Source organism: Augochlora pura, chromosome 2, assembly GCF_028453695.1.
Source record: "Augochlora pura isolate Apur16 chromosome 2, APUR_v2.2.1, whole genome shotgun sequence".
NCBI classification, from domain to species: domain Eukaryota; kingdom Metazoa; phylum Arthropoda; class Insecta; order Hymenoptera; family Halictidae; genus Augochlora; species Augochlora pura.
In genome coordinates, this window is record NC_135773.1 from 22,794,519 (window position 1) to 23,078,661 (window position 284,143).

The 284,143-nt window shown below is 38.7% G+C and overlaps 29 protein-coding genes, 4 long non-coding RNA genes and 1 other non-coding gene across 66 annotated transcripts in view; 17 read left to right on the top strand and 17 right to left on the bottom strand.

The window, feature by feature from the left end:
- Window positions 1-1,023, bottom strand: part of Oseg4 (intraflagellar transport protein Oseg4) — a 4,719-nt gene extending 3,696 nt beyond the window's left edge. Inside the window, exons 1-3 of the mRNA XM_078196381.1 lie at window positions 744-1,023; window positions 403-665; window positions 1-326 (exon numbers count right to left, since the gene is read on the bottom strand). The exon at window positions 1-326 is cut by the window's left edge and continues 3,696 nt beyond it. Coding sequence (XP_078052507.1) covers window positions 1-260 — 260 coding nt within the window. The 5' untranslated portion in view covers window positions 261-326; window positions 403-665; window positions 744-1,023. The remainder of the gene's footprint in view (window positions 327-402; window positions 666-743) is intronic.
- A 1,910-nt stretch (window positions 1,024-2,933) lies between these two features.
- Window positions 2,934-23,452, bottom strand: Rtnl1 (reticulon). 6 transcript variants are annotated; one of them, XM_078196382.1, is made up of 6 exons: window positions 22,278-23,451; window positions 14,696-14,731; window positions 6,451-6,658; window positions 6,138-6,346; window positions 5,467-5,572; window positions 2,934-4,846 (listed from the first exon to the last, which is right to left on the bottom strand). In XM_078196382.1, exons 1-6 carry the CDS (start codon window positions 23,068-23,070, stop codon window positions 4,795-4,797), a joined length of 1,404 nt encoding a protein of 467 aa, XP_078052508.1. In that variant the 5' UTR covers window positions 23,071-23,451; the 3' UTR covers window positions 2,934-4,794. The 6 variants fall into 6 exon arrangements, with proteins under 6 accessions (XP_078052508.1, XP_078052510.1, XP_078052509.1 ...); XM_078196384.1 differs by lacking the exon at window positions 22,278-23,451 and adding an exon at window positions 19,169-19,617; XM_078196383.1 differs by lacking the exon at window positions 14,696-14,731 and having other exon boundaries at window positions 22,278-23,452.
- A 920-nt stretch (window positions 23,453-24,372) lies between these two features.
- Window positions 24,373-34,770, top strand: Lace (serine palmitoyltransferase long chain base subunit). The gene is made up of 11 exons (XM_078196590.1): window positions 24,373-24,470; window positions 25,054-25,204; window positions 28,745-28,921; window positions 30,429-30,583; window positions 31,694-31,839; window positions 32,349-32,567; window positions 32,718-32,881; window positions 32,975-33,136; window positions 33,263-33,525; window positions 33,604-33,733; window positions 33,806-34,770. The coding sequence occupies exons 2-11, from the start codon at window positions 25,070-25,072 to the stop codon at window positions 33,911-33,913; spliced, it is 1,659 nt and encodes a 552-aa protein (XP_078052716.1). The 5' UTR covers window positions 24,373-24,470; window positions 25,054-25,069; the 3' UTR covers window positions 33,914-34,770.
- Window positions 34,771-34,854: 84 nt separating this feature from the next.
- LOC144478570 (gem-associated protein 6) lies at window positions 34,855-35,605 on the bottom strand. The gene is made up of 2 exons (XM_078196593.1): window positions 35,381-35,605; window positions 34,855-35,226 (listed from the first exon to the last, which is right to left on the bottom strand). Exons 1-2 carry the CDS (start codon window positions 35,527-35,529, stop codon window positions 34,890-34,892), a joined length of 486 nt encoding a protein of 161 aa, XP_078052719.1. The 5' UTR covers window positions 35,530-35,605; the 3' UTR covers window positions 34,855-34,889.
- Trs23 (trafficking protein particle complex subunit 4-like protein Trs23) lies at window positions 35,187-37,010 on the top strand. Its single transcript, XM_078196592.1, has 2 exons — window positions 35,187-36,016; window positions 36,099-37,010. The coding sequence occupies exons 1-2, from the start codon at window positions 35,842-35,844 to the stop codon at window positions 36,575-36,577; spliced, it is 654 nt and encodes a 217-aa protein (XP_078052718.1). The 5' UTR covers window positions 35,187-35,841; the 3' UTR covers window positions 36,578-37,010.
- LOC144478568 (juvenile hormone epoxide hydrolase 1) lies at window positions 36,754-41,263 on the bottom strand. The gene is made up of 8 exons (XM_078196591.1): window positions 41,105-41,263; window positions 38,757-38,871; window positions 38,487-38,679; window positions 37,930-38,165; window positions 37,728-37,843; window positions 37,462-37,664; window positions 37,150-37,384; window positions 36,754-37,074 (listed from the first exon to the last, which is right to left on the bottom strand). The coding sequence occupies exons 1-8, from the start codon at window positions 41,161-41,163 to the stop codon at window positions 36,849-36,851; spliced, it is 1,383 nt and encodes a 460-aa protein (XP_078052717.1). The 5' UTR covers window positions 41,164-41,263; the 3' UTR covers window positions 36,754-36,848.
- A 550-nt stretch (window positions 41,264-41,813) lies between these two features.
- Window positions 41,814-47,985, bottom strand: LOC144478501 (guanine nucleotide exchange factor for Rab-3A). 4 transcript variants are annotated; one of them, XM_078196449.1, is made up of 9 exons: window positions 47,839-47,985; window positions 47,521-47,680; window positions 45,909-46,224; window positions 45,588-45,830; window positions 45,273-45,508; window positions 44,827-45,210; window positions 44,638-44,740; window positions 44,490-44,556; window positions 41,814-44,377 (listed from the first exon to the last, which is right to left on the bottom strand). In XM_078196449.1, exons 3-9 carry the CDS (start codon window positions 46,137-46,139, stop codon window positions 44,298-44,300), a joined length of 1,344 nt encoding a protein of 447 aa, XP_078052575.1. In that variant the 5' UTR covers window positions 46,140-46,224; window positions 47,521-47,680; window positions 47,839-47,985; the 3' UTR covers window positions 41,814-44,297. The 4 variants fall into 4 exon arrangements, with proteins under 4 accessions (XP_078052575.1, XP_078052576.1, XP_078052574.1 ...); XM_078196450.1 differs by lacking the exon at window positions 47,521-47,680 and having other exon boundaries at window positions 47,839-47,972; XM_078196448.1 differs by lacking the exons at window positions 47,521-47,680; window positions 47,839-47,985 and adding an exon at window positions 46,970-47,375.
- Window positions 47,986-48,027: 42 nt separating this feature from the next.
- On the top strand, window positions 48,028-52,814 carry LOC144478499 (tonsoku-like protein). Of its 2 annotated transcripts, XM_078196444.1 has the most exons (5): window positions 48,028-48,539; window positions 48,634-48,891; window positions 48,967-49,135; window positions 49,222-49,637; window positions 49,713-52,814. In XM_078196444.1, exons 1-5 carry the CDS (start codon window positions 48,527-48,529, stop codon window positions 52,667-52,669), a joined length of 3,813 nt encoding a protein of 1,270 aa, XP_078052570.1. In that variant the 5' UTR covers window positions 48,028-48,526; the 3' UTR covers window positions 52,670-52,814. The 2 variants fall into 2 exon arrangements, with proteins under 2 accessions (XP_078052570.1, XP_078052571.1); XM_078196445.1 differs by lacking the exon at window positions 48,028-48,539 and having other exon boundaries at window positions 48,770-48,891; window positions 48,963-49,135.
- Window positions 52,815-53,188: 374 nt separating this feature from the next.
- On the top strand, window positions 53,189-59,684 carry Glyp (glycogen phosphorylase). The gene is made up of 12 exons (XM_078196446.1): window positions 53,189-53,449; window positions 53,534-53,831; window positions 55,827-55,928; window positions 56,005-56,319; window positions 56,399-56,510; window positions 56,598-56,757; window positions 56,847-57,006; window positions 57,089-57,399; window positions 57,472-57,586; window positions 57,696-57,878; window positions 57,964-58,311; window positions 58,394-59,684. The coding sequence occupies exons 2-12, from the start codon at window positions 53,589-53,591 to the stop codon at window positions 58,877-58,879; spliced, it is 2,535 nt and encodes an 844-aa protein (XP_078052572.1). The 5' UTR covers window positions 53,189-53,449; window positions 53,534-53,588; the 3' UTR covers window positions 58,880-59,684.
- Window positions 59,685-59,717: 33 nt separating this feature from the next.
- LOC144478502 (galectin-8) lies at window positions 59,718-63,198 on the top strand. Of its 3 annotated transcripts, none has more exons than XM_078196454.1 (8): window positions 59,718-60,103; window positions 60,366-60,440; window positions 61,708-61,793; window positions 61,862-62,066; window positions 62,147-62,344; window positions 62,427-62,515; window positions 62,623-62,817; window positions 62,898-63,198. In XM_078196454.1, exons 2-8 carry the CDS (start codon window positions 60,435-60,437, stop codon window positions 63,046-63,048), a joined length of 930 nt encoding a protein of 309 aa, XP_078052580.1. In that variant the 5' UTR covers window positions 59,718-60,103; window positions 60,366-60,434; the 3' UTR covers window positions 63,049-63,198. The 3 variants fall into 3 exon arrangements, with proteins under 3 accessions (XP_078052580.1, XP_078052578.1, XP_078052579.1); XM_078196453.1 differs by lacking the exons at window positions 59,718-60,103; window positions 60,366-60,440 and adding exons at window positions 60,764-61,185; window positions 61,284-61,441; XM_078196452.1 differs by lacking the exon at window positions 60,366-60,440 and having other exon boundaries at window positions 59,721-60,103.
- On the top strand, window positions 61,330-61,402 carry Trnar-ucu (transfer RNA arginine (anticodon UCU)). Its single transcript has one exon. It is a non-coding gene; the product is annotated as a tRNA-Arg (tRNA).
- A 238-nt stretch (window positions 63,199-63,436) lies between the features above and the next one.
- Window positions 63,437-67,205, top strand: LOC144478266 (uncharacterized). The gene is made up of 4 exons (XM_078196032.1): window positions 63,437-63,880; window positions 63,995-66,132; window positions 66,235-66,521; window positions 66,654-67,205. Exons 1-4 carry the CDS (start codon window positions 63,806-63,808, stop codon window positions 66,821-66,823), a joined length of 2,670 nt encoding a protein of 889 aa, XP_078052158.1. The 5' UTR covers window positions 63,437-63,805; the 3' UTR covers window positions 66,824-67,205.
- Window positions 67,030-69,372, bottom strand: Unc50 (Unc50 RNA binding protein). Its single transcript, XM_078196033.1, has 7 exons — window positions 69,076-69,372; window positions 68,813-68,994; window positions 68,587-68,738; window positions 68,330-68,516; window positions 68,109-68,242; window positions 67,932-68,033; window positions 67,030-67,828 (listed from the first exon to the last, which is right to left on the bottom strand). Exons 2-7 carry the CDS (start codon window positions 68,902-68,904, stop codon window positions 67,692-67,694), a joined length of 804 nt encoding a protein of 267 aa, XP_078052159.1. The 5' UTR covers window positions 68,905-68,994; window positions 69,076-69,372; the 3' UTR covers window positions 67,030-67,691.
- Window positions 69,373-75,017: 5,645 nt separating this feature from the next.
- Window positions 75,018-88,688, bottom strand: Larp4b (La-related protein 4B). Of its 5 annotated transcripts, XM_078196403.1 has the most exons (11): window positions 88,617-88,688; window positions 88,365-88,521; window positions 86,605-86,971; window positions 85,837-86,086; window positions 85,545-85,685; window positions 85,163-85,387; window positions 84,762-84,904; window positions 83,587-84,426; window positions 79,162-79,381; window positions 78,847-78,950; window positions 75,018-78,746 (listed from the first exon to the last, which is right to left on the bottom strand). In XM_078196403.1, the coding sequence occupies exons 2-10, from the start codon at window positions 88,378-88,380 to the stop codon at window positions 78,855-78,857; spliced, it is 2,298 nt and encodes a 765-aa protein (XP_078052529.1). In that variant the 5' UTR covers window positions 88,381-88,521; window positions 88,617-88,688; the 3' UTR covers window positions 75,018-78,746; window positions 78,847-78,854. The 5 variants fall into 5 exon arrangements, with proteins under 5 accessions (XP_078052529.1, XP_078052532.1, XP_078052531.1 ...); XM_078196406.1 differs by lacking the exon at window positions 88,365-88,521 and having other exon boundaries at window positions 88,617-88,687; XM_078196405.1 differs by having other exon boundaries at window positions 88,374-88,681.
- A 2,089-nt stretch (window positions 88,689-90,777) lies between these two features.
- Window positions 90,778-92,910, bottom strand: Eif1 (eukaryotic translation initiation factor eIF1). Its single transcript, XM_078196044.1, has 3 exons — window positions 92,737-92,910; window positions 92,351-92,508; window positions 90,778-91,607 (listed from the first exon to the last, which is right to left on the bottom strand). Exons 1-3 carry the CDS (start codon window positions 92,762-92,764, stop codon window positions 91,461-91,463), a joined length of 333 nt encoding a protein of 110 aa, XP_078052170.1. The 5' UTR covers window positions 92,765-92,910; the 3' UTR covers window positions 90,778-91,460.
- A 1,039-nt stretch (window positions 92,911-93,949) lies between these two features.
- LOC144478149 (uncharacterized) lies at window positions 93,950-95,633 on the top strand. The gene is made up of 2 exons (XM_078195883.1): window positions 93,950-95,188; window positions 95,262-95,633. Exons 1-2 carry the CDS (start codon window positions 94,145-94,147, stop codon window positions 95,544-95,546), a joined length of 1,329 nt encoding a protein of 442 aa, XP_078052009.1. The 5' UTR covers window positions 93,950-94,144; the 3' UTR covers window positions 95,547-95,633.
- Window positions 95,634-95,713: 80 nt separating this feature from the next.
- Window positions 95,714-98,926, bottom strand: LOC144478144 (coiled-coil domain-containing protein 22 homolog). Its single transcript, XM_078195873.1, has 8 exons — window positions 98,769-98,926; window positions 98,153-98,324; window positions 97,771-98,071; window positions 97,449-97,693; window positions 96,936-97,352; window positions 96,425-96,865; window positions 96,177-96,347; window positions 95,714-96,096 (listed from the first exon to the last, which is right to left on the bottom strand). The coding sequence occupies exons 1-7, from the start codon at window positions 98,819-98,821 to the stop codon at window positions 96,228-96,230; spliced, it is 1,749 nt and encodes a 582-aa protein (XP_078051999.1). The 5' UTR covers window positions 98,822-98,926; the 3' UTR covers window positions 95,714-96,096; window positions 96,177-96,227.
- Window positions 98,927-99,447: 521 nt separating this feature from the next.
- Pns (DENN domain containing pinstripe) lies at window positions 99,448-126,567 on the top strand. Of its 3 annotated transcripts, none has more exons than XM_078192504.1 (20): window positions 99,448-99,758; window positions 116,786-116,895; window positions 117,431-117,651; window positions 117,877-118,071; window positions 118,378-118,849; window positions 119,041-119,177; window positions 119,248-119,435; window positions 119,505-119,680; window positions 119,763-119,974; window positions 120,045-120,251; window positions 120,475-120,649; window positions 120,726-120,990; window positions 121,117-121,152; window positions 122,122-122,383; window positions 122,454-122,721; window positions 122,821-123,133; window positions 123,284-123,460; window positions 123,541-123,754; window positions 123,829-124,047; window positions 124,122-126,567. In XM_078192504.1, the coding sequence occupies exons 1-19, from the start codon at window positions 99,641-99,643 to the stop codon at window positions 124,016-124,018; spliced, it is 3,936 nt and encodes a 1,311-aa protein (XP_078048630.1). In that variant the 5' UTR covers window positions 99,448-99,640; the 3' UTR covers window positions 124,019-124,047; window positions 124,122-126,567. The 3 variants fall into 3 exon arrangements, with proteins under 3 accessions (XP_078048630.1, XP_078048621.1, XP_078048639.1); XM_078192495.1 differs by lacking the exon at window positions 121,117-121,152 and adding an exon at window positions 121,492-121,596; XM_078192513.1 differs by lacking the exon at window positions 121,117-121,152.
- A 787-nt stretch (window positions 126,568-127,354) lies between these two features.
- On the top strand, window positions 127,355-131,279 carry L(3)07882 (Nucleolar protein 14 homolog l(3)07882). Of its 2 annotated transcripts, none has more exons than XM_078191423.1 (6): window positions 127,355-127,632; window positions 127,732-129,610; window positions 129,675-129,804; window positions 129,881-130,045; window positions 130,123-130,631; window positions 130,709-131,279. In XM_078191423.1, the coding sequence occupies exons 2-6, from the start codon at window positions 127,791-127,793 to the stop codon at window positions 130,953-130,955; spliced, it is 2,871 nt and encodes a 956-aa protein (XP_078047549.1). In that variant the 5' UTR covers window positions 127,355-127,632; window positions 127,732-127,790; the 3' UTR covers window positions 130,956-131,279. The 2 variants fall into 2 exon arrangements, with proteins under 2 accessions (XP_078047549.1, XP_078047540.1); XM_078191414.1 differs by having other exon boundaries at window positions 127,744-129,610.
- On the bottom strand, window positions 131,235-133,465 carry LOC144478309 (uncharacterized). Its single transcript, XM_078196078.1, has 4 exons — window positions 133,290-133,465; window positions 132,753-133,206; window positions 132,502-132,690; window positions 131,235-132,373 (listed from the first exon to the last, which is right to left on the bottom strand). Exons 1-4 carry the CDS (start codon window positions 133,463-133,465, stop codon window positions 131,249-131,251), a joined length of 1,944 nt encoding a protein of 647 aa, XP_078052204.1. The 3' UTR covers window positions 131,235-131,248.
- On the top strand, window positions 132,201-135,562 carry LOC144475488 (uncharacterized). The gene is made up of 3 exons (XM_078191449.1): window positions 132,201-134,011; window positions 134,114-134,352; window positions 134,426-135,562. Exons 2-3 carry the CDS (start codon window positions 134,134-134,136, stop codon window positions 135,269-135,271), a joined length of 1,065 nt encoding a protein of 354 aa, XP_078047575.1. The 5' UTR covers window positions 132,201-134,011; window positions 134,114-134,133; the 3' UTR covers window positions 135,272-135,562.
- Window positions 135,563-135,721: 159 nt separating this feature from the next.
- Window positions 135,722-160,733, bottom strand: Pur-alpha (Purine-rich binding protein-alpha). Of its 3 annotated transcripts, XM_078191430.1 has the most exons (8): window positions 160,290-160,733; window positions 158,200-158,250; window positions 147,817-147,935; window positions 147,620-147,722; window positions 147,375-147,493; window positions 147,020-147,247; window positions 146,150-146,329; window positions 135,722-136,877 (listed from the first exon to the last, which is right to left on the bottom strand). In XM_078191430.1, exons 1-8 carry the CDS (start codon window positions 160,324-160,326, stop codon window positions 136,569-136,571), a joined length of 1,146 nt encoding a protein of 381 aa, XP_078047556.1. In that variant the 5' UTR covers window positions 160,327-160,733; the 3' UTR covers window positions 135,722-136,568. The 3 variants fall into 3 exon arrangements, with proteins under 3 accessions (XP_078047556.1, XP_078047550.1, XP_078047564.1); XM_078191424.1 differs by lacking the exons at window positions 158,200-158,250; window positions 160,290-160,733 and adding an exon at window positions 155,811-156,719; XM_078191438.1 differs by lacking the exons at window positions 158,200-158,250; window positions 160,290-160,733 and adding an exon at window positions 152,579-152,671.
- Window positions 160,734-161,528: 795 nt separating this feature from the next.
- LOC144478396 (uncharacterized) lies at window positions 161,529-219,495 on the bottom strand. Of its 5 annotated transcripts, XM_078196235.1 has the most exons (7): window positions 187,702-188,339; window positions 177,830-178,239; window positions 172,403-172,780; window positions 170,015-170,316; window positions 169,361-169,769; window positions 166,833-166,945; window positions 161,529-166,067 (listed from the first exon to the last, which is right to left on the bottom strand). In XM_078196235.1, exons 2-7 carry the CDS (start codon window positions 177,909-177,911, stop codon window positions 163,686-163,688), a joined length of 3,666 nt encoding a protein of 1,221 aa, XP_078052361.1. In that variant the 5' UTR covers window positions 177,912-178,239; window positions 187,702-188,339; the 3' UTR covers window positions 161,529-163,685. The 5 variants fall into 5 exon arrangements, with proteins under 5 accessions (XP_078052361.1, XP_078052363.1, XP_078052364.1 ...); XM_078196237.1 differs by lacking the exons at window positions 177,830-178,239; window positions 187,702-188,339 and adding an exon at window positions 219,169-219,495; XM_078196238.1 differs by lacking the exon at window positions 177,830-178,239 and having other exon boundaries at window positions 187,100-188,331.
- A 148-nt stretch (window positions 219,496-219,643) lies between these two features.
- LOC144478397 (aladin) lies at window positions 219,644-222,021 on the top strand. Its single transcript, XM_078196240.1, has 6 exons — window positions 219,644-219,982; window positions 220,067-220,478; window positions 220,547-220,664; window positions 220,736-221,205; window positions 221,275-221,596; window positions 221,669-222,021. Exons 2-6 carry the CDS (start codon window positions 220,120-220,122, stop codon window positions 221,978-221,980), a joined length of 1,581 nt encoding a protein of 526 aa, XP_078052366.1. The 5' UTR covers window positions 219,644-219,982; window positions 220,067-220,119; the 3' UTR covers window positions 221,981-222,021.
- A 2,762-nt stretch (window positions 222,022-224,783) lies between these two features.
- LOC144473200 (uncharacterized) lies at window positions 224,784-230,299 on the top strand. Of its 3 annotated transcripts, none has more exons than XM_078186854.1 (7): window positions 224,784-225,106; window positions 225,187-225,868; window positions 226,292-227,190; window positions 227,586-227,929; window positions 228,153-228,314; window positions 228,710-229,133; window positions 230,076-230,299. In XM_078186854.1, exons 3-7 carry the CDS (start codon window positions 226,317-226,319, stop codon window positions 230,180-230,182), a joined length of 1,911 nt encoding a protein of 636 aa, XP_078042980.1. In that variant the 5' UTR covers window positions 224,784-225,106; window positions 225,187-225,868; window positions 226,292-226,316; the 3' UTR covers window positions 230,183-230,299. The 3 variants fall into 3 exon arrangements, with proteins under 3 accessions (XP_078042980.1, XP_078042989.1, XP_078042999.1); XM_078186863.1 differs by having other exon boundaries at window positions 224,784-225,096; window positions 225,169-225,868; XM_078186873.1 differs by having other exon boundaries at window positions 224,784-225,868; window positions 226,295-227,190.
- A 605-nt stretch (window positions 230,300-230,904) lies between these two features.
- LOC144478310 (uncharacterized) lies at window positions 230,905-237,489 on the bottom strand. Its single transcript, XM_078196079.1, has 8 exons — window positions 237,286-237,489; window positions 237,090-237,224; window positions 236,531-236,993; window positions 233,679-233,787; window positions 232,016-232,180; window positions 231,713-231,901; window positions 231,137-231,292; window positions 230,905-231,062 (listed from the first exon to the last, which is right to left on the bottom strand). Exons 1-8 carry the CDS (start codon window positions 237,389-237,391, stop codon window positions 230,952-230,954), a joined length of 1,434 nt encoding a protein of 477 aa, XP_078052205.1. The 5' UTR covers window positions 237,392-237,489; the 3' UTR covers window positions 230,905-230,951.
- On the top strand, window positions 232,298-234,280 carry LOC144473248 (uncharacterized). Its single transcript, XR_013494527.1, has 4 exons — window positions 232,298-232,788; window positions 232,867-233,167; window positions 233,436-233,706; window positions 234,142-234,280. It is a non-coding gene; the product is annotated as an uncharacterized LOC144473248 (long non-coding RNA).
- LOC144473269 (uncharacterized) lies at window positions 234,191-235,749 on the bottom strand. Its single transcript, XR_013494537.1, has 3 exons — window positions 235,559-235,749; window positions 235,354-235,415; window positions 234,191-234,321 (listed from the first exon to the last, which is right to left on the bottom strand). It is a non-coding gene; the product is annotated as an uncharacterized LOC144473269 (long non-coding RNA).
- A 499-nt stretch (window positions 237,490-237,988) lies between the features above and the next one.
- LOC144473176 (osmotic avoidance abnormal protein 3) lies at window positions 237,989-248,078 on the top strand. Of its 3 annotated transcripts, XM_078186821.1 has the most exons (8): window positions 237,989-238,134; window positions 240,026-240,139; window positions 240,313-240,384; window positions 244,321-245,081; window positions 245,164-245,862; window positions 246,262-246,761; window positions 246,910-247,391; window positions 247,485-248,078. In XM_078186821.1, exons 3-7 carry the CDS (start codon window positions 240,313-240,315, stop codon window positions 247,320-247,322), a joined length of 2,445 nt encoding a protein of 814 aa, XP_078042947.1. In that variant the 5' UTR covers window positions 237,989-238,134; window positions 240,026-240,139; the 3' UTR covers window positions 247,323-247,391; window positions 247,485-248,078. The 3 variants fall into 3 exon arrangements, with proteins under 3 accessions (XP_078042947.1, XP_078042937.1, XP_078042955.1); XM_078186811.1 differs by lacking the exon at window positions 240,026-240,139; XM_078186829.1 differs by lacking the exons at window positions 237,989-238,134; window positions 240,026-240,139; window positions 240,313-240,384 and having other exon boundaries at window positions 244,463-244,604; window positions 244,667-245,081.
- A 120-nt stretch (window positions 248,079-248,198) lies between these two features.
- LOC144473267 (uncharacterized) lies at window positions 248,199-254,443 on the bottom strand. Its single transcript, XR_013494536.1, has 3 exons — window positions 252,309-254,443; window positions 251,152-251,842; window positions 248,199-250,047 (listed from the first exon to the last, which is right to left on the bottom strand). It is a non-coding gene; the product is annotated as an uncharacterized LOC144473267 (long non-coding RNA).
- Window positions 254,444-254,468: 25 nt separating this feature from the next.
- Window positions 254,469-260,990, bottom strand: LOC144473253 (uncharacterized). Of its 5 annotated transcripts, none has more exons than XR_013494529.1 (8): window positions 260,586-260,990; window positions 260,360-260,462; window positions 259,924-260,134; window positions 259,036-259,194; window positions 258,728-258,844; window positions 257,124-257,453; window positions 256,902-257,051; window positions 254,469-256,633 (listed from the first exon to the last, which is right to left on the bottom strand). It is a non-coding gene; the product is annotated as an uncharacterized LOC144473253 (long non-coding RNA). The 5 variants fall into 5 exon arrangements; XR_013494531.1 differs by lacking the exon at window positions 254,469-256,633 and having other exon boundaries at window positions 256,671-257,051; window positions 260,586-260,726; window positions 260,861-260,990; XR_013494530.1 differs by lacking the exon at window positions 254,469-256,633 and having other exon boundaries at window positions 256,671-257,051; window positions 257,124-257,449.
- Window positions 260,991-261,184: 194 nt separating this feature from the next.
- On the top strand, window positions 261,185-265,396 carry Abcd (ATP binding cassette subfamily D). The gene is made up of 8 exons (XM_078186842.1): window positions 261,185-262,071; window positions 262,801-263,039; window positions 263,116-263,493; window positions 263,588-263,682; window positions 263,767-263,950; window positions 264,010-264,107; window positions 264,167-264,832; window positions 264,933-265,396. Exons 1-8 carry the CDS (start codon window positions 261,503-261,505, stop codon window positions 264,975-264,977), a joined length of 2,274 nt encoding a protein of 757 aa, XP_078042968.1. The 5' UTR covers window positions 261,185-261,502; the 3' UTR covers window positions 264,978-265,396.
- The window catches only part of Ctbp (C-terminal binding protein), a 46,329-nt gene continuing 27,303 nt past the window's right edge, over window positions 265,118-284,143 (bottom strand). Inside the window, exon 8 of the mRNA XM_078186920.1 lies at window positions 265,118-266,395. Coding sequence (XP_078043046.1) covers window positions 266,326-266,395 — 70 coding nt within the window. The 3' untranslated portion in view covers window positions 265,118-266,325. The remainder of the gene's footprint in view (window positions 266,396-284,143) is intronic.
- The window catches only part of LOC144473241 (uncharacterized), a 6,760-nt gene continuing 881 nt past the window's right edge, over window positions 278,265-284,143 (top strand). The window contains exons 1-6 of the mRNA XM_078186941.1: window positions 278,265-278,369; window positions 279,619-279,946; window positions 281,141-281,413; window positions 282,013-282,348; window positions 282,730-282,897; window positions 284,093-284,143. The exon at window positions 284,093-284,143 is cut by the window's right edge and continues 881 nt beyond it. Of these exons, the coding sequence (XP_078043067.1) occupies window positions 278,306-278,369; window positions 279,619-279,946; window positions 281,141-281,413; window positions 282,013-282,348; window positions 282,730-282,897; window positions 284,093-284,143 (1,220 nt within the window). The 5' untranslated portion in view covers window positions 278,265-278,305. The remainder of the gene's footprint in view (window positions 278,370-279,618; window positions 279,947-281,140; window positions 281,414-282,012; window positions 282,349-282,729; window positions 282,898-284,092) is intronic.

Below are 284,143 nucleotides of genomic sequence, written 5' to 3' on the forward strand. Positions count from 1 at the left end.
TGCTGTTCATTCCAAGTGACAACCTGCACATGGCCATTGTGTCCCTCCAATGTTTGATTCATGCTGAGATTACTAGCGGTAGCTACATTACGTCCCTTTACTACAGTGGTAGACCCGCTAGGGTTCGAATCTACTCGAAGTACTTTCAATAAACCATCTTCCCCGCCAACTGCTATGTAACCTTCCTTCTGATTCCATGCTATACAATTGAGTCGGAAGTTATTCGGTATTGCAATCTTTTTACTCAAATAAACAAACATTTTGATTGCACAGAATAACAGCTGTATGAAACGCACAATCAATACTTCATGTTCTTAAAGAAGTTTCTGAAATGGGAAATGTATAAAATTACTCTAACTCGATTTATTACTGTAATGTCAAAATATTTTTTATGCTACTTACATTAAGCCAGCACTTGACAATCGATGAACATGTTTATTGTTGCGATTGACAAGCCGATGTATATTCTGTGTCAGCACGTGCGCGCGTTATGATCTTCTAACATATTTTTAACAGCTATTTCTCGTCGGAAACTCGATTGAACAAGTCAAAGAAAAATGTAAACAACAGGATTTAATTGGGTGCATACATTGAATTGGTATCCATATGTCAATCGCGATCCCATTCACAACGAGTACCAAAAGTCTTGACGTTCCTTCTAATCGCTAAATCAATAGTGTTGAATGAATACTATATTTTTTTAATGTTGCTGCTATTATTATAATTTATTAAAAATTTCTCACTGTAAATTGAGTTACATTGTAAAGCAGTTCGTCTCCAGAACAGCTAATGGCGTTTAGCATTCGTTAGGATTAATTTAGGTCAGGTTAGGTCACCTATATCATTGCGAAGATGTACATTACTCGATTAGATGCAAAACTCTGTGTTTCGTGGAGCAATTTGCATTGCGCATGCTTATGGAAGTAAAGTTCTATGAATATAGTTACAGAATTTATGAGCATAAGTATGTAATGTACTTTATACGTATATGTCGACTGATGCGTCAGTTCGCATGCGCCGAAGATCGAAATCCATTTAACATCGTGCTCGTACGGACAGATACAAAAAATCCGTAACTTTTAAGTACGTATATAAATTTCTAAGGTATGTTTTTTTTCAGGACGAGTGACAGGAGGACTGATCCAATGAAAGGAGACCTCGATTCAGTGTATTATTTAATATAATTTACTTATAAATAAATCGTGCGGATGCAGATGCAATAATGAAAACGTCAATAAGCGATACGCGTATTACAATTCGCATTCTGAAAAAGATTTTCTCTCTCTCTCTCTCTCTTCGTTACTTTGTATCCACCTTTCTCGCATTTCCCTTCCCTTTCATAGTCGTCTTTTTAGGGAGACCGCAGTCACAAGTTAAGAACGACGATGGTACCCAGCAAAATTTCAAAAGAGATTCTATCGAATCATTTTGATGTATAGTGGAGTTATATCGTTTAGAGTAATCTGCAACGTACCCCACCGGGGCACGCGCCACAATTTTTTAAAGCGAGGTTAAGAGGGCGGGAAAGATTTTGAAATTCTAACGTGGAGCCCTGTTTTTCTCACCACTCTGAACAATAAAGAGGCTCGCGTAGAACAATTAACTCTCGGATTACACTAGACCATCAAATAGAGTCGGTGGTAAGCACGATCTTTAAAAAATCTGACGAAATTTCAGTACCAACATCGATTTACCTCGAAACGACGTTATATCGTAATAAAAACTCGCGATTCAGCCAACAACTTTCCGTCGTATCGTTTAACCATATAGTGACATTTAGTTATGTGATAGCGATAATTGACGGCGCTGTTCTTTTTATTCACATGCTCGCGCGTACACACTCGTTCGCAAAATCATTCTCTCCGAACAATATGTCAATGATCAATGATCGACAGGAATCGTTTGATATGCGAACCCACCGGCCAACTTGATTGGTTATGATATTTTTTTAAAAAACATGTTCATCGTCTGCTCGTTGTATGTTGCATTGATCCCGTAAGGAAAAGCTTTATGAGTCGATTACATGAAGTAATTATTAAATAGATGAGAAAGAATGATCAAGCAAGAAGACCGGATATAGATACAGCCGTGTGTGTCACCTTTTATTAGAAGAGAAACGATTGCACTTCGAAATGATCGATGAATATATATATATATTCACCTGTCGGTAAAAAGCTAAGCGATCCTATATAATTTCAATCGATCAAAACTTCATCAGTCGGTAAGAAACTAACTACAAATATGCGCTGATAAAACAGATACATGTAAATAGTAAAACAATTTCGTCGGCATCAAATTCACGAGCATATATTTTGTCAATCGATCTTTCTCTTGGATATCCTAACGTAACGACAGTGCTATAAAGTCGAATTAATCGATCGTTTGCAACGGTATATTAACAATTAACAATGTAACGTAATAAAAACTACTTTACTTTATTATAGAATGAAACATATAAAATTTAATGCAAACGACATACTTGTTAACCAATCGCGAAACTTTGATTATAATCTGATCGAATACGTTTTATCAGCAAGCTTCATAGAAATCATGTGTGATAAATATGTCGACGGTCAATTGAAATTTCAATAAATGTTACCTGTATATAGCTTCGGTTAAAAAAATAATATTTAAAGATAAATGTGCAATATTCGCGACGATATGAATAATGGGTACCAAACTTTTCTATTTCATTCCATTTGTCGATGACTATTTTTTCCTACTCTTGTTGTTGTTAAACACACACACGCACACGCCTACACAAGCGCTCCGACAACGTACACAACTGTTTCTAATAAAAGAAAATAATTTCTAATCAACTCTCGTTTCATTGTTTTAGTCACTCACCGGTGCTTTTTGTTGAACAGTTTTATCAATTGCAAGTGTACCGGTGGTTAACGTAAAAGCGGGCTTGGTTTTGACAGTTGCAAAAAAACCATATAATAAATCTATATTTCTATTCTTTAATAATTCATACGGATTTCGATGGTGAGAATTGTTTACACAATTTATAATCAAAAATAATTTCGTACACCGTAAAATGTGGAAATTAATTGGCTTTTAGAGAAACAACAAGGTTGGAAAGATGACTTGAGAAAGTCAGTCGAAACACCGTGAGAACGTATGCTACATATAGCCTGGCGAAATTGTTCTTTGCATGAGCTGAAACTGTGCCTATCCAACATAGTAAAGTGTTCCACATTCATTCTTTTAACAATAAAAGCATTTTAAGAGCCTACGGTTTATTAAGAAAATTCTAGTCTCCGTTTAATCGCTGCTCGCAGTACAAACAAATAAAAAAGTACGCGATCCGCATACACTAGGAGTGATTATTGAGCGTGTCACTGTCGATGTACAAAATTCAGGAAACTAACCGATTGAATCGACTAACCTTAAGTATAATTTGATAAAACTATTAGTCAGACGCGTAAACAAAATTCGAAACACCGGACTGCTCAATGAATCATTTTTAACACGTCGGCGCCAGCATGTACCATCGATGATACAAGCACAGTTCAAAACAAAAAAAAAAGATGTGCTGGCGCGAACGTGTTAAACCAGTTTCCTGCGTTAACATTCGCATCTCTCCTAAAAAACCAAAATTCATCGAAGAAAACAAAAATTATCGACCGTTTTTGACGGCGAAGCAAATATTACATACCTCACACATGGGCGCAACGACACGTTCGAACGTCTTTCTTGCACGGAAACGTTTAAGTCCCGACCACCGAGCCGACTTGCTTTCATTTCAGCTTTACGTATCATAGAACGTACGGCCGAACGTGTACGAAAATAAATTGATTCGAAGTCTTTATCGAAATCAAAAGAGAAAACAAAAACAAAATAGGAAAGCACCTATATCGTCATCTTTCCAACGGAAACAAATTGTTTTACACGGTTCTAATGGAACGCCTCGGTTAATTGTAAGCGAACAACTGCAGCGTTTATTTAATGGAGTCGCATATCAACCTAGATGTCAAGAAAAAAAAAGAAGAGGGAAATCAGTTCGAGTCAGTGTGGGAGAATGGAAGGGGGGGGAAATAAAATCGAACGGAAAAAAATGAGAAGAAAGGAGATAAAAGAACATGGGTAGGATAAAAACTCCCTAGGTCATAGACGCGTACGCCAGCCACGCACGCACGCACGCACAGATACACACGCGCACACATTGCACCGTTCATTATGATTCGTAGAGAATTGTGGTATAGAGTACAAAGAACTCTGTTCGCTTCGCTCGTGTCGCAACGAATTAACATAATCGCTAAACTGTTACTTCTTTTCTGTTTCTTTTGTTTTTTTTTTATTTCCATCAACAGGGACACCGTGCAAATCCGGAAAAGGAAAACTCGCGTTTACGAGACATCGTCGGACAATGAAATCCAGCTGCCGCTGTTTAATCGTTAAGAAAAGACCGCCGCATACGTGTTCGATCCTCTTACTCTACAATAACGATAATCCGATCCTCCTTTCCCCGTTGTCTTTGCGACTCTAAACAGGCTTGTAACTTTCCGTTTTAACTTGCATATGAGTTAGAACCTCTCTTACTCTTCGTCTCTCTTTTCTTCCCTCTTTCCACATCTATCTATATATCTCTTTGTCTTTCTCCTTCGATGTGTCTACGATTATTCGAGTTTATCGTAGTCTTTTCAACGCCGTCCATTTACGCGGTCTTTCACGGATCTCGTTCTGCATTTCTCTGACTCTTGGCTACTCTAAAAATGTGGATTCTTCAGTTGCCCGACAAATTCGCTGAAATTGTTTGCCCCCGCGTGGTGGTACATATGTGTCTCCTATTTACTCTTCCTTCACTGGTTCTTTTTTACCAAGCGGTATCGCGGCTCTCACCCTGAAACAACAATAGAAACGGATATATTCCATCGATCGTCGACAACGTCACTCTTCTATAGGTTTCCCGCGGACGCCTTCCGCTCGTTACTACTTTACACCAGAACCGTAAATGACGTTGAATGATAGATGAATTCGAGACGAGAAAAATGTGCCGACTCTTTTTTACATTTGGTGAACGAGCGATTCGATAAACATTTATTAAATAACGTTCGATTAGACGCGTGCACAGTATTTTCGTAATTCGTTTCGTATTTCGTTCAGACATTTGAATTGTTCTCTGACCGCTCCACGCGCGCTGGCGGTCTTTGTTTCTATCGATCCATGAATATTCGATGGTGCGAAGTCTCGCGATGAGAAACAACTGTCATCCCCAGTCCGCCCCTCTAAAAGCTGATACAGTACCAACTGCGAGATATTGTGTATTTTAAATAGAACCTGCTCCACGTCGAACAACCATGACTGGCACGATAATTGGCTAATATCGCGGCGAGCAAGGGGACCGGCCCGACCGTCCGCGTCCTGCATACGATACCCTCCTCGCGTAAGCGAACTTTGCATTCGTATTTGATCGAACGAAGCTCTCGCCGACCAAGCCGGAACCAATGAAATTCTGCTTACCGTGCGGTGAGTTCGTTGATGTTGCCATAAACCAAGGCCAAATTCTGATCAATTTGCGCCTTGTTCGTCTCGTACACCTTCGGTAGCGTAAAGAGGCTAACCACTTCTGTAACAGCAATCAAAAAACTTCGTCAGTCCTCCGCGTTTTATATAATTAGAGCGGAAGGAATCGAACCATATTTAGAACTTGATTGCCCAACGAGAACAACGACCTCGTTTATTCGTTCCGACGCGGTTAAATCGCAAATTTAGGTTCTCTGTGTCCAAATTCTCTGGGTCCTATTAATATCACCGCGGACTTAGACACAGGCCGAGCCAATAAATTTGTTCGCTTTGAACATTTCTGTTGTTCCGAACAATTTCAGATGGAAACGAAGGAAGAGATTTCAAACTCGTCTTTGTATATAAATGTATAACGTATCAATTACAAGTAAACTTTGAATTTGCTACTGTATGTAGTACCTTCAGGGTCTGAGATACGCCAGGCGAGTCGCCTAACTCTACCACCATAAATATTGTATGTGACAAAACGTTTCAAACTAAAGACTTATTCTTAAAAAATATTTCTCAAGACGACGAATAGTCAGCAATTATTTGAAAGTAGTAGAGTTAGACGTCTCAGTCAGCAATACGGTCCGCAACAATCGCTGTTAACTGGTTGCACAACTTACGGAGGATTAGCAGAGTCAAGCCATTGAACCAAGAACCTACATAGGTGAGGCACCAAAGGAGTACGCCGAATTTCAGCGAGTCGACGAAATCCTCGACGAGGAAGAGCCTGCGAAGCTCGTTGACTGCCGCATTTGCATGTGCGACAGCCACGTCCGCGACTTCGTGCACCTTTTCCGCTGGCACCGTTAAGTCCAGCTCCAAAATGTCCCTGAAATACGAAGACAATAAAGCCGCTGTTACATTTCTATTCAAACTAGCAACGCCGATCTAAAAATGCCTCGCTTCTTTTCAAGGCGAGAGCAATATGCTCACTTGTACGGATGTCCATCGGATGTCTTCTGGATAGCTTGAAACACTGTCTTGTAGATCCTGAAGAGAACGTTGCCGGTGAGGACGAAGAGAGAGATGTACGCGAGGACGCTGATCAGACTGAAGAACACCAGCGAGAGGAGCACGCAGAGTATGGCTCCGAAAACAGGGCCTGTTTTCTTTGGGTCGCGCCAGTAGATTAAATCCGCGACTGAAAACAGAAAGGACGTTGGAAAGGAAGCTTTTGGACGTCGCCTCGAGCACGCGTATCGTTCGACGATCAATTGGCTAACAGGGTTATTAGGCCCTAATTTCGGGCTAGGTCCACATTACACAGAAAACACTTAATGCGGATGGAGGAACAAGTTTGGATATCGAAATGTAACGGAGGCAGTTTTACAGACATTAAGCGGGGTAAAATGTGTTTATTAAGCAGGCTTATTGTCCACGCTGCAGTCTTATCCACTGAATCTCTCCGTGTCCTATTTCGAAAAATCAACTTTCTTACATCCGTTCGAAAATATTTGCTGATAGGCGGATAGCCAATGCGAGCTATTAAAATTGAAAATATTGTGTTACCTTTGGCGCTAAAACTACTAAAAAAATATCGTTTTCTCGTGGCTACAGTACAATGATATGGCATACTACATACATGATATACATTCGAATACTACAATTAGGAAAATATAATGTACCGCATGACAGCAAGGAGTTAAAATAGTTTGCTTGGACAAGTAATAGGACACTCGACAAAAATAGGCGAGAATAACAGCCTTCGGTCAACTAAATCATTTCGATTGACTAGAATCGTGCCTTCTCCTCGGACTTTTATCTGGCATCACTTTATACGTTGTATAAAATATACATTTTCCTCCCTGAACTGTTCAACGAAATATCCAAACGCGTTCTTATCATTTGGTACGTCCCTGTAGACAACACCGTCTACGCCGCCAGACCCTGCGATCCATTTTTCACAAGAAGAGACCCGAGATGGTAGATACAATAGCCGTCGACCTCGCGCCAACTATTCAAGTGTCTCCGCGCCAAAGCGACGCTAGCAAGATAAGTTACAATGGTGTTCGCTGGGTCTCTCTTCTCGCAAAAAGCAGACTATACAGCTCGCAAGCTCGCGAAGACATTGCCGGCACGCAGTCCGCGACCCTCTCCCTCGCGGAACGTCTCAGACGAGTTCACACGTGCGTCGGTCGAGTTCTTTTCCGGACCTCGCTTTTCCCGGCGAGTTTCCCGTTGCCGACGAACCTCGCGGACTAGAAAATCCTCGAACGAAACCGCGCATGGTCCGCTGCCCCCCGAGTTCAAACGACACGCGTTCAACGCTACCCGCGCCATATGTTGGTCGCAAACCATCGGAGATCTCGATCGATTCTCTCTCTTCGTAAAGATCTCGGGAAAAACACCGATCGCGAACTCACCGGTGAAGTCCTTGCTGCCGGGAAGCTCCTCCGCGGAGGCTTTCAATTTATTTCGTCGCGACATACTCGCGCGTGACAGAGAGGAAGAAGAGAAAGCTTCGGAACTAAAGGAGAACCGTCGGAAGCGAAGAAAGTTCCCAGTGGTACTGACCGCCGTGTCTCTAGTTCTCCTCGCACATGGGACTAGTTTCGAACATTACAGCGGGCGGCTCTCGCACTACGTGTACCTACGTGTACGGAACAACCAGGCCAAGTGGGAGAAACGAGCGAGGGGCGGGGTCGGGGGGGCTAACTGGAATTGGAAAAGGAAAGGAAAGAGAGAGAGAGAGAGAGAATAGGGGAAGGGAGAGCCAAGCGGAATAATCAAAAGAGAAGAAAGACAAGGCTGCGCCCCGGTGAAAGAGGTACGGTCGTCTGTATCAACGACACTGAACTACGCCGTGCCGTAAAACTAACGATTTACTCGAAACGGGAACGAGATTCTGCTGATCAATTAACCCTTCGCGGTCGGAGCCATTTTAACCGGAAGATCCAAACTATTTCTTCAGACTTACAGTGTTTCCATTTTATACAACCTGAAGCATTTTATACGTTATAAAATTGAATTTTATGACTTATGCAACAGATAATAGCTCTTGACAATTTTTTTAAATATTAGTAAATTTGATGAAGATTATTTTAAAACGTGGCATGATAATTTTTAGAGGCGCCTGAGAGTCGCCATTCGAGTGCATAAGGTTAACACTTTACCGACCGGCAGCCAATTAATCGGCTTCTCATAGGCTAGTCAATGATTTGTTATCTATTATCGAAGCAAAAGTGTACTATTGTACCTCCCATATTGTTTTACAATTTTTTATATATTAACCCCTTAACTGGCCAAACTGTGCACATTGTATTTTCGATCAAAATCGGAAATTGCAATAAAAATTTTGATTATTTTTGTATTCTTGTCATTTTCTTGCCAAGATAACGTTGTAAATTGTGTTTTTTCACATTACGAAAAAATTTGACTACTTTGGCCGATCTTTTTAAAAAAAAAACTGTGCTTTAAAGGGTTAAATTAATATAATTTATATAATATAATTATTATTAATCTAATTTTTCTCTTATCTATCATAATCCTATTAATATAATTTTTCTATTATCTATTATAATCCTATTAATATAATGTTTCTATTAATATATTTTTCCATTAAGTCTAGAAGATATTAAAAACAAATAAGTGCTAATCGTTGCCCCATAAAAGGAATCCTAGTTTAAAGGGTTAACAATCTAGTAATTTATAAACAAGAAACAAGCGCTGATCATCGTAGCTATGAAAGAAATCGTTGTGCAAAGGGTTAAGAGACTCTAGCCAAATGGATGCCGAGAATACCAACGATCCCGGTTAATAAAAAAAAATAGTTCTAGACGATGGGTCGATGATGAAACACGAAATCGTGCCGGTTTTTGCCGGATCGTGTCAACGAACCGATCGATCCGTAGCGGAGTCGCCGCTTGTAAAAAGCTATTATGTATCGGCGGAGCCGCGATCAATGGCAGCACAGCTGACGGCCGACGTCCTCGAATAACTCCTAATAATAGAAATAGACGAGCGGATCCTCGAATTTTGTATCAGGGAACGACGCGGCTTTGTCTCTAATCCAAAAAGGACGACCTATTAAACCGTTTTCCAAGGCCTCGCATTGTCAACCGCGGACCGCACGTTCCCGTCTAATTCTGCCAAACGAATTTATACCGTCTCTGTTGCAATTCCCGATCGAACCCCGGGAGGGGTGCGAGATCGGGTGGACTTACTCTAGTGGACTTGCTCTAGCACTAATTGCGAGGAACTCGCTTTACTCGAGATTCGAGCGAGGCTCTAGAGGCCGGGACGCTCGGACGCGCCTCGACGCTCCGCGGAACCTGTGTCTCCGTCGATCGATGTTGGACAACGCTAGGGTCTGAAGTCCACGCGATATAACACTTTGGAATACGAGGATGAGTCATCTGCGGTAGATACGTGCGACACGCGAACGGGACAAGTCTTTTACAAATCGGAATTTTGTACGAGGACGAAGTAGCGGAAAAGGAAGCGAAGGCATTCTCGATCGGGAGGTCGAAGTCGAACGCTCCGCGAACTTTGGAAGCAAACGATGAAGTAAACGATCAGACAGCGACCGTGTTTCTAGAGAAATCTGACGCCAATGAGGCCCAGGGAAGGATAGAGAGCCGGGAAACCAATGGTCCGTCCGGTGCGGTACGGTTTCCCGGTGGAAAATCAATAAGGCGTCTCCGACGTTGCGACGCCTGGCGTCGCGGTGGCGGCCGTTGCCACCGTTTCCCCATACGATTCTCAGAAATACACCTGCCGAACCCTCCGCGGCACGTGTCCACTTTCTCTCTCCGCCCTCTTCTTCTGCCGTGGCGCCCCTTCGATGGCAAATTACACACGGGGGATTCGGCCCCGTGCAATCACCCGCGACAGAAACCCAACACCGTTTCCCGCTAACTACGTTTCGTAAACGGAGAACTAGCTCGGCTTCTTCGCCCTCGTATTCTTCTCGAATCCTTTAGTTGGCCGAAAACTACGAAAACCGCGCGACAAACGGGGGAAAGAGGCAGCTTTAGTTAACCTGTTAGTTGCGTACGACGAGTATACACGTCACAAGGAAATAGCAATTTTTCATCTTACAAGAAAAATACTTCTCCTACGGTCTAGTTTAAAATATTTATAAAACTCCGTCATAAATTTCGCAGAGTTCAGGGTAATTCTAGAACAACCGTCGACAAAACTATACACATTGTGATCGATGAAACGCATAACAAAATTTATTTTCAAAATCAATTGACGCAGCTAAGTGGTTAACCCTTTGCACTCGAAGTCGTCCGAACTGTGAATCTGAAGTAATTATCCTGGCTCATAGTATTCTCATTCTATGCAACAAAGTGCACTTCTATGCACATGAAATCGATTCTTCTGACGCATATCTAGAGTTTTTCTATTTAACCCTTTGCGGCCGAGTGGCGACTCTAAGGCGCCGCTGAAAATTATCATGCCACGTTTCAAAACAATTTTTACCAAGATTATACACATTCAAAAAATTTGTTAAGAGGTTGTTAACTATTGCAAGAGTCGCAAATAACAATTCTATAATGTGTAAAATGCACCAGGTTACTCAACCCTTTGCACTCGAAGCCATTTTCACTGGAAATCTGAAAAATTAATTTTCTGGCTCATAGTATCTCCATTCTATGCAACAAAGTGCACTTTAATGCATACGAAATTAATTCTTGCCACTCGTAACAACAGTTTCATTTTGTTGTACAGCTTCCAAATTGTAATTTTTCCTATGGAAAGCCATTATGCTAGCGATCTTGTCTAATCGTGAGTCGAGAACACCGAGGTTAGCTAATTTTTGTACCACTTTAGAGATACTTTAGAGATTCGGCCAGGTTCGAATAAGGATCAAAGGATAAAAAAATATCGAAAAGGATCGAAGAATTCTATTTGAAATAATGACAAAGTCGCGCGACACGACCGACTACCTCGAGACGGAAAATCTAGGTGCCGTGATTCGTTCTTGTTCTACGAGGAGAAGCACAACCCGGTTCCCGAGCTCGACGCTAAAATCATTGACTTTTTCGAAAAGGCCCCCCACCCTGTCCTCTGATGCAACGCGTCCGCGCGTCTGCGCGCACCGCCGTTTTCTGGCAATCTGTCAATGCCCGGCAAGCACCGGGTGTGTATCCTCCTTTTGCCCCACAGCTTCCTCAGCTCCTCCACCATCCATCCCCTCAACCTCTAACCCCCACCCCCCTCCCCACCCCTCCAATTAACCCTTACACAGTTTTCCCCTTGTACTCACGGTCCTCCCTCTTAATAGCCATGTTCTCGCGATTCTACTTCCGGTTCTTCGTTCCCCTTGCGCCCAGGGGGAAGAGATCCGAAGGGAACGAGGAAACGCGAGGCGACGGCGACGGGATCGCTCTCTCGGAGACGGAGACCGCGGCTCTGGGCACTCTCGAGCACGAACCGGACTGCGCGGCGAATCGGTCTCGGAAAAGCGAGAGTTCCCCATCGGGTTTTCTGGCAGCGGACCAAACTCCGTGCCGGCTGGATGCTATATTTAGCAAGCGACGGGCCGCCGCCGATCGTCTCCGGCTTTTTTGGATTCTGCCGCGACCGAGGGATCCTCGAAGCATTCGAGCGCCGACACGCTCGCCGCGACGAGCTTTCTGCCGTCGTGAGAGCGGGATTGGATTCTCTTTTGAGAGGGCTATCGGCGACATACCAGACCGAGCTAACTTTGTTCGGCAACGGCCTCGTCTGTCTTATGATAACCGGCGCCGCGGCCGCGATATTTCCACGACAGAGCGAGACTTCGTGCCGAAATCGAACGGCTTTCCACCCCTAACTTGAGACCTAAATTGAGGCCTAAATTAAGATCTAAATTGAGACCTAAGTTAAGATCTAAATTGAGGCCTGAATTAAGACCTAAATTGGGGCCTTAAATATTAAAGAACAGAACAATATCCATATTTAATAATTTACCGACCTAAATTTCGCGGTTAATGAAATAAATAAAATGAAAGTAGAAACGAAAATTTCACAATGAGCTAAATTTTTACGGTCCACGGTCGGTAAAGTGTTAATTATTTATTCCTAGTAATTTCCATCGCGAGTCGGACTCGTCGAAGTACGGTAAGGGGTTTCTTAATTATTTTAATAAGTTGAAATTAATGGAACAGTAATTGAGATTTCTTAAACGCTTTTACTGTCACATTTTTATGATAAATGTACGTAATCCGGAATTTAACGGCGTTTGCAACGGACGCCGACCGATGATAACCCTATCGCAAGACTGCGGATGTTACCCCTCATTTCCCGTTTCATAAATTATTATTGTACGATATAAAAGTCGAAATAAGGAGAAGATTGGTTGAATCGTATCCGTATAAGTGAAATTAACCGGGTTACAAGTCTTATTTTTGAGAATTTAATAAAGAGCTAATTTAGTCATTTAATAAAATAAAAAAAAATTGGCTAATTGCGAAGTGTTTTATTCAAGAATTTTATCTGCCAAAGTATGATTTACCTGCAAATAAATTTACCTACACATAGATTTACCAGCAAATCCGAATACTATCCGCAAAAAGACGAATTTCGACTGCAAAACGGGGAACAATTATCCTATTCAGTCTAACAAAATATCTAAAAAATAACATTTCAAACAAAAAACTCCTTGTCGAAAGAAGTGCACGGCATGGAAATATGGTCTTTGGCGAACGTCTCGAGACTCGGGCTTTCAAGTACCGTTTCACATTATTATCGTGTTCCGTTACAACGCAAACGTCGATAGTCTTTAAGTGGCTCGCTAATCAAACAAACGGATTCCGTCGACAATAACGAAGCAGAAAATACGTATACGGTATAAATAACCGCGCCCAACGAGTCCGCCACGATTCGCCCGGGGGTAGTTAGCCAAACGACGTCTCACGTGAACGAGTTATGATTCAATGGATCGAAAAGCGGTTTGAAATCGTGCGCGCACTGAAACTGCTATTATGCAACCGTGCGCCGCTACTGTCAACCGCAACAGATTAAATGACAATCCGAGTTGGACCCCGGGCGGTGTCGTGTCCGGCCGTGCCGAATGAAAAAGAATTCGCGGGCGAACGCTTCGACCGACCGATTCCGACGAATTCAAGAGTCTCGAGTAACTTAAAGCATAAAATAACAGGTTTTAATGAACGTCTCTGTAAGCGTTATTTAATTACTGATTATCGTGTAATCGATGTGCAAGAGCCGTAATATTTATGAGAATTTCACCCTTAGCACTCGAGTGGCGCCATTAAAGATACTGTAATACGTTCCAGAATTATTTTTAATAGACATCGCAAGAATTGTTAAAAGTGTAACTATTATACGAGCTATATGCATGAATTAAATATTGTTACATAAAATGGAGACACTAGAAGTTAGAAAAATTATTCAAAGGGTTAATCTAATATTAATATATATTTTTAAGTTCATAATATCCTAGTACCAACAATTTGTTCCATAAGAACATTTGCTAAATTGAGATATAAAAATAGAGAGCGCGTTCTGCTAATCGGCAGACGGCACTCAGCGTCAGCAATCTCCTCAATGAATCGCTGGATCGAACGCTCCCAATGACGTTGCAAAAATCCGCGGCAATTGTCTCCTCGTGTAACAACATTACGTGTGTAAAAACCTCGAAATATTGAGCCGTCATCGTTCAGCCACGGATTAACATAGTGGAATCATCGTCGCGTGATGAACCCTCTAAAGGAGGATCGTTTCGACGACGTCTAGAACGTTACATCACACCGGCAAGAAAATATTGTTTATCTTGGACTTCGATAGCCAGATTTAATTTCTCCTTTGGTTACTGACCAAAAGAGAAATTCGATTTCCGATTTCGCGGAAGATCGAATTCGCTATTTTTCGGTTTTTTTTATATAATTAAAATCTCCAAAAAGACATCGACCGGCTATGGTAATCGGTGGACTATTTTTACAGCCGTGATGCTCGGCCATTTAGTTTCGAAACGTCACGCGTTTTCTCCTACCCTGCGGTTCGACAACATCGTCGTGCCGCGCGTTATCTTTAGGTCTCTACGCTATTTGCTAACTACTTCTACCGCTACGATTAAAAATACGACAAAAGGAACGTGAAACATAAAGGAAATCGCAAACGGGGTTTCGACAAGCAGACAACAGAAAGACATCGGCCACAAGGTTGAACGTATATAAAGAAACAGACGGGCACATCGACACATCGACAGGATATGGTTTGCTCTTCTTACCTTTCGGATCGAGTCTCTCGGGGTTAAACCATGCGTCTGTAAACAACAGAATCGGTGTACGTTAGTGCCAATATTATTTCTCGTTGATGTTCGTTCCTAACTCTAGGATGGTCCATGAAAAGAACGAACGAATGGTACGAAATATCATTCCAATGGCGTGCGAGCGAGGATGTTGATGCTGTTCGTGAACGACTCCGACGGTCGATGGCATTGTGTCTCTCGTACAACGAAAAGTCGTATTCGATTGTAAATAATCGATCGGTGCTGCCAGCTGTTTATTGTCGCGCTGGTTTTGTGTGATTCGTTTCATTGGTGTGAAAGCTTGCGCCGAGAAACAATGGTAGTTGACGAGGTGGCTATCCGCGATGTATAGGTTTTATACTCGTACACATATATATTATATAGAATTCTGAATGACGTAATATTCCCTCCAGTTAGAGTATATATATTATTAGAGCATATATATTATGTAACTATATTATATATAATATAATATATATTCTCTAATAATATACCTACACCCTAACTGGTGGCAATATGACGTCATTAAGAATTCTGTCCCGATCCATCAAAGCGGTCAATCAATACCGTCACTTATACCACGATAATTTCGATAAGCATTTAAGTGTTCACACCATTAAAGCGTGCAACGGTGATTAAAATCGCTCACAAGAACTTTAGTCTCGGATGCATCGACTAATGTATTTCAATTTTACCATCGCATCCATTCGCGTCTCCTTTCTGTTCCATGACGCACATAACCTGACATAACCTGACAAAAGCTGACTCACGTACTTGTTCGGATTACACACGTGAGATCTCGAAGTTACAGTGCGTTTACGAAGGAATGTTAGAGAAGACGAGATAACAGGTGGAGAAGTAGTCACGTAACAGATTTTACATCGGATTATCAATCCAGAAGCACGTAGATAAAAGCGTGCAAGTGGTGTGTGCGCGCGCTTCCAATCAGTCGGTTTTTAGTTGTCCATGTAATTATCGATAAAATCGACTGTTATCCGTTATTCAACGTTCGAACCTGATGTAATTAGCGCACGGTAGCGTCCCGTATTGTGGCGTCGCATCATCCATCGGCTGTGTGTTATGCAATGTCTGGCTGACCTCGACATCTATCTGTACCGCCCGTCTACACGCCTTCCCCCTTTGCACCTTCGACCAGACGAATCTAACCAAAATTTACGCACGTGCTCTCCGACAACCGCTTGGCTTTGTCGCGACGATGGAGGCGATAAAACGGGCCCCGGATCCAATTGGTCATTTCTAATCGATTTTAGATTCGACCGTGCTTGAACGACGATAATTATACCAGGGAATTTGACGCGAATTTTTACTTTCGACATAACCTGACAAATAAAAACCATAAATGTTCTGTATTGTTCTCATAACTCTTCAAAAAATTGCGATATTTTCTTTATCGTAAAATATGTAATCAGCGAAAGGAGTCGGTGAAAGATTAAGACAAAAGGATTTTATCTGAAGAAACCTTTTTTGAATATTTCAAATTTAAATAATAAAAGATTTCCTACACAGTAGACACAAAATAACGATTGTTTCAACTTCCATTAGATATAATTTGCTAATGTACAAGATTTTACGGGAAAGACTGGAATTTTTTAGAGATTGTTATCACCGCTCTAACTGTTTATTGACAGCAAATACGGTTTTATTATACGTTACATAATCTAATCTGAACTGTTCCTTGTAAGGCGAAAGAAGTCATGGAATCTAAATAACTACCTTATTTCCTTTATTGGAGGCAATGAATAACTAAATATAGAACGTCTACGACGCCATATAACATTGTGCGAACATGACATAAGCGAGATACGACTGATCGTGACTATCGCGTATTACAAATCCGATCGCTAAACGCTTAAAGGATTAAATAAAAATATCGTTGGTAGATTACAAACTGATTTGTTCAACCGGATTGTGCTTTGTGTTTTTCGTTGTTTTCCTGCGATACTCTATAGAAAATTAATGAAACTTGATTTTAATAATTTGATATAATAATCTAATTTTTTTTATAATTTATCTAATTTCAGTTTTCCAAAGACTTTCATGCACCATATGAAATCAATGAAATTTAAACATAAATTCATTTTTAGGAACGGTCGGAAATAATTAACAACAATAATACAGGAAATATAAATATAAAATTTCCCTTTTAAATAAAAATAAGTGTAACAACAGTAGTAATTTATTTTCATTGTATACATATTCGTGGAAACTAATCTATACAAATAACAGAAGACAAAAGGGGAAACAATTGTAATTCGTGACTTCGAGTTTGGATTGTAAATTAAATAAGATTACGAGTGCAAAGAGACTGAGGACTGACTTATGAAAACATCATTCAGGGAAATAAGATCTATTGTCAAATTATTGTACATGAAGAAATAATACTGCTATATCGGTCGGAACGAAAGCTCCCCAGTCACGCCCTTGTTACGTGCAACCACGTTTCCCCCCGCAGAAACATTGATTTTATTTATCGTTGGTATTAAAAATCGAAGCAGAAAATAAAATGATTTTATCTGACACTTGACTCGTTGACTACGCGTGCATGTAGCTTTCTGCTGACCAAATACCGTTGCCTTACGCTAACTGTACAAATACTGTTAAGATACAATTATTTTACACGAGATTCCGTTAATTTCTTTCGTTCTTTTAACGAATCAATAGAATCTTAAAATATAAAATGGATAATAAGATGTAAAATAAAAATTAATTCTATATCGGTTAACTTGCCAATAAATTATACATCAATGTGTAATCTGCATTACAAATTACTATGTTTTCTTAAATTTTTCAAGAAAATTTTTGAGAAGGTTACACGTCGGTTGGGCGTAGATTACATCGAGCCGATACCCACGAAAATGATGTCAAGTGATTCTTAGACCCTTATTGCACCCGAAGGTCTCTCATTGTTCTCGAAGGAGACCGGGCAAGGGGTGAAACGTTCAAAAAAACATTTCAAACGACAATGCAAACATGCGTCAGCAGTTTGAGAAATTATCATTTCTTACGATGGTTACAAGGTAACGCGAGAGATAACATTTTCGAAGGTTCGTGATAATTTAGTCCCCCGATCGGTCTTTGACCAGTCGATATTGAAAGTCGGCGAACGATTGCGACTAGTATCGACGTTCAACGTTCAAAACTAAGACCGATAACAATGTATAAACGATACGCAAAGAAAAGCAGATAATTAACGCCTCCATTTGTGGACGATTAAACCGCTCGATAGAATGTCTTATTCTTTCTCAAAAATTGCTATTTACATTACCAGGCGCGCAATATATTTAGAAAAACCGATACTCCCCGATCAATAACCCACTTGGAAATCGCGTTTCCACTGCGCATGTCAGTCAGTCGATGCACCCGGACCCATATATAATTATTCGTTTCATTTTCTTTTTCTTTTTGTTTTCGCCTCGTTAATCTACGGACGAGTCGTTTAATACGATTGATAGCAACGTTAATAATACATTTCTGTATAATATATTCGTGTATCATTACACAATACATATCACTTACATCACCATGTACATAGCGCATTACCATGCTCGATACATTCGACGACTTCGTGTAAATTTAAAAAGAAAATTTCGCGTAGAAACAATAACCACATATTCACATTTCTTAACTTGCCGGAAACATACAGTTTCGACAATACCAGCAGCACCAATCTAGTGATTCTCGAATGAAATAGTTATTAAATATCAAACTCCTATAAACCGTTATGAATCCGAATGAAGACATTGATGGAAATTCCCGCAAGTGATGAAAACGAATTCGATGAAGTATGCTTTGCTTTTCGTGTGGAGAAGAGCAATTAAGTTCCAATGAAACGTCAAACTGCAAATGTCAAAGTTCCTATTTCCGCATAACGCGCCTAGGCGACCGTGCACCGTCGTCCTTTTAATATCAGCTGCACGCGAGTTGTTCGTTACACTTTTATCTGTGGCAAAGTAAAATCGCTTTCTGATCGTTATGCAATAGCTCGACAAGGGAGGAGCAGGTTTTTGTTGTGATATTACAGAGTCAGGATTGAAGAAGCTTTTCTCTAAAAATGTGACAGTCAAATCGGTCGAGTCGATGCTAACACCGTAACTCGTCGATACATGAACCTCTTAAGTATGATAATGCGTTCGTGAAAGGGGTGGGTAATGAATTTTTTTCAGGGAGGCCTAATGTGAAAACAGTTGATGGTTCGAGCACCTATGCTAATCGGAAATCATCTCATAGCTGCGGAACACCTTCGGTGACGTAGTCGGCTTAGTAGACTCGTCTATCGAGTGCGATAACTGGACCGCGGAAGTTTGTGCGTCTGTAGCATACTCTAACCTATAAAAGCTCGGTCGGATGATCAGTTTTGATCGAGCTTTATGGTGATCTAGGTGCGTCCGCGGGCATTTATGAAAAACAATAAATTACAATAATAGAACGTACGCGGATTAAGGAAATTCCAGAAGCAAGGTTTGCCGTTGGCTTGACCGGAACACGGTTTCTTACAAACCGCACCGGCGTCGTCCTTTTCCTTGGCTGGAAAATTCATAGGGCATACCGGTTCCGCTTCCATTTTTTTCACCTAACCTTGCGTCTCGATCGAACCAAGGACGACGAATCGCATTCGAGCACTACCCCGACAGTTCGAGCTGGCAGCGCGAACGGCGCACTTTCCCGAACACCAATTGCTCTTTTCTATCAGAGACCTCTCTCACTTTTGTCTTACTTCACAGACTCCGATATTAAGCTCGTTCGCACTGGGGTTGGTTCGATTGATTCCGTTCAGGAAAAAAAAACAAAAATTTGTCCGCGAAGCCTCGAGACACCGATATATACTTGACTCGGGGTACGAACTACTACCACCGTTCGAGTTCGAGGTGAGAAGAAGACTGACTCGACTATTATCGACCCGTGGACAGTTCCAGATATCCCCCACCATTTCGCGCTGTCATTGGTACGCTGCGAAAGCTGACAGGGCTTCCTCCCGAATCAGCTGCACGGGTTCCCCGGTCCGAGCACAGGTGGCGCGCGACATTCGGTCTCGTCGTGAGGATCAATTTATTCCAGGTGGCCGTTAGATGTCGCGCAACGCCAAGACCGGCTACAACCACCGCAAGAGGGCTACTAAGAAAACACCTCTCCTATCTCGACCATCCAACCGTTCTCTGATCATTAAAATTAGAGCTAATGATTTCAACACGCGTATTTAATATATGCATTATCCATATGACAAACATCACATTTACGAACGTAAGAATCTTTTCTCCCTACACCGCCTACATATTCGCGTACCAATTTATGATAAATGTACACTCGAAACCCCTCTTCTTGATTCTAAATGTCTTTATCTGTTATAGTGTTTGTATTACTAAAATTTCACTGCATTGTTTCCTTATCTGATAATGCGTAATAAATTAAGTACGTATTGTCTTTTTGAATCCATGAAGTAAGTTGTGTTAAGTGTAAGCTGACAGACATTCTTAATTACTTAAATGAAATCTTGAAAGTAACAGCAGATATTTTCAGGATTGAAATGATACCGCCGAAAGTAACAACCGGAGTACTGCGGTAACATCGCCCGCATTGCGAAATAGACGCACACAGGCAGCAGATTTTAAACTGTACGATCGTTTACATTTAGACTGATGAACTTGGGATCCGCGCACGCAGATAAACAAAACCGTGCTTGCTTTGTTATAAAGTAACAATAGCAGGTGAATGTATTTAAGAGATAGTATTCACTATTAATTATGTATAATTGGTGAAAAAACTGCGTTCACTGCAACGTGTGACACAAAAAAAATGTTGGGAGGAGAGATATGACGCAACATGCCATCGGAAATAATTCATGAGTCACACGTGAAATTTTTCGTTCTCGAATCATGTACAAAAATATCCGTACGGAATATGATCGAAACAACATTCCTGGCGACAAATTGTTCGGATGAAAAAGTGGTCCCGAACGAATTATTTAAATGTCTGCGGCACGTAGCCAAAGACAGCAATATCGTAGAAATCGTCAAATTAAATCGTGCAACAGCTAATTGTTAAACGATGTTTATCTCATTACTGAATTTTCCAATGATCTGATTTCATCTACTGATTCGACCAAAAGAGGTCGTATGGTATCTCCGTAGCGGATCAATATCGAGAGAAAGAGGAAAGATAGAATGTACGGAATGTACTTTAACACATACCATAAAAACAGTACACAAACAAACGATACTATCTCTTCTATCGTTTAGTATACTATTCCTACAAATTACGAAGAAGTTTCAATGAAACTGGCCTTACAAACGTTAACCATTACTTCTAAAATGAATATATATTTTTAATATTAAGCTTGAAAGACAAAGAACGTGCATAAATGACACATGATGTTGGTATTACTAGAGATGAATAGATAGATTAACGTAACAGCGTGGTTAACCATAACGGATTCGCCGCCACCACGGTTACTGATAGCTAAGGTGGAACTTTCCATCCACCATGTGTCTGATCCCCGGTGATCATCGCTACACATTAACTATTTATTCATTTATGTTCGTATAATTATAATTATATTTAATAAAAACAGAGAACGTACTTCGAATAAAACAATATTTTGTAACGTTCGGAAAATTACTTGGATAATTTGTGCAGTAATTTGTCAAGGCGTACACAGTGTCAGACGAAATAGGTTCCGCGTTGAACCTTTTAAAAATCAATAATACTACGTTAAATAAGTATGTGCGCGCGTGGCATTTAATTACGCCGGAGTCTCTTTCCGGAACTAAATTATCACGATATATATAATATAAAAGAACTTTTACGTAGTAACATATTCATAATTAGCGACTAACTTAACGAGGAAGAAATATGAATATGTAAACTGGTAGAGATGGGGGGCTTCGGATGGTAGTTTCTTGTTTACCGTTACTCACCGTACATTTTTGCGTAACGGTAAAAGATGCTATTGCCTTTGAGAACTATAGACTTTCGTCTACTTTATTATACGCTAACGAAAATGTCATATATCGTACGTTAATAACGTATTCTAAATCTCATAATCATTAAGATATAATTTTTGCACGTGCAGTTTCGTTCATCGTACATAAATCTAGGCAACGATATCTCTAATAAAATCTCGTTTCTAACTGCGCGTTGATTAGATTAAGAATTGTCACAAAAAAGATGAAATCACAATTATCTCTAATTTTTGCGAATCAACTTTCTATGAAGTCACGCGAACCGTCGTAGAAGGGAGTATACGACGTGTCTGGAATAAATAGTTGAATCGTTACGGCTCAGAAAAGCGGTGACGTTGTAGTCAAGCGGAAGTGTGGTTCACTTCGTGCGAAGATGGTAAATTAATTAACATTTCGCGCTAATCGTTTCTGCTTTCGAAACTTTAGAGGTCGAAATCGACGGCACACGCGGATGAATATCAAAGAAATAAGACCCGAGATGAAATGTGCCATTAAGCTTCAAATGTTTCTTTTTAAATTTCATCGGATATTGGTTAGATATACAGTTTATTGGTGTTAAAGGACAATTCGACAAACAAACTTACCGATACCGATCCTGGGGATTTTTTCTTTTGGCGCAGAGAAAGTAATTAATTCATCCACCCTTTCTTTCCTTTTTTCCTGCTTTTCCGGCTTGGGACATTTCATCGGCGCCGCTTTAAATTCCGATTCGAATTCAGACCCATCAGTTTCCGGTGCATTGGTTCGTTCCTTTTTGGTTTTATGAAGTAGAGAGGATTCTTTCACGCTGTCTACCTTTTTCTCTTCGTTCGTATGAGATTGCAACGTCTGGAAGTCGGAATCAGGCTTCGTTAAAACGGGTTCAGGTTTCGCGGGAGCAGGTTCTGGCTTCTTCTCCGGTATAGAAGGAATTACTGGTTCGGGCGAAGCACTCGGAATTGTTTCTGCAAGCGGATGTTCCATTTCTTCTTTAGGTTCTGCCGGTGTATTCGTTGACTCTTTGTCATTTTTAACGGGAACCGATTCGGTAGTAGGCATCAAAGGAACCTCCATCGGATCTGTCAAGAAATGAGGGGGTCTCGGCTCCGGTTCCTTAGACCTAACCTCAATCTTGCTTTCTTCAACCGGTCTAACTTTTTCCGCCTCTAACAGTAATGTCGTCGCATTTTTCGGATCCTCCGGATTGCCCAACGATTGATTAGGCGAAAAGCTAATCATGTCTGTTTCCATATTCACATTTGGTTCTAGAGTACTTTGCATATTTTCGACGTGACCTTCTAGCAGACTTGGTTGTCCATCCTGGACGTTCTCGAGATGCTCAAAGTCGTCCATCGAATCGTGCTCTCTTCTGATTGGTTGCTCCTTTAACTCGGCCATCTTTGCTACAAGCGAGGTGTCGATTATCCTGTCATAGAATTTAACTTTTCTTGTAGCGTTCGTAATATCCTCCGATCTATTTAAGATAGTTGGATCGCCTGTTCCAATATTGTTTAACGTTTCTACAATGTTCCGTACGTTGCGCAATTTGTACAAATTTATTTCGGTGCAATTTATTTGATCGTCGTATTGTTCACTTTCAGTCGCACTTTACCGAAACTACACTGGTATTGAATATTTCAAAATTAAAAGCTTAAAAGTTTCGTTTTCACCGTATCCTTTAGTCACTTGTTATGAAACGTTGCAAAACTCTGTAGCGAAACAGAGAACATTCACTCGGCAACGGGTGGATTCAATTCTGAATCACGTTCCATGACAGAATATACTTCGCAGGGTGTGCGTAAGAGGGTTCTCGCCCCACTATCAACGTTTTCTTCAGGGCCGTACACGTTGCGGGTAGCATGTCACAACGGATAACGTCAGACGAATTTTCTTAACAGAAATTTCGTGTAACTAGATACTAGCGTTTAAACGACTCTTGAATCTGGTCATAAAAAACATAGGGCATAATAATATCTACTTTTGGACTAGATGCATAGTAAAGGTATATGTAATTAAAATTTCAGCATTGGTATTCAATAAATTGTTCGTTACTGAGGTCGAACCAATCAGAGCTGAAATATATTCTCCCACTTCTTCGTTTTGAAGGTGAAGGGAGGCGTGGGAGTTTAAGACAATGAATCACACACATTTGGCAGGATAGATACCAATGTTGGCTACACAATCTGTTAAAGTTAATAAAAATATTCAACAGTCGAGAAAATAACGTAAAAATGCAACCCCTTAATTTTATCCCTTACCGTTAAAATTTTCTTTGTCTACTTCATTTGTAACTTTACCGGCGTAATAAAGTTGACTTATTGCTATTATTGTTAACAAATATGTAACATTAAACGAAAACAGCATATCATTGTAATGTTAATGAATTAATCTTTTCATTCGTATTAATTTATCAGTTTTTGCATATATCAATAAATATATTCGTAATTTCTGTAGTTACTATCGTTACATTTCAACAAACTATAGTGCTCCATTTATATTATTATTGCAAAATTCACATAAATATATGATTTGTTGTCTATAAGTTGTTGCGGTTGTACACCTACAAACACATGGAATTCGCGCACGAAGTGTTCAATGCGCCTGCGCTGAGCCGGTATCCTGCGTTAAAATCGCGGTCGCATAGCGTAGTCACGAAATAATTGTAAAGTAAAAAGGATCTCTGAAAATACGAACGAAACGTGATAGAACATTGTTAATAAGGTTTCGACATTCTCGTGAACACAGCACATTTGTAATAATCCATTGATGGTCAGTGACCTTTCGACGAGCGTCTAGAAGTAAGTAAAAACTCTGTCCTGAAGGTTGTCAACGTTTAGATACATATCTATTGCTGTGTTTATCTTCAATTTCCATTACACTAATCAGTCATTATTCAGTTGTGTCAAATGTTTCCTTCTCGTAAACGTAAGATTTGTGGAAGGAATTAAGGATTACATGAAATTAGTGAAACATATTAAATTCTTAATATTTATGGATATATTTATTTTCATGGAAAGAATCGTGATCTAAGAATAGAAAGAACCGTAATTAAAACGATCCCCGACGTGCCCGCAATTGTTTAATTATCATTATTTTCTATTGTATACTAATCCTGAGAGTAATCATACTAATAATCGGATGCGCGCATGCGCGTACCGATGTATTCCTGCGTTATCCCCGCGTTTCTGCGTAAATCGCGGTCATAAAGTCAACAGCAGGAGGCGCATGCGTTACTAATATCACACGACATCGCGACGCGTGGCGAGCAGCGTTAGTCTTTACTTGTTCGTCGTGTTGCACGGGTCTCTGTACAACCTTCCTCTACACTCTCTTTTTCTCTTTCTCTCCTTTTCTCTTTCCGGACCTACGGCTTGGTGAAAGATTTGCCCTACGCAAAATGGCGGCACAGGCTACCACCAGGAGAAGACTGAATGAACACGAGGAGAAGCCGACCACCAGAAACGGATTAACCTTTTGCGAAGACATCTTAACTAAAGACCATGCCGGTTTACAGAGCAATGGACGTGTACAGGTTAGATCGTCACCTGTCACGCACATTTCTTTTACACAGGAGCTGTGTTTGTTGAACAGTTTTTGAAATATTTTTCTCCGAATATACGTTAGAAGTTCTAAGAGAGTACGTCTATACTCTTCATAAAATAACATGAATATTCTGAATATCTAGCGAGTGGACAAATGGTCACTGATAGCGCACCTCAAGGTTTAGAATATTCATAAACATTGGAAAATAAACAGGTAGAAAAAACTTGAGATACTGCTTGAATAATCATGAACAAAAACTTATTTCATTGTTTCCTTAAATCCTATAGTTTTGTTGCCTTCACATTAAAGAAGATGTCTGTGAAGAGTTTCCGATTTATAACAGAAATTATTTGTTATTAGCGATACAATCTCACTTTTGAATATCGTTATGAATCTATCAAACAGAATGGGATAATTAAACTGAAAAATTTTGGTGTCTTCCGATTTTAATCTTGTGCGATGGTATTATTCGAAATAATATTCGTTTAGAATCAAATTAAATGGAAGAGAAATCCACTGATTGTCTATTACTTCTAATAAATTGTGCTGAAGAAGTACGTTGAAGTGGGATAACCGAACTAATATTAAGGTGGAGTTGTCTTTAATTGAGCGAACGATGCCTATTCACGCCGTAAAGCTTGAGTTACTGATGATTTAAAAAATATTCTGTACCTTTGTTGAAAGTACTTTTACGATTACAGTAGCCCATTTGTTGTAAATGAAAAAATTTCTGTCAACATTCATTGAATCTAATGTAACGCATTGAAAATAAAATATAAATATCAAAGCGCTTCAAAATTTTTATTATGCTATCGGTAACGTTATTTTTTACACATTTTAATAGACTATTAATATTTGTACAGTTCATTCAATATTTAAACGATATAATTTCTGCAAGTCGAATATCGCGTTTCTAACCTATCCTTGAGACTCGAAGTAAATGCTACGATACTTCTCTGCTTTCCAATGTCAACACGTGACTGTAGCTTCGAGGAAAATGTACCTTATCGGATAATATTTAGTTTCGAACATAGTGGCATGGCATTGTATTATAATTCAGTATAAAAAGATATTCACAATGTTCAATAATCATACTATGTTGCATAGTGCATGACATTTTTTTTAATTGTATGAAATTCATTCTGAAGACACCCTTGATTTATTGAACGTAAACTTATATAAATGTTTCTCATTAATAAAATTCTCTCAGCAGCATCCGATGAATCGTTTAGTTAGTTAGAAATATGTGTTCGTTTCATCCGCGATACAATTCATAATGTACGATACGATAATTCGTTATTGCGTACACAAGAGTTTTCTGTCGAAAAAAAATTCAATTTCCAAACGAATACATAAACGTGCGTATTTTATCGCCAATGCTTCTTAATTATATTCGTTTGTTTTTTAAATGTTCCAAAACTATGCTGAACGAAGCATTGGAACGATGAAAAATTAAATTATACACAGTGGTCTCGTAAGTGCAGCTTTTTACTACTGCTGAAGTTGCAGTGGAATGCACATATTAGAGTTTGTAATACTATTCCGCGGCGAGAGGTCGAGGTTATCGATTTTGACTGTTTCTTAGTGCAGATAACTTGTTACGAGAAAAGTTTCTATTCGTTGTCAAATATTTATTGTATCAGCGTTGAATGATAGTTGGAAAACCTACGGTCGATGCAATAATTTTTACAACCATCGAAAATTATTCTCCGTTCTTGTCGAAGTACCTATGATCTTTTCGACGATAGAACTGCTACATTGTCAGCAGCTATCCAACGATTACCTTATAAAGAGGTGAAATAAAGAATGCGATGTTAGAGAAGATATTGCATATTCCCTAATCAAATATCGTGTAGAACGATGTCCCACTAATTCCATATTTTGGAATATTACTATGGAAACCCACATCCGGGGATGGGAAGGAAAAATGAAGTTCATTTATTATGAAACTACAAAGCAAAAATAAAGGGGTTTACATGCGAGTAAGGGATAACAATAGGATAAGATTTTTGGTGAATGAAAAAGCTATTTTGTATCATAATTGAAGAGACGCAACGTCCACGTTCCGAGTTGCCACTTAATTAGAGCACAGGCGGAATAGCTTCTACTGCTCTTGAAGGTCTAGCTGTGTCTTTCGAGCTGGGAGACGTTAGGGGAGGATTGTCGTATATAAACCTGTCGGGACACAAGAAGTTTATATAACTGACTTGATGTAATAGGTGTCCACCTAATTATTCTGACTAATGATCATTTTGTCGAGATAAATGAAACTCTACTTTTAGTGTTAAAACACCATTGAAACAATTAAAATAGGAATGCCCGAATAAAAAGAAAATAAACATAGACATCGAATGATAAATAAACTACAGGATAGTACTAAACAATACTAAAGGATAGATAAAAAATTAGAGGGTATTTTCGAATACACCAACATAGAATGGTTTCGATAATTTTTTTAATATGTTTTTGGGATATGATTCCGTGGCATTGGCCTAAACGGTTAGGTGACCGACTGCGGAACCTACCATCTCTTCTTTGACCCGGATCAGATGATACTCGAGACGATATTGCTTTTTATCCCAATGATTTCCTTTATTAGTCAATGACCATTAATTCATTGCAAGGTTCTAATATTTTTATTAATTAACATCGTTGAATATAAATGTTGATAGAATGAATGATATTAGTCTTCGAGGCATATTTAAGGGTACAACTTTTATATATCGATTATATAATTTAGAAAAGGTAAATCATCGGATTAAAAAAAATCGTTCCAAGCGAGATTCGATTTGGGTCAAAAGATAGTTGTTAGGTTCTGCGGTCGTGCATCTAACGCTTGCAACACGCACTGGTTTTTACGCCGATCCATTCGATGTCACAGATACGTGGACAGGTACAAAATGATGCTGGACTTTTACACAAAATCTGTACGGTTGAATTCTCATGACCTGCCCCACTATTCTCCCCATTGCAGTGCCTTGAGCTCGACGAGGCTTCGTCTCAGAAAAAAAAAGATACTGCAGTGAAACGAAACTAGGCAGACAAGCATCGATATAATGGACAAAGTAAATTAGATGACCGAGATTCTTCTCATTACTAAGTATTTGTTAATTACTCTGTAAATAGCGACGAGTTACATCGTGACAATAGTTAAAAAGATAAAGCAATAATTATCGACAATAAAATTCTTTTTAATCCGCGTTTATTTCTTGCTGGTCGTATTACCCCTTTAAATCTCAGATTTTGGCCATCGCTATTCAATTACATCTGTTTCGCTTACATATCGAGCCGTGCTCGGATCGGTTGCCAAAACAGCCTGTACATTTAAATTTATATGTAAATTTAACCGTTCGCTACAGTACATCGATCGAATATACCATACAATTTAGATTTCTCAGTAATTATGTTTAAGAAAGAAATTATAATAATTATTAAAGAATCAACGGAATCATTTTATGTTGGTTATTATTATTACACGTTGTCCACAAAATTGTTCAAGGGATTTGATCAAAGTTTAATGTGACTTCAGTTTCCAGAGAAAGGGACAAAAGCAGAGTTGTCGAGCGCAAGATCGAAGGACTCGTTCGAGAGGGTGCCATTCATTACAGCAGCGTTGACCCACCTTGGCTTCTATATTCTCATGTTCCTGGGTTTTATAAACCAATTGTTTTTCACACCGAAAGTCGCGAAAGAGTACAACAGAGAGGTAAGACGGCGACACATCAAAAAAATATCAAATTATTTCGCGGAGATTTTCATTGCCGCTTTCACCGAAAGCAACTGTTTACTGTTACCGAATATTATGATGAAACATAACTAATTAACTAACGCGAACATTTATTGAACGTCTTAATATAGAAAATATAGTATATTAATATAGTATAGAAAATATCTGCGTTTGACAAATGCGCTATTCAAAGTCTGTTAAAGTCCGTGGATGCGGCATTGAAAACCAAGAGTGACATAATTCAGGACACGGTGGGTTAAACGAAACAATTCGCAGCCATGAATTATCTACATATTGCGTACGAATGCGACCACGAGTTAAAATTGGTTACGATCGAGTCCGACGAATGGACATCGTCGAATTGATTTTGATAATCGGATTCGATGAACTGCGAGGAACAATGGAAACGTATCGGCGCGCGATCTTATAGATTTTGGTAGATATCTATGTGAAAGAAATGGGTTATCTGCTGGTTAACGTTAGAAAGATTAGATCAGACGAGCGCATTTATAGCGACGAAGATTTATACTTTAGGAAGTGTAATATCTCGATTTTTGCCAAACAATGAAGTTTGTTCGAAACTAATAATGGCTAGTTAAAAATTAATAATAGCTAGTTAAAAGCTAATAATATCTAGATAGAATCTAATAATAACTAAATTGTTTAGGATTCTTACGTAATTGTTTTTCGGGTTGAGGAAAAGGGTTGAGGAAACACGTATTTTCCGATTAACGAGTCAATTAACTTCGCAATGACACTCGAACGGAACGTAGAAAATACCTGCCAGCTCGGATAAAGCACAGTCATCAATTAAACAAACGGTATCTAATCGCGTCCAGGAAGACGGTATTTATAAAGATAACATGAGAATATGAGAATTTAATAGGTGTTACATAAATCTTTTATAATACTATAAGGATTAACTGTGGCGACATATATTGCAGTTTCAGAACCAATTGTTGAATATGAATCATGAGGCGATAACGACGTTTACAGAGAAAGAAATATTATTTGAATTCTATGAAAAGAACCTTTGTGTCCTGTTTCATCATTATAAATACTCTATTGTATTTTCTTATATCTTTCGAAGGACCATGATTGCCTTATGTTAAAAAATCATTCAGTTATGAGACCGTTTTCATTTATTACTGAAGCAACTTGGAGATTTATTTTTTGCAAGAAATATTTTATTCTAACTATTATATAGACACGCCTCGTACGCCACTTTCTCGCTCATATGCCACTGTATTATTTTTTTAAAAAATCACCGAGAAACTATTTTTGCCAGCCGAATCGGACACGAGTATTTCCTAAAAAGATTTAATCGTCGCTTATCGCGGCGTTAGATACTATCGAAATCAGACGAAGAACCTGTTAGGGGTTATCATCCTCGTAAAAATGATAGAAAGTTAGCAGAACGGTTGTTCTGCGAATGCGTGTAAACGCGACAGCATTCAACAATAAGACGAAAACTGTTTTGTTACAGGGTTACGTGCCGCTATACGAAAATTTCGAAAGGTTTTATCTACGTTACGTGTACAGAAGAGTGAGGGATTGCTGGAACAGGCCGATATGCTCTGTTCCGGGAGCAACCGTTACGCTCAAAGACAGAGTAACACCAGATTACGGATGGTCGTTCCAGTAAGTCGTCTACAATGAACATAAACTTCATTTCGCCTCCATTTCATAGATTTAAAATTCGCGATAATGTTTTTTAGAAATGCACCAAACGACACGAATTTTCTTTAGACAATAGAGAAGAGATGCTAGACAATGGCTAAATGCCATTTTTATTATATTTGAAATGGCAACATGAAAATAACTAAATTCGAAAGTTTCATCGTTGCACGATTATTCTCCATCGTTGTTCGTTGAGATAAGAAACCTAATCCGAACCTTGCGACACAGTCAATAGCGAGAGAAGTCAGAGGCTGAATCGTGCAAATTCAAGCGTGGAATTCATGATTGAAAATTGAAGTGACCATAACTGTACCAAGAATCCTATCGGCGAAAAGAAGTGATCGATCGTGTCAGATTCGCGGTTGCACGAATCAGTTGAATTCATCGAATCGTCCGTTGCCAAGTCATTGTTCATCGATTTATTAGGGTGTCCCATAAGTTTTTTAGAATGTTAATGGTATAATAAGATAATTCACGGAGACCGACCATACGAATATATAACGCAATAAATCAAACTGAAACAACAAATATCGTCCAGTGATTTCGCATTAAAAAATGGAAGGACCCTGTGGGACACCCTAACGCGTTTCGCGGTTCAACCGTCTCGACTTCTTGTATAGCAAATCCCATGCATTGAAACCCGTACGAAACGATTTCAGTCGGCTTCCACGGTTAGACTTTCCACGGTGATTTCGGAAGCCGGAGAGACTGCACAGATTCGAAAATCGTAACGAGCCAATTGGAGAGATACAGGAAGCCAGACATTTGTCTTGATTAAATGTAATGAAGAACGGGAAGAGGTTTTGCGGCCGGTCAGCCGTAATTCGCTTTTAATATCTCGAGAACCGATCTCTGTGCATCGGGAGCTCTCTTGCATTTGAACGCGACACGTGTCGTTCCCCGTGTTTTAATTGACTTTCGAATACGAATTCAGGACGGTGCGGTTCCTCTCTTCGGTATTGACTCGACGCGGTTCGCGCTGGTGTTCGTATCGTTCTAGAAATCGTGTTCCGAATTAGTCGACAGGCTTGTCAAAGAAGTGTACCGTTCATTGGGATCTTCTTATTTCAGGTTTACCGGGACCACCACGAAATGCATCAATCTGGGCTCGTACAACTACCTGGGTTTCGCCGAGTCGACCGGGAAATGTGCCGACGAGAGCATCGAGACCCTAAAAAAGTTCGGCTGTGCCAGCGGCAGTGCCCGTCTCGAACTTGGTAATTAGTTACCTCGCACCCTAAACTAGCAAGATTAACAAGAAGACCACGAAATAGCCCGTGGATTAAAATAAATGGCTGAAAAGAGAGAGTATTTGAGAAACGCGTAGTGAAAATCGTTGTGAACAATTTATACGTTCGAGAACTTTTCATGGATGCTATGTTTCAATATTTGTCGAGCAAATGTGTAGAGTTACACTAGGCGCGCACTTGTGGTCATAGTGCGGCAGCGACAAAAAATGTATAACTCATTGCGAAACTGTTTGCAGTTTAAATTCGTCTTTTCGACACGTGGTTGACGTAGTGCATGCGTAGTCTAAACGTATAAACATATTGTAAGATACGCTGAATTTTTGAGGTCGCGATCCTTCTAGTTTAGTCAAACGAAAGTGTTCAATCGATCACGAATAATGAAATGATTTAATAGTAATGGTATCATTTTATAGTAGTATTAATTTAATAATAATATTTGAGGTGGCCATTAAGGTGTAACAATTTGATTGTCTAAGGGAACATGCCGATTCACGAGGAGCTGGAAAAACTGACGGCTAGATTCCTTGGGGTGGAGGACGCAATCGTTTTTGGAATGGGATTCGCGACAAATGCCCTCAATCTACCTTCGTTATTGACAAAAGGTTGCTTAGTGCTTAGCGACGAGAAAAATCATGCTTCCTTAATACTTGGATTGAGATTATCCGGTGCCACTATCAGAGTGTTCAATCATAATAGTAAGTTCGAAGTGAATAATCATTTATTTAAATAACTTCGTTAATCTTTCGTTAAACCCCATTTATTTTTCCTTATTACACCCTATTAACTGCTTCATTGAAATGAAACTGTACGTGGTAACATGAAAGTTTTGAATACTCTTGTCGCAGATGTAAAACATTTGGAGACGCAGTTAAGAAGCGCCATCGTTTTCGGTCAGCCAGGATCTGGAAAACCTTGGAAAAAGATAGTAATCGTTGTCGAAGGTGTTTACTCCATGGAGGGTTCCATTGTACATTTGCCCGAAATCTTGGAGCTGAAAAAGAAGTACAAAGCAAGTAGACGTTCGTTATAGATTGAATGATCGCATACGAAACAGCGTTCAAATATAATTATTTCGTTCTAATTGTCGATACATTTGTTCCAGGCATACATTTATCTGGATGAAGCTCATAGTACAGGGGCATTAGGCAAACATGGAAGAGGCGTTTGCGATTACTACGGAATTGATTCGCGGGAAGTGGACATACTCATGGGAACATTCACGAAAAGCTTTGGATCCGCTGGCGGATATATTGCTGGAACAAGGGTGAGAGAAATAATGGACGAAGAAAGATTCAATACTGTACAATTCCAGTAGGGTTTCTTACAATAAATGCTTAATCTTCCGATAATTTCGAAAATAATATTAACGACGTTGATTGTATAATTTTAGACATTAATAAATCATTTAAGGATATATAGTCACGCGCATGCCTATGCAACGGCGATGTCTCCGCCAGTGGCGCAGCAAATTATTACATCCATGAAAATAATCGCCGGCGAAAACGGCACGAACGATGGACAGAAGAGAACGAAACAGCTGGCAAGGAACACCAGGTACTTTAGGCGTAGATTAAATCAGATCGGAGTTATCATCTACGGGAACGAAGATTCACCAGTAGTACCTATGTTAGTCTATCTGTTTTCAAAAATTGGGTACGTACAGACAACAGACTACTAAGAAAATCGCGTAAGTTGAAGCTGAGAAATTGAAATTCTGATTTTCGTTAATAGCGCAGTTGTGCGGACATTAACAATGTATAACATAGCAGCAGTAGGCGTTGGATTCCCAGCGACTCCTTTAATGGAAGGCAGGATACGTTTTTGTCTTTCTGCTGCGCACACCAAGCAACAGTTGGATTATGTAAGCTTATTGAATCGTACATCGTTCATTTCCGACAAAGATAGTCTCACTACTATTTGAATTATTTTCTAGGTATTGTCACATATCGAAAGTCTCGCGGACTCTTTGGGCCTAAGATATTCTCGTAAAGTTCGCGATCCAGCACCGATCGAGTATTACTCCGATGGAGAGAACGAATGACCTACCGCTTAGATAATAGCCTCTATAGGACGTATACTTTACTCCAAAGAAGCGCGTTGCACTTCTGCGGACAATGCACTGGTATATTACCGCGATTGCATTTATTTCATATTCTGCTTCTTACAACGAGACCATTTTGCTGTGACAAAAGCATTAACACGTTAAGCTTCGGTTTCATTCCAAATATTCTTTGGGTCCCACTTGGCGCTTAACATGTTAAGCAATAACGTGCCAGGTGCAGTAACGCAGAATATTGCAGAAGTTTCTATTTTACATAGATAGTATTCCTCCATAAAATGTTAAAGAACTTTGATCATAGTGTGAATAGTTGCAGATTAGTACTTTGAACCAGTTAATAAGTATTCGTCATTTCAACTTACTTTTTAAAAAATTCATACCGCATTGAGGACAGAATTTTCAAATTTAGCTGCCACATTAAGAGAGATACAAGTTTTAAATGTGTATGTTGTTCAAAATGTCATTATTTGACACATTTATACACATTTCTAAAATAATTTTTATTTTGAAAAATAATTGTTTACAAAGGAAAATGTTTTTTAATTCCTTTACATTTCCCCCTAAAACAGTTCATGATTAATTAGCATTATAAGAGATCACAATTCATTTTAAAATAAATATCAAAACGCGTGTAGACATTTAGAAAGGTAACTTCATGTATTTTTTTATTAAATTAACATAACGTAACTTAAACGACCACATATTTAATCTTTTTATAAAAGCGATTGTATCCTATTACAGGGTCTATTAAATACATATACAAACATGTTTTTTATATCATCGTATTCTAGAGTAGGAGAAATGTTTTACTTCGAGGCATTTAATAATACATATCCTAAATATTTTTAACTTGTTATAAGATATGATATTTATATTTGGATAGTAATTGTTTAAGTTTTCTTGGGTTTCAATAAAATTGAAAGTCAACGTATTCATATTATTTATTATATCTCAGTTATTAAGTTTTCACACTAGATAACAGATTTTGTATTCTTCCTAAAATAATACTGTTTGCGGATATGCAATCATCGGGCTTGTACGGCGGCTTTATAGATAAAACATCTTCGATCATTAGAATGTTTTCTTTCTCCTTAACTGGAAATCTATTTTCACGTAACATTTTAACAACCGCATTTTTTCGTTCGTCTAATGTTGATTGAAGAAGACATGCTTGCGGGTTCATAAATAATGTTGGTAATTCGTGTACTATATCCGAACAAACTTCTATATTTTTTATGGCATGGCCAAACACGAGTCTTAAGTGATTCTGTTGGCAGCCTTGTAACAACACAATACTGAAAGTAGATCATACATTAATGAGAGATTTAAAAGTAATCGAAAATGTACGGACACTGAGGATGCACGAAAAACAAAGTCAAGTAGACCGGATTATCGAAGGTATCAGGTTCTCGAATAACTTTACAGATATGGATTACACAAAATACTAACCTTTCTGATACCGGATCAACCGTATAAACGATCCCAGAAACCGTAGAATCATCTTTATTTAAAATATTTACCTCTTTACCAACGTAACTCTTAAATAATATAGGATCATTTTTATAAATATTATGGGAAAAATTTAAATTACTTTCCATGACACAGTATCTTCAGCGAGATTGTCAAAAACAGCATACGCTGCTTATACACACACACCTCTTGAAGAAGTCTACATATAGTTAACTCACACTGCGTATCGTGTATGTCATACGGGTACTATGTATAGTTTCGTTTCGTTACTAGCTTAGTAGTATCAACTGGCAATATAACCTTAAAGAAAACTGACGTTAGTAGTGTTTGCACTAATGATAATCTGTCACGCTAAACATTTTATTGACATCGTAATAATCAGTTAAATGTATGTTAGTTGCTGACTAATTACTAAGATATTTGATCAAAGTCATTTAAGTATGGTTATATACGGTGTCTATATCGTGTCAAAATCAGGCGGTTTAATTTTTAATCATGATCACAATGTTCCACGAATTGAAAATGAAAGGGTCTTCAATTATCCGTTGGACCTAAAACTTAGATATGAAAACAAAAAGATTGTGGTATCGTTCGGTCAAAAGGAAGGAATTAATGGTAAGTAAAATACGAAAGTAGTAATTTTTATAAATTAAATTGTTATAATGTAATACAGAAATAAATGATGAACTTGTTACAGTGGGTCATGCTCTAACGGCAGTGAACGGCAATGCGGTAATAGGAAGAGAATTAGAAAATGGAAAGGATGTATTCGATTTGTTGGAGGATCCGGAATGTTTTCCGCTATCCCTTAAATTTAGTCGTGCCAGAATGACTACAAATGAAAAAATCTTTTTGGCATCCATGTTTTATCCTTTATTTGCAATTGCTAGCCAGCTCAGTCCCGAACCGCGTTGTTCAGGAATTGAAATATTAGAAGCAGATACATTTAGACTTCATTGCTATCAAACATTGACTGGTATTAAATTCATTGTTGTGGCAGAGTCAACGCAAAGCGGAATAGAGATTCTGTTAAAGAGAGTGTTCGAATTATATGCGGACTACGCACTGAAAAATCCATTTTATTCGCTAGAAATGCCAATCAGGTGTGAACTGTTCGAGACAAATTTGCAAACATTGTTGGAGACTGTTGAAAAGTCTGGCGCTAGCAGTGCATAATATACTGTAAATTAAATATATTATTGTATAGTGGACGAAGATATCACTATCAATAAGACTGTATATAAACGGGGATAAAAACGAGATGAAGCTACTTGTGCTTTTATGTACTTCGTTGTGTAAAATAAATAAGAAATTATATTAAATTCTATTTTAAATATATATGTGTTAGAATGTAAATGATAATTTCTTTATATTTAGTACGAAATGTATAATATATTACAATTTAGTAATACATCTTTAAAAAAAAAAAAAAAAATAATATCAAGGACTACAATTCTTTCTGAGGTAGTTGATTCAGTTTTTCATTTTTCTCCACAAAACTGATAATGTCATTGGCCATAAGTTGTGGCTCTTCAAATGCTGCAAAATGTCCTCCGCGTTCTAATACATTGTATTGAATCAGATTATGAAATTTACTTTTCAGTATACTCTTAGCTGTCAAAAACAATTCATTAGGGAAAGCAGCACATGCTGTTGGTACTTTTACTGGTACACTAAAAACGAGAAACAATATTTGAAACATTAATCTGTAACATAATAAATTTGTAATATTTAAACTGTATACTTACTGGTCCATTTGTAAAGCCCTCTGTGCAGAACTAAACTGCTCAGAATAAAGACGAACGCTAGTAGTAATACTATTTGTAACCCAATATACCATTACGTTATCTAAAAGTTCGTCGATTTTGAACTTCTCTAGTATTCCACCATCATCTCGTTTTCTGTATGCTTTATTTGTCCATGTGCTGAACTTTTCCAATATGTACGCTGCTAAACCATCTGGATTGCTTGCTAGAGCAGCTCCTGATATAGAAAATTTCAAAGAGATTTGTAAATACACGTCATCTAAATTACAACGTTCGGTAAAAAGAAAAATGTACCGATTGTGTCTGGTTTTGTAGCTTGTATATGGAAATATCCGCTTTCTTCGACGATATTTGAGAGAACTTTACTCAGAGGGAAATAGACATCATATTTTTCACTCTCCACTCCTACAAACGATGGAAAATATGAACCCACCAGTGTCCAAACCAAAGTTTTCAGTCCCTTCGCAGTACACATGTTGCTATGTAGACCAATAATCCTATAAAGAAAATTTAATGACAATCTGTGTAGACCTTCTTTGTTATCGATTTATTTTACTAACTTCTCTGGGAAAATAGCAGACATATCCGAAGCAATGACAGCTCCCCAATCACCTCCTTGAACGTAAAACTTATCAAACTTAAGTCTCTGCATTAAATTTTTGAATATAACTGCAATCTAAAATAAAAAAAAAAGTATTATTCATTAGGAATAACAATGGTTTTGCAATTCTATTCGTCTTCGTGAATGCATATAGAAATTACTTGAGAGGCGCCCAGTCCAGCCCGAGCAGCTCCTTCAGAGAATCCATATCCAGGCAGTGAGGGTGCAACCACCTCGAATACGAAATCGTGGATTGGCGAAGGTGTCGTTAACCTGGGTATTATTTTCTGAAATTCGACAATCGATCCGGGCCATCCGTGCAACATCAGTAAAGGAAGCACCTTCAAGTTCTTTGGTAGATTAGTAGGACGAACATGATAAAAGTGTATGTCCAAACCTGAAATCCGTAATGTTAATTTCAGTTGTTTGTAAGATTTTCACATTTTGACGGTTTAAAAAAAATCTAATCTTCTTTGGACTTGTTTTGTAAAGAAATGTTTGAAAAAATAGTTATTCTATTTACAAAGTTTTAAAACTACAATTATACGAATTCATTAGAATTAATGATTAATTAATCTGTTTTCAAACGTATAAAGATTTCGTATTCTTTGACCGTCAAATTAGACTCCATTTTAATATTCATAAAATTCATATAATTATGAATGAATTACATAAATAAAGTATTTAATAGACGTTTAAAATAACACATATTTTTTACCTTGAATAACAGTTTTGAATTGCGGATATTTATTGAGCAATGCTTGTCTCTCTGTCCAATTATACTTGTCCTTCCAATGATCGAGTACCGAATTTAGGAATACGGTTGAAATACCGTAAGTCCATCCCACATTTTCAAGCGGTTCGACGTACGATCTTCTATTTGCGAGACGGTGTTTCAAGTCCTCTATGACCTTTGTGAGAAATATTGAATTTTTCAGTTTCGTACAAAAAAAAATACCAAGAAATAACATTGATTCTTATTACTTACCGAGCTTGGTACATCGATAGTGAAGGGTCGTATGTCGGTGGATTCTTTCTTAACTTTCGACGACCCCCAGTACGTGTCAGGTAATTTGGGTGCCGCCACATCATCATTCGACGTACTGAAATAAGAGGGAACGGTAAAATTCACGTTGAACGCATCAGATAAATAGATACCGCCATGAAACTCGTAAATATCGAAACAAATCGGACTTCGTTCGGTCAGGTTTATCACGATCACGATACACTTTCATATTTTCGATTTCTAAAAAGGTTTCGGTTGTGTCAAGTGTATCAATCGATAGTATTATCTATGGACCTAACATTATTATGCCAAGCACACTGATGAACAACGAATGTGCCACATCATGCAGTTAAAAATTTGCAATTCATGATGGTAAAAAAACTGCTAATTATACAGATACATAATCACGATACAAACGCCGGGCAAATGAACGGTTTAACAGTTTGTATTCGAAGATTACTGAAATTATGGAAACACCTCTTTCATATGTATAGCAATATTGAAGTTTTTAAAAAGTTCAACTTTATAATTCATATAAGCTCTCGGTCACTTTTAGCATTCGTGTTACTGATAAACTAAAATGGAAGTCATAAAAAATTACTATCTTGGAATTACTGCGGATTGTTATTGTAAGTAATCAGCAGGTTGTGTTAGAAAACAAAATAGGCTTCGTGAGCTCTGATGATGACAATTCAAAATTCAAACAAAGTGATGATTATGAATGAAAATTCATAAATTTAAAAATCATTAAAATATTTAAAGAAAATTAGTGAGATGATACATTATTTACAATTTGTTAAAAGTATTAAAAACGAAAGTAAATGTGTATGTAGTTAGTGTGCCTTGAAATTGAATAAATAATCGTGTACGTCAGTTTAATTTTGATCGAAGCTCCATCGTTTACTTATTAAGCTAAAAATAAATCAAAAAACATAGATTTTTTAATGACACTTTTCCAGTATACGGCAATCTTCAGCTTCTGTTACAATTGTTAAAAAATTTTGAATTTAAATCAGCATCAATTGATATTTGTGTTCGAAATTCGTTTAAACTTCTTAACACAGATTTGAATTTATGAATCACCAGTTTAACTATGAAAGATACGAACATATGTATATGACTGGTACAATATACATACTGTCCAGATTAAAACAAATTACGATGCACATGTACAGCATGTACATTTTAAAACGAAATAATCTTTTTAAAGTTTAAAGGAATTCTTGAGAAAAAATTTTTAAATGTAGTTTCGAAATATGTAAAAATCACTCAATCTTTGATTTCGATCAGTCATTGTTCGAACGTCATGAGAAACTAAAGTTATGAATCTATAATATATCATTTTTGAATAGAATGGATCACTTTCATTTACTTATAACGTAGTCACTATTTCTTTTTTCAATTCTATATTGGAAATTTTAAAATTCAATATGTTCTACGTTCTTATTCCGGCATATTTTAACTGTACGGATGTCCGTTATTCGAGGACCAAAGTAAACGAACGAAAAAAGATATTGCTCTTCTTTAGTAGTCCGAACCGGTACCGACTATTAACTTCAATAAGAAATAGCGCTGTTACGCCCAAGTTCTGCGCAGCCTTGAACAAGAAGAAGATTGTTCGCAGGTACAATGCTTTTTGGCATCAAACAATTCTTATATCCTTCCAGTTCTGTCATCTAGGAAATAAAATCTTACATCGAATACGTTATATAATCGGCCTTCGGCTTTTTTTCGTTGGAGTAAACACATAATCATTGCCTTTATTAGAATATTTGAAACTATGTATCATCAACGCGAGATTTGCTCATTTCATTTACGATATTGTCGTTCCGTGGCGAGATTGCACGGTGTGTTCAATATTCACTTATCGCGACACACAATTGAAAATGTCCGTTACGATTATGGTACTTAAAACCCGGAATTTTCCTTTCAAACTACATGTACTCGGATACGTAGTAAATGTAACAATTCCTGCTTTGTCGAACGAAGCCGATCAATAAGAATGTAGCAAAGCCAAGCCGAAATATTATGAAATATAAAAAACAATCGGAATTTCTTTAATAATTCGACAATGTGTTTAACTAACGGTACTCTAAAAAAAATGACAGATTATAATAATCTTACGTTTAAAATGCATACCTTATCCTTACGTATTAATTAATATTTACCGATATATTATTAAGAAATTCTATTTACAAATCGGACTAAATTCGTGTTATTAACGCGAAGATACAGTACAACATATAATAATAAAATGAAAACCGTATAAAATATTGATAATGTAATATTTGTATTCCAAATATTACTCACTAAGAAGTCTAACAATTTACCTGATGTAAACAATTATCCCGAGAGTGATGGGAGCGAGCAACGCTGCGGCTTTATACATGTTGTATAGTCGAGCACCAGCCACTAAATGAACTGTGCAACGGGTAACTCAGAAATAAGTAGTAAGCATTTTATAGCGTAGTTAACAAGAAATGTAAGAATTACACAGGTACAGTATTCCGTCTTGTCAAGCAAAAAATGAGAGAATTTGCTATTCAGCACCATCTAGTGGTCGCATTCCAAGAGTGGAGCGAGTTTATCAATTCGTTATACTATAAATTATAATACTTATACATTGTTGCATACGTAAGCGGCTATATACATATGAACTTCGGCACTACTGTATCAGTGATTCGTATGATCTGAATTTTAATTTTATAACTTTAAATTATTACACACGTGTACAACGTTGCAAATATTACTATAGTACGTGATAAATTTTATCAGATACCAGTGTTTATTAGGTCTGGTGTAACAGTTTCAAGAGTTGAATAAACAATTTTTATTCGATAAAAAACAATATCTATTATTTGCGTTCAATACGTACAGAAAACGTATAAAATTGCAATATTGATAAGCAAAATTATACGACAAAAATTGACAATTCTATTTTGCGAAGTATAGATATTACTACGAACGTTGAATGAATTTTATTAGTTTCAATGAGCAATATAATTATTATGGAAGTGTTCACAGAATATAATAATAGAATCTCGTTTAGACTGTATTCAAATTTATTTGATAAATAAAAATCAAAAAATATTTACGGTTACAGTGCTTATAGTATACTAGTAACTAAAAAGTTATATGTTTCGGTTCGTAGAGAATGCACAAAAAGTTTTGCTGCATAAGGACAGTACATATTCGTTGGGAATTACTATTAATTATGCGAACACGATCTTTCACCGTTACACGGTAAAATAATCTTACGCTATTGCATTAAACTACATCTAACAAATCAGTTTTTTTTTCGGCGCAATAATTATACGGAAGCAATCTTTGGCAACTTTGAACAGTTTGAACGATTACTATTGAAATATTTCTAATTGACTGTTTAACATCGTACATTTTTGTTTTCTATTGTATAGTGAAAACGCGCACCGAATGTATTTGACATAATTGTCAAGACCTTCCTCAATAATAACAGTGAAATCGTAATGTTTTTAAAAACTTGACCTTCGTCGTTGAGACCCGTATCATCTGTATATATTACAATTACCTTTTGCATCGAAAAGAGTAATTTATATTATCTTTTACTATTTGTTTTCGAGATTCACGAGCTTTGCAAAAAAAAATTATTCAAAGTCAAAATATGTTTTAGTCATATAATTGTAATAATTATTTAATTTACAAAATTTGAATATTCAAAAACTAAATATTACGTAAAATTAGACTAAAAGTTTTATACTTGTAAATATTTTTATAGATATTTTCTTAACAATTATTATAAAGCACCATTAATATTCAAGCAAGAAAATATTCTTACGTACATAAAGAAACAATTATACATTTTAAAGAGAAAGAATTCGTCTAATAATTGGAAGCACTATATTATGAATAAATTCATTATTTTAGAAAATCGAGACAGTTTCATATGTAATATTTGTTTACACGTAATATAATAAATAGTCTTTGTCATGAGTTTCGAGTGATAAGAAAAATATATTGAACAAAATAAGATTAATCAAAAAAAGACAAATATATAATCAAATTGTCATTTCTTTAGCTGCAACTTTCTATTAGAAAGACATTTCTAGCGTACCACACATTAAATGTTAATATTTGGAAACATTTTATATCACCTTCAGTCATATATTAATTATATGACGTATCTAATGTTTTATGAAATTGTCAACAGTATACATTTATATGTGTGCTAGTTACCAGGTACTAGTTAATGTTTGCTTCATAAAAAAAGAACACTTCTTTTTTAGATTGGATATAATACAACTTTCGCTACAATGGAGGACTATGTACCTTTGGATAGTACTCATGGTTCAGAATTACTTTGCGCGGAAGTTATGCACTGATTTGTATGCCAGTTACACCAAACATGATTGTTCGAAATACAATTTTAGATTGCTATAATGAATATATATATATTTATATAATATCGTTTATTCTTAAATTAGGGTTAGAAAATAACATTTAAATTATTTAATGCAATGTCAACTAGTATATATAAAGTACAACACCTTTGCGTGGCATAGGCATTTCATTTTTTTTTTATTTTTAATAAATGATTTATGTATGGCATTTTTCGTTTGATTAGCCAAAACCTGAGGAGCTCATATTTTATGAAAGTATTAAGGTAGTCATATAAGGTGTTATCAATATACTTGACAACGCATCTTTAGTTAAATGAGCAATCTCTTGCAAAGGTATTCACATTATGAAGACATATGATTCTGACTCTGAAAATATAACAAATGCGCAAATTATATAAACAACCTGTCACCGTCGATGTTCGAATACTCATTTACATTGCGTACAACAATCTAATGTTACTTTGAACTTAGAAGGAAGCTTATACCTAATGCTTTTCAGACTATACCTCTTCTTTCTCACATAAGTAAAAGCAACGAGCTTTATTACTTGTTGTCACTGTATGATTTAAGAAGAACAAGAGATACAAGAGTTGATAATAGATTAAAATGTTAACGGAAGTCTTCTATATTATGCGAAAAAAGCATTGTTAATTATGAAATTCAAATGAAGAGATACTCATGTTGTTATCAATAAGTGAAAAGTCAAAAGGCACCGTGTTCCCCCAATATCTTACAAATATCTCATTGCACCTTAAAACAGATCAGAACGTACTTATGTCCGTCAATAAATAATACATCATGTAACTAAGTTTATATAGTTAAATGAGTCTTTCACTTCGAGGATACAAATAGTACTCGACATTTTAGAAAATATAATCTCAAATAAAATTTTTCAATCGATCAATATAAACATTCTTAAATAAGGTGGTAGCGTTTCACGCTATAATAGAAGAATTAAGAGCTTTTATACATTAAAATTTCAACACTTACTCTATAAATTCTCGATCATGCGTTAAAAAAAGATCGAGACTAGTTGGAACGTTTAAAATTTTTAACAATCTACTGTCGATAGATGTAAACGAATAATAACAGATCCATGGCTCAATTTGTTACACTTGAGACTAGAACGAGTCCTCCGTGGAGAATGCTAAGACGATAATTCGAGACCTAAACGTGCAAACGCCATTTCCTTTCGCAATCGTATAATTTCCCAATAAACATCATGAACTGCAACAAATATATAATATGAAAATCATTTGAAAATAAATTTCTCTAATTTATTAATTCTATATTTAGAATTTACTATATATCGTAAGTTAAATTTAAATCTATGATTTACCTGAGCTTTTGACAAGGCCACGTTCAACATAACGTAAATAATTCAAGAAATCGCAGACTGCTATAATCTATACAAAAAAAAGAAAGGACTTTCGTGAATTTTCATATTCTTTAGACTATAAATGACTTTATAAAATGTTTAAACTCACTCGATTGCGACAAATTTGTGATATGCTGTACCACTGATTTTCTTGATCCCCAAGTCTCATGCGATAATAACATTGTCGCGGTGCCTCCAGTAATATACATTTTCTGAAAACGATAGAATATATATTGTTTTTCAACATAACTTAAATTCTCTTTAATGCCGTGTTTCTGCAACTAAATATATGACTCACTTTCGAAAAGTAAATTTAGTTTTGTCACTTATAGCCTCGATAAATATAATACCATCAAGAACGGCTTGTCTAACTCTTATACCCAGCTCCTTATTAGGAAAATCAAGACAAAGATCGATGTCTTCTTTAAAAATTCTACCAACAAAAGGGTCACCTTTGTCTACACACGGATTAGCTTTCCATTTAAGAAACTCCGTGTGTATTCTTGGATCCACTTCTAAACCAAAATCTTTGCATTCTTTGTCTCTATCCTTTTCTGAATCTTTCTTCCAATCTCTTTCCAGAGATTCTCGATCAGTTGGTAGCGACGGTCTTTGTTCTCTCAATGGAGAGTCCGGTGGAGAATTCTCTCGTCCGTATTTTAAATTGAAATGTGACGGCGATCTAAGAAGAGAAACGTCTAAAATAGCCAATGTGTTTATAGATCGCTTTTACGGTAATTGTACCTTCGATGTTTTCTTGCAAAAAGACCTTGTTGACCATCTTCAATATTTAAACGACTTTTCGTGTCGATTTGGGGATGTAAATGGAAGTTTGGTTTCGCTGGCGTTGAAGTCAATACTAGTGTTTTCAGAGCTGCGACTTCGGCAGCCAGAACTTCAGCTTTCATACGACTTTCTTCCAATAGACGTTCCGCAGTGGCTTGGCGAACATTCGCTTCTCTAACCATGTTGTGCGCTTCCTATTCCACACGAGAATATTCGGTTACATTTGATAACATACGTTTTATATTATTTTTACAATTTTATTAATTTTTTTACTTGAAAAAGGCTGGCAGTGAGTTCTTCCAATTCAGCTTCGACATCCTGCTTAATTCTTGAAAGTCTAGTAACTTCCTCATCTTTCAATTTTAACTCCTCATGGGCTCTCTTAAGTTCATCTTGTAATTTTGCTACAGCTTGTTCCTTTACTTCGGCTATAGCCCTTCCCCACTGTAGAGTGGTCGGCGAAGGTGGCTGATTGTTCTGTTTCATAGAACATGGTCTCTCCTCGCTTTCTGAATTCTTAAGTCGAGAAAGCAGTCACTATTTTAATTAACATAAAATAATTATGCGTCTATATTAATCGGAATAAAAGCTTACCTGTATATCTTTAGAAGGTAATGATAGCTTTAAAGGGATATTATTACAGCAATTGATTTTGGATGAATCATTGATGTGATCTTTATTATTCGCTAAAATGTCTGCATCCACTTCGTCGAATGTAATAGGAGATGATTTCTTGTTGTGATTTTGATTTTCAAACAGTTTCTGTTCATTCTCGTTCAATCTTGCCAGAATGTCACAGGATTTTGAGAGTTTTCTTTCTTCCATCGTTGATGAATTTTAATATCGCAATAGGACATTGTGGAGCTTTCCTTGGTACTTGACTGAAAGAGCAGCGTTGGTTGAACTAGAACTGAATGTAATAATCATTAAAAAGAGGTATCCCACTGCTTTAAAATAGAGTAAATTGCTAAAACTTGACATTCCAACAACATTCAATAATTAGAGACTAATCTTAAAATAAACAGAAACTTATTGCACAATATCACACGCGTATATGTATGAATAGGTTTGGTATACGCGTAGAAATGTATCATATATGTACGATCTCTGAATCTAAAAACAGAAATTACAAAATGCACAATTTTGTTGCTCGTTTCATAAAGTGACTGAATTAATACTATAAGCATTTGCATTGCAATCTAAAGACGAATTCCCAGTTTCTTCATAATAATAGATTGTTATTATATTTGTTTAATAACTTAAATACGAACATGAAAAATAATAGTTAATATAATAATACCACGATAATTAGTTTAATTATTACAACAATGCGCTTCCGATTTATCATAATCGTAGAATGCTCGACAAAGGGAGTACAGCTTCTGCTAACGGAGTGCCTTAATTAATAGCAATTTATCTCTGTAATTACAACTGTGGAAGGGATAATTTTATCAAGTATTCTTTGAAGCTTGCGAAAGCGAGCGTTTATTTGATACTTGAAACAAGAGGAATCATATTTTTCACGCGGCAAGATGAGAAAAAAATAAGTCAGCATCCGCGCGCTCCGTGAAAAGAATTCAGCATCAAGAGAATCCGCGTATCGATCCGTGGTTGGTGTGATTCTAAACTGAACAGTATTTAACGTGCCAGCTTACCCGTAAACTTCTCTTTACGCAACTCTCCTGCCATTAGTGGATTTGACGAAGATCATTAAAAGATATTCAAGCGAAAGAGACGAGTAAGACGTCCGATACAGTTTTCGCGCAATATGTCAACTTCGTGTCACTCTTCCACGGCACGCAGCAGCCATCACCCTTTTAGTGAGCCGCAACCTGACTGAAACTGAACCACCAGTCCTAGTCGCACGGAATGAATGAACTTTCAAGCGCCACAGGTTACCTACTGTACAACACTCGTACTACCTCGTACCAGCTCGTACTTAAGCTCCGTAGATTACGAAGCGATTGGAGTTTACGCTCGTCTCGTATTACGCGAAGAATTTCGTTCATTTTAGCTCTTTTGTTAAAGAATTGTTTTCTTTTTTTTTTGTGAATCATGAAACATTATATTGATTTAAAATCCAATTTATATCGTACGAATACGTGATTAATTATATGTGCACGCATACATGTCGGAATAATCAAATTTTAGTAATTTCGCTCATTCAAAGTTGTTAAGAGATAGAAATGTTTTACAATATAATCACCGTTAGTATACAAGAATAGTTTAATATTGCTACATGTCCAAATGATCACCGTTAGTAAAGAAACAGTTAGTAAGCGATTCCTGTAGATTCAGAGAATTAAATGATATTTCTATACTTTGTAATGCGGTGATTTGTTGTTTCGTTTCTACAATTTTTATTCCTGAAAAAACAATCGGTTTTAAGATTTTACGAAATAGATGCGGACTCGACTTCGATTTCTTTTAATAGAAAATTGTACGAAGCTTTATCTGATCACTTTGCTATATATAGGCTTTGATAACACATGCATAAGAAATACTTAATTGAGTATGTACATACGAAGTGTTCGAGTGTTGAATATTCATTTTAAAATTTCATCGAGAACTTGGTTTTACAACTTGCTTTCAAGCGCCGCCGTTCAGATGCTGTCGAATAATAGTGTACCGTGCAACACGCACAGTCTTTCGCATATGTTCCGTAGTTTATTCAGTCACCAAAGTTCCCGAATATTTTCTACGAAATGTACACTCACGAAACTCAATAGTACCTGTGCACGCGTGAGGAATTTTACTGACAGAAACTGTGTTGGAACTCGTGTGATTCGCTTCGTTCTAATTGGATTAAAGTGATTCCAATTCGTAGTCAGTGTCATAGAAATTTACAATGTAATTATTTTCTCACGGTTCCGTTATACACGTTATTTCGGTCACACAGGCGTCCCAACGTTTTGCATGAAATTTTTATTATATACCGTGACAATCGCGAAAACTTCCGTATACGTAAAATATATCTTATTCTTTCATCTCAGCAGACGATATTTATTTAGAACGCTAACAATTTAACCAACCTTGTTTCGTTTCTCCATCCATAGCAATTTATGTTTTCTTCTTTACCGTTATATGTAAATACGCTATAGCGTTTGATATTTTTCGAAAGTAATTTTCCATTTGCATTCCTCCTTTGTTTCTACGTGACAAGAACACTGTATTATCTACCGAGATTCGTATGTTTTTAAACAATCTACACAATGGATATAGAAAGTAAGTACTTATATTCAGTATTATTATATCGCATTTATGTTGTGATTAAATGGTTTCATTTATTAAATTCTATATTAATTTTACGCCTCGACAGGATTAATTAAAAGAAAGAAACGTGTGAAACGAGACGGCAATCTTAAACAATTGGCCGTAGTTGTAAAAGAGCTTGGAGATCTATATTTTGAAACAGGAAAGTATGAAGAAGCCTTACAGGAGTACACAGAACAGTACGAGGTTTGTAACGTCATAAATGACAAATTGAATGTTGCCGTGGCTCACAGAATGATTGGAGAAATACAGGCGAATCTTGGGGCCTACGAGGAAGCATTGAAACATCAAAATTTTTATCTGGGTTTGTTTTTTTAATGACCATTAATTCGCAAAGTTATGCAGACAACGAAAGTAATAACAATTTTGTCTTAGGTAGAAGGAGCCAAGGAAATGAACAGTTTATTAGAGGAGCAAAGAGCTTATGCCACGTTGGGTAGAACATATTTTTGCTGGGGTGAAAGTTTGGTCGAAAAGTCTGAGAAAAAGCCAGAGATTCTATCTAATGCGAGGAAAGCATACATGAAGAGTATACGACTGTGCAATGAGTATATTTGTCTTTTTATGCGTACATAGTACATAATATTGATTCTTTATCTAAGGAATACTTTTACTTTATTGATCAATTATTTAGATTAGGAGATTCGAATATAGAATTAAAGGAACTAATGACTATGAGGGCACGATTACTTTTAAATCTGGGTTTAGTGCTAGAAGCTCAGAAAGAACATTCTCAAGCTGTGGATCTCATGGAAAAAGCAGCAGGATTATGCGAAACTCACAGCTTACAAGAAGATTTCCATAGAACACAAATTGCTCTGGGTGGAATTTACGAACGTAAACATGATTACGAATCAGCGTTACGACACTTTGAAAGAGCCGCTGATGTCGACAACATGCTTCTGAAAGCAGAGGCACAACTTTTTCAAGCCGAATTACTTTTGAGAATAGAAAGATGGTATGAATCGCGAAAGATACTGGTCTCTCTTTATATTATGGAGAATTTACCTAAAAACACGAAGCAACAAGTAGAAAAGAATCTTAGAATAGGTATACACTTATAAAAAAATATTTTAGAAATATAGTTAATTTAACATGCTTTGTAATAACAATTTCAATTTGCAGTGGCAACTTTACATTCAGCAGAACAAGCTTTAAGCACAGAAAAAAGTACAAGTGAAAAGTTAAAACATTACGAAATACTCGGGGATGCATCGGTTGCAGCAAATTGTTTTGAGAAAGCAATTGGTTACTACAGAGAAATGCTTAAATGCGCGGAAGACATCAAAAGCGATCGCACGGGAGCAGCTTATTTGAGCTTAGCACAGACTCTGAAGGATATAGGACAATATAACGAAGCGTTAGAATTTGCATATAAGGAGTTGCAGTTCTGCACAGATCCTCGTGAAATTTCTAGATCAGCCTTATTTTTAGCAGATTTATTGATAGCGACTGAAGCAACGGACGAAAAAATTCAAGATACGTATAACTTAGCTTTGAAGAACGCAAAACTTTGTAACGATGTTTCCTTGGAAACGGCCGTTTTAAAAGAACGTTTAAATTATTTAATAGACTATGGAAGTGTAGAAGAGGTGAAGGCGCTTCGAGAAAAGTTAGATACTCTGAAAGAATTATCCGTTGATACAGATAGTGAAAATGAATCGGAGGGAAATGATATCGGAGCGAATATTTGTTTGGAAGATTTATCGGATGTAGAAACTGAATTGAGAGCCAAGGAAGAGAACAAAATTAGTAGAAAACGAACCAGGAAAAAATCAATGGTTATAAAACGAAACGAAAAGGGTGAGACACAGCTTCATGTAGCCTGTATCAATGGAAACATCGAAAACGTAGAGAAATTACTGGAAGCTGGTCATTCAACAAATGTTCGAGATCATTTTGGTTGGACTCCTCTCCACGAGGCTGCTAATCACGGTCACGTAGAAGTTGCAAAATTATTGTTACAACATGGTGCAGACGTGAATGATCCTGGAAGTATTATGTGTCAGGGGGTTACGCCTCTTCACGACGCAGCATCTTGTGGTAATGTCTGTATGATGAAACTTTTAATAGAGCATGGGGCAAACATAGAGCTTAAAACGAACGAAGGTGACACGGTATTGGATTGTTTAGAAAACTGGAGGGATCGCGTTGATTACTTATCTCCAGAAGAACAGGCAGATTATAATGAAATTCATAAGATCTTGTCCGCTATGCTTCCAACAAGCACCAAAAAAGATTCGAGCCTGTCAAATAAATCACCGCGTAATTCTAGAAAGTCCACTAACAATGAACGGGATAATACAGAAAAGATTTCGGCAGGAGAAGACTACAAAAGAACTATAGCTAACTTAAAGCACCGAAGCGATCCAATCGGGACATCTTTAACTAATACTAAACGTATTGTAAATCCGCTTTTGAACAGCGAAGAAGTTCTTTTAGATAATTGGTTGGAAGACGATATTAATGAAAGCTTTTGGCAAAAGAAATATTCTGATGATAATTTTAGTACAATGAAAAGAAAGTCAAGCAGCGGTGATATTAATCATGACAAAAATTCAAAAAGGCAAAAAACGAAGGATCAAGACTTTATATCAAATGAGAACGAAATTGAATTAATTGAAGATAAAAGTACTGACAGTTGCGATACTGTAGTAGCGCAGTCTCTGAATTATAGTAAACCTCAGAAGAGAAGGCAGCAATTGTGTCTGTTGTCGGCTGGATTCACAAAGGAAAACATTTCTCGAAGTCCTTCGCCTACAGATTTACCTTCCACCAATCTGGTCTCTAAAGAAGCTAACGTTTTAATAAAATCAATTATTTTAAATATTTCTGTAGACGAGAAAACATTCCAAACTCAGGTAGAACTGTCGACTGCAGTACAACCCTCAGTGGATGATATATTGATTGACATCGAAAGATTGTTTCATAATGATACTGGCTGTAAAGCGAAGTTCCATTTGAAAACTATGAACGGTATTGCGATAAACTCCAATAATGTATTCACTATTTTGAACGAAGGGGATATAGTGAAAAATTTCAAATGCGAAATAGTTGACTTGGAAACTCCGCCTATAGTTGAACGATACGGGACCATTTGTGGTACTTATAACATAAAAGTACGCGAGGTCATATTAAAATGTTTAAAGTCCTGCGAGAATACGTTTATATTGAGATTGAAACAAGAAGATATGAGCAGACAGGAACTCGTATCTGTATTGAAGACATTGGTATATGAAAAGAATGTTCAAATTCTCGATTTATCGAACGGAGAATTACAGGATATAGCTGAAGTCTTGAACGATTGCATTCTTAAATTGTCGGGCTTGCAAGAATTGCATTTGCAAGGTTGCAATATAAATGCAACGTGTTTAAATAAATTAAAGAAATTGCCTCCACAACTTAAGTTATTGGATCTCAGTTACAATCCGCTTGGGTCGGAAAGTCATGAAATACTTTTAAAACTGCTCGCTCCTTTACTGCAACTTCGTACTTTAAATTTACGACACTGTCTCTTATCTAGCTCTTGCTTCCTTTTGAACAACAATAATTTGGTGAATTTGGATATATCTTGGAATAACTTCACCGAAGATGAACCCAGTACCGTCTTACAAAGACAGTTGCTTAATTTAAATTTGTCATTTACTACATCATCAAGCAGACATAGTTTAGTTAAAAGCATATTCAATGCAACAGATTTCTCATTAACAAATTTGGAATATTTGGAGCTTGCTGCTTGCCATTTATCGGATACAGATGTAAAAAAAATATTGACGCAAGCGTCGAATCTTTCTAAATTGATACTGAGAGGAAATAGAGAAATAGGAGTGCAATCTCTGAATTTATTATTAAAGTATACCCCTACATTAAGACATATCGATGTTAGTGGTTGCAAAACTATTGTCGAATATCCTGATCCGGCAGGATACATCAAGAGTCCGGAAATTTGTTCAGTTATTGTGAGCATGTTATCGAACGTGTGCGAATACTGGCTTCATTTATGGCGAGGAAAGGCAATTATGAAGATATTGCCTCATAATCTTGTAATTTTTAAACCCGTTAATCAGAAACTTGCGAATTGAAGATCAATATTTTTCTATGTACAAATTTGTATAAAGTTTTATCGTAGTGTTAAGTATTTTTATAATGAAAAATATTTTATATTTTATATAGATTTCCATTCTTTGACAAACTAGACTTTAATAAAATTTTATATTTATACAATGACTATATGATTTATTTAATATTTCGAAAACGCCGTAACGAATCGTTTGCGAAGTTTCTCTAGTTCAATATTGCACATATAATTAGCATATTGTTTTCTGTAACATTATTCGATGTCAACAAATCTCTCTACGAGGTATGAAATTACATCGCGATTTTTTCGTAGTTTTTGTTACAAGGATAAGAAGATTCCTTCCCTTCGTGAGTTTCAGAGAATAGAATGTAGATGGTGCGAGCGGTGCGTTTAAAAAAGTATTAAATCTCCAAATCCGGTCGGTAGTTACACCGAAAATCACGTGAGGCGAAATTAGTGTTACATGTGTCGCGTGTGTGCTGCGCGCTTGCGCGACCTTAACGCAAGGTGACCGCCTCAAACTTGCGAAAGATGCGAGTGTTATTCGTCTCTGGGCAGCATACGTGTGTTGTCCTTTCACGGCACCGGCTTCGACGGATGTATTGCAAAGTACCGGTCAAGTTTTGTGCCTAAGTACACTGAAAATCGACGACGCAGGCAATAGATCTTGCTTGTCGAGTCACTGCCCGCGAAGAACCGCACCGAAAATCGTATTGTTTCATCGTAATAATTTGTGTAATAACAAACTTTTCAGTAGGGAAGTTGTAAAATCGCGACGGCGAAAGTAAGATCAATCAAAGTGTCACCACTCGATTATTTTAATCTCGCGTAATAGCGTAGACAAGTACAAGAGAGTATAAAATTGCAGATAAACACCGAGTTGAAAACTCTCGAGTCGCAACACACTACACAACGAAACCGAGATGTTTGCTTCAGATGTAGATCATGAGAAAAGGAAGCAGATTTCCGTACGAGGCATCGTTGACGTCGAGAACGTTGGAAATTTTAAGAAAACCTTCAATCGACATTTGCATTACACGCTGGTGAAAGATCGTAATGTGGCAACAAGCAGAGATTACTTCTTTGCTTTGGCACATAGCGTCAAGGACAACTTAGTGTCTAGATGGATACGTACTCAGCAATACTACTACGAGAAGGACCCGAAGGTATGTTTGTTTATGAGAGTACTCTCTTCCACGATTTACCTTATTTATTTCACATTATTATAAAACTACAAATACATTCTCCGTAAAATACTGTAAAAGTATCGTTCTATGGTTATAGTTTATTACTATGTCTGCAAATTAATTTCTTGTGTTTGACATACAATATTATAATTGTGTATCAACGGAAAATATGATTTCCTTGCCTTAGATTTTTGTATGTAGAACAGCACGATATAATAGAGGATTATAGATACACGTAAATGTATTTGAAACGAAGTATTTGTATAATATTACGGATATTATTCTCCGTCGATATTTCAATTCTCTCGGTTACGTTATGTTGCCTGTTGATAACGATATGTGCATGTAATAACTGCCGGTCAATGACTTTCCGCGCTATTGCTAATAGAAGCGCGGTTAAATTTTACGGAATAAATTTGTAACAAACGCGATAATTAAATTAACGAACAGCAGCGATTATCAATGACCTTCACCTTTGAACGTTTCGGCAACATTTTTTGAAATTATTAAGACTTCTTTATAAGGATGATAACGTTTGTTAGACAAGATTATTCTCCATGATCGAAGAAATAAAGGATTAAACTTGAACCGCGAGCGTACGTATAATTTTCGCAACGATTCGAAGTGACGTGTACGAATATGCGTATAATACTATTTATGCAAGAATAATGGTCTATATCGCGATGAACCTTTGAAATAGATATGCAACACGTTGCAGTGGCTATTTTCGTTTGGCCTTACCATCGGCTCACCCCGAGGTCTCAAGCCAAACAGTTTCCCCATTCTTTTACCAATGCCATGCTCGCGATAAGATTTTATTCTTGAAACCATTCCAATTACATCGATCGCTTATTAATAATTGTTTATCAACTATTTACGAGGTCGTGTTAATTAACGTTACAATAATAACGTGTTTTTCGTATTGCGAACATACAGCTATCAACGATCGAATCGAATAAGCAGGGAAGTTTCCGGGAAAACTAGAGACGGACAATAAAGTTAAAAATAAAGTTGAAGAATGTGAAAAGTTAAATGGTCAAAATTAAAAGGAAAATAAAATCAAATGAACTTGCTCTTATTACCATTTGGAAAATAACGACAATAAAAGACAAGTTAAATAGATAAGTGGATGGAGGTAGATAATCTGCGATGGTGGACGAGAGCTAGAGGGGGATAGAGCGGGTAAAGGAGATGAACAAATGATCGAGGATTGCTTCTATTAAATAAATTTCTTCAAGATATAAGTGTAATTAGATATATATATAATACTTTTTATTTCGAAGATTATTCAATTTTTAATGCTATATTTCAACTGTTAGAACGTAAGTCACGTGATGCGGTCCTATTAAAAGCCGAGAAGCACGTATGCTATGTTCGCTGCTGCATTACATATTTGGATCAAGTCCCGTATTATTTTGAAAACGTTTGTTATTGTATTATATTAGTAAACAGTCTGAAATTCCATACGTATATGATCTTCTGCATTTTTTATATATGCATTTCACCGTTCAAAGTATTCGATATCTTTTATAATCCGAAATCGTACGCAGTGCTGTACGCGTAAATTACGAACCCGAATGGACACGAATATAAAACCGTAATAAAAAATGAATTCTTTGCGCGTCATCTGACGTCAGTTCTCATTTCGAAAACGAGTTCCAATTTATTTTTATTCATAGGACGATCGAAGCGTCTAAGATAAGATTTATATTAATTCTGTGACGGGATCCACCAAAAACGAAAAGTCTAATTTAATATACCGAAACAGCCGTGAGTCATAATTCACGATACAAGCTGAGGAATTTTTAATTGGATGAATCATAGTTCAATGTCTTCTTATTTGTTTTTTCATGCTGTTTATAATTAGAGCATCCCATTAAATTAAACATTTGAGTTTTTTTTTTGAACAAGATAAGATTACATTGCAGACAACATTTAATTTTTTTTTTAATAAGATAATATGTTTTGTTTTAGAGGGTTTATTATCTCTCCTTGGAATATTATATGGGAAGAACCCTTCAAAACACCATGATCAACTTGGGTATTCAAGGTGCTTGCGATGAGGCTATGTATCAGGTTGGTATGAAATATTTAGAAGATAAATCATCAAATACAGATCGATACTAATTGTTTTTCATTGTTCACGATATAGATGGGTTTGAATATTGAAGAATTGGAAGAACTCGAGGAAGATGCTGGTCTAGGAAACGGTGGTTTGGGAAGGCTCGCTGCTTGTTTCCTTGACAGCATGGCTACATTGGGCTTAGCAGCCTATGGATATGGTATTCGATATGAATATGGAATATTTGCTCAAAAAATTAAAAATGGAGAACAGGTAGAGGAACCAGACGATTGGTTAAGATATGGTAACCCATGGGAAAAGGCGAGACCTGAGTTTATGCTTCCTGTTAACTTTTATGGACAAGTTATTGATACCCCTGAGGGGAAGAAGTGGGTGAATACACAGGTAAAGACTACATAAATAAATAAAGCAATACAGTAATTTATTTTCAATATATACATGTGTATTATGTATTTGTTTGCAGGTTGTATTTGCCATGCCCTATGATAATCCAGTTCCAGGATATAAAAATAATGTAGTAAATACTCTTAGACTGTGGTCTGCTAAATCTCCAGTTGAATTCAATCTTCAATTTTGTAAGCATGCTTTATTAGTCAATGCTTAAAACTAAAATTTAAAATGTTTAGGAATGATGTAATAAAAATGTTCAATATTATTTTCAGTCAATAATGGTGATTATATCCAAGCTGTAATTGATCGTAATTTGGCAGAGAACATTTCTAGAGTATTATATCCTAATGATAACTTCTTCGAGGGAAAAGAATTGCGTCTGAAACAGGAGTATTTCATGGTGGCCGCGACTTTACAAGACATCATACGCAGGTATACATATGTTCGTTTGTAACTGCCCCTTTATATCTTTGTGTAAAATTATGGTAATTCTATATAAAACATTGATTATATACTTATAGATACAAAGCTAGTAAATTTGGCTCAAAGGAACATCACCGAACAGATTTTGATTTGTTCCCCGATAAAGTCGCTATCCAACTCAACGACACCCATCCTTCTTTGGCCATACCCGAGCTAATGAGGATTCTTATTGATGTCGAAGGTCTTCCATGGGAAAAGGTCACTTTATTACAATGTTTTATCATAATATGTTTCACATAAAATTTACTGAGCCATTATAACCGCTTGTTTCGATAAAAAGGCTTGGGACATCACAACCAGGACTTGTGCCTACACCAATCATACAGTGCTTCCGGAGGCCCTTGAAAGGTGGCCAACAAGCATGTTGGAAAGTATTTTGCCTCGGCATTTGCAAATAATTTATCATATCAATTTCCTACACTTGCAAAATGTTACCGCCAAGTTTCCAAATGATATGGATCGCCTTCGTCGCATGTCGTTAATCGAGGAAGAGGGCGAGAAAAGAGTTAACATGGCACATTTATCTATCGTTGGTAGTCACGCGATTAATGGTGTAGCGGCGTTACATTCAGAAATTCTGAAAGCGAGCGTGTAAGTTTTTCTATGCTTTGAACTGCTTTATTCGTAATTTTAAGAACGTCTGTAACTCATTCGTTGTTCTAGTTTTAAAGATTTCTACGAAATGACGCCGGAGAAGTTCCAGAATAAGACGAACGGTATTACGCCAAGAAGGTGGCTCCTTTTGTGTAATCCGAATCTTTCTGACATCATCGAAGAAGTAAGCATACAATGTATAATTTAATATAACGCTTATCATTTTTTATTTTCAATCAATAATCAATCCATAAATCGTAATACAATTTATTTTTTTATTTATGTATTTTTAGAAAATTGGGGATGAATGGACGGTGCATCTGGAACAGTTGGCACAGCTTAAACAATGGGCTAAAGATCCAGTCTTCCAACGCAGCGTTATTAAAGTCAAACAAGAGAATAAGCTGAAAGTAGCACAATTACTTAAAGAGGACTACGGTGTTGCAGTGAATCCCGATTCTATCTACGATATTCAGGTACATGGTTTACTTGAGAATGTATTAGAATGAATGTTCACGCTATGAATAAATAATAATACTGTATTATACAAATTAAACACAGGTGAAACGAATACACGAGTACAAGAGGCAATTGTTGAATTGCTTGCATGTGATTACGCTCTACAATAGAATAAAGAAGGATCCGTCCGCGCCATTTGTTCCGCGTACCGTCATGATCGGAGGAAAAGCAGCGCCGGGTTATCATTTGGCGAAAAAAATTATAAAATTGATATGCAGCGTGGGCAATGTCATAAACAACGATCCAATCGTTGGTGACAAATTGAAGTTAATCTACCTGGAAAATTATCGAGTCACTTTGGCGGAAAAGATAATTCCGGCTGCAGATTTAAGTGAACAAATTTCAACTGCTGGTACCGAGGCATCCGGCACGGGAAATATGAAATTCATGGTAAACGATAATTTATTCATCGAACTATTTCTTTGTCAACATTGATTTTTAAACGTTTGAAATGTTATATTTGAAATTACAGTTAAATGGAGCACTTACAGTTGGTACGTTGGATGGTGCCAACGTCGAAATGGCTGAGGAAATGGGCAATGAAAATATATTCATCTTTGGCATGACAGTCGAAGAAGTAGAAGAATTGCAGAGGAAAGGATATAATGCCTATGATTATTATAATAGAATCCCTGAATTGAAACAATGTATTGATCAAATCCAGGGTGGCTTCTTTAGCCCCAATAATCCAGATGAATTTAAGGACATCTCCAATGTCCTACTCAACTGGGACAGATTCTATCTGTTTGCCGATTACGAAAGCTACATTAAAACGCAAGATCGCATTAGCAAAATTTATCTAGATGAAAAGAAATGGGTAGAAATGGCGATTCATAATATTGCTTCGTCTGGAAAATTCTCTTCGGATCGTACAATCGCTGAATACGCTCGTGAAATTTGGGGAGTCGAGCCCACCTGGCAACGACTTCCCGCGCCTCATGAACCACGAGATATTTAAATTATCATTTTTTTTGGCTTACGTACGTTTTCGCTTATTACGCTCACGACTGACAGTCGTTTTTTTTTTATTTTTTGTTCTGTTCTTTTTTTTTTAAATAGCTGAACGTATTATTCTTGAGAAAGCGTGAGTAATTTTGTAAAATGATTTTACAAATAAAGCAGCAAATGAATTGGCCTCGTCACAAGATGAATAGTAAACAGAGGAACATCTAATAGGAAGAATTTATTTTTTAAAAAATGATTTATTGTATTTATATGTAGTTTTGCCAACAAGCGATCGTAAATTATTCACACTTCCTTAAAGAAGCATCTACTGCCTGAAATTTGTTGAAAAATGTTACTATTAATAATCATCGACTGATCATCAAGAGGAGAAGAAAATTAATACGATGTGAAAACACTTCTCATGTTCCTACATTCTAGCTAACAATATATATTTTAATACAGAAACTCAACATCATTTCCTAAGAAGATAAAGATAAAAGCAGTCTAGTCGATAGAAATTCTTGATAATAACTTCAAAGGCTATTTTTTTCACACTTTTTTACTTGTAAATAAAGTATCCATTACAATGTTATACAAAGAACAAAGAATTTACTCATTGTTAACTAAGTCAGATATCACTAAAAAGATTACAATAACAAAACAAAATTAAGGTATTTATCATAGAACTATAAACCCTTCATTATGATATTAATAACAATATTTAATTATATATTTAATAATGTTTATGTTGTATGAGATTGTATTAATACTCTAAAAATGCTTTTTAGAAATTTTAAAATTAAATTTTATGAAAAACACTCTAATGGTTTTTTTATTATACATATATATATATAATACATACGTATAAACCTGTTAAGAAAATATACTCTGAAGTGGGGTCCAGAAAGAGAACGGTCTCCACAAGAAACTAAATTATTATCATTAACTTTTAATTTGCAATATTATACTAAAAGTTACTAAGATAATTGTTGACACAAAGGTAGTACTTATATTGCATTTGTCTAGCAAACCACACCTTAAGTTCAACGAGATAAATATTTTCTAATCAGGCTGCATATATGTGGTCGGAATTCGAAGTGCATAGCATATTGTTTGAATTAATCATTGTTCACGATTATCCGAAAGTATGTCTGCACACCATGATGAAATTGTTCCGCAAAGAAGGGAAAATGCTCTGCGAGAGTTTTCGTTTGTCGACGAGGATACAATACCCATAGTGAGTATTGATCGACGTTAGAAGAATTTTAGATCTTAGGTCATAGAAAATGCAAACATAGATTTACAAAAAATTGGGTGTTTTTGTCTCTAACCTTTCTTCACTCGATAAAATATGTACGTGATATAACGTATTGAGCAATTTAGTTAGATCACAAAACGAAATAAGAATACCGACAAATTTGCATCCTGTATCCATTTATTTCATGCATCAACTATTTAAACGATTAAATAGTTTCATTAGCTCTACAATTATCTTACAGTTTCCTTCGATATTCGAAATCATGAATCGGCTTACAACGAACGAAATAGCATCAAATATACAATAAGATATGTATGTATGTATGATCTTATTATATATGTTTAAACATACATTATTATATGTTCTTGGAAAAACCTGTGAAATGTTTGTAGGGTGAAGAATATGTTGTAAAATAAACTTCAACAATATGTACACGTGCCAACGTGCTCCATTTATTTTACTACTAGGCAGCATTCTAATTTGATATCATGCTTTTCTATATTTGAACATGTTTTATCTTTCGGACAAAACTGTTCCTATATATTAACCGCTAAAGAAAACGTATCATCTTTAACGAAATGGAAATTATACTTAAAAAATGCACACGACGATTGCAATGGAATTGACTTTTGTATACGTTTTCTAGCATGTTACCTTTTAATGTTATCTTCTTCATTTGTCAAAGTCTGATAGAAAATATAGATTTTTTTATTTGTTTTAATTAATATACAGGAAGTTCTACTATGAAATTAATGTACCGAGATGAGAATATCTCTATAGGTTAGAGTCCGTCCGTTATACGACAATAAAAGATTTCATAGAACACGCTATCCCAACATTTCTGTAATTATACTATTACAAACTCGATCATTTCATTTATTTTAATCAATTTTGTACGTTCGTTTAAAGTGATCTTTACATTCAATTACCATCTTCTTAAATACAGGTGCACGAACGATCGTTTCGTATTAAAATCAAGATGAACAGCTGCATCCAAAGAAAAATTGTTCTCATGGAGACTAATGTCGAGGATTCGAATCAAAACTTTGACTAGTTTATATGTACGCATTTCCAATATATTTAAGTATTCGCATTTGCAAAGTATGCCACATGTTCTGTCTATACAAAAATTAAAATCTGGATACGATCACTTCAATAGATTTCCATTTAGAACATCAGTGCTCTGAAAGAGTTTGATTCGCGTAGTCCCTTTGGCGCAGAGGATAGCGCGTTGGACTTCTAATCCAAAGGTCGCGGGTTCGATCCCCGCAAGGGATGATCCGTTTTGCTATCGAAATTAATACTTTTCGATTCGATGTACGCATTCTTTTTCATGTAATTATTAATATTTAATCAAATAATCAGTGCATCTTATTTCCTTACATCTATAAAATATTAAAATCATTTTTTTTTTTTTGTAATGTTCTGTCCTCGATGGTAAAAACATTTTATATTATAGTTGGAAGAAAATGTTAGATGATAGTAATATTAACCATCTATAAACATTGTAATAAAGAGTTATCAATATTCTAAAAGATAGTATCATATCCGTTGGTGATGCAGGAAAAAGTATTCTGTTCCAGAATGATTCAAAACCGTGTCCATTGAAGCCTCTTAAATCGACGTCGGCCATAGTAATTACAGGTTATATCCCACCAAATGTATTAAGGTGATTATCTGGCTTAATCGAAATATTACAATATACGTATATATTAATTGCTGTGTAAAACATTGTAGGTTTTCAGTAAATTTATTATGCAAAACAACAGGTAACGTTGCGTTGCATTTTAATCCCCGATTGGACAGAGGATATGTTGTACGAAACACAAAATACAAAGGAACATGGGAGGAGGAGGAAACGTGTTCTCCTGCCAGCCATTTAACATTCCGATGCAACTCTTATATACACATTTTAATATTTTGCACGGCCAATGAATTTCAGGCAAACGTTTCATTAATATCTGATTCATTCTAGACCTTTAAAAATGCGCATATATGTAAGAGGTGGAATTATTTTTATAGATCGCGGTAAATGGAGAACATTTTTGTTCGTTTTCCTACAGGATGTCTCTAGATGATATAGCGAGCCTCGAAATAATCGGCTCGCTGGAAGACACCAGATATCGACAGCTCGAATTATTCGTATATCCTGATTCAAAGATATGCAAGTCGAGCACTTTCTTGACTTTGAAAGCTGATAAACCGCTCGTCGATCTTCTCGTACGTTCTTTTTCTATCATTGCATGCTACGGAATTTACAAACTTACAAAATTAACATCCATATTATTTATTATCTATACAGAGCGTACCAACTACCGTGGATCTTGGAAATGAATTCAAGATAGGAACTAGATTATTTATAGCTGGAAGATTAAAACTTCTTCCTCATTCGTAAGTTTTCAGTTTAATTAAAATATATTTTGTAATGGTATATATCTACATTAGCAACAATAACTATTTGCTTTAAGAAATTATTAATATACTTTAATTTTGTACAGATTCTACGTAAATCTTCAGAAAGGACAAATAATCTATCCTCATCCCATTATTGCTTTGCATTTAAATCCGCGCTTTTTATATGGTAGCAACGCGCCCTACGTCGTAATGAACTGTTGGTCGAATGGATCATGGGGACACGAAGAAAGACATCACGGACATTTATCATGGATGCCCGGTCGTAATTTTCTGCTAACGTCTGTTTCGTTACCTTTATAGGAGTTCGTCGAAGAGTATGATACTGCTAAAATGTTAACCGTTCGCTTTTATTTAACAGAATTCGTTGTGAATGCGATGCATACTCGATATGGCTTGGCGACAAAATGATCGGTGAATTCAAACACAGGTGTGAACCGAGTCTCATCAACACTCTCAAAATATCTGGAGACATTGTACTTCACGAATTAGCTATAACGCATATGGTTTAATTCAAGATTCTATGACCTGTTCTTAATTATACGAAGGAGGTATACTTTTTATTTTATTTTCTTTTTGCAGCATAATTTGTATAATTGGAACCTCACATACATAGCTTTGTATAATATATATATATATATACATGTATCTGTATTACAAACATTTGTACACAAATGTGATTAAAATATGTTATAATAAAAATTGAGAAAAGAATTGAAAATCCGATCAAGTGATCGACCAATTCAAGAACCATATCTAGGGACAACGGGACTCTTGAATCGAAAGTTCTATGGGTTCTCATTGGTTGACGATTCACGGATGAATACATATGGCTGCTCTCGTTTCCTTTTTTCGTCATTGACAACGAGGGCAGCACTGTGTATTCAGCTGTGAATCGTCAGCCAATAAGACCATAGCAATTCGCTGCATTCTCTCGATATAAGAGACACCTTGCCCCCCGGTTAGGGTTCTTGGATCGAGAGATTACACCTGGATGGCCTGCTCAAATCATTTCGTTAAGTTGGCTGCACCTATATTTCGAATTATTTGTTGACCAATTAATAGTTTGAAATTAATTTCGGTAAAACAGTGCTTTCGACAAATACAGAATTGCTGTTTAAAGTACTGTAAAAAATTCTACGACAAGAAATTCATTTGGAAATTTTTATATTAACAAGATATTGATTGAAATTGAGAATGACAGTAAATATTGTTGAACGGGTACAGAGATTCCACTGTGAATGAGTGTTGTTTATTTTTGATAGAAATATGTATCAAACTTGTAATAATTATGAAGATGAATTTGAACCGAGACTCACCCCGAAACCAGCTTCTAAATTCGATGTAAGTGTTTTTTCGAAAATAATTTAATTTTTTTATTCAGTTCAAGCAAGTTTCAAAGCAATGATTGTGAATTTTTTAAATATCTAACATATTTTTTTATGGTTGAATTTTTAGTGTTTCACGTTACCATCAGTTCCTGAAGTTTCTTTAATATTTGATATACCTGTAAGCCGTAAAACTGTGGATCAAAATGGTTTTCCTTCGCCTCAGACAGGATCTAAAGATTTAAGACATCAAAATAATGGTTCTTACGCAGCATGGAAGGAACAAAACTATTCAGGGAAGCCGGTACCATCTGTACAGTTCAATTGTACAACATCTCCGAAGGCACAACATTCTCAGAATTATAAGACAAACCTTTATCGTGAAGAAAATGGATTAGGGGAATCACAAGAAAGGAGTAGTAGTTCCAGAAGGGATTTTAACAGTAGTCCTAGAAGGGACTTTAACAGTAGCCCAAGGTATAAAGAGAAAGAAATCTATAGAGAAAGCAATAATATACATAAACATAGTCATAGAACTTACGAAGATAATTTAGTGCAAGTTGAACAAAGACATAATGAGAGCAGTAATAAAACAAAACATACGGATTCTGTAACAAATGGACCACGTGTATATTTAAATAGTTGCGATATCAATGAGAAAGAACATTCTCCGCTTGTATACGAAGGAAAGTTAGTAACACATAATTTTGAACAACAGAAAGTAAAATTTGCTGATTCGTGCAATGAAGCTGCCATACAAAATTTTCCCATAAATTCGAATGGTTTAAATAGAAATGAGTTTCCATTACCGCCTTATGTGAGCCAACAATACCCTTACTTTAATGCAAATGCATACCCCTTTCCACCTCCTTATCCTCCTCCTAATATGGATAATCAAGAAACAGTTAAAAATTTATTACAAATTATAACTAGCCAAAATGAGCAAATTAAGTCTTTGCAAACACAAGTCGATAGACTGTTGAAAATGCAGGAGGAGAATTTAAAAGAAAGGAAGAATTGTTCTTGCTCGTCTCAAATACAACAGCACGGTCAATTAATTAAAAATAATGAAACCATTAGTTACAATAGAGTTCCGCAGAATTCCAAGCAACAGCTGTGTCAATACGAGCCATCCAAAACTAGAGAAACAAATAATTGTAATGACACTGAAAATGTTAAGCAAACAGAATTGTTGTTGACAGAAACACAGTCGAGACAAGCTTTTATGGAGCAAAAGGTTTCTATCGGTGTAATGACTAGCTTTGAATTTACCGTACAAAATAGTCCTTTCACCGTGGACATCGACGATTATGAAAAGAATGAGAGCCAACAAGAAAAAGGAAATTTAAATTTGAGTAATAGCCTGCACGACAGCGGTATCGCACATGAATCGCTCAGAAGATATAAGAATTCTTTCAATCGAATACCTAGCGGACAGTTAGAAAATATAGTTGAAGATTCTGAGAGTTATATGTCGTCTAGTCAACAGCAAAGTAGTAACTTAAATGCGAGTATTTCTGTGAAAGATTTAGATAAACAGGCCTATACGGATCCTCGAAAAGAGATAGGCAATCATAGAATAGAATCTCCTAAGTTATGTAAAACCGTGACCGCAAGAATAAATCAAACCGAAAATGCGCAGAGACATTTAGAAAGAAATGATGAGAAAGAAACAAGAAATCATAAAACTTTCAAACCACCAGAATTACAAAAGAAATTAACAGAATATAATACAGAAGAAAATGGCAATCATAAAACAAATCCTTTTTCCAGTCAAAATCAATGTATGAAGTTTAATACACAAAGAGATAGCGATTCTGTAAAGACGAACAATTCCACCGAATATTATAAAAATTATCGAAAAGAAGGCGAGACTGTTACCAAACGTGGCAGTTGTATTGAAGATAGCCTTATCCTAAATGGTGGAGATTTAAATATAAATGAAAGGCCGCCCACTCCAGATCCTAGCATACACGTTGAAATGCAGGAATATTCCAGTGATGAGGATAGCGAGAAAATTAAACGTAGTTCCAAAGTAGGATGGACTTTTTATAATAATGTACTAGGACAAGTGAATCAATTGTTGCAGAATTCCCCCGTAATAGATGATCAGCAACAAGATCCAAGAAAAATAAGTCAAAATGAACGAGACGAGGCCGAAAATAGAGCATTAGATACCGTTAAAGTTGCTACACTAGAACAACTAAAGAAACTTGGAATTAGCATAAACGAAAATCAAGAACATAAAGCTACAAATAACAGTAATAAGTACGTATGATTAATTCTTCTATTACATGAGTTTTCAGTTAATATTTCTTTCGATAATATCGTTAATATGATGCTCAATAATTTGTATAATTTGTTTGATAGGATGTCGTTCGATTCTTCGTACTATCCGCGTTTGGATTATCAAGCAAACATGACCCAAGCTACAAGTGCTGTAAATGAAACAAACACAAGCATGCATATGAAAGCGCTGGCTTTGAAATATTTAACTGATGAACAGCTCTCTGAATTAGCCATACAAAGACAAGGTTCAGCAGCTGTAAAACATCTTATGCTTAGCAATGTACAAGGCACAAACATGTCTTTTGCTACAATGCGTTATCTAGAGAGATATCAATTACTTCCTGGGAAGAATAATGTTCAAACAGAAGGTGAGACAATGAATTATCATAATTTCTAATTAAATGGGAAAACTAAAACAGTCACTGTTTATAATTAATGTAAGAAATTATGTTCTAAATGAGATCTGATTTTATTATTAATAGCTTCTTTCCTTTCAACAGATATTGATAAAGGATATGTTGAGACACCTCCAAAGGTTGATATGAAAAATGCCAATACGAAAAATAGTCCTCCATTGCAACGATTTCCTTTCACTCAAACACCAAGAACGACTTGTCCTAGTAAGATTCTTGACATTTCAACTTTAAAACAACAGCCTAAACTTTTATAAAAATCGACAATATCGACATATCCATACCTTATCATTCCGAAATATTGTTTAATTTATCTACTATTATTATATGACAACGTTAACAATGCACTTCTCCATATTTATTTATAAAGAACCAAAGGAATAAGAACGAATAACATTCAATAAGATATCTTTACCGTATATTTTTACAATCGTTTTATTATACTCTAATATTAGACAGAAATTATTATAGAAGTGTAGTAGTATATGAAGTAGTTTACAGCGTAAAAATGATATATACAAAATTCATACAAATCATTTATCTAATAATGCGTATCGTTATTTTATAGTTGAATGTCCCCTACATTGGGAAAATAATAATTTCATTTTTTACCAATATAAATATAAATATGATATTTCGTGTTCCTATAAAAAGTATACATTTAATGATCTTAAGATGAAAGACAGACTGTTCCAACAACGCGCTACAAAACTTGGCTAATTAATTATATAAAGTCTTTTTACACAATGATTTATTTTTTCACCTAGTATATGCTCTATGTAAACTAATATTAATAAAATTACATCTTGCGAATAAATTTGTAATAAAAATTATATGGCTAAATTTGAATTTAGAAGCAATGAGCCTCAATATGATAAAAGATTAATAAAAAAAAAAACTACGAAGAGCTTTTAATAACAATTATAACATTTGGTGGTGACATTTACATATTTGAGAAATAAAGAAATATATACTAGTAAGTTTTTAACACACAACAGAATCTAATTTTGTACATTAAATAATAGTTGCATTCTTTCTCCTGTTATCCATAAAACATGTTTTCGAATGTAACTTAAAGATATTATAACATAAAATAAAATTTAATAGTAAAGCAATAAATTTTATTTAAACAACTCGATAATGGTAGAATTCCATAACTAAATGACTAATATTAATACCTGCACATAATGTCATAATATACATTAGTAATGTAATTGGTAATGCGGACAAAATCACATGTGGTTTACTCAGTATTTCAATACCTAAAATAAACAAAAAATGGTTTGACGATATCGTAAATTATGAAATAGAACATTTGTTTCACTTAATATAGTTTAACATGCTTGATATAAAATTACTACTTACTCGTGTATCCCAGAAAAGTAATATAAATGTAGTAACCAACAGCTATCAGCCAAATTGTATTTCCAACAAATCGTGACGAAAATGTGTCATAATTTATGAGTCCTGCAAGTAAATGAATATTTTTAAGCTATTATGAAACCACAAATTATGTTATGATCATAAAAAAAACATACATACCATTATATAAAAATAGTTGTACAATATGAAGTATTACTAAAGGTGGAAAAAATGCATTTAAATGAATGTCAAATGCATATCCCCATTCTACATCTTGAACTCTGTCAACTCTTAAATAACGATTCGTTATAAACCTGCAAAATGTCATATCAACCATGTATGTCATCATATATGCAACAGCATTATTACAGTATGATATTATACACATCGGTAAACTTTACCAGAATGTTGTGGCCACTACTAAACCAGCCACAAGATAATCAATGAATATCATATAAAATAGAAGCTTTATGAATTGAAAAAATCCTAGACCCAAAACTATTGTGAAACCGACAGAAGATATGCATAAACAGCACATTAGCAGTACTAAAAATGCAGGATCATCTCTTGCAAATTGTGATTTGGTTTCTAAAATTAAAACAAATCATTACTCACAATGTTATACCAGCATATATAAATTGTGAACAGAATAACATACGTTTTCTACTTTGAAAATTTCTGTATACTTTTTGCGGTGATATGAACAAAAAGATCATTTGCCATAGAGCAAACTCGAAATCCATTTGCTCAAATTTTAATAGTTTCCTCAAATATTTATAACATTTTGTTGCAGCTCCCATGCAATCTTGCCTATAAAACATACGTATATTAGACAGAATAGTTGTAAAAAATGTAATACATGTATCAGACAAGTTAACATGTACCTGTAAGTTATTGGCATTGGCAAATTTGAGCCCAACTCGCTTGGACCAGGTGAATTACATCTACTCACTGGCGGCGAAGTGGAATACTTCATTTTAGTATTTATTTAGGTAAAAGAATAACTTAACAAATAATGATGACCTTCTTTGCAGGCTTTGAGCGATATGAAAAAAGAAAGCAATTACTGTGACAAAGAGAAAAATTTGCTTTAGACATTTAACCTTGCGTTAATAAACAATCAAGAAATGTTAAACCATTTATGTACCAATTTCTTTTTTCTCACAATAACTAATATCATTTACTCATAGTCTTCTTCGATTAAAACAGACAAGTTTTATTCCTGTCAAACAGACGTATTATATATTATTGTAGGTTATGTTTATACACGTATTTATCATTGAATCGTGAAAATTATAATTTATAACAGTGTTTATTGTTCCTTCGTGTAGTTAAATATGGTAAATACTTAATTATTATAGCAACACTGCTAAAAGTATAAAACATTACTCTCCCGTCACCTACAGAAATCAAGATTACCGAAAGCGCAATGCCATTGGCTTTATTCCATTGAATCAAGTTCCATGCATGTGTGTAATACATATATACATGGATAGATGGAAGATGTTTACTATCCAGATGCATGTGTATATGAAGCTGATTCCAAACTAAACAAATCAATTTTAGATGAGATCTTTTTTATTACTTTAAATTTCAGATGATTTTTTTCTTAAGTTGGACGACAAAATTGACAATATTCTATGAGATTTAATTTAAAAATGGAAGAACATTCAATTCTTAAATTTGATTAAAAAAGTGTGAAGTATTTTATGTAAATCTGGTAGAATTAGAATATTGATGAGATTTCTAATATGTAAAGCATATTCTTAATTTAGCAATTTATATTTTTTTTTTCGAATTCTGAATTTAATTAATTGTACTATATATGATTGCATCATTTTTTCAGTATTCTCTACTATCCATCTTTTGTTGTAATATTGTTATATATACATGAACATTGAAATAAATTTTATACAATTACGTTCGTGTTGCTGGTACGGTACACATAAATACAATTAATAAAAGAAAGTAAGTTCGACAGTAGTTGAGCGATCAAACTATGACTAAATATATTTTTTATACTCGCAACATATTCATATAAAAAACGATAGCTCCTATAATAAACTAATACTATGTTTGAATATTTATCAAATTCTTGCCGCGTTCAGATGCATCAAATTATTTAAATAATTTAATCTATCAAGGTCAAAATAATATTTTGAATATATCTGAAATATAGTAGGCTTGTTCCCTTATTTATGTATTTATTTATTTATTCATTCATTCATCGTGTATTTATATTATGTACAAAGTAGTCTCTAGCCACATAATGGACGCAACAAACAAACCTGTTATGTACAAATATATGATTACAGATACATCGAAAATGTTTACACATCAGACACAAAGTATGTGTGTGTAGTTGTATTATAACTTACATACAGTACCACAAATTAATATGTATAGCTAATACATATAACTTTGCGTATTCCCTTTTGCCATATTTTATCGATACAATTTCACGCGGTAGCGCGTGTGTATGCATTCGCTCTCATGTACTTATGCATATTATATATTATCTTTTTTTTTCAATAATATATTTATTTATGTATATGCATATATATACACATACGTATATAATATCAATATAAATACATATATATGTATGTATGTATATCGTATTATAATGTCTATATGTGTATGTATCGTAAATCACACATCGTTCTTACGTATTTCCTATACATGTGTATATGTATGTATGCATGCGCGCACACTTCTTGTTTATGCATGTATATGTAGTACTGTATAACAGACCAATAGTCTCTGACTGGAATTGCAAATATTATTAGTTACATTCAGCGTGTCGTTAATAGATTTTTAATAGGGTTTGAAATTCGATATCACTTGTTCATAAAATATTCGGATCATTTTTTTATTGTTTCCATGTAACCTGTGTTCCTTTTCATTACATAATGACATTACCTGACATCGTACGCGTTATGACATTAAGAGAAAAAAAATAGGTGACAAATTAAACAAGTTTTCTCCTTGTTATATTTGAACAATATCGATCGAAGATTCTTCTCGACGAAGAAATCATTTACGTTTCTCGCTTTCGCGTAGAACAATCGGAAAAGTAAAATTGAATTTTGCATTTCTCAGGTATAAGAACCCACAGTTGTGTATACATTACACGTTGCAGCACAGATTACGAAACACACGCAATGTGTCCGGAGTGTCTGAGAACGATCATTTTACAAGGAACAGAAAAAAGAAAACAAAAAGACACTATTCCTAAAAAACATTGTTTTATTTGGACGTTACATGGTGCCAATATTTTTCCTGTAGGAGACGGGATCGTATTTCAAGGCAAACTTAATTCCATTCACCGAAAGATAGAAAATTAGTACGACTTCGGATGTTAAGCGAACGCAGGGGGACTCGGTTCTCCGTTCAATTCGAACTCTCCTCGAACCACTAAAGTTTTCCACCGAATGTTCCTCTGTGGAAAAAAACGAATGATTTACAAGAAACTAAGCCGTCGGTAAGCGACACAATCGTATGCGGAACAAAGTACTCTGAACCTTAAAGATTATATATTGTCGTACCTTTTTCGGTGGTAGACACGTTGAACGAAGAAAATAAATAGTAAATACATGGCATTATACACGTTGTTGCAAGTCCGACATGTTGATGAATGCGAAATTAAAATAAACAATTTAATTATTCCGTAAGTTCTACGACTTTCTCAATTTTTCTAAAAAGAAATTTTATCGATAATTAAGTCGTTGTGTTAACTATGAGGTTAAAAATTGGATTTAATGAGACCAGAAATTTTAGACCAAACATCTCGTGTTACAAAATTAAGTTCACCTTGGAATCCGTTGCAGTGCTGCACATACAGAAAAGCAATAGACACCACGCGATGTCTGAACAATAATACTTTTTGCAAAAATTTCTTTCTATTTCGAATCTATAAACCGCGTAACCATTCTCGACTATTTCGAGCACATTGCATGATTCGTTTAAAGACTCGAACGATCGTTTATGCTGTTTACGGTCCAACAATTATTACCTTGGATTTTATTTGCATTCCCAGAGTGCAATGGAAGGTATTTGCATTAACACCAAGCCTTGGGAGGACTCGGCCTATATATACAGTAAAATCATCGTGTCAATACCGACATTTATAAAAATATGCGTGTACCTTTGAAACTGATGCACTTCAAATCAAGTATGCTAATGCTGAATCATATATTGTATGTATACTATGTAACAACGCTCTCGACTCCGTGGTTCGTTTACTCTATGTACTTTCATATGTACAAAGAATAAGCGAACATCTGATTCGAGGTTTTATTGTATAATTATCGTTCTGTACTGACCGGTAGGAAGAGTACAACCTTTTCTCTCTAACGGATTATTTTGTCGTATCGTGTCGAACTTCTTTGCGGTAGTCGGAAGAGATATCGGTAGATACAAAAGCATTCATTGATCTTTACATACATAGAAATACATATGTTTAAAAGGCACTGAACGTACAACGAGTTTTGTGTTCGCAGTATGTGATTCATGTGTTATAACGCTTTACAGAGTTTTTTTTAGAAGCAGCGTTTTACCGATCCACGAGAATCATTTGTTCTCGTACCCTGCCTTTCCTCACCGAAATTCGTGACATAAAACGAGCCAGGCTTTAAACGTATCTAAACGATACCGTATAATATCGTTCATCAATTGCACGTTTTTTGCTATCGTTAATTATTTCCAAACAAAACCCCTTAAAAGTTAAGGAAGGATCCGTGTGTTAAATATCAAGAGGAAATCAGCGAAATTATATGGAAAAAATCGATCATTGTTTCCACAAACGACGGCGGGAACACGTTTGTCTCAAACGCTTGGACCCAAATACAGATATCGGTTTTTATAACGATGACATAATTGCGAATACGTGACAATATTGTTACTGGTGATTCACGTCGTATTCGATATGTATTATAAAAATTATATGTTGTACCGTTTAATGGTATATTGCGTACGCGTATACTTGTTACATGAAATTGTACAGGCGTCGGTAATTGGCAGAATTTTCAAGTAACGAAACTGTTACGAAACTTTTGTAGTGTTCTATTATTTGACTTCGTATCGAAATTATTCATACAATTTTTGTGTTAAACGTGTCTATATATAACGTGATATCACTTGTTTGAAATTAATTCATGTTTTCGCATCGGGGATAATAATGTATACAATGTTACAATTCGATGTTGCGTGAGATAAATTCTAACATAAAATATATCCTGTGAAACTGTATGACGCATAGCAAGATAAATTTAATACTCTTTTGCGAGAAAACATGTTTTTTCATTTTTGTTTTTTTAACGACGTAACAGCGGCTGTTTAGAAGATATTGAATATTTACAATGTGCAACCAAGAATGTATTGGAATTACAATTTTATATGCATCTTTGGAAACATTCAATTTCGACATTGTAGTCCAGTGCCCATTACTATATAAATTAATCTTATTTACAAGTATCGTAATTTTTCATCGAACGTAGAGACATGGCGTACTGTTGATTGCGTTTGCAAACAAGTCGCGCGAAAAGAAGCACACAGACCCAATGAATGAATCAAAATTTAATCAGGAATGTTTGTTCGTTAAATTAAGTTTATAAATATACATAACAATGCGTTTGTCGCCGTTTCAATAGAGCTTAAATAGTTTTGTGCACAAACAAATAAAACAATAAGACCTTCGAATAATATTGTTTCATTTATATTTAATAATTAATTCATTCTGGAAACGTAGTCGTCGCAGCATTTACAAATCATTAAATGAAAATAAAACAAATCTCATGATATAAGGTTTTCTTGTAAACATTTATTATTCTATTAAAGGACTGTTTTGTGCATTTGATTTCAAATTATAAGAAATCTGTTTGCGCTACGATATCGAACGTAAAAAAGATAATGAAAAATTAAAAAGAGAAATGTCCATGAATAATTGATCGTATCATAACCGTGACAACGTTTATCAAAACCAAATGCCTTGTGAATAATTTAAGTTTAACGAAAGAATACACAATAATATAGGTAATTTTTCTATTTTGTTTTTTTTTTATATTAATGTAATATTTTTAGTATTTTTTTTTCTTTTTTGATAAATGTCGTTTCATCGTAAACGAACTAAACTAAAAGATACATTGATTATAAATGAATGAACAATGTCAAACGAATAATGAAATAATGAATGAATGAATGTCAAATAAAAAAATTGATACTTGGAATTTTGACCAAACGAAATTGAATCCAGTAACAATGTCATTATTCTTTTGTAATATTTTACTAACGCTTCACATAAAAAGAAAATAAAAATAATTAAAACAACAACGCATCATTAATTTTACTTATTATATGGAAATTCGAGCTAACAAGAAGGAAGACAGAGCACATATAATTTGTTCTCGATATCGGTACTTTATAAAATGATAGTAATTTTTGAAACTTTTCTCTGAGACTCTACCATTGAAAAACAGAAATGAAGTATAAAATGTATCTTCGAAGTTTCATCAAATTGACTAGAAAATAAGTAATGCTATATGCGAGGTAATGGTTGATGTCCTGCGAGTCATTACACTGATAAACGATCTTGAAGTGTAAATGTATTTGATAAGAAGTATAAAATAATTCGATTTTCATTCCTCGTAACATATAAATGGTATCGTTTTTGGAGCGTCACCAAAGAAATATATATATTTTGCTATTTGCGAAAACAGAGCTTGGATTTGCGAATCGAATCCTGCATCTTGTGTAAAGACACTGTCAGTCTCTTGTGTTAAAGATATTGGCAGTTTCTTTATGCCCTGAATAAAAATTACATTATGCAGGGATACACACGTTCTCATTTTTTGTTATCCCAAACGTTTATGCGGATTCGTTTTAATCGACACTACATTTACGAGAATACATCAGTTTTCTCTATAATTTATTCACAATGCTAGGCCATGTTCCATTCTAAGCTATTATCTGTACAGTTTCGTTTAATTTTCCTTTTTTTTTTCTTTTTAACGAACGGAAAATGTACATGTTACAAGTAGTATTAACAATAATATGAGATATTAAAAAGTTCTAAAGTAAAAGCAAAACCAATAACAGTAATTAATGTTTAATTTTGAAATTTGTCACTTTACATAGTAATAAACAAACGTCGTAGATCATATTATAATACACAAGTTCTCATAGTAGTTAAAAAATCAGACTTTCTAGGCTTGCAGCCTATGAAACGGAGTACATTATACATTGTATTTCTGTTGGACTTCAATCTAATCACAGTTTATTCTGACGAATGAGTTAACGTAAGTTTATCAGCCACGATTTTGTGACAGGATTATCAAAAAAGAACGGAGTAGTCCTAATATACCTTTTTCCATACATTCCAATCACAATTTTAACCCAGTATGCCACCCTTACCCTGGACCATTGAAACTATTTTTACTCTTATTTCTTTTTACATGAAATAATTATATATTTATATATATATATAGATATATATTAATTAAACTACATTGTCAGTGTAAAGCTCTTCTTCTTTTTTTTACTGTCTTCTCAACTTCTTTTTCGTGTTTAAAAAGATTACTGTGTTCCTCCTTTTACAGATTTTTTTTTTTCAAAACATAAAAGTTTCAAATACTTTCACCAGTTGTATTGTAAACAATTAATGCTTCCTGCGTCAAGACGAGCGATCGTTAAGATCCAAGGTATTGGTGTGTCTGTTTTCTCACTCTGTATCGTACAGGTATATGATATACCAACAGTTTAACGTTTCTTACATTTAAGTTCCATACATTTAGTTTTAGACAATGTATAGAGAGGAATCAACTTTCAAATTTTTTTACATATAATTCGTAGCGGATAATTAAAACAAATATTCAAAGCATGCACATAATTAGCTATACATAATTTATTTGGGGGGGGGGGGGGTAGTAACGCATAAAATAAGACAAATCACTTTAACATGTTTACGTTTTTTCTAAAATTCTATAATCGAGAAGTATTAATTCTTATCCAATTCTTTTTTTTAGTACATACGTATGTATTTTTTGTATTTATAGGAATCTTTTTATCGGTAAATTCTCGTGAATATGTGCATTACATATGGTACGAACTAAAAGATTATTTAATAAATTAGAGTATGAGTTTAATTACAAAAGTATTTCTGTTTGTCTACTCTTTTCTAGTCTTAATAATGCACGTACAAATCAAAAGATGGACATTACTTTGGACAAAAAAATAGTGTGCCGATAGTCTGATAATTTGTGACACACTGTCTTCGTTATGAAAAACGGCAGATACTTATCAAATTAATATCTCTACGATACACTAAATGTCTTTGCTAAATGTATTTTTATTAATAAAACGAATCGTTTCTCATTTATAATTTCTGAATATGCATTCTTTGAATCTGTTAAAATATTGTATATACGTATAAACTCGTTTTTTAAAATAAAGCATAAATGAAAAGAAAAGGAACCAGGGGAACAAGTAAACGAATAAGTTTAGTAAGTATTAAATGTACCAAAGTATATGTTAAGTTTAATATTTTGTTTTGAACGAACGAATTTACCAATAAAAAGATAAATTTATGTGTAGATATTAAATATATCATACTTGTTTCTCGATGTATTTTAACTGTATTACACCAGATTTTTTTTTAAGGATATCGAGATATAATAAATGTAAGTTGTGCTACAAGAATGGAGCCTAGAGCAAACGTGTTTTACAGCACCACGATTTTAAACTGAAATAATATCTTAATGCATTTACAGCTGATAATAAATTTTTTTTCATTATATTCAACGGGCTAATCGTTTCAGATATAAAAAAAATTAAAAGGCAGTATCATAAATGTAAAGTATAATTATACACGGTTGGTAATCATTTTTTTATAGTTCAGGAGATTGGTTTTCTTTTTTTTTTTTTAAATATCCATTATTTCGATTTCTGTACGCATATCAGTAACAAATATATCATATGCGTTTCTTTGCTATAATGTATAGGTACATATAATTGTATAACATCTAAAGCCAAGCTCCTGTAATATACACAACATTTTGAGGCACTTAAATGTGTGCTCAAAGACCATACACTTCTGACAACTCTTATATTACTTGCCAAAGCATAATTCTAAATCGTATGTTATCTCATATAACAGTATCATTAAAAAGAAAAGTCAGTGCCGTAAATAGGTGCCTAAACGTAGTAACAATGTACCTTTTTTTTTCTTTCCCTTCAAGGTGAACACAAAAATTAAAATCTATATAGATATCGTTTCCAGAATATCAATAACAACGCGTAAGTGTATTAGTGTTTTTTTTTTTCATTTGCTTGAAATACAAATTTTTAAAGCATCTAGTATACACTAGAATGTACTTGAGGCAACATGGAATGTTATATTTTCAGAGTGGTACTAGCATTATTATATAAGCTTCCTCTGTTATATCGTTTTCTGTACTGTACGAATCATATTACATTATGCAAGTCTTATCAACTATCGATAATTTCATGTACAAATATATCAATTTTATGTTTTTTTTTATCTTACAATATCGTAATGATGATATAACTGCAGAATAATTAAATACATTTTGTATTAGATACCTTTTCATGTTCTCTGTAATTTTGTAAATAATGCACTCTAACAGATGGTACTATCGAAAACACTAATCCTTGCGGATGTATGAAATATAACAAAGAAAATATAACAAACCCACATCTTTCTTCTAATTTACTGTAATACAATCGAGTGATATTATAAGACCATTGTATGTAACAGGTATCTCAACCTTGCACGATTAACTGTGATTACGCTGCAATTAAAAAATAACATGTTTCAATTTATTTTTTAATATAAGCGAATCTTGAGGTATACTGCCATATATATATATATATATCTAAAGATTCTGCTGTCGGAACACGGGCTGTAATGATATAAATAAAATCAATGTAACATTTATATTAGATTTCCTATGTTTGTAACTTTTCTTTTTATTGTTAGTATTTAAGGAAACTAATACAGCTAATTTTGGATAATGATAAAGTGAGAGCGGAACAAAATTTTTTAACTCGCACGCATTATGCATTTCTTTTTTAAGTTTGTCCCTCCTTTTGATTGTTTTATATTCGCATATGAAACGAAACGATTTGATTTGAAGATTCATTTTTAAATCATACATTTAATTATAATTGTCATTAATATTCTGGAAAGTATGCAAAAACTTGCTTAGAAGTAGTTAAAATAAAAACATGGAAAATTATTGGAAAACAGAAATAATTCTCTTTAAATATCCTTATCATTTATCTCTTTTGAAAATTACATTGTTTTTTCTTTTTTTTTTTTTGTAATTATCGTTCTGTTTGAGAATAAGTTTCGTTGCACTCTGAACATTCATTAAGCTGTACGCACATAGCAAGGTTTTTGGCACAAAGATAAACATTTCCCAGTTACGGCCCTGTGCTATGAAAGGGGAGAGGAGAAAGGAATTAAAAGATTAATACCTTAGTTTAACATTTTTACAAGCTAACAAATATGTACCTCCAAAATCACAGAACCAAAGCAATAACAATACTCTCCTAGACAATGTATTATCCTGCCAGCAAACGTATTTTTAAAATATATGCGGCGAATTAGAGTTTCTTCAAATAATCTTTTATGATTCATAGTTAATCGATACCACATTCATTGTAGGCGAAGTCACTGTACAATGTAAAAAGTTTTCTTCATACCCACTATATCCGGTGTAGGATAAAAGCAGTGGTATGTAATCCATACAATCCAGATGAAGAATAACAGCTAAATATTGAAAATCATTGCGGTAGTATCTGTAAAGGCGCTCATTTCACTATATTTTCACTATGTAATTAGTTGCATGACTTTTTTTTCCAAATAATACACGTATCACTGGCAAATGTAATTACTCACATATTGATTTATACATTTCCATCCCTTTCATCCGTCTTATGTTTTGTACAAGGTAGTTCACGACAGTGTTGTGCTACTTGGGCATAGCTTGGCCTCGTAAGATCCTGATACAGAAACAAATTGATGAAACAATAATGTAGCAAACACTAATATACAATACATCAGACTTGAATTAAATCACGGTTTATGTTTTTTGTGTTACTACTAGCCGTCTTTACAACAAAGAATAATTAAAAGGAAATTAAAAACTGTCAACATAAGATTTTAAGAAAGAAAACATAGTATGTCAATAAAAAAAAAAATAATTTAACTTACGAGAGGAAAGGTTGATGTCACTCCCACTTGCGACTGAGAATTATGTGAGGCAGTAGGGGCATTACTTAGGGATATTACAGGCAGTAGACACCTAGTCACTTGTTCTGAGTCTTCCCCTGCGTGTGCATTTGAAACAGCTTCGTCCACTCCGTTCACCATGTTTGTATCGTCAGTCTTTACAGATCTGTCAGCGGTGCATTTCAATAATAAAGGACTAAACCTGAACGTGCATAAGTATAATAGACATATATTCAATACATATTAAATAATTACAACTGTGCACCTTATAATATCATGCACAACTATAGTATAATAACTATCGTGTACGTTTTCATTCAAAAAAAAAAAAAAAAAAAAAAAAAATAACACTACATAGTCAAGGGAATTGGGTCTTGCAAGATTGCAACACTTATTTAACAAACCAGTATACACATCTTTTATTTACTTTCACTGACAATCTATAGTCATCCATTAATAATGAATCATGCTTTTTATTATACTCGTGTGCCAAAAATTACAACTTAATTTTATATTTAAAAATTAAGAATTTAATTGAAATGCCTTTAAGAGTAACTTGAAAATGAACAATTGATAATTGTAATATAATATAATATAGCATAACATAAAGTAATATTATAATAATAGATAATAATAATAATAATCATAATAATAATAATAGTAGTAGTAGTAGTAGTAGTAGTTGTAGTAGTAGTTGTAGTAATAATAATAATAACAGTATAGTAATCATGATAGTGACAATGATGTTGATGATTTAGTAGTGATGGACAATGACGATGATTTCATGACTATTGTGATGGCAAAGACCACAAAAATGATGATAATAATAATAATAAATAAAGTATTAGAATCCATATCAGTAACAATAGCGATAGTAATAAAAGCAGTAGCAAATAGCAACAACAGAATTTGTAATAACAACAATTGTAATATTAGTAATAGCAACAATAGTATCAATGATGGCTATGATAATAATGTTATGGTAGTTGAGGATAGATGATATATTAAAATATGATTACATATTGTAATAGCAGCAAGAAAATAATGACAGTAATAATATTGACTACCAATTGTGATAATAATGATAGCAATAATAACCGATAACAGTAATAATTATGGACTGTTAATGTAACAGTATTATTTTTTATATTAATAACAGATACTAATTGTTAAAAAGAGAAACAATAACATGACAATGACGGAAATGATGACACTGATAAAGATACAAAGAATAAATGACAATTTCTGTAAACATGATATGGACAATGATTATATAGTTTCAGCAATAATTATAATGCAAGAAATAGTGATGACCACAATTGTGTTAGTAGCTAAAATAGCAATAATAATATTGTGAGAATGTTAACAGTGACAATGATGAATAATGATAATGATGACAGTAGCAAAATAATAATAATAATAAGAATAAAATCATATATTAAAGAACCCTGAATAATAGATTACTTTATATGTATTGTTCATTTGCCGCGATAATACAGGCAAGAAATATTATAAATTGTGCTACCTCAGAGTATACTGCATACATTCTTGCATACATACGCATTGAAACACTATATTATATTTTTTAGATTAGATCACCATGAGAAAATGGTAAAGGCTTCTACTTAGTATTAAATGAATACCACGATTTGAGCATATTATGCTTTAATATTTGCTCTTTCATCGAGTGGAGCACCAGCTCTTATTCAAAGAATCTGTTCTTTAATGAAAGAACTGTATTAGCGAGGCATTCCAGACAACATAATTAGATAATTTGTCACTCGATGGAAAAGAGAAGACGTATATCAATGAATAGAAATAAATGGCAAATTAGAACAACTGAGCACACCTACAAAATTAACCACCATGGATAATAAAATAATTGGTAAATTTAGGAAACTTACACCTACTTGTTACTGCACTATATATGAGTATAATATGATTAAGAAAGGGAAAGCATATTAATAATAATGATAATAGTAGTAGTAGTAGTAATAATGGTAATAATAATAGTAAGAATAAAATTATAACAATAACTATAATAAGAAGGATAGTAATAGTAGTAGCAGTAGTTGTAGTAGTAAAAGAAGTAGAAGTAGTACTAGCAGTAGTAGTTTTAGTAGTAGTAGTAGTAAAAATTAGTAATAGTAGTGGTAGTAGTAGTAGTAGTAATAGTAGTAGTGGTAGTAGGAGTAGTAATATTAGTAATAATTCTAGCAATAACGACAATGATAATGATAGTAATGATAATGATTATGATGATGATAATCATAATAATAATAACAATAATAATAGTAGTAGTAGTAGTAGTAGTAATAATAATAATAGTAATAATAATAATAATAGTAATAATAATAATAGTAATAATAGTAGGACAATTTATACATTAAAAAAAAGTATTGTTACGAATTGAGTAGTTATTGTCGGATGCTCTATCGTTATCAACAAGTTTAATCATTTATTGATAACAGTGTAATCAGTTATGCTTTTAAACCAACATGATTAATGAGCCTTTATAAGCACATCTTTAAGACTGATAACATCTGGATGAACTGCTTGATTCATTACAATGAACACACAATAGATAACTAGAAAATTGAAAAAGAAACTGGAAGTAAATGAATTTCGTAACATAAAAAACATCGCAGTCAAAGATAAAGACTACGCGAGATAGGGCAAATCAGAAATAAAACTAGAGGGTACCTGACCTAAACCGTGTTGCCGTTAACCGATTAAATATTTGGAACAATGCAACATTAGCTATCAGAGTGTAACAACTTCTGTAGTGAATGCTTCCGAAGAAAACTACTGAGTGGAATATAGAGAAACCCTGATTAGATACTATAGAAAAGTATCTACGTATTCTTACTGTCCTGAACATTGATTTCATCGAAGATTATAACAAACTTATGGAATTGTTTCTTACAAACGAGGCAACAACAAAACATTCTGAAGATATATAAGAAACGGTAAAACATATATAGACAACAATAATGGAGAGAATACAGCTGATAATAAAATAATGAACACATATTTCAGGACGGAAGCAATCCAGATGAAACTATAAACCAATTTTTATCCATTAGAGGATTTTATAAAAAAAGACAATCATTCCAGATCACTTAATAAAAGAAAGGATATATTTAGAGAGCACATTCATTAGTTAATTTGTTTTAATGTTCAACGTAGGTATTACACACAAACTCTTTTCATTCATGGAAGAAATAATCCAATGGAAGAGGTAATTGTATTAAATTGAAATATGACTTGGTTGAAACAATTTCTTTTTGGAAACTAGGAAAAAGTTACAACCTTGAAGATACATAACACTGTCTTTAAAGATCCTGAAGATATGTCTATATGATTGAGCTGGATTAAAGATACAATAGACTACACTGTCGTTAATTAACAACTACAATTGTTGATAACAGCAAAGTATCATGGACCGTCGATAAGACAAGACGTTTGAAACAAGCTCTTTCTCAATCATTGTATAATTCCGTAAATTTATTGGAAATAGTGTTGAATTCATTCAGCGTACAAAGTTTTATTATTTAATTAAAAAAGAATGTCGAATGATGAGAGTTCAGGCGGTGTTACTCCCCGGCGCAACAATATTAAAATTTAATTGCTTGAAAATGAAATAATAAAAAATCCTATAAGAACACTGATGGAATTGAAAAAGAAATGTATATACTTCCGAATTCGTATTATTTAACCAAATTAATTAATTTATTACTTCACTTCTGTCCTGTTTGTGAAAGAGTAACTTAATATAAACTTCAACGATATTGCTATAATACCATATTAAAAGAACATAATGTATACTGAAACTAATGGACTATCATGAATGTCTTTCCCTTTCCTTCTTATATAGATGATATGAAAATATAGGTGGACTATTGTATAACTTTCACTAATACACATCCACCATACAGAGCATAGCACGCAAATATAATGCAGCCAACACTATCAAACATAGCATAGCATTCTTTTTTCAGGCTATATAAGATTTCCTGTACATGTCATTCTGAAGTTTGTGTATGTGTGCGTGTGTTTATTGATGTAATATAATCTGTGTGTATATCTATACATATATACATAGTATATGCAAATATATCATTAAAAGCAATTGAAGAGTTTTAACAATAATTTATAATAAGCAATACTTTAGAAATGTAATTAAACAACTAGTAGCCTTTACAAATAAAATTAAACATGTCCTCTATTATAAACACACATTTACACACGCATACGTGTACATCTCCAAAAATATACACGCAGGCGTGTGTAATTATATGTATACGTATTATATTTTCCTTATTCCGTGTAATGTGTAATGAGTCTGGTGTGTGTTTTGTGAGTTTTGCGCGATCGCGCGCGGGTATAAGAAGAAAGCACACTCACTTATCAGGAGATGACGGGGGAGTGAGAGTGATGGTGCTGAGAGCGATGTCTGTGGAGTCATTGTTGCTAGCAGAAGCATTAGAGCTGGTATTTGTAGATGTAACAGGTGTAGTCGATGCACTGCCAGAACCAGTTGGGGCTTCTAGCGAACCAGTGTGACCACCAGCACTTGACCCTGGACTCGCAGACCTACTGCTGTTACTTGTCGGTTGTTGATACTGTTGTGAAGTTCCTGCAGGTTCTTTCTCTTTAACGCTTTTCAATTTTGCAGTACCTTTAACTACGTCTGAAAGCCTATTCTGCGATTGCGTACAATCGGCACCGATAGTCTCTACTGAAGCATTATGGGATTTTGCAAGATCAGCATCTAGGCCAGGAAGAGGAGGAAAAGCAGAAGCTTCCAAATCGAATTGTACCCCTCGGTTACATTGTGTGTTATTATTACTGGCCGGGGTAGGTTCTCTGACCGATGGTAAGGGGCTACTATTAGCCTTGGACAACATTTCTTGGTCTTTGGTCCTACGATGCATACGATGACGCGGAAATTGAACTCCAGAGTCCAAAGTTTGAGCATCATTCTCTTGTGTTCCTTTGGAGTGATTATTATTATACTGAGCCTCTCCAGTCACTATAGTTGTATGCGAGGAATGGAACTTTGTGCCCGTCTGGTAGGAAGAAGAAGTTGGCTTCACTGTAGGCAAGCTTGAAGTAAAGGTTGGAACAGTTGCTCCTAAGGATATTGGTGTTCCACTTATAGGTGGATGCGAGGTCCGACCCATTGACACTATGTTGCCACCACCATCCATCAAAGCTGGTCTGTCAGACCCATTTCTTTGCTTTCTGTATCATATATATGCGTACGAACATGTATTATACATATATAAAGTATGCATTGTAACTAATGAATTAGTCGATAATGTAATGCAGTGCAAACAATACTGTAATTGTACGTACAGCTGTTGTATTATATAAATCTATAATTACATTTTGAAAAAAAAATTTCAATAGCATTGCAATACTAAAATTATAAATATACTCGAATTATATTTTTTATAAAAAATAAGTAAAAATTTTTTCAGATGATATGACAAATAAATAGCATAGCATACAAATTTACTAATAATAATAACATGATCATATATCGTTAAAAATAATTTTTAGTATTAATTATGTACCTGTTTCGAGGATTGTATCTTGTATTGTGTGGCTTAAATGTATTATGCGATGTCATACCATTCATAGTAAAAACACTTGACATATCGAAAAAAGCAGGACTTGCCGGTGGCCAAGGCATAATTCCAGGATAAAATGGTTGGTGCTACAAAAAGAATAAGGTTTTTTAACATCACACATTATTTCAAATATTTCAAGTTTTGTATGATCAGTATTATCCTCGTTTGAAAGATATATATCAAATTTGTGTAGGTCAATGCTAATAGAAATATACTGACATTATAAATAAATTATGTTCCAACAAATAGAAGATGTATCTAAGATTTATGATGATTATATGGCTTATAATGTAAATATAGTAATTATATTTCACAATAGTGAAAATACAATATTATTTACTTACATATAAATGAACTTGATTGGCATATGGCGGCATAGTAGTTTGTGGCATAGTAGTGCCATTTGTGTAAAGGAAGCGTTGTTGACCAGCTGTGTAGCTATTTGGATCATAAACTGGTGGTGGCGGAGGAGTTCTGTAACCATTTTTCATACCACCCACCCCAGCAACTGCTGGTATTGGTAGCCTATTCATTGGTTTAGCTTTGATTCTTGCCATTATTGGCTTTCCCTGAATTATAAATAACAACTTACTGACATGAAACATTTACATCAACGAATTAGTGATATAATTTACACACTACAGAAATCAAATGATTTGCGTATACTATAAAGAATAATTAATTAGTCTTATATATAAAGGAAGAACGATAAAAATATGAACTTACCTGAAACTCCCGAACTTCTTCACGTAAAAACCTATAGGCCTTCTGAGCATCTTCATCGGATTCAAACGTTACATACCAAGAACTATTGTGGGCAAATTCACATGAAATAAACCTTGGACACCCTTCTCCAGAGAACAGATTCTGCAAATTGAAATAAAATTTTAATAATCCCTATCGGATGAGGACAAAGTCGATATTCCAGTGATCATGATAACAGTAAAACTAATAATAATATTAATAATAACTGTAAAAAGATATAATGTGTAATATATATTTGACATCTTCAATATACCTTCACATCTTCCAGTGGAGTACTATCTGGTATTTCACGTAGAATTACAATACATCGTTTATGATTAGGTCTTACTTTTTGTCCCTCTTCGTCAACTTGTACATTAGGAGACTCTCTTAAGACCTCAGTTATGAGCTTTATATCCTTTGTTAATTTCTTCACTTGGTTAAAATTTGCTACTGTCCATATTGGTACATATTGATCATTATCCATTTGCGATAATAAATATGTATCATTAGCTAAATTTTCTCTAAAAAGTAAATATACATATAGTACAATATTCTCTAAAAAGAATACATACAGGTTTTGGAAAGAAAATTCAAGATAAAGAAATACAAATCCATATTTAAACCATAATGTTTGCCTTACAGCTTAACTTCATGCTTTACAATGACTTGTATATATGCTGAATATTTTCTACCAACTTACTAATACTAATGTTACTTAAGTTGCTGAAAATGGAGTGAAATACTATATCTTTAGTGAAATATTCAACCTTTATAATAAATGCTCACTCATAATGAACATAAACCTCACTTATTCAATAATTCTATCAAAGTAAAAAATGCAAACAAAATTATAAGACAAAATGTCAATAACATACATATATTTAATGTTTGCACTAGTAATTAACCATAGTAAGGCAGACATTTTTTAAATATTATTTATTAATATCATTTATTTATTATTAAAAAATGTAGGCGATATAAGATGATAGTATTGTCTTCAGACAATTGAAGGTATACTATTCTTACTCATTATAATTACCTGGAGAAGTAGTATTCAAGTTGGGAAGAGAGCATTTGTTTTAATTGTTCCAAAGGTATTCCAGGGGATGATAAATCGGCCATTGGAGCAGTTTGATTTGGCACATCACCTAAAGCAGCAACATCCACTGGACCATAACCCGCAGCACCTCCTATACCTATGGCATGCTGTGGTGAAGGTTCCAAATTTCCAACTCCTGCCTCCAATATTAATTCAGTTCCGCTCGGAGCACCGTTCATGGCGTTGTATTCCAAATTGGTCGCAGTGTTTCCAATTGCACCCCCAACTGAACCCAAGGGTTCAGGGGTGGCTGGATAAACCGCCCCTGGTTGGAGCTTCCCAATGTCCCCATTCATGTACACGTACCCTATCGAGAATAAAAAGTATATTGAATAAAATAGTAACTCAAGGTGGTAATTAATCCCACGAAAACCACCAACAATCCATTATAGATTGTACTTACATGTTATCACATGTAACATAGAACTAGATAAGTTATTGATAAAATGTTTAAGTCTAAGCCATATCTTAATATAACATATGAAATCAAATGATGTCTTCAACAATGTATATATATATATATATATATATACAAATATATAAATACAGTAACCTAAGCAATTAGACAACATTAAATAGCATGAAGTAATTGTCTGTAGCATAAATTATATGATCGGAAAATTATTTCATGTGATTGCTGACATAGTCTTGCTCTTTAAATAATAATAAAGTTATTTCATGACTAGTGAAACAAATCAATAATTCTAGAAATGACCTCTTGCCCTTTCTTAACTTTACACTAGAGGAAAAAATATTTGTTTACATTATTGCATATGTACACCCATTAAGTGAGATATAACTTTCTTTAAAACGCACACTTTTTACAGATGATTTTGTACACTATCTATTATTAATGATGACAAGGTCCAAAATTTGTTACTCAAAGTCATATTGTGAAGGCACTTTTTGAAATTATGATTAACCGTATGTAATGCAACATACCAGTCTGATGTAATACATTTGTAGTACCTATATATATTCTCTCGTATACACATACACGAACGCATCCGTACATATACGTAATTGGCGTGTATAAGTGTGTTGCACGTACAATGCGCGCGCGCACTCATGTTCAATAGCACATAATACGTATGCACGACGTGTACATGTATGAGTATGTGTATGCGCGCGCGCGCGCGCGCTCGCGCGGGCAAGCGGGCGTGTGTGCGTGCTCAAATACATATATATACGCGTATTCAAATTATACAAACTTACATTATATCTATATCGACTATGAATGGACAATAAACATGAAAATTAAAGGTTCAAACATCATCACGACATTATGGTACTACTAGTTTTCGGATAATTATTTTTCAATCTAAACGAAGGGTACACAACAGAACAACGAAACTTTGAATATGTAATGAAAAATGAAATGTTCCATTGACTCTGGATTGAAGTCAAAATAGAATGTTGATCGTACAAACCGTGCCACATGCTAAGATTTGCTCTCGTTCAGAATCAATGTGTAATCGTCAAGCATTCACACTTAAACGTCACATTGTATCCTTCTGATATAGTTCTTTGGAAAAGGTTACAGCATGGAAAGTAAAAATTTTGAAAAGGCAAGATATGCAATATGTTGGATGCGATTAGCCAAATATAGAGCGAGACGTTGGCCGGGCCAACACGTTCACGCACGCAGATATGGTGACAACCACTTGGACAGTACACTTATGCGTATCGTATATCGTTACCGAAATCACCATTCATCCCGAAACAATCCCGGATTCCATGTGCCTTTATCAATAGGTGTTCTCGGCAGCTTCGTTTACTGGCTCGTTCTTCGGGTGTAAGTACCGTGAGCGCACACGGTTGTGCGCAAAAAACGCAACCTTATTCCTCGTTCTCAAGCTATGAATAGTTAGCCATAAGCATCTGCCCTCAATCCTCTACATCATTTGGATCAATGTGATTCGCGCCGTTTTAGAATTTTATAAAATTCTTACCGAGAAGATGAATCAACTCAACACAATTTCTCAAGGAAACTACAAAATGGCCGACACAGAAAGGCACATGCCGTAGCTCAATGCATTATGGGTTGGAGGTAATGTAGCCCGACAGAAGCGAAATCTGGTGGTTGGTTTGCGCGACACTGACCCGCTAAATTTGAAGATTTCTGCATGTCCATGATTATTCTTTACATAGTAAAGTAAAATCAGAATAAAGTACAGTGTACATTATTTTACAGTTAGTCCCATACAACCTTTCCAACGATATCATTGATAACTCACGATCATTTTCTGAATACAAAAATATTAAATTCATGAGATATGTACACTGTACATATGTATAAAAAATTTATATATTCGAAGCTGCATCTACGTACATAAAAGTACACATGCAGGAATACATCTCAATTAAATTCTATGTCACTCCTGCAAAAACATTTATTTACGTATAATGCGATATATGGCATTGTATAATAAAATAAATAATGGAATCGGTATAGAAAATTGATATAAGTGCGTATATAGTATTTATTTAAATATATATGGTATGGTAGTATTGGCGCTAGTGTACGCCGCGCCTTTTTTTTGTTCACATTGTTGCGTCAGCCGATCACTACGCACGGGATACATACTTAAACATAATATTCCCGAGATATTGTATGTAACATAATGTATATAGAATATATATTGTACATATGTAACATATGATTATATATAAGAACGTATGCATGATATATATACTAATATATATGTATGTACATATGTATGCATTCATGTGTGCATATATATATATATATATATATATATATATATATGTATCACATTGCTCTATGTATTACTAATAAATAAAAAATGTAAAAGGTTATAAGTCCAGTTTGTTTTAGTATCATGTAAATGATGGAACCAGAAAAATAAATATATAATGTCAACCGGAGGTTATTTGCACATGGTCTTACTGTAAAAACGGCACGAATTTTGAAAATTGCAACTTTAGAGTTGAATTACAGTAGAACGGGAAGGGTGTGGCAGAAATTTTAGGCATCATTCCAAAAAGAAAAAGATTTAAAAAAATATTTTCGAAAAAAATATGTTTATTATATTTGAGCTCTAGTAATTAATTGATAGATACGAAAGCCAAATTCGTCGAATAGAATACACAATAAAATCAAACGTTATGTGCAAGTTATGAAACAATTAACAATTGTTCTATGTGTATGCATAGCATGTCATTTCAGTCTAGGTGGTTAAGAAACTTTATTTGGATTTTACATACTTATATAAAATTTATAATTAAGTAAATTTAAATGGTAAGAAATGAAGCAAATGTACTAAATTGTCTCTATAAACAAAGAGATAATGAAAAAAGTGTTAATTTGGATTTTGTGAAATCTCAACTTCATGCAGGTTGAAGCCAAAAGGGAACCTAAAACGTATTAAACCCATGACAAGTGTAACTATACCTGATTTATTAAAATTACTAGAGTATTCTAAATGTTGTAGAGAAGGGCATTAAATCAATCCCTTCAATGAGTCTTTGCTTTTACATAAAAACGAGAAATCTTTTGTCAGATTGCTGACTAATGCTTGTCTAAAGACTTTAGGAGAAACAGGAAATAGGAGAAGTGAATGATTCTCTAACTACAACTCTTTGGTCTACTCAATTTTATGTGGGAGCAATAGAGCATAGATGTTAGAAAGCTCAACAATTATAAATCAGTTTTAAACAAATAGTGGAGTTATTAGAAAAACATCAGATGTGAGATATCTGTTACAATATTATAAAAATAATTTGTTATAGACCTCGCCCTTTTGTCGAAGTTCTACTGGATTCTATAAGGAATAGAATAGATATGATTCACAAATTTTCAGAACATCTCATTAATCCATCCACTATTACTGGATTTAAACAAAATTTTATACTGATGGTTTATAAATTACAACTGCTTTAGTCTACTTCCTCGAAGCAAATTTCGATTTCATGATAAATTATGCTTCTTAAATTAATTTTTTATTCCATAAACGAAGTTATCATGAACAGCTTACTTATAGTAATAAAAAATACTCAACAAACTACAGTGGACAAATTATGTTTAAGTCCAAAATATTTGTGTAACATTTACTATTTGAAGAAGGGTCCGTGTAAATTAAAAGTCATACAATTGGTGAATTACCATTTATTTATTTAGAACAGCCACATTTTTATTGGAAACAATTCTCGCTTTGTCAATACTGTATTAAAAAGGAAAAAATCGGCAATTCTCCCTACAAAATCCGTTACAATAAAAGATGATCATTTCAATAAATAATACAATCAATGCGGAATCAAAGGCACAAAACTTGGAGATGACAATATAAAATCATGTCTGTTACCCTTAGTGTATAAAAAAAGAAAACAAAGCATTCATCATTACACACAATAAGCCAATCTGCAGCCTAAAACAATTCGTTTTTTATCTCTCTCTGAATACATCTATAGCGCCGAGATACATACTACCTAATTCCAAAATGAAGAGCCATCCGTTACTATTCGTATCTATCCCTTGTATATGTATTTTCTCAAATTACTAGTTAGTTATCGCTACTACTTTAAACGTGATGAGTTTAGTGGATTACCTAACATAAGGCTGTAAAATATTGCTTCCTACAAGCTTACAAATGTCTGATTAGAATATTGTGCCTATATCGTTACTGTTATATATTTTTTATTGAAATATATATGTGTATATAATAGGATATCTCACGAAATATCAACAAGTATTAGTGACTGATACAGATAATTTAAGATGATAAGGTGTTGATGATGGTGGTGTGTTCTTAGATAGTGGCATGGGTGTTTGCTGGTTAAAAACCATGGACTTTGAGTTGGTCAGGTTTAGCCAGACCTGACTTTGTTAACCATTGGCATATATTTTCTCGCTGGTCCCCCTGCAGCTGCAACACCTCCCCGTACTCCGGGTGCTCGATTACTGTCCCATTGCAGGCGAACTCCTATGAAGATAAGTTTTGTTTTCTAATTTTTATCAAACTTTTTCTCATGGGCCATTTTTTCTCATACCAAAATTATCGATCTCTAAAAATAGTTTCTTTACAATGTCTTGTAATAATTCCTGACAATATATAAAATATTTAAGAAATATCAATTAATTAATTTTATTTTTTTTCTACATTTTTAATAATTGTGAACTGAAAACTAAAAATAGATAATATTTGCACAGATTTTGTCCATTTCACTTATTCAATATGAATTTAGTCATTTCTGGACATAAATATATTGTACACTTTATCTTTCTTGAATTTATACTTAAAATTATAAAAATATGAAATATTTAAAAAATTTCATTAATTAATGAGAAAATATAAAAACCTAAAACTTATAAAATATCTGAAAAAATTGGAAACATGAAACAATTTTGAATCTAAATAATTGACAAGTGTTATAAAAAGTACTGATGCATTATAATATATGACAAATCAATGAAATCCAAGTGGCTACGGTATATTTCGATAATATGGTAAATATATTAATATTAAAATAATAATGATAATAATAATCCAATTAATAATGTTTATAGAAATAATGCGAAAGACAATATTTAAAAACTTTCATGAAACAACATGTATGCTGAGTAACTGTTTGCGTCGATTCTATATTTAGCACAGTATGTGACACTGACAAAAGATTTACTCATCAAAATGGACACGTACTACGGTTTCGGGAAATGTATAGCTACCTTTTTACATGCTCTCACTATTTTCTTCAAGTCATATTCAGATGAGAGGCCTTGCACCGTGGTTAAGGTCTTACGACCATTCCGTTGTTGGATCCTTATATGCACGAGACCGTCTTGGACATCATCATCTGAACCCTTGATTGCATCTGCAAAGGGGTCTGGACAGAAAAAAAGAAATAATTCGGATTACGTTGGAACGTTATAAAATATGCGATCATAGGATAATATCCTTGAGAGGAACAATTGTAATAGAAACGCGAACAGAGAATCGACGTGGAACATTAATTGATTGCGTACTATGATGCAAGGAAAAGACGCCGTCGCCATTTTGACAAAACTATCTTCTAGAATATGATCAGCTCCAGAACGGAAAATATAATACTTACCGAATGTGTTGAGATTCTGGATGGACATACGACAAACAAAATATATCCCCGGGAGATATAGAATTGCAAAGTGCAAGAGCGGCTAAGAAAAATTACGGATGAAGTACGATAACAGAAGCACCACGCAAGAATACTGCTAAACCCAAAAAACCTTGTACAGAGGTCAAACTCAACCGGAAGTAAAAGTTGCATTTGTCATGAACAGTAGGTGGGGTTACGCATGCGTACTGAACGTTTTAATAGCTAACGCTTCATTTTCATGAAAGAACTGTTTCCTGATTTTATTGGTGAATGAAGTAACAAATTTAGGTCATGTATGTTTTATTATGTATATAAGATTGAAAAGCATTAGATTTATATAAATGGGGACATATACTTGATCAAACGTAATTTAGTTAATCTTAATAATTGTAATTTCACATTAAAATGTACACATACACAATATAACAACAGCAACTGTGTACAATGCATAATTTTCATTTTATCTTATTTTATAAGAACTTAAGTAAAATATGTACATGTAGCTTCCCTTTTGGGTGTAATTTTTAAATTAATAATATAATTAAGTAAGACATAATTTATTTAATGTATTATTGATTCTGAGATAGAATTCTCTGCAGATCGGATGCGTAGTAAAATGGTGGGGATACAAGCGCTACGTTAGAGAGGAAGAAAACTGTTCAGCAGTCGAGATATTACGGCATTAGTGTTGAACTGGTTGTTAAATCGATACTCAATGTACGCAACTCTTAGACCCTATCCATATTTTATAAAAATGGCTTCAGATCATTTCACTGAAACAATGATGAAATCATCTACGCAATGTCGGAGTGAAAAAATGCTTTTGTTACTCCCTAAGATGGCGCGCTCAGCTGCACCATTTTACTGTACATCCTATTTTCAGTGGATACTGTCTCATCAATCAAAGCGAAGAAAATTTCTACATCTTATTTTAGAAATTACGTATTATTAAAATTCTTTTCATGAAAATTCCTAGTTACCCCGATGAATTTTTTTAGAAATTTTTTAATGTTAATAGATTTTCATTGGCAAACCAGTGAAATAAAACAATCCCATTTATGAGGTCTCTTTTCCACCACTTGGAATATATTTCGAACAGAATGCCTGACACCATTGGTCATACTAAGCCACCAATAAGCACGCTGGTCTTGAGTGGAAATTTCACGAGAGCCCTGCTTAATTGTACCCTAGTGTCTGCACGACCCCGTTTCCAAACTCTTAGGCGTAAAAAACCTACAAACATTTGATTTACATAATGTACTAATATTAAGTATATATGTATTGGTCTGTTATAACCATACAATATAGTAGAAGATAAACAAGACTTTCACCTGCAGGAATTGCTGTCGAAAGTTATGTGTCACTAAAAATTAGATACGGTGAAAAAATGTTGAAAACGTTGAAGTACGGAAGGAAAAGTTGTCGTATGTTACAGGAGACGATTGTGTCAAGAAGATCGTTCTTATCCGAAGCGTACCGGTGCACGGAAGCATGGGAAGCACGTCTTCAGTCTCCATTATTGCAAAAAATAAACCCCAATAATCTTTTCTTAGAGATCGATTATAAACAATCCACTACTGGTAAAGTTAGCGCAATCGACGTTGATCTGTTTGCGAATACAGTAAAGGATAAAATACAGGTGGAAGAATTGTTAACCACAATTTACAATTTAAGGTTAACAGCCGACACAACGAACACATTAGAGTCGACGCATCATGCTACCATTAAATATTTACTGGATCATGATATGACGGAGGAAATTACGACTACTTTGCATGACAGGCTTAATTATGGAATTTTTCCCGATTATCACTGTTATAATATTCTTATGGATACATATTTAAAAAAGAATGATTATGCCAGTGCTGCAAAGATTGCTGTACTACCTATGTTACAAGAAGACAGTGCCAATCCTATATCTAACGCATTATCTATCTATTCTTGCTATAAATATTTAGAAAACCCTGAAGTTTGGATAAAACCAGAGGTCGTAGAAGATACTAGCGAAGAAATTAAAGTACGCGTACGTTTCCTTCAAAATCCGTACTTTGATGATCATTTTGATCTCACAGATCCACGCGATTTAGTAGGAAAAACCTTAGCCTTTTATGGAAAACTTATGAAGAATGCATTAGGAAGAACATGTCAATTAAGGGGTTTAATACTATACAAAAAATATGAAGAAATATCAAATTTAATAGAAGAATGGTTGAAAGATGTTAAAGATGATGTTGTATATAGAGAAGTTTTCGATTTGATAGAGAAAGACAATGAAAGTATACCTAAAGAAGAAATAGAAAATGTAATGTCCAAACTTGACAAATTGAAAACTCAAAAACTATGTGAAAACAGTCTAATTGAAGCAATAGAAAATGAAGTAAAATCTGCTGTTGATAAACAAGCAGATATAGATATAGAAGAGCAATTGAAGGTATGTAAACCAATAAATTAAGGATATTTCTAAAAAATATTTATGCAATTATTTAAACACTTTGATTTTATAGGCATATAATGATTGGCTAAATACAAGGGAAATAGTGTTACAGAAGCAAAAAGACATGCTTGATCGTGAAACTAGACTAAAGAATGTAGAAAACATCAAGCAATATTTGGCTAAACAAGAAAGACTTTTGACATTCTTTGATGATGAAGAAAAGATAGAATTGAAGATAGAGCAACTGGAAAGAGAAGATAGAGAAGAACTGGAACGTCTTCTTAAAGGACATAAAGCAGAAAAGAAATTTAAAAAATTGAAGGAAGAAGAAGAGTACAAACCACCCATGCTTTGAAAATACAAATACTTAAGTGTTACTGATTATAATTAATGGATAATATTGTAGTTAAAAAATTATTTAATAAATTGCGTTTAAACCAAATTTTTTTTGAAAGGATAAACATGGTAAGAGACGATAAAAATATATTACATATTATTTATCTTCTGTACTTTGTACAATATTCATTTAGAAGAATTCTTTTCTTTTGTTATATGTGTTACATACGTTTATAGGAGGGTTTCTCCAAAGCCGCTTATCCTTAGAAATATGAAAGTTAATTGTATAATTAAATTTTATGCTAGAAAATTATTAGGCTCTGTAACAAATAACGTTCCCTTTGAGCGTTAATTTCGAATGAGTATATATGTCCATACACTTGGCCCAATTTTAAGCACATTTAAAATTACATAACTTCAGACCAAGGTACATGTTCAGCAATTAGTCTTTATCGTTCATATTCGATTGAGGAGACTGCATTATAGGCAGCTAGCGTATGCCTCAGATTTTACAGTACTAGAAAATTTGGTCGTCGTAGTCCTAACTGCACTTGTTTGCAAGGAATGTTCTGAAAATATGATAATATAATCTCGTAAGTTATATAAACAATTTTATTAGTTTTTTTCTTTTAATTTATTTGATCATTACCTGGTAGCAGTAATCACGACATGTACTGTAATACCATAAATTATATAACAATCACGACGATTTACTTTGCAATTGTACAGTTAGTGCGGCTGTTTCTTGTTTCATTTGTTTCAAATCAGCAGTTATTCTCTCCAAATTTGCTCCAACATTTTTCGTAGATTCAGAATCAATCTATAAAAGTAGCGCATATTAATTAAAATTATGAACGTAGGTATTGGATTTTTAATATTTGTTGAGTAATTATTTACTTGTTCTTCTAAGTCTCTGATTTCTCGTATAGTGGCACCTGTTTCTTCGACTAAATTTACAAGTTCACTGCAATCAGAATGAAGCGTAGCCAGCAATTTGTAAGCTTTCCTCGATGCTTCGTTTGTTCTCGCGTCTCGAAATATTAATTCATCGACCACCGTGAACGATCTTTCTACTCTACCCGTAAGCGTGTTAATCTCTTTCTGGATTTCTCGTGTATCAGCGAGAACTTTATTGATGTCGTCTTTTTGTTTTCTAACGTTATTGATTATTTCCAAAATTCGTTGAGTATATGCCGATCTATTAACTTCTTTAGGAAGCTTCTGAACCTCAGCAATCAATTGTGAGTATTGTTGATCTTTGTTACGACATTCTTCGTGAAGTTCTCTTCCCTTCTCCTTTAACAACTTAATTTCGTCAAGCTTCTTTTGACTTGCACTCTGTATATAAATTTAAATGTTAGATGTACAGAATTTAATTTCTACACTTGGCTACTAAAATAATACTCACAGCTTTCGTTGAGTGTTTCTCCCTTTCTTGCCTATATTTTTGAATAAGCGGCACTCTGTGCTTCTCCCATTGGTTACCTAGACTAAGTAATTTGTTCGTGGTGGCTTCGATCGTTGTTTCCAATTTTTTAATATTTTCTTCACCGTCTTGCAGCAGATCGTAAATTCGAACTTTGATCTTCTTCTGTTCTTCATTTATCGTCAATTCTTTTTCCTCATTTTGATAATTGATTGTTACTTGCGTTAAGCTGGTGTTCAATTTTTTAATTTCATCTTGCAACTCTTCCATATTACTTCTAAGACTTTCACACTCTACTTTGATTTTCTCTACTTCTAATTCCTGTTTCTTCACTTTGCTTACGTTTTCTTGTTTCGATAACGTAGATTCCGCAGTACTCTCATCCTTTACCTGAGATTGCTAAATATAAAATAAAAATCTGAATAGTGAAGTAAGATATTGTGCTTGCAAGTAATAGATGCTTTTAGATTTCAACATCATTTGTAATAAGCTTACTTTAGTAATTTGCGTCGTCTCTTTGATCGAAATCCTATTGAGAACATTGACTTCGCTCGATGCGTTAATGTCGGTAATCTTTTCGCTATGTACTTTATTTAACCAATTTATTCGATCAATAATATTCGTGGATTGAGTATGATGTGCTCTTGCTTTGTAGGATATCAAAGAAGGTAAAAAGGATTGTTGATTTTGCATTTGTTTAGGCACAGACTGCAAATAGTGTATGCAATAGTCTTGATATTCTGCAAAATTGAAATTTTTATCTAATCTGGCCAAGCATTTAAATGTAGCATTAGATCATGTGGATATTAATTATTACCTTCATCACTGCTTGTCATTGGTACCTCTATATTTACAGATACATAAGGGACACTTGCTCTGCCTCTATTTCTAAATCCTTTTGTATGACAATAATGTGGCAACCATGGGGCAGAAAGGCCTTGCGATATTGCTGCTGCTATAGACTTCTCTAATAATGCAACATTGCTGATCGGTTCATTTATAGTCTTATCATGTTCTTTTGGTAACTTTTCAATAAGAAACATGAAAACCCTTCGCAGATCAGCTTCTGAACTATATAGAAATGTTTGGTAACCAATATCACCTTTGTATCCTAAATCCTGAATCAATGAATTGATATTAATGAGAACCAGAAATACTGAGATTTAGATTACAATGGTTTTTGTTTTCTGAAATCTTACTGAACATGCTTGAGCAAGTGTTGCACCCAATCGAAAACGGGCTGCCATATTCATAGGTAAAACCGTGGATACTCCAAGACCTGGTCTTATTATATCTAAGCATCTTACTGTTGCTTCTACCACTAGCTCTGTAGTAAAACCCCCAAGATTTGTTACAGCCTCTTCTATGTCACTAAAATTTAATTAATTATTAGACATAAAGTTTGATGTGTGAACAACATATACATAAAATTATAGGTATTTGTAAAGTAGAGATTATATTTTTATTTCAATAAATACATTATAAAACGTATTTGAAATATAAAAAAAATACCGTATATATTTCTCTGAAATTAATCAATAGTTATTCATTATTATTCTTCCGTGAACGTTCTCAAAATTAGCCGGTAAAATATAGATGGACTTCGTAGCCTTCTATTGTTCGAGTGTCTCGTCTGTCTATAAAGAGTACAAATATTTCGAAGTCTCGACGAGAAACAAGTAGGGGAACGTTGTTAAAAAAAATATCACGATCGACTCAAACATTACCGCCCACTTTTGATCGTAACAAAACTCGGTCGACATCGAATGTCAAACGAGATAAAACTTCACCGAAAGCATGCCGAACAGAACTCACCAGCCTATTTGACGCAACGAATGAATAATAATATTGTCGACCTCCTCCATCATCCGTAAAAATGTGAAAATACTAAAATCCCCTACAGCGTAATCGTATTTTAAGAAATTCGTGTCAAGTCACAGGAGCCTTCTTAACCTGTCCATGAGTGAACAAACATTTGTACACTTTGCAATTATGCAGATGGCGTAACAGACCACTTTCCAGTATTGCCAATGTTTCATAAAACTAATTCTGTTCCATCTCAAATTGGATTTCAGCAAGTCTAAACGGATAAGAAATGCCGCAGAATTGTTTAAATAAATTAAAATTCAAGAATAAGAAATGACGATTTGTTGAGGTAATGTTATTACAGAAAAAAGCTTCGCATACAATCGCAAACATTTTAATTAATTGACATCTAACTTAAACGCGACTCGACAATAGTCACAGATTGTTAGTTTAGCGAGATAAGAAAAAATAAAACATCCCAATACACAATCGAATTTTTGTTTAATAGCCAAACAATGAAATAAATTAAACAAAAATTTATTTTCGTGCAATGATATTAATATCATTCTTAAACGATAAACATCGTTCGATCAGATACAATCTCAGTTTCATAGTTTAAATTTCCGCGCTGTCATCGGCGCCGATATGCGCGCATCGTTTCGTAGCAAACTTCGCAGCGCCGAGTAAAGATCAATTATTCGCGGCGAGAGGCCCGCACTCCGCAGAGTCGTGCGTTGCGTTCGGTACGCGTCAACATCAGCTGTTGTTTCGCTCTCCCGTGAAATGACAGTTTTGTGGAGATTCACGATGTGGAAATCGTTTTCGTGAGGGTGTTTCGTGTACCGTGCCGGCGAGCCATATCCGATTCGCGTTCGGAAAAGATGAACGGGAGCCTGGGAATAATGCGCGGACCCGATCAACATCCACAGAGGTTCGCGGATTATTTTGTCATATGCGGACTGGACAAAGATTCGGGCCTGGAGCCAGACAAATATTTCGGTGAGTCGATTTCTCTACTTTTTCCCTCCCCCATGACATCTACGACATGCGTTGTCTGTCGCGACGCGTCCTGTTTGTCAAGAGAGACGAATCTCGGCCGCGAGCGTTTCAACCTTCGAACGAGTTCAATCTATACCACGAGCGTTCCACGATCTTTTTTGCAGCGTAGTGATGTAGTGATGTTGCAATTTTCGAAATCGCTGTACTTCGCAACCATGCAACGATAGTGTACTAACGTTCAATGTGACCCGAACACGATTGTAATATTTACGTAAATACTGATATCGTGAATCCTAATCGCGGTTCGATGGATCATTTAGGCAGAATATCTAAAGAGAGCACATTTGGTTCAGGCGTCGTGCCCGTGTTTCTGTTTCGCGGTTTCCTGGACGTGATTTTCGTTTAATTTGCACGTGATGAACACGTGAACATTCATCGATCCCAGTGCTGTTCGATAGAAAATTCGGCTCCGTTGACAAACTCGATGACAGTTTCGCCTGCGCGCGTTATCGCCAGTTTCTTTCCCGATACGCGGGATAATAATATTGAATATCGAACATCTGCGCGTCCACGTTTATAATACGGCAAACTTCTTACGCCAATGCATCCACAGCTAGAAGCTCGATACGTTTCGCGCACGTATATTAACATCAATAGCGAATAATGCAAAATCTTTCCCTCTATTGTAGGCGTTAAAGTTGTCTTTGATCTGTTGATACTTGGTCGTTCGATTAGCGTGCGTATTATTAATTACATAGTTTTTTTAATGTCAGTGAAATCGATATTTTCTGTCGCTTATTTTTAATCCCCTTTTACCAAGTACTAACAGCGTCAGAACAGAATGCCGCAAACTTGTATATTGTTCAACGCAAGCAACATTATTGAATTACTTTTCAGTTACGTTCATTAATGTTATGTATTCGACGGTATTTTATTATAATGAGGAAGAAATTTTCCTCGTTAGACAATTATTTATCTTATCTGTTTGGACAGGCGTATTATAAGATAAAAAAATGTGCAGAATTTGATTTTAATTGTTGCAAGAACTGATTGGCATCGTCTCCGATGGAACAAATTAATCGATTTAACTTGACGTAAAATAATTTGGGGATAAATCGGTCTCGATAATTCGTTTCAAATTATTTTCTCCGTAAATGATGAAGTCATCCTTCAGCTAAACGGTATTAAGTTCCAATTGAACGGTTAAACATATGCCGATAACGTTTGTCTCTGCGATTACGACATTCGAATCTGATTGAATATTTTACACAACCTTTTTATCGCCAGTGACACGCAACGCAATAATTGATCAATCTGTACCTTTTTATTGCGTTAAATAATAAAGGATTCCCGCCAGGGGTAGCAAAAATTTCACTGAGAGTTGCAGAAGCTACATACACATTTACCTACAATACAATAGTATTTTTAAACTCTATTAATCTTTTCATTATTCTGGCATTTGATCTATACATTTTTCTTATACCTAAATGCAATCTCCAATTAGATGATACATACCTGTTGCTTGTAATACTCAAAACAATTGGAATTTTCTTATTCTTATATCTTCACGTACTTTCGCGATTCTTTCTCACAATTTGTTTAAAGGCACTGCTAGCGACATTACAGTGTCATTAAGATCTCGATGAATATACAATTAGTGGATGAGCGACGGTGGTCACAGATTGTAAGCCTATCCGTGGTCTGTGGAACAATGGGAGGGCAGGATGTGCGCCGCTTTTTCTCCAGGAAGTCTGCACATCTCCAGTTCGGTCCATTTTTTCCGGGAACATCTCGGATGGGGATCGTTTTACAATCTGCCCCCCGGCTGCGTGTTCCTGGGAAAATTCCGCGGCAAAAGACGCACGTGTCCGCTGGATGCTGGATCGTTTCGTCCAAGCGGTCACTCTCGAACTCCCGTTGCTTGTTTATGTAACCCACGCGAGCTTCCTGCGACACTTGTCCAGAATTAACGTTTCGCGGCCATGTTGGCTTTCCATCGCGTACCGTCTACCCGCGTTAACCAAAGTATTTTATTTAATACCGAACATTTTTCGGTTGTTTTGATCTAATTAAACATTTGATCCTTTCACCTATTAAAATCTAATATTATTTGATTGTCGAGAGGAACGAACGTACGCGTGACTCGGTGAAAATGTTCGAGTAGAAAGCAAGGCTGTCAGGAAAAAGTTTAATAAAAAAAATATCTATCTAGATTAGATTCATGGCGCGTTGCTGCTGCTGCTGACGCATTTTCCGAGCACGTGTGCTGCACTCAACGACCGTAGAATTCCTAGCGAAACAAGTGTGTGTTGTAACCCAATACCAACTACTTTCATCGGCCACGACAGGCCACACGATTGCCAGTTTTCAGGATTGAGTTACTACGGGCACATCCTAGAGGGTAAGGATACTTACCCGCTGCAAACGACACTGCGCCGTGCTCAAGCGGGTATGACATTTGGAGACCCTGTTTCCTCTTCCTGGACGCGGTATTGTTAACATTGGCCAGCCTCCGTTATGAAAATAACAGAACAATTCGTTTAATAACTAAACACCGCTGCTGGGACCAATACTACCTTTTAACTCATAGACATTGCTTCCGAGTCTCCTTATTTTTACACTGCCAATTTTACGAATTTATAACGACGTAACTGCTATGGTAAAATATAAAATTCCTGTTAGCACAATTTGACTAAGAAATAGATTTTTGCACAGAGCTTCATTGTCCATCTCTACGGAACAATGCAGTACATTCGGCGCAGCGAAACAAAGTCTAATTGCGAACGATGGTAACAAGAAGGAGATAATTCCCTCTTTGGTTGAATTGTGACCTTCGACCTCGTTCCTCCTCCATGTTTAGCCGTGTCGGATAAAATGAATGCTGTTGGTAGAGCAAGCGCAAACAGCGGAGTGCATGTACGTAGTCGTAGCTCAGTGCATTTGTTTCGCAAACCGCGGCTATCAGATTTTAATTGGCACTCTGTCACAAATTGGTCCAACAGAAAGCGTGCTAAATTTTTCACGAAGGCTATAAAAAGACACAAAAAGGATTCTGTTTCAAATATCACTGAAAATCTCAGAGCTGCTCTCGTCTTATAATTATTCGCCGCAGTGTATTTATAAAATTAATCGCATAACATTAATGACGTAACCATAGTAGAGTGCTTAACCTCTTAGGCTGGATTTTGCGCGAACAAAATCTTTCGTAACTAAATTACCATTTTTCTTAATATATATATATTTTTTATTGTACTTATACACGTTCCCTTTAATCGTTTACTTTAACAACTAATAATACAGTTGAGTAAAGCACGATACATCCACGAGAGCCACTATAACGGCGCGTCGTGCCTAAGAGGTTAATTGTAGGTAATATAGGTAACAGATATTGTAGATAATACACAATTCAATAACGAGAACTGGCTTTCTTCGGTTTACCTGCCGGTTCTTCGAAATTTTACGACTCCGGCGGAAACGCTGAAATAGCGATTTCATCTGTGGGAGGAAAAGATTCCTTTCGCAGGATCAACTGCAAGGTGAACACGAGCGAGAGCAAAAAGAAGAATCGCACAATGTGGGCGGATTATCCACACGGTGGTTCGGAAGTTCTCCGCAGTTTTTCTGGAAACGACCGTTGCTGGATAAAGCAACGCGCGACAAAGAAACAGGGAGCATTCTAAAGATACTTCATGCTGAGAGCAGCTGCAACAGATGCACCAGTGCAACCGTGAAGCCCACGGAAGCTGTGCCGCGAAAGAGAGAGAGAGAGAGAGACACGAAATTAATAGAGAGACCTTTCGTATACGAGATTTGCTTTTACAAAAGAATCTTAAATTCATCGATTTCACATTTTTACTGAAGTATTATTTAATTAAGAATTATTAAATTTTAATACGTTATAATATTTATGAGAGCTCACTTGGCTTCTTTTTTTCAAATTTTCTTAGAATTAGTAAGGTTGCTTATTATTGTGGCAATTTTATTTAATTAATTAATTCCCTAACTTCATTCGATAGTATATATTTCCTTTTCTTTCCTATATGTATATATTTTCAGTCGTTCAGTCCAGTTCTGAAACAGTTCTGTTTTAAATCGCGTATATTATATTAATAAGAGTCACTGTCCGACACATCATTGAATAATCCTGATTAGAAATCAGTTTCTGATAATACTAATTCATTAAAGAGAACAATATTGTGATGCTTGACATGATCATTGTCCGGAACTGTATCTTATCGGTATCAAGCTATCGGTGGCCTAGTGAGAACGGCATTCAAACTGACACTATAAATTACATTAATAAATTATATGAGTAAATCTAAAATTCATTATTTTTTTTATTTAATACATTTATAATGAACGATAATTATCTCATCTATAATGAACGAAAATAGTACAAACAGTATTACGATAATTTACAAACTATTTAGATCCCTTTTTAATATTGCTTATTCTCTAATAACTTTTATAACTATGATGACTTAAATAGTCCCACCATGCTACATGGGTTTATGAATAAATACAGCTGTGACGTAGCTATTGCAATATTAAAATGTGGGTCTAAAAATCCCCCACCACGCATTACCGTACATCAAAAAGGGGGGACATTTTTAATTCCACCGTGCCCGAAAGAGTTAACACACATTCGTCTGGCAGTTTTCTCTCTGCCATAACAATCGCGAAGTATAGCATTCATGAGAAACATTTATTCGAGGAAAACCTCGAATTCGACTTCGTCCAGGGCATTTTTAGTTACTCTAACATTGAACGTAGTTCCATGTGACGCAACGATTACATAACAAGCCGATACTTACTTAAGTGTTACATTTCATGCCCGTTTGAGGACACCGGTAGCACCCATCGTTTAACGAAGAAATCACCATACAATTCTCTCCGGTCGCTTAAGCGCGGTGACGACAGACGAGCATAATGCGGCGGCTGTGCATAGAAAGTTCGCGTCCGAGGCTTTCTCCGTTGGCCGAGGCTCTATATTAACTACGATCTTAGCGGAATATTATGCCATCTCTTTGCCGATGGCGATGGTCCTCACGAACTCTGCAACTTCGCTTATTGACGTTGTTTATTCGTGACGCGCGCGAATCACTAAAATGCGGGCGGCCTAACCTCGATTATCCCGATCGCCAATGTCAGAATTCTCTGTAACACGATTTCTTCATCCTAATATTTTTTCAATCGACTCAATGTACGAGTTAATGTTTATTGAAATTGCCCACGCGGACAATTTAATTTTCTAAAGGCTGTAACAAAGACTAACGAATAAACGTCCAACGATTTATTGACATATAACCAAATAATATTTCTACGATTGCAGAGGTAAACAAGAATTGTTTCTCACTTCAACAAAATGTTATTATGTAGTAAAAATAGAGCAGAGAAAATCCAGTTAAATTCTTAGGTAAGTCTAATGAACGCTCGTGAAAAGTTTCATAAAAATAGACGTCTATTATTTTACAGTGTATCCCGACGCAACTGTAAACACTTATTCGTACGTAATCAATGTTCCAACCGTGTATCGATCGAGGATGGTTCGCTGTTTCAAAATTAAGTCCCCGATCGCGCGAGTCATTTATAGAATTGTCAATTAGGTGTGCGCCTCCGCGGCCGGGTCAGAAAGTCATCAACCGTTCCGTCATATTCGCGGCGCTCGATCGTAGGAGCCAGCGGGAAGATTAAGTCCACTCGGTGACTTTAATTGCCGCCATCAACCGTTCTACGGGACTAATCTCCGCTTCGGAATTCCGTGAACGAAGTAACGACGATAATCCAATGGTCCGTGCAATTTGGCGATCGCCGAGAGCCGCCGAAATAGTGTCAATTAGTACCGTAATTCCTTTTTCATCGTTGCGCGGCTATCAACGTGTTTGCTTGTGTATCATTCGTACGGAAATAAAACTCCGTCCGTCGTTTGGCGGACATAACCTGACAAGTTGTTTCTATGTAAACTATACATTTTGTGACACGGTGTAAATAAATACCGGATGAATATGCGTTAACCCATTGTGCTATAATAACGAGTTGGATTCGTGATAAGAATGCCATGCAAGATTTAATAAATTATTAATTTCTTCTAAATCGAAAGCAAATTGAATTCTTCTGTCATCAAAGTCTAAAAATGGAAACAAATAAGGTTAAGCTCGTTTTCATTTTGCGAGCGAGAGTTGGTTCTGTTAAAATGTAGTTTCTTTCGTTGGTGAAATAGTTTTCGGAGGAATGGATCCGTGAAAATATACCGTTGCAGAGGACAGATAAGCGGGGGATAAAAGGCGCTCGGAGAAGATTAGGCTCGTGGAGGGTAACGAAAAAGGAGCATTAAACGGCGGATAGGCCCGTATAGTGCGGAAAGTATTGATTCGGGGACATGTTGAACGCGTGAGACACCGTGTAACGAGTATTTTTCACGAACACAAGGGGCCACTCTGCGAATACTATAGGTCCGAGACACTCGGATCTGCAATGACTCACGCGAACTTTCCGCTGCTTTATCGCAGTGACCGGCGAAATCCTAACAATGCAACCTTAGAAACGCGAAAATTCGTATGCACAATTGCGATAGAAACCGTTGCAATAAATTCTTTGCTTCCACTATTAAATATTACATTGTAACATTAAGACTATTATTGATTCTGAATAAATTATGAGCTACGGTGATAATTATAAAACGATTTATAATATTTGCTTAGCTAGCTCTCGCTATTATATCTGTATTTGGTATATTGCAATATATTAAATATAGTAGAATAAACATAGTAATGACTACGATAATATTAATTAATTATCGATTTTCAGAACGTTTGACGAAGTGCTCGATGTTTAAGTATATTCTGTTGGCTTACTCAAATTAACGAAAAGTGGGGCTGCCTTCTCATTACAGCGACCCCTTTAATTGATCTATCCAAGATCACTAAGTTCTTCACTTTCATCGCCCTCGTTCCTCCATTTTTATCCAATTATGCCAATAATAATTTCTGCTCTGCTTGCCGCTCGACGTCGTTATCTTTTAATTATGAAATTTTCTTTTTAGGAATGTTTTTACCTGGAAAGTGTTTGTTACAAAATTTAATATCAACCCAATAACCTTTCGAGATTTCTTTCTTCCTTTATGCGTTCCTAGATAAATGTTTGTTGTCGTCTAATGTTTTCATAATTTAATGTTCGTGGTTGCTCCGTCGCAAATGCACGAAATCTGCATTCGAATAATGAGCATTTCCTAGGAAAAAGTTTCGCTGCACTTACTGAATGAAATAAAATTGCGTCAACCCTTTGCACTGCGATCTTTTATAGAACTGCGTCGATTAATATTTTTTTAATAATTAAATAATATTTATTTAATATCCGTCACGAGTCTGTCTCGTTGTTATAGTGCAAGGGGTTGGTCCTCGACAGTGGCGCCAGCGAAAATTGTTTAATTGTCGCAAAGGCGCACGACACGTTGGTTCGCGCCCCCTTTCGTCGAAACGGCTCTCTCTCTCTCTCTCTCTCTCTCTCTCTCTGTCTCTCGAAAGGGTTGCATTGCCACGTGAGAGTCTAGAACGTTATTTTTAGACGTGAAAGCATCGCGAACACGAACCAATGATTCGGTACTGGTCGCGAGGGTTGTTTCGCAAGCGTTTCGATTTCAGGGTCGACCCTCGAATTTCGTGGATTCACAACCCCCCCTGCGGCGCGATCATCGAATTGGGTCATTGAACAGCGATGAATTGAATTAATCTTAAAACCCCGGTTAACCTTATGGTCGCCAAATTCGGCCCACTGCTGTGCCCATTTTCTCCATTAACTTCCCCTCCCTGTCCCATTTTTATAGACTTCTCGGCGCCGGATGGCGAGGCTAAACTAAAGCTGAACATTATTCACATATTTACACTGTTGTAAATTGAAAATTAAACACAGAATAACAAAGTGTTTAGGCACAGATTGGTTCCATCATCGATCAGGCTTAACACTAAATTATTTTACTAAAAGTTGATATATTATATGTAATTATTAAATATTGTATATATAACAACGAAACTCATTCTTATATAATATAACTTAATACGACTCATTCTCGTGGTGGAAATAAATACTTTACTTCTAAATTTCTTCTATACTACCTTCTCAGCGATCTAAATAAACATTTAAGCATAGGTGGTACACGTGGCATGGAACGTGTCAATGAAATTAAAATGAGACGGTTCGAGGATCCATAACAATGGTCGCGTATTCGTATAAACTGTGCCGTGACTCGGTGCCTATATCGAGCCACAGACACAACAATATTATACCACGAAGTTTTAAAAATAGATACGCCGTGGCTCGTTTACCATTCCGAATATGTTAAAATAGATTGCTATTTCCGATCATAGGGACACGAAATAAACCGTGAACGAAACACGTGATGACAGTGTTACACAAACATCCAGATATTAATGAACAATTTCATTGCATCTCGTTACTTCGATTTAAAAATTTATTCGAGGCGTATTGTTGAAGATTATACGTTGGACAGAGTCTACGTTCACCTTCGGTCAGACTACGTATACACGTATACGTACGTATACGTCGACAAACTAAGTATAGAAAGATTTTCGTATAGCATGAAGCGATCATGCTCCCGCTGGTCATACGAGCACACCGCACTATACAGTTCGTTTCTGTAACCACACTTCCGCCCTTTAAGCGGTTATTTAAGTGACGAGGGACCCCCGTTTGCGCACAAATGACCCTGTGCACGATGACGTCACCACCGTGTTCACAAGGCGACAGACACATTCGGGGAAGCAAATTGCTATGGTGTAGCTTCTTATGGTCCACCGTCAAATTACCATTTTTCTTTCTTACAGAGACTCGATTTTCCAATTGTTCGACATGTGCTTATTCTGAGGAAGTGGGATCTTTTATTTATATTAACCCTTTGCAATGTTTCGTTTGCCAGGGCGAACGAGAGGCGACGATCGATGTTTATGTTAAGATAATTTGTATATAAATTATATGATTGTATATTATTTCATACAATCATATATAAATTATATAATTGTATATAATTGCATACAATCCTATATGAATTATATAATAATAGGTTTAGGGGTAGGGTTTATTAGTTTTCCGAAAATAACGAAAAAGAATCGTCTCCCGACGTCAAGCAAATAACGTCAAAACAACAATGTTAATGGTTTAAACAAGGAATTCGGCTTCATCCGATAGCCTAAATAGCGTGGACAATATGGAAGGGCACCCCTCATAAACCCCTATCGCGCCTGGATCAGGATCTCGCTGGGATAACGAGGTTTTCCAGCATATTTGTTCGATCAATGTGGAACCAGCGTGTTCTATGCACCACGGAACCCATTTCCATCCATTATCAAATTACACCGAAAATATTGGACATTGATACCTCGGTTACTTGCACCCTTATAGCACCAGCAGACGGCCGATTCGATCGACCAAACTGCTTTTGGTTGCATTCGACGAAAGAAGAACGCTCTTTTCCAATAAGAATTTCACACTTTACTTTCCTTTTTTTACTTTTAACGCTGTAGCCTGTGAATAGGTTGCCATAATAACCCTTAATCTGTTATCTATTATTGAGATAAATCTGTGAAATTGTGCAACAAGCTTCAATATTGTTATATACATTTTTGAACATTAAATACTTATCGCGATTAATAAGGATAGATAAATTCGAAATAGAAACGAAAATTTTTACGACCGGACGACCGGCGGATAAAATGTGAATTTTATCGTTATCGAAAATTGTGTTAGCATTCGAGACAAATACATACAGCATAGTGACCCTTGGATGATCCCGATTGGACAGATAACAAAGCTTTGCATCTCGAAGAACGGAAGTTGCCACACAGCAGCGCCAGAACAGCCGTTCGAACAGCAAAAAGAAAGCCTCGGCTAAGAAATTTCGAAAGCGAGAAAATCAAAATCGACGCTGTCAAATGTTGCGCTGCCACCGCAAGGCAAAGCTAGTTTGCCAGCGCGTAACAGCCGCGAAGAACTCGTGGAACAGACAAAGACCAATTAAAACGGAGCACGTTGCATCGAACGTGTCACGCGATCCGTGCTTTTTAATGGGAAATGCAATTAACGGTCAATAGCGTGGCGGGCAGCCCTTTTTCTACGCGAGTGATAAAAATAGAGAACTAGGAAAACAGCCGAGCAGAAAACCGTCGCTTCGTCGAGCTATTTTACCTGTAAAATGATTTTTGGAAAGTTCGCGGTTTCCGTTCGAGCGGTATTAAAGTGCATCGGGGCCTGTTGCATTTTAATGCGTCTCAAGTTTCTCGGCTGTTTCACCTTCTTTCAGTGTTGCTTCGTCTACGTTGCCCGTGCGAATCAAATTCGCGATTTCCTCGACTTAAAAACCGTCTGTATTTAACCCCTTCGGCACGGCTGAATTTCGCGCAAATGTTTTCATTTTTCGTAACTAAATTACCATTTCTCTTAAAAGACATCTTTTTACAATATCTCGAGATCTAATCATTTTTTTGCCATGGTACCCTAATCATTTATTACGTAAAGAAGATACGGACACGCTTTTGTTGTACCACTCGGCAGCGGTTTATTATTTTCTATATAAAGGTACCAACAATAATAAATCGTAACAAAATTGCCGACAATTATTATTCCGACAATTAGGCTCGCTGTATAGGACGTTCGAGCAACAATTTCCCGGGAATCAGGCGAAAAGAGTTTGAAGCTCGACGATAGTCGCGGCTACTTAAATAAAATATCGGAATCGCGGAGAAAGGGTTCTCCGGGAGAAAAAAAGAGGCATACATATCGATTCCGCAGGAAAGCGGCGCAAATCTGCGGAAAGGAAAAATCCGATATACAGGAGTATTGCACCGGCGATGATATACATAATTCCGGTCGTGCTTTCTCTTCCATTTCTTATTGCGTTCCCGGTGTATGAAAACGAACGAAATAATTAACCGTCGAGCGGCGCAATTAAACTTTCCAACGGTAATAACAGCCGCGAGAAGGACGGAGGGAAAAAAGAGTGTTTTAGTTCCGCGGGCGACTCCGATCGGACGACTCCTTTCTTGATCGTTGCAATTAGAGAGAACCGGGACAGGAAATGTAGACCGCCACGTTCTTCGCTCCGTACGAGAAAATCGGACACTCTCTGGTGCCTCTGGGACGTGTATAAAAAATCGTTAGATGTGTATAAAAAATCGTGGGGCAACAATGCTTCAAAGGTTTAACGCCCAGAGATTTATAGTTAATTACAGGGATGCGTAATCGCCGAGAAGATATCAATCGCGTTTCGATTTCTGCTGCACGATCGATGCACCGGTACGACACTGTACCACGAATTTTAACTTAGAAGCGACGATAATATTCAGTACGGTGATTTGTCAAGTGAACAAACACTTAACACCTTTGCTGAGCCATCAGAAAAATTTGGCAAAATTACAGACTCTTAATTGATCAAATCCAAAGTTATGTATAATTGTGATTGCACCGATAAATCGATATTAAATTTAAATATCAATGTTAATTATACAAATAAATAAACATAGGGCTTGCTATACCTCGTTCTCCTCTCTTACAATAAGCTAAAAAATCTCAAGTGATTCTGCAACGGAACCAGTTATGTGAAGAGTTGTTAAATCGCGACAACACCGACGCGAATCGCAAAACACATTGCCACCCACCAGTCGGCCAGAAACGACAGTGATTTATCGGAAAGACATTGAGCCTCGAAACCTAATTACGGGGACCGTGGGGGCAAACTTCGGGACGGAACTTCCGAGATGAAGCCGGAGTCCCGAAACTGCCTCCGAGCGCCGACGAACTCGCGGAAAACCGTGCCAGGGTAACTTAATCGAGCCTGAATTTCCGTGAACACATGGAAACCGGGACGCAATTATGAAAACCCGGGTTCGGTCCTGCTGCGGTGGTCGTCCCCCCTCGGGGTTCACGGGGTTCGTTTACTATGCCCGGGCCAGACACGTTTAATAGCTCAAGTTCGCGCGCGAGACCCCGATCGATCCTATTGTCCGACCACGTATACATATACCGACAGATTATATTGACGGATAGGCGGGCCTGAAATTGCGGAAGCTCTTCGGCGGAGTCCGGCGTGCCAGAAGACACGTACGATTGAAGAAGTTCCATCGGGTTCGATCGGTTTTCGACGGCCATTGTTTGCGTGAACGGAAACCCGACGACTTCTATCCTTGGTGTACCGCATTTTGCGGCAACAAATCAATATTTCAACTATTACGTTCGATAGAATTTTCTTTTCACTTAGAAAGGACAATGCTTTGGAACTTTAAAATCCTAAATATCTCCTTTATTCATTTATTTTATTTAATTAATTAGGGTTAATTAGCACCTTTAACCCTTCAACTACGATGCTATTCATGTTGCCTTGATTAGCCCTTATTCATCATTAATAACAGAAGAACCAAAGAAATGAATAATGTTAATATTTAATAGACGAAATCTTTGTCACTCGTTGTTACAGTGCAAGGGGTTAAACAATTCTTTGACACGCTCGTCGCCGCGTCACACATATCTGGGTGGCAATACAATATGGTTGACACTCTTCTTATTCAAGATTTCTTATTTCTATTAAATAAGAATTTTATTTCCTACTTCTCCTTCCCTTTTGAATTTGGTAATTATCAGATTTTACAAACTCTTGTAATTTGGTACCAAAAGGGTTAATGATTGCCATGACTGATCTATAGATTACCGGTCGGTAAAGTGTTAAGGAAAATATTAAGAAAATCAACGCAACGTGAAAGGAGTGGTTTAAAAGCTAGCTTTCAGAACTCGTCAAACCTGTAATCCAGCGATGAAACTATTGCAAACAATTTTCTATAAAATGGCTAATAGAAACTAATTTCGTCATTCCAGAATTTCACACTTGAATTGGAATAATGAAACGAAATAGATTTCTCGTTGAATCGTAAAAGCGTCTAGAATCGGCAGGAATGAAAAACCGTGTGCGCCGCGGAACGGTCGCTAAGCTGAACGAATGACAGCAGCGGCATCGTGAGTAATGATGTTTGAGGAAGAGTCGTCGCAGGATTGGAAAAACGTAGGAAAAGGCCGCGCGTGGCGCGCTTTAAATCCAGGGTGCCCACTTTCATGCGAACCACTAGAAGTCACTCTCACAGGCTGCAGAGCACTCGTGCCATCCCCGTGTTTTCTCTCTCTCTCTCTCTCTCTCTCTCTCTCTCTCCTCCCTTTTTTCCTTAGCCCTTCTGGCCCCGAGATGAAGGGGATCGCTCGCCGTGAAACGCGAAAGAAACGAAAGGAGACACGCGGCTTCATTAATTTTCACCTGCCGCTTGGAAACTCGGTGTATCAGGTGGGCGGACGGGTCAAGTACGAACAAGGCCTTCTTGTCTCAATGGCAAATATTGATGCGTTTATGGCAACGCTAAATAGGGGACATTATCGAGACTGTATCGTCTACAACCATGTTGCACCACGGAACAATTCAAGAGCTTCTTGCTTTGGTTGGTTTCCTACGCTTTTCGTCTAAAACGCCGCGATATCTCACGATAAATTCGTATTATTCTTTTCTATTATCTAAGGAAAATTCAAGCGCGTTAGTTTTCGTTGCACGAGTCGCTATAACTTCTCAATCTGACAGAAAGAGATCGGAATTGTGAGACAAGTTAATTCCTCGGTGAACGAGTTAACAGTTAGCTGTGCTTTATCGATGCATCCAGCAGCAGACGTTCTTTCACCTTTCGCAGAGCGCTGGTCATGTTGCGAACTAGGTGAAGCATCGATTTAGAACCAAAGAAAATCTGACCAAAGAAATCGACGGAACGAAGACGTCGGCGAACGTTAACAAATCACCGCGAGGAACGGTTTCCACGACACGAAATCTCCGCGGCATCTCTGCATAATTCTTCCGTCGAGACGGCTTTTTTCCAAGAAGAGAGACAGCGTCGCGTCTTCTTATCGCGTTCGGTCGTGTTCCGCCCCGGCCGGTCGAAATATTGCACGTCCGTCTGAACAGTTTTGGCATGCTTCCCTGCCGAAATTACCAAGGGGGTTGCGCCGTGCTGCATCGGCCATGACAGTTATCGCCGCGGTTGCAACGCCGTAAAAACCTTTATTTCCTTTAGGCTGCGATCGACCGTCCAGGGTTGTTACGTGACGAGGGTTTTTCTTCCGTCGTCCCCAATCATTTTTTCAACCCCACACCATCGAACAACTTTGCTACTCTGTGCCAGGCAGAGTAGCATCTTGCGGCTGCAATTCTTGCACCGATTGTCTTGGGAACGAGTCCTGGGACTGCGAATCCTGGCGAATCCTGCGGCGTTAACGAGAACCTTTACTGCCTTCGTCTTCGATTGCAATATTACAGATGCTATTGGCTCGATGCTGAAAGCAATGATTGACTAAGATAAAGGTACCAGTTAGGTGCTTTACTCAATTTTTTTACTAGTTATTAAAGTAAAAAAATTAAAGTGAAAGCGTGTATATATGATACACTAAGAAAAGTCCAGCCGTGCCTAAGTGGTTAATATTATTTAATTATTTAATAAATAAAAATTTTTTCAATTTCTTACGTGGTTAAGTAATTCCAGTAACTAAGAAGAGTATTATTTATCCCAGAAGATGAGGATTTCAAAGCTCAATGATTGTCAACCGGGAAGAGAAGATGAATCGACAAAGAGCATCGTTGTTTCTGCAACCGGCATAGAATGCGTGCGTTGTTTATCGATTATTGCAACGACAGAATGTTGGGCGAAACGGGAATACATACCTCGCTGGGTACTACTGTATTCGCTTTTACAGAATTTTTCCAGACAGAAAGGGTACGGAGGACTCTCGAATAACAGAGCGCTCGAAATCGCGTGAAAAAATACAAGGGGAGGTTGCGGAAAATTGTGGAAAACAATAAGCGCGAAATGGTCTCCGCAATTTTCTGAAACCGAGTTTAAAATAACACGGTTTCTATTCCACTCGTCGTTAACTTTAACGAGACAATTACATTTATAGGATTCTTTCCTCTCCGTTTCACATGGATAAAAAATAAGAAAGAAAAAATAGTCGATGCACTTATCGGAATATTCGACTCTTTTCTGCAACGTGGATCAAAATCCAAAATTAAAATAAAAATTTTGATTATTTTTATACGACTATAATATATATATATAAATAATACTATATAATATATATATTATAATAATAGTGCAAAGGGTTAAGAATGGTACGCTGTGCCAGGCCATAACCGAGGCGACAGTGTCACAGGTGCGACAGCCGCGTCTCCGCGCCCCGCGAAGATTAAATATTCAAGAGCCCGGTGAAATTTTCAGCGGGTCGCGTCCGTGGCCCGTGTCGGCCAACGTTGCACAGCGTCTTCTTTGGTGGCTGTTCGATCATGAACGATTAACCCGGCACAAGGGTGCTCTTGTGTGTCCGCCGTGGACGAGGCAGCTGGAACATCGCCAAGACTTCAACGGTCTCATTCAGGTCGAGCTGCCCGAGGATATGTACCACGTTCAATAACAAGTTGCCGACGTCGCCGTTGAGAGATTCTAATTTTTGCGACGAAAAGGGTGGAGGAGACGACCGACCCGTATGTCCTACGTTTCTCTCGCGTGTGTGCAGCTCTAACTCCAGCGAGGCTCCAAGTTGCACTTAGGCAGCGCCGCGCTAAGAACAATGCGTCCATTGCACAGCACGCTGCGTATTCGGGACAGAACTCGTAGCTTCTAAACCTATTCATTTGCTATGCATGCACTCTAATGCTCTCCTGTAGAGAATAGAGTGATACATTAACTAGCGGATAAATAATATATAAATTTGTTTAAAGCAATTGTAGCGATTCTAATTATTTGTAAAATAAACTTTTATACAAATACATACTGTTAAAAATGCAAGAGCACAAAAATGGCGGTGCACAAAATTACCGGACGAATATCTGTATGATAAGCGATTTAACGTCTGCCATCTTGTATTCTTCTGTCAGAAGAAACAATACAGTCCTGTTTTATTCCTCCCACATTGTGAATAGTTTATATATTGTTCAATCTATTGTTCGTCGAATATATTCATGGACGTATTCTTTGTTCTCGAAAAATCAATTCTCAACTGACCGTTATATTAGGTCCTTCAATAAGTTCTCGCTGTTTCTCAAAAGATAGCATTAGTGGTACTCCGTGTATAGAATTTCTAACGGTGACTCATCGGCAAGAAAGTACTCTACGTAACCTTAAACTTCAGTTTACAAATTGTCCACTATAGTGTCAACCACGTGTTTGTTTATTGGTTCTGAAGATGTCTACTTTTCTGCCGAATAAAGTGTTTCTGCGGGGAATTTTTATTGCATTACTTTATTCGAAAGAAATCTGTGGTTCCTAATATATCTAAGTTCGATGCTGAGAAGTGATTGTTACGGTATGCGAAGTAATATTATGCGGTGTACAACGAGAAATGGAAAACGATGTGCGCCCACGCATACGAACACGACTGCCTTAGATTCGACTTCAGTGCACCCGTTAGTCGAGTAACGGAGAACGAATTATGAAATCATGAGAAAACTGTATATTTCATGAAAATTCGTTCTCGTACAACGGAATGTGATTTTTGAATCGAACGTTTGCCCTGGATCGCGCATGCTTAAGCGGTGTTTGAAACATTTATGAGACCTATCTTACTCGATCGTGAAATAAATCACGAACACAAAAGACAAAGATTTGCGTCGAAGAGCGTATGCGCATGCATAATGCACGCGTTTGTATGCTCGTTAGAAAAGCCATGACATTTATTCTAATCAATCATGAGAACTTGTTCGTTAACATAATTTCTCTGAATGCTGTTTCCGAATGGAATCTTTTAAGCGTTCCGCGGAATTCTATTAAAATGTTTACGAAGGATTATTACCGACTCAGCGACGAATAAAAATGAGTTTAAATCCACACGGAACTTATTCCTCGTAATTATTCGTAACAGAATCGTTATTACTCGCAACAGAATCACAGCTAAATCCACTCCAGTTAACTCGAGTCTAACGAAGCGTAATATGATTTCTGTTTCAGGGGACTCGTTGCAATGCACACCTCTGGATCGAGCGTACAAGAGTAAAGTGCTTGGACACCATCCGGACTCCGTACCATGGAACCTCTTCGACGAGCACGCTGTTTGCATGGTATTCATTTGAATTCTATCAATTTCAGGCCCCGTCGATGGACATATTGTGATCTAGTATCATCCAATTACACGTCCCAATATTTATCCTGAACATGCCAATCGAGAGAAGCGACGAGATCTAAAGCGTTCGCAGCGTGCAAAACATTTTCTGGCTTCGCGAAACGGCGCAAAGGTCCAAAGCGGATCGATTGGTTCGCGAGACAATGCGATACGGCGGCATAATCTTTATTCTCGCAGAGAGAAGGTAGTCGGTAAAGCGAGATCCAACGATTGTGAGGCATCGTCGCGGTTCCCCGCAGCTCGACGTAACTAGGTCTCGGTGCTTTCTGCCTCGCGTTTACTACCTGCTTTGCCGGGGGAATAAAAAGTACAAGAGCGAGGGGGATGGTCCGGGCGATCAACGGTTGTGCGAAACGGGCGCGAGTTGTCCCAGTTGCCGTTTATGAAAAGAATTGCCGGGTGTGCGCGAGCGAGGTTTCAGATGAAAAGCCGCCCGTGCGGAACCGTATCTCATCGGATATTCAATCTTTCAGCTTTGCCTGCCGAGCGGCCTGAGATTCCGGACCCAGAAGCACTCCGTGGAGCCGATGTTCCACTCGTTCGTGCTCACCAAGGAGGACGGGCACCGAACCTACGGGTTCAGCCTTGTCTTCTACGAGGAGTGCCGGAACCGGAAAATATGCGCCGCTATGCAAACCCTGCAAGCGATGCACATCACAGAGCTGAGCAGCGGCCAAAACGGTACACCGCCGACGTGAGTTTTCCTTACGCAGTTTTCTACCCTTCCGCTTCGAGGTGTCGTACAGTAAGCCCTGAAAGCCGTTTATCGTGTCCAAAATTATTTTAGCGTTATCGCAAGGTACAAGGCCATGATATGGTCGTGCATAGCGTGGCGCGGAAAAAACTTATGGGACACTCTTTCGGTTTAAATATTCATGCACAGCATACGTTAATATACTTGCCAAACTTTGTTCCACAGGGTCAGAAAAGGACAGGACGGCCACAACACCCGCTCGCTGCCGCGGCACTTCAAGTTATCAGCGCACTCGCCGAGCGCAGCGTTAGGCTACTATGACTCTACCAAAGACAAGTTGCTAGTGACTAAATCGATATCCTTGTTATGCCAGCAGCCTTACCTCCACGCGGCGAAAACGTTCCTCACTAATCTCTACAAGTAAGTGAAGCCTCAGGTTTCAGTAAGTATGAAGGATCCTCCAAAAAGGTTTTGTTCCTGGGACGATTAAACGTGGGGGCCTGGCTGGCCATATTAAATTTCGTTTTTTAAAGTCTCCGAGCCTCGAGACTGAACGCATTATTCAGTATTATTTAATCATTTGTCTTCTGTGGACGAAAATTGTTTCCTTTAGATGTACATTGGTCCTTAATAAACCTACTAATAAGTGTCGCGTAGGTAAAACTAGGAAAGGGTAGCTCTAGAGATAACACCAAAACCGCTAACACAATAAATGTCCATTTTCAGATGTGTTCCTAGACACCCAGGACCCGGTCTTAGCTTAGAGTCCTACGTGTACAATCTCCTTTACAATGTGCCGGTACCGTTGCCAGGGAAGTCGCTGAAATTCTTCGTTCCGAACGACGAGCCAGCGAAATCACCATTGGAACTGGTGATACATCAGCCAGCACCATTGCAGGAGCTACCGATGCTGGATTACCCTTTGAAGGACGTGTTCACGTGGCTCGGCGCGGACTGTGTGATCCAATTGTTCACCTGTGTCCTATTGGAGAACCAAGTGTTGCTTAGGAGCTCGGACTTCCACAAGCTGATGGTGGTATCCGAATGCATAACGGCGCTCCTCTTCCCGTTTTCCTGGCAGCATGTCTATGTGCCCATCTTGCCCGCCAGTTTGCATCATTTCTTGGACGCGCCAGTGCCGTTCATAATGGGTCTGCACATTCAGAACGAGGGCGGTGTGCTGAAAATTGCTAGCGAAGTGAGTGCTGGCTTTTCAAGCGATTCGTTAAATGTTAGTCCCATGGACGTAGGAGTTTAGGCACGCCCAATTAGAATCCATTGTACTCTTCGTTACGTTGCACCCACGTACTTGGATGTTCGTTATATTTTTAGTCTTAAATACGAATTTTTATTTGAAGATTGGCTTGACGCTCTGCTTTTCCGTTGCAGGCAAACCTTTGTTATGTAGATATAGATAAACAAAGTAGCCAATTTCCGGAGGAACTACCTGTATTTCCCCACAAAATGCAATTCATTGCCGAGATTAGAGCTCTTTTAAACAAGTACAAAGTACCATACTCAGGAAAGTAAGTCAATGGTCATTTATTCTGTCTTCAACCATTTAATGGTGGTCGTAAAATTTCAAATGTCTTGCAGGACTGACAACATGGCCATGAATCATCTCAATGGCGACATCATGACTAGTAGTTTGACGCTTCCTGGTTCTGGTTTTCATCTTCCTCGTAGAAAACACTCGTTACATGATGTCCTCGATTGGGATAGACCCGAACCGACACCGCAATCCGAGACCTTACAGAAAATAGTCGACATTGTTAAACGAACAGGTAATTACACAGATAATTGGGATTTTAATGAACTGATTATATAATTCATATCGTTTACTTTTCCGATAGGAGTGAACGTGGATGATATTGAGTCGATTGAAGACAATGTGAGAGATAGGGTACTAACACCGCAAGAAGAATATCAGGAGACGCTTATGTTTAATAATGCTATTAGAGAAACCTTTTTGAATCGTTTTGTACAGATTTTTTCTAGTTATGAACATTTCGTTATCCAACCGAGCCAGGTATGGATCAGAATAGTATGCGGTGTTTTGTTCAGTGATTTATTCCGTATACTTAGATTACAAGATTACTTTTAATTCGCAGGACAAAGATGAATGGTTGAATAACAGGGACAGTATGCACGTTTTTGATAAGGCCACATTTTTATCTGACCAGCCCACACAGCATTTACCATTCCTGTCCAGATTTCTAGAGACACAAATGTTCGCGTCACTGGTAGACAGTAAAGTTATGTCAACGTGGAGCGAACTTGATTTCAACATACGAGTCTTCGATCAAAGAATTTCTCTCCTAAGGTTAGTGCAATCGAAGTTGTTCCTTCAAACGATGTAGAAGAATTTCTCGATCTTATATTTATTGCTGCAGAAAAAAAGTTGGCGAAGCCATCGTTAGATCGACGCGTTACGAACCTTGCAAAAGTATAGAAGAATCTCAGAAAGTGTTGGAACAGAGATTAACGAACGTGGACTTCGAAACAAACCCACCGACCGAAATTCTTCCTCACAGAGCAGCGTATTTTCGAAGTTTTCCTATATTAGACAGTGTCGCGTTGAATAAGGAACCAGCCCAAAGGTATACACTATACTCAAAAGTTTTCCGATGTACAATCAAAAATGATATACTAACGTTTACTGTTTTATTCCTTGCTTCATGCGTAGCATACTTCGGTAAGAACTTATAGACTCAAAGTTTTATTTATATTTTCCCATTTTTCGGTTACTCTTCATGTAATTTTTAGTACTAGTCGTCGTTAAATGTATTTTGCTAATTATTAATTCGCCTGTCTTCGTAACAGCAGTCGGAGGGGACAGACTCAATGGAAGTATAAAATGAAATCCATGGAAGCAAATGGGAAACCACCTGCCCCGCAAGAGACACAGTCGCCGAGGCCACAGACTAAGTTCTCCTCAGATATAAGTCCAGCTCTGATAGCACAAGCCAATTGGACTTTTGTTGAAAAATTGCTCAAGGTATTTAGAGAAGCAAACGATTGCGTTATTAAATCTGCTATGAAATTTTAAATGCACTTATATTTTTTTGCTAAAGGATTGTAAATCGAAGACAAAGAGAATGTTAGTTGAGAAAATGGGTTCTGAAGCCGTCGCATTAGGTCATGGAGGTGAATCGTTGTTCGACGTGGAGGAGAATACTCTGGTTGCCAGTCTATGCGATCTTTTGGAACGAGTTTGGAGCCACGGTTTGCAAAATAAACAAGGGAAAAGTGCTCTTTGGTCGCACCTCACCATGTACCAAGAACTGGAAGAGTGTAACGACGCTGCTAAAACCATAGATCCTAATTTCCTTTCTCCTGGTAAGTTTATACATACCTGAGGACACTTATACATGTTATATATAAATATATATATATACATATATAATTGTGCTTCATCTTTGAAATCACGAAACCTAATACATTTTATCACATTTGGTAATTCAGCGCTAGCGTGGTGCGTGCTACGGAAACGACTCGATTGTACGTGCCTTATTTTATTTCAAATAAAGTGTTAAAAAGTAGAGATTAGTTTCTCATACGTAGATACTCTGCACTGTATTAGTTGTAAGTGATCCATTATTGATAAACAATTTACCACTTTATATATATGTCTTCCGCTGAAACTGCACAATATGCATTTACATTGGCTGAAATATTTTTACACAAAGGTTTATTTATTTCATTAGAAATGATTTCGTCAAACTTTGATTTAATTATTTTGTATCATTAATTTTTGTGTTATCTTCCTATGTGTTATCTTTCTATTATAATGGTTCTTTTCAGTTAATTTTGATTTCTTTCATTTGTTGTTGTAAATAGCCAAGAAACCGTCGAATAAGTTTTTCGGATTACCGGACCGTTTAATTTCATCGTTTAAGAGCAGAAATATTTTTGAGATTGCTTATGTCAAGGAGAACTTCAATGGTAAGCCCTAGTGTCGGCTTGCTAGAAGGGACATCGTCTGCCTGACATTTAATATTCCTTTTGCGATGCCTTTAATATTACTCTTATGATTGTCAGTAAGCTGCATGGACGCATTGGTTTTATCAATATTCAAATACTGCAAATTATGCATATTAATTCTAGTACTTATTCCATTTTTTTTATTCTGAACCATGTTAGTGAAAACAATGTAGAAATTTATGTAAACCTTATTCAAGACGTTTGTATTTCAATGTGTGTTTTTTTATAAATTTGTGTGCGTTAAACATAAAGTGAATTTTTTTTTTACAAAAATCGCTTTTTGATTTTATGGGACAGTGCAATCAGCATGTGACTGCAGCTATGGAAATAAGAAAGTGTATTTCCTCGTTTTTGTCCATAGCATGAACATCGTTTGCATGGATTGAGAAAAATAGTTTTCAAGCGATGTAAAGAAAATAATGATTTTTCCCACGTACTCGGTTTACCATGCCCTAACTTATTTTTTCTATTGTTAAACGATAACAGATTTGTCAAATTTGGCGTTGGAAACGGACGTGTCGCCAACGCGAGGGACAGACAAACACAAATCCCTTGGAGACAGAAAAATCGGGCCAGAGCATCTGAGACCACTACCGGACTCTTTGCTCTTTGATATCAGAAATGTCCAAGCCATGACGGACATCAAGACGCACATTGGATACGCTAGAGCGTGGGTTCGGTTAGCGTTGGAAAAGAAACTTCTCTCTCGTCATTTGAAGACATTATTATCCAACAATACATTGTTAAGGTATTCACGATATTCACACAAATTTATTTAAAATGCTACGGTATAAACATTTTATATTATTACTTTACAGAAATCAATATAAACGTTCAGCGTTCCTGCGTTGCGAAGAGGAAAAAGAACAGTTCTTGTATCATCTTTTGACGCTGAATGCAGTCGACTATTTCTGCTTCACCAACAACTATCCAACAACCAAATTGCCATATAGAGTTGTTATATTTCCTAGCCGTAAAGCAAGTGCAGCTACCACTTCCGCCAACAGCTGGATCGCTATCTCAGGAAGTCTGTGCGAAACGAATCCAGTTCCTATACCTAAAGGAGCACTCGAATTTGTATTTCATGTATGTCTCCTCTTCTTCTCTATTTTGAATACTTTATATAAGTTATGAATTTGCTAAAGCAAGTGTATTCATTGTTTTATTATGGAATTCTTGTTCCAGCATAAAAATTTGGGCGTGCTCTCGACGCTACGCATAGGACACGACAACACGGGCCTCTCGCCTAAGTGGATGGTGGAGCATGTCGTAGTGAGAAACGAGGTCACAGGGCATACGTTCAAATTTCCTTGCGGTAGGTGGCTTGGCAGAGGTATCGACGATGGCTCCACGGAGAGATTGTTAGTAGGAGCTTTGGTACCTCACAGTATCGACAGCGAGGAATTAGTTGAATCATGTTCAACGCCGCCGAGATGTAGGTCACCCAGTATTCCCAGACGCCCAATATTATCTCAAGTTGAGTTGCAGCATATGTTAGGTAAGCGATAGATCAACTTACATTTATAGACCTATAAATTATAGTATAACAAAACTTTCGCTATCAATGAATAACAGATAAATGAAGATTCATTTCTTCCAGTTTCTGTTGTATCGTCATGAAATTATGCAATGTTTCTTCTTTTCACAGGAGAAGCTGTCAATGCTATCGTTAAATTCCACTATAGAAGAGATTGCCAAGAAGGGTCCTTGACAGCCCTGCTCTGCGGCGAAGGCGGTCTCGTCCCGTCGCTGGAGCAAATATTTTTATTCGGCTTTAAAAACCAGAGGATATTCGGTAGAAACTTTTACGTTTGGGACTACCTTTGTAAGTTGTGTATTTTGTCGGTATAGATTAAAGTAAAATAATAGATTGCGCTTATTTATTAATGTAATTGTTTCTCTTAGTACGGATAAAAGAAAATTTTGAAATTTCACTGCTAGAGGAGATGGACGAATATTCACAACGATTGAATAGAGATAGGCGTGTCGCGCATGTAGAGAGCAATCAAAGGTTTGCAACGTTAAGATGTTATTGCCACCTCATCGATCAGATTAACATGTTCAGTCAAACCCTTGGCAAAGACGGGAAGTTTCAGCTGTTCATCTGTTTAGCAGTGAGGTAAATTGTGATCTTATTTTTCGAGTACTTGTTCGGTATAGATAAATGTTACTAAATATTAATTTGTGTGATAGAGAGCAGCTTCTTCATGTGATGTTGCGGCCAATGAGCGAAGCACGTTCCACCGCGGACATGTACGAAGAGAACTCATTTTTACGGAATCGTACGTTATTAAATTTCCTCATTCATATTCTCGAACCATTGTGCGAGTTTCATATTGTTCTCGAGAAGAGTCTGACTCACGGAATTTCTAGTATATGTTAACTCGCAGGAAGGCATTCCGCTTGATTAGGGTGAGCGATTTATTTCACTAATTATGAGAATTCAAGCGATCGAATCCTTAGAAGCGATCGGTTTCTTCTTGCAGGATGTGTGTTCTTCTAAGCAGCACAATTTTACAAATTCTAAATAATAAAACAAAGAAGGAAGAATGAGAGTTATATTGGGGAAATGGAGAAGTTTCTAAACCTATTATTAAGGAACTAAACAGGAATTTAATAACACAAATGAAGACTGTTGCAGAACTGTAAAATAGTCGTTTTTAGATGACGAATCATTTGACAAAAAGTTAATACGTGAGTGACAATGAAAATGAATAGATAATGAATCATAGATCTTGCTCTGTTTGAAAACAAAAAAAAGGAATGATGACTATTAAGATAAAAAAAAACAACGTAAAAATGAATTTAATTCGGCCCATCTTGCCGTAGGATATTCATGTGAAGCAAATAGAGTTGAAACTGACGAATCGTGTACCAAAGATGTGATCCTATTAGTTATTAATATTAGTATTATTAATATCGTCATTATTATTAAGTCATTAGATTTTTTTTACAGTCTTTTTAGTAAGCAGACACTTACGGAAAGCGCAAACAACGTATACCGCATTAATCGTAAAGATGACCGGAGAAAACGTAATGGTTTTAACGCGAGTCGTCGTTGATTTTTTTTCAATTTGAACGATACAAAGAAAAATAAGATCTTCTTCCAAAAAAAAAATAGATTAGAGAAGAAATTAACATTACTCTCGAATCTCTTTCATGCATTATGATAAACGTCCTCGATTTTCTATACGTTGTTTACTCACATGTATGAACAAATGCTTAAAATGTCGCGTGATATACTCCTTTTAACAAAATTATATGTAAATAGTCCGGAGATTTTTATTTTTGTTAGTCGGAAAACTATTTAATGTCCTTTTTAAGTTGTAAGTGTAACTAGAATCAGCGTATAGTAACCGGTTCTCGTAGTCTCTCTCTCTTCAATTCAGTCATTTCCCGCATTTAAATACTTTTCTTCTTCGCGAGATTGGATGACCGACCGGTGTTTTATAGTTCGTAACAAAACAAACCAAAAGAACGATGGTAATTGCGTCGCAAGAAACATTCGAGTGCGTTTTACAAAAATGGACCAAATAACGTTAATTGTTTATTACAACTTCTGAAGCGCGGTCGTTCGTTTTTAACGTGCAGGGTACATGGCACAGGTCCCAAATGTCCTTTAAAGTGTTAAGGTACTTGAATTGTCTGGAATAGCTATCGGAGTACAATTTTACCGCTGATATTTCATGTTCGATAACCCATCACGTAGATAGAATTCATTCTATCGTCGTATTATTAACCCTTTTGTTATCGCTCGCCCCTTGCACGGCCATGTACGAATGTAGTTTTCACTTTCCACCTTTTGCCATTTCCCATATTTTAAAAAATGAACATGTCTTAACAGTGATGGGCATTTGTTGTTGAGTTTCAATATCTACGATGTTATACTTATATCTTTCTTTGCATTCGTACAAGGCCAATGTGTACATTTATTATACTCATGTTGCTAACAAATACTCCTTCACGAGTCGCATAAATTTGTGAACGTAAACCATAAGTCTTAATTTCTGTTAACACATTGCTTTCCAAATAGAAGCGTTTTCCTGTTTCTTCTTTCGATATAATCTACCACGTATACGTTTCATTATTCGTAGAAATCGTGCACATATGCTTCCTTATGCTAAAATACATTTTATTCACTTCTACACATGTGTTTTATATTCGATATAAAATAAATTGCCACGAAAACTTGTAAATAGAAAGCAATGTGTTAACATACGAAAGAAAATGAGAGGAAAGAAAGGAGTGTAGATTTGTTTGGTCTACTATTAACTGTTCCATAAGCATTAGGTTTACACTGAAAATGCAATTGTTGAATAATTGCGCTGCTACGTAATAATAGCAAAAGTAATAATACTCATGGAAAGATCTGATTGAGTTCCTTGTCTTGAATTTTAGGTGTAGATGGTAAAAACCCGTTTTTCTTTCAAAGGAATGAACGTATGTTTAATTGTTTTTTTAATGGCTAATCGTCTTAGCGACTGAAAGAAAACAATGCGGAGAATGTTATTTCATTTGATTGTAAAATGTGTACTGTGATCGTTCTAGACCGCAAAGTTATGCACGTTACGCACCGCATTTGACTGTTTTATTTTATACGCGTGCAACGTGTTGACATGTTTTTTTCCAATCGTTTCGTTTTTTTTTTATTTTCATTCAACGGAATGAAATAATTATTACTATTTTTTCTGTATATTTCCATAATCAAAAAGGTACTTTTTTATGGAATTATAAATACTTAGATACTATGAACGGAGTTTCTCAAAAGAACATTTATTTTAACTGCTCCTTCTTGAAATTGAAGAATAATTCAAAAAAATTGATATAAGAGCATGGAAAAGAAAATATAACAATTGAATATTTCTACGAGACATTGATGTGCACTGACTTATAAAATACGTAACTGGAAATAAGTTTATTCATAGATTTCGATTAGTTTCGAAAAACATTAATTATCCGATCATCGTCTATGTTCAATCGTTCCTCATTAAGAAACCGTTACTCTACGTAATTTGTATATAAGTGAGAAATTACAAAGCTTTGATGTACCGTATAGAATCTTTTACAAAACGACCGTCATGTAACAGAATTGTATATATACAAATGGAAAAACAAGATACAACATTGTACAGTAGAATAAAAGTTTAAAACCAAAATTGCAATGAGTCTGAACGTTTTATTATTCTTTCGAGTCTATGATGACGAATATCTCTCAATCGTTATAGATATTCTACAAACTGTACAATACAAAGTACTATACTATTATTTAAAATATGATACAGTATTATATTTATTTCGTAATATTTCGAATAAACAAACGCAGCACCATCGAACGTAACAAAGCTGAAACTGTTGGACACATTACCTACAGTTGAATTCGGCTAACGGTTTCAGCGTTTTGCTACTACATGGATTGGCGCTGTACGGACTCCGAATAAAGCTTCTTATGTTTGTCACGAGCGGCGCCACCGTCGCACCAATCAGAACTTATATCTCTCAATTCAAGAACCATATCCGGGGGCAACGAAGCTCTTCAATTAAGAAAATGCTACGAATTGCTGTGCTCTGATTAGCTGACAATTCACAGCTGGACAGTCTTATTCTCATAGTCAATAAGTTCACAGTAGAATGGTGGGGATGAAAAGGTTCTTGAATTGGGAGAAGAAAAAGCTTTTAAATTAAGTGGTACATACACAGCCAATCGTAGTGGTGGGCGAGACATGTAGGGTCAAATTGCAAATCAAACACACGTGGACGACATAACCAAAGAACCTTCTGGATATTTAATAAAAGTTTATGTAATAAAGATATCATTTCAACATTTGTATCTAGACAGTTTTATCACAATCTTTAACGAAATATAGATGTTATGTCCCCTCTTCCAAAGAATTGTTTTGTGGATCTGAATTTTATCTATATTTCTGTAACGAGGTTATAAAATTGAAACATTTATTTCGTTTGTTTATAAACGAGGTATTTAAATTAACAACGTTACAGGTAAGGAGAACAATCTTAATCTATCGATGCTTAAAATTTGCATTTCTTACGATATACTTCCTACTGTTTATTTAATAATTAGACGATGTACAAATTAAGTTTTTATTTCAGAAGAAACATTTACATGCACTTCATGTAGATATAAAAGTAATTCAACGATGGTTAAAGCAAAAAAGAAATTCTTGTCGGACTTTTCCCAACAGAAAAGGAACCAGCAAAGTAAAAAACGATTGAATCCGTTCGAGGTACATATAAATAAAGACAAACAAAATGTACTGGGAAGAAGAAGCAAAACCGACAAAGGACTTCCTGGTATATCCCGCGCGAAAGCGCTAAAGAAACGCAAGGGGACGCTTCTTCACGAGTATAAATTAAAAAATAAAGATAACTTGTTCTTGGATAAACGTATAGGCGAGAGAAATGTTGGGATGAACGAGGAGGACAAAGCTGTTGCTAGATTCGCTGCGCAACGCATGAGAGCTCACAATAAGAAAAACATTTATAGTCTAAACGACGAAGAAATATTGACGCATAGGGGACAAACATTGGAAGAGATCGAGAAGTTCGATGATCCTAAAAGCGACGATGAGTATAGCGATGACGACAATAGAACCGGAAAATTGGACGACAAATTTGTTGGCGAAGCTCACTTCGGTGGTGGTGTCCTGTCAAAGTCAGAGAAATCTAGGAAAGATATTATCGATGAACTCATAGCTGAATCAAAGAAACGCAAAGCTGAACAGCAGAAGGTACGCGAACAAACAATGGATTTGACGGAAAAACTTGATACAGAGTGGAGAGATCTTCTTCCTATTGTAACTGCATCTAATAAAGCAGCTGAAGAAGTAGTAAAAAAACCCGCAGTGGACGATTATGACATTGCCGTCCGTAAATTGAAATTCGAAGCCAGAGGCACGCCGTCCGATAAATTAAAATCCGAGGAAGAAATTGTGAGAGAGGAGAAAGAGAAATTGGAAGCCCTCGAGGCTGAACGATTGGCAAGGATGAAAGGATTTGTAACTGATTCGAACAATGAAATTAGGCATAAGTCTGCGGATGATCTCGATGATGGCTTTGCATTGGAGGCTGTGATCGATGAAGCGCAAGAAGAAGAAGAAGACGATGCTTCGAATAAAAATGCGGAAGGGGACTCGGACAATGAAGAAGATGAAAGCGAAAATGATGATGATGACGATAATGATAACGATAGCGATGCTAAAGTGGAAAATGGCGATTCTGATAATGCACCTTCTGATGCTGAAGAAGAACCTGTAGATGTCCAAGAAAATAATGAATCGGATAACGATGTAACTGATGATATTAAGAAAATAAATGAAACAGAAAATTCTGCTGAAAATGGAATAGACGACCATTCTAATACAGAAACTAATGACAATATTAAGAAAAAGAAAAAACGTAAAAGCAAAGTAGAAGGAACTTCCGATATAGAACGCTCGGAAGCTGAAAGTTCTGAAGAAGATAATCTGTCAGATTTGAAAGAATCTGAATCATCTAGCGAGGACGAAACTGTAGAAAATAAAAAGACTGTCACGTTTGCAAAAAATAACGAGAATGTGCCGAAGCAGAAAGGAAATTCTGATTCCACAAAAATTAAATCCATACTTAAATCAAGAACTGATACAAATATCCCAGAAGTGGAAAGTAAAGATAGAAAGCAAGAAATTAGGGAAGACCTATTGAAGAGAAAAGAAATTATGGAGAAAGCAAGGAAAGAGTTACCTTACACGTATAAAGTACCAGAGAGTTATGAAGAATTTCAAGAATTGTTAAAAAATCATAATGCCGAGTATCAGTCTGTCATTATTGACCGCATCATAAAATGTAACCATTGGACATTGGACGGCAAAAATAAAGAAAAATTATCAGACCTGTTTCTATACTTACTGCAGCATATAAATGATTGTGCCGTGGAAGATGATGTAAAAAGCACAGTTAACTGTTTTAACATTTTCGACAGGTAATAAATATATTATAAATAACACTATTTCATTCTTGATTCATTGATCGTTTAACTTTTCCAGGTTGTGTCCTTTTCTATATGATTTAGCACACATGAATCCACTGAATGCTAAAACTACTATACAAGAAATAATCAATGAAAAACACCAAAAATTCGAAAAGAATAAGAAGAGACATCCAGATCTAGATATTGTATGTTCAAATACGTAATTTTATGCATTTCCGGTTCAGCCCGAACTTAATTCTAACGTAAGCTTTCTTGTTTCAGTTTATTTTCTTCAAATTGGCTTCTTTGATATTTCCAACGTCTGATTTTAGACACCCCGTGATCACGCCATGCTTGATATTTATGTCACAGATCTTGCTCAGATGTCGCGTAAGAAATAAAATAGATATCGCGAAAGGACTGTTTATATGTACACTTATTTTAGAGGTAAAAATAATTTTAGTTTCGCTTCGATAATATATTTGATCAACGTTACATCAATGTTTGAAAATTAACATTTACAGTACACGGTATTGAGCAAACGGTTTTCCCCGTCTGCGATCAATTTCCTGCGAGGAGTAATTTATTTAGCCACGCCGAAGCATTTGATACAAGGGATGAAAATGATACCACCTTTTAAAAAATATGGAGATTCGAGTAATTTATTGGTACTCGATAGTGATCAAACTGATCTAGACATTGAACTGAATAACGCGCTTATGAAAGCGTCAGATTTATTAGAAGAAGAAATGGACGATGAATTTCGAGTAAGAGCTTTAATAACAGCTATTAATATGCTGCGAGAATTCAAGAACCATTTGGAGGAACTGGAAGCTGTATATTCGATTTTCGAACCAATTTTGAAATTACTCAAATTAAATGACTTTGACAAGTATCCGTCAAATGTAAAAACACATATTAAACTATTCCGGAAAGAGTTGAAGGCACTAAAAAATAAGAAATTAGAATATTTAGTGGTTCAGAAAAAGAAACCAAAACCATTGAGGCTGCATGAACCACGAATTGAGCCAGTGTATGTAATAATTTTTAAGTCACGTTATTTCTATTGTTGCATTTTTAATAAATTATGTGTATTAAACAATTTTATAGGTACGACGGTAAGAGACACAGGCCTATGTCCAAAGACAAAGCAGAAAGAGAGAAACTGTTGCATAAATATAAAAAAGAAATGAAGGGTGCAATGCGTGAGATACGTAGGGATAAATCGTTCATAGCGAAATTACGAATAAAGCAACAAATTAAGGATGACGAGGAACGCAAGCGTAAGGTGAAAGAAATATATGGCGAGGCAGCTACGCAACAGAGTGAATTAAAGAAGCTGAAGAGAAAGAAATAAAATTAGCAGAAAGTGACATTCGGTACTCACGACGATTACTGTACCTGAAGATGTAAGATAATGCGGAACCTTGACTGCAATGAAATTTTTATGATCGCTACAATAACGATTCTGTCATTTGAATATTTAACAAAATGTTTTTTAAAGCAAACCTCTCAACGTAAAGTAAGTTAACTTATTTTACTCGCTTCTAGTACAATACAGCAATTGTATGAAACAGACTGATGTCGTCTAAGGACAATAATATGTACATAAATGTTGTAATTATAATAAAGCATTTTGTATAACTATATTTATTGGGAATTAAAGGCCCAATTTTCAAGATATTGCATGACGTTAGTGACAGCAGAATTTGTATCTTTTTTCTTCATATATTCTGGCAGGACTAAACCCACATTTTTGATGCTATTATAAACATCGCACGAAGTTTCCGCATGTGTAAACTTAAAATCTTCGTTGTTCGTAACTCTGTGCAATGATTTTAAGTTGTTCTTTAAGTAAATTAACGATTGCCACTTGTCAAAGTGTTCCTTTAAAATCTCAAAATTGTTGAAGCACCTTGTTGCTGCATGTTCTAGTTGCAAGCAATGCCGTTGATCGATGTTGCGAAGAGTACTTTTTAAAATTTCTTTCAGTCCCTCACGCAACAAAAATTTTTTATACACTTCTTTTGCAGCTTCAATGTTCTGCCTCTTCGCTCTTTTTCGAGAAACGTATGTTTTCCACTTGGATAAATGTCTTTCCAACATTTTACGATTTATAATAGATTTGACGAAGTCTTCTTTTCTATTCGTTTCAAGTACATCTTGCAACCTGTCACGCCAATATAAAACATATCTTTTTAACAAGAAGTTGGTAGCAAGCTCGTTTAACTCTTTTTTATGAAACTGTTTTGTTTTGTGCATTTGTGAGAATTTTCTCCAATAGAAAAAATATTTACGATATAAATTTAGCTTCCAAAATGCAACAGCTTGACTTAATTTTTGGTTTTCTCGTGTAACAACGTAAAGTGCTTTCCTCCATTTATCAATATATATACTTTGCAAGTGATTGATAATGATCGTTCTTCTATCGTTTATATAAGATAATGTTACTAGTTTCTCTTTTCTGTAAACAGTATAATTATAAAGATTTTTTATACTCTTGGTTATTAATTTTCTTTTATGGAAATTTTCTGATAAAAATATTTTTCTTCTCTTGCATTTTTTCTCGTACGCGTATAAACACCAATTGTCAAATGTTATACGTCTTATCCTATTATCAAATATCATCTTAATTTCGCACACTTTTATCGCTCTTTTCACCTTTTCACGATACCAATTCTGCCACGCATAAAATGCTCTTTGCTGACATTTCGCATTATAAAATATATCAACTTTTTCCTGTATTATTTTATTAGCAATAGACTCCTTTACACCCTATCGTAAACGTGAATTATATACAATCAAAATTAATATAAACATTTTATAGAAATTAATTTCATAGATACCTCTAGAAAATGTTCAAAATATTGTTTCATTAATTTTTGCTCGCTGTGTTTCCGTGCTCGTTCGTTTACAATAAATTTTTGTATTTTTAAAGCATGATGCATTTTCCACATAGCGAAACTGTTTTTTATCAATTTATTTCGATAATGTAGATCTGCATTATCTAGTCTTATAAAAGCGAATTCAGAGAAACTCCACCAAGCTGTTATGCACTTCTTTAAGATCATGTTTTCATAAAACTTGTTCGCCTGAAGTATGAATTATTTTATTAATTACAAACAATAAAAGTGAATATTTTTCATGCTAACACCTTATCTGATTTATCTTCCATAAGTTTCTTTTCCTGTCGATGCTGTAAGTACATCCTCCAACATATTATACACTTCCTTAAGCAGCATAAATTATAAAATGCAATCGCTTTTTCTAATAACATGGTTTCGTTAAATCTAATTGCAATAAATTCACGCCAACGTGAAAAATATTGTTTTAATAAAACTTTGTTGTGGTGTGTTTCAGCTTTCGTATAATTTGTCTTTGATATTGTTGATTTACTAGTACAATTGTATGTGGATGAAACAATGTATTTCCATTTAAATAATACATTTTTGGATAATGCATTCAGAACTTTCTTTTTTAACTTAGCATAATAAAAATAGTTTGCTTTATATACATCTCTTCTTGTATGTAATTTATGTATGACATACTTTTTCCAATGTTGAAAGACATTCCTTAGGACTATTCTATCATGAAAATTGGTACGCAGCCTTTAAATTAAATGTACAATGTTAAGAGTAATATCAACGAATTTTTAACTTTGTAAGTAATTAACTACTATTACGATCCTCACTTTGTAGGCTGTTGAATATCGAAATCTATATCATCTTTGTAGATTCTGTCATGCACAATCTGCGTCAGATTATTGTATTGAAATGAATTATTCTTAGATGGAACACGTTTATACCAATAACGTAACGACTGCAATTCCAAATTGTGCATGCAGCTTTTATTTGAAGTTCGTTCCATCGTTTTGCTAAATTCTAGACTAATTAGAAAACTAGTTATTTACAAACCACACGTATAAACTAATTAATGCAAGTTGCACCGCATTTTTATATAAAATAGTTAATTCTGAAATTTATTTATACGATCGATGGTAATTGAAGTGTGTAGCATGAATATCATAGAATTATAAAGCGATGCGTATTTATTTTATTCGTAATTAGCATTAGCTTGATTAAACGTGAACGAAATAATTTGTCACATTCATATTGAATAGAGAAACAACAATATTTCATGAAGATCAATGTGATTTAAAGTAATAAAAATAATTTTCTAAATTAAAAATGTGCAATTCAAATGCAATGAAACGAAGAACGTTTAACCGTACCATGATACATGATAGCCTTCAAAAAGTTATAGATATATTTCTTTATATATCAGAAATTGGTATTAGCGAATTAAATTGTTTAATAAGTTCTTCAGTTCTGAAATAATAAAAATCAATTTATATACACAAGTAGAAAAAGAATGTAGAAGAATAATTACACCGAATGAGAGCATAACCTCTTAGTAAGTATAAATTGAGATTTTTAAAAAAATTGTTTCAATGTGTTATATCGTATTTATTGAAATGAATTGTATTGTAATTTTATTTAATTATCTGTATCATAGGTCATGATCGTCGTGAAAATATGGATGCCAAGATTTTGAAGGCATTGTTATGCAGTTGCGAGAGTGCCACGAAAGATCTCGAAACGTCGGAGGACTATCAGAAATTAGTCAACGAAGAGAAATTTTTACCAACATCTAGTAATATATTTAACGCATTATGTTCTTCATTGACAAATCTGTTGTCTTACAAAGTATCAAGGGAAGCTTATCAACGTTATACTGTGAGACTTAACGTAATTGTATGTACTTTTTGTGAGCAGAAATTTACACGCAATTCCATTAACACTATTTTACAATATAAATTTATTTTAGGATATCTTGCGAGATTGTTGTAGGATCAACGAGGCCTTTAAAAATTTCAATGTGTTCGTCGATGGAAAGCGTACTTCTACGTTCCTCAGAAATCTGTTGGACAAATATGTAACAGACGATTTCTTGGAGACCTGTGATTCAACCGAAACTCTGTTACCATTATCTAGTGCTTTAATGTCATTGTCGTCTATCGATTCGTATTACAAATATCATACAGAAAGATTGCTTCTGAAACTCGCAGAATTGTCTTACGACGAGGAACAATCTTGCGATGAAACCGGACGATTGCTACGTTATGCTGTGCAACCACGATCCAATTTGAATCTTAAACTCTCAACGATAGAGAAGATACATGATATAGAAAAATGCAAATTAATCGAACAGCCATTGCTAAATCATTTTGTAGCATCTTGTACAGAGTTAAAGAATGATGACAATGAGAGCGATTTAAAGACTGTCGATTTGTTGGATCAGTTGTTTGAATTTGCCAGAGACTCCTCGCACATCTTTCTTTTGGTATGCGCTTTTATGAAAGAATTGTTGCTACATTTAGATCGTCATCCTACAGTCGTAAGTTTCGTACAATCAATTTTGCAACGTGTGAAAGAATCTTGTGAAACTCGAGGCAAAGATATTTTAGATCTATATCCGAGAAGCTTGCAATCTATTGTGATTTTGCTGCGAATAGAACCAGTACATCATACCGCCGATTCTAAAAATGCTACATTGAGTACATTGAGAGACATATATTCCAAGGATAAGGATACAGCAATAACTCTGTTGTCGCATTTCCCTCAATGGTTGGAATCATTCGGAGAGCTACTCTTAAATGCAGACACCGTTTAATAAATAAGACAGTATTACAGATTAAAGAATATATTTGCTTAAGAATGTAAAATAATAAAACAGAACGAATCGAAATGAAAGCTTGAATTTGATTGTATCAAAAGAAAGTATCTTTATTAAATTACTATTTGGTTGCGTAATATAAATTTAATGGTTCTGAACAGAATGTAATAAGTAAATTAAGTTTTTTAATCGCGTACAGCAGGCGTGTTCTTATACCGTGTTCTCCTACCTAACTGTATCTAACTTGGTGCTACGCGAAACACGGGTCGAATCCAACCATTAACCAGATATGTTTATCACAAAACTTATCTATACGTTTCACACGAAAACAAGCAACGTTAATCTAACAATACCGGTTCCATCTTTGCTAGAACAAACGAGAAAACAAGGAACAGAAACTCGCGTCTATATTTCGATCCCTTCGTCTTGTATTTAATTCCACAATAATCTTAAGACTGGTTTAAATTTTTTAAGTTACTCGATATACTAATTTTTTGTCGGGAAAAATCACGTAGTCGATGTTACGTGTATCGTTCGAATTGCGCTTACTTTTTACGCATTTGAATTCAAAGATCATCGGCGCCTTAAAACGGCGGTTCAAATTCAAATCGCTGCGCGATCAAATCAATGACTTTCTAAAGATGACTCTTTACTGCGGACTTACGCGGAGAGACATGAAATTTTTCGAAGAGTAATGATCGAAATGTCGATGAGACAAAATAAAAAAAAATGTAATTCAATGGAAAGATTGTTTTCGATCGAAATATCGGAGAATCTGTTGAGTGCGCGCGCCATTCATCACACGGAATTCAAACCTGTGCCATGTTTTATAAAACTAATCGAAACTTCTCGATAATCAAACGAACAACTACTTCCGTACAGGAAATCGGACGACTCGCGACGAAACAATTCGCTACACGAACTGTGGGAACGTAAAAGAACAAATTGGAACGACAGACTTTCGATCCCGCGCTCAGTGTTCCGCTCGATGGACAAAAATCGAAACTTTCGTAAAGCTATAAAAATAATACAGGAAACGAACTTTAAATTTAACCAAGGAAAACATCGAAGCTGTTTTTCCCGCTGGATGAATCGAATCGGACACAAATCACGATATACACGTTATACGAATTACGACGAACGTTATTAATTATAAATGAATTGAAAGAAATGTTTTTCGTACGTTTACAAAGTTATGATTTTTGGCACGTTTGTAAGAGCGAAACACTGTGCCGCGTTGCAGTCGGACGCGCCCGTAGGTGACGCGTCCCCGAGGATGGGGCATGCGCAGCGTTTAAACCTGAACCGCTTCTAAGCGCGGGACCGTTTGAATCTCTTGCGCGGGCGACGAACCGTTAGTAATGCTTTCCTCGGACATCGAGCTCTTGTTGGACGCCGTTACGCCGGAGCCCGACGTCATCGGTATATCGTTGGACATCGGGGCTTGTGAGGCAGGAGCGGACAAGGATTTTTCAGGATTTATAGAAGACGGTTCGGCCTGGCGTGGCAGGGATTTGCGTCTTTTCAATGATTCGCGTTGCCGCTGGTCGGCCTGCCGTTTTTCCGTTTTGTTCTTTATGCCACCCAGCGGCTTCTGCGTTACCTGTTGAAGCCAAGAGTACAGTGTAGGATCTCCTGTTGATGGGTCAGGTCAACATACCTTAATGGACCATTAACAAAACAATAATAATAATAATAATAATAATGATAGAGTGCCGGGGATGTTATGCAGGATGATGCATAAAATAAATTGAGAGTAAGTATGCTATAGTATCAGTCACCCTGTACGAAAGTAACGTGATCGAAGAGCGGGCATTTAACGCGAAGTCCAAGCGATAATTGCTCCTTGGATTTAATCGGAATCTCGACCAACTTCGATTTTCAATTCTCATTGTTTCTTTTCCTTTAACAGAAGCGATTAAAATCGTCAAAGACATTTAATTCCTACATAATTTATGCAATTAGTATGCATACACTTAATGCACCCTCGACGATATAAAATATCCTTTCCCAAAACTCGTAAATATCGACCGCTAAATCATAAACTTCTTTTCAGAACGTTGAAGGCGCACACGTCGAAAACAGTCGCTCTGCTCTCTCATCGCACGTTTCGTGAGGAGAACGGAAGAAAAGAACTACGGCTCGTGTTTTTTTTTGCGGGGGACCCGTTGCCGTTAGGCGAAGCGCAAAAAAATCGTTCTTCTTGTGTATCGTGCTAGAAACGGACATTTGCAACCAGGAATATTTATTTTACTTTTTTTTATACTTTGTACACATTTTGCAAGTTGAAACGATACGAAATTCGGACAAGAAAAAAAATCAATCTTTTTTTTGGACCAAAAATCGATCGTTCGACGTCTCTCTCCTGACCGAATCGCACCGCGCGCATATATATGGGATTTTTGGCTCTCTGCGAGAAGGCGGAGGGGAGGGAGACACGTGTTTTTTTTTTAGCGAAGCACGCGCAGAAGCCAGAGTCGAAGAAGAGGCGGAGTCAAAGCGGCGTGACAATGGATGGAGGGGGGATGATCGGCGATCTCGAACGGAATTGATTTTGTTCACCAGCAATATATCGGCGTGGCGGGAAATTCGAATTCGTTTGGCGCGAGATATACTTCCCGTGCAGCACACGCTTGCTCGTAGGCAGAAAGAAAAGGAGGGTGTTTTCTCGTGGGGGTAATTTGGAGCAAATGGACCGCCTGCTTCTCTCCTCTACCTTGTGAGAATGTCCGGGTGAAAGTATAGACAATAGAAATGTTATAAAATGAAATGCTCTGTTACCTTGTAAAACGTGTTACATTTAACATCGAGGCGATGAATCTTATTTTTTTTTTGTTTGTTTGTTTAATGTTTTGTTTTTTAAACGCGTGTGTGAGCCGTAGAGTAGTACTGTTTCTATATCCTTTGTTCTTACTGTTTGTTTTCTCATTTTCTCTTTGTCTTCGTTCCTTTTTTTTTTGTTTGCGTCGAACACACAAGTCGAATATAGACGGACAGCTGACGTAAAATGAGTGTCGCGGTTTCCTCTTTGTATGTCGTTATTTCTGTTTTGTTTTCATTCTCGCTCGCTCGCTCTCTCATACATGTACACTCTCTTTCCACGATGGTTTTTTTCGTTTCTCTTTCTTCGCGAAAATTGCTTTTCGCTTTAACTATACAATAAACTGAACAAATGCGCGTGTACACGTGTAAACACGCGTTCACACTACGCGTGTACACGTGTACAGGTGGGTTCGTCTCGTTCTTTTTCCTTCTCGAAATCGCTCTCGCTCTCTCTTTCTGTTAATGAACACTACTTTTGTCCTCATCATTATTCGTATGAATCGTTTTTCATTGCGCGGGCGAAAGGTCGTGGCCAGTCGTGATCTACGCGCGGATAAATCCATGATGAATTTAAATGATGACTGTCGAGAACATTCTTTTTTGTGAAACACTTGTGGTCCGATCTTTCGCCCCTTATCCGACATTTTCGCCACCTCTTCTCCGCTCTGTTTCGTTAGCATGTAATATATTAAAATATTATAAACTACAGCGAGAAGAACGTCGATCCAAGGAGAAATCATTGTTATCACGGTACCGTTCGTCCTCGTGTCCGTAATATATCTCGACAAAAACTTGACTTGATTAGTTTATAATAACAATAATATTATGCCTGTTTATCGATCCTCGAAATAAATAATGTTCAAGAGCTCGCGCGAACAGTGAAAAAAAAGAAAATGATGTTCGTATGTAGCGCGTTTCGTTTCTGTTCAACGTGTGTTTCACCGACGTCGGAAACAATGCATCATCCGCGTGAGAATCTCGTCGTTTTTCGAGAGATTTCTTTGATCGTTGAAACGGAGCCGTGGACTCAAATGACTCAAGAACGTACGTAAACAGAGATTGGAAGTCAATTCGTTTGGAAAACATTCTCGTGTTAACACACGTTAATCCTGCTTGACTGCTGCTAACATCATCCCCCTATTTGGATCGTCCGAATGCAGAGTGCCGAGTATCGTGATAGGTGTTGTGTGCTTATATCGTTATTATTATCCCTTTAAGAAGCTATTTACAAAATTCATTCGGTGAAGCCTAGTGGAAACGTAAAAGAGCAAGAATGATGTACGACCGATGAAAGGCACAATTACTGCACGCGCGGAACTCATTTGACTGCTGCTGCTGCTGTGTATGTGTGTACAACAAGAAATGCACACCGCGACACCGAAATATTCTATGCGGAACAAGGCCGTGATATATATACATAATACATACGCATGTGTATATATATCTCAGGACAGCGAGACGATATAACCAGCAACCTTAATGAAATCAAAAAACATCTAACAACGTACATGTATATATTCTATTACGAGTGTTCATTAACCCCTTGCACTTCAAGTTTTTCATAGTAAGTCGACCAGCGACTTTAGAAAAGCTTCAAAACAAAAAGCGATAGTTTTAATAATAATTCTGAATTATATGATAATTTTCGAAAATTATTGTTACTATTAAAAGCTTGATTAGCGAGCAACGTAGGAATTAGCCAGATCTCATCAGGAATGTATCACTGTGTATGTGTGTGTGTTGGGGTAGAAAAGTGCGAAGGGTTAAAGCGACACGAAGAAACGTCGCGTTTTGGCGTGTTTCATCCCCCTGTAAGGGGTCAGCCAACACTCTGCATTCTATGTAAAACAGTAAAAAATCAGCCTGGTGATCGAGAAATAATGATTTAATTAAAAAAAAAGGAGTAATAAAGATTGTTTAAAAAAAATGCCTTCGACGGTGCATTATTCCCGGTAATCGGTTGCCCGTGTTCTCCACGGTTTACTTTTTTTCTTCCGTTCGCGAAGAAACTGGCTCGCTCCGTCGATTATTTCTATACACGCACGCATGCACACACACGAGAGCACGCTAAAGAGGAAGAAAAGAAAACGCCACGCTTGAGGGTGATTTGTCTCTTTGAGGGTGATTTTTCCCTTTTGTTTCTTTCTTTTTTGGTTGTTGTTGTTCGAGTTTGGAAAAAGGATGTCTCAGAAAGCGTTGTTTAGAAGGGCGGAGATACGCGATTCGAGACGACTGCGAAAACAAATTCCAAACGCGTCCGTCGACCTAAATTACCAAGTAGGCGATATTAGGATTTTTTAATTGTCATCGAAAATTTGTTTTATTCCGTTTCCTTTCGTCCCGTTATTTTTGCTTTTTCTGTTCCGTTTCTTGACGTTTCCCTAGCACAGCGTTTTTTGCGTTCGGCGCGTATATAGTATGTACACGTTTTGTTTTCTTTTTTTTTCTATACATCGACTGTGTACGCCGGAGAGACCTGAGTGGGCCGATATAGAAAAGACGGGGGTACGAGAAACCGAGTGAGGTAAAATAGTAGAGTCGGTGTGAGATATAGGGTACGGTGGTGGGGAGAGGGTGAGACTGATTGAAGAACACGATCACGAAAAAAAGAGAGGAAAATATGCTCTACCGATTTCTAAAGGGCGCTATACACGTTTGAATGAACGGGGAAAGAGAGTCGATCGTTACGAGAGGCGTGTGTTCAAGAATAACAATGGAAACAAAAAAGAAACGTAAATGAGCGTGAAAATAGAAAAAGAAAAATATTGACAAAAACAAAAATCAGCCCGCTCGAAGGCCGGTCCTGTTGATCAGTGATTTTCAGGACACGCTGATGTTCTTGATAATAAATGGTACTAATAGTAATAATAATTAATAATAATAATCGTAATAGTAATAATAATAATAAAGAGAATAATCGTAATGATAAGTATAATGACAATATAATCGTAATAGTAATAATCATGATAATAAGCATAATCGCAGCGGACGCAGGATTCTCATGCCACGGCCCTTTTTTTAATCTCTTTATCGCGAGCCGCTAATAAAGAGCTTAATTGCTAGTTAGAAGTTTGACGCGATTAAGGTTTAAGTTTCATTTGTGTTTTTTTGTAATCCTTTAAGTCTAAACGTAGTCGCCATAGATGAGTGGCTAACACTAGTGTGAAGTTATAGAATTGAATGAAAGGTAACATACATGCATGCATACTTTCTTTCTCTCTCTCTCTCGCATTCATACTTATACTTTCCCACTTTTTTTTTCATTTCCACTTCCCGCAAGAGTGAACCCGATTATTATAATTAGTAACAGGACACATTATTGGTTTCTAAACGCGACGCGCGGCTTGCAAAAAACCCCCCCGAGAGACCCCGGCATGGAAACCCTGCGCGGACAGTTAGCAGTGATAATGATAACAGTGGTGGTCAAAAAGCCCCACCAAAATATAAACGTAGGCGTGGACTTCGGCTACCCCTTTCAACTTTCTTTCATTTTTTTCTCTTCGACACCGTCGACGCATCCCCAAGCGAAAAAAGGCTCGCCGAATTTTCGCCAACTGTTACAAACCGGTTTTTGTAAAACAGCAAACGAAAACGCTCTCAAGCTATTCCTCTAACAATCACCTTTTTTCTCCACTATATGAAAAAAGAAAAAAAAAAGACGAACATTTCGATAGACAACTAATGGTTCAATATAAACTGTGTTACTTTAATCCGTGTGTGTGTGTGGCGATAGTAAATTTCTTTTTTTTTTTGTCGTTTTACTTCGATAGAGTACTTTTTTTCTCTCACTAGACACGATTCAACATATAGAAAGTTTATCGTTATTATTTAATAATAATTATTATTTTATCATTTTTATAATTATTATCTTAAAGCTGTCTAAGGACTCGCTGCGTGGCAGGAGCATCGTGTTTCATCTTTTTTTCCATTCATCGTCTTCTTCTTCTTCCTTTTTTTTTGTTTCTTTATATTACTTTGCTTACATCATACGTGTCAGACGATTTTTTTTTCATTTGTTTCCTTATATCTGTCTCTCTCTCTGTGTTTCTTTGTTTTTTTCCGTAGCTTTTCTTTTTTATTCATTCAGTTAGGTACGCTGTAGTCGTCCTCACTTTTTTTTTTAATAACGTGTATTTGTGTTTTTCTTAATTGTTTTGTTTGTTTGTCTGTATGTGTTTTATACACGTAGTTCGCGTACATAGGTAGACAACGGCGGTATCCAAGGACCACCATAAAGGTGTACGTGTGTGTATATTTCATTTTTTATATCTTACATATCTACTACTTGTTGATGCTTTGTAATTTGTATAGATCACAATGTCATACCATCTGCGCCAGTGAACGATCTTTCTCTTTCCATTTCTCTCTCTCTCTCTTTCTTCCTGTCCACCTCTCGTCTCCCTTTCTCTATTTTACGCCTTTCCCCATTTTGACGTCTCCGTCAAGAACGGCCGGTTCAGACAACAATGTTTGTGTGCACGGATCCAGGCTCACCGACCCCCTTGAACTCAACGAAAGTTTGATGATCCGTATATAAACACAGGTATATATATGCGGTTAAAAAACATCACGAGCGTGCAAAGCAAATATTTGATTCGAGGGACACAGTTAGCTCTTCCCCTCTCTCTCTCTCTCTCTCTCTCCCTTCCTTTCTCTTCTTTCCTAGATTTTCTTCTACCATTCGATTATGTTTCGTCTCGGTGTAATCACGTTCGGAGCATTAAAAAAAAGAAAACAGAATCACAAAATACAATTAAAAAGAGAGTTAACAACAAAAAGAAAAAAAGATTATAATATGTATATATAGATATTTATATATATATATAATATGTATATGCAAATGTATATAAAGATCAAACTACTCTTAAATTGAAGAGGATCGGGGATCTCTCGTGTCTCGATAGTTCCACCCACTCGTGCGTATTCGAAAATTCATTATTGTGATTTATATTTCATTTCTATTCATCAAAAACCCTACGTGCTAAGTAAATTCAGACCAGCCGAAATTGTCGATTTAGAAGGAAATGCAATCAAAGAAATATATCTTATCGAAATAGATAATAGGTTCATTGCTAAAAAATAAATAAAATTTTACTCATCTCTTCAAACCGTGTTAAGGGGGGCCGCGCGCCCGATAACGCACGAACCGCGCGCGACTCCCCAATTCATCTCCGTTTCTTCTTCTTCTTCATTTTATTTTATCTTATCTTTTTTATTTTTTTTATTTTTCATTTAATTAAATAGCATTTTATGCGTTTCATGCATCTATGCCCGCTCACACTGCTCGATTAATATTTTTATTCCGCACCAGCGCGAAATTATACCTCTCGGTTTTTAATTAGTTCGGTACGCGGGGTTACACACGCTCCTGGGGTTTCAAGGTTGAGAACCGCCGCGCGCGATGAACGAATAGATTTATCATCATCATCTTCTCTCATTCTTTTTACTTTTTTCTCAATCATTTTTTTTTATCATTGTTGATATTAGCACAGCGTTGCAGAATCAAAGCGTATTAAGATTTTCCTTTTCCATTGAGAAATCAACGCACCACACACCGGCTGCGGGTTAATTCTCCTCCGACTCGGTCGTTCGTTTTTGAATATTTAATTATTTGCTTCCTTTTCTTTTCCCCCGTTCGTTTTGTCTCGTTTATCTCTTCATCTTCCGTTCGTCCAGGGAGCTGGACCTAAGCGACTGCTACGCGGAACGGCCGACGCCGTTCAATTCGATTGACAGCGCGTCGACCGGCTCCCGAGTGGTCGCAGTTGCTTGGGTCCACGGGACATTGGCATTTCGTTACAATTATACAGTTATATAGATTCTATATAAATACCTAATATGCATTCGTATAATACATACCTAATATGCAATTGTGTTATAACTTCGGTCGTCACTCAAACGTAACGTAATTACGTACGTGTGCACACCGTCTCTTGTACCGTTCATCTTTCATGGGATAGAATTATTTATCTCGTGTGTGTTTGCCCTGTGTGTATGTGTGTCACGCATGTATGTACTCCTGTGTGTGTATGTATACATGTAAGACTAATCTCGTTTGATTCCTATATAGTGTCACGGTTCTTCAAGCGTTTGCGTGTCGTCTCTGTATACGTTTCTGTGTATGTGTACATTGGTCTAAAGTTTGTTGGCGCACGTGTGTGTTTATATGTACGTTTCCGTTTTGCATTTATACATATTTATATGATTCGCGTATTGCATTCTGTGAGTGGCGTTACTCTGTTAATTAATCCAGATCCACCATGCATCCACGGTCTGCATGCGCGCACATTTCCCCGACGCGAATCGATGAAACAAAACATAACAGAATTAACTTTGTATAATATACATATTATAGGGACTCGTATTCGCCTAGCATTTCTTTTTTCCTTTTCTCACCTATGTTATATATATTATTTCATAATTACTTTAATAGAGACGTCGTACAGTTTTTTTTTTTTTTGTAAACGAGTGTGTGCGGCGTTGGCGGTCGAAATCGTGGATATTCTATCGAGAACGTTCTCACGTGGCGAGCGAGTGAACACTGCTCTTCGTAATTTTTTTTTTGCGCAAACTTAAGCCCCGGTCGCGCTCCAGTCTAAACGGATGTTAACGACGGCGCGATTTCCGTGCATCAGGCAGAAATCCGAGAATGGAAAACGGGATTGGATTCGCGCGAAGCTGCAGAAGCGACAAAGATCAGGACACGTCGATCAACCGAAATATTCGATCCAAGCAGCCGCGGTACACCCACTAAATATTATCCAGGGCAAAGTTGTGTTGCACATCGTGTGTTACGACACTGCTTTCCACGATCAACGGGCCTTTTCGTCTAACGCGACCACCCACACCACGCTCTATCCATTCTCCCCGCGATATAATCGCTAATATAACAATTCATTTATTCATAAATTCTGAACGATCAAATTCAATTGTAACGTGATAATCCACTACAGTCCATTTCCCACTAAAGAACTCACTTTTTCCTTTTGTTTTCTTTTTTCCCTTTTTTTGACTCGTTTATCACGCGAACACGCACGACGATGCGTGACCGGGATCGACAACCGGGTTCTTGATTTTGTTTTCTCTCTGTCGTTGAAGGCGTAAAGGAATCGGCGAAACGTAAATGAAACGGAAGATTAGACATCTTTGAACTGAATCGACGCGCAGCCACGGAAATGCATTTAATACAGCCAGGAAATGAACGGTAGTACTCATAACGTTAATCAATGGCAACTCGTATTCACCTAAGGACATCGTGCAATTAGAGCTCTATATCCTCGATCCCCGTCGTTGCGTATTTTCTCTAGTTTTTTTCCATTTTTCTCTGTATAATCGCACGAGCGGCATAGTCCGCTTCTTTTCGCGCACTCACATACAGACATACACACACATGCACGCACGCACGCAGGCATGCGTGGACGCGCATCATCATCTATCCTCCTCCTTCCACTATCCTTCATCGTTTTTTTTTTTAAACACCTCGACATGCGTAGCGATATATAGATCATTCGACAGACACGGTGTGATCAAGGTCGCGCATCCCCTTCAGCAAAATCTGTGAGATCACGGATCTTTCTGTCATCAAACATCAACGAATCAGCTGATGGTGGTTTAGCAGCGACCATCCGCGACACATGTATATATACATATATATACGCATATTATATATATATTTATATATATATATGTGTGTATGTGTGTTTATATATATAAATATATAACCATTCCAGACGAGATTTGGTGTTGTTATCTTTTTTTTGTTAGTTGACGATGAGTGACGGCGATAGTGACGGTGGCGATAATGATGACGGTGACGGTGACGGTGACGGTGACGGTGAGAATGACGATGACGATGATGTCGATGTCGATGAAAATGGCGATGACGATGGCATAGACTCTGACAAGTTCCTTTAGTTCGCTTAATGACTTGAAAACGAGTTACGGTTATAATTCCAAATGTTCGAGTTTAAGTTAAAGCCTTTTTCACTTCATTAAGGGAGAGTCTAAATTTGGATTGGGGTTAGGCTGTTGTGAGGTCGACGGTGATGGTACCTGTGTCACCACCGAGCCCCTCCCGTCGGGCAAGGCGTTCCCTCCGCCACCGCTGTTCATACCGACATTGTTGCCGACACCTCGTTCCCTCATTCTTTCACAATAATCTGCAAATATATCACGGAAATTCGCCCAGGATTTTTCTGGCACGGTGATTGCTGTTCTAAAATGCGTCTTCACCTGCAAAAACACCGATTAAGCTGTTATACAGGACTCTGCAACCTATTCAAGAATAAGCACTTGCAAGGGAATCTTTGCGAATGTATTCCCAATTTATTCTCTAAAAGTAAGAACCCCTTTGAAAGATTCCCTTGCTAGGTATTACACAGCACAATGATCCAGATCGATACATTTAAAATTAATTATTGTATGTGCAACGAAAGTGTATAAAATGATTTGCAGATTCATTAAAGAAGGAATAAATATTTAGAAAGAGAAGTAATTCATATGCATCGATCGATCATGTACCGTTTAACTTTACACGAAACATTTAAACATGAATTGCATATTGTAGAAAATATTAATTGTAGCTCTCAACAGATGTTCTTCCTACTCTTTGGAAGATTTTGTACATCTAAGTTATTTGACAAATCGATTCAGAACCTAAAACGATACTTGTACACAGTTTCAACTATTTCCAAGGTTCGGATATCACGCACGACATTAACTACTACTTCAAAAGCGGTGTCTGTGTCATAGCATCAATCGTGAAAGTTCTTAAGATCATCAGACTTTGATTGTGGGTGTGCACTTCGCGCTGTAGACAAATGGCTGTGACTCGAAAATAGGGCATTGCTCTGAATCTTCCTTTGATGTGTAGTTCACATGTTACACCTGAATGTGTATCTTTAGTTCAACGTGTATATATACCTCGGAAATTCTCATGTAGATGCCACGGTTATTCTGGCCGATATCAAAATAGAAATTCTTGCTATCCACGCGCATATACCGTCCATCTGGCAAGTCAATCTTGAAACCACCATCATCTGTACCATACTCCTCGAGGAGGTCTGTCAATGAGTCACGGAATTCGATCATACCCTGTGCTGGTATCGCGATCTGCGTCCTTTGTCCTCCTCGTGTGATCGTCTGCGATACCTGGAGCAACAGACAATAATTATTTCTCAACGATTATCTCTACGCGATAAGCTTTGAATAATAACTGTACCAAAAGTTAAAAAGGGGTTATAGAATATACTACAACAACTAGTTTAAAACAATTTACCCGTAAGAATCGGCCACGGGCATTTTCCTTGAGGTCCAAATAATACCGCCTGTTGTCCTTTGTCATTACTTCCGACTTCAGCTTTCCATCATCTGGTACGTTCTCAGTGTTCTGTGGACCTAAACGTACAACGTTTTAAATGAAGAGAGGAGATTTGGTACCGACATTGAAGCGGCTATTTTCCACGAAGGATTTAACAGTATTTAATGCCGGTTGTGAATTAAGTATTGAATATCATAGTTTACCTAAGGATGCATAAAAATCACTAAACGACGAAAGATAGTTCCGAAATTCGGACGCTGTACTGAGCGCCAGGTAAATTTGGCTTCTCCTTCCGTCCACAGCGATCTGGAAAAAAAGACAAATCATTAATCATCCGCCACACAATCAACCACTAGAATTAAATGTTACAGCCAATAAAAACAGAACGTTTAAAATATACCTCTGCTACTTTGATAAACCTCCCACGTCTGTTCTGTTTTACATCGATATAGAATCTTTTGCTCTGAATATGCAGCATTTTCGACGCCAATTCCTGTTCACCCTGCTGACCCTGCTGGCCTGTAACATATCATAAACGTAATTAGCATGGTCGCTCGTAAACAACACCGCCAAGATAAAAATCGTAACGAGACAATATATATCATACAAATGTATCGTTAATTAAAACTTATCATAATATCTTACAATTATACAAAAGTTAATGACCCACTGACGCACTCGCTTTACATAAATTACAGCTCGGCGTGTAAATTCATATTCATGCGCGTTCAGGTCAATGTAAGTCCATTTAACAACCCCGCCCTTTTAAATTAGTGTGCAAAAATGTTTGTTAAATTCTCTAGTCACTAAACAATCCCCAAAAATTGAATCATCGACCGGGTAATACATTTTAGATAAATACAGCATGTATCGGTGGATGACGTGGGAAAAACTGTCGACCAGAGAGACTCGAGGGACCATGAATGTTTATAATAATACCACGGCTTCGAGGAATCTGGGCCATTCGATGAATTCTCGGGGATTCAGGGAAGCACGAAAAACAAAAGAATGAAGTTCTAAAACTTGTTCCACGGTTGGAGCAATCGTCATGGCAGTTTCATGGCTGTGGTAGAGGGGAGCAGCGAGGGTGGCAAGGGTGGAGGTACAAGGCGAGCGCAGTGCCGGAAAGAGGTCACCCAGTCTTTATTGGGTCATCCTGCTCTCTCGGCCCTCTTTACCGGATTCCCCGAGGCTGCGTTTCTGGGTCGAAGCTGGGCGAAATTCAATGATTAGGCTGGGGCAAGGTGAACCGTGGGGTGGTGGAGGGTGGTGGCGGTGGGTAGTGGGAATCATCGACTCGCCGAGGTTTTACGCGTTGTAGGAACGCCTCCGATCCTTCGGGACAGAACACAAGCGGAGTTCGACAAAACACAGCAGAGCGATGTTGCTAGTCCTCCTGCCGATCAATAACAGCTGCACCGAGGGTCGATGACCTGTTTGGTACCCCACTACCCAGGGGATATATACCCTCCACCTACTTCACCGCGTTATCGGACCCGTCTTATCCTTTTCGCCGCGAACATCTTCATCTTTTTGTCTAGACTAGGAATTCGATCGAGCCGTCGACAGTTTTCGGAGTTCCCATTGAACGCGTTAGGGTTCTCGCGTACAAACCTCAGGCTATCACGTCTCCGTGACGATGTTGTTTTATTTATATTTAATAATTGATTATTATAATTAACATTCAATAATTGCAAACTGCCTTATATATATCCCCTTTCTGGAAAGTTTAATTTTGCAAGTTTTCAACTCATTCTTGTCATTTTATAGTCCTCTGATAATAAACATTAATAAAATCATTGTTAACAACCGTTTAGAAATCCCTTCTGCGTACGATATTTTTAAGATAAACTAGATTAATACGTTCTAAACAGCTGGAAACGAAATACGGTAGATTCGACAAGAAATTCAATGAAAATTAATTCTGGAGTTTCATTCAATCAGAAAAAAAAAGATAGAAACTCTTTTAAAAAGATATTTTTTGGTATTGCATTATTATTTTTAGCTCGGACAAGAAGTCTTGGTATCTGAGTGAAAGCCCACGATTCCCAGGATTTATGAAAAGGGCGGGGTGGTGTGTAGTGTGTCCCGAAAGCTCTCGTACAAGTTAGAACCTGAAGGATCGATCCCCTGCGCGAGCGGCGCCGTCGAACGATCGATCTAACCGCCGCGCGCTCGCGGCAAAACGACGGTGCGTTTTCTCTCTGGATATTGTTACGTACTGGTCTGCTGCAGGCTGCCCGGTATCGCGACAGGGCTCAGGTCGCCCTGGAAGATCCTGCTCTTGAACATTCTGTCTATGCTACGAAAGTTCATGCACCTGTACATTCTTCTAGCATCCCAGCGCCTCGACCATTCAATCCCCCCTGTTCCCCGGCTGAACGACCATTCCCCTATCCTCTACTATATTCCTTCGACGACGCTGAGAACGTGTTCTCGGGGGGGTGTGGCGGCGTTCCGCGCGGAGGCTCGTTAATCCATGACACATCGTGCATCGTCGCCGCCCCTACTTAAGTCTCCAGCTGGAAATTGGGACAGGGTCGAGAGAACACTCCGTGAAGAAAAGGCCCTTCGCTTCACGTCCCGTCAATACGACGCACACCTTCCTCCCCCCTTCGATGTGCTTCCTCTCCCCCTGTGCCTCGTAACAGTCTCTTTAATCTCCCGGCACCAGCACCGGCGCAAACGATATTCGATTCCCCGTGCCGGGTCGAAGGAGGTTCGCATGGTGTCTCTCGGCTAAGGTGTTCCCTTCGTCGCCCTTTCCACGTCGCTACGGTCCTCGCCTGCCCGCTGGTTTCTCATGGACAGTTCCCCGCCGTTCCTCTCTCCTGCCAAGCATGGTCAACCTCGATCTGGCCCACCACCGTCCGGCATTCTCTAAACGCGTCCAACCTCCCCTCAGCCGGGCGAACTCTCTCTTCTAGGTCACCATTTATACGGGATAGAATCGAGACACGATCGGAGCCGCGGCCACGCAGCTGGATTAAGTTAAGAGGTTTCCGCCAACATCGCGACGCTAATCATACGGCTCCCCGCACGAGGTCCGCACAGGGTTCTCCCTCTCGCGAGCAATGAACTAGATTCTCCGGGTCTTCGCGGTGCTTCGATTGCTCCCGTTTCTCCAATCCCGCCGGCGAATCCTAGCAGGTGTCCTGTTATCGGAGCCTCCCTCCTGTCCTCTCCCGCACGTCCCGAGGCCTCACCAACACGCACCGCGCGTCCCCGCGGCTTCCGGCATCCTTTCGGACGCGGGGTGCTCGACGACGTTGCTACCTCTCACCGGGAGCATCCGCTCCTTTTCCTCTCTTCTTGCGCGACAACAACCCGGCCGGGTCTCGCCCATTATTCTGCGGACCGTCTACGCGGGCCACCCGGACATTCTACCGGCCGTCTGCCGGCGTGTCGTCCAGCAACCGGGTCCCTGGACACATCCCGTGCTCGCGGATTTACGAGGCGGACTCTCGGCGTGGACGTCGACGGCGTGCCGTGTAGGGGGCGGCGGCGGGTACATTGATCTCTGCGCCTAGAGCGCGACTCGTGGCGCTGCACCGACCTGCCTCAATACGAACTGCATATTTCCGTTTTACCCCGGCCCCTCCGGTCGGCCCCCGCCGCCCATACCCGATCCCCGAGGCTTCCGTGAACGGCCGCGGCCGACGACGGCCGGCTCTGCCTTCGACGACTCTACGCGTCGACGCGGGATACATCGCCGCCAACGGAGCAATCGCGAACAAACGCGCCCTACACCCTGCAAATAATTCAACGAACCGGTACAAGTATTTCAAAACAATTGCTTTTTTTCCGTGTCACGTATGTTTCATTGGAAATGGTAATTTATTTCTGGATTAAACGAAGTGCTAATTAAAGGACTTCATCGATATTAAATATATCTATATATATATATATATTTGATTATCAATTTTATATATTAATACTTCATATAGTAATTAAAAATATGTATACATATATATATGAATAAAATTGGTAATTAAATATATATATATATATATATGTAAGATCGATGAAGTTCATATAATGTACTGATGAATATATATATATCTTTATTTATTTACTTAACACATTGAGTGCCACGTCAGTCACCGGTGACTGACGCTTGGCATTGCTGTAACACGATACCAGTGCGCGCTAACGCGACATAACCTGAAGTCGTTGTAAAACCGCGTGGCACTCAACGTGTTAATTATTAATTATTATATATATGTGAGGGGATAATATATAAAATTAATAATTAAACATATGTATCAAATTTTAGGGCCTGAAGTAGGTTCGTTGTAGTCGAGAACATCTATCAGGTCGCGTCGAAAACTTTGGGAGCGTCGCGATGCGCGGAATCGAGGCCAAACGCACCGCTCGGCAGGGCGTCAGCGCGGAAAAACTGGCTTGCCGAAGGACAAATAACTATCCACCCCGGCGATGATGATCGATGCGTTTAGAGGACACCGAAACACGGATTTTTGATATTCCAGCAAGCTTTTGATCGACTTACCCCGATGCCGGGCTCGCAATCCGGGTGATCCGATCGATTTTGTCGCGGTAATGAGTTCACGAAGAATTTTAAAGCCAATCGGATCGATTTTGTCTGCGATATTGTTATTTTTACCGAAGTAAAACTGTGGGAAGTTTAAATAAAGCCAATCTTATCATTGTAATTAATAAACTGGATTTTACGCGGTTACTATAAAGTCGTCTGGGCAAATTAACAAAGAATGAAGACATTAAGAATGTTCTCAATGTTTCCTCAATTTATCGACGTTCTTCATGGGAGAAATATATATTAATTTTGTTTAGTAAATAATAACGTTTATCAAACAGTGTTTAAGGCTCTATAGATCTAGCGTTAGCCAGTAGATCGCGTATTCCTATGCAATTTTTTAGTTAACAGGGACTTCGTTCGACTAGTCAAGGTTATGTCTAGGTTATGTTTGATTAGTCACGTGCGTTCAGTTCTCTGAAATAATCGTAGAAGATCGGAGAACGATTTTTAACATTAACGTCGAAAGCAATGGTTAGAACACAAGAGAATTTTCTAATACGTTCACGGATCGACGATGATCGAAGACCAACAGGCTGCGCGCCACGAGAGCGCATCCCGCGCATGCATGATTCATGATCGACACGGGCTCGTTGAGTTTTTGTACCGTTAGAGAAGGAGGCAGACGTTTTCTAACAATGCCGGTCATTCTGGATGTCTTCCTTGCACTCCATGTGCAGCGTTCACAGCCTACTTATCACACCCTGGCACCAACCACGTCGAATGATTCACCTAACTTGATCACCTCAAATTATTCGTAAATTGCACTGTCCTCTGTCGCATACTGATCGAACCTTTTCGAAGTCATTCCAACGTCGATGATTATGTTTCGGTCGGTAAGTGATTTGCATTTGCATTATTTCGTAACAGGAAGAAGATCTGATTTATTGAGATTTCAGTAGTGTACTTATTTTAACAAATATATACAATTATAATATAATTTTATTGTAATTTCCCATGGAAGAGTTTTTTATCATTTTTAGAACCGCAAAATGAGAAACCGGTCATTCGACTGAGCTAAGATTTACTCTAATTGTTAACAAAATCAGATAGTATAAGTATCATTCACAGATCTTGCCGAGAAGAAATAATAAATGATACTGAATGTATTCCAATGGAAGTAAATGTGATTTACGAAAGTTTAAAAAGAATTGCAGGTGGTGGACACGATTACAGCGTTAATAGATAATTAATAAATAATTTGTACTATTCACCCCCCAAGGACGGATACTATTGATGTGGTAGGACCTAACCGGACCTCATGCTGAGCTCCTGCAGGGAGAGACCTATCCACCGTGCTAGATTTAACGCCTCGTCTAGTGTAAAGCTAGTAATAATGTCTGAATACCTCTGTGATACCGAAACTCCGAGGCTCGTTAATTATTTAAATAATAGTTAGGAATATTCAAAAATATATTAAACAGTTACAATTAACAAGTTCATGATTAAAGATTTCTACAAATCTTTTTACAGCCAGTTTTTGAATACCTCGATTAATTCGTCGTCTAATAAACATTGATTTGAATTAGACAAGAAATATATTATAAAATAAATTTTAGTAGAAGATTAAATAGTGAACAAACGATTCAGCAGAAAGATTGGAACACTAAAAATTAAGATACAGGAAGTTTAACGATCCTGATTTATTCAAATTGTTTTAATATAAGATTGAAGGAAAAAGACTTGATATTTAGTTATTTTCTCATAATTTAGCACAGCAGATGCGCGGGAAATAATCTTACAACGTGTTCATTTAAGCTAGGTTTTACTCCTTATTCGAACTATAGCTTATTATTCCTGTCATTAATCTTGATTACAAGTAAGATACTATACAACAATGTATACTCGGAATACATTGGTTACAATCGAGGCAATTAACCGTTCAAGGTCATTGCCCTGATTCTGTATCGCAGCAAGAAGACTCTTAAGATCCGCGTTTTGTTATGCAACAAATACAATCGTTTGTAAACAATTGATAAATAATAATAAGAAAATATTATCTCGTAACGCGATATGTTTTCGTATTTATTAATTATATTAGTTTTATCAAACTAGATACTTTAGTTACTTAAAATACTATATTTCAATTATCGATATTATTTCTGACGTAACAGTACTTCAATGGCAACCGATTTCAAGCGAAATGATCTGAGTAATTTTCAACGACAAGTATCAATAGCGAACAAGGTCTCCCGATGATTCATGTTGTTATTAGAATAACGTTCCTAGAAGACTAATCTTTTCATTGTGAAATAATAGAAACATTACATTAGCGGCAGCGTATATCGTTAAACAAAAATCATGCATACATTTCGCGTGCAAACAAACTCAAATATTCATAAAAATCATTAACATAAATATTCATAAAAATCCTATATCGCGGTATTAACGACAACGGGTTTAATCGCTGGCTTCCAGCTACAGAGATGGGAACAGTAAAACGTTAAAATCAATTTTTTGCTCTAGCTGACAGCACGCGTAATTAGAAACGTGATTCACTTATCAGTGACACTGGATAGCAGGAAGTTAGTATCTGCAACGAGAAAAGAATTTGCGGAGTATGTTATACCTTCCTCGAAGTCTGCGTGCAAAATTTGACTCTGTACTCGACATATTATATATAAATAACTAATACGTGAAATCAAACAAAATTGTTCGGAGGATCTGGTTACAAATTTTCGTCGAATGAAATTCCCTATACAAAAACGGGCGCTCAAATTAGCTGGAGATCTTTTACAGCATCCGCAAGTTACGGAAAAGCTTATTATTTATGTTCTAATTGTTCGAACACTCGTCAAAAATACTGCCGCATTTATTCAATGAAATGAAATGACATGTTCATTGCCGCGATGAATGAAAAGTACGAAGTGAAACCCAAAATATTTAGGTGGAGCAAATGTGAGGTTATATTGGATCGACGTCCTGTTTCGCCGTATGTTTACACACAGAAAAAAATACTATACAATCTGATGTTTGCGACAGACATTGTATACAACTTGAGGTAAACTTCAAATGTCATAATTTTTTGTTAGTCCTGAAATAGGAAGACATCAATGAACGTCTTCAAATTTACCATTCATTGTTGTCTTACGATAGATAAACTATCTACGCGAACGTTGATAAATAAGACACAACTTTCGAATCGTTTTATATTAATATTCTATGAGATTCTGTAATTGTTTCACTTAAGTCACCAAGTTTTCGTTCTTTTCTCTGACCGGACCTCGCTGTTTTTTATGCCGCGAGTTCGTAACATTTATCGTCACAAATGAATCATCGAAGAAACATTTCAGTGGCGTGTTCACGCACATCGTCGCGCTCCCCGAGTTTCTTAGAAGCTTTCTTCCCTATCTCGCCAAAATGCCAACGTTTAAGAAATCGAAATAGCGGTTTATTTCAGTCCTTGCGTCACGCGACCTAACCTAGACCGTCCACGCAAAATTCCTAGGGATGTTTTCAGATTGGCCGTTACGATGAATCGTGAATTAGAGCGTGCGCACTATTTCTTATATACGGGATGCGTCCTTAACCTTAAATTGTCATAGGAGTTTTAAATTTCACTCGAACAGTTCAATTTTTCTCCGAATTGTCATAAAATGGAACGATTCCAGTCATAGATTACGCAAATCACTATAGATATTAATCGTATTGAGCCAGAAATATTCGACTAACGCAGCACAGCTGTTAAGCTTCGCACTAAACTTATTAACATTTCCGCACACTTGAAATATCTGACATTCGTTACAGCTGAATATGCAGATACGATAATGGTGTTATCAACGTCGGTTCACACTCCTCGCAAGTGGCATGTTACCAGAATTATATTCAGTAGTAGCTACCTTCAGGGCACCAGTGTTGTATTTTTCCCTTCATAGTGTCACCCCATCCGTTTGTCGGCGCTTGTTGCGTGTCCCCTTGCGAGATTTCAATTATTTCACCCATTGCGTCACTTCTCGCGAACACCTCGAAGACACCACTCCGAAAATATTCGTCCCTAACCGCGAACAGACGTTACACTTCCAGCGTAGACCGATTCTCATGAGAACCTCCAGCACATCATAAGTTCAATGTACTCCCGTAACCGAGAAATCTGACATGTCACTCTCTGTTCCGTCTCCCCAGCGAGGTGGTCGAAAATATTTTCAACAAGAGTCGTGCGTGCCCGAATCTCGGTACGGTATCGGCGATCAGCCACGAAACGAGACACTCCCGCGTCTGTTCCTGGAGAAAATTAGTCACCGATTTCACTCGCGCCGCCGTGCACCCGATTGATCGCGAGAGCAACTCGTGAGTCAGTCGACCGATCGGCGAGGCTCGCGCTATCTTCACAGTGCAACGGACTTCAAGCCGGCTGCGGCTGTCTTGCCCGCGACGGATATCCAACAAGGATCTCCGGACGACGAACGGCCGCACAGAATAAATCCACTGAGAACTTTCACTCCGGTCCAGTTGAACGCGCGAGAAAAAAACTGCGGGGAGAAATCGCGCCCGATGATGTGTCGCGGCGAGCCGAACTGGGTGAACCGTATATACACCCGTCAGCGCAACAGCGGAATCATCGGCCGATGACGCGTCCGCGCTCTCTCAACTAGTGGTGCAGGTCTGGGTCGTTGGAAGTTCTCACCGGCGCGCACACGGTGCACAATCCCGAGGCGGAGAATGCACCGAGCACGTCGTCCGGGACAAGAAACCGAACGCGAGAACGATACCAAACGACGGTCGATGCGTCGTCGAACGCGAAATCGTACACGAATGACGTGCCGGTCATTCATGGAGCCCGCCGTCATGCCGAAGGAATGCGTACATCATGGTGGTGAAATCGTCCCGGCCAATCGGCGTTCTTCTAGCACCGGCTTCTGCGTCCGCGAGCCACGCGCGCCACGTGACTTCGCAGCTCGACCACGTGACAGTGTCGCGGCCCCCCACCACTTCGACCCCAGGCTTCACGACATGATCGTGTGACGTCACGACCAGCTGACTGCGCTAGTACGGTTCCCTACTCCTCTTCCTCGTCCTGCCACTACCGCCTCTCTCCTTCTGTCTCTCTCTCTCTGGCCACATCCAACTCCTGCCTCGACTTCCATTTTTCCGACGAATCCGCAGACCAAACGCACCGAAATTCGTGCGACTTCACGCGGTTTAGCGCGCGTCCCTGTGGCGCACCGAGAATAGGCTCGGGGTACGTGGTTCAAGTCCGACAGCGGAACGGCCTTTGAAACCAAAATAAAATGTTCCTCCGGGACTACACGTTCGAAAGAAACCGGGCATTTTTACCGCGAGCCACGGAAGATGGATACCAGCTTATTTCTGACCACCGCCACCATCCCGTACAGATTTATTTTAGTATACGTTTAGATAACACGCTGTCGGTGATGTATTCCACTCTCCGAGAAATTTTAGGGAATTTCTTGTTTCTTCCATTGTCACTTCCAGTTCCTAAGGATTTCGCTTTTTCCATAGTTGTTGCAGGTCTTTACCGAGTATTCGATCTTTCAAGATTAAATTTCTTGAAAACGAAAATCGATGAGTATTCATGTCACGAATATTGCGGACTGACAATAATTTATGGCTTATAAACATTTTCAAGCAGATAACAAGATGTGTAAAAAGAATTTCAGAAACACTGCGGTATAATAGTTGAGGAGGAACTCTATTCGTTCGTGTCTCCTAGTTTCCACTCTAAAGCCATTTTAATCTTCGGTTAGAAAACTCAAGGCGAATTTTTACGAGGTTTCGTACAGATATGTTTCAGAATCAATTTGGAAATGCGGTACGTTTCCTGGACTATTAATCCGAAAAAACAATTTTATTTTTTTACACACGAGGTATATTACCGCAAGGAAAATTTTCATTCAAAATTAATGTCTCGCGTACCGATATTTCACCGTGCAGATCAGCCTTTATCTCCGCACTACAATCTATATTGAGATTTATGACCCTGGTCCTTTCGTATCGCTCGATAAATCCGGGGTCAATATTGATGAGTGAAACACTGACCAAAGTGATTATGTAATTTTGCGAAATATTGTCCGATTCGAGTGAAAATTACGCGAACGTATACCGAACATAAATTCTCAGCCGAACGTATGGTATAAGAGAAATAGCAAGCGGAAAGCTGACGTCGACGAATAAAAGTATCCGAAACAGCGTCGATTTTTTTGCAATTACCCCTTTATCCCGTAATCAATTAAGATTAGTTCACGGAATGTCTTTTCTTTATTTACTCACCAGGATCGAACTCGGTCCCTCCAGCATCCATACCGCTTGGATTACCATATCCTACAAAAGAAAGAAAGGGTTCGTGATCAATAAAAAAACGGTGAACAAATTTTACAGTGGAACGTCACTTAATATTTCATATTTATGCAATGTCAAAAGAAAGGGATACAGCATATATAGCGTCTACACCACAATAACGTGATCTGCTAACAGTTCTAACCTAAAAGTACCCATGCAAATTCATTCTAAATGAAAGGAATATATCTTACGTACACATGTACATATTATAGCGTTAAACCCGCGGCTTAACCAATTTCCAGACCGTATTACCGAAACTAACGGGACGATCACGTAAATCCGTGTAGCAGTTGCGACATTTTGAAATCCTATGGCCGCAATTAGAAATCTTAAGGCCGGATTCACACGGTAGACCAGAATAATCGCGAATTATTAACAAACTCGACATTCGTATACAAATCCTAACGATAAGAATTGTTCGAAATTTTTTCGATAACACGAATTAACTGACGCAATCCCCCGTCCTCGCAAAACGTCTATCTATTACAGCAATATTGTGTGACCGTTTATTAACTTCTGTGGCAGTGTATCATGGAAAGCATTACATAATGTTTTACGTTATCAAGAAGCGATAAAATTAATCGCATAGACTTTTCTGTGTTAATCTCGGGAAGTATATCTCCGATCTCAACAAGTATACACATGTGCATCCGATAAATTCACGGATAGCAAATCGATCGCCCACTGCGGTAAATCTACGTATTCCGTAATCGATGATTATTCGTGCTCCATTTTCCAGTTACAATTTCTACACATCGCGAGAGAGACAGAGAAAGAGAGGATAATTATGTCCGGTATTGATTGAACGTTTTCAAACGATAAATTGAATTACTCCCTACATCGTTACTAGATATACATGTCGTGACCGTTTTGTTTCGAGGCCAAGATCCAACCAGCCTCTGGGGTGGGGATCGCCTATGGCACGTGTGAAATTTACGCGCATCGTAGGCCAGACGCGGGTTCCTTCTCGTTTTGTATATGCTCTGCTGCTATACGCCTATTGGCTGTATATTAGTGCAGGTTTTCCGTAACGGTGTAACACCGTTGCGCGTGTGCGCTAGATAGGTGGATATCTCGGCAAGGGTTACATCACGCGTGTTCAACATTCGGGGTACTATTCCGGTTGTCTCGGAGACGCGCGCGCGGTCAGGGTGTCTGTCACACGGAACTGACAACAGAGCGAAACGGTTCCCAGAGGCCGCGACTTTCAAAAGGAACACCTGGGTCGGAACCGGCATCGGCCGACTGCTCGGCGGCGTATCGGCGAGCTCCGAATGTTCGGCTTTGCTAGGGACCCGAGACGAGAAAAAAGCCGTCGGCAGAGGGGAGAGGAGATGAGAAGAGAAGAGAAGAGAAGAGAAGAGAAGAGAAGAGATGAGATGAACAGTAACGGAGGGAGAGAAAAACTTAAAAAGCACGAAGCAGAAAAAAAGCGAACAAGCATGTTGGAGAGGAAGAGAGAGAGAGAGAGAGAGGAAACAAGCGAAAACGAGAAAGAGAGATAGAGAAAAACGGAGTACGAAGCGCGTGGTAAAGAGGGAGCCAGAGGGAAAGAGCGAGAGAGAGACAGAGAGCGAGAGAGAGGGCATGTGTGAAAGAGACGGGGCAAGCAGGAGGGAGAAAGAGATAGAGTAAGACGAAGGAGGAAAGAGGACAGGGTTTGTCTCTCGGCCGATACGCGGCCGGCCATCTTGGATCCTGGGTATCGTTGAAAAATAGCAATTCTTTTCGGCGGTTGACAGAACGCCACGAGGGCCGAAAGGAACGATCGGGCGTGTGCGAGCTCGCGTTGCCCGCAAACTGTGCGCGCGGAGAAACGGCGCGGGTCGACCGCGACGGAGGTCGTCGCGTTTGCTCATGGAAAAGACGGTCCTGGTAACCGGAGGCGCAACACACGGTTCCACGGCTACGGAAAGATGTCGGGTCGCGCTCGGTTCGCGACCACGTATCGGGGACCGTGTACGAACGGGTACAGGTCGGGCAATTGGACATGCAGAGTCGAGCGATCTCCAGATCCTTACTTTGCGGTTGATCGTCCAGACTTTCCCGGTCAGACATTGCTCTTAACGCGGTCTCTTTCTTCGGTTCCACGCGTCGTCCCTCGACGAACTCGGCAACAGGCCCGACGACCAAAAATCCCCGGCACTGTCCGTGGCGCGACCCCGATATATCACCACTAACCAGCCAGCTCACCAACCCAGCACACCACTTGCGAATTTTTCACTTCTTCACACACCACGGTCCGACCGCCGACCGACCGTCCGTCCACGGCACCAGTCGTCACCACCACCACCACACGCTCGCTCGCTCTACACCGTTCCACGCTCGCTGGCCCGACTCGCGCTCGCCCTCGCTCACTCGCTCGCTCGCTCGCTCGTTCGCCTCTTCGTCTTTCACTCTCGCTCTACCACCAATCCCTGCTCGCGATACGAGAAAGCGAGATACCGCTATACTTACTCTACGGGGACGCACACACTCCTGACCTTTCGTCGTGTGATCCGCTCGTAGCCATCTATATAAGACTGCTTCATAGCCACGACACGATCCGCTCGCTCTGTCTCGCTTCCTTTGACGCCGTCCGTCCTTCTCCCTCCCTCTCGCACACGTCCGCTCATTTTAGCGGTTCCTATGGTTTCGTCTCTTTCTCACCGACTAGCGAACTCATTTTCCTGTCGACTGGCGGCGCCACCGTGTCCCCCGGTTTGTATATCGTTTTGTATCGTATCGTATCGTATCGAATCGAAGCAAATCGAATTACGTACCCCGACGGCCATCTTGGATTCGACTTGGTTCGAGATGTCGAAGTCGTTTCGGCGATCTGAAAACGAGTCGAGATTTCAAATCGGTATATGAAACGCTGATTCGAACGGTGAATTTCTCCGACGATTTTACTCGGAATGGCGTCTCAAACGGATTATAGAAATATTGATTTATCCCGCCGAGATAGCAGAGAAAGTATTTGTGCATTTAGTCACTATGGGATTGCTGTGACTATTTTGTAGTACGTAAGAGAGATTAAAATGTTTTTCATTTTACTCTATTGTGCTTTATGTAAAATGTTAATTACTTTAAATAGACGATAGACGTTTTAAATAAAATAGGATATTCAAAACATTTTAATTACTTGACAAATCATTCGCTGAGATGGGATTGAGGTAAGTAATACTGAAACTTGGATATCGTATATTTTTCAAGCGTATTTTTCATAGTTTATATATATGTTCTTATAATAAATATTTTCGGTAGAGAATCAACGATGCTGCGAATTAATTGAAACCTTTTATTCATATTTTTTAAGCAAAAACACAACAAAATTCAAGTACACTTATTCCTTACACGTTTACTTTTTAATTCAACTAAAATATAATTATACGATAATATGATTTGTGTAAGATGCAATGTTAATGTCTACATGCTTATGAATGTATGCACGTCAGTTGTAAATACTTGATGACCATGTTAATTGATGTATGAAAAAATCATTGTATTCACTTTTTTTTTTGCCCCGATAGCCTTTGTTCTCTCATCGAGATGAATGCTTTGAAATGGTTACAAAAATGGCAGCCGCGGAATAAGGCACACAATTGATGCAACGCGCATTTAATATAGCGATATATTTTATCTTTGAATGTAGTTTCAGATGTCAATGAATTTCTAGAAGTATATGAATCGTCCTGTGTAATTGTGTTTTACGTGTATGATGCCTAGGGAGTCTAAAGCTTCGCAGGAACGATTGTGCTTACATCGCTGTTGTGATAATAGTTGTTTTTTTTCATAATTATCGCTATCATCGTTAACATTATCATTATTATTAATATTATTAATTATTATTATACTTGATGTCGCTAATGCTTGGATGATCAGTAGTTTTGTATATACAGGTAATCTTTGAGGTATGTTTCGCACCTTATGATATGGGGTGTATATATATATATGCACATATGTAGGTTTGTTTTTATTGTATATATATATGTACATATATATATACATATATGATTTTCACGAACCACGTCTATCGATCAACTTACATAATATGCATCCTGAGATATTCAATCTACTTGATACAACTCAACTAAAGCGTGAACTATGTTGTAACAAGTGCAACTTGTACATTATTAATGTGTATGCGTGAGATGTGTTTCCCTATTCCTGACTGCAACATCTATTACAAAACAACATGCTCGTCTTTTACTCGCTTAACAAAAACCAGTAATCATAATCGAAATTTCTTTGAAAGCTTTGTCTATATACAATCTTACGTCAGCTCTGTAACAGCTATAGATTATTAGTTACGTAAACCACTGCATTACCAATTCATTTTCTGTTCAACGTACTACTCTCTGCACCTAGTCAAAAATCCTATTGCGTCTGTGAATTACGACTGTCGTAATGGTTTATTGTATCTTTAAACATAGTTCTGGATCATTTAATCGATCACCTAAATTACTGCCAAGCGTGTTTATTCATTTCTTTCTCGTTCAGAATTATTTCTTTTTTCTCCTTTCACACGAACAACGCACACTATTACAGATTACAGATCTTTTTATGTGCTTTTTTTAAAACTTGCTACGAGCAGTCGAAACTTCCCTAAATGAAAGGCCATCTAACGTGGTGCGTGGAAAAACGCTAGGTGTTCACTTCGTGCTTTTTTTAAAATTTACGTTCTAGAATAAGTTTTGTAAAAAATATCCCTTAATCACTTTGATGTAGGATTAGTTTGTGTGATGCCTATAAAATACAGCGAGACCAACAGAAGAGCAACAGTGTGGTTATGAGGCAGTTTCGTATATGCATCGGTGATGTCTCATTCGTCGAATTCGGACTTCACTTGTCCTTTATACTCGTTAAGTTTCAAGAAACGATTGATTTCTTTGTTGTCGTTAAGCTCGATTGCTTTGGAAAAGAAAAGACCGCATACTTGTGTAATGAAACGAAGAATGAATCAAAAGAAAAAAAAATATCGAAACAAGAATATGTGCACCAAGTGTTACATCGTTGACAATAACGTCAAAAAATATCGTATATATATATATGTATCATATATATGCTTCCATGCATACAATTAATTTACCAAAAAAGTCTCATTTGACACACGACTCGCGAGCGACCCCTTAAAAGCTATTTACAAAAATGAATAGCAACACACGTAGGCTTCTGCTGTATCAACCGTTGTCTTTGAGCATGCCCCTAAATACCATCATCGAACATCTCTCTACCACCCACAGGGTTGTTTCTCAGACATTCTTTAATGCAATGAAGAACATAAAAAATGAACGTGTATGGCGTGTATGTCCATCAATATACCAGCAGCAAAAGGAGTACAACGTCAGAGGCATACGTTGCTTAGAAAAGGACGGCCTTGACATCAGTATTGTACCGGGATCGGTGTCCCTGTGGTGAAGTACTCGTAACGAACCTCATTGAATGTTACAACAAACCGCTTTGCATGGTATAGGGCCGTCGCCCTCCTGCCCATACAACGTTCGTGATTTAAAAATCTTAGGATCAATGGCCAAGAACGAAGACTTCCCGTTGTAACAGCTCTCGTACGCCTCGAAAGCTTCCTCGATGGGCACGTTGCTCGCGTTGTTCTGCTTTTCCGTCGTTGTCTCCGCCCTTGAGTCATCCGAACGATTTGGCACTGAATCTACGGTTACTTTGGAGCTCAGATCCTCCTCTATGCTAGCACTCTCCCGTGCCAATCTGTAGTACTTCTGCACGTAGTCCACGTTGATTTTAAGGTCGATTTTGTCTTCCTCGCCGGCCTCGCCCTCGCAAGATACACCTCGACATTGCATAATCTTCTTTGGGGTTATCACAGGTTCAATCGTCTCAGCCTCCCAGCATTCTAGGACATCAAGCTCTTCTATACTATCCAGGGATAATATTCCGCTAGCGTTCTCTTCGTCGACACTGTTGCTTCCGTTCTCTATGATCCTAGCCGTTTCTTTGGTTGTCTCACTTTTGGTCACGGGCACGACCACAGCAGCGTTGTTGTTATTCCATAGTGTCTCGTAGCCGGAAGTCGTCAACAACTTGCCGTCCTCGGACACCACTATCTCTCCTTTCTCGTACGTTTTCACGTTCACAGCGTCCTCGTTCATTTCCATCTTCTCATTATTGTCGTTCTCGTTATCCGCGTGCTTAATCTTCTCGTTATTGTTCACAGGATCCCTGTTCGACCTCCCACCCTGTCTTTTCGTTCGCCTTGCATTGACCCTCTTGGAGTCCATCCGAGAGTTTGATGCAACCCTCATACCCGCAACGCTATCCTCCTCAGTAAATTCGCAAACGTCACCAACATCTTTTGTCAGATGTTTCTTCCTGACCGAGTCGTCTCGTTGGCCACATGAGTCCGACGATGACACCACCTCATCCAGCTTGCCATCGACATGCCTGACCCGTCTACGTTCACCCGATCGTTTCTTACCCTCTTTCTTTTTCCTTGACCCGCCATTGTTACCATCCGGCTGATCCAAGCTTTTGACGTTACTTGACCTTGCGAATTCACCGCAGTTAGTCGCGCGTGACAACCCTAGATTGTCTGCGCGATTATTAGCAGATAGTGCAGGCATGGGGTTGCCTTGCAAGTTTTTTGGCGGCTCTTCCACCTCGTCCTCATCCTCCGTCTCGCTGTCCGAAATGGTCGACGTAATGAACACGTCCGGCGAGTTCACTCTACGAAGCCACTGGGTCACCGCTTCCGTAATAGGGTACTCGGAGTGTCTTGTCTGACTTTCAAACCCTGAATCATCGTTGCAAGCTTCGATTGGGTCCTCGTTGCTTAAATGATTGCACGCAGCATCGAACGTGCAATTGCTGGACAACTTGTTATCGGTTTTCTCGCGTTCGAATGTCGAATCCTCTTTCGTATAATCGTTCGGGCTTATATTATTTAGACTCTGCGTATCGTCGTTCGCCTTCTCCAGATTCGTCTCCGCGGCGTCGTTTAGATCCGGCCCCGGGGTCGGCTCCCTCATGAACTTAGTACCTTTCACGCTGTACTTTCTCTTTGGTAACGATGACTTAGCGTTGGTCAACGACTCGTGGTTCTCTCCGTTGTCGGTGTTCTCCACGGAGACAGTCTTTGGTGTGCTTGATCTGGAACTTGTTCGTTCGTCGTTGTGCAACGACGTCGTCTTTGATGTCAAGGCCGCGTCCTCGTTGTTCGAATCGAAGTCCAGGTTCCCGTTAGTCAAGGCGACCACCTCCTCTTTGATGCCGTTCATCTCTTCGTGGTCGTTGCCATTGGACGCATCGTTCGCCACGTTGTTCATGCTGTTGCTAGAAGATAGAACCTCGACGGCAACATCGTTGTTTACCGGTGTCTGTTCTTTGTCAGCAAGGCAGTTCATCAGTCTCTTAGCTTCACCGTTTTGCTCCTCCAGCGGTGTCGATCGAGTTTTCGGCAACCTGACGACCTGGATAGAGTTCTCGCTAACGGTCTCGTCGTCGCCGTTCTGCGAGTCGTCCGTGATACCGTTGAACGACTCGTTGGTCTTCTCGACGGATGCCGTCTCCAACGATAACACGCTTAGCTGGTTCGTCGTCGAGCTTTCTTCGGAGATCGGTGTGTCGCCGGAAGTTGGAATCGCGGGAACAGATGTACCGTTTAACTCGGCGACCGATCGCAGCTGGAACTCCTTGCATTCCGGATTTAGCGTCCGCGTGCTGGTCGTTGTTGTTGTTGTTGTCGTCGTCGTCGATGTTGAACAGTCTGTCCAAGGCAGTCGGGAAGACGATAGACCAGTATCACATTCTGAGCTGTACTCTCCTTCCTCCTCGTCTTCCGTGTTACCCTAAAGGTTTAAGAAATACTATATTAATCACGTGACTAATGCTTTCATTAATTCATACAATGGAGTTTGTACTCTTCCTATGAACTTGAATCGAGATCGATACAAATGTCTTTATGAGAGATTAAATCTAAGACTCTAAAATACCAATTTCTAGCCGTTAGATGTCTGAAGTTCGCCTAGGCCGATTCAAGCCCGGTTTGAAAAAAAGAGTATATTAGAGTATCTTCTGAAAGAAGTAGGGTTACCGATTAGCTTAGATTTTCTGACAAATCCACAGCGATGCGTGAAAATACAAAGTGTAATATACAATGAAAGCACTAAGTTAGCCTGAGACTACATCCATCAAGTTGTAGCAGATTTTAAATCGTACCCCAAAAAAATCTGTGAAGAATGTTTTCCTATAGAACACATAGGACCAGAACAGCCCGGTTTATAATCTAGTGAACGTAACATGTAAGATACTGTGAATACAATGAAAACACCGTGAAGACAATAAAGGTATACCATGCGTGTCAAGTTTGAAGAATCGCGAAGTATCTAGAAGATCTTCAGTTTCAGAGCAACTATTTTCATCGCAATGCTGAATTAAGGATCCTTTAAAGGAAGAACGCTGACCTCCGCGTTTTGAATCTGACAAAGACAAATCTGTTAAGTCGACCACGTTCCAGAATATCACCCGGAAGTTATCCCGACCATTGTGCGACCCCAGACACGAACGACGGGTCGCGCGGCTCAACTTGTACACAACTGAACTCTGATATTTACCGCAGCAAGTCTCTGCTTTCTTCTCTTTTTCTTCTTTCTTCGTTTGGCACAGGCCGCCGACATAACTGCTACGTTCGTGGTTCTGATCATGGGTCCTCCCTGTATGGTAACACCTTGGACAGTAGAAATACTTTGAATTACATCTCCAGGCGAAATCATGGGTACGGTTTGGTGAACAGTGACGACTAAGAGAACAGACCGCCTTTCCGGATACTACCGGATCGACTTCGGAAACGCGGTAACGAGTATGACAGCGTCAAAGGGCGCGAAGACTGAACTTGGCTTTTCAGGCTTTTACGTCTCTTAGTTAGAGAGCAGCTCCGACAGCGGCTATTTCGAACCGGTTCTATTTGAAGACACGGTGCCGTCGAGCTCTGCCAAATTCACTCTCGGCGCCCATCAACAATCGGCCGGAACATATCTCTAACATTAAATGTCGATGGAGGAGCAGCAGCGTCCTCCTCCTTCTCGTGATCGTTATGAGTCAATGTACCTCTCTAGGTGAAACGCCTTTTTTTTCCAGTGCAACGTGTGCGAGCCGTGTGCTGCTGTGGAGAGTTACGTCGAGAATAACATAGATTGGAATTACGGTGATAAATGATTCAGATATTAGACGTATGCAGACACATACACCGAGCGTGTAGAGATTCTTGACTTTAGCTACGATCGTTGGATCATTGGACCATAAATATCAAACTGCTATAGTATAATGTATTTTCGGAGAGAATATTTTCTTGCCTCCCTTCATTGAACTCAGTCCTTTGAACGAGTACGTGAACTGATAAATTGTTCTATTATAAAATTAGATAGGAATTGTGAGGCTTCTTCTACAAGTAAAATCATTAAATCAATAGCTGTACATCCTGTTTTACAATATGTGGATCATACGGACAGAATGGATAGCTATTATAATTGCTGATACAAATTAAACTTCTACATTTGAAAACAGACCATAATGGATAGCATGACTGCTTTAATACAAACTATTTGCTAGGTCAGATAAATGTATAATACTTCCTCACTCAATATTCTAAGAAGTACTTCCTTACTTAATATTCTACAAAGTACTTTCTATTTCTAATATTCGATTAAGGATTGAATATTACACTTTCTTCAGTCTCATTCCAATGTAGAATTTACAATAGGAAAAATTGGTTTCTTAAGTGCTCTTTGAACAGTCTTGGCCACGACAATGTTTGGGTGTTAGTTACAATGTACAATAAGATAAAATAGTGGACTGTGCTACCCTTTTCATTCACAAGTGTACAATCAATCGCAGCTGTAAGTCGCTCAGGCACACCGCATGCCCCCGTGCCAGTGAACTAGTAGAAAGGATTTTCAAAGGCGACTTCTATCAATGGTCCCGGTCCTCCCGCGATCGTGTCTAAAGCGTGGCGCGTCTCTTTGAATTATTACCTTTTACCTTGCATGTGGTAGAGGCACGTCGGTAATAAAACAGCAATGATGCCGATGGACGGGACAGCAGTCGTGAATCTGGGTAAATCCCTTTCCCCTCGCCGCGCATCCGACCGACACTGTTCTCGTTTAACATTAGAAATAGGTACAATCAAACGTACTAACTGCTAAACTGACGGCAGTGCAGCACAGCGGGGAAGGAGCATTAGACGCATCCAAGGCTCGCAGTACATCATCCGCTAATTCGCGGATCTCTCTCGTCCTTCGTTAAATATAACTTCTTGGCGGCCGACATGGGTTCTCGCGTAGTCGCAAATTCAATTACATTATATAATCAACTACTTCCGACATTTGTCAAACATTGACGCTTATCAATCAATCCTCTCGATTGTTCCATCTCTACTTTCACGCAATTATTACTTTCTAGGTGTCTTCTTCTTTGACCGCTTAACAATAATCTCTGTTACTGCTTTGGATAATTTCTTCCTCGGAAGCGTCACGAAGGATCAATGACATATTTTAGTACAGTGTTTTAACAAGTAACAGAGATCAATGCGAATGGTAACTAATACTGCTCTGTATTAGCTGATAAAACTAATACTCTTCAAGAGTTGCGACAAAACCCTGATCAGCTGACAAGAGTCGCGAGATGTTTTAAACCAATATACGAAATTTGTCAAGTATTCGATGAATAGGTGATGGCGCAGGTCACCGAGAACGCATCGATACGGCCGGAGCCTGCGATCCATTTCGGATCGCAGGTTCCAGCATGCCAGAGGTCGTGCCCCGGCATCGACCGCGAAACAGTGGCGGATTGCGCAACGTTGCGATGCACTGCTCCCTCCCCGTGGGTTCGCTTTTGCGCAGATTCTCTTAGCCGCAAGAAAAGAACCTTCGCTTTGTGTCCGTCCGTTGTTCCGTCCATCTGTCCGTGAACAGAACGAAAACTACGGGAGAGCAGAGAGTCTAACTCTCTCTCTCTCTCTCTCTCTCAGGCCAGCCAAAAGGATAGCAGCCCCCTCGGGGGCAAGACAGAAAAGGGGTGGAGCAGAGAAAAAAAGTAACTGTCGAGGATTCCACGGGTGCCCCGCTAACGGTTACAATCAACTAACCATTCACGTTGACCAATGGCGGGCCGAACATGTAGTGGCCCGGGTACATGTACGGCTGCGGCACCGCCGGTATCACGTGCGACACGTGCACAGGCTGCTGCATCAGCACCGGCTTCAGGTACGGCCCGTCGGCCATCCCGTTCACCATGCACTGATCCTCCACGTACGGCTCGTCCATGTACAATTCCTCCGTCTGCTCCTCCTCCCGAAGATCGCTGTCCGTCTGGTTCTCCTTCGTAGCGGTCGCCTCGGCCGGCTGCTCGTCGCCGTCGCCGACCACGCTGCCGCTACAGCTCGCGCTACCGGTACCGGTGCCGCTCTCGTTGCACGTGCCGTTCGTGTTCTCCACGGGCACCTCCGTTGTTTCCTGCTCCTCCTCCCTCACCACGGCCGCGCTCTCCGTGCCCGTCTGCAATTCGTTTATTTCGTTAACAAAAATACAGCTTTCAACCACCTTGAAACAAATGACTACATCGCTTGAACTCATCTCCATTCACAGCGCTATTTTTACAGCATAACCTTTTAATATTAGATTCGATGCACTGTAACATAGATCAGTGAACCGGAAGAGCTTAAAGCGCAGCGTGTATGATCAGCGAATCTTTGCTTCAAGATCTATCGATTGAGCTTGTTAGAATGAATATAGATTCTCACCTGGTAGTTCATCATGCAGTACGGTTGATCGGACATTTTGTGCACGAAGGCGGGATTGATCCACTCGATCGGCCTCAGGGGCACCGGCTCGCAAGGCACAGCCGCCAGGACGCTAGGCCCGACCGGCGCCGGCACTGGCGCAGGACCAAACAACATCACCGGGTACTCGTAGTAGTAACCGCTCGCGTGGTCGTAAAATGTACCGTAGCCTAATTGCGCCCTGGGCTCCACCACCGGTGTGTTCTCGCCGTTGCCACAGTCCCTGTCCAATAGCTGCTGGTCCTCCGTCGTTTCGCTGCCATCTGCGTTATCGAGAAGGATATAATGTACCGAGATCTTGGGTGAGTAGGTTGAAGAATGTTATTCACGTGTCATGGTTACTCCAGAGTCGAGACTTATGTCTTGTGACAATTCTGTTAATTAGTTGACGATGCCGTTAATTATTTGACAATTCCGTTAATTAGGTGATGATTCCGTTAACTAGTTGACGATTCCGTGAATTAGCCTGTCTTAATTTCGCATTTAAAAAAGGAAATAAATTTATAGGACACCCTATAATATTTGTTACAAAGTTTTTGTTACTGACTGTACTAACTGTATCGTTTAATACTTCATATGTTGGAACAAGTGCAGTATGATAACGCTAAGTAAGTCAACATTTGCGACGATTATGCACGCAACAATGTTTCAAGTACGTTTTCGGTTTTCGAACTTATTTTTAAAGATATTTTATGGGATGAAGACATAATTCTCACTGTGCTTTATATAGCAGAAGAATATCCTTTAAAACAGAAATATTTTGGCATAAATAGTGGTCGGTTTTAGAAAAAAGATCCATGGATCCAAAAGATCCAACTTTTGCTAAAAAGGTCAGCTGAGAATGTGAAATAATGGATCTCCCATTACCTACAGAGTTGTTTTATGCGACCATAAATATCAGAGATGCTCAGGTGTCTTCATTTAACGGGACGTAAATGGGGCGTAATGGGATAAAAATGGCGCCCGCGTGATTCCTTATTCTAGTTCACAAATTAATGAAAGCTTCCACTGAAATGTTCAGATAGCTCTTTCTAGCGATTTCATTTGATCGAAGTTCATCAACTTTTAGTTGATTCATTGTTAACATATATGCTTTCATTAATTTATTCTTAAAATATATATTTTTGTTAATTTATTCTTAATATATATATATTTTCATTATTTAAAAATATATATTTTCGTTAATTCATTCCTAAAATATATGTTTTCGTTAATTCATTCCTAAAATATATATTTTCATATTAACATATATTTCATATATATTAGCATACCTCTTATATATAGAAGAATATTAAATGACATACGTTTAGTCGAAGCCCACGACGATTACAGAGTGACGAGGGAATGATTTTATTAAGGATTCTGCTAAAACAATGGACAGTTTTAAGACAGGCATAGCTCAGAAGAAGGGGGATGATCCTTTTTTTCCCCTCTATGACGATCCGAGAGCCCCATGCCTAAGGATTTCGAGACAGGTAATGGACACATAAAACCTGCAAAAGCACACTGTCTCCTCGAACTATGTAACTATCACAGTTTAGTATTATCCCTCTAAAGTTACGCGAACAGTTTCGAACGTGTGCAGCTTGCACAGGCTGCGAGCATTTTATTGCCAGCGCGTCATATGTTTCCGAAAAAGTATTTCTTCAAAACTCCGTATCCTTTTTCCATTTAAGTTTCGCGTTCGTTTCAATTCTGCAATTATATTCGCTTTGCACAATTTCCATTAATTTATTCTTGTCTTTTGCATTTCTATTATATTGATTATATCTTGATCAATTAGTTTGAAAAATTCGACGTTTATTATGTGTCAACTTAACACTTTATCGATTAGTCATTCGGTGGTAAAAATATAGTTCGACGTTAAATTCTCCTTTCTATTTCGATTTTATTTATCTTATTAATCGCGAAAGAGATTTAATATGTAAAAAGCTATATAATAATAATATTGAAGCTTACGGTAGTGGAATACGACATATTTATGTCAATAATAGATTAAAAAAATGAATGATTATTATGACAAACGATTCAGTGTTAACCCTTTGCACTCTCCAGGCAATTTTAAATCTAAAATATCTATTTTAACCAGCTGCGTCTCCGTTTTATATAACTTAGTACAATTTACAAAATTGAGTTTAGTGAATCGTGAAGCTGTTACCCTTTTAACAAACTATGAATATCCTTTAATATAATAATAAAATCTTTAATAATGTCAAAATTATTTTGGAAATGATACAGCGACTCCTAGACAAGCGTGTGCAGTCGCAAGTTTTAGAAGAGGAGCAAAGAAAGGGGGTTGACAAAGGGACAGGGAAACTCGATGAAATTACGTTGCGCGTCTACCTATACCTCTACCTGCGGTGGAATGCGAAGCAGATTGGCTCTCGGTGGTCGACGGTGTCGCGCTCGTGCTCGCGTTCCCGGCCCACAGCTTCTTCTTCGAGAAGTAGCCCTTCTTGAAGAGCATGTCCTGCCGCGGCGTGGCGATCCGCATGTACTCGTCCTCGTTGAAGTTGGTCTTCGGCTGGGACGGCGAGCCGGCGGACTCGTCCCTGTGGGAACGGGAACCGCCGCCATTGTAACCGCTGCTGCCGCCGCTCGCGCTTCTCCACGACTTGTAGCCATCTTGTCTGTGACGCTCGAAATTGTGCGTGCCCGACTCGTTCTCCCGATTCTTCACGTAACCGTTCCTCAATCCCTCCTCCTCGTCCTCCTCCCCGGGCGGATCTGTTAACAGAGTTGCAGGCTTCGTCAGATTTTTCGGGTCTTTTGATTTAATAGTCTCGAGACAATGATCGTCCGTGGACGATCGATCTTTGCGTATCTACGGCGGTCACGCTAGTTTTCACGCTTTTGTTTACTGTCTTTAGTATGATCTAGTTATCGTCTTTACTGTCTTTAGTATGATTTAGTATTCATTTTTCCTGATTTTAGTATGAACAGTTTTATAATTGGTAGAAATAGTTGATGATTATTTTCAAGAATTTGATGACTTTACCGAGAGAAATGGATGGAATGAAACAGCAAAATTATTCGAAGAATATAGCCGGATCGCCGATTTGTTAATATTGTGGAAAGCATCAATTGACATTCTTATTTTATTCTTATTTTATTCTTATTTTATATTGAGGTTCACAGAGTAACTATAATTGTTGGAGGAGTGTCACGGAAGAATTGACTATAATTGAAGGGTACTAGTTTATTAATTATTAAATAAAGCGGATGCGTGCAGAAAAAGGTCGAAATAATTATAGAAAATAATCGAGCAAAGTAGTAAATTAAGGGTAAAGGAACTGTGACGATAAAGAAGAGAATGGTTCGAAAGAACGTACAACCACGAACGACTATTTGGAGAATTTCTCCGAGGATCGCCGTCGGAATTTGCACAAATCGATGCGGCTGTTCTTAGAATCTCGTGATCTATATAGACAACGTCGTCTCGGATTTGTCGGAAGAGAAACGGACGCGGCGCGACGTTCCGGCTGCGAAAATGCGAACACGTCGACAGAAATCGCGTCGACGGCGTTTTGCTGTTACCGTCCGAAAAACAAACTGTACCGTAGTTATTCCGGCGTTTGATAGCTACGTCGCCGTGCTGGCATCGACGTACACGGCAATAGTCGTGGGACCAAACAGCGGGAACATTTCCGAGATAAGAACGTAATTCAAACGGCGAGTCGCGTTACGGAGGAATTCGTCGCACGAGTAATCAAGCTGTTCGCTTGTCGTTGTTAATGCATATTCGTCCTGTAATTGTTAGTAACGCCGTTCACAAAATACCAGAATTTTTTGACACTATTTGTAGAAATGATACGGTCTATATTAAAAGAAAGTAACATGTGGAAAATTATATATTTTTCAGTGATGGTTTTCATTGTGCCATTTTTGGTTAAAATGATCTCTGTTTGGTAAAAATTAGAACTGAATTTATTTAGAATTAATATATTAGGAAATTTCCTCAGAAGTATATGGTTAACGATTCTCTGTGTTAGTGCAAAATGTTTTTCGACTCTAAAAATTCTAGCAAATACGGCATTTCATAATAAGTAATTAACTGAGATCAATTTTGCAGGATCTATTTGCAAGATGAACATTTCTCTCATCTATTGCGAAGTGAAACTACATTAAAATGAATTCCTTTTCTCAATAATTAATAACGCGAATTAATAATTAGTAACACGGTGCCTAATAACAGGAATTTTTATATTCTTCAAAGAAAACAATGAAATCCACGGGTTAATTAGGGAACATCGATGTGAGTAGAGCTTTTTTAAACGCAGAAATAATGTTAACAGAAAGTTACGAAACTTTTAAAAATTACAAAAATTATACAAATGTTAACAAAAGAAATGTTCGATCGCGTTCAGAGGACAGGAAACTTGGATTGGAAAATTTTCGCGGGTAAACATTGGAAACATTGTTCTTCCGTCGCCCGGTTTTCCATTTTCCGGGGGCGAGATCGGCTTTTCCAATTATCTCTTTCCGGCAATTTCAAATACAAAACGGATTCGAAGCGCACACAAATCCAATTAGGTTAATCCCCGCGGTGAACAGAGACCTCCTCCGAATCGAATTTCTTGAAACCGATTTCCGCGTCAACGAGGGTCCACGCATCCGATTAACCTGTGAACTAACCTTCCGATCGCGACCACACGCACCAGACGCGATTAACTCACCTGTATATTCTCGCACCTGCTTCTACTTTGAGAAACAAGAGTTACCTGTTTATTTCTTAGCAATCAAAAAAAATATATATATATATTTCTTAGCAATAAAATATACATATATTTCTTGGCGATAAAATATATAAATATTTCTAAGTAATAAAATATACATATTTTTTTTTTATTGCTAAGAAATGAACAGGAAACTTTTGTTAGATATATATACAGTCAAGGTGCAATAAAATATTATAGTGCACAGAAGTAATGGAACAGTTGTATTTTTTCTAGTATAATGTGTTCGATATTTTAAAAATTATTCTGCCAAAAATGATAGTTAATGATATAGTTAGAAACGTAGACATTTTATATCAGGTGAAATATTTCCCATGCAATTACAAAAATGCGTTCGGTTATTACATTATAATTCTATTATATTTGGTAGCATACAAACTGATTAATGGAACGATTATTTTATGACTTCTCGAACGATGTTTCCTGAAGAAATATAATACAATTTATTACTTTCTTCAAGTTTCTGTTTTATATATTCGCGTGTTATTTTCTGTATTTTATTTTTTAGTTTACGTCGAATTCATTGAAGTAGTCTATGGGAATAGAATTCGTAAAAGGTATTACGATTATTGGTGTGCAAGAACAAGTCTCTGCTGCAGACTATAATCTTCGAACATGCTGCTGGGAAATTGTTTGTTGCATTGTTCAAATATTTAACATTCGGCTGTGGTATCGCATCCAATATATTATCGCTCCGATATTGCGTTTTTTTATTCGGTGTTATTTATAGTTCAATGTAGATTGGCTGCGGAGGCGGTGATTCACGTTCACGCAATATTCGGAAAAACAATATTCGATAGGAGTCGCTGCGATATGTAAAAGTTTGAACAATCGCATATGCAAGGTTTATTGAGAACCGCGATGATGAGAGGTTTATTGAAACCTACGTTAAGAATACTACGATCATGCATCTGTGTAACACGTTTCCTAATTCTTATTAATAAACTGTGCATGTAGTAAACTTACACATTTATTCACGAATTTGTTAAGTGAAAATTAAGTTAAAAATGACATCGTACTGACAAGGAATGCTATCGTATTAACAGTCTTTCGTGAAATAATTTTTCATTCGCGTAAAGTTTGACACTTTCCTCTATTTGTCCGCGAATTATCTCCGAACAAATTTATGGGTCACCGTAATTAACCCTCGCGCTTTCGTTTAACGGGGTCTCTAGAGACCATCCTATTTTATCGACAGTGACGGGCACAGCTACGTGGGGATTAGCGACAAAGCTGCGTGTGCGTTAGTGTATAGGAACGGGGGGTGGGGGTTAAGCGGCCGCCAGGCATGTGTTGGTGGAAATATTGGCACGGGTCGCGACAGACCCAGCCGCAGCGGGTGACTGTACCTTGAAAATTAACCCCTTGCAATATAATATTGAAAACTATAATAATAAGCTAAATAAAGACAACAGAAGAAACGAAAATTATCTGGTAGTATTAAGGAAAATATTAAGAACAAATAAGTACTTATATTATTATATTAATTTAATTATTAATATTAAAAATTAAATTATAATATAAAAAAAATATACTATAAAATTATATTAATTGAATATTATTATATTAATATTACTAATAATATTATCCGCTTCTCCTACATCGAAATCAAATTCTTTAAATCTCTATTATTAAAAATATTAAGGCTAAATAAATGCTACTCGTCACACTGCGAGGGGTTAAAAGGATGCACAGCTACGCCGATACTTCTGTCGGTGATTGTACACGGATATCGTACTATCGTACACGTACTATCGTTATCTTCTACAATGTACCTGGAGTCCGCGCGCGATGATTAATGATCGTAGCTGTCGAGGCTTACACATTAACGACTAAATATTATACCGAAATCTAAATCTTCCGTTGTTAGAGATCCTTCGTTACCCGCGTGCCAACGAGCAACGCGTCGGTTGTTAGCGAGAGACGGAGAACACACGCTCGAAGATGCTCGCGGATGACTCTAATGACGGCAAACGTAACGCTCCTGTTCATGCGCACATTGTTCACTGGCCGACAACAAGACTGTCACGCTTAATGACGGAACACTTGAATCACTGTCCAACATTTTTCCCTCCTGTCAACCATTCGGCGACGGACTGTTCAAACTAAAAGCGTGACCGGCTCTAAATCAGATCGTGTTTCGGATTTCGAAACTCTTTCGTTTAAATGACTTTGATATGTAGATTAATTTATTTACTAATTTAGACAGTCGCTCAGCAATCTTTCGACAATGTTTCGACGCTCGAATAACAGAGTCCTGTAGGAAAAATAGATCCAAGCAGGTTAGGATTATTTAAATATTTTTTTAAATTAATATATTTTTGCGAAAATTGATTAGACGTCTTTATTAGACGTCTCAGCTTTTTTATAAACCTTGACAAAGTAGAGTAGAATTATCAGATTATAAGAAGATGTTTTCTAAGAAATTGTCGATCATTTTAAAATAAAATTATATTAAAATTATACTTTGATTGTAATATAAAATTATATTGCAATTATACTTTAATTATACTGTATAATTATACTGAAACGATACTTTTATTATACTAGAAAATTATACTGAAATTACACTAAAATGATACTTTTATTATACTAGAAAATTATACGTTAATTATACTAGAAAATTATGCTATATGCTTAAAATTAAACTGCATGTAAAAGAAGCTCAAATAGTTCGATTTCATACAAAATTATCGATCTCTTTTGCTGATGTTTTCGACAAATCTCAATGACGTTCAAAAACATCATTAAGTGCCAATACATGAAGCGTTAAGTAAGCAAGGCTGCAAGAAATGACAGCAGACATGACAGTCTCGTCGTCGCAGCCGATCGCGACAGCAGCGACCGATCGAAAGCCAAGATTCCAAATTCCATCTCACGGACATCACAGATCTACGCTAGCCTCTCTACCAAGCATCATCTATAAAACGCTCTAAACCGGCCATAAACGACAGTGAAACAGAAAAACAATGGAAAAAGAAAAGCCCTCGAAAGCTCGCTCTACAATCCAGGACCAGCCTCTTCTTCAAGGTTTCCGTACCGTCTTGGTACCTAGCTAAAAGTAGAACGTGATTGGACGAGCCGATCACGTGGGTGACCCTTCGCTGTCGACGCCACTGCATCCTCCTTGATCAGGCCCTCGGAGACCCCGTCTTTCCAGAATGCTTCTGCTCTTCAGGGTATCCCCTTTCACTCTGATCTCACTGCTTGCTTCTTTTCGTAGCAGAAATCCGCGGAGAGAAGACCGTTCCTTGGGTTTGCTGATGATTTAAGTGTCCTCTTCGGGGTCGACCTAGGCTCGATCTAAGCTCGACGTAGACTCAACGCAGTAGCGTTGATTTACGTAGCTCGCAGGTCCTTTCGCGGATTCTTTCGCAGGTGTGATTGCACCTCCGTTATCCTCGGTCCCAAACGGTTAAACGCACTGTGTGTCGCTGGATGATCACGCGTCTGACAAAAGGAGGATGTAGCCGGATAATCTGGCGCACGCGATGCCCCGAGAACGACTGCGGTTGACACTAAGGCAGGGGGTGCAGAGGGGGATCCGCGGATCGGCGAGGTGAGGAGAGTTCAGTGGCGGACGTAGCCCATTGGCCACCGTTCGCGGACTAGAATAGCATTGAAATTAGAATAGAAAACGGACGGAGAGGACCGCCGGCCCGCCGGCGCTGAGCGCTAACCGTGCCGTTGAAGATGGCCTCTGTTGGTTCATTGAATGGCTGGTTGAAGGGAGCCGACCGATCAACCGGCTCCCGTCCATGGGGGTGGGAGCGAACGCGGGGGGGCCAGATTTCGGCCGGGATTTTCTTGCCAGAACCTGCTAATTTGCGATGGCGAGGTGGACCTTGGGTTGTCGAACAAAATCCTTCGCAAGTGTAATCGCTCGATTTTGATAATTTAATTCTAATCATTCGATTTTGATCATTTAATTTTAGTCATTCGATTTTGATAATTTAATTTTAGTCATTCGATTTTAGTAATTTAATTCTAATAATTCGATTTTAATCATTTAATTCTAATAATTCGGTTTCAATAATTTAATTTTTGTCATTCGATGTTAATAATTTAATTCCATTCATTCGGTTTTAATAATTGAATTCTAATCATTCGGTTTTAATAATTGAATTCTAATCATTCGATTTTAATAATTTAATTTCAGTCATTCATTCAGTATATTTGTCTGCGTCCATTCTTGTTTATTTTTATAATTCATATACGTTGGTTTCATTTATCATTTACTTATTACTTGATTTATTATACATCCATTGCCAATATTGAAATATTATGTTCTGTTTTAAATTACCTATTTATTTATATACCGATTTATTTTTCTTGAGCGCCCGCGATGGAATTCTAATTACCCCGCCATTTTATATAACCCGGGAGGAATATAATTCGACAAAAATATAGCTAATACAATTAAAATAATTACGGAGTAATCATAAACGGAGTAGGGTATCCCGAGAGTCGTCGTTCTCATTGAACACGCGAGGGCGAGAACGCAAAAATTTCGAAGTTCATAAAACGACCGGTGAAAAAAAATTGAAATTTGCATAGAGACGAGCAGTCTCTGTTAATGACAAACGATTAGCATAGTTATCTCCCTCGGTTCTCTTATTCGCGGGGAGCGAGAAGCTTTCCCGTGGTGGAGGCGCGGCGGAGCTTCTGTCCACAGTCTAGAGAGCCGCACGCAAAGCCCGACCACCGTTCTAGTTTTAATCAGATTTCAGGGTTCAACGTACCGCGGCTGTATTTTAAGTAACAAATAGAAAGCACTTTAAATACTTCATCCAGTTGAACACATTGCGCTAAACGATCCCCTCGCAACCTTGTTGCGTTTAATGGACCACCCCCCCATGAACGAATAAACTATTTTAGTGAAAACAATCAATGGAAGGCAAACCCGCGTTTGATTGTTCCTTTGATTGAACGTTTCGACTGTTCCTTTTAATGATTTCAAGGAATTGAAAATAAGGCAACGATATCTATAAATCTATAATCTCTAAATCTATAAATTTATGTGCAGTTCCTTTCAATAATTTTGATTAATTGAAAATAACGCAACGATATTACGAAAGTTATTTTATGATCCTATGGTTTCATATTTCAGCTATTTATTGTTGCCATAAATTCGCAAAGTTTGTAATCTAGTAATCTATGGAGACTAATAAAATTTTCGATCCGAAATACTGAATGGCTCCCAGAATAGCGACGAGCAAGGACGTAGCCCAGAAAGCCAATAACAAATTACACAATTAGTATGTTCTACGATTACTATGTTCTACAATGTATGTATAGAGTTGGACAAGAGTTATTTGAAAAACAGCGTAGACTATAGCAAAGATCGAGAAGCGATTACGTAAAACGCATAGAAGATGAGAAATGATAACGATTAAAAATGATTAAAAGGTGTCCTTTGACCCTTTGGCGAGAACAATGCCCAGTAGACCTTACTATAATGTATATTCTAACACCTCCGATAGAAACAATGTGAAATAATACCCAACTCTGGTCTAAACAATAACCAAACCCGCCAGAAGTCGGACGGCCGTGTTTATCCTAAGCTCCACCATTTTCCTCAGCGCGTAACAGGGATCTATAGATCACTCAGCGCCTCCGCGTTTCCCCCGCCGATTCATTTCGGGCCCGCCGGCGCATTCCAATTTTCCGAATACAAATCGCCAAGATTCCGAGAACCTTGGAAGCGAAACGCGCGAACATTGAGCGACTGAGGTTCGCGCGTTGAGGACCCGGCGCTAATCTTCGACTTCGGCACGGACGAGATACAATGTTCGTGCCCGCCTGTCACATAACAAATGCTGCGGGCGCACGAGAACGCCGCTGACTTGTTGCCCGCGTAAATAACACTCCGGAGCCTTGCGAAAATAACAGATGAAAAGCGGCGAATCCGCGGCTGGATAGACCGTGAGTCCGTCGCGCGACTGCCAAGTAGGTTGCACAGACGCTTCATTGTCGCGTTATATAAAACCCGACGGCGTTTACTGTTTCCTCGAGAGAGAGAGAGAGAGAGAGAGAGAGAGAGAGAGAGAGAGAAGCGAGATTGTTAACCCTCGACTGTCTCACACTTTCCGCAAAATCGATATAATGCGAGGAGAAGCGCGGTCTTGCGAGGCCCTTCAACGAAGCTGAGTTAATTCAATTATTAAAACAATAAATTATTAAAGCAGTTCATTTGGTAGGAATTAATTTCCGAAGAAAGAGCAGTGATATATAATATGTAAGATTACGAAGGATAAATAAGATTTATTAAGTCTTTTGTGAATTTTAGATATATGCTTACACAATAATGTGTTTTAACCCTTTGAACTCGAATGATATTAGAGATCATTTTTATACCAAAGCTTAGAAATCTAAGATTTCATAGCAAAGCTTAGAAATCTAAGATTTCATACCAAGATTAGACATCTAAGATTTCATACCAAGATTAGACATCTCAGATTTTATACCAAAGCTTAGGTTTAAAAAATTGTTAAGTAACAAAATTATACCAAGCTTAGAAATCTAAGATATCATACCAAAGCTTAGGTTTAATAAAATAGACGTCCTATTCCCTTTTTAGCTACCATTCTCTCTTTTATATAGAAATACAACATTAAAACTAGTTGCATATTGCTATATAAATATATAATTGCCGTCCTACGTTTATAATGCAATTCTTTTTGTTAACGTATTACTTCCATACATAATCATAGAAGAACAATGTCCGCGTAATAGAATTCCGAAAATTTGATTTTCGGATAATTTGTCGGCGCGCGCGTGAGCATAATCGCGCGCGACAGAGCCCGCGAACGAATCCACAAGCGACGGCCCGTGATTAAGGACGCGAAGAACGGTGTGTCCAATAATTCTGCACCCGAATGTGACAAGAAACGCGGAAAGGTCACGAACGAACGAATCAACGCTTCGGTCGCGTTGCAATTATGGCACCGTCACTAAACGGCACTAATTTCTGGTCGCGGCTCGGGCTAGCCGCGATCTTTAATCAGCGACGCGCACACGCGCTGAGGCTCCGTTTTGTATCGTCTTCTGCTTAGCGTTGCATTTGAACACCAAGTTCAATGTAAATATAGCGGTACGGATAATTCTCCACGAATTTTTACCATTTCAGTGATATTTTATTTCTTTATAACCTTTCATTTTAGGACAAATGAAAGATTTACGAAATATTGTATTTTTGTACGGATTTATAATTAGAAATGGTAGAAAAAAGAAATATAGAAATATTAATAGATATTAACCCTTTGCACTCGAAGCCATTTCAACTGGAAATCTAAAATAATTTTTCTGGGTTCTAGTATTTCCATTTTACATAACAAAATTAATGTAATTGAGTCTCGCGAGTCACTTTCAACAATTTCTTAAATCTAAGCTTCTGCGATATCTAGAACAATAATTTTGGGATGAGCCATTAGAGTGCAAAGATTTAAATAAATATTACTTTTGTCTAGGTACGATATACAATTGCAATATACAAATGCAAGTGTAAATTTCCAATCGTTCATTTCGGATCTCACGAGACCAAAAGAAAAATTGTTCGCGCGAAGCATAGTTAAAAAATTGTCTTTGTCAATGAAAAGAACAATCAAAACGGTCGCGTTACGCCTTCCTCCATAAGACCGAGGAGCAGTTAACTTGAGTCTGTCCATAACTTGGTCACTACTACTTCTGTGAAGCACACGCTTGTTATCTGTCTTGCCCGGATCATCGTATCACTGCAATTTGCATCGAAGCGTCGTGCAAACCTGACCATAGAAATTATGGCCGAGATAAATAAACATTAGCGCGAGTGGAAACGAGATATAAGCGTTATCTACGCCTCCTCCTGATCACCGGAACAAGTAGAATCGTTAGCAAGACGGACAGGTAATCCTTGGACGATTTTTCAAATCCTTGGACGCCATTTTAATTTTTATGGTAGAAATTTATACAAATGGAAAAATTAAAGAAATATAAATCATCTCGCCTCGGGATTGTAAAATATATATATAAAATATATAATTGTCCGTAAAATACTGATTTAAAAGGGGTAAAATGACGCGGTTTCCTAAGTGGAAAAAAGCTACGACCACCCGTTAGACTTTCCAGGTATTAGGGTGTCCCATAACCGGAGAATCGTCTCAGAAACGAACACAAAAATATAGCAAACCGAGGTTTTGTTACCGGTAGAATGACAGCGATATTCATTCGGAGATGCAGCAGGCGGTAGCACCGGTTTCGAATGCGCGCGAGAGCCCGCGCAAATAGGTCAATTATCGGGTGGACAGACGGACCGATACCTGTGCAAACAAAATTGCAAAAGAGGACGAGCGATGGGGATCGATGAGCCAAGTGTCGAAAGCGTAAATGGCTGCCAGATAAATCGATGATGGCTCGCGCAAACGTGATCTTGAGCTAGCCACGACTGGTTCCCTCCGCTTAAAAATATACTAACTGGTCCTAATAGCAAGTTACGTTTAACTTAAAGCAAACATCGATAAAAACACTCGACGATTTTCTATTCTATTTGCCAGTCTTTTTTGAACGAGCTCTGAATTTATACGAGCTCGATCATTTATAATTCTATAATTTCGACAATTTTAAACGAGAAACCATGGAACCGGCACGGTTGTTTTCCGTCGATTAAATTGTTATTAATTTCCCAGTGTTTTGAATAAAGATAAATGGAAATAAATTAATAATATTCATATTTAGTAGATCGTTATAGTGCAAGGGGTTAAATAGAAAAACTGACGAGTTGAGACCTCGCATCTCCGTTAAACGCTTTAGTAAAAATTAACAAATCAAATTGCTGATGATCGCAAACCTATGTCAGATTCTTGTGAAAACTATTCGCTGTTCGAACATCGACAGCATTGTAATATATAATGAAATTATATAATGAAATAATATAATGAAATTGAAATGTTTCCTCGTGCAACAACGTTTGCAGAACAGCAAACAATGCCGATTTATATAGATGGTAGAATGGGACGAGTCGCGCAGCGCCGATCGGGTCCCTCGTGTTTACCAGTTTTACAATGGTAAACAACGCGGCGTAAACACCGAGAGGGCGAAGAAAGCATCGCGGAAACCGACGTCTTCCGTGCAATAAGAGCATCCCTGGTCTGTTCGCCGGAGAGGAAGCGTGGAAAAAGTAAAAGACGGATCAATGAAAAGCATACCGGTGCGCGCTAGTTATGATCAAACACGGCGACCCGTCCCGTTGTCCGAACGTAGGCAGTGGCGGGAATCTAGAACGCGCGTGGATTTCTGTCGCGCGGACAAGGCGGTTCGAAGCGGTTTCGTTTCTCGTTCGCGGGTTGTGAACTGATGGCCGTTTCCGTGCCGGAGGCTTCCTCCTCTCGCGGAAATAGACGTCGTCAATCATTCATCGATTTTATTATTCCAGCCAGATGTCCCGGGCTCTCAAGCCCCGTTACGTAAGAACGGCGAATTCTCGCGATGTTGGATCGCGCAGTGAAAATTTGCAACTAATTGGCTCCTTTTGTTCAAGGATAATTTTGCATACGGCTACGTTGCGTGCAAGGTGTTTAAGCAAATGCTGTTGGATATTTATGTGTTCCATTTCGAAAATAGATATATGTTCTATTTTTTCTAAAATAGATATATGTTCTATTTTTTTTTTAAATAGATATATGTTCTATTTGTTCTAAAATATATGTTCCATACAATTTGTTTAGTAGATGCTTTTATGGATATTTTCAGGAACATTTTTGTACGCATTTACGTACTTAAATGAACATTTCTGTGGACCGTAAATTCCTGATATTTTAAAATAACATTAATAAACCGTAGACTAGTAACGGGGCAGGGTTGTGTGGATTAAAAGCAGTTTAAAGATTGAAAGAATTAAGGAACGTCAATCTTCAATATAGTGAAGTGATTAAAGGCAACTTTTATTTTTCATAAAAATCCGCGGTTTGAATATTAAGGTCGAAAGCGACTGTAACAATCGAAAATAGTCTCGTCAGATAAGCCCCGCATAGTTAAGAGCCAATTTTGTAAAGTAGTTCACGCTGACACCCTTCAAGTCTTCTAATCTTGGAATCACTTTAACACTAAACCCGCGTGTTCGTCAAAATGGCCGACGCTTCTCACTTAAAAATGATTCGAAGTACATATTAATCTCTTCCCGGGCGTTGAACGAACTTCAATTGCCGCACACGTGACTCTAAAAACACCTTAAAACTTTAGTTAAATTCAATATGACCATCTCATGGCTTTAACTTATTTATTATAAAAAAAAATTGAAAGAATGAGCACGCGATTTAACTTCAGAATTGGCCAATTTTTATTTCGCATAAGAGCCAAGTCATCGCTCTTATGAAACAGCGCGCGTCGGTAATGTTCAACGTTTGTAACATTAATCGAACGACGGGCGAGTCATGCAGGAAATAACCGTGTTCGCGCGCGGTTCTCCGAAAGTAAAATCTTCAATTAGCAGCCGTTCAAATGGTTCGCCGAAGATAAACGCGTTTTACACGAGAAGGGAACGCACTCCGTGTTATCGGCTGTTACGTAACCGGCCGTCGCGTATCACGCCCACCTACACGTATCCCTCCCGCTCGTCGTTTTCGCGGCGGACGACGAACGTCGCGCAACGAGAGACGGAGAAATTTCAGGCCGTGTAGCCTATCGATCGCGATAACGACATTTACGGAACCGCCGTGTCGTTGCTTCATAATGCAGTCCCCGGAATCCCTTTAGCCGACACCGTGTGCAGCACGGTGAAACACCGGTGCTTCGTGTCACTGATCCGAAGTATACCAGTCTGTAAATTTTCAACTTACATCTGCGATGCTAGAGCATCTATCCCTTTGATAGAACGAGGAAACGATCGCGATGAAATTCGGTGACTAAAAGTATTGCAATAATTTTGTGATGTTTTATATGAAATGAGGACTGAAAGTATTGCAGTAATTTTGTGATATTTTATACGAAATTCGGTGACTAAAAGTATTGCAGTAATTTTGTGATATTTTATACGAAATTCGGTGACTAAAAGTATTCCAACAATTTTGTGACAAACGTTTTACATGTTACGAGGATATATAGCTAAATGTTACTAGACTGTGAACCGTGTTATAATAATTTTACACAGCGCACTGTAAAATGGAAGATTTCTGTTCCCCGAGTGCATTCTATTTCGAACTCGGTTGCAGAACTTTGGGCAACATTTTATCCACCGACTGCAAGGCATGATAACATAATATTGATTTAATATTAATATAATTGACTTAAATATATGATATCGAACACTCGACGCGTCGTTTTAAAATTCTTGAAATTGCAAAGACTTTACCTGGCTAGTTGCTGATGAAAATGCTGAAGAGTCTGAGCAATTTCCATCAGTCTTGACATCGTTACGAAGCAACACACGTCGATTGCATTTAGTTACTCGATAAGCTTTTATCTGTGTTAAATGGTAATATCTCAACTTATTGCATTTCTGTGGCACGAAGTTTGCGTAAACTATCGGCACGAAGTTCATCAACGCTGATTAACCTAATCTCGCGGCCGAGTCGGGCAAAAAATCGTTCGAACGGCGGATAAGAGATACGAAATAACGGATGTAAATTTATTTAACAATATAAATATCTGATTGAGAGAAACTTGATCTAGATAATAATTGATGCGAATAAGAATTTATTCGAATTTTTTGCGTGACTTTTTCGTGAGTTTATTTGCAGTATGGTGATCAACGAGACGATAGATAATTTATTAACCTTTTGCACTATTAGGTCTTTCAGAGCTCGTTTACTTTCATTCCTAAATTTCCAAGACAAGGGACTCAAACATTTTCTTTCGATTTAATAAGAGTGGCAATTATATTTATTAAATTATCCACGAAATATTCGTCACGTGTCCGACTCATTATAGCGCGAGAAATTAAGCAGTTATCACTTGGAAGATAGTTTTAAAACGGCTCGACAGTTTTCCTTGAACGTCCTTTTCCAAGTGGTTGCGTCACCTGACGCAATTCCGCGAAACACGTTTCACCGTTCGCATCGCGCGAGACACACACCATGAATGAAGCGGCACCTTCTCCCGCGGTCTCACGTGCTCTGCTCCCGATACCAGATTAATTACCGGACCCGTCCACAGCACGACGTCCGACAGGAATTCCACCGAGATCCACTGACAATGTTCCGTCCGCGGTGGAAAAAGGTCAAGGAATTAAAACGGCAATGTTACGTCGTCGCGGTCATCCAAGTGGCGAAGTTGTAAAATTGCAGTTGGCCAAGTAGCGAAGTTATAAGATTGCAGTTATTAAAGTTGCGAAACTTACGAATAGAAAGTAAGATCGAAGGATGGCCGAGCTTATGAATCGCGATGCTCGTTGATTGGACTTGAACGCAAGCTTGTTCCGTCTTTATACTTCGCGCACCGCTAACGGGCTTCCTTTATGTCGTTCCTCGTCCCAAGACGACTTTCATGCGTTCACGCAGTTCGCGCGTTTTTCTCGATAAAGAAGTATTTTCTCATCGATGAATGAAAGTCAGATTTTTCTGGGAAACCCGCGGTCCACTCGCGAGTCGCTGGTTTTCTTAGGCCCCGAGACGCGACATTGACTTTTGCACCAACTTCGACGGCGCTCGACACCGCACGACCGCGTGTGCGATACGTAATAACGGCCGTGGTATTTCTCAACCTGGCCTAAATAGATTAGTGGAGTTACACTTGGGGTATACGATTGAATTACGCGCCGTTGCAGCAAGTTCTGCAACGGGAGATCGAAACCGCCAGACCTCGACGCGATCAAAAATCAATGTCTGGCGAAATCGTCTGTGAACTGACCGTCGCAAACCGCACTGACCGAAGCTAAGAAACACGTCCAACAAAATCGATATAGTTAAGATCCACGGGAACCAAGCGAGAGCTGTCACATACCGCAGAAATTCGCCTAGCACACGGTGCGATACCTCAACGAAAACATCGAACTTCTCGAGGACCACGGAAATTCTTTATCCTCCCCGGGGGAACCTGAAATTTCCTTAGGCTTTCGAAAGCGACCGGTGATTCGTCCAAGCCGATCTCAATCGGCAAAGGTCAACAGAAGTCCGCGCGGAAACGTGCCGGCCAGTCGGAGGCCAGCGAACGCGCGGCCGGAAGTCGGAGAACGTAAACCGGAAGCCGGCGTAACCGGGGATCACAGAGAGAGAGAGAGAGAGAGAGAGAGAGAGAAAGAGGGACAAGTCCGAAGATGAGACGATCGAGAGCAATCACCCGCGGGTGGCGCGACACTTCCGGCCAGCGTGTGACGGCGGTGTTTCGTCGGCGACGGATCGCGGGTCAACCGGCGTCCCGCAGCATGGTTCACCGTGCGATCTTCCGCACGGCTGCGGGGAACGCGATCGTGACGGAAACGGAGAAAAGCGGAAGTGATTGCTGCGCCGGTGTGCGGCACACTGCCGGCCGGTGTCGGCCTTCGATTCTCCTGCGACTGTGCGGCCGCGAACGATTTTGCATCGCCCGCTACCCGCCCGCCCCCTTTTGCGCGCACGCTTCCTCCCGCTTTTCGACCATCCCCAAGACCGAACCACCTACACGCCACCCTCCCGCGTCCGATAGTTCTCCGCAATCTTGTTACCGTTCGGGAGCCACCCACGGGATTTTTAACCCTCCCTCCCTCCCTCCCTCTCGACTTATAATCGCGTTTTCGGACTTCGCTGCACGCTCTGTTGACTTTTCGATCATCCCCTTATGTCTGACACTGTTTAATCGATGACAAAATGACGGGGATATTTTTTTATGAAAATCGAGAGTAAGTATATGTTACAAATTGTTGCAGTTGCGAGTTTCTGTGGGGCCTGTATAAAGGATGCAATAAAAAATAGATAAAGCATGTCTCTTTAAATACAGAGATTTTTAAGCAAGAGCACACTGTTCCATATTGGGGACCTATTTCAATTTTTACTCAAGATTCTATACAATGTCCCTATTTTGAATCGGCTATTTCATGTGGATGTTCCAAGATTGGGACACTGAATACGAATGTTGATTCAATATACAATTTACTGTATAATATATAAAATATTGAATAATGTATAATATACTGTATAATACACAAAATACCGTATAATATATAAAATACTGTATAATAAATAATATATTATAGATTTAAAGAACAGAATCACCATTAATCTTGCACTCAATTATTTATTGACTATAATTTATGATATACCTAGCACAGTAAGAAATCGTTACCCCCATAAAACTCGAGTAAAAATATGGCTCATAAATCGAATAAGGGCTATACATCGAGTACCTTATCCCTTTGTCCAGCGACTGTATCGCATCGGACATCCCCCTACAGCCGCGTCCCCGTAATCGAAGCCAGTGAAAGGTCTATTCGCATATAAGCAGGACGTTAATTTGCCCCTCGGCGCAGAGATTCCACCGCACATTCCATCCATTTTTTTTTTCCCCTCGGCTCTCACCCCCCTCTTTAAACATTTTCTTTCGCAGTATCCGGCGGTGGTTGCATTTTTCCCCATCCTCCCTCTGTAACGTCAGCCCTCGACGTCCCGTACGTGTCTCGGCTCCCTTCGTATAGCCTCTCCTCCGCCTATCCACCACCCCCCCGAGAGGCAACCCTCCGGCAGCCCTCTCCACGGGCTGCTCGGCCAACACCCCCGCCGGCTCGCATGCGTGATTCCAGGCCAGTTCTCACACTTTCAACGAGCCGGCGGGTCTGCGCAAGACGAGGCCTTGTCGTTAGGCGAGCAGCCGACCAGGCCTCCTCTCCGTCTGTCTACGATCGGCAGCGAATCTACAGGGTGATTAAAGTATCATCGTCGCCCCCTCGCGTTAGACGCGGCGTGCAATTATTTGCTCGGGTTAGGGGACCAACGACAAGCTTTTAATTAATTGCCACGATGGGTTTTTCACTTTGTGGCGGAGCTGCTCAGATTAACGCGCTTTTGATCGCTTGGTTATCTCTTTCACGGTTTCAGGGATGAATAGACTCAATGCGCTTCTCAGTTTATTAAAACAATTAACGTGTTTATAGCCGCGTCTTCCATATCTGGGTGACGGGGATGCTTATATGGGGCCCCGTCATCCAAATATAGGTGACGCTCTTTTTATTCCAGTTAAATTACATTTCATTTATTTTATTTATTTCATTTCTTTTATTTCTTATTTTCTTTCGTTTATTTCTTTTATTTCATTTATACCTTTTATCTCTATTATCTCTTTCATTTCTTTTATCTTTTTTATCTCTTTTATTCCTTTTATTTCTTGTATTTCTTTTATTTCTTTTATTTATTTCATTTTTTTCATTTATGAAAATCCCACTCATAGAATTACCAAATGCATGCAACTGTACAAAAAAAATTACCGAGTTATCGACACCACGTTAGGGGTGGTTTCTCAGCTAACACACACGCCAGAAAGAATTCTTACACTTAACCATCGTCGAACCCGATCCGTGCACCGCGCGCGTCTTGTCAAGATTTCACGAGGGGTAAAAGAACAATAATCCGTTTAACGTTATCCCCGCAGACGGGGGATGATTTGATTATAGCGTCACAGGGAAATTCCGATGTCAACGAGCTCGCCGCCGCGAATCCATAACCGCCAATATATTCACTCTCTGGTTAGCTATAACTTTTCTTATCCGGTTCGCATCGCCGCATTGTAAAATCATAAATGTTTGATGCCCAAGGAAACGACGTCGTTTCGACGCTCCCTCTCTCTCTCTCTCTCTCTGCGAAACTATTTCTAGAAAAGTTTTCAACGCGCCGAGTTCGCCGCTGTACGTTCCACCCTCTGTGTTCTAATGTTATCTCCGCGGCGGCAAGTTTCCTGCGACATTCTTCGATAACTGTAATTGTTGCTAAAGAGACGCGCCGGGCGGTGGTGTACGCGCTGAAAACTCGAGACGTGCATCGACGAGAATTCCATTGAAATTTCGAAGTAGATCTATTCGAGCTTCGCACGAAATTAAATTCCAATTAAAGTAAATCAAAGTAAACTCCAATTAAAGCAAATCAAAGTAAATTCCAATTAAAGCAAATCAAAGTAAATTCCAATTAAAGCAAATCAAAATAAATTCCAATAAGCAAAAATTTAAAAATAATTTCTTCAACTCTCTGGCGTTGATTTCTGTTGCGAATCGTCTCGGAAAATTTTCATTTTTCATAAATATCTACTTGGTCTATGGATTTCACGAATATCTCATATTCGCGAGATTACCAAATGACTCATCGAGGATCCTTTCATTCACAGTGACATTTTCCACGGTAACCGCGTGAATCGATAACGGTTACGAAACACAGCGGCCCGAGATGTCATTAACCGAGCGGCAGTTGCGTGAGCGACGACGGATCTTATCGCGCGTCACGGGGCCATCAATGAGCGGCGATACAACTATTATTCATAGTACACAGCAATTCTGACTGTTAAGATGCACATGGTATATACGTGACGAAACACTCCCGTATCGCCGGCTAATGCATATTTATCGAGCGTATATCGGGACGGCTCGCGAAGCCGCTTCGCTGACCCAGAGACGACTTTCTTTCGCCCGATCTATCCGCCGGAATTAGCATTTGTCTGACGAAACAGTTCATGCTGCCAGTGACCATTGTAAAATTCTCCGGCACGTGTTCCTAACCCCTTGACTCGCAACTTAGTCCCGAGGTCACTAAAACATATACTAAACGAGACGACTCTGTGCACAAATTCTGCGGTGAACGGATGATATTTGCGTTGTTTTCGAGGCGGCTCGAAATGGTCACGTTACTGCCATAAGTGTTAGTTGACTATAAATAAATAAATAAAAAGAAACATCTGTAAAGCCTCTGTAATTATCGTAAACAATTTTTAATAATTCCGTGGTTGTGTTGCATACATAGTAATAAAACAATTAAGACGATAATTATATTTAAATGAGTTATTTCTAAGTCTGAGTTATTTCTAAATAAATAATTAAAAAAAAGAAATATCTATCTAGCCTCGGTATCTTGTAATCAACGTAGACAATTTTTAATTTCTAAAATTCCTCCATTCTGTCGCATACACTGTGACAAAAAAAATTAAAAGAATAACTATATATTTTCATGTAACGATTCTTATTGTTATATATCTATTTAGAAAGCATCGACTCTTTGTACAGCGAGTCGCATTGTGACGCCGGGCAATGTTGGATCAGGTGCGGCCGAGCGTTCACGCGGCCGTTGCATCCAAGGTTGCAAGGCGGCGTGAAATAATAAGCTGTGCAGGTTCGCCGGAACGACGGCCGAGTCCGTCGATTAGTGTTTCATTGATCCGCGTAAAAAGACATCGGGCACGGAGTTCGGTCGACGTAACAGTTAAAGGCGGAAGCGGGTGGACGCGGCCCGGGGTGGAACGGAAGTGCGGCTGCGCGAACCAACGATCGGGCCAGGGAGAGCAAAGAACGTGTGTCGCCTTATGCTGCGCGATATACAATGCACTTCAACTACCCGCCCTGTGCATGCATGCGAGCACGAGCGAGCGAGTGGTGCTCGTCGAGAGCAAATTGCATCGCGCGCGGCGACGAAATTACAAAATTGTGACGAAACCGAAGAACTTTTCACAGAAATTGGGTGAACCGATGATTTTCCTTTTTTTATGGTAAATTCGAAGCGCGATATCTCGTTGAAATTATTTAATAAACCGCTGTCATTAATTAGAAAGATCAACTGTATCGGTATTGGTTATATTAAAAATTCCGAGTTTCATATAAATATTCCAGGTTGAAAAATGCCTGTACCACGTTCTCTCTATTTTTTCCTTTATTGAGGAGCGTTTTATTATTTTTCATGGAAAAGAAAATAGCGTCGCTTTATGTCAATTGCAATGAAAAGTTCTTTGATTTTCATGCGACTGTGACCGGGCCGCGCGGAACAGGGATGAATGGGAACGAGATATGTCACGCAGATACACGGTTGTTAGTAAGAGAAAGAGTCATGCGGGTGCTCGAAACGAGGTATATTTAGCGAGGAATCCTGTTAATCCCTTTAACCCTCCACCCACGTGAAAAATCACGTAGAACGGGCATGGTGGTGTTCGCAACTGGGACGCGTCTCGGGGAAAAACATGCGCGAGCTTTCCGCGTATTTTTCACGAGCCGCGAACTCTGTGTTTCTCTGACCTTCGGGTGAACTATTTCGATCGTGGCTGTATTTAAAATGTCGCTTTGCAACAAAGATGTCGCCATTTCGAGTTTGGACAGACGGCAGATGATTTTTGTGAAAATGATCTTAATGAGGGGCGCATAAATTATTGTGCGCTTGCGACGCGTTCTCGCCTTTATGGAAACAATGCGACAAAATGTCTTGTTTTTCCATTTTTTTAACAGAGATAAATTCTAAACTAAATAACTAATCGATACAATTTTCATATTAAATTAAAGGTGGATGTTCAAACAATAAAATAATATAAAATCAGCGATCGCTAAACAGAAAGCATTGCTGCTTTCAAATGATGCAATTTTGGGCAATGGTTACGCCATACAATATACAATAAACATTTTATAGCATAGTTCTACCTTGTTCTGTTGCGACGCTACATTAATAGCACAGAAGGCTATTTCTCGAAACAGAGCGACGAATATATTTTCGAGTGCAATTTTTCTGGCCAACAATGTTTCTAGAGAATAATTTTCTATTCGGTGCACAGCTCCTCGAGAATTTGCTTTCAAACACACGGAACAGCGCGAACATCTGCGATCCGCTCGTAATAGATGTTGCATCACCGATTAATATGTTTACTAATGCCGTATCTACTATTTATCGGAATCCTCGTTCTTACATGCGAAAAATGGAATATTTGCTAAATTATCGGGTTTTCAATTATCTTGTCCTATTAGACGCGAAAAGACGCGCATAATTACAGGTTAAAAAATAATAGGAAGATCCTAGCATCGCCTAAATTGTTCCTTTTACCAATTCTATAATTCTTTTTATTAACCCCTTGCGCTATTAATCTTTCTCTCTATTTACCTCCGTTTCCATACTTAACAGAAGAATTTATTTCCACCTCTCGATGTAGAAGACATTAATTCGTATTTGGTAGAGCTTGCATAAAATCTTCATGGCGAGTCTGACTCGTTATTACAGTGCAAGGGATTAACGAATTTTTACAGATCGACAAATACAACGAGCCTGATTAAAATATAGAAAAATTTCGTCGACATCCAACACAGTCCTAAAGCTCCACAAAGTCTAATCCTCATAGAGAAAATACAGAGAAGCTTAACCATCGTTAAAATCGCAAAAGGGTGCACGATTCGTTGATAGGGAGGCAGCGAGCATCGTTGACAGAACGTTGTTTAAAAACGTGTGCAAAACTGACGGACAACAGTCGGCGCGACGAAGACGGGTGGCAATGATCGACCGATTTCTACGTGTGGCAAACTGGCAGCGGTTTTCGATGCTGTTACCGGGTGCAGCCTCGAATTCGGTCTATGACCCGGCACTGTATCATCGATGAAAATGGAAAAGCGTCTGCGCACTGGGCTGCTGGAAAAGCGAACCTGCCCTCGATACCGTCCCACCCTCGGCTGGCCTCCACCCCTTTTTATTTTACCTCTTTGTCCTCCCTCTGTTTTTTCCTTAGCACCGTTTCTTCGCTTTCTACTTTTTTTTTCAGCGAGACTTTGGTCTCCGCGAGTCCACGCTGAATATCGAATTCGATTGTTTCCGGAGGACGATTCAGGACGACACCCTGCCGGTGTCATAGTCCCTTAAGCAAGGGCTTGAATTCCAATTAATTCGCCCCGCAGCTCGCTTTTCTGTCAGCTATTGCATTCAAATCTCCTCGGTTTGGTCTTTGCAGACAATTTTTAGCTTTGCTGCACCATTTGCTATACTTTTGTTACTATTTATTATATTACCATTAGGTATATTAGATTGTACTAGACTATGTATACTACTGTATATTCTACTTATGCTGTATATATTTTAATTTTTAGTTTTATCGGGTGGGTAATAGGTTATTGGCAATTTTAACTCCAACCTTCAACCCTTTTATGAAAGTATAATGTTCCGGAACCTCTGCCAGATTTGGAGACAAAAAGTCCTCAATATATATATATATATATATTTAATTATTAATATAATTAATGTATATATATCGAAGCCTAATCTAAAATCTCAGACTAAAAAGAAAAAGCGTTGTGAGTTTACTAAATTTAAATAAACAAAAACCAGTCGTCTTAACTGATTTGGTGGTTCCAGTATGAACGAGTATGCTTCCGTTAATTAATCGTAAAGAAACGAAGAAGCTGCAGGCGATCAGAAAAGCAGACACGCCGCGTCCAGTATGGAGATGATACCTCGCGAGACAGATAAGCCCGGTAAATATAGATAAAACTACGTTGCTTTCGGAACATTTGGATGCGTGGGCGGGTTACGCAACAGCCTAACCCTGGCGCAGGAGGCGAACTCAATAATCCGTGGTTCGGCGGAGATGTTTTGTTACACGCCGATTGTTAGAGCTGCAACATCGTGCCTCTAGATTGCAAGGAATCTCGGAACAGTGCAGCCTTCTGATTCGGATCCGTTCGCCTTGCCAGAATATTTCGGTAAACATTGCGCACCCGGGATCCTTCTGAATTGTGTTCCGCGGCTGAGAAAATCTCGGATGCCTGGCTAGCGATTTTTTAACCCTTTTAGCGGCGCAGGAAGATAACTGGACGAATCCGATGAATTTAGTAAGGTTTGGGAAGAAGCCCAAGCTAATGAATGATTATATTAACAATTAAAACTGATCGTTGCCCAGTACTGCCTGTAAATAATCATTAAGTCTCCAAGCATTTCTTAATAATGCTTAAGTCTCGAGAATTATTCAAGTGTCCTAAAAATAAAAGAAACAAAGCAGTCTCAAGATTCATTGCTACAAGTTGTTTAATAATCGAGTGGCGCCATTGAAATTTTTCTAACACGTTCAAAAATGATTTTTATAGATATCGATGAAGTAGAAAAATTGTTGAAAGTGTAATTGTTATACGAGTTGGGAAAATTATTTTAGATTTGTAGTTCAAACGACTTCGAGTGCGAAAAGGGTTAACATAGAAGAATGGAAAATTTGTATTCTAACCACTAATTAGTCGGTTAACAAATTCTACGGGCGCGTACTTTTATCATAATCTTGGCGATGATTTACAGTCCGCATCTTAACGGACGTGTGGCAATGAATTAAACGTCTCCCATTATCGCTGAATTCTTTATCGGATCGCATCGAACCCGATAACGAAGGAACAATTGTCGTGCCGATCAAAAGTCGCCCGAAATGGAAAAGTTTATAACCCCGTGTGTTCTCTCTATGTCGCGAAACGGCCGATTTTTGTTGTTCACCGTGGTTCCCCGCCGGTTCTGGCCGAGTCGCCCAAACACGTTATTGATCGCTGCCAAGCCTTATCGTTACGAGAATTCCAGATAAAATCGCGATAAAACGTTACGAAAATAAACGTTTTCACAACATGCAGAAAACGAGAGACTGAGATCGAGGACATTGTTCCGCGCGCGGTACCATTTTTCTACGCGAACGTTTCGTAAGCTGACCAATTTATCCTGCCGGTAATACGTGCACGTTGGAAGAATATGTTCCGAGCCTCTTTTACACGCTAACGTTAACATATTAATAGATATGTTACGAAACCAAGTATTGTCTAATATACTGGGAAAATGGAAAAATTAATTATTTGAGCAAGCTGTTTGGTGGAATTTGTATCGCGAAAACTGCGCCGAATCAAAGACATCTTAAACAGTAAATATGTATGATCAAAATATTCCAGTGTATGCGCCGAGAATTTATTTGTAGTCGCCTGACACTTTCATCCGATTAGTTCATATTTATCGAAGATGGCGGATCTTGGCAATCGTAGGAACGTCGGATGGACCCGAAGGAATTTTTGGAATACTCGTCTGAATAATTCTACGCTCAAATTCCACCTTTGCTTTAATTTCAAAAAGGAGATAATTAAATTTTTCGATTCCAAAGAAATTAAAGTTAGCAAATTAAAATTAGTAAATTTGTATCGTTACATTTTCAAAAACGATGCAGGTACCGCGACTTTCGTATTGGCCTTAACGATCAATGATTAGCAACGATCAATGAATTTCCTCGATAAGAGGTCTCCACAGTGAAGTTCGAATTAGACCGTTCTAAATCATTATCGTGACGTTACGCAAGCGTATTGCTCGCAAATTTTACTGGCAATATAAAATCCACTCGATCATTCGGCTCGGAAATTGACGTACAATTTACTGCGAGGCAATCTCGGCTCCGCCTTTAAATTAAAATTTCGATTTATCGTGCGTACCATTCTTTTCCCTTATTAATAAACGTATCGGACTGTTTAAACAGAAACGAAGAACGAAAGCAACCAATTAAGCCTGAAATTGCAATTCTCCGATTTCTAACGACGGACAATTGATGATCTTCGCGACAACCGTAACTTTAACCCTTTGCACTCTGCAAACCTAAAATAATTTTTCTGACTTCTAGTGTCTCCATTTTATATAACAAAATTCATTTTATGCATATGCGATTGAGTTTTATGACCCATATAACACTTTTAACAATTTTTAAATCTAAGATTTTGGCGATATTTGTTAAAAATAATTTTGATAATTGTTACAACAATGTCACAGGTGCCGCAGAGTCGCCACTCGAGTGCAAAGGGTTAATTGAACACTTCTTACAGTTTAATTGCATTTAAAGAAGAAAGTTTCAACGAGAGAAAAAATAAAGTTTGTTAATATTTATAAGAGGTAATATCTATAGGAAGTGTCGATAACCAAACGTCCTACCCAAAGACAATCGTCACAGATCCAAAGATCCATGAGATCTATTAAAAGCAGCAGTTCTCTAATTTTAACAAATTCTCTAGAAACACGCGTGCCGAAAAAATTCGCGAAATTTTCGAGAATCGGCGAGTTCGTCGACGAGATCGAAGATCGATCGACAGGAACGTCAAACGTGGCTCCGTTGATCGGCGATCCTCGCGGTTAGATGATCTTATAAGGCGGCTCTCGCGAGGAGACATAAGTGATTTGGAACGTGGGACTATTATAGAACCGGCTAGCTACGTTGTCGAAAACATAGGCCGACCGGCGTCCCCTCTCCATCCGGTGAGGTGACTAGATTCGAAACCGTGACACCTTCGGCACAATTGCCACACAATCACCTTGCCAACTCAGCTCTACTTCATCCCCTTTGCCTCTTAACCCTTCCGAGTTTCTCGGCGAACGAACCGCACACGTACGATCGCATCCCTGCACGAACGCCGACACACTAACCAAATGCTTTTGTACGGTAAACAGCAACAAACATGAAACACCGAAGATCAAAGTAAACATTACATAAACATGTAAACATTATATAAACATCTAAACACTATATAAACATGTAAACACTATATAAACATGTAAACATTATATAAACATCTAAACACTATATAAACATGTATACATTTTATAAACATCTAAACATCATATAAACATATAAATACTTGCATGCAACATACAAAAATTTACGTAAATAAATGAACAAGAAAATACATATTTATTCTATCCTTTGCATTAATATATCTTCATTATTTTCAGTGATATAAAAATATGTGTTAGGATGACTTTGTTTGGTTCAACGATAATAGTATCATGATTCATATCGTTCTGTCGCCTCTAAGTAAATTTTTCAAGTATCGTAGGTCGTATCTATTCTCTTGAGTGTCGCTTGAAGATAACAATGTCAGAGGTTATTGCATTATAAAAAATGAAGGTTAATGTGCACGGTTGACCCGAGGAAGATAATTCAACGTGCAGGATATCATGTTAGGTAGCTTCTAGCACATTTGTTTGCACTTTCTGTATATAGCAAAAATACTGAGCGAATTGATAAAATCGAAGCACCAAAGTCTACGTATTGTGTAATTATTGCACGGAAGAACTGCAATTAGGTTACGCAATCGCGAGTAAGATACGAGCCTGAATGAGTTCAAGTTATATTATTGTGAAATAATTTTCAGTTAGAACGATAAATTTTACTGAATTCAAAGCAATATGGAACTCGAAAAAATATAATTGAATGATTAAAAAATAATATTAAATGAAATTGAGAACCTGTGCATCTTGTACATCGATTCGTGTTTTAAATATAAAGATATCGCAATTTATACATTTATCACCAAATTGTAAGACGAACAGTTCTGCATAGAATTAGTGTGAAAAAGATTCCGGCGGTGCAAACAATGACCGGACTTATTAATAACGCAGCAGGAAAAGGTTTAATTGAAACTGGTCTAGCATCGGAATTTCCGGGCAGCGAGAATAATAAATAACTGTGTCGATAATGTATCACGGTGTGCACCGTGCGGTTCGATCGATTCCTTTGCGCGTGAAAAATTGAAGAGGATGCATGGATTCTTTCCAGTCGCTTCGCGGAAACGAGAATACTTTGCGGAAAGTCGATGCTCCGCTTCGAAGACTTTTATAGAAATGATCGTTCGCCGAGCATATTATGAACGATGGGGGGGAAAAAAGAAACGCGAGCGAAGTTCGGCCGCCGAAGCGTGAATTTGTTTTGGCTTTTCTGCTCGAATGCCAATTAAATATTTCACGGCGCATCGAGAACGGTTTTGTATCGTTTTCACCGTTCGACGCTCTCTTCCCATCGCCGAAATAAAACGATAAGCGATCTTTCACGAAGTGCGAAACTTGTTCGCGCATACGCTGAAATACCTGCGAGAACGTTTCGTTCATTTATTCGTTCGATCGCTTATTTTCGGAACGTATAATAAAATGAAGTATTTCGAGAGTATTTCGTAATGAATAATAAAATGAATCGAGAGTATTTCGTAATGAATAATAAACCGCATCAAAAACGTTTCGTAAATGAATAATGTATTGCATCAAAAACGTTTCGTTAATGAATAATAAATTGCATCAGCGATATACGGTAACACGGAATCGAGAAGTATTTTTCTTTCGAACAATAAAACGAACCTAGGATCTTTATAACAATATTTTGTTACGGACAGTATCGATGCTGGCCGATTATCGATTTCCGCCGATTCGAAAGTGCGTGGGAAAAAAACATGCGAATTGTTCGCCAATGAAGTTTAAATATTGATGTTTGGAATTTTTATGATGGTTTGCATGTAAATAAATATTGCCTCCACTTTAGTGGTATATTCCTATTAGAAAAAGCTGTGAATATTCATTGTCCATAAAGATCGCATAAATGCTGGGAACAGTTTCCGATGAATTACAAATGTCATTCGTGCCAAGTTTAATAAATATTAATCGTTCATAATTTCGTTGTGTTTCGAGTTCTTAAAAAAAACTGTGAACATAATTGTACACGTGTCTCTGTCGTATCTCTAATAATTGTCCGGTCTGTAATCGTTGTTACGGTTGTAAATGCGATGCTTAAAACGCGTTTAAATTGCGAAGATAAACCGGAAGGCATTTTAACGCAAGTGTCTGGCATTAACCGAACAATTTTCACGAGTTATTCTAGTTTTATTGTTTAACGTTCTGTTCGTTTCGTTCGCGCCGTTTGAGACCATTAAAAATAAAATAGAAAACTATTAACTGGCTAGTTTGAGGAGGTTACTTAATTTCGTATATTGTATATATGGTATATTGTGTATATCCAACAATCGTCTTTGAAAATAACCGTTTGCACAATTATGCAGATACTAATAAATCGACGGATCGCGGTGTGGCAAATGGCGGTGACAATAAAAACCTATTTAACAACGAACGAACGCAATAAAATCGAAGGTCCCGCCATAAAAAAAGATATTCGCAACGATTGACGCGATGCATCATTGCACGATACGTGTCATTGGTATTTTCACTATTTTATTATAATCCACAGTGAATAATTCGAGCTCGTTGCAGAGACAAAGAAAAGCGTTGCGCAAGCTTACGCGAAGAAAAAAATTACTCGGATGGTATATTTAATAAAAACTGGGCTATATTTTTCTTCTGCTTGTCAGCATAAAAGTTAATTATCAGGTTGTTCAGGAATAAAAATTAATTAGATTACCCGAGCATAAAAGCAAAAATTATGCGGTTGTCGAAGCATAAAATATAATGCGTTAAATTGTTTATGTATTCAGGTAAATTATTAATTTATTTGAGCATGAAACTAAACGATTAAGTTTGTCCGAGCATAAAAATTATATTTAAATTAAATTAAATATTTTTAGGAAAGTAATGAAATTATATTTATATATACATATAATACCAGCAATTTTATGCTTACGCTCCTATTATTTTCTCCAAGCGGACAGATAATTCCGCAAAGCACAAGTGAGGACGTAAACTGCAGTCAAGGTGTTGGATATGTTAAGCAACAGCCATGAGCAGCGGTACCTAGTGATGCAATTACGCTGCACGCATTGATATTCTATACAAAGGGTAGATAGATAACCTTGCCCATCTAAAACATCTACCTTGCGATCAGAGCTCCGATGAAATATTTAGAAAAAATTGTGCCGTGTACCACCGGGACCGCGCGAAATGCCGATACATTCGTAACAGACCTACATGGATGCGCTAAAAATTCTCGGATGCCTTTGCCGCAACTATACCGTGGATTTTATGCATTTATAGTAAGGCCGGGTTAATAGAATTAAAAAACATTTAAAAAATTTAATGGCGTCTCGAACTTACGCTACGTTATTTTTATATTAGATCATATTATTACTATAGAAGAATTTTGAAATTTTGTGAATGGCGATGCAACAAATTACCGGACGTTTACGTTAATTAGCTCTGTACACTTTCCATTAATTAACAGCGAAGGTCGTCCAGCGGCAGAAGCCAGAAAACTCAGATTCTCTGGTCTAGAAGTACGCGGATGACAATACGTTTGCGTCACGTCTAGCGCTTTGGTTTCCTTGACAATGGTGACCAGAGTAGGGCTTGCTCCTCGTTTTGCGACGCGATGTGTCTCGGTAATGTCGATTTAGATCAATACAATGTTGCAATGGTCACGTTGCCGAATCCTGAGCAGACGTTGTTGTTCGGGGACTAATTAATGCTTTGGCACGTTTCGGCTGGCGCTTAGGGCTATTACCTATACAGGGTAGACCGGAATTCTTAGTGCAACCGAGCGAAGGGTTGGAAAATAAGAAATGCATTCGGTATAATAATTTTCATTTTGCACTATAATAAAGAGTCGGACTCGTGACGAAGAATTCGATAAATATGGCTGCCAATCGTTTCCACAAAATTTTAATCCTCTGTCATCGAAATCTGGGGTCAAAGTGAACGAAGACAATCATCTCGTGACGTCAAGAAAATGATTAAGAAAGTCGTAATCAACGTAATTCTGAAAAACGGTGCAAGGAGTTAATAATATAGACAGTCGGAAGCGGCGTGTCTATCTTTATCAGAACCCGAATGCTTCTAACAATAGCAGCAGGCATCTGATTTATTCTTCTCGAAGTGTTTGCGCGAAACGAAGAAATTACCGGCTAGGTAAAGCGTCGGGCACGCTGGTCACGATCAGTATGGACTACCCAATGTTTATCGTGCACGAGATACTATCGCTGGCACAGGCCAACACGTTCGCGCAAATCAATATCTACGTCTGGCAACTTCCTTCCGTTCTGTACGCGCGGAATCATGAAAAGTGCATACACCGCTCCCCGGCGTGGCCTTGAATTACCATGCATATTCCAAGGGAATAAAAAATCACCGCGCAGAGTTCCATGGACTTCTGATTACACGTACGTTAAGTGTCAGGCGGTCGGACACTCCCCTAAAATCGACTTCTCGCGGCTTTTGTGCCTCATTAAGATCTTCCCGCGAGAAGCTCCCTCGAGTTCAGCTACACTTGACTTTTTTTACATAACTTCGATTTTTAATTAGAAGTCGATTTTATTCTGATAAAGATACGAATTCCACGAATCTCAAAAATTTATAAATACATTAATGTATATTCGGATCCTTTTTAATTGTAACAAGATCTGTAACGTTATTAAATAAACGTCGAATGTTTCGTTTAAATAAACCCCTTTTATTGGGTCTTTAAAACATTATAAAGCTTCTAGAAGATTTTAATTTTGTCTAAAGATCTGCGGTTTATTTAGAACAGTGGAAAAACTATGAAATATCTGAACGTAAACGAGACTCGAAGTTTGAAACGCGCGATTCCCGTAGGCTACCGTACCGAAGATTAATGAATCGTCTTAGCACGAACTTTGGACAGTTCTTCCAGTTATTTCGGACACACCTGTTTAGCATTTGTCAAACAACTGCGTCGAAGAACTTGGTGCGTTCCTTTTTTTTCCTACGCGAAACCTGCCACGAGTTCCCGAAATTCTTTTCTAATTAATCGCAGAACTGTCGTAAAAGAGTACACAAGAACCGCTCGATCGATGAAATAACGTAGATGACATTATCACAACGATCACAACACTGTGTCCATTTTCTACAGACCTTAATACACTAAGTGGTGAAAACCACCCCTAAAGTCTAAGTAATTCATAGAATTAAATTAGAATTATGAAGTTAAAATTTATAATACTATAATAAGAATAAATTTCGAATGAAAATTTAAATTAATTGTCAGAGAGTGGATACAGTTCAAGTAACAATATTTATACTATGGAATCCAAGGGTGTGAAAGTTTCACATTAACGCGAGCTTTCCCACCGATCGGGGGAAAAAGGTCGTCCTCTTTCTCCTAAAGATCTAGAATTCCATGACAGGTTTTGGTAGCGATTTGAGCGGTTCGGTTTGGCAGTCTCCTCGTGAGACAAACGAACGTGGAATCACGTTTTCCTAGAAACAAGTGTCCTCGGGGGGAGGAGCGGCCCGGTATCCGACTGAAATAACAAATAACCACGGGAGACATTCGATACGAAGGGACGTTTTCTGGCCCAATTTCAGGAGAAACACGAAAATGCCCCGGTGGCCCCCGGCTACACCCTGTAACGCGACACCTACGGTTCTACATGTGGCGAGAAAAAGACGTGTTGTCACAACACTCGACGGGGCTACGGGATTGCTGGCCGGTGTCGTTTTACCGGCTTAATGGTACAAGCCGATAATGACGTTTGATACCCTTATTAACGGTCGCTGCACCATTTTTTTTCTCACGTCGCACATTTCTTGACGATACTTTCTCGATTATTTATGGTCCTGCGAAGATTCGGTCGATTTGGTCGCGCATACTTCAGTCGAATCTTAATTGTAGAATTTATTCGAAACTTATTCGTAGAATTAGTCGAACCATATTTGTAGAATTAGTCGAACCTTATTCGTAGAATTTATTCTAATATTATTCGTAGAATTTATTCGAACCTTATTCGGCGAAGTTATCCTAAGTTTCGCAGTTTCCAGCTCCACCCATTGTCGCCGCTCGACCACAAAGGGTTGTTATCGAACGTCCGTGCATTTTCGCCGCCGTTGATGGGGAAACGTTAATGAACCCATTCACAATGATGCCGAACGACAGTATCGTTCGCAAAACGGAATTCGAACGGATCCGAACGGTTTTAACAGCGGCCAGAAATTCATGCGGCTATTTTCGGTGGCGAGAAGCATCGCCGAAATATTTGAAGAAGCGTTACTAAACCATGCTCAATGAACTCAATGGACCAACCCTTCCGTTGGCAGTAGCACAGGACAGAGGAGGCCGACCGCGCTACTGCCAACTGATTTCGTGCAATCGTTCACCGTGAGTTACGACGTTCTCGAAGTCGTTAGACCATTGAATAATTGGTCGTTGTGGGCGAAGACAATTAGGAAGGTGCGCAAAGATTATCGGCGATTTCGTTCACGGGAAAGCAGCCGTGGCCACGCGTGACCCTGGCAGACCGTTACGCGAATCACTTTCCGTGTATATGTGCAACCATGAAAACGCTGCCCAGGTGTTGTTTATTTTTTTTGCAAATGACTATCGCGAGTCGCGTTCGCGTAACTGTGGAACATTCTTCGCGCACCGTCGGCCGTTGGAAAAACAAAACTTCGCTTTATTGAACCTCATTTTGCCTGTACGTGGGAGATTAGGTGTCGGGAAAAATACCGCAGGAAAATATTTAGTGTACAGCGCGAAAAAGAAAATTTTCATATGTGGAAACTCTGCGAATAGTTCGTTGTTTCAATGTTATTTAAAAAATGACATAGTTACGTCTCTGATATGGATTGTATTGTAAGAATTGTAATTTCGTTCCAAAGTCGTATAATCTAGTTTTGCTAATTTTATTTGACTGAATAACACATGACATTTTTTAGGTCTTTTTCGCCTGGCCATCAAAGTGATAAAGCGTTTTATTACATTAATTCATCGTTTTCGCAGCTGTTTTTACTTCCTAAAGCATGGACAACTATAAATTACAGGCGTTGCATTTCTGTTAGAACAGTCGTTGCCTGACGTTCTACCATCTAGAGCATTTACCCATTAAAATACAGATATTCTGAGTATTTAGTACTTAGGTTAGAGCCACTCAAACTGCTTCCTCATGCAAATACCAGTCCCCAAAGCACCTTCTTGCAATATCGATGCTCTATTTCTTCGCTACCATCACGATATTCGAAATATTCCGATGTTCTATCCCATAAGTATCTTGTATATGTATTAGGGTGTCCCGTAGGCTCCCTCCTTCTTTTATGCGAAATCAATAGGCGCTATTTCTCGCTTTAGGTTGATTTATCGTATTATATATGAACCGTTCTGCTCTATAGTATTACCTTTTTCCATCTCTCAGAAAAAAAGAGTTTTTTAATTTTTACTTTAAAATCCGCAATCACTTGCCAATCCTATAATTTAATACATTCTTAGCCCAAAAACACTGTTGAACATTATTGAAATGTGCGTAAATAAATGTAAACGCGGTCGCAAAATATGTTACAGATTTTTCGCAAAATGATCGCTAAGACAATGATAGAGGAACGTAATTTACGGTCGAATATCTCCTTAAATTACATCGCGGAGACGGTAACGCGATGTTGGACGGTGAAAATGCGAGCCTCCAATTGGCAATGGAAGAGCCGTTTCTGAATTGAAATTAGACGTCGTAGCTATGCAAACAGAAAAGCACAAAAGAAGACTGTGTTGAGAGCAACGGCGAGAGCCGGACTCTGGCTGCTAGATTTGGCAAATAGTCAAAAGTTCTTCAACCTTTCAGGACAAGGTAGAGAGGAGGAGGAACTGCGAGAACTGGTCTGCATCCTCCGGGTCTCTTCGTCCCGACGAGAACTGCCAAAATAACGTAATGAAAGGGAAACCCGCTGTCTTCTGATCCTGGTAAAAGCGCAAACATTTTCCCAAATACGTAAACATTTTCCCAAATGCGCAAACTCTCGCTGCTCTCAAATTTCTGCTCGTAACTTTCGCGTAGCTTCTCAGCGAACGCTTGTAATTATTTACGCTGGGACAGGCGTCCTCGGTTCTTTCGGCGACGGTTTTTTGAAAGTACATAAAACTGACATTCGACTGTGTTTTCTTTCTCCTTCGCGGAGTAGAAGTTTTACTTATCACCTCGACAAAAAACTGGCGTGAATTTCTGTACGATTTATGGATTTGTTACGAACGCGCTGCGTTTTCTATATATTGGAAAATTCAGAGAATAAAATCAAGATACCATCAACGTTGTTGATACGCGCATTTCTGGGTTTCGAATAATTTTTTTGAACGCGGCATTGTTGCGCAAGGAACTGCAATCTAGGAGTGACCAATGGAAAAATATTTTCCGGGTTACGAAACCCATGCTTTTATATAAAATAATCGCGCGTCCGTGTTACGCAGCCACGATGACGAATTTTATTCTTACGTTCGTGCTCTTTACTCGAAAGTGTTTCAAACAAATTGATAAATTTCACACTTCCGCGAGATATCTGTAAGCTTTCCACGCATTTGTTTCCGATAAACGGGATCTCGCTAATTACATAAACGTATGAGCACAGATCTCCCGCGTTTACCAGTGTTACATCAACTTGTGAAATAAACTGTAGTTACGTGGTCGGCGTGCTACACCTTTACATAACCTAGATACGAGATTCGGCGTACTGTACACATAACACTTATACAGTATTTTTAGTAATTTCTTACTAAAATTATTCTTCTCTATTCTCGGAGATTTAGTATTTTATGGACAGTGACGAAGATTGATTAACAGATCGCAGATCTTTATACACGTATGCGATATATGTAAGCTTGCAAAACGCAAGAAATAATATATGCGTGGAACATTGTATTATTGAAATAATATTGGTCGAGTTAGTGAAATAGCTAAGTAATTACGCGTATTGCGTAAACTTTGGTAGAACGCAGTTGCCAGCTACGTTCTCCCCAACTTCCATTGAAATCGATGCATAACACATCGCGCGATCCCATTATGAAATCAATCCATCCGTTTCCTGTGCAAACTCTGTCAGTAATAGAGCATTCAAGTCCGATTTGCCTTCGAAACTAGCTCGCGTATTTTTTAAAAAATTATAGAAACATATTTAGGCCGTCATTCTCCATTTCAATGAGGATACATATAACAAATAAATATTATTAACAATAACAAATAAATGCAGTAAGAACACTTCTTAACCCCTTAAGCACTATTATAACGAGTCAGACTCAAAGATTCCATGCAAGATCTGCTAAATGAATAAATTATTAATTTTGAAACGGAAGTAAAACAATAGGAGAATTAAAAAATTAACTGGTCCTATTAAGGACACTATTAGGGACAAATAAGTACAAGGGATAGTGTAAGGGGTTAATCTTTCGAATACCTTAGGTGTAACATAAACTTTGAAGATAAAATGTTCCTATTATTTTCTTTCTATTTGTCCCTTGTTCGACGACACGATTAACGTGAAATAAAGAAGCATCGATTTATCTCGTTCCTATGAAATGTTCTTTCACGTTGACACACAAGTCGATCATCTCGTTGCACCGTGGACCGGTCGAAGGGAGCCCCGCCGGTTTCGCAACCGGGGTGTGCGGTAACGAGATCGCGAAAACGTTGGCGCGGAGAACCGCGGAAACCATGTGCACGCACGACTGTTCGTCCACCCTGGTCCGCGAACGGGATTCCCCGGTGTTTCGCATCTCCCGCCTCCGAGTTAAGTATAAACGTGTCTCGTGACGGCCGAATGATTCGAAAGCCGAATGGCCCGAGCATGTGACAGGGACCTCGTGGTCACTCACGTGCTATTCATAACCTGAACCCGAGGCCACGCTCGTTCCGCCGCACGCAGTTTTCAACCGTATTAGAAACCAGACGCGTCTATGCAACTACGGTGCGAGCACACGCTCTCTGCACCGCGACGACGCGACGCGGACATGCAACGTGCATTCCCACGTGCGTCGATTTTATCGCGACCAAGGGTAACTCGAACCCGACAGGATCAGAAATTATGGGAGAGCATAATAAGGGGGCAGAGAACGAAGTGTAAATGAATCTCGAAAAAGAAAAATAATCGATGAGCTTCTGCATATATCACAGTCACTCGGACGGCTAAATAAGCTTTCTGAAGCCTAAATAGAGCCTTCTGAAGCCTATTAATAATACAAATAAAGTGCTATGAAATATTAGTGAGTAATCGGAGATAATTATCGTCAGTGATTTATATTTTCGTGGACAATGTTATAAACATCGAGAATTCCAAATTGTCTCATAGGTTCCTTCAAGCTTGTGGTTCGATTCGCAAATAAAGATTAAGCCAAGGTTTATTGCGGCAAACGATGGCTACCTCGAAAGGTCCCAACGCAGGGCGCAACGACACCGAACATACTAAACGGGGTACTGATAACTCTACAGCACCGGATGTTATCTGCTATCACTGATTTATGTAACCCTTGGCCACCGTTCGCGATAATTACACTCGAAACAGTCGAATTGGATTACAGTTTCCAGTATGGAAATGGGAAAATTAGTTTCACCGTTGACTGGTAATTATACCGGGGTCATAAACGACCCCAAGGCTTTTATTACTTTACATGCTGTTTATGACTAGCTACGAATATTTTTTTTGTATTAGTTTCAAGCTCTTCAACCCTTTCATATTCTGAGTGGCTACGTTCATGGATCAGTAGATAGGGATCGTCGAGATGTTAACATTCAAGCACTGAAACATTTATCAAAATTGCCGAGCGAACTTTCCCTGTTCAGGGCGCCAAAATAAACGTTTCCCAATTAATTCGAGCATCTCGAAAATGATGCCACCCGCGGGGTTAATCGTCGGTTAATTCGTTAAGCTAACGCGCCGAAGGACAATAGAGCCGTCGGGGTCGAAAGGAGAATCGGCCGCGCGGCGTTCGCGGTCACTAAATCTTCCTCGGCCGACGGCACACCGTGAAACTTCACATGTTTCGCACACAACAATACACGCCGCTTCGCGGATTGACGAGTCGCGGCGGCCGCGCCGGTACGTAACGCGCGTAAAACAGCACTTTATTACCGACGGCCTACGAACTCGTTACGCAATCCACGGGAACGCCGGAGAGAATAATCTACGAGCCACGTCCACGCGAACACGTGCAACGTTGATACAGAAAACGTTGCGTCGGCCGTCGCACCATAGAAAAACTGACTTCCGGACTTCTTGTCGACCTTAGAGTCTCTGCTATAGGAAATGCATATTCGGTTGCTCCGCTCAAGAATCGAAGGAATGCGCTTTAGCAAAGGCTCGAGCATTGCGTATCGTACTGTGTACGTTAGGCTCGTCTTATCGCGAATTAATCATGGCAGTTTTCGTAAACGTGGTACAGAATGTACGACATATCGTTCTTTGCAAAATTGTACCAATCGTATCATTTACAAAATTTAACTTACATACATCGTCTCGTTCTTGTAATAACAATGCCCAATGTACATGCGCCGTCTGATTTTTATAAAAATAGTGCTCAACGTACATCGTTTGCTTTTTATAAAAATAGTGCTCAACGTACATAGATCACTGGGCTTTTTATAGGAATGGTACTCAATGCATGCTACGTAATATACGTATTGGAATTTCAGGTTATTAAATGAGAACTATACATGTTCATACTGTATATATACTGTATAATAATAATACTTTATAAATTGTTCTTTTTAAGAGAAGCCGAAAAGAATTGTTGGAGGTAATTTTTGTTTCATCAGGAAACTATATGGAAATTCAACAATACGCAAATAATTGATATATCAGTACCATTTGGCTTCTATGAAAATGAAACCGACGATATCATCGTGTTAGTGAGAAAACAGATTTTCCGAAATCGATGCGCGGAATTAGCTTCGACCGATTGAATCCCAATTTCTCCGAGCACGGAAAATTTCACATTTGCTCCAATAAATGGTCTATTGTTCGCAAAAAAGGGAAAGTTAACACAGTATCGGTAACACAGTGCGAGCCGTTTCAATAATTTATAGATCGGCCGCGGGGACCGCATTGTTTGCGAGATCGGCCGTCGGACGAACAGGTTTTTTGTTCGGAGCATGCACACTCTTGTTGCGCCGCGCGTTGCATCCGCGCCGAGGGCCGCGAGCTATTCGAGAATCGATAGCGAGGCGCGAACCGAGGCTCGGCCAGTTACGTAACGAGAAATGTGGCCCAACTTCGAGCGCACGTGCGTCCACGCATATTCATCCTCGTATTTCCTACACGCTTTTGTCAATGTTATATACTTAGCAGCCATCCGAACCGCTTTTCTCAAACCGCGACGAAAGTTCATGACTGACTGTCACAGTGTCCGACCCGCGTTCCAGTTTTGGAAACCGCGGCCTATTCGGATCTCCACGAGCTGGCAGGCGCGTTACGTGCGAGCTCGGGAGTCGTTGCACTCGTGAAAATGAAATACGGTCAACCCGTTCGTTTGGAAGAATTTATAGTCGTCGGAATTATTTCTTTGAACAAATTGATGCTGCAAAAATGTCGAAGTAATTACAGAAGAACTGTAGAACGCGTTTGGAAAATTTGTGTAATTGCAGTAGAATGTTTGTCGATAATTAATAAAATGCGCAATGCGTGCAGTGGTAAAAGTCACTGAAAAGACCTGTGAACTTTTGTAGAAATCTGCAAAATTGCAAGAATAAATCTCGGCCGAATCTCATTTCGAACTTCGGATAAAATTTCTCATCCAAAACAAATTTCGCGTGCGTAGCATTCCGGTTAAAATACGACTGCGCGTTCGGACTGTGTCAGGAAGGTTCTACCCCCCCGCGAAAGTGAAATGCAAGTAGAACGGTAGACCGCGAACCAGTAGACTCAGTAGTACAAGCCAGCGATTTAAGCGACTTATGGCTTCTGCGAGCACTATATCCATGCACACGAACTCAAAGAAGACTCTTAACATCGCCAATATTCTTCTGTCGAATTATTTACGATTATAATAATTACGGTTAAACGATGAAGGTAATTGTAACTTAATAAACGCTGCGAGAAGAATAGAATTGATGAAAAATTGCAGGTCGTTGTTCCGCGAACCGAATACTGAAATATTAATTCTCGAAAACGGAGGAAGATTGACTAGCACTTGCCCGATTCTCGGAGGATCACTTCATTAAACTCCCAAGGTAACTTCTGCTATACCCAACTGCCGAGATCATTACAGACCTTTACAAACTTAGGCCACTTAAGACGTAAAGTAGAACACAGAGAAAGGCGTAAAAGATCCACCATGAAATTTGCCAGGGAAACGCAAAGAAGCCGTGCAAAGTACCGGCGATTCCATGGAAATTTACGCTGTAGAATCGCGCTACTTCTATTCGCTTGTTTTCATCTGAATAAACCATAGTCAGTGCTAACAGTTTCTTGGAATTTTCAATGTAGAATCGAAACTTTTAGTTTATTCGTAATTTCTTCGAATGATTGTAATTATCAATAATATTATAGAAATATTAATGATAGAACCGCAAGACCTAATACCATTTTACCTAATTAATTTTACCACATACTGTCAGACCTATACCATACCTAACTATAGCTTATTCGAATCAACCGTGGTATTTATTATAAGCAATACCACTACAAATTTTATGCTAAAAATAATAACATAACTTTTGCGCTTTCGGTTGTTCATATTTTAACGGAATATATCATAGTAATTGTTGAAATGCCACGGCAAACATTGTCTGATTATAACTTTTCCAAACAGATCATGTTAGCTTTGAACAATTCTGCAGTCGTGGTATAATTAATGGGAAAACTTTTATGCTCTCGTCTGCCTCTACTTTATCTGGTTAAATGGAAGTAATTGTCAACAAGTCCATAGAAGCTGTCACTGTAAAATTAACCGCGAAAGTTTCTAGACTTGTATCAGTCTATGCCTTGTCCTAACAAGTAATGTTCATGATTAACAATTCCATAAAAATTATTAAAGCAGAATTAACTATTAATTTTATAGAAGTTAATAATTCAATTAAAACACGACCTTTCAAAAACAGTTCTAAACAACGTCTAAAAAGATATCATAGTCCGCCATAGAATAATAATAATAAATAATAATATCATCAGAAGTCGGCATTCTGCGAAAGACAGTAGAGATAATTGAACGATACTCTCGTCATTCCCATAGGATCAATGTGGACCATAGCTCCGCGATTCAGATAACAACCCGAGGGCCCCCATTCTGTTCGAATCACTTTCGCTGGTCGGCCGATTCGACGTCAATATTATCATAGACTGTCACACGGTAACAAGTTTCGAATCTGCCGGGAATCCGGCAGCCATTGTTCCTATTATTTATTCCACCCTACGGAAGACATTCGCGGTGGATCGAGAAGGCTAACATAATATTCTTGTTACACACAGTGCCTGCACTTTCATGGCAGCATTCATTCGAAAGTTCGAGCACGACGACGATCGAGGCGCGACGGTTGCTTCTATTGATTTGCTTCCTTGCCCACCCCCTTATCCCTTCCACCAACCCTTGCACTCTCTCCTCCTCCTTTCTCTCTAGCTATCTATCTCTCCTCCCCCTCTTTCTCCTCTTTGGCAATACACAAGGATCTTTGACCCCCGGACACACGAGCGTGCTGGCGGAAAAAGATTGTGAATGTCAAGGATTGTAGAACCGAGATTGCCAGCGAACGTGTTATTCGGGGGTGTGCGAGCAGACGTCGACGTCTTGAAATCTTCACGACTATTAAAATGGCCCGGGACGAACATCCTGTCGAGGTATACCAGTCAGGATAATTTAGAAATCGAATAAGATGAAAATTGATAGGCGGCGTCAACCAGAGACGTCCAGAATCCTTTGTTTATCTCTGTAAAGGATTTAATTGTCACCTGTTTTTCTATTACACTTCTCTCCGTCCTCGATGTATAGGATCAACCCCTACCAACCCATTCATTCTAACGCCCACGCAGTAGGGTAAACACGGTGCCTTTATTGACAGAAATGATCCCTATTAGCCTCGACTTAGCCATAACCTTGAGTTTCCACGAAGCACCCAATTAAAATCAAGCAACGCCTCATGAGCTTTTTTTAGTATTTAATAGTATTTAATAATCATAGAATTGTAACAGTTCGAGGTAATGGCAGCCGTTTCATCAGAACAATAGAATTTTCATGAGGGAGTGGGATTTTTACTCGGGGGTGGGTTCGTGTCCTTTGTGTTTAAAATAGACTAGGAGAGCCATACAACTGAAATAGAGTGACTGGAATCGTTGGGACATCGGACCAGAGCGGGGAGAACTGTACCGGGTTGCTTTAAATAGATGTCAACATTTTTATTTGGGGGTGGAGAGGAGAGAACATAAATAACAGTTGCGTCAAAAATTTCATGCGAAATGTCGATAAAAAATTGGCTTTCGTGATTAGAAAGCCATGGTTGCAAATTATTACAAAGGTAACAAATTATTACAAGGATGTAAACTATTACAACGGCTACAAACTATTGCAAAGGTTTTTAAAAATCTTAACAAAGACTTGCAAACGGAAGATACTAACGATTGGCTGACAGCGACACGTAACAATGAACACTGATCGTGACAGAACGATTGCAATTACCAGACAAACGGAGAAAAGAGAAATTAATTACGCGGCTACTTCAGAGACCAGAGGCTAAACAAGGCGAAAGATGCGTGAAAGAGAGAACGTTGCGGACACAACATTCATAGAATGTTATTAAAGGAAAGCACATCGAAAATCGATTTCTAATTATGTCCCCGATGTAACTCTACCGTAATGGTTTCTCATTCCAATACCAAATTGAATTGTTTCAACGCCAGTGTTTCTCAAACGACACCTACTACTATGTACTATCATTTATTTAGATAATTTATATTTTATTATAGTCAACGTAGATCGTAATATTTTTTAAATATTCCCTCAACTTTGAACAATATCGAAAATATCTTTTAACATCCATAATCGATGCACTCATTCTCGTAATTAATATATTCATTTTTATAATTGATATATTTGTTCTTACGAGTAATATACTTATTCTTATTTTAAGTAAAATTATATTCTAATTTTATATAAAATTAGAACAAGTATTTAAGTAAAAATTTAGTACATTTATTTTTGTAACTAACATATTTTATTTTCAATACGATGATTTTGCTCTAACATTTTCTGTCCGTGAAATTTAAATAATTGCACGAAGAATCTTCTTTCGCGTAGATTGAATGCTTCAGTTAGCTTTGTCGCGAGTGCTCGACGTCGGAAAATTCCGATCCTTCCGCGCTTTCAATAATTAGAACGCCCATTAGCCTTCGGAAAAGCGACCGTTACAAAATATTCGTCTCGCGAGACATAATTTAAAATCCGATGAGCAGAAAGCATCAGAAAAGTAGCGCGGACATAAAACGTGCAGCTTTAGCGTCGCACGGAAACTTCTGGAAGTTTTTTTCGAGGCTTTTGCATCTCTAAATTATTTTCCCTGTTGTTGAACGTCGACTTTTTCGACGTATCATTAGTCGCGATGTATTGTATTTACAGTAAATCATCTTTCTACTGTTGAAAGTATTTTAACAGTATTTTCTGCACCTTGTTATTCGATACATAGAACGTTGCGCGAACTTTGCTGTCAATTCGACACACAATCGCGTCGACGAAACATTTGAAACATGAATCCTGCCGTCGAAGGTGGCAGCGGTCGTGCTAATTAAAAAACATAAACAGAAAAACGAAAAGAGAAATTGGAATGCTTATGCGGGATGCGAGAGACACGGTTCGAAGTTGTTTGCTATAATCTCGACAGCACAATGGATTAGGCAATATGACGAATTAATTTGGGCATGAACAATGAATTAATGTGAAACTAATATACAAATAAAGTATCATAACTGATATATGAAGATACGAATGACGAATATGTGTTAAGCCGTAAAAAGCGAGTTACCAAACTACTGTGCACAGCGCCGACAGTGTCCGAACACCTTGAAACTAAATTACATTAAAGATCTCGATATTTCTCGCCAACTGGAACACTGTTTGCCATCGTTTTAGGCTGAGAAGATATCGACGAACCCATTAGCAGGTCCACGACCAGGAACGTTTGCCGCTAGCCGACCGAGGAAAACGGAAAGCGCAGCTCGGACGTCATGACCCGCGGGTTAGATATGATAACGATCACGCCAACGCCATGTTGAAGCTCACTCGGGGAAAAAAACGGTCGTTAAACCCGTCGCGCACGGCCGAGTTTTCAAGATCATTTGAAACACGGCGTCCGACATTAAACTGCAGCTCGACACGCGATACGCGACGCGGACCGCTCTCGCTCCTCGCTTCTTCGGTGTTTGTATATTCGTTAACACCCGTGACCCGTACTGTTTACTCGAACTAAAAACTTCCCATTAGACGGAACACCTTCGATTTGTTCATTCAACGAGAGGTCGAAAGTCGATGAAAACGAAAGCGAGAATCGACGCGACGCGCACAGTTTTAAAATGGCCGTGCAAACCTGCATTTTAGCTTAAGATCAATCAGAGAAAAGAAATTAAATTACTAACAGCTATAATCTTTTAGAAATTGAATTATGAAAGTTAAAAAAATGCCAGTTTTAGAAAATATAGTAAAAATACTTTTTCAACTTTAAGTAAGTTTACCACAGAATTTTTACTTGGAAATATAAAAACGTGTGTCAAAAAGTATCTTCCTTCGTTGCAAAGATGTCTAACGTCTAGCGACAATTTATTAACAAGTCACCATGTGGTAATAGCTTAAAGAAATAGTACAATTTCTCAAGAGATCGTCTAGAATGCATGGTGTCCTAGGTTTCAAGGATGCGCACTAAAACCTATGATTATTGATAGCGAAGAACATTGCGTGATCTATGTCAAATTTAATATTAAGTCTATGATGTATATACTGATATACAGGGTGAGTATCAAATAAGATGACACAAGTTACACAAGAAATGAAAAGTATACGACCGAGTCAAAAAGGTCACTTCAACGGTTCTGCACCTCAGAACATGTTAATGTGATTACAACACGTTTTGCAATTTATTCAACACGCGTGCTAACCTTTAGTTGCTAGAGTATCAGCCACAGCATTGAAACAATAAACTGTGGAATTTTATACGAAACAAAAATTGTCGAAACAACAATTGTAGTTTGTTGTTTAATTTGAGGTATTTATTAATTTTATTAATAAATAGCTAAAGATACTAATCGGCACCATAGGAATTTTTTAGCCCCCTTCGATGCAGAGCCCTACATTTATTATCGAGTTCAGAAGATAACGCGGTTTCGTCCGATAAACGCTGATCTACGACACGTGAAACAGAGTGTTTGAGGAAGCAGCAGATAAAAAGTGTAAACGATCCGTAAGCCACGGCGATAGCGTCATAAAACAAAGGAATTCCATTTGGCGATTAGGCGTTGACCGAAATGCCGTGCACAAATAAACAAATTCTATCTCGGTAACGCGTTGAATGCGAAACGAAATTCACCGATCGTTTGATGTTGCAATCCCCCCGAGCCAGAGATCAATAAAGACACGTTCTCGACGGCCTAGTGAACGCGTTTTTCTTTCTCTTTTTTTTATCGAACAGGAGCTGCGACGGACACTTTTACAGGATTTTGCGTTAATCGACGCATGGCATGCGACCGAGGTGCTCGTCGATTACCGCGGTCTACCTTATTTACGTAATAAATCCGTAAAGACACCTCGGTTTATTGTCTTTCGGTACCGTGACCTTTACCGCGAAAGAGGAATGACGAAAATTTGGGACGTTAAAACTATAAAACGTATTTTCTTCGTTTTTATATTATTATTCTAGCAATCTATGTATTTGTGTGATGACACAAGACCTCATGGACCATGATCATAGGACTCGGATCACTACAATAAAAAATGTTATTATACTTGACCTAGCTTCGACAGAAATATTTTTGCAATTTCTCAATGACATTTTTTGCATAATGTCGCTGACAAAAGGTGTTGCTCTTTGAGCTTCCGGGGTATATAAAATATGAACTAGCAGCTACATACAAGACGCTGTAAGTCAGAATGTGCGAAGAGAGAATTGCTAATGTTATTGATGTTCTTCCGGTTAGCTTGCTGATGTTTCTCGGTAAGCTTATAACCGGATTTTTTATATTACGTAGCGCCAAGTCTATTCCATTTCGTTCCATTCCTTTCCATTTCCCGGACCGGTAGAGTAGTGCCTTTTACCGAGTTGAACTTCAATCATCCTAGAACGCGACCTTTACCAGCCGGACCCTCCAAAGATAGTAGCCTGCCCCGAGTCAGGGTTGCGTCGAAAAGATCGTGATTTAAGTAATCTAACTTCGGTGAATTAATAAAACATCCTTGAGAAATTGAATTTAATAGGACTTGCAAACGGTCACTGGATCACAAGACTGCAAATGATTATCCATTTATATCAAATACCAATTGTGAAAATTGGTATAGACTACTGAACTTCCTGAATAAATCAAACAAGGAAGAATTTGTCAATCCAACACTAATTTTATGAAATCAAATGATTTATTCGATTCATGCCTGACCACGAAAGAAAACTGAATAGAAGGAAACTGTGAACGCACCCTTATGTAATATATACACTTGACTGAACAAAAACTTTCGAAGGCTCGTGAAATATCAAGTCGATTATTTCAACTAACTTCAAGCCCTATTATTGTACCCCTAAATCTGTCTAGAAGAATATGAACTTTCATCAAGTTCTATGTATACAATCACCTAGTAACTTTCTGTCCACAATGACTGTCGACATTTTAATAAAGTTAAGAGGTTAAGCTGAACTACGCTATCTCCTTAGTTCAACTTCGTTTCTTCGTAACATCCCAATCATTTCCCGAAACCGTCTGTCATATTATATTAATCGGTACACATACCCTAGAATACGTAGAATCGTAATACAATCCGTGTCCTTTTTCAGTAACTGCGCGTACAAACACGGGTCTTTCTTCAATACTGTAACCACGACACTCGTCGGAACGACGAATTCCAGATACAATTTACAATTACCAATCGCTTGAACATATTTGTAAAAGTCAACGTTAAATTCTACCGATTAGAATCAAAATCGCGCGAGATCCGAATAAACGCAGCTTCGTTGGCTACATAATCCAGCACGAACTAGTCACTTTCAAATCCTAGTGCTTTTACCCTCGAATTTACACTAGATGTGTCACGGTGTTGTGCATAGATGGAAGCAGCGTATGTGGGAGGGGGGTCATCAACGATGGAGATACACCTTCAACGAACGATAAAAGGGGCGGGAGGGGAGGAGGAGGGAGAGACTGTGATAGAGGGAAGAGAGACGTACGAGAGAGAGAGGGGGGAGGGGGAGAGAGAAAGAGATAGCGAGATAGACCCGAGAATATAAGACTTTCTGCGAGAATCAGCTTGACGGTATGTAAGGTCGCGTGTAGAGCACTTGCTCTGTGTAGACAGGTACGTTGCAACGAAGAAGTAAAGTCATGGAGGGTGCACGGATCGATGGTTGTCTGGGAAACAGCTCGGTCTCAGACAGAGCGGCCAACTTTATTCGTAATATCCGCACAGTCTTCAGATGAGAAACTGTCACACGCACCGTCCGTGCGCAGTGCCTGGATTTCGGTCTATACAACATTGTCTCGCGTGCCCTTGTTTATCGCAACGGGAACACGTTCCTTTCCTATACCCGGGACCCTGTATTTTTATTTCGTTCCGCCACCGAGAGAGCGACACTCGATTACATCGAGGATCTCAGGTGTTCCTAGAGGTACACACGGTCCACGGAAACGGAGGTTACGCGATTTGCTGATTTGCACGTCGAACTTTGCCTGAACGGAAAAATAGCTGTCCCTAGGAGACAGCGACACTGGCTGATAGCACATCTCCGGACATGTCATCGTCGAGACGGAAACTTCTATGTGAACAGATCGTCCGGAACGTGGACCCCATTGGAACGCGTGTTCACGGGATCCCATGGCCGTCGCGCACAGGTTCGACCGTAACAAGGTTGTCAAGCGTACTCACCACCGATACTGAGCGTTCTCCATCGGGTTTTCCGTTTGGAACCCTTCTTGCCCATCTCTCGCGAAGATCGAGCTGGTTCGCCTCCCCTGTGTCTCTCGCCTTCCCAGCGATCTCGGCCAACTTTCTAGGACGAAAGCTCCGCCGAAATCATGTCGACCGCAACAGATATCTCGTCACTACCTTTGCGGTAGCATCTTATCGACTGTTCGCCGACAAATGAGTCCCGCGTGCCCGTATCCCCCGTGAGAAAAAGCTTTGGGAACAAAACTACCGACCGACGAACGAGGCCTGACCGTAGCAGAAGACAACTCTAATACGTAATCCGCGCCGCACGAATAGCGACCGTACACTGCTGTCCCCACCTCACCCCTCCCTTCTGGTCCCCACCCTGCACCTGAGGTTCCCCTACCCCCGGATACTGTCATCTTCGACGTGCTGCCACGGTCCTCGACCTTCTTCTCGCAATTTGCCAAAACCCGAATCGAGCTTCTCGCCGGCGGCGCGTGCCCGCCGGTTTACGGTGTCCCATCGGTTGTTGTAAACCCGTAAACATCGAATGTCATGCGAGATTTCCGTACGCCTGATCGATTCGAAGTTTTTCCAAGCGATTCAAACACTTTGAACGGCGGTTGATCGGCGCGTGCGCGCTCCGACCGCGATTGCCGCGCCGCCATTGGCTGTTACCATGGCGACCGGCGTAAACTGAAACGTGCCATTTTATTCGGCTACGCTAAAAGCGAGAGACACGCGACAGTGTTTTCCTTTTTTTGACGTGCAGGAATTTTGGAACGCTCCCGTAGGAAGAATTTCGATTGTAATCTTGAGAATTTGTTTGCGAAGATTGCGTTTCATGGTTCCGCTGGTTGATGTCTGATCTTATTTTTTTTTTTTTAAATAGAGAGTGGCGGTCTCTTATGTGTTGATAGGTTATATAGCGTATGCGGAACAGATATGTTGAAAATACTATCGTTGCATGATTTTGACTCTCCCTCGTTCGATGAACCTGCTACTATCGGGTACATCGGGAGGTCAGTGCATTATTGCAGGTACGAAAATCTGCGGGACGAGCTTCAGCCGTTCTTCAAGTATGTGAGAGACTATCCAGAGGCTTCCATTGCCCCGGATATTCTTACTACACGCGAGACGGCTGGTACTACTTGTGCCAATGACACATTCCTGCCAGTCCATAATAGTATCTTTGAAAAGATTGCAAGTGTTTGGAGGGAGAAGGGGCTGGCAGAAGCTATTTGCTATGCTGCGTCCGCTGATCCTGAGGAAGTCACCAAAGTAGTACACTGGATTGCTACAAGGTTTTAACGTTTGCTTTTACATTGAGTTGTATTCTTCTAGAAAATCTATATCTCTTGTTACATTTCAGACTTAAATCTGCATTAGATTTGATGGACAAAGGATTCTATCAAATAGAAGCAATGCCAGCTAGTGGATTGGGATCGGTTGCAGACGTTGTTCACACGAGAGATTGGGATGGAGCTCTTGTAAGATTTGACTGAAATTGGACTAGTCAATTTTTTTAAATCTCTGACCTACTTTAGATGGTATATTTCAGGTCAGATGTCTCTCTTGGCATCCACACTGCTCCCGTCTTGCAATAGTTACAAGAGACGATCGTATACGTGTCTTTTCTGAAGGGATATCGGTGATACCAGTATTAAGGCACAGTGCTCAAAAATCGGTCAACTGTGTAAGCTGGAGGCCATTGGCTGGCAGAGAATTAGCAGTAGCATGTCAAACAGGTGTCTTAATATGGACCATAGAATTAACTGCAGCCAGTTATTCGCTGCATCATGCACTGGTACTAAAGCAACGAAATCATGTACCTGTTACAAGCGTTACATGGCATCCACAGGGTAATTTGCTGGTATCATGCTCGCCAGCCGATACAAATATGATTGTCTGGGACATATCTAAGAAAGAAGGTGTGCCTCTGAAGCGGGTTGGTGGTGGCGGATTATGCTTTACACGCTGGTCATCTTCTGGATCACAATTGTTTGCTGCTTCATGTAGAAATATATTTAGGTACAAACTTTTCTTGCTGCTGTTACGGAATAGTAATTCAATATTCTAATCAATCATTATTCTACGAAGGGTTTGGAATACGGGAGTAGCAACGATGTGGCATGCTGATAAGTGGACAGTGCCAAATGGTCGCGTGGCGGCAGCTTGTTTTGGTCCGAACTTAACGTTACTATTCGCATCGACCGAGGAGTCTGCGACAATCTTCGCCCTGCCCTTGCAAGAAAATATCTTTGACTTGAAAAAACCATCTTTTGACGATACGGTAGCCGTGCCACTCATGGATCTAACAAAAGTAAACTTTTCTTCGGATGACGACTATGTTACCGTTGGTGGAAGGATAGTTGCAATGGAGTGGGACCCCTCGGGAACGTATCTGGCCATACTCTTTCAGGTATAATACTCATTCATGTAGGAAGACTTAATTAAGCAACCAATTTTACTAATATACTTGATATCTATTTAGGACAGTCCCCTCGTCGCATTAGTTGAAACCAAGGTGGGCAACATGTCCCGAGTGGTCGACATCAAACCGTGCTGTCTCGTTAAAGGATTCCCCGGTGAAGTTCCCAGTTGCATGAATTTTTACCAGAAGCAGAACCATCAATCGCCAGTAGTTTGCCTAACAATCGCGTGGAGCAGTGGCCGCATACAACATTTTCCCATAGTCGAGAAAGAATCCGTCTCAAACCTTAACAAAACCACCACGTTGTTGCCACACTCGTTCTCAATGAGACACGACACGTATAATTTCGATTTGAGTGCTACGTACGCTTAACGTTAACATTTGTTATTATTAAATCGGTTCGGGAAATTGCGTACGGTCTGCTTCGAGAGTTTTTATACCTGATAGTTGTATATATATTAATTACTCGTGCGAAGGACGAATATTTTTTATAATTAAATCGAGAACAAATAAGCAATAAACCGCGTACAGACGATCGTGATACAACAAGTACTGCGATTCTATAGAAATTATGTAACGTTCCATAACAGAACCGACGGTGTGCTCAAAGCGGGAGAAAAAAGGAATCATTGGTTCCGTGTTAGGCTTTCTAATGCTGTAGCCTCCTAACGTATGGGATATACAACGAGACGGCTCGGGTTCGGTACCTAATTATACGAAGTCACATGCAGAGCGCACGTCTTTCTATTTTTACGTCGCTTGACCGAATGCTGAACGCCGACACGTACGTGCGTGACGCGTCCCGCACTATTTCCAATACGTTCTGTCTACTATACCCGCGCCGTTGCAACTCCAAACACAAATTAACTTCTCCATCGTTCTAGAAACCCCTCGTCCTAAATATATACATATTTCTCGAACATAGTTCATCTTCTCAGGCTGACACTTTATTTATGATTACGGGTATAACGTACTTCGCCAGAAAGATATATAGAGGAAAATTTAGTTTCTAGCGGTAACAATGTTCATCGGTCACTTTAAACTTTAGAGCCGTTAACCTGGTACTCAATCTAAAAATTGTTACATGTTTATTTTTTCCCTTCAAGAAATGTTGAATGTATATTTTTTCTCTTAATATTGTTTGTATATCCTCTTACTGATAAATAACTAAATTCTTATGTGTTCTTATTTTCTTGGTTAGTTATCAACTAATATGTGTTAGAGACTTAATAGAGTAAAAGGATTACAATATTGCTGAAGAAATTGTAAATAATTTTGGGTATTGACCAAAGGATTAAGGGATGAAAACACTACACATCTCGAAAGTAATTTTTTTTAAAACGAGAATCGAAAGTATATGAATTGTTTATTATAGTTAATGTGTATAATAGTTAACGTGTGTAATTTGTTTTTTTTTTTTTGTATATATTGTGTACCTATACTCGATGGAAGGTAGACAAGTAACGAACAGCTGAATTTTGCTGAAAATCTGCCCGAACACTCTGCAATATACGCACATTAACTACAATACACAATACATTCATTTGATTGCGTAATTTGTCAACTAAAAAAATTTCTGCCGTTGTACGACCTGAGGTTCTGTTCGTTGGGATACCTATCCCCCCGCGCGATCCGATCTTCTGTTATTGCATCCGTATGGGGTGTACGATCGAAATCCTTTTTCCAGTATATTTATTTTAATGTCAGTCGTACACATGCGGTGGCTATGGTACGAACGGAGTTGACAGGTGCCTGGACAAAAAAGCGTGGTCGAGAGCGGGCATAGTATGTATAATGTAAGCATAGAGGGCTGGCAGGCCACATGTGCCACTCTATTACTTATCTACCCGTAATATGACGTATAACCCGGCCATAAGATGCAACTGTGCGCGCATCTGTGTGCGTGCGTGCAAGAGTCAAGATGCACAAGCGTGTGTATTGTACACAGGGGGTGAGTAGGAGGATACACGCACAGGATAGTTCCTGTGTGTGTGTGTGTGCGCGCGCGCGCGTTTGCTTGAAAGGAGCTGGCTGCAACAAGCACACGAGATAACGCGAGAATCATTCTGGAATAATAACAATGCGTTTTCAATTAGCCGGCTGATGAATGAAGCGACAATTAATTCACCGTACGTTTGCCTTCCTGATGCGCTCGTAACGATAGCTTGTTTCCGTTAAATCTAAGCACTTGTTAACACTTTCACTACTGGAAGTAGCTACTTAAAGGATCTTCAAAAATCAGAAAATACTGCATATTTTTTTGGACCCCTAGGGTCTTTAGAAGTGATCGCAGGATAATCTAATTGTCATCCGTATTTAAAATCAACAAATTGTGTTAAGAAATGCATTTCATATCCGGAGTGTTAGATTTTATCCGGTCTTGGGTTTTTTCTAATTAAAATTTTGATATTCAAATATATAATAGGATGTACAAAAGAAAGAGATTGTAATATCTAAGTTTTATATTTGATACGTGATAAGTGTTAGAGAAAGGAAAATTAGATGGTTAAGATATTTTAACAAGTATCGAATTTCGTCTACCTTTCTCTTTACTTAAGTATTCATGAAAGAAGAAATGATTAACGAATCAATTTCTCTCATCTCGCTTTTGTACAAATTTCAAACGGTAATAAAATTTGAATTAACTACAGCGATATTAGTATAAAAATTTCTATTTCACAGATTCTAACTGAGAAGTTGAAGATTACTCACAGATGCGATACTAATTCATTCTCTATAAAAGATAGTGTTACCCAATAATGACCGGGCACGTTAACTACGGCATCGTGAACCTAAATCGCGATGATTAATGGTCGGTGCTCACAGAATTGTCTCCAAAGAGTTGCCGCGCGCGGTCCGAAGCAAAAATGCCCCCGAAAAAAGGCCGTACGAGCAAAGGCCTGTTTTGTCTGGAAGACATTAACATTCTAACTTATGTGCACCCGGTCTAATGCACCACTTGACTCCGTCAGCATCACCTTGAACACCGAAATCCGCTCGCCGAAAGTCAAGGACCGCGACGAGCACGGCCGGAGGAGCCACCAAAACAAGGGGGAGGAGTAGAGCAGAATCGCCATAGCGCGGGGGCGAAGAGTTGCGGCAAAGCATAGTCGCGTTCGCGTGAAAGTGTAAAAGGGCCAGCGAAAGGAGAAGGGGGGGGGGAGAGATCGGTGAAATAATAGTAGGCTGTAATAGGAGGAAGGAGTGAACGACTTTGCCCCTCATGTGTGCGCGCGAAGAAGCTGTTGTTAATAAGTGACGCGTGTGCGGCAGCTGGTTTTACGTTTTTTGCCGTGCACCCGATTCTCGGGGTTCGACCGACGAGAGATCGGCATAGACACCCCCTCTCTCCCTTCGAGAGCGCGGCACCACGGAATATTTCCGAAAGGACATCGACGAAGATTTCCTGAAATCAGCGAACCTTGGACAATTGTTTCGGATCACTTGCTGGTCGGTGAATCTGACTCTCCCAAGGAGTTCGAGTCTCGGTTAGCTCGTGTACGTGTTTGTAGAAGAAGCTATTTTTCCACCCCTAGTAACGCAATCCCAATAATCAACAGATGAAACGATCAAAGAAGTTCCAGGAATCTATGAGGAGCTGGGGAAAAAAGAACGGGGGACGAATATCGAGAGGAGCAACACGAAAAAGGGAGACGACAGACGTGCGCGCAGATGTGTCCCGCCACCCTGATGGGACCCCGAGGACCGAAGAAGGAAGGCGCGGTACAGAGGCAAGTGCATCGATGCACAAGTGCCTCGACAGAAGCACATATCTCTCTCTCTCTCTCTTTCTTTTTCTCTCCCTTTCTTCCTTTCCCTTTTTCGCTTTCTCGAAGGGGAACGACGCGGCCACGCGAGTGGGCGGCGCGTACCCTTCTTGCTGGCTTCTTCCCTTCGAGGGTGGAGGGGATCCCATCTCGTTGTGTCCCGTTGTCTGCTGGAAAAACGCAGCGATGTCTTCTCCCGGCTGATAGTCTTCACGGAGACGCGGGAACGGGTGTACAGGACCGCGGGACCCTGCCTTCACAAGTCATCTCGGGGTCAGTTACATCGAGTCTTCTCCACCCTTCTAACACGCCGGTTGTGATTAAAACCGCGCGCGCGTGCCATCGCGGACCTGGATCTAGTGATAACGTCGTTGAACCGGTGAACTCGAGGATCGGCTACTGCCAGTTTTCATGGATTCTTGGAACTTAGCTGGAAAAATGATATACGGGACTGGTTAAGGTGTTCTGGTGTTCTGTGTGGAATTGATCTTAGGTACGTTCCTCAATTAATAATAATCGTTGCTTACGGTTGATGATTATGTGGAAAGGTTTGCTATCATTGTGCTGAAAGATTTTTCTTTTTGTAATTAAACTGTGGAGCTTCATGCAGGTGTAGCTCTTTGTGAACTAAGTTGTTAGTGCGTCCTATAGAAAATACGGACTTCATTAAATTTTACTAAAGATCAACTAGAGGTTTGCCTCTGGTATGTTCTTCAGGTTCAAAATTCAAACCTTCTCTTCATCTAGATACTATAAATGATAGTTAAATTTTATAACATTTACGCTAAGAATTAACAACTGAAATACAGAGCTATGAGGACATTAGAAAATCTCAGAAAAGATGAGAAAACTAGAGTAGACTCTTTTCCTTGTTCAATTTCCGATCACTGAACTAACATCGCCAATAAATTTTCAGAAGCTGTCACCAAAAGTTCTACAAAATGCATCTCGAGGACTACCACGAGAACAGAACCGAAGAGGACGTCCAACGCGCAGTGTCGAGGACCATTAAACAGGAGAACTACAATAGTCTACACTTCGCACCGATTACGACAATGGCGAGCAACCCGCAACAAGCCTGTTGGGTAACGTCTCACGCGGACACCGGTCTGTCCTCCCCCATTCTACCGAACAATTCCAATCTGCACGAGTACACCGACTGGGAGCAACTCAGCGCAGCTTTCCAGTACCCTTATCAGCAGTACTCTGTGACGGACAGGTCACCGGGTAGCACCGGGAGCGAGGCAACCACGCCAACGTGGAACAGTGTGGTCCACAACGAGGCAACAGACTGTTCCAATGGACAGAGACTGCCATCGGTTGGCTCAGCGTTCTCTTTCTCGCGTAGTTTTTCCAACACAGTCTACCCAGAGTATCAGAACTATCAGGAGTACCCCGAGTACCAAGACGACGTCACAGTGTCTTTACCGTTGATCCTCCACACGCAGTCCGAGGCTCAGAGCTTCACAGGACCGATGCAGAATGCTACGGATGAATTCGATTTAAGTTTGATAAGGGGCGATCCAACGTCTCTTCTGAACAACGTGGAGTCACCTTCTTCACCGTCGTCAACGTATCTCGAAGAGCTGCAGGATCCCTTCTCCAATCTGAACGGATCGTGCTATGCGATTGGACATCTAGTTTCCGGACAGCAATCCTCGATCTCAACGATGACTTTTGTTAACGATACCAGTTTAGGCGACGGCTTCGGCAACCAGGTCGTTTTACCTAGAAACGAAGGCTTGTTACTCACTGATCGACGTGTTCCTATGCCGAAGAACGACGCCGAGGCAGACAAACGTAGCAAATCTTATGGTAAATTCGAAAATCTAGCTAATTCTACGCTACTCCTTACTAGACTTACTTTAGATTTTTCTTGCGTCCTTCCATTTTCCAATTAAATTATTCTACGCGAATGAATTATTGTAAAATCTGCTTGGTCGATGATTGAAACAACTTCACCCTTTCCCAAGGGTGCAAGGGGTTCCAACGTTGCAGCACCCCCGACAGAAAACTCGGCGGCCGTTTAAGAATGAATTATGTCGTTGATAAACAGAGACAGGCGAAGCTAAACACAGACAAACGAAGAAGCATAAACTGTTTCCCCCCGCGTGGCGTTCTCAAGTGGCACTCTCGGCCACTCTCTAATAAGCGTCCCCTTGTTTACACGCGTCTTGATGACACTCGATGACACGTTTACCTTTCCGCAGACTGTACGACCGCGGAGGACGGCCTCACGTCGACGTACCAGTGCCGTTGGATAGACTGTGGCTGCGCGTTCGCGGAGCAAGAGGGTCTGGTCCGTCACATAGAGAGAAGACACGTGGAATCCTCGTCGTCCAACTCGCACGGACATGGAAGACGGATACAAAGGGACAGGGACAAGGAAAAAGACAAGGAGAAGGATGGCGAGGGGTACACTGTTACCGGAAGTGGCCAGGATGAGTTCGCTTGTCTATGGCAGGGATGTCCACGCGCTAGACCATTCAATGCTAGATACAAATTGTTGATACACATGAGGGTCCATAGCGGAGAGAAGCCAAATAAGTGTCCGGTGAGTAGTAGTATCCAATCTACATAGTACCAATTGGATTCCAATTGGAGATTCGTAGAATCTGATCAGCCTTGATCCAATCCTTTTGTTCAAGCCTGGAAAAATATATCAAATAAATCAAGCATGCATTATTATAACTACAGATATCTGCAATCATATCTGCAAAGCAGTATAACAGATAAAAGAAATCAGTTATGTAATACTGACATTATTATATTTACAGTTCAGCGGATGCAAGAAAGCTTTCTCGCGGTTGGAGAACCTGAAGATCCATCAAAGATCGCACACAGGAGAAAGACCATACGCGTGCCAGCATCGTGGTTGCACGAAAGCTTTCAGCAACAGCAGTGATCGTGCGAAACACCAAAGAACTCATTACGATACGGTAGGTTACTGTTTCCATTATATCTGAAAATTGTTCAATTTAAGGATCATTAATGGCGATAAAAAATTCATGTAACAGAAAAGAATGTTATGTAACTCTTCTATTTCACGTTTTAGATTCTGCAAAACATTTTATGTCTTTGTCATTGTGTTGCAATTATTAAATTATATATTAATGTTTGTTTAAACTATGAGATCGTGAATAGGACACAGTTACTGAAATTAAAGTGTATAATGAAAATGAACAAAGACTGCAGGATCATGCAATTATATTTCCAAGAATAATATAGATAATATAGACTAATGTGAACTAATAAAATAGTTTATTACTAATGTGACTAATGTATTATATATTATAATGTTTTACTTAAACTTCAAATGATTTATAAATTGCAGAAACCGTACGCTTGTCAGGTGACCGGCTGCGGAAAGCGCTACACGGATCCGTCGAGCCTGAGAAAGCATGTGAAGAACCACTCGGAGCCAGCAACCCCGGTCCTCCATTCCACGGCGACGTCCGATAGCAAAAATTCCACAAGCATTCCCAGCAACGCGATCAATTCGTCGCGACACGATCCGATTTCCATGACTTCGAGGCAACCGGCGCAAACAGTGGTCGCTTACGCCGCGGAATCGAATTATCGGTCGTATAAGACTTCGGAGTCTTACGCGGACGAGGACGCGGATCTGTTCCAGACGAATCTGTGTCAGGTCGAGAGGATTTCCATGAGCCTTGAGAACAATCCAGAGTATGTTCCAATTGAGTCTATGAAGCGTTATCTCATCGGCGATGTCAGCAGTTCGCACGTGGATGCCGCAGGTAAGGCAAACATTCCGTACAAATTATCCTCGTCCGTGCCGCCGGCGATGCCCACTTAAACTAGGATCTTTGAACTAAATAAAAATCGCCAGGGTCAGTTCAAAGAAGTTGAATAAAATGTCTTTCTCGACTTCTTCAAATAGAAATTTAAAGAAACCCAATTTCGCCGTTTGATTGCATTGAAACACCGCGTTATTTTTTTCTCGACAAAATAATCAAGAAAAGAAATAAATTGCTATAAATTTATTGCATAAATGACATATAATAAAGTAATTATTTGATAGTGCAGAGTCTTGAAATATAGTAGAACCTCGATTATTAGAACTAGAGAGACACGAGTGTTTAAATAATAGAACAATAACTCGGTTACAGTGCCAGATTTCGTTTCATTAATTTCTACTACTAGAAAATCCTAGAAGTGACCCGGCAATTGCTCAAAAATCGTGAAGAACTTTCCGGAAGCTCGTGTCGCGAGAACTTCCACGGAACGACGAACCGAGCGGAAATCCTCGCGGCGCCAGAATTTACAAAAAGCCACGGTTGTTCTTGAAACGCGTTGTTGTATCGGTGCCGCGCGTGCTGCCTTTTTCTGGGTTGGTGAACGGGGCCGCGTGGTAACGACGCCGATGATAGCGCGCTGGTCTCTCGGGGTCCTCTCGGTGCTTAATCTCAGAGGAGGTTCGCCGCTTTATGCCTCTACCCCACACCGAGTCTTAAAATAATATTCCTGAGTTTTTTGGCCCGGAGCACACGCACGTACGCACGCGCCAAAACATACGACGTGCCTTGATGCCACGTGCGACACACGCGTGTCTTTTGCCCCTTTAAATTCCAGTCCTCTCGCGACCGCGATATCTCTCTGCTCGAATAAAAATACGATCGATCGCGACGCAAGGATCTCCATCGCTGGACGCTCATAGGACAACGACGTTATTGTTGCAGGATACTGCGAGGACGACGTGCCCGACTTTCAGGAGCTCGGCTCCGACATCGAGCAACAGTTCCTCGAGCTGAGCAACTTGGACGACGCGGTGTTCATCGACGGTTGACGGAGCATCAATGTTCAAACACATTTCCAAAGACACGTTGCAATTTTCCTTCTTTTTTTATACTCGATTTTCTATACCGTTGTTACGCCAGATGGAAGCATTATATTTTTGTACATAGTCGCCTGTATATATTACGATGACAGAAAAAATACAATCTTGATTATCAACCGGGCTTCTATCCCCCCTTGTCCCCCTTCGCAAGCACGTGTGTCCTTCTACTCATGGCTGGAAGGAGGATTTATTGCTCCAGCTTTTTGCCTTTAGAGAATGCGACCGTAAGCATTACAACCGTATAGCTTGCCTAAGAATAGAGCTTTTATCAATATACAATTATCGATATGCAAGATGTTAGTTCTTTAAGTGTTTAGTCTATGTTATATGTAGATATCATATTAGTAATTTAATCTGAACAGTATTCATATAGTACGAACACAATATAAAGCCATAAGACTAATATAATAAGTAGATATTTCTTCTGCTATACTTTCTTATTTTAGCCAACACTTAAAGAGTTAACAAATGTGCACAATACTTGTATGTTAGTAGAATACTATTAGCTTTTGACTAGGAAATCAATATTAGAATTTTTTACTATTATTTTACGTCTTTCTAAAAAATGTTCCGATAGACATAAACTATCGCTCAGATTTTATAATGAACATAAGTCTTTCTCCTTAAGGTCAAGGAATGTTTAAGGTAGGAAGTTACTACCAACAACTCTGTTTCTTCGCAAGAAGTTTTTATTTCTGTACTTTCAACGCACAAAACGTTATTGTTCAGTGGCTGCACACGCAATCGGCTTAGGCCCCGCTTGCAGATTGTCGCAAATCAGCTTAGGGAAGTTGTTGAACCCTTTACTTTGATTCTCCGCGCTGTACACCTGTGAGAAAAATGATGGTGATTAACATTTCCAGCGACGCTCGTGGGCAGTCACGTATAATGTTGGCTACTCACTCCGTTGATTACTATTGTTGGCACGAAGGAAAGCGGCGGACTCAGCGCGGCTGTTTTCTTGCCGTTTTCCGCGAACAACTCGTCGCCTAGAGAACCCGCGATGCAACTGCTGATAGCGTCTTTAGTCTTCTCGCTGATAGATAATTGCTTGACACACTGGAAAATGAGGACAGTGTTATCGAAGAATACATTAAAATTAACACGTAAAGTAACGAGCGCAAAATCGTGAAACGTTCACGCCATTTTAAAAGCAATTTTAATTATAGATAATGATAATATAGAATTTTTACGAAATGATTAACAATTTTTAGATACAGCAGAGACTCCTTGTTTTAGAAATATATTCTGGTATCGAAATATTCTATTATCTAATAGTATCATTTCGATACATTATCATCCTGTACAATATTTGCATTTTTAGATAATACAATCTTTTCGTACAAAAATAAAACTCCAGATAAGGGAGTCTCTATTGTATCGACTATTTTTCGAAAATCGAAAAGGAAACCTTTTACAGCCGACACATTTACATAGGTTTCTAGGCAAGAAAATTGATAAAATTGCTATCTTTCTGACCTCGTCCACCGTCGATCTCGTTGTCATTGAACAAACAACGAAGGACTCGCTGAGCGACTGTACTTCGTTAGCGGGCTCTCCGTTCTTGATCGCGTGGATCACGCAACCATGGGCCTTGTTACCCTCGCACTCTTTGGGCCCATGCTGGCAAGAGAAGAACCACTGGTTCTTTTGCTCATCGAAATATTGCTGGAAATTGTTTTTAATTAGCAACAAAATTATAAAACACAAAAATATGGTTAACAGTATTAATTTAGTGGTGGTTCGAAATTTCATGAAATTACAGCAATTAGAATTACTCACCGATGCTTTTCCATATGGGACAAAATTGAGACGAATGTAATTCTTGATTTCGCCATCCAACTCCCGTAATTGCCTCTGCATCCATCGCTTGCTATCCGGGCACAGTGTCTCGTAGTACACGTCTACATCAATCTGCTTCTTCGATACTTCATCGGCGGTCACGTGCTAAATATTGGAATAATGTTTCGACATAACCTTTCTTTTCTTTTTTTCTTGACATAACCTTAGTAATTGCCCGGTATGTGATCAAGTGCTAAATATCAGATATTAATATTTATATATATTAATATTATAGAGAAATAAAAGTATCCCACGTTGAGGCAGCTCTACTGCACTATATTACATTATAAAAGATTGTATCGGTCAACGTTGCAAAATTGCCATATTCGTAAACATTACGTGAATCACAGCGTGCAGTAAAATAATGGAAGGATCGGCGTAGAGTAGTACCAAGGACGCGCAGAATTATAGTAAAAATTATGGAAAGGGGAACGTTCAAAGGAAGAAGAATATTAGCCGATCGTACAAGGACAATTGTCCTACCATAAATCCTGTTAGACCCGATTGCAGCTCTTAAAGGTAATATATAGACATAATGCACGACGGACTCTCCAAGGACGTTCTCCACATCATGAATGATGCGGGACGATGATTGCCTTTCTTTCGGGGAACAAAGATAATTTTCTGTTTGAACCGAGACGAGAAGATTGCAAGTGAAACGTGAACTCGCGATTAAACTTTGAAAGATAATCTCTCGCGAGCAGAACTCAACGGTGAATAAAACATTTGAATTGTTTATACTTAACACATATTCGTCCGCATGACGAAAACTCGTTATTTTTATATTACAGAAAACATTTGATGACGCCCACGCTTGTATCCTTTACAATACAGTGTGAATGATAGTGATTCTAAAGATGATAAATCTGTTTTATATTGTTTTTCAGAATTTCGAAGAAGTATTCGATTGAAATGTCTGCTTGTATTTGCGTCGAGTTAAAATCAACAGAAATTATTTATGAAAAAATATGGAAGGACACCGGGCGCGTTCGGAGCCAAAGTAAACTGGTTTGAAATGGACAGCCCGCGAAAAAGTGCTGCGAAAACCGGATTCCCCTTCTTTTCGGTGCAAAGCGTCTTTACGGTTGTATAGTAAGTCAATTTTAATTTAAAAGGACAGGTATTAGCAGCTTCCTCTCAGTCACAGTGGCCACAGTGCCATAATTTCCATATATATCTAAATTATAAGGCAGAATTAATCAATGCAAAAAAATTAGGCGTACGATAATTATGCAAACGAGTTGAGTGAGAAATTAATGTCCTTTTTGACAAAAACATGACTGAGAATAATTAGGATGATTAAGAATTTTAGTTGTCAACGTTGTACAACATATTAATTGACACATTTCTTTTTTTACAGACCTCAATGAAACGTGCAAAAATTTGTTTAGCCAGAGATTAATTGTCAAAAAAACAACCGAATGACAATATTTATATTCCCGGTCAAAATTAAAACACAGAAGCGTGTAATTAAGCGTAATCTCCGGCGAACTTTCGAATAACAATTTGAAATGTATGAGTTCAGGACCGGAATAAAGATGGTAGCCGGATCGAACGAATATAATTTTTTTTAATGAAATTATTCATTGGAAAATCGACTCACCTTCGACGCATTGAGCTGTAGAACTAAGGTGAGAGCCAGGAATGCCCAGATGTGCACGAAGAAGTAGTACCGCATGATCGGTGTGATGCCGATGTTGAAGCGGACACCGCTTTAAATTCAGTGCCGTACAACGTAAGGGGCCCCTCACGCGGCTTCCTTCCCTTCCAATTTACGTTTCCCTTTCTTCCGGGCAACGCGACTGCGCCGTAGATTATCGATCGCCGTGCGAAGCCGTGGCGGGGGTCCCTGAAAATACAGTGGACCGCGCGAGTCGCGGGACGGGACGCAGTCGGTGAATATACAGACGGGGCGGAGGAGAGAGTAAAAGAAGAGTATGCATGCGCTTATTTGAATACGTGTTCGCACGAAGAATATATCTACCGTGTTGTTATTCTTCTCGGCTTTATCGCGCCTTCCTGTTTTTTATTATAGTAATTACTCGATAATATTTTTTTATTGATAGTGGCTATTGAATCACTGAATCGCACAGAGACTGCTCGATTCTTTTCTACCGGTCCGCATTAAGCGAGGATGTAGCAGTTCGTTGAAACCGGAAAATAAATACTAATGGCGATGACGATCTTCGAGGAATTGATGAAGGCCGTTCCATTATTCTTCTTCTAAATTTCCGTCGACAGGCCTCCTGCAATTTTTTGAATATTTATATACATACTGTATATACTATATATTTATATATTATTACCACTATGTACATATTAATCGTTTGTTCATAATTATTTCCAGTTGCGTAAACAATTCAAAAAGCGCCCACCGCATCATAGATTTGGATAAAAGAAGTAACTTTAGTTTGAAGATTTTTCTTATCGCTCACAGTTTGCGAATCATAGCAATAACATAAGAAATAGGAGGCGTGAGTCCAGGACCCCTCACTCCTCCACCGAGTCTACCAAGGGTTTTTGAAAACTGGTCAGTCTGGTCCAAAGCAATAACATCCTTGACTGCGGCCGATGCTCTTAAGCGTTGAAATCAACACATATCCGTCCGCATGACGAAAATTCGTCATTTCCATATTACAAAAAATAATTGATTCTTGCTTTTTTAATTCTAAATAAATTAAATTCTAATCTTTATCAAACTGTCGTCATTTAAGCAAAGATGGTATGACTATAACCATCACTGGAAAATATATTTCTATGTAGAGTATATCGTATCTACAGGTAGTGTGAAAAAATGTCGGCATTTTGTAAATGTCGCGTGCAAACAATTACTGGACGAATATGTGTTAACATGATTGGTTCGGTATCTCGTGTCTGTTCTCGGATATATCCGTGATATCGTTAATTCGAATCAAATGTATATATTGACATTTTAAATAGCAAGCTGAGAAGAATATGTACATAGGTGGCCAAGTGTGTGCGCGTTATAGCCGTCTATCGAGTGGAAATCGTAATTAACGAATTTCTGCAGCCGCGACGTGAACGTGCGACTGTTGCAATATTGCCATCGTGCCGCGGCGGTTTTAAGTAACCTAACGATATAAGCGAAGAACGAGAAAGGTTTCTACGCGACTTTCTCGCTGGGAGAGAGAATGTGTCCTCACCGGGCACAGAAACGGTATAACCGCTATAATAGCACATAAATCACTCCTTCAACGAGGCTTTACGTACGATAAATATACTAAAATGTAGTAATTGAAGGTCTAAAAGAATATTACGAGATTCAGAAATGTTCAGGAAGTCTTCCACTTTTATAACGTGCAGAGAGGCTCCTTTGTTTCTACAAATATAAAGAAAATAGGATATTTTATGCTGTTACGGAAAATTGAAATTTGAAATGTAAATATCTTGACAACCAACGGCTCAGAATTAATGTTCCTAGTTTGAAAATACTTGGAACAATGTTAAATACCGGATACTTGCCATAAACTATCGATACGTCGATGCGTGTATTTATTTTTGTTCATGTGCTGCGATTACATAAGATAGCTGAGCATTACACCTGTTCCGCTACTTCTTTGGTGCCATAGACTGCTGTGATCGCGGTTCATTAATTTCTTTCTTCAAATCAGCGATCCACGGGCACCGAAACAGTATCACCACATAGCGGCAATGCTCGAACTAAATCAGGCGACGCGTCATGTCGTGCCAGAAAAATCTGCGGATGAAAAATTTTGATGAAATATACATATACAAATAATTGTAGAGCTAACAATGTATTTTTAGAGTACCAAAATGTTCCGGAAACATTTCTGCGTCCATCCTGTGCTACTAAAGTCTACCTATTGTTGCAAATATAGAGAGATTCGAATGTTTGTTGTATCTAGAATTAATTCTTACCGTAACACGTAAGGAGGATATGCATATATGGAGAAAATGATAAGATGTCTATTAATCTAGAGACTAAATAAATATTTTGAGAGTATAGAAGTATTCAGAAAAATCTTCTGTATCTATATCATGCAAAAAAAGTTTGTTTTTTATTACAAATATACAGGACAGATGATTCTTGCCACTATTTCTATAAGATGCAACATGAAATCCAGTACGAATCGCCTATTTCCTTAAATCTCAGAATAGCGCCACTATACGTAGTGGTAAAACTCCCAAACTGATCGCAACACGATAATATCAAGGATTCACGATTCTGGTACAGATTGCGCCACCATGATATTCCTATTGGATTATTGTATAAATAAACTAAATGTTTGCTACGTAAAAATATAATTAACAATAGAAGGAAACCAATTCAATGTCTATTCAATAAATAATAATTTATTTTAATTCGTCAGTCAATAAATTGCATACTTAAGGTTATAAAAAAGACCTACTATGTAAACATCTACAGTAATATTTATTTACAACTTCGAACAGTTTGCAATAAATAAATGCACTTATGGATCAATGCCCTGGTGGAATTTCAATTGCTTTTTGCTTGTCTGTAATTCGTGCAACAGCTTCAGAGCTCGCTCTTTAAAAGAGTCTGATATCTTCTCGTTCTTCTCCACACCGTCGCCATTTTTATACATTAAAGACAAGTTTGCGCAAGCATAAGGATTTCCGAAGTCGCAGCATTTCATACCAAATTGGTACGACTTTTTAAAATCTTTTTCAACGTATCCCTTAATGCCCGATATATAAATGCCCATCAAATGGAAGCAAGCCCTTTCCTCGTTACCATCGCAAGCTTTCTGAAGCATTTGCATTCCGTCCGCGACTTGTTTGGCTCTGTCTTTCTCGAACTCATCTTTGGTTACCGCGAGAACACCCGCGTGATAACAACCCCTCGGATCATTGAGTTCGCAACCTCTCTTCATGTATTTGTATGCAGTCTCACCGTTTTTCTCGCATCCTCTGCCTGTAAAAACAAATGAAAAATGATCTCGATAGCACAGCGTCGGTTTGAATATCTCCCGACGCAAACGCAACTTGTTACCATTCCAACCCTACTTACCGACCAAGCTGAAATCACCGTACTTCGTGCAACTTCTATCATAATTCATCGTATCGCAAGTTCTCTTGTATATTTTGGCAGCCTCTTCATTGTTCAATTTGATGCTCTCCTCGTAATCACCCAACAGATGACAAACTATGAAAAATGCAAAATACTTGAATCGAGAGGTTAGGATCATTAGCGGCAGTGTGCTTACCTTCAGGCTTCTTCTCGCTGTAACAACCAAATTTGTACTCGATGTAAAGGTTTTTCAAATACTCCTTCACTTCCTCGGGATCTTTTAAGTTAGTCAGGCTGGCCATATCAAGCGGATTTGATTAATATTTGAGCAATTGTAAATACCCAGCAAGGTTACCTCCACAATCCGAACACCTACGGCACCCCCTGATCGATCGGCATATCAACATGCAACAATAAAAATCGAGTCTCTTTCTTGTATTGCGATGTTCAATGACCGACTTGCAGCGCCAGAACGAAGATCTGGTACGGTGCTTAACTAATTCAAGCTTTTAGCGCGCATCCATGTACGATTTATAAAATAGAAAAAGAAATATGATAAAACGTTATATTACGTAAACAATCGCTAAGATGAACGGTCGAATTAATTAGTATCGAGGGATCGAATTAATTGTAAATTTTATAGCAGTTGAAGTTAGGTACCAACCGCGTTCAAGCCATTGAATACAGAGTTACAAGAAAGTATATCGGACAATTTAACCAGCGCAAGAAGGAAGTTGTAAACGTGTTTTGATCGGCGGTGTATAAAATTCAATTGCATTGATAAATAAGCACATGCTTTTGATGGAAGGCGACCAATCGCGCAACGGGCAATCGTGCGCGGGCGCAATCAGATTTTTCGAATAAACGCGAGCCGACGAAGGTGTCAGTAATTCATAAGATTGAAACTTGTGTGTCAGTTCAGGTGTGCTCGTCACTCGGTGCGCTACGAGTTTTCAATTATTTTTTTCGAGACACATGAAAACGTGTATCCCCGCGGTTATAGAGCAACTCTTATGTCGAGAAAGAAACTACATGCTTCGTTGAAGTAAGTAGTTGAAGAGACCGCACACGGTTTTCATTCGTTTGGCAACACTTGTGCACGTTGTAATTATAAACCTACACCGATGGATTAGCAAAGAGTTTGTTAACGACCACGCTCGACCACTTTTTGAAACGGTTAGGATCCAAACGATCCGCAGTGTCATAAACAGCGGTCAGATAGATATTGTGCAAGGCAAAGCTCTAATAAATCGTTGTTCGTTCATGTTGAGCAACAACAATTCCGGTATGCGTAGAAACGAATTTTTAGTAATATATGACCGAAATTATATGTACCTTGAACCGTCACAATAACGGATAGATTAGAAACTAGAAAATCCAAATTTTATGGCGGGAAACGACGAGCGAGTCGAAATATAGACATACGTGTAGAGAAAAGCTACTGAGGAATTTTTCAACACATACTCGTGCGTAATAACACAACGAATGTAATAACAGAAGAATATGTGAGAACATTTATTACTTTTAAATTGCGGATTTTATGGATTTATAAGGAAAATACGTAGATCAAATAAAAACTTTAAAAACATGTATTTTCAGTTTGCATATGAATTAGGTTATATTACGCTACATTGCAATGAAACTGTTTAGAAAAGAACTATATTTCGCGTAAAGAATGCAACAAATTACTGGACGAACATGTATTAAAAAATAGAAATGCCAATGGAAGGCAAGTATGATTGCGTGGTGCTAAAATACGCTCGTGAAACGATTTTCGCAAGATTCGCATAAAACTTTTAGTATGTACGTTCCGCGTTATTGCTACAGACTATAGACGCAGCTATAAGAGACACGAATACATGCGCCTTTTATTGGGTCAACCTTCGGAGCTTACTCGGTTAGGGGGTCGCCTTCTTATCTACCCTCCGTGATCAGAATTCGTCTATACGACAAGTGGAAGCATGTTATACGCCGGAATAATGAACGTAACACGCGTACAACTTTTTACCGGGAGAACCTCATTCTTGGCAAACTATTAGTTGCTCGTACGCTAATTGATAATTCCATAACAGCGGTGTAATTTGCCAAACGGTACATTACGTGCCGATGCAGAGACATGATTAATATTTTACCATCAACACTCTACACTTGACCTACACTTCGACAAATTGAACTTCCTGCAGAGACATGTCTGAACGTTGCGAGAAATTGTGAAACATTGTAGGTAAATGTTCGGTGCTCGCGTGGACGAACCGATAACATTTTTTCTATATATTTTTATTTCTATTTTATTACGCGTATCTCTGCGTTACCAAATTCTTTTCTTTTCGCACACGGGCTTGAAAATTTATCGATAGTTTCAAGGATATAAATATAGTTTGCCGCACAACTTGTTCATTATTCAGAACGCATGCACGGTGTTTACTTATTTAAGTGCTCTACATTGTACTATTCATGAAGGTGTGTTTAATTTATTATTATGCTGTCTATTTGTATGAAAGCGCATGCATAGTATCGTCAGCTGAAATGGTATTTTTAAAAGAGGAAATTATAATAATAGAACAGAGATAGTCGACGTCGCGGATGTCAACCAGAAATCTTTACTTAGTGTTACATTTTGCATTCTGAAGTGGACACGTGTTCCATCGTGATCGTAGTTGCCTTAATTTGGGGTGATTCAACGCGTAACCGGGTTCAAGGGCAACCCACACGTTCGGCCGTCACATGAACGGAATACTTAACAGACGTAAAAAAAGAAGGTGCTCTTGAAAAAGTACTCGATAGCCTCACGGGCGAGGCCGTCGAAAATTGGGCAAAGTGGTCGTCGGAAATAATAATCTAAATAATCACAATTCGTGATTAGGACTAGACGTTTTGGACTAGACAAAAATGGTTTTATTTTGTTTATGTATTAACGAGACCTTTTTGTTTTGAAGATGACCATTTGACTTCGGAATCATTCTCTAAAATCGATGACAATGGGAGAGAACAATGCACAGCCCGACAAGATCTAGAAAAATTTGATTTCTCGCGATATCGGAGACGCGAAGGTAAATTTGAAAATTAGTTGCAAGAACGTTGCAGAAAGTATATACACCCGATCTCGGTGCGTTCAGCTAACAACCCCTAAACCCTTCTTCCCACGATTCCAGTTTTCAAGGCCATTCGTATACCGATCCCGAAATCGTGTCCAAGAACGTAACGATCCTCTTTTTCTCTTCAGATGAGCGAGTCCGTGAAAGTGGCTGTGAGATGTCGGCCAATGAACCCGCGGGAACTGCAACAGGGGTGCAGGGTACGTCTGACAGAGAAAGGACTGGGAGAGAAAGAGAGAAAGAAATGAGAGAGAGTGGAAGAGAGAAGGACGAGGAGTGCGTTCGAGATTCGTGCGCTTGATTCGTTTAGTACCACGCTCGCACCTCGGCCGGCCAAGTGCACCAAATACCTGCCCCATGCACTTTCGCTTCTTCCTCGTTTCGCTTATCTCCGCCTAAAGTAAACGGAAAACTGGTCATCGTCATATCGAGCGCGTTGTAGCCTAGCGACCGTATCAAAACACATCGGACAAACAGCGCGCACCATCGCCGGTTGCAGTTTTCACGGGGCACGGTTTCCTGTTGGCGCCGTTCCCCCCTTTGCTGAGGATCGGAGTTCTGGACTGGGTTTGGAGATAGTTATGGCATCGATGCTGGACCTTTCAGGAGAAGCCGGATGTCGTTGAATCTCTTCGTTGATATCTCTTTTAGTTAGTAGTCCGTGCATTGGTCCCAAGTCTTCAGGGTCCTACGAGAATTAAATATTCAATTTAATAACAATTTATCAACATTTCAATAGTTCTAATTTCGTAAGAAAATAAGCGTTCTGTAATGAAGTTCTGCTTTAGTTTAGCTCTTTATTTTAGATTGAATATTTAAACCTTTTCTCTAAGTTTAAAGAAGAATATTGATTTGGTAAATAGAAAAGTCGCGTAGAATTAAACTTCCGGTGGCGAGGATAGTACTGTTCCACCAGAGTAATTCATTAGGATAAAAACAGAGTTAGGTTCCAACACCGACGGCCTCGTTCCATACTCCCGATGCATCAGCACGCTTTTATCGGACGTCCATCAACATTTCCCCTACTATCATGGAACAGGCAGACGGTGGATTTACCATTTCATAATATATTCAATGAGCTACAAGTTGGCACGCTAGCAGGCGAATCGGTGATTCCGTGCATCGGTATCGACATCGAACCTTTAAACAGTGAAACTGATTTTTGAGATTGTTGGTATCAGTGGCATTTTCCACTTAACACAGGCCTATAGAAATCATTTATAATTGAGAATTTCATTAAGAAGCCTTGGATCAGAATTATAATTTTTTATTAAGAATGCCTAACGAAGCAGCAAATTATTTCTAATTAAGAATTTATAACTAAAGATCACGAAAGTTGGCTATCATTAAGGATTTATAATCAAGGATCATGAACATTTATAAATGAGAATTCCCAAATACGGGACGTTAATTTCTGCTTGAATATTTCTAATTAAAAAACCAAAATCTCAAAAACTGAAGAAACCACAGCTATTTTGGCAATAAAATTAGAAGGACCACGAATCAACGACGAATCCGAGAACCAATGATATCCGAGACTCTGACTCAGCACCCTGACCTTCTCCATTCAAATTTCCGCGAAGAGGATCGCGGGGCAGGGTGTGAAATATGTCGTTGTGGTCGCCGAAAAAAATTGTCCCGAGTTCGCTGTATCTTGTTCACCGAGTGCAACGGAAACCTAATTCGAGTTCGAGCAGTTCTCACGGTCGTTGGGCGCGATCCGAAGCCTCGCAGTTTCAAATTTCCCCGAGAACGATCTGGGTTAGGCGCGAGGAAGATTGTTGCGGTCGCTTGGAAAGCGTTAATTGGTTGCATCCGAATGGAAATCCTATTCTGTTATTGTACAAGCGATTGCAGGTTTCGTATGCAGTTGGGAATCATGTATCATTAACGTGAATCGCTGCAGAGTAGCGTAGATGAATCATTGACGAGAATATCGCTGCAGGGTAGCATAGACGTCGGGGTCCGATTGGTCCATAGTATGGCAAAGTTGAAGCGGCAGAAATTATTGGCACTGTCCACCCACGTGCTTGTGCACGGATAGAACGGAATATATGCCAAATCGATAAGAGCAGTTCGTTTCACCTTTGCTACCTGTGTGCATGACGACCGTTTCGCTCGTGTGCGCCTGTAAAAATACGATTACACTGAATTATCTCTGTTTGGTAAAAATTAGAATATAATAAATATAATATAGAATAAATTGAATTCTAATTTTTGAATATAAATTTAATTTATTCTGTATTATATTTATTATATTTGTATTTATTCTATATTATAATTAAAAGAACAAGAATCATTTATTTTCTGTAATATACAAATGACGAATTCTCGTCGTTTGGCTATTGATAATTGTTTGCGAAATTAAGAATCTTTGTCATGCGAACGAATACGTGTTAAGAGAAACAGATTGCGCGAGAATCTTCAACCGGAGATAATGCGATAAAGGGTTCAGTCTTGTCTATCTTTGGTCCACAACAGCGAATGAAAATCGATTCTATTTAAACTGCGATAGCGAAGCGGATCAATTTCTGCGCATGAGAAAAACTGTGCAACCGTGTTTCCGGTGAGTTTAGTATTTCCACGAAGGCGAATCGATAACGGGCACGAGCTCCTATCGGCGAGTCCGACGGTGTCGCCGGTAATAATGAGTAATAGACACGTTTATCTAATGCGCCCCGATATTGCGGCAATCTTGGACAAGCTAAGCGGAACGAACTGTTTTACGAACACGTAGGGATTAGCGGAGGTTGTTTTTAATGGACGAGTGAATTATTTTACACCGTTCACATCCGCATGATTTATTGGACGCTGTTATTGAACACGGAGCGCATCGGTCGCATGCGTCAGAACATAAAACTTGGCAAGTAAAAACGGAAACTAAATATGTCCAGGCGTGTATGTCCAAGGACGCGGAACGTTTTCGAGATTAGATTGTAGATTGGCGATCGTGTTTTCAGTAGGAGAGAGTTCCCAGAAAATGTACGGTGGACCATTAACGCTAAACCTACCGAGCTCGAACAGTGGCTTCGGGTTTTGCTTTACAAGAATAACAATACTGGATTTATTTAAACCTTCTGCCATTTGTATTACTATTTATGCTTCAATCGCGATATCTGTTTAATAATTTCGCATGTAATAATTGCTTTATAATCTAAACAATTTTATAAGAAAAATTGTGGAATCATTTTGACCGTCTCGGTAGGTTTAGTGTTAAATCGCTTTGCAGCGCGCGACTGTCTTCACCGAGTCCACTAATGGACGTAATAAAAAGTAAATTGATGCTAAATTAACGTTAACATCGAAACGAAAGCCGAGGGAAAATTGTTGATAGATTATCAGAAACAAATATGGCCATTCAAAGTGTTGCAACTTGTAGCACCATGGTTATTGACCAGCGAAACTCTAGCCGGCAACTTCGTGGAACTAGTAAACAGGTGTCCCACATTCCCAGGAGTTACTTTATTGTAATTTATTCGGACAATAAGCTAGCTGCATTAATTTATTCTAAATGTATAATTTATCAAGCATCGAGCGTATCTTTGAGATATAGTTTAACCTCGATATATTTTTCTCTTCTTCGTGCGCAATTCCTTCAACTCCGCGTTGTTTTGATCGCGTTGGAACAAATTGATCGATGCAGCAAATGACTAATGTAATTGAGGCTCTCCCAATCGTGTTTTATGTCCTCCAATTGCGCTTTGTAAAAATTACCTTCTTCACTTTTACTACATGTTTTGCAATACACAGTCGAACTTTTCAATCTAATCGGTACAGTATATTGAACATTTGTGGCAAATACGATTCATTTCTATTTGTTGTTCGGCACTCGTCTTTTCTCGTTCCGGTGCGACCAACAATTCATTTTGTTTCGTTTATTAATATAACTTACTGTGATTGGTAATTATTTTCAATTTTCTTCGAAGGTTCGGATAAATTTTGTCATTCCAAGTAAAATTGCGACAAAGCAGAGCAATCATTGTCTGCTACACTAGGTTCTCTAAAATATAAAAAAAATTTTTTAAAATCGTTTTCTCAAGTTTGTATAAAATTATAGCATTTCAGAAAATGTTTGTAAAATCCGAATTACCTCATGTATTCCTTATGCTAATTAACGTTTTCTCGACTGTCCTTAGAACGTGATAACCACCGATGCGATCACGAAATGCTGCACCCTGGAGGCAGCCGGGAGCGGCAAGGTGTACCAGTTCGACGCGGCATTCGGCCCGGAAGCCACCACCGAGTCCGTATACGAGAACGTGGGCTCGGTGATAGTGGAGGCTGTCCTGGACGGTTACAATGGCACGGTGTTCGCCTACGGGCAAACCGGATGCGGGAAATCGCACACGATGCGCGGCTTCATCGAGCGCGCGCTGGACCACATCTTCGAGGCGACGTCGACGGCCAGCTCGGACATGAGGTACCTGGCACTGCTTAGCTACCTGGAGATCTACAACGAAAAGTTACGGGATTTGTTGCAAGATGGGAACAGCGAACTGCTGATGCTGAAGGAAGACCCGAACCGCGGGACCTACGTGGCCGGCGGGTTGAGAGAGGTCACGGTAAAAGACGCGGAGGAATGCGCCCGATTGGTGGAGCAGGGCGACAAGAGGCGCGCCCTGGCTGCTACCAAGATGAATGCTGCCAGCTCGAGAAGTCACGCGGTGTTGACGCTGTCCTTGGAGACGCTGGCCATCAACGATGGCAACCAGACGGAGAACACGGTCAAAAGGGGCAGGCTGCACTTGGTGGATCTGGCAGGGTCCGAGAGACAGACCAGGACCGGGGCTAGCGGAGATAGATTGAAGGAGGCAGCCAGCATCAATCTCAGCTTGTCCGCGCTCGGGAACGTCATCAGCGCGCTTGCCGCTGGACATGGACGACACGTGCCCTACAGGTACGTTCTTGTATCAGTCATCTTTTATCATCTTCTAGATCCAGACAGCAATGACTAAATATGCTTTGAAATGCGTTTTCAGGGACAGCAAGCTGACCAGGCTCCTAAGGGACAGCCTCGGCGGCAACGCCAGGACATTGATGATCGCCTGTGTAAGTCCCAGCGACGTAGACTCCGAGGAGACTCTGAGCACGTTGCGATACGCGGCCAGAGCCAGATGCATCAAGAACAAGCCTGTGGTCAACGAAGACCCCAAGGACGCTCTATTGAGACAGTACCAATTGGAGCTGCAGCGTCTTCGTTCTCTGCTGGAATCGAGCGATCAGTCCACGTTAAAAGAGATCCCTGACCAACCAGCGAAAGACGACGAGGAGGAGACAAAGCAGCAAATGGAGTTCCTGGAGGAAGTTGAAAGGTTGAAAAAGGAATGCGAGCATTCGAACCTGTCGGCTCAGAAGCTCCGAGAGGAGCTGGAGGCTTTGAAGTCTCGCCCCGAGGGGATCGGGCTGAACGGGATACCTTCCAAACCTGTCGTCCAAGTGCCGGTCGACGATCAGGACCGAGAGCGAGAGGAAAGACGGAAGAAGAAGCGGGAGGCTGCTATGCAGGAGGTGTTGAAGAGGTTGGAAAAGTTGACCATCGGCGGAGAAGAGCAAGGGAACACGGAGCTGAGGAGGAGGCGAGAGAAGAGGAGGAAAAAGCTGGAGACTCTTGCCTCGGTTTTGGAGTCCGGCGCCCAGGAGGGCAACGGCAGTGTCTTCCAAGTCTACGGGCAACTTAGGTTCGGCGATATCCTGGAACTATGCGTCCTTCGATACTTTATTGTTAGAGCTGACTTTCCATACAAGTATTTTGGGTTAGGTTTAAGTTTAAAGTCGCTCCTCTGTTGGGTCTTCTTAAAGAATCCTCATCTTCGTAGGAAATCCTCCTATGGGTCAGCTTGTAGGATTATTTCCCAGGTCTCAGAGAATCCTCTTGTAGATCAGAAATAATCCTTTTGTAGATCAGAGATAATCCTCTTCTAAGCTCTCTCTCCTAAGAGATCTCCTCTTCTAAGTCCTATCAACTGTATTTGATCTAACAAAATGAAACACAATTATAGCAAAATTACAAAGCAAAGTTATAACTAAGCTAACAAAGGAAATTGGCGTTATTAATTAATTATACCTTTCTGAAACAGGTCCACAGAAGACGCCCTCAAGAGGATGGCGAAAAGAGTGAAGCAACTGGAGGCAGAGGCAGCCGATCTCCAAGCTTCGTGGGACGCGGAACGTCGCGACCTTCTTCGCAGAGAGCTGCTGACGTCCCAGATCTGCGACGCCATGGTGCCCCAACTTCGACCAGGTTGTCCGTTTCGCGATGTCGCTGCTGTAAGAGAGATGGCTACCTGGTGCGACGAGTTGAATCGTTGGCGGCTGCCAGACAACTCGCCGCACATACCACTTCCTCCGCCGTCGTTGGTTCACAAGGACAACGCGCAATACTCCATACCGCCTTCCAAACCTGATCACAATAACAATAGAAATGGCAAAGATATCGAAGACGAGGTCGGCAACGAGGCTGACAACGAAGAAAGCAGCGAGCAGGAGGAAACCAAGAAAATGGACATCGCCGATGCTTACTTCCGCAGGAACAGGATCGACAAGCTGCTGGCTCATGTTAGGGCAGCCAAGACTTTCGGTGAGCTTCGCTAGCTCCCATGACTCAATCGCGTTTAGTTTATAGTTTAGACTGTAGGAATTGTCTACTTTCAAAAAGTTAGCTATGTGTAATATAACTTAGACGATTGTTAATGTCGAAAGACGTGTAACAAATTCTTAATTTTCAGACTCCAGTAGCCGAATCAGCAGATCCGGTGGCTCCGAGGAGTCGATACCAATGGGCAGCAGTTACCTGCAGCTGAACGCCCTGAATCTGCAAAGTAGCGCGCCGGTGATCGGCGACATGGATGCCTACAAGCCAACCCCGCGTCTGCCAATGAGTCGGTTCGGAAAACCAAGTTGGATGTTGGAGGATGCCTCGATGACCAGGGGTCTCTACCCAACGGCGGTGAAGAGGAATCCTCCTAGAATATTGGAGGCCTTACCTGCGTATCCGCAAGGCACAAACGGGGGGATCAAGTTTGGGAACAAGCCTGTGCCAGAGAGAATAACCGACAAGCTGTCGACGAGATTGATCCAGAACGAAGCTAGTGAAAACCGGCCTGCTTTGGTCGGACATGCGAGGTCTCCTACGTATTGATCATGGGGAATCGGAGAAGAATTACTGAGAACAGTAATGGAGGATGTCTGTGATATGGATGCTCAAATGGTTTGGTTCAAATGATAGCAGTTCAAATGACAGTAATTCGCATAACAGGTTGACGCAACTTTATCAAATTAATGCTAATCGTGGTTGTTTCAGGAAGCAACGTGTGCAATCTGCTCGACAGCGGCGGAAGACTGAACGAGAGAATCTCGGACAACGGACCAAATGTTCCTACGAAGCTAGTTGCGAATAACAGCCGTAGGGAATCAGCGATATCTTCGAATCGTTAAGAATTCCTTGTGTCTATCAAGTTTTTATACGCGATCGATCTCGCAGGCGGTTTCGTCTCGAGTTGTACAAGAATTTGTAGAATCATTCCGCGTGGTGCTTCAAGGTCCAAAGAACAATCTTAAAAAGTTATTCGTACGAAATTGTTCAACTTTCGTCAATTTAATATCGAATTGTTTAATACAGTAATTGTAACTTTCATTGATTCAATACCGAAGTATTTCACAAAGGAATTTCAAACGATTCTAGCAGCTGTATAAAATTGTTTTTAAATTATTTACGATCTTGAAGGGTTTGCAGAATATGTCTATATTAATATTTTGATGAACTTCCAACTGTTCCTGTTAATAATGTAATTTAAAAATTGTTATAAATACTGGTCTATCTAAGCGAGACTTTTATTTTAAACAGTATATGATCTCTGAAAATAAACGTTGTCTAATCATTTTTATTATAAACGAAGCAAGATCGTGGTATAATTATAACCTTTGCCAATCGTTGGAAAGCGAGCGTTTCATGTTAGTAGTCATTATTCTGCGCATCATTATGTAATAACGTAACAGAATTCATTGCGGTAACACAACAATGCCGCGGGTTCGACAGCTGTACCTTATTTTCTAGTCCATATGCTACGAGCGCGGAGTAATTGAAGTGTAGTGGACAGCTAGGACGACCACCTGTACACCTCAGGTGTCTGCGCGCGGAAAAAAACAGCCTATAGCAGATCGTTACAAGCGAAGTGTTTGCTATATCGACCGATCCGGCTGATCGAATCTTCGCGGCGTGAATTAATTATTGGCGAAAATTTTCCTACTCGTTCACACTTGTTCGCCGACACGGTCGATTATAGTTTTACGGCCGCCGTAAATCATTCGAACATTCGCAAGCCATAAACGTATTAGAGACGGCAAAAAGAGAAACAGCGCCGGCTGCTTTGACACGTATTCGTCCGCGCGACGAAAATTCGTCGTTTCGCAAACGATCGTTAACCCCTTAATATTATATTTCTTCTATTTCTTAATATTATATTTGTTTTAACTCTTAATATTCTATTTATACTGTATTTGTTCTTAATTTTACTAAAGGCAGTGCAAAAAAATTATCGGAAGAATATGTGTCAAAGATGAAACACAGTTATGTACGCAGAAAGTTCGCGGAATTCCTCGATCGCGCGGACGATTCAACCAAATTTCCGGTTGAAATAGTTTCCTTCTGCCGTGATAAGAGCTCCGGTCTATTTCCGCGTCGGAAAGGTATACTTGCCGCGGGGAATCTAATCAGTACCGATTACCCGAAACCGCAGCATTTGCAAACAGTATAATCCGCGCGATAAATCGTGACGTCGCTTGTTACAACACTGCAACCGTTTTCGATGAAAAATCGCGACAATGGATCCGGCGAAACGAGAGCAAATGCGCTGTGATTCCGTATAACTTTTCTAACATACAGCATTTCCATTTTATATTTATATTTATTATATTTATTTTATCGAATCTCGTAATTCAAGCAACAACAATTATACTTCTAATAATTTTAATGATACCTAATCACCGCTTGGATGCAAAGGATTAACTCCACCGCGAAAAAAATTATCGAAACCGTGGAGCAACGCGTTGCAATCGCAGGCGTAAAAAGAGAAACCGCAAATAAGGCGGCGGCCTCACACGGGCGCAAAAAACGTGGAAACATTTTTCGATGCATTAGATCGGTCTCGTACGGTCCGATTAATCGTTCCGGGATACAGTTTCTTACGAAATCTTGGTGCCGGGTGATTTAAGGTTTACAGATGACGGTTTTCACTCGACACACACACGCGTCGTTAAAAAGCGCCAGAGAAAAGACCGGTGCCGTGAAACTGCGCTCACGGTTCCCCATGTGTGTAGATAGAGCTCTGTATGTGCCGAAGTCTCGGTACACAACTAAAGCCGTCGTTTGAAAAGTTTGTCGTCGCTGCATCGATGGTAAAACATTACCACGGGAACACCGTTTCGTTGGAGAATTTTTGCACGATGTGTGAAACAATTTTTTACGCGAGACCAATAGATGATATTTGTTATCTAAGGTTGATTTATTATGTTACATATGAGCCGTTCTGGTCTATTACTATTTTCCATTTTTCAGGAAGCCTCGTTATGCAAAAATAAATTCTTTATTTAAAAATGTTTCGACTTCAAGCAAATTAACGTTTGATACGCGTGATCAAATGAATTGCGTGTAAGGAGGCGGCGTGGAGAGAAGAGAGAAGAGAATTGGTGTGGAACCCAAACTTCACGCTGATTCACATATCCTATCTTGATTAAATGATTATGCACCGTCGTCCTGGAAATGTTAGTGGCATCCACTATCTAATGCACACTGTATCAAGGATTTTTATCCAGCCCACTCTCGACGTCATACTATAGTATGTTGCAGAGAAGACTTATAGGACAACCTGAAAGAAATAATTGCTTTAGAATTTATAATATCGTCGATTAATAATATAATATCGTCGATATATAATATATATATATAAACCGAGAATAATTAACCCTTTGCGCTCGAAGTCATATTAACTGTAACTCTAAAATAAATAACAACAGTTATACTTCTAATAATTTTCGAAATTTAATTTTTCATAATATAAAAATTATTTTGAAACGCCCTGTAACAATTTTAGTGGTGCCTCGGAGTCACCCCACTCGAGCTCAAAGGGTTAAATCAAGAGAATTGAAATGTAAGATTTTCCTTTCGGCAGAAACTATAGAACGATTGATAGGCCCGCGGCAAAGAAATCCCCAATGTGTCCCAATCGTTTTCAAGGAACGATAAAGTAGCTCTCTAGCAAAATAACGCGTTCACTTTCTAGCAATTCAGCTGCGGCGGGAAAAAGTGAACCGTGAACCGCAACGAAACTGCATAACCGATGCGCGGTTATTTGGCCCGCGACGATTACGTTCGCCGGTGCGTTTTCAGCTGCGGCGATATCCTAAGCTGAGTCATCCGTTGATTTTCTAGCTGCGGGACTTTCATCCGCTGTATCCGAGATCGTTGTACCCTAATCGCGACGATCGCGGAAAAAGAGATGGGCCCAATGTTCAATAAAAATTTAAAATTCACTTAAAATTAAATTATATAGACAATTAGCGAAAACAACGGTAATTTCTCTAATATAAGCCTACTATAGAATTTCAGCAACGTTAAGTATGCATTATCTATTTCCGTAGTAGTATAATCGCATTTATTTGTACTCTAATATTGGCTAAGATTACGCGTAACACTTACAAGAATTTTAAAAGCATGTTAAAATTGATTTCGAGATTAGATAATCGCGTTTTTCAAAGCAGCGTGCAAGTGGCACGATTATGGCAACTGTGCCCTATCTAGATCTTCGCGTAAATAACATAAATAATTTACCATAAATTATTTTCTAATGAAGCATACCTCTTCGCTAAACGAATTGTCGAAACTAATAATGAAATGAAGATATTCATTCTCGCGTGCATCAAATGCATAACAATCTGTCAGCATAGTAACATTTAACCTATTAATTACGTACGTGTGGCAACGAAGAAAGACGAAGAGAAGAAAAAAAAGAACTTCGTCATACTTCATAGGAAGTACTCTACAATTTGCTTGGCTTCGAACATGTGGTATTAACGGGTTACCCAAGAAGCCGCCTTGCAAAGCTAACATCTGACCTATCTTTTCCACATTATCGTTCCCCGCGTACGTCAACGTCGTCATTATCGGCTGGATGCACGCGCGTGCATCGACGATGGCGTCGCGATTGCTATTCTGATTCTAAAGTTTTTTGTTAACGTTATCGAGTTCTTCGAGTGAACATATGGTGTTTACAATATATATGTATATATCGAAACGAATCAGTGTGTCTCTTGCTGTACATTAGCGTGCCCATCTGCTGATCGATGGGAAAGTTCTTTATGGCTCCTGTGAACTTAACCTCTTAGGTACGGCTGGATTTTGCGCCAAGTTTTTCATAACTAAATTACCATTTTTCTTAATATATATTTTCTTTTATATTATAGTATTAATTACGTATATTCTTTTCTCAGTGTATTGTACATACACACTTTCACTTTAATCGTTTGCTTTAATAATTAAGAAGACAATTGAATGAAGCACGAAACATTCATGAAAGCCACTACAGTGGCTCGTCGTGCCTAAGAGGTTAAGGCATTGCGTAACACACGCATTGTTCTATTCATTTATACGCCTTTTCGTGGAACCTGAAATAAGAAAATAAGTGTGTAAAACGCTTACATTGTCTTCCAATAGATTTTTAAATAATGGAAAACCGAGCAGTGGTTTCACTATTATCTTTTGATTTGGGAATTTTAGTAAGATGAACTTACATTATACTTGGCAGATCTTTTAACCCTTTGCACTATAATAACGAGTCAGAGTTATTAATTTCTTGTAAATTAAAATCAAATTGAATTCTTTCGTTATCAAAATCTGGAAATGGAACTAAATAAGAAACAAAAATGATCTGCTCTTATTAAATAAAACATTAAGGACGAGTAAGTCATCGCAGCGTGAAAAGAATTCTAGTGCAAAGGGTTACTACCTTTCATTATTATGCATTATAAGGTGCGAATAATCTTTTTGGTCACTAATAACCAATATTAAAACTAAAGACGTCTTTTAGATAATCAACCATTGTCTACTATACTTTTCTAAATGTTTAATTACCACTTGTTTATCGACACGTAGTCGACAACTTGAAAATTTCTCTCTTAACGACGTCTATTGCGCTGTCTGGTTTCAACAACGATTTCTCGCGGTGTGCGAAGGTTTTGTCAAAGCGCGCGACCACAGGAGCTCCGGCCGTCCGCTCATTAGGCGTAAATATTCGGCGAGAATGAAAGCGAACGATGGAAGAAACCAGCCTGCCGCCTCTCCCGGGTATACTTTTACTTTCTCTGTTTCGCACGGAAAGCAAAACGCCGCCGGAGAACAGAAAGGAGTCCGCTTTCCCTGTCGTCCTGCGACCAGTCTCGGCGTAGCCCCGCTCTCAAAATCTCTTACGAGCCACGCGTGAATGTCACGACTAACACTTTCGTTCGTAGCACACGTAATGGCCCCGTGGACCGGTCTTCCAACCGGCGGTGCTTTCAACTGCTCGCCACCTAGAAATCAATGTTAACGAGTTCACTGTCTTTCCTTTTTTTTATCCTTAACGAGTTTAGGCAATCTTTCGGTGATTCTTCTGGCGATTGTAATCGGCTGTTTTATGATTTTAACCCTCTGCGGTCAGAGCCATTTTAACTGGAAATCCAAAATATTTCTTCAGGCTTACAGCGTTTCCATTTTATATAACCTGGAACATTTTATACGTTATAAAATTGAATTTTCATGACTTACGTAACAGATAATAGGTCTTAACAATGTTTTTAAAAATTGAAGAAAACTAATGGCACGAAATTTAAATTAAAGAAAAAAGAAACTTGCGTGTTAAAACTGGATTTAACCCTTTGCACTCGAATGGTGACTCTGAGGCACCGCTAAAATTATTCCATTACGTTCTAAATTAATTTTTATAACAATAAAGTTGAGATAAGAGTTTTAAAAATTCATTTAAATAGCCAGGAAAATTATTTCATATTTACAGTGAAAATGTCTTCGAGTGCAAAGGGTTAAAATTTGGAAATCAGTATCAATAGGTTCCATTGTCTGTAAATGTAATTTTAGTAGTGAAGTAGGATGTGGAAAAAACTAAAATAATAGTATAGGATGTAATACTATTCATCGTGCGATAATAATGCAAAATAAAGTAGCGAACGCGTACGTAAAGTACAGCGTAGTGACATTTTCACGTGTTGTGCACCGCGGCGATTCCGTTAATTATGCTATTTCTCGACCGATGCGGGATAAAAAGAACGAGGACAGAATGCGGTGTGAAATATTGCGATATTAGATCGAGTCGCAATGAGGTATCAATTATCATTCTATTCGAAGCTTGTTTTCGTCTAAAACCATTCATGATATTCGACAGATTAACATATATTCATTTATTTCTATTGCTATGAATCTTCACGAAGAACTAATAAAATAGTTTCCTGTTCGAAATTAAAAGCTCTTCGGAATTTTTAATTTGCTATAATGTAAAAAGACTCCCATCTATTTGTTACTTGTCTATGCTTTTTAGCAACGCATAATATAGTTCGTTTGGATCGAATTAAAAAGTATAAATTGTAGAAAGCATTGATAATAATAATTTCAACTGATCGTTGTTTGAAACTGGCGCAGCCTTTGTCTTTTCATTCGCGTCGTTCAAATCATTGTCACAAAGAGGTTAAAAGCATTTTTCATATGCGATGATTCACGTATACACGTGCCTGGTGAATGGCTTTTTCATGTACGATGATTCAGAAACGAGCGAGACAGTTTTAAGAACGTGTTAAATCACTGAACTAGTCGCGATTTCGTTTCAATATTTTTCCTTGTCAAATGATTTCTCGAGCTTGAGTAGTTACTTGTTATTTGCATAGTCGATCTTATCTAAGTTAATAGAGTTTTATAGAGTCTAAATTAAGTATATTAATACATATACTAATAGAGAGTTTCGTAAGACGTATAATGTTATAATTATCTTTACGTTATGTTACTTTTTTTATCAAGATATAGAGATCACTTTCAATTTTTAAAATTTTCTTTTTTTTTATATTCCTTTTATTATTTGCGTCTATTCAGAGGAATATTTACAAATAATTTTCTTTTTTTTTAATCGAACAGTTAATACTTCTTCTCGAGTTGTGCATAAAAAAACATTTTACACTAGAAGAAGAGACTGTTAATCAACACGACTGTTAACACAACGTAGTCGAACAACTTTATTTATGAGCAGCCGCTCAGTACTGGCAAATACAGTAAAACGACATATGGAACAAAATGTGCACCGACAGAAAATAAGGAGATCCTGAGGCTATTTGTAGTAACATTATTTTTTGCAGGATTTTTCTCCAAGGTATTATTAATATAATATAGTATAGTATAGTATAGTATAATATAATAATATATTATTTATATATATAGATATGGTCTATATAAAAGTAACGTAACTTGTTAAAAATAATATACATTTTTCTGAAAAAAATTTTGGAAAATGATATAAAATAAATTTGTCGGACCACAAGTCATTTTCACCATCACTATTATTGTCGGAGTCACTATATCGTAAAGGATACAAGCGTGGGAGTCTTGTCACAACAATATCACTATTGTCACTATCATTACTATCAAAATTAGACTTTGAAAAATCTGTCAGCGAACGGAAACAGCATCTCACAGCGTAAAATTTCATTTAATGGCGTATGCGCGCATCTCCCGGAAGACGGTAATCTCCACAATTGCAGAACTGCGTAAGCAGTGCAACAAAACCATAATTCATCAGTGGACAAAAACTTCTATTTATTGCTGCGAGCAGCATCACATTCCATTCTCTCTAAATCATGAAATATCAACAAACAATAATATCATGTTACGCTTTCATTAAGTCATTTCAAAGTGATGTTATTATTATTATTATTGTATATTACGGAAGATATTTTTACCAACGATAAAGAGTAATTGAAGCGACAAGTACTTTTCTACAAAATACCCGCGTTGCAGTCGAAAAAACTACGAGTAAACAATTTTTTTAGATCGAGATACTATTCTAACTTGTTTTTCTTTTCGGTGGAAAGAAATAAATGATAATTAAGTTTCTTCGAGCATCCTGAGATTGCAAAATAAGCGATTAGAATGTTTCCCTGTAACATATCCGTTTAAATACAGAGACTGAAAAAGTCGTCTAGTCAGAATAATTGATAATGAATGATCCAAAAGAAAATAACTAATAAATATGGACTTTGACAGAGTACAATAACATTGTCCGATTTAATAAATGTATAATCGGTACATCGGACGATTTTAAATTAAAATGTTTCGCGATACGGTACAGTGTATCTCCGCTTGTGCATGAAACGCACGCTGATAATCTCGGGTAAACACGAAATATTTTGTACCGATTCATGCAAATCACCGCAGATAATGCGATCTAAAGAGGCTCCGTATCTGACTGTTATTACTTCCCATTAGATAAGGTCGTACAGTTAATGTCACGAGGCAGAAGTTTAAAAAACATTCATCAACTGGTAATTTACAATAGTTTTTGCCTGATAACCGGATAGCGTGCTGTTACGATTATCAATGTGGCAACTTAAGAATGAGCTTGCAGGTATGTCTCGAGTTTTGTTTTTAACATGAAGCACCAAATTAAAATTAATATTCTATATCGGAGCCTTATTAATAAACCGTTTATTGACTTATCAGTGATTTTTTATGGAAATTCTAAAGTAATACTAAAAAAGTGGACAAATTAATTCCTATGTATTCTTATCATTTAAAAAACGTGCTCTAAACTTATTATATTATTATTCAATTTTAATTTTTTTTTCTAGGATCATTACTTGAGAATAAATTATTACAGCTTCTTCCAAATACTGTATAATAATTAAAAAATCGATCGCTAATGTTCTGTCCATTAATTTTTTCGTAAATATTTCAGCAGCACAGTGTTTCCAATATTTCGAATCACTAATCGCCGGTAGGTAAGGTGTTAATTCAGTGCTGCCCTCCTCGTAGAGAGGCACGACGAGCTGCATTAGGCCAAGAGCAGAGAGACTCTCGGCCACGTAACGCGAATCAGAGCAGAGCACTGACCTTGTTGCAGCGATATGATTGCCGCAGGAAAGTTGTACCAACTAGAAAACGCACGAAGCCGAGATTACTGTAGTCACGATATCAAAGGCTATTTTCGCTTTAAGTAACTTCCAGACGATGATCGATATGGAAACCAAGGTCACCCCCGTCACTTTACAATTCAATGTTGCGGTCATCCTCGCCATTATGGATCAGAATTAGGAAAATGCGGATCATTGCGATCAGCTCATCCTTCATTGTTAGATAGATCTCTTCTCTGAACGATTGCAGCAATTTCAGATCCCCCAACGTTCTATCAAAATCTTCCTCCATTGCTATAAAAATATTTAATTTCAATGATCAATGTTTTATAATAACATTAGCTTGGAAACGTTATTTTGTACTATGAAATCGTTGGATCGTTATTTTGTACTATAAAATCGTTGGAAACGTTATTTTCTAATATTCCAATTTTTATTTAAGTCATTCGTAAGTTCTCTACAGAATTAACAACAGCTTCGCGTTATTTGTACATTACTCGGCGGGATAAAAATTTCCAACGAATGCTACCGAATAGTAAATACGTGACACATTTCTTTCAACCTTCTAGCTCGCACCCGTGTCACTTTTTACACTGTGCTATCGTCCGCGCTACCAAAAATAGCCGTCCAGTATGTAAACATAAACGCATATACGTGATCCTCGATGAAGTTACGAGAAACAGTATGTTTCAACGTTTGGACTGCTCGCCATCTATAAAAATTAGATTCTAAAGGAACGAGTTGGCTAGATAAGGCGAGTTCTAGGAAGGTGTTTAGAACATACGAAGAAAATTCATGGAACACAGAGGTCACTGCACCGACGTCAGTAAAAGTCTGCATCCTCGTGCCGCGGCGGTAGCGCTGCCAATGCAGTCGGGCAAACGCATAAAAGTATTTGCAGCATCGTGCAACGCGCTGATGTTTTCTATCACGTTCTTATTCTTCGACGAAACATCGACGCTTAAGCCGTGTACCGTAAAAGAGAGCCGTGCTATTAGGCTCGCAACTATGTAATTGCGGATTCTGTCAATGATGGTCTTTGCGCATTCTTTTTCTTTGTCTGCGTCTTCGAAGCACTTCATCTAAATGATTTTCTTATTGTTTGGACTTCTGCCTTTAAAAAAAAATTGTATCGATTAGTTATTTAGCTTAATTTTTATTACAGTTTAAAGATGGAAGAACAAGGCGTTTCAGACATATTTTATTATTTCTAAAAAATTTGACATTGATATAAATTTAATGTTTGTACTACGTAGTGACAGCAGTCTGGTAAACAAAGACGTAGAATAATTTCGAGAACGCTGATGGAATAAAAAATCATTATATGTAGTCAACGATGCGTTGCACCGCGCTATAGCGTGCAAACTTTGACGGTATGTGAAAGCGTGTTCATATTTATCTACTGAAGTTGGCCCTGTAATGTGCAAACGACACGAGAACCGCTGAATATTTAAACGAAAAATTGCATAAATATTGTAATATTAATGGCTAGGCTACGAATGTCTAGCCATTACAAATATGCAACAAGCGTGTGACATTTATGCACGATAAATATGTAAAACATGCGTTTGTAAATATAGACTATATATCCAAAATTATCTATTTTAGTATCTATTTTATATAAAAATATACATTTGTATAAACTAATAGCAATCCTAAAACTATACTTAGGCTTTTCTATATTAATGCATCTATTTCAAATGTAAATTGTTTAATATATATACAACTAATACTATTATATATTATTAGATATAGTATATTATATATATTACAGTATATATAGTACGCTAATAATAAATATATAGATTATTAATATAATATAATGTATATATCTAATTTATTGTGTCTACGATTTCGTCAGCAGAGCAAGTTAGCTCGGCAAACGGTGGCCTCCCATGGCGACTAATAATGGCGCTCGTTTATTAGAGCAGACAGAAAGGCAGGGTTAAGTCGCGCGCAACGTCTGTGCCGAAAATAAGAATTATGCGGATGCCACCGGCGGCCGAAAACCCCGAGAATCGTCTGCCACGGCTGTGTGACAGTGACATTTCGCCCTTAACCGTGCTCGGTTGCGGTGAAAGAGGGGGGAAGATCTCTTAGAGTAGGGGACGTAGAAGGAAAAGGAGAGAGAGAGAGAGAAAGAGAGAAGACAAAGAAACTTGAACCTGCACTCGCGCGGGAGTCGCATCCGCGAGAGACGCCTAATAACATGTTCAATCCACAGGCAAGCATAATCTTATCTCCGCGTGGCGAGGAGTGGAAGGTTGCGGATACAGTTAAGTAGCGGCACTTTGATCCACAAATGCACCATGTGTTCCGAGTATCGAGCGAGCTGCCGATTCCAGCTGCGATAGAAACTTATCAATACGCTGAAAAACTCATGCTCACACTTTAGCACCGTTTCGCTGTCGAGCTCGTAACATTCCTCGAAATCAAAATGATTCGTTCCATTGCCAGCCGTTCCTTCCATCGAACTCGTATTCTTTATCGACGGCGAACAGTGGACTCAGTGAAACATAATATATGTATAGTTTTACAATATTAAACAATATTATAACAGTAGACAAAATTTAAAAAATTTGTATATTACAGAAAATAATTGATTCTTTTTTTAATTCCGAATTAAATTCTAATTTTTATCGAACGTGAATTATTCACCATAAACAACGAAAAGATTTACGTAGTTAATTATTTACCTTGTATGAGAAAGATGTTTGCAGAAGTTGATAAATCTTGTGCAGAGGGGAAAACTTCAAAATGAAAAATTCGTCTCGTACAGTGATTCTTTTATCTAGGGATAGATCAAACTGGTCATTATGTGATTATCCTCTTGACTCCGTTGACGCCGTTGTGTCCTGCATTGTACCGTGTGTGTATTAGCATAACAAATTAATTTGTAAATCTCGAAAGTTAATTGCGCCATCCACGTGTGGACATACAACGCGTAAAACTATTCACACACCGGCAACGGATTACAGTGGTATCTAAAATTAGATTGGTGGTGCTAAAAAAGACGATTCAAAATGATTTACGCGCGGCTGGTACACCGAGAGCACGTTTGGTTAATTTTTTCTGAATAGCTCTCGTGGAATTTAATAGCTAAAGATAGCCGGAACAAGTTTAATAAATCATTGGTGCAGTTATTTTAGCGTGGTTTAAAAATTTGTGCGATTGTACTGAATATTATTAAACAGTTGAATGTCAGTCATGCTATTAAAAAAAGATTTCCAACATTTCTAAAGTTTATAGACATAGTTAGACGATACGTTGATCTCTACCGCGCATATTTTGCCATTTGAAATTTAGTTATTTAATTTTTAATCGAAAGTTTGGCCACTTTCCAATCTTAGTTCGTAATTCCACGTAATCGTTCGCCGCGTAATTCTTGCCGTAACCTATTGTTTCTATCAATTACGGTTAGCGGCTAAACTGCAGTCGCAAAAAACTGTCATGAATTTTCACTGCAGTGCCACTGCGACCGTGCCAAGAAAATTGAAAGCTGTTTTAGAGCCAAAACTAGACCAACTGATCGATAAATACAACCACGAACAGACAGTTCAAATAGTTCCATCAGAATATCTTACCTTATCGCTTTATTTTATTTATTTCATTGCCATGAAATGATCAACGATTCTTGCATTAATCGATGTATCGATGTCCGTAGCAAAACAAAATTCGACTGATCGAGTGCGAAACAATTTTTCGATTAACGGCTCGCGTTGCAATTAAATAACTGATTAAAAAAACTAAAACGTCAGCTGCCGACGGTGGTCTTTCAAGAAGGTGTTAAATAACCTATAAATAATTATTGTTACTGCTTTGACCCCAGATAACTAACCTCTCGTAAAAATAATACTTCCGACTATTGTATCTTACAATGGACGAATACGTGTTAATAAATTCACAGCCATAATTTCCGATGCTTATTCGCAACGATTAAACTCTCCATTAATCATCTAAGGTCCATTAAATCGTCGTGCGTAAGTTTATTATTTTAAACGTGTTCAAAAAAATACTTACCGTCCTATTACGAGCGTCGACGTTTTACAACTGGATCTCTGCGAATCGCAAGAAAACAGTGCCAACGAAGATCGACGAATTAGCAAACACATTTCGAGCCGATCTATAAAAAGCGGTAACAGAGAACAAGACAAATCGGAAGAATGATTCGCAAAACGCGTTAATCTTTGCGTCAACCTAATCAAGCCTGTCGCCGATGTCTGGCAACTTTCCGAAGCGACTGTACCTGTGCAGAAGTTCCACCGTTGTCTATAGCTCGGGCCGAGTTTGCAACCCTAGCGTAAAGCAATCCGTACCCTACAGTTCAGTTTCACTAGTGCGCCCATCTTGATTCACAGGAATCGCGCGATCTTCCGGCTAGGCGTCTCTATAACAAAGAGAAGAAGAGCGAGAGAGAGAGAGAGAGAGCGAGCGAGCGAGCGACAGAGTGGGATAGGGAGACATAGAAACGAACAACCATGGAGCGTGAGTAGCGTGATTCCATTACCGCGTGATGCGTACTTGCATGAGTCACGCAGGCAGTCGGCTGGACGGACGTTGAAGCTGAGAAGAAATTTGTTTTCGGTGACGGATTCCGTCGCTTCCGCGGGCGAGCGGGTAACGTGGGTTTGAACCGGTGGGTAACGCGTCTTTAGGAACGGTAGACTGGAAACAAACGGATGACGCGCGGTCTGACGACGACGGCGACAGGCTCGGGTCCAAGTCCAGCGACAGACAGACGGATAGACAAGGAGACAACCAGTCACGGCTGCCTGTTGCGGCGGAGAGGGCCCCGAAAGAGAACGGTGCGGCGACGAGAGCCACGAACCGCGCGCGGCAGACGCAACGAAACGAGCAGTCGCCAGCTGGTGGCCGGTCTACGTGGATCGCCTTGGTGCAGTGCGTGGTTCGGTTTCTCGGTTAAGTGCGTACGTCGTGTTCGCGTAGCCGCGGTGTTCGCAACACGGACAACCCGTGGACCGGGCCGGTTGTGTTATCAGCGATAGAAAGACCTCCGCCGTTCGCGACATGACGAATCGCTTCGATTAAGAAAGACGGTCTGAAAACGGCTCGCCGGAGCCCGATCTGCGCGCGTCGTGCACGGGAACGAGACACAGGAGCGCGAGCGTGTACGCTCCGGATGAGAGCGTGCCTCCCGGCAGGATGTCGTCCGTGTTTTCGAAGCTGCTCGACAAGACCTCCGCCAAATACGGCATCAGGCAAGAGAACATATCGCGCGGCGTCGTCAGCCTGGTGACGACGCTATATCTCCTAAAGATTGGCTATCCGTTGGTCGCTTCCGGGATCAGCAAGTACCAGCAGAGCAGGAAGAAGAAGCAGCAGCAAGATGAGACCGCGGCCAAGAATTCGATTCGCCGGCAGAGGAATAACGCCGTTAATGCCGGGAATACCGTTAAGCCTGCCGGCAAAGCGAGCGTCGGCCTGGACCGCGACTTCTTGAAACAGCTGATCGCGTTGCTGAAGATCATGGTGCCAGGATGGAGGACGCGCGAGGCCGGGCTGCTCACCTGCGCTACCCTGACGCTGCTCACGAGGACCTTCCTCTCGGTCTACGTCGCCACGTTGGAGGGACAGATCGTGAAGCGGATCGTGCTCAGGGACGTGCGTGGCTTCTTCTTGATGATGGCGAGATGGTTCGCCATTGCTCTGCCCGCGACCTTTGTCAATTCGGCCATTCGGTATCTAGAGGGTCGGCTGGCACTTAGCTTTAGGTATGACCGCTCAGCCGGACACGGTGTGTGTACATCCTGGCAGGTGCTTCGGAACTTGATCCCATTGTGTCACGCTTCGAATAACTTGTGTCATGTTTCCCTTCGAGTACTACGCTATGAAAATATTTCTACGAATGCATAGTTTCGGCCAAGCAGCCTCGCGGTCTCTTTCATCCTATTTGTTTTTTAACATTTTCATTTCTTACAATTCTATAGCAACCGTGTAACATTTCTTTCTCACGTGGCCCTAGCGCGTACAGCTAAGCAACCGGTTATACATTTCTATCTTTCTTGTCGCAATTTTTAATAATTCTGGGCGAAATATTACACAACCGTTTCGACTCAAATTTCTTTCTTCATCTTTGCATCGATTAACGTTCCGTGATAAAAGATTTATGGAAAATATTTGAAATAAGTGGGCTTGAAATATTGTAGATATTTCAAAGAGACTGGTGAACGCTACGCTTTATTGTTACGTGTAACGTACTAATCCATAACTACTATAAGGCAATCGTTGTTATGTCGCAATCACCATTAATAAAATCATCATGATACGTACCATCATTATACATACCGTCCTTATATCTCATGTTCAACAGCTCCTGCTATCATTCTTCAATGTCCAGTGTATCTTCTTTTATTTTCTCACAGAGAATAAAAGACCAGAAAATCTTTTATGCTCGCACGAGAATAGAATCGTCTACAAACATACTTTTTCTGTTTTTAAAGGGGGCGCTTGGTGGAGCACGCCTACAAAATGTATCTGAGTCAACAAACCTACTACAGAGTAGCAGCATTAGATAATAGACTCGGCGGTGCTGAGCAAAGACTGACAGACGATTTATCCGAATTAGCGGGTTCTGTGGCGCATTTGTACTCGAGTTTAACCAAGCCCTTGCTGGATTGTTCTCTGGTGGGCATCGCGCTCATGTCTTTCTCGTCTAAAATGGGCGCCAAGAGAATGCAAGGTAAGAGAACCGTTTAGAAATATAAGTCACCGATGACTGTACTATTTTTTAACTGTATTTATTTTTTATTTCTCAGGTCCGTTATTGGCGTCCGCGGTGATAGCTCTAACCGGTCAAATTCTACGTCTGGCTTCGCCAAAGTTTGGCCAACTGGTTTCGGAGGAAGCATCCAGACGCGGAAGGCTGAGGGAGGCTCATGCTCGCATTAGCGCGCACGCCGAGGAAATTGCGTTCTACGGCGGACACTGTACAGAACATCGGTATCTAACCACCGCGTACAAGTCACTCGTTTCGCATCTGAGAAGAGTGTTGACGCTGAAGCTGTGGTACGTGATGCTGGAGCAGTTGCTCATGAAATACGTGTGGTCCGGCACCGGGCTTCTGGTCATCGCCTTGCCCGTTCTTTACACCGCGGTCACTGCTAAATCTTCGTCCATGACCGAAGACGGCGACGGTACGTAACACGCGATATAAAAGCGGTCCAACGAAACGCGCGTGCGAACGGTAACATATGACATCATGAAACTGCTGTTTTTTTTTTGCGATAGGCGGAGTAAGTGAAAGGACTAGATACCTGACAACCTCGAAAAATCTCTTAAGTTCTGGAGCAGACGCTGTGGAAAGACTCATGTCTTCCTATAAAGTAAGAAACAAACGAGATTCGTTGCGAGAAACCATGTATAGTCTGCTAAAATACTTACTCACGGTTCTTTTTATTCTGTTCTAGGAATTGGTCGCGCTGGCAGGTTACGCGGCAAGAGTCAGTGAAATGTTGGACGTGTTTAAAGACGCCGCGTTATGTAAATATAGAAGAAATATTGTTAATAGTCCTACGAAAATAGCGAACGGAAACGCGAATAATTCGATAGAGAGAGTAATCGAACTCCAAGATGGAGCACCAGTGATAAAAGGTAAGCTTTCAGAAAATGTAAAGAAGACCATGATATTTTAAACAAGATGCTTCTCGCAGGAATCGTGCAAGAAAGTACAGATGGCAGTATAAGCTTAATCAACGTGCCAATCGTAACACCGAATTGTGAAGTTATCGTGCCTAAGCTATCGATACACGTAAGTAGTTGTTTCTAACAAATGCATATTTCTGAATACTAAAGTATACACTTTTGTAGATAAAGCCGGGGGATCATATATTGATCACTGGACCCAACGGTTGCGGAAAGAGCTCCCTGTTCCGCATAATTTCTGGCCTGTGGCCAGTTTACGGTGGCACCTTGATCAGGCCGCCCGAGAATTATTGCGGAAGGCCGGCATTATTTTATATACCCCAGAAACCTTACATGACGGTGGGTTGTCTACGGGATCAAATCATCTACCCCGCGGAGTCTCTGACGGAAGAATGTTCCGACCAGGAGCTATTGAAGCTGTTGGAGGAAGTCGATCTTCGGGGCCTCGTGGAACGAGAATCGGAAGGGCTGGACGCCATGGGCGACTGGGACTCGACTCTGTCCGGCGGCGAGAAGCAGAGGCTAGCCATGACCAGGCTGTTCTATCACGCGCCGCAATACGCGCTTCTAGACGAGTGCACCAGCGCGGTCAGCCTCGAGGCCGAGGGAGTCATTTACGAAACCGCCAAAAAGAAAGGCATCACGCTGCTAACGATTACCCATCGCGTGGCCTCGCTGGCGAAATACCATAAACTTCTGTTACGCTTCGACGGGGAAGGAGGTTGGGCATTTGGTCCGCTGGACGTGGAAAATGCGACGCTTCTAATTAATCAGACGCCCGAGCAGAAAGAGCCGTACGATCCGAAAGCAGGCTGCTATCAGATGTTGGAGGTGAGGCTACAGGATTCGCAGCTTGTTCTTTTTTTTTCTTTTTTTTTTTACACTTACGGTTCCAGCAGCGTCTGACGTGTGGTTCTTGTTGCATTCGCAGGGGGTTGTCGGGCATCCGGAGGAGTTCAAAGTTGGGATCAGTTAGACAAGATGGCTAGGAGGTGTTTTTAGTAAATTGATTGTAGAAATTCGACGCAAATTGTAAATAATTTTCTGAAAATTGTATTTTGTACAGAGGTTTACAGCATAGTCTAGTTGAATACTCTATTTTTATATATGCGGAACACATGCTATTTAAATGATACATATAGTGAAAATAAATTTGTTGTGTGAACTATGTACGCACGTTATTTTTATATCGCCGAAGACGTTCGAACCAAATGGGACACGAGCTCGGAGTCTTCGAAATTTAATTGTGATATGTACAATCATATTGCTTTAATGAAACTATTTTTACGTTAACTAGAATTACCGAATGATTTTTTTCAATAAATTGCGAGATTGTAGAAAATTATCCCGTGTAGAATGGACAACCTGTAACAATAAACTAATTTCGAAAAAGCAGCGCAATATTTTAATTATTGTTACTCATCCGATACTGTCGAATTGAACGCACCCCCGATGCCCTTAAAAAAGTTGTCAGTACACTTTCCGTATCGCGTTGCAAATTCTTGCGTACCGCTTACATTTAATGAACGAAAATTTTACGGGAACATTGTTACTTCTATGTACACACGATGTTATTACTGGTAATTTAGTGCGACGCGGTGGAAAGATAACGCGGCGCAAGTTCCTCGATAACGAAGTATCAAAACAAAAGATACAGTGACCTGGTAAAGTTTATTCCCAGTCCCGTTCAAGCTCTGCATTGAAAAAACAGAGATCGAAATTTGTGAATCTGATAAACCACCGCTCGAGTATATATTATTCGAACAAAACACTGGCCGCAAGCATTTCAGAAAAACTTTTTGTCTTATCGATCCAGGGAAAAGAATTTGCGAACAAACTAGATTATCGGCAACGATAGCCTCGACGCTTGTAATTCCTGTTTTTCGCAATGCACGTACGTAAAAATGCGCGTCGCTTTGATTTTCGAAATCGGCGAAGAACGGCGGAGTACGCGGAAAGGGCAGAAACCAGGAAGAAAGGGAAGGGAACAAAAAGAGAGAGAGAGAGAGAGGCTCGATCGAAAGCCCGGGTACTTTGGATTAAACTTTCTCTGGCGGAGAGGTGTGGTGCAGCTGTGCGACCATCCGGTGCCGCCGCCCATGACACGCACATTAATTTGTGCCGGACAAAAATTTAATTACGTGTGTTTCTTTGTTTTGAAGGGCCGGTAAAAGCGGCGGGGGCGATGCCAGGGGAGGAAGAAGCCCCGCAATTTCCGATGAGCTTACCTCTGGGAAACCCTGCAAACGCCAAACGTCGATACGCCCGGGTAGCAGCCATCTTGGGGGGGTTGTATACCTCTGTGCAACGTTCGAGTTAATGCTTTAAAGCAATTCCAGAATGCTGGTGCAATTGCCTGTTTCTCCGATACTGGCCTCATCACTCATCCCAAGTCTATTCAACAATATAAATAAAAAAGACGAGCGTTAATCAAACTTCGATCGCGCGCAATGTCGCGAGAAATGACGTCCTCTCCGATATAGGGCTGTTAAGATTGAAAATCGGGAGCATTTTGACAACATTTTCTGTTGGATATTTTTGTACTACTAAATTATAATTTAAACGATTCGTATGTAATTACATTGTGTTCGAATAATGTCTAAAAGTGAGCATTTTTTAAAAATACAGTTTCTATGTTTGTGTTTCAGGGTTTTGAATAATTGCAATATTTGTTTAAAATATTTTCGACGACAGCCTATTCCAATTTCTTTCGCAGTTAATATCGTCTTATTAAAACTATTAAAATTTGATAATTGGTAGCTCGATCTCGCTTCGAATTTCAACTTGGAATAATCAAAATTGACGGAATTGAAAAATGTGATTTAAAAACTGGAAATATATAATATTCTACGACAATCGTCGCAGTTGGCAGTTCTTTCATCAATCAATTGTCCAACGAAAGAATGCAATGTTCAATAGATAAAATCGACCGCGTAAACTGTGCAATTCATTCTTGTTTTTTTTGTGTCTTGTTTCTTATCGTGACCTTTAACGCGGATTAAATGTGTCTTTACCAGACGTATCTGAGGAATTTTTTTCAAACGCAACATATTACGCAAATATTACGCAAGATCATAAGTAATTGCTATACTGCTACGATTTTAATACGTGAAAAACGCTATGAAATGCAGATCCGATTAATTTACGCGGGTCGTGCTCCCTGTCATTCGTGTTGCAGTTATTCCTTGCAGCGTCGGTTACAGGTTCCTTCTAAGTGGGCTTACATCATTGTTAAATTACACCATTGTTAAATTACAATGTTCGTTTGCATTTCCGGATATCTCGTACGTTATCTGCGACGAGGAGCAATTGATATCGTTAATTAATTATTCATCGAACCAGTCCGATTACTTGCGCAAAAGCCTTGCATATTTCTATAACGAACACAGGGAATAATTAATGCCGCGCCAATTAAACAAACGTTGACGGACGGCGCGCGTTAAGTTTAAATAAAACGGTACAACAATAGTGTAACGAATTAATTAATTTGCAATACGTCGTGTATCTTATTATGAACACTTGATATGGATACCGAACGGGTTAATTGGTTAACCGAAACATCGACGGCGATGAAACGATCATTTTGTTATCGTAATTATTGGTTTGATTGTATCTGAAAAAAAATTGACGAGTCTCGATCGAATTCATTTCCGTAGATAATGCAAGAATATTTATTAGAGAATAAGAGATCATTGGACTAACAGGCGTTGTTGAAATCGACGCGAAAATGAGGGATTCGTTGGTAAGGTAACCTGTGGTCGACTGCGAAGAAACAATAGAAGCAATTAACGCTGATTCGCTAAACTTTTCTCGTTAAACCAGAATTTCCATATTCGAATAAGTTACACGGAAGTGAACTATTTATTACGGTGATTCATTTTTCAGTAACAGCGTAAATTACGAGTCACCCAGACGTCGGCATTTTTTACGAATAAAACGATAAAACCTCCGTATAAATATCCTCTGTATAAATATATATAAAAAAAACCTCTAAATATCGATTTACGAATTTAGCACACAGCAAAGACCTGGTCTTACAAGTTAGGGTGTCGCAACGTGCCGACAAAACAATTGACGTCAGCGTGGCGTCAGCGGCCACTAACCGCTGAAATTCGCGTGACGCCACTCCGGCGTCAGCGGTCGTCACGATGCTAATTGTCTTCGTGTACTCTTCTATCGCGATCACCGTGTTTAGATCCTTTTATTTCTAATTTTTAGACACTGGTGTTTGTAGCTAGATAAATCAATATTCCCCTAGTTCTACGATTATCGTTGATGATTTGTTGTTACGCGGTGTTCCGTACAATGTAACGGGAGAATTATATAAATTCAGTTCTGTTGTTCGGTCTGGTTATTTATTGGAATTATCTCTGTTTGGTAAAAATTGGAATTTAATTTAGAATTAAAAGAAGAAGAATCAACGATTTTCTGTAATATACAAATTACGAATTTTCGTTTGGTTATCGTTGATTGTTTATGAAACGGCGAGCTTACAATAATAATTAATTAAGACAACAACGAGGCTAAAAACTACTAGAAACTGATTGCAGAACGAGACCTGCTGCCACAGAAAAGCTCGACGGACCATCCCGATTGGCCCGCGCTTCCGGCGGTAATTGCGGCTGCACCTCTTCGTCATAACCTAAAAATTCGCCCAAACTCGTATCATAGATTTCCGTCGCCGTCCACCGATAGGCCGAACATAATACGTCTTTGTCATTCGAGACCGCGAGAGAACGAGATGCCACGAATTTCGGGGTTACCGTGCGTGCCGTGGCCGATAAAAGGGGGCCGACAAAATGGCGGCCGGCGGGCGCGTGCAACGCGCGCGCGGTCTCGGGCCTCGCGAGGCGTGGAGATTTCCGACCAAGAATATACGTATAGCTGCTCGTCCGCAAATCCCATCGGATGACAAGATAGCAATCGGATGCCGAGTTATTACGTTCTTTATCCAGGAGAACGGCGGGCCGTGTGCGGTGACGGCGGCGGCCGGCTGGCACGCGCCGCCTGTAATTCAATCGGCTATTTTCGACGAGCTGGACAGGGCGGGGAGGGGGGCAGAGGGGCTGCTGCTGCTGCTGCTGCTAGGTGGACGAGGTTTTAATCCCCGAGAAACTGTTACGAGAACCCGGGTGCCGGAGGCTCTCCTCTCGCTAATCATCCCGGACGATTCTTACCACGCTGTATTTTCTTAGCCGGGCAGATGCCGGCTCGGCGTCGCTGCTTCGCAACCCCTTTTCACGGGACAACGTAACCGGATACGTACTCGAAGACGATCCGCGGACCGGCGCGCTCGCGAACACGGTCTACGCAGAAATAACAACGACCGTTCCTCCGGTTCGGATAAACAATCTAGACGAGGGGGTGGCTCTGGACGATGGTTTTCGGGGATTGGGATTCCGAAAATAATCGTTACAAACTGCTATCTGTTTTCACTGGAACAGCTACGAAGAACTGAAGAGATTTCCTAATGATTGGAAATAAAGCGTAAATCTATTGGCGAAATTAAAATTGTCTACAGTTGCTGCAACGATCAGGACTTGCTTAGGAACCCTCTTCTCTAAGCCTTCGTACGCCTCGTACACCTCGTACACATATTATTAATATTTAATATATTATTAGAATATGTTATATATTATAGAATCTGGTGCAGTAAACCTTCGTACATCCCCTACACCTCATATATATATATACCTCAGGCGACGTCGTCGGGTTTTAGTAATATATTAAATATTAATAATATATATATATTATTATTAATATTTTAGTAATATATTATAGTATATATTTTAGTAATAAATTAAATATTAATAATATATATATATTATTATTAATATTTAATATATTACTAAAATATATATCACAGAATCTATAGATCCTGGAGCAGTCGTCTCAGCCGCAGTTTTTCGAATGGAAAACCGCAGCACTGTGCCGTGTTACAATGTACACGGAATCCGCGACGCCGGTCCTGCCCCTGCCCGCAAGAAGTGGTTACGCCGCAAACGTAATTAAGCGGCCGTGACGTATTTGGTAACATCTCTCGATCGCGCGCGGAGGGGGATATATTTTATCTAACCGCCGAAGATTATCCGATGGGCAATCACTTTCAGCGAAGGGGAGACGGGTAGGATGGGACGATCGTTTGATCGCGGACAATACCGTCACTGTCATCTCGTTACGATGGTTAATCACTCAACTCCTCGGGACCGCGACGCGACGATCTCGCCCGGCCCCTGCGCGTGACTTCATGCCCGAGGTCCCCCCTTTAACTTTTCAGTTCTCTCTTTTCCGACCACTTCGGCATTCTTGCGCGATCATTGGCGAATATAGATGCCGACGATTTAAATAACTTTCGGCGGACCTTGTTAACGTTTCAACCGCTGGAAGTTCGATAATAGGTTACTTAATTATCGTGCCGCGGGTGGGGGATGTTCGATAATTATTTTGTCCAGTTGTAATTCGAAACGGTATGGTCCAGCAGTGTATAGAATATTTTAATAGTATGTAGAACAGTTTAATAATATATAGAATAATTTAATAATATGTAGAACAGTTCAATAATATATAGAATATTTTAATAATATGTAGAACATTTTAATATTATATAGAATACTTTTAATAATACATAGAATATTTTTAATAATACACAGAATATTTTAATAACATATGTAATATTCTGATGATATATTAAAATATTCTAGTGGCATATAAAAAGTTCTGATAACATAGAACCTATTCTAACAATATATCAAATATTTTAATTACATTCAAAATATTCTAATAATCTAGAAAATATTTTATAACGTCATATAAAAACGGCAGCCTCCTAACAATAATTATAATAATTACTGAACATATCGACAACGATAGAAGTCGCTCAAAAGAGATCAATCTTATTTTTCAAAAGACAATTAATAAGTAATTGTAAGACACGATCTCGCTTCGAAATCTTTTCATTACAGAATGTTGAACAGAGGACTTCGAAAAATGTTTAACGATCGATTTAATCGAATTACACGCGCGCGTCTTCGAAACGCCGCCCGCGTGTCCACTTTCCAGATCCGGGGCCACGATATTTGCCGAAAGTATTTAACGAAGAGGTATTTACCCCGGCCGCCTAACCGTGCGCACACGTGATCGAGAGAGGGCGGATGCGCGTTTGCTACGATGTAATCGCCTCTTTGATTTCAGGTGCGAGCAAACACAGGTGTGGCTTCGAGAGGGGGCGAGGCTGGTTACCCGCCGAACATTATCTCGATTTCAAAACCGAATCATTCGGGACCCGCAAATTGGATGCAAACAGAAACGAGGGTATCACGTGCATCGACGATTGCATCGTTGCATCCGATTTTGTAACGTGTTCGATCGTTTAGGGCTGCTCGATCATGCTCCACGGTTAAGATAACTGCTTAGACCTTTCCGTAGTACCTTTTAATACTTTAACCTTAACGATAGATAACAGATGATTTGTTAGTCAATAAAAAGGTGATCAATAGGCTGTTGGTCAGTGAACTGTTAATTATAAAATGCTTGCGTTGGAAAAACAAGGGAAGACTTTTAATACAAAGAAATACCGCTGGCGAATTTAAAATTGGGGAAAATGTATCAATAAAATTGGGGAAAATTTCGAATTAAAATTGGGAAAAATTTAGACTTAAAATTGGGAAAAATTTAGAATTGAAATTGGGAAAAATTTAGAATTGAAATTGGGAAAAATTTAGAATTAAAATTGGGAAAAATTTATAATTAAAATTGGGAAAAATTTAGAATTCAAATTGGTGAAAATTCGCTAACAAAATTGGGTGAAATTCGTTAATAAAATTAGGCAAACCAGCGACACATATATAATACTTCCGTGGAGCAGTGCACAGAAGCGCGCCATCAAAAGCGGACTTCCGTCACGCGGGATGGAAACAAGGCGGAGAACGACCGTCGAATTTTTTTTTGTTCCCCGCACCGTGTGTTCCTCTCACGATCCAAGCGACGTATCCGACTATCGAATGTCGGCGTAATCGCGGCCGTCAGCCCGGACACTTGACTACGTAGTTCCGATGTGGACACAGGAAGAGGAAGTCGACCGCACGGCCGTGCGTTCTACCGTCGACCGTGTGTCACCGATGACCCGGCACACCTACGAAATGTACCACGGATCGTGTTCACCCTTTTTTCCCTCGATATTTGCTCGAGAGCACGGAAAACGAATGACCGTCAACTAAAGGCGACAACCAATCAGGATCACCCGTTTCGAGATCCGCGATAAGAAATTGCTAAATTCATTTATTCGTCCAATGGAAGGTTTACGATCGTTATTTATTTCTTTATAAAATATTATGGCGCTGGTTGGTCATTTTGTATTAGTTATATGTCGTACGGAAAAGTGTCAGGGATGATTTAAACAATCGATGGTGTCGATTTTTGCGACTGTTTAACGCGTTCCATTTTGAGCTATTTTTACTAATTTTTACTCTTCCCTCTGGTTAATTAATATTTGGACTACGACTTGGTATATTGCATGCAATTATTAGTCGTCGTATATATGGAATTAATAACTTATTACGACCATGCTCGTAGTGGAAATTAATCTTTCAGGTTTGTTATAAACCACGTTTTCAGCCTGTTAAACAAGCTTCAAAAAATCGCATGAAAAAATGTTTGGTAACCGTATTTGTTCACTTTAATTATGCACATTGGCGGAGATCAGAGAGATGGAATGAAGAGCGAGGGTACGAAGATGAAGCGAGAGGGCGCAACGACGAGAGAAGGGACCAGCGAAGGGAGAGGGTGTAAAGACGAGAAGGAGAAGGGGAGAGGGTCGCGCAGAGGAGAAGAGCAGTGCTCGCAGCACGCCGAGTGTACACCCTGGGTATTGGCTTACACTTCCAGCCGATTGGGCCCACGGTATTTACGCAGGACCCCGTAGAAAACCGGACCCCGCCCTCTCCTTGCCCTGCACCGCTCGCTCGCGACGTGCAATTCCACGGAACTGTAACGTTTCCAGCGACCCGGAGACCCGGCGGAGTTCCCTGCGGCATTCTTCGATCTCGGGGAGAAAGGGTTGAATGCAGAAGGTTTAAAGAACAGAATAACACCCGTGCTTAACCCCTCTGTGCGCCAAATTTCGCCACCCGCAGGTTGCAAAATTTGCGAACCTCAAGGTTTCTATCTGTGGACAACTTGCGAAGCTACTTCCAATATTTCGGGTCGATGGGACTGCCAACCATCGATATTCTTATTGCTTATCCCAGAGACATTATATAATTAAAACGTCATCTTGTAAAACTAAAATTTAATAAAACGTCGATACATTGTAGCCTCGAAGTTGCAAAGGCTTATAGAGGGTTAATACTTTATTGCCATCGCGAGTCGGAGTACTCGGCAAAGTACGGCAAGGGGTTAAAATACCGCGCGACTCTCTGAGAAGGCATTTGAAGGTTCACGATAGATGATGAACGTCTCGAGGATCGCGGCAATTCGCTAGGGGCGCAGGGTTCAGCGGAAAGACGTCGATGGCAAGATCTGTCGAAGGGAAGATATCTGGCGAGGTGAGGACAGGTCGGCGGGGGTGGCAAGTGGAATATAGGTAGCGTCGGGGCCTCTCGCAGCCGGGCTCACCGTTCACTGGTCAATAATCCACGAAAGGGAAGGCATTACAAGCCAGTGATCTCGAGGGTATCGGGGCCACTCGTCTGCGAGGCAGGACCACCGTGATCGGCGTGGTAATGGTATCTGAAGAAAATAATATCCTACTTCCCCGTCCCGCTCACGAACCCCGGGGATATCGGTGTAGCAGAGAGAGAGAGAGTGAGTGAGTGAGAGAGAGAGAGGGAGAGGGAGAGGCCGGGGCTCGAATGGAGGGCCCCCGATCACCGATCAGCGATCGCCGAATGAACGATTAGTATCCCGTGTCGTCGGCATCGACGTCGGGCACAACCCGTGTACTCGCGACGTCTTGCGTTTTACACGCTCGTCGACATGGATATCGCTCGAACTTCGAGCCGCCTCGCTGCCTCTTCCTTACCCCCGGCCACGAAGTTTCCTTTTTCCCCCGAGTCGGACGATACCGAATTTCATAGACGCGGCTGCGCGTGCTTGCGCGACAGCTATGCCGATTTCTTTAACCCTTCTAACGGGCTTTGAAGCCGTTTCTATCGGGTCGCGAAAATTATTTTCACTTTATTAGAAGATTTATTGTCGTGGCACGGTATTGTTTTACTGCGCAAAATTATTTCTGGAAATAAGAAGCCTTATGTTATTATAAGAATCGCTGATTAATGCTAAATTGAGAGAAAAAATGTGAAAAATTGCATTTATATTCACCTGAAACTTCGAATAATTTCGGAAAATATAAACGAGGATTTTACAGATTTTTTCTGATGAATAAAAATGGTTCGACCGTCCAGAGAATATATATATTCTAGTTACGACTTTTTTCAATTTTTATCCGAGATAATCCCGCGCGATGGATACCATCACACCGCCAGGCTACGCGGAAAAAAATCATTCGCAGCGATGATATTGAAAGCTTGAATTGTCCAGCATTAAATAAAAATAAAATTCACGCTGTTTTCTAAGGGATCGAATCAATAAAATGTGCTGTTGGTTTAATGTATGAACGCGGTTCTAAACCCTTGTTTATTCGAATTTTAATAACGCAAAAGGGGTGCGATGCGTTTCTTTGAGTTTTTTTTTTCTTTTAGAAATGATCGTCGATCTCCGGTCGAGAGAAGGGAAAAGGCTTGCGAATCTCTGCGGCGGCGAACACCTTTGGCCGAGGAGGCTCGCTGCGGAAGGTTAATACATCGTGGGGTAGGGGTACGCACGTGGAAGAAGAGGACGGTGGCACACGTGGAACGAGGCCGACCGAGGGAGAGGAGAAAAGAGAACGAAGAAGAGGGCCGTCCCTATGGTGGAGTGGGGCTCGGATCGCACGTAGTCAGTGTGCAAGGGGTGAGAGTGGGTGATAGTAGGTGGTAGATCTCTAGTTTGCCAAGACACATTGACAGGGCATCTTTGCCGGGCATGGCAGCAGCACGCGGCACGCTGTCCCTTCGTGATTTCTTGTTGTCACCGCGGCGTTAACGACGGCCGCAAAAGACTCCGCGACAGTTCGTCATAGACGTCCAACTCGGCTGGCTGAAGGACTCGTTGACGAAAAGGATTCGTCGACGAAATAAAGGATTTTAATCGACGAAATAAAGGATTCGTTGACAAAATAAAGGATTCGTTGACTAAATAAAGTATTCGTCGACAAAATCAAGTACTCGTGAAAAAAAGGATTCGTGAATGAAATATTGAATTCAGTAGTAAACTAAAGGAGTTGTCTACAAAATCAAGGACCCATCGACGGAATAAACGATCATCGAAGGAATAAACGATTCGTCGACGAAATCAAGGATTTATCGGCAAAGTAAAGGATTCCTCGACAAAACCATGAATTTATCAGCAGACTCGAGGATTCCTCGACAAGACCATGAGTTTATTAATAAATTCAATGGTTCCTCGAGGGAATAGAAGACCCGTCAATAAAATAAAAGCTTCCTCCATAAAATAAAGGATTCGTCGTGACCGAGAAGAATTCAATTAACAGTGCGACGATAGTGATTTCGGGAAGTGCTGTGTGGTGCAGCTGAAGATGTGATGGGACGAGATGTCCTCGGCCATAGGTCTTCAGGAATCGGGTACAGACATGTCCGAGAAGAAGATGAGGAACCTGTACAAGAACAGGAAGAAGGAACGCCTCTGAAGACTATGTGACGACGACGGTTGCTTACAGTGTAGACTGAAAGTAAGCCTGGTGAAGTGAGAAATAAAAAAAAAGGAGGTTTTTCCACGGATTGCGGTGCAACTTCCTATAGAGTACTTGTCTCTCGCGATCACCGTGGACCGTCGTACGTGTCGCGTAATTTGTTGATTCTCTCGTCGGCGAAGCGATCGGGAGAGGAACTTGTCTCGGCGGATAAAACCCGGCCTCTTGAATTCGCCGGATGGATTCTATCCGCGGCCGAGGCGAACCGAATCACGTGGAAGATGCGCGTGGTTTTCAGGCTATGAATGAAAATATCTGGCAGATTTTCTGCAGAAGCCTTTAGGAGGAAACCGGCAGGTCTTCCAAGCCATAAAGGTACTTCCATATACGCTCCGCGGTCCATATGCACGTGCATTTTCCTTTCGGTCATTCATAAGAGTCATTCATGAGGTTCGCTGATTTTTTTTCCGGTCATCTCGATGGGGGAAAAATAACGAATCACGAAGGCATTTTATCGACTTAAAGGGAATATTAAAATTAGTCGATGGAAAATAGCAGGGAGCGGTGAAATGTTTCATGGATTTTGCTGAATTCCGAGATCTTGCCACTGATTTTATGGATGACATGAAAGTTGGATGGTTCATTGATTTTTAATTGCTTTTTTTGGTTAAGCGTAGGAGTTGAAAATATGGTTAATCGAATTTTAAGAACATCGGAAGTTTTTGGTAGTGTTTAGAATTTTAAGAACAATCAGAAGTTTTCGGTAGTATAGTATTTTATAAATTGAGATTGAAATGCAACGAGAGAATTGTTGTTGATTATTAAGAGTTTTATGTACAGTCAAAATTGTCGACGTTAATTGTAAGACGTAGAAAACAAGTTTTGTTACTCTCGGTAATAATTATAATAAGTTGAGATTGATCGAAATTCTCAGTTTCTTTTAATTTTCTCATTTTTTTATGCTTCATTTGATTTTATTCAGTTTATGCCATGAACGCGTCAAATCTGCAGTCTACAGAGTATACAGTGATCAAATAAGTTTGGAAATGTTGTTGAGGTAAACTTACGTCATCGAATCCTAATTTCATTATTGTTAAGCCGGTTCTCTGTTTACTCTATTGATTAAACCGACGTATAAAACGCGTGGCTTAATAATTATCTAATGATGCAAGCTTCTCTCGTTGAACCGATTATTACACGTTGTTTATTGCTAATTCCTACAAAGAACTCTGAACTTTCATTATTTCTGTTAATATTCAGATTACAAAATATTGTCCGATGTTCTTAAAAATTGATTTACGTATTCAGAAATTAATTTCCAATCTTTTTAATGATTTGCGAGAATTGTTAACGAATACTCGCGAATATTTTTAGAAGAAGACAACCATTGTAGCATAAATATTAACGAGATATGCCAAATAACTCGATTAATTCTATAAACTAACAAATACCAACTCTTTAGCTGTTAAAAGCGTACAGATACAACGCGTTATTTAAGATGTAAAAAAGAACGGTTTCCCATAGAAATTGGAGCATCGCGAAATACTGTAAATATCGTATTAGCCATGAATGAAATGGAAAACGATGGATAAAATAGGTAAAGGCCGAACAAGTTACAATAATGTCTTTTGCATTGACACAGTAGAAATTCGTGAGAAATAAAATTGTGTTTATAGAAAATTCTGGGATAACGCTTTAGCATAAACAATAGTCAGCCATCAGCCTTTCAAAATTGAAATAAAATACAAATATAATTTTAACTTAAAGACAGTCAAAATATAATTTTCACTTAAAGACAGTCAAAATATAATTTTAATGTAAAGACAGTCAAAATATAATTTTCACTTAAAGACAGTCAAGATATAATTTTCACTTAAAGACAGTCAAAATATAATTTTAATGTAAAGACAGTCAAAATATAATTTTCACTTAAAGGCAGTCGAAACGAGATTTTACAGAATTAAAACATGGTCGTCACTTACAGAAATAGAAAATACAATTGTCACTAAAAGAGGCTCGAAACATATCACTTGAAGTCAGTGAGAACGTAATCGTCGCTCAGAGAAAATTAAAATATAATTTCCACTGCATTAAAAGACGAATTCAGTTTAAAATGGTATATTACCGGACTTCTATCGTCACAAACCGCCCCCTCAACAAAAATAAAAGGTTCGGCACATCACAAATAATAAAGTCACAGTTTACGTTCGTCGCGACTGTCGTTTTGTCGCAGCTAAAGGGTCGACGAAAAATCGGTTCCTCGCGCGAATCTCGCCGACGATATGGTTTTACCACGGTGCGGTTGTCTTCTTCGCGATGGAGCTCTGAACCCGGCGCGGGGGTGGCGCCGATTCGAAAATTATCGCGCGATATATCGACGGAAAAGTCGGCGATATACTCACACGGAGCAATGTGCGGTTGCTAGGGCGACCGGAGGGGCTGGACCTGTATCTCCGACGAGAGGAGGAAATCCGTCCGCGTATTTTCCACGGAGGCGGGGTGAAGAAGGGGCGAGGGGGGTGTTTCTAAGGGAGGCTGCGAGCAGAAATTTCGCAGAGATGGAGTTCCTGCAGAATCATCACACGGTGAACACCGCCGAGCCGCCGTACACCCTCGGCACAGGTGAGCGACAATCGTGTGTCACTGGAGCAAACACTACCGCCTGAACACTTGAACGCGCCACGGGATTTCGAACTGATTCGCCATAGAACCGCGGAACGTTTCTCTGACATTAATTGTTGCTCCGTTGGCTAATTCGTTGCCATTTGTTCGCGGATGCCTCGATTCTTTCGAAATCTGCTCGGAGCAGATTTACTTTGAATTTTTCATTTATTACGTTTTCCGATCCTCCGCGTCAGAATCTCGTGGATAATTTGTAATAATTTCATGCAACAAATCGTGAATCGGTTCTTCCAAGTCGAGACAACAGTCTTCTGTTACGAAGGTTTCGAAAGCAAACGAGGACGTCCGGAAAGAAAAGCGGTCTTCATCTATTACGAAAATTATAATAGACTAGAAAGCGCCGATCGACACGGTTGCGAAAGAAATCGTCCTGCATGGGGTTAATTCCATTTTTAACGACAACGTGACGAAAGCATCTTGTTCTATAGTTTCTCTTGCGTAATCGAAATATTTCTACGTTCAGATGTTCTTGTTTTATTTTGCAGAGAAAATTCAGTTCTTCGAACAATTGTGATATATTATTTATAATTGTAGATTCTAATCTTTCAGTCAGAGAATCGGAGTGAAAAGAAGTTTAAACGTTTGTTTTAACAATCCCGAAACGATACATATAAAATACCTGTGCGTCAAAGGGGTTAACATGGTTTTCTGCGTGCAAATTCATCCCGTATAACGTTGGTTGGACAGAATATAATTGCAAGTGCGTTTTATCAACTTCAAGGCTCGATTTGTGGAGTTAAAGTGTAAAGTGGACGAATCGTCACGTTGAAAACCTTTGTGCAACCATTTCTAACGCGGGCTGATAATAATTTTAATTTACGATTAATTTCTTCGATCGGACGATTCATTGAATTGAGAATAGCGTAATGATTTTGTTAAAGTTTCCACGGTGTTCAAAGTCTAACAGCAGCGAATAGACATCGTCCGAAGGCGGAACGTCTAAATTTTAATATTTCCTTCACGGTTACAAAAGTTATAAAAATTGTAAAGAACATTAAAATTTATACCTCTATATTATAATAGAAATCATCACGAAGTTCGAATAAATCTGGCCATCGTTGCGAAACAAATTCGCGCAATGCCACACAATTATTCTAGAGACGATTGAAATATAAAATATTAATTTTATCGCAATGTTCGTGGCACTGTGCAATACTGTGCAACATTTAATTTGTTTTCGATGAAACAGGTTCCGTAGGAAGTATCGAGGCGACGATACCTTCCGGCCTGTGCACAGGGCCTCTCGGGGTGTTGTCCAGCGAGGACACTCTAACGGACAATCAGAACGAGGATTTAGGTGGCCTTCAAGGCACCCTTCGTCTGCAGGACCTGCAGAGCTCGCCGGACGACATCGGCGCCGATCAGAGCCAACAGATCCAAAATTCTGGACAGAATCAAGTAGTCAGCGAGTTCGGGGCGAGCTTCTGGGTCGACGATATGGCCGGCTTCCCGTTGCCGCCTCTCGATTTAGATCCTCTGCCGCCTGGCCTCTTCAGCCCTTGTTCTGGGACTTACAAGTAAGTGTGAACGATCTCTTTCGGTCCCAAATGAAATTTAACTTCGACTAATTCACCCTCGATGTTGTCCGTTTCTATGTTCATCGACGATTTGTCTGTGTTTCTATTAATATATATTTAACGTAACTGTTAATATACCTTGTCACGTATGAACAATCTGTGTAAAACAGTCTATTTATTCCTCTGTACTCGCTTCGATTTTCTGCAGAAAAATTGACACACTGGGATCGATTTTGCATTATCAAACAAATATTTGGCAATTATATAATTTTATATTTAAAATAACATTCGAGCATGTAACGCGACAGTAATCTCAGTAAAAAGATGTTGGTTCAGTTCTTCTTTTATATCTAGTAATGAACTTCGCGGTATTTTTTAAAAATATATTGTGTTAGTTTATTGGCAGATCAGGTTTTCTAGAGTCGATGCAAAAGAGCGAAAGAGATTTTTATGTGAATTCGGTGCTTCAACTAAGTCATAATTCAGTTTTGACTGTGTAACCATTCAGTTTGGAATAAGTAAGAATTTTCACTAACGACACCGTTTTAACTGGCCTTGGAATAATGTTTAAAATAATCGACAGTTTATAAATGATAACGCATAGAATCAATGAACGTGGTCCGCGCAATTTGTGCGCTTCCGTCTGACTAAGAGTCGGACTTTCTACTTAAACTACCAATGCCACTGCGGCGGGTTGTTGCGATAACTCGTGCGTGCATATTTATGAACTGAAATTATTTACAAAGACTGTATTATATTTGGAAAATAGATAGCCAGAGAACTAGATATGTATTTTATTTACTGAGAATTCGATAGATTTATGAATTGAGAAACCGACGTTTATCTTCTATTTCCAAAGTTGTTGCCAACGATACCATTGAAAAATCAAAGAGACAGTTTAAATATTATAAAACAATAGATTCCGTTTGTTAGGCATTGCTGAGAACACGAAGCTTTCCGATTTGTCTAAATAATAAAGAGGTTTTATCTAAACAATCGAATCAAAGCTAACTATATTTCCAAGAAGGAGATGCGTTTCCACCATTAGAAGAACGTAAATTATTTTAATCGCGTAGACGCGAATTATTAAAGAAAGCGGATCTCGGCTATCAGGAGAAACGATGAGAACTCTAAAGAGACAGGTGGTTTGGAATCGTCGATCGTGTTCGATGTAATTTTCAAGTGTCCTTGCAGCTGGAGTTGCACCCGCGGCGAGTGCGCGCCGAGAACGGGCAACGGGAACGGCGAAGGTGTCGCGGACGTTCTTCTATCTCTGAAACATGCGGTGGTCCATCCCGGAAGTCCTACGGGCGGTTACTACTCGACCGGCGGATCGGGTCATCATTACTCGCAGGATTACACGCAGAATCTCGGTCCGCCCGTGCCGCCCACGCATTACGCGTCGACGCCGGCCATGTCGGTGAACGTTTCCATGAATATGACGATGAACATGAACATGCACTCCGGGTGAGTATACGACTCTCGTGTCGCTTCTTTCTCCGTTATCCGAAACAGACGTTTAATCACTTTCCGGTGGCTTCGTCAGTCATGCGGCAACGGGTCGCAAAATTCTGCATTCAAAATCCCCGGCTTAACCCTTCGCAGTCGGAGCTATTTCAAGCGGAAATCCAAGATATTTGTTTCGACCCGTGGTGTTGCCATTTTATATAACTTGGAGCATTTTATATATTATAGAATTGCATTTTGTGACAGTTAACGGCTCTTGACAATTTTCTGAATATGAATGAATATAGTAAAAATTATTTTGAAACGTGGCATGATTTTTAGCGGCGCCGTTAATATTTAAATTAATTTATGGGACATGTTTCGGCTAGACGATATTGTGGTAACCAATTAAAGTATAGAAGAAAAGAGGGTCTTCCATGCGGAGAAACTCGATTTCATGTACAGCAGATTTGTCAGGTCTATTAATTAGGAGAGAGGCGACGCGGGGCTCTCGTAGCCGAGAGACAATGAATCGCCATTTTCTCTGTCGAGGGGAGAGCGCGCAACCCTCGGCGGAGGGGTTGCGAGAGCAGAGTTATTCAGCGGTTGTCTGCGTGCAGGTACGAGCAGAGCTATTCGTCGGCGTGGGGCGTGGAGCCCCTGCTAAGTCCCGCCCAGCAGTATAATCCGGTGGAGCAACAGACGAGGGTGAATCAACCCCCGGCCAATAGCCTGATCGGCACCGGCACCCATCCACATTCTCATCCCCCGGCGCACGGCCATTCGAGGCTGCAATTGTCTGGCGAGCATGCGCTCTGCATAGGCGCTTCCGGGAACCCGGTCACCACCGACGACAATGGCAGACCTAACCTGTGCAGAATATGCGGCAAATCGTATGCACGGCCCAGCACCCTGAAGACGCATCTCAGAACGCACTCCGGGGAAAAACCGTTTAGGTTGGTCGCCAGAAAAATTTAATTAAACAGCCGAGGGCTTTGTTTCTTTATTGGAGAAGTCGTCTTAATCCTCAAAGCTAAATTAATTGTAAATTCAACATAATTCCCGTTTGCAATAGTTCCATTTTATGACTAAGGGTAGCGGAGTCAATTACTGCAGAATGATTGCTGCGCCTTTGGTTTGTTCTCCGCCATATTTATCGAATCAAACGTATAAAATTATTTTATTCATTTTTTAATAAAATTGCGTCCTCTAAAAATACGGTGAAGGGTTGATAAATCCTCAATCGTTTCGCCTGATAAGCAGTTCCATAGTAAATGTTTTAATATTGAATGTATGAGACTCAGAATTCTAATTATTAAACAAATATTTTGTTTAAGGTGCCACGCATGTTCCAAAGCATTTAGTCAAGCGGCAAACCTAACAGCCCACGCGAGAACTCATTCCGGAGAAAAACCATTCCGTTGTCCGGTCTGCGACCGAAGATTTTCTCAAAGCAGTTCTGTGACCACGCATATGAGAACGCATTCGGGGGAGCGTCCATACAGGTAATTTATTATTTATTCCATTGCATAACCTAAACCGTTTTTAATGATTTGTATAGTTTTAATGATCGTTGCTGAAATAATTCGTATCGCTCGGTTCGCACTATTTGACTTTAATTGTAGTTATCTCTCCAATTGTCCTACAGCTTGTAAACAAAAAAGGACAATTTGAGAAGAAGAGACACGGTTATTTGAGCCTCGCAGATAGTTTTTAGGATTATTGACAAACAGCGATCAAAAAAACGAGCCACGTGGCACGAATAATCTTATCTCGTCGTCGTTTGTTTTCGTTTACAAGCTGAACAAAATGCTCAAACTATTCGTCATACTTATCCACGGATGTTAATACAGGGGCGCCAATTTGTTAAATCCATAAAAATATCAAAATAGCATCATTGGACATAGGTGGCAAATTACTGAAACTTTTTGTCACATTATCCGTAGATGATAATACTGAAGATTCGCTATTGTAACACAGAAGGCGCCACCACAATATTCCGCAAGGATCTGAGAACAGCGCCACCGGATGTAACGGGAAATATTAAAACTACTCCACAAATTACCAGCAGTGAATTATGGGTATCGGTTTGAGCATTTTGCTGCTTTAAGCTTTTGAGGCTATAATACGGGCCCCTCGTCCGAACTTCAAAATTTCACCACTAGAGGCGCTATTTTAATGTGCGCACGTGATTCGATTTAAATTTTGAACTGCATTACAGGCATCGTTTATCCTTTACTTCTGCTCTTATCCCCCTGGACTAGAATATTCTTATCTATAGAAAACAATTCTTTAACATTTAATCAACCGCAGATTCCTAACGATTCTATTGTAAAAAAAAAACTAGTGCAATCTTCCAGCCGATGAAACAAAACTTTAGAAAGAGATACGAGATGGTTGTAAATTCAAAACAAAGGCGGTCAAAAAACCTCCGCACACTCGTTAACACTTCAAATACCTGATTATTAATAATAATTAATACCGCAGTCTTCTTTATATGAAATTAAAAAATTCTTCGAAACAACTTTAACAGAATTGAACACGCTTTGTAATTGAAGTTGTGGAACGAATTCTTAAGACCTAAATTCTTTATCTGTGGTTCTCAAGTAATTGGCGGTAGGTGAAGTGTTAAGCGTAGGCGCTGTTCTCATTGTTGGATTTCCGTTTCAATCGAGAACTCGGCTGTTGTTTTTTTTCCAGGTGTCGATTCTGCAAGAAGGCGTTCTCGGACAGCTCGACGTTAACGAAGCA

Coding starts and splice junctions, on each gene's coding strand:
- Rtnl1 (XM_078196382.1), bottom strand. CDS start 23,070: ATGGCCGAGTTAAAGGAGCAACCAATCAGAAGAGAGCACGATTCGATG. Junction 14,732..22,277: donor AATCCCCAGGATCGGTATCG/GTAAGTTTGTTT, acceptor TGTTGTTTACAG/ACGCATGGTTTAACCCCGAG. Junction 6,659..14,695: donor CGAGAGACTCGATCCGAAAG/GTAAGAAGAGCA, acceptor TTCTGTTTTCAG/TCGCGGATTTAATCTACTGG.
- Lace (XM_078196590.1), top strand. CDS start 25,070: ATGGCGGCACAGGCTACCACCAGGAGAAGACTGAATGAACACGAGGAG. Junction 31,840..32,348: donor CAGTGCCCGTCTCGAACTTG/GTAATTAGTTAC, acceptor TGATTGTCTAAG/GGAACATGCCGATTCACGAG. Junction 33,137..33,262: donor GATATATTGCTGGAACAAGG/GTGAGAGAAATA, acceptor GTATAATTTTAG/ACATTAATAAATCATTTAAG.
- LOC144478570 (XM_078196593.1), bottom strand. CDS start 35,529: ATGGAAAGTAATTTAAATTTTTCCCATAATATTTATAAAAATGATCCT. Junction 35,227..35,380: donor GTTGATCCGGTATCAGAAAG/GTTAGTATTTTG, acceptor ATCTACTTTCAG/TATTGTGTTGTTACAAGGCT.
- Trs23 (XM_078196592.1), top strand. CDS start 35,842: ATGGTTATATACGGTGTCTATATCGTGTCAAAATCAGGCGGTTTAATT. Junction 36,017..36,098: donor TCAAAAGGAAGGAATTAATG/GTAAGTAAAATA, acceptor AACTTGTTACAG/TGGGTCATGCTCTAACGGCA.
- LOC144478568 (XM_078196591.1), bottom strand. CDS start 41,163: ATGTATAAAGCCGCAGCGTTGCTCGCTCCCATCACTCTCGGGATAATT. Junction 38,680..38,756: donor CTATCGATGTACCAAGCTCG/GTAAGTAATAAG, acceptor TTTCTCACAAAG/GTCATAGAGGACTTGAAACA. Junction 37,385..37,461: donor TACAAAACCAGACACAATCG/GTACATTTTTCT, acceptor TTTCTATATCAG/GAGCTGCTCTAGCAAGCAAT.
- LOC144478501 (XM_078196449.1), bottom strand. CDS start 46,139: ATGGAAGAAAGAAAACTCTCAAAATCCTGTGACATTCTGGCAAGATTG. Junction 45,831..45,908: donor TACCTTCTAAAGATATACAG/GTAAGCTTTTAT, acceptor TCTCGACTTAAG/AATTCAGAAAGCGAGGAGAG. Junction 45,509..45,587: donor TCACTGCCAGCCTTTTTCAA/GTAAAAAAATTA, acceptor CGTGTGGAATAG/GAAGCGCACAACATGGTTAG.
- LOC144478499 (XM_078196444.1), top strand. Junction 48,892..48,966: donor ACATCAAAATTTTTATCTGG/GTTTGTTTTTTT, acceptor TGTCTTAGGTAG/AAGGAGCCAAGGAAATGAAC. Junction 49,136..49,221: donor AGTATACGACTGTGCAATGA/GTATATTTGTCT, acceptor TCAATTATTTAG/ATTAGGAGATTCGAATATAG.
- Glyp (XM_078196446.1), top strand. CDS start 53,589: ATGTTTGCTTCAGATGTAGATCATGAGAAAAGGAAGCAGATTTCCGTA. Junction 56,511..56,597: donor TGAATTCAATCTTCAATTTT/GTAAGCATGCTT, acceptor TATTATTTTCAG/TCAATAATGGTGATTATATC. Junction 57,400..57,471: donor GAAATTCTGAAAGCGAGCGT/GTAAGTTTTTCT, acceptor TCGTTGTTCTAG/TTTTAAAGATTTCTACGAAA.
- LOC144478502 (XM_078196452.1), top strand. CDS start 60,014: ATGTCTGCACACCATGATGAAATTGTTCCGCAAAGAAGGGAAAATGCT. Junction 61,794..61,861: donor ATCCCACCAAATGTATTAAG/GTGATTATCTGG, acceptor AAAACATTGTAG/GTTTTCAGTAAATTTATTAT. Junction 62,818..62,897: donor GGTCGTAATTTTCTGCTAAC/GTCTGTTTCGTT, acceptor TTTATTTAACAG/AATTCGTTGTGAATGCGATG.
- LOC144478266 (XM_078196032.1), top strand. CDS start 63,806: ATGTATCAAACTTGTAATAATTATGAAGATGAATTTGAACCGAGACTC. Junction 63,881..63,994: donor AACCAGCTTCTAAATTCGAT/GTAAGTGTTTTT, acceptor TTGAATTTTTAG/TGTTTCACGTTACCATCAGT. Junction 66,133..66,234: donor GCTACAAATAACAGTAATAA/GTACGTATGATT, acceptor TTTGTTTGATAG/GATGTCGTTCGATTCTTCGT.
- Unc50 (XM_078196033.1), bottom strand. CDS start 68,904: ATGAAGTATTCCACTTCGCCGCCAGTGAGTAGATGTAATTCACCTGGT. Junction 68,739..68,812: donor CCAATGCCAATAACTTACAG/GTACATGTTAAC, acceptor TATGTTTTATAG/GCAAGATTGCATGGGAGCTG. Junction 67,829..67,931: donor TACTTTTCTGGGATACACGA/GTAAGTAGTAAT, acceptor TGTTTATTTTAG/GTATTGAAATACTGAGTAAA.
- Larp4b (XM_078196403.1), bottom strand. Junction 86,087..86,604: donor CTTGAATACTACTTCTCCAG/GTAATTATAATG, acceptor TTTACTTTTTAG/AGAAAATTTAGCTAATGATA. Junction 84,427..84,761: donor AGATACAATCCTCGAAACAG/GTACATAATTAA, acceptor TATATGATACAG/AAAGCAAAGAAATGGGTCTG.
- Eif1 (XM_078196044.1), bottom strand. CDS start 92,764: ATGTCCATCCAGAATCTCAACACATTCG. Junction 92,509..92,736: donor CCAGAATCTCAACACATTCG/GTAAGTATTATA, acceptor TTTTCTGTCCAG/ACCCCTTTGCAGATGCAATC. Junction 91,608..92,350: donor TAGTGAGAGCATGTAAAAAG/GTAGCTATACAT, acceptor TTATCTTCATAG/GAGTTCGCCTGCAATGGGAC.
- LOC144478149 (XM_078195883.1), top strand. CDS start 94,145: ATGTTGAAAACGTTGAAGTACGGAAGGAAAAGTTGTCGTATGTTACAG. Junction 95,189..95,261: donor ATATAGAAGAGCAATTGAAG/GTATGTAAACCA, acceptor TTGATTTTATAG/GCATATAATGATTGGCTAAA.
- LOC144478144 (XM_078195873.1), bottom strand. CDS start 98,821: ATGATGGAGGAGGTCGACAATATTATTATTCATTCGTTGCGTCAAATA. Junction 97,694..97,770: donor AATGACAAGCAGTGATGAAG/GTAATAATTAAT, acceptor TCAATTTTGCAG/AATATCAAGACTATTGCATA. Junction 97,353..97,448: donor AGACGACGCAAATTACTAAA/GTAAGCTTATTA, acceptor TTTTATATTTAG/CAATCTCAGGTAAAGGATGA.
- Pns (XM_078192495.1), top strand. CDS start 99,641: ATGAACGGGAGCCTGGGAATAATGCGCGGACCCGATCAACATCCACAG. Junction 119,178..119,247: donor AAAGTACCATACTCAGGAAA/GTAAGTCAATGG, acceptor AATGTCTTGCAG/GACTGACAACATGGCCATGA. Junction 123,461..123,540: donor TTACGTTTGGGACTACCTTT/GTAAGTTGTGTA, acceptor TGTTTCTCTTAG/TACGGATAAAAGAAAATTTT.
- LOC144478309 (XM_078196078.1), bottom strand. CDS start 133,465: ATGGAACGAACTTCAAATAAAAGCTGCATGCACAATTTGGAATTGCAG. Junction 133,207..133,289: donor GATATTCAACAGCCTACAAA/GTGAGGATCGTA, acceptor TTTAATTTAAAG/GCTGCGTACCAATTTTCATG. Junction 132,691..132,752: donor TGGAAGATAAATCAGATAAG/GTGTTAGCATGA, acceptor TTCATACTTCAG/GCGAACAAGTTTTATGAAAA.
- LOC144475488 (XM_078191449.1), top strand. CDS start 134,134: ATGGATGCCAAGATTTTGAAGGCATTGTTATGCAGTTGCGAGAGTGCC. Junction 134,353..134,425: donor CTGTGAGACTTAACGTAATT/GTATGTACTTTT, acceptor AATTTATTTTAG/GATATCTTGCGAGATTGTTG.
- Pur-alpha (XM_078191424.1), bottom strand. CDS start 155,913: ATGGGTGAAATAATTGAAATCTCGCAAGGGGACACGCAACAAGCGCCG. Junction 147,723..147,816: donor GGTTTATCAAAGTAGCAGAG/GTATATTTTAAA, acceptor CTTTTTTTCCAG/ATCGCTGTGGACGGAAGGAG. Junction 147,494..147,619: donor TGATTTTTATGCATCCTTAG/GTAAACTATGAT, acceptor TTGTACGTTTAG/GTCCACAGAACACTGAGAAC.
- LOC144478396 (XM_078196235.1), bottom strand. CDS start 177,911: ATGCAGTGGCGTCGACAGCGAAGGGTCACCCACGTGATCGGCTCGTCC. Junction 172,781..177,829: donor TTTAGCTAGGTACCAAGACG/GTACGGAAACCT, acceptor CTCTGTTAACAG/ATCCGCCCGGGGAGGAGGAC. Junction 169,770..170,014: donor ACTGCATGATGAACTACCAG/GTGAGAATCTAT, acceptor AACGAATTGCAG/ACGGGCACGGAGAGCGCGGC.
- LOC144478397 (XM_078196240.1), top strand. CDS start 220,120: ATGTTGAAAATACTATCGTTGCATGATTTTGACTCTCCCTCGTTCGAT. Junction 220,479..220,546: donor GTACACTGGATTGCTACAAG/GTTTTAACGTTT, acceptor GTTACATTTCAG/ACTTAAATCTGCATTAGATT. Junction 221,206..221,274: donor TCATGTAGAAATATATTTAG/GTACAAACTTTT, acceptor TATTCTACGAAG/GGTTTGGAATACGGGAGTAG.
- LOC144473200 (XM_078186873.1), top strand. CDS start 226,317: ATGCATCTCGAGGACTACCACGAGAACAGAACCGAAGAGGACGTCCAA. Junction 227,191..227,585: donor CAAACGTAGCAAATCTTATG/GTAAATTCGAAA, acceptor ACCTTTCCGCAG/ACTGTACGACCGCGGAGGAC. Junction 229,134..230,075: donor TTCGCACGTGGATGCCGCAG/GTAAGGCAAACA, acceptor TTATTGTTGCAG/GATACTGCGAGGACGACGTG.
- LOC144478310 (XM_078196079.1), bottom strand. CDS start 237,391: ATGGCCAGCCTGACTAACTTAAAAGATCCCGAGGAAGTGAAGGAGTAT. Junction 231,902..232,015: donor TCCCATATGGAAAAGCATCG/GTGAGTAATTCT, acceptor AACAATTTCCAG/CAATATTTCGATGAGCAAAA. Junction 231,293..231,712: donor CGAGATCGACGGTGGACGAG/GTCAGAAAGATA, acceptor CTCATTTTCCAG/TGTGTCAAGCAATTATCTAT.
- LOC144473176 (XM_078186821.1), top strand. CDS start 240,313: ATGAGCGAGTCCGTGAAAGTGGCTGTGAGATGTCGGCCAATGAACCCG. Junction 240,385..244,320: donor AACTGCAACAGGGGTGCAGG/GTACGTCTGACA, acceptor GACTGTCCTTAG/AACGTGATAACCACCGATGC. Junction 245,863..246,261: donor CAAGTCTACGGGCAACTTAG/GTTCGGCGATAT, acceptor TTTCTGAAACAG/GTCCACAGAAGACGCCCTCA.
- Abcd (XM_078186842.1), top strand. CDS start 261,503: ATGTCGTCCGTGTTTTCGAAGCTGCTCGACAAGACCTCCGCCAAATAC. Junction 263,040..263,115: donor GGGCGCCAAGAGAATGCAAG/GTAAGAGAACCG, acceptor TTTATTTCTCAG/GTCCGTTATTGGCGTCCGCG. Junction 263,494..263,587: donor CATGACCGAAGACGGCGACG/GTACGTAACACG, acceptor TTTTTGCGATAG/GCGGAGTAAGTGAAAGGACT.